This window comes from Schistocerca americana, chromosome 2 (genome assembly GCF_021461395.2).
Source record: "Schistocerca americana isolate TAMUIC-IGC-003095 chromosome 2, iqSchAmer2.1, whole genome shotgun sequence".
Classification (NCBI taxonomy): domain Eukaryota; kingdom Metazoa; phylum Arthropoda; class Insecta; order Orthoptera; family Acrididae; genus Schistocerca; species Schistocerca americana.
The window spans coordinates 1004348674-1004637031 of record NC_060120.1 but is presented as its reverse complement, the minus strand read 5'-3'; the positions used below and the strand labels follow the sequence as shown (position 1 = coordinate 1004637031).

The 288358-nt window shown below is 41.2% G+C and overlaps 2 protein-coding genes and 1 non-coding gene across 4 annotated transcripts in view; all 3 read left to right on the top strand.

Annotated features, from left to right (window-relative positions):
* LOC124595340 overlaps window positions 1-27233 on the top strand; it is a 68887-nt gene extending 41654 nt beyond the window's left edge. The window contains exon 2 of the mRNA XM_047134053.1: window positions 26248-27233. Coding sequence (XP_046990009.1) covers window positions 26257-27138 — 882 coding nt within the window. The 5' untranslated portion in view covers window positions 26248-26256 and the 3' untranslated portion in view covers window positions 27139-27233. The remainder of the gene's footprint in view (window positions 1-26247) is intronic.
* A 70574-nt stretch (window positions 27234-97807) lies between these two features.
* On the top strand, window positions 97808-237106 carry LOC124596221. 2 transcript variants are annotated; one of them, XM_047135277.1, is made up of 8 exons: window positions 97808-98247; window positions 126027-126223; window positions 132232-132366; window positions 132489-132591; window positions 148217-148304; window positions 157118-157237; window positions 166423-166547; window positions 236847-237106. In XM_047135277.1, exons 1-8 carry the CDS (start codon window positions 98189-98191, stop codon window positions 236977-236979), a joined length of 960 nt encoding a protein of 319 aa, XP_046991233.1. In that variant the 5' UTR covers window positions 97808-98188; the 3' UTR covers window positions 236980-237106. The 2 variants fall into 2 exon arrangements, with proteins under 2 accessions (XP_046991233.1, XP_046991232.1); XM_047135276.1 differs by having other exon boundaries at window positions 132211-132366.
* Trnat-ugu lies at window positions 149212-149285 on the top strand. The gene has a single exon. It is a non-coding gene; the product is annotated as a tRNA-Thr (tRNA).
* Window positions 237107-288358: the final 51252 nt, after the last annotated feature.

Genomic DNA, 288358 nt, shown 5'->3' with positions numbered 1-288358 from the left:
GTATATCCGGTCCAGACGACTGGCAGAATGGCTGGTAAAGTGCGTATGTCCACTCTGGGTCCCGTGATGTAAGAGCCATGTGTCGTGGAGCGCGAGGTCACGTATCAATCCTTGTAGAGCCGGGCATGGGACGTAATGTGGTATCTGGTCCTCGGGCCGCAGAACACTATTAAAATCGCCGCCCTCTATGTAATGGTCCATATTTCCTTGCAAAAGTGGGGCTATCTCCTCCGAATAGAAGACATGCCTGTCACCACGGTGCGAATTACCGGAGGGAGCGTAGACGTTAATGAGGCGGACTGCGCCAAGTGTGAGTGCGATGCCTCGCCCGTTCGGCAAGTACGTCGCGGCCGTCGCGTCTATGCCATCTCGGAGAAGGATGGCCGTTCCTCCTGCACATCACCTACGGGTAGGCTGTACGTGGTGTAGCCATACAGGTCTAAACGCAGCTTGGGACGGACCTCCTGGAGAAGGACAATATCCACGTCTGCCGCTCTGATCATGTCGTGTAACATGCGGGTCTTGACAGTGGAGTGGACACCATTTACATTGACTGTTCCCACGCGGTATGACTGAGACATATCAAGTGGCGGAGGCAGTGTGCCGGTGCAAGCCCACAGTGATCTCACACACTGCACAGCCATCCATCTGCATGCTATGCATTACTGTGCCGTATGAGTCCCTGACTGGCAGAGCCCTCCGGGCTCAATGTCAGCCATGGGCTCTGGTGGAGATATCGATGTTTGCTGTGCATCATCTGCCTCCATATCGTCTGCCCAATCACCAAGAGATGATTGTGATGTCATTGGTGGCTGGTCGCTTTCACAGGAGCCCACATTTTGGGAGTCGAGGTAATGCGCCTCGTTTTCTGGGCCACCAAATTTAGGAGAGTGTTCCTTGTCTTCAGGCACCTTCTGCTGAATGATTCCACTGGAGTCCGTTGCAATTGTGGACGAGTCAACGAAGTCGATGTCTTCCGCCGGCTTCACATCTCTGTCCTGTGCTTCAACTGACAATCGCCTCTTCTTGTGTCACTTGGGTGATTTTTGCTTTCGGGTCCGAGATTCGACATCCACTGGAGGGCGGGCTCGACACAGTCTCGGTCGCTAGGAATCCCTGTGTCCGATCGGGCAGTGACGGTGGCTGGGTGCCCACGGCGCTGCGGTGGGCAGAGGCTGTAGGAACCTCTGCACCATTGGGCTGCGGCGTCGTCGACGGCGCTGACTCTCCAACGGAGCTGGCAGCGGCTTGAGGAGGTAGCAGGTTTTGATCATCCATCACATCATGTCGTGCCGTCTCCACATATGGTAGCGGGAGAGAGGTCATAGTGGATCGTTGGGGAAGTTCATTGCGGGGCACCTGAACGAGGCGGCGCTGCAGTCACTCAGTTCTCACATGGCCCTCCTGGCCGCAGCCCGAGCAGGTCCTCGGTTGTCCATCATATATAACAATTGCGCGGCAGCCACCAACGAAAATATGTGATGGAACGTGCTTCTTAAGTTCTATGCGCACTTGTCGTACCCCGTTAAGAACAGGGTACGTTTCGAATGTGTTCCATTTCTCCTCTGTGTGTTTCAGAACTGTGCCGCATGGCCGCAGCGCATCAACGACTAAGTTGGCAGGAACATCGAACGGTAGTTCAAAGATGCGCACGGTACGTGCCCCCAGACCAGCATGGTTAACTCCTACCACGCTCACATTACCGTCTGCGTGACAGAAGCGAAAGCCGTTTGCAGATCGTTGGAGTAATCTGTCGCAGGCCGCTTCGTCAATCAGTTTGAGGTACACTGTGCTGGTTACAATAGACAGATGAATGCCTATCAGTTCTTGTGGTTCTATGTGCATGATGTCTCGTAGAAACAGTTCAATTTCATGGGCCTTCGGTCTCGTGTACGATGCGTTGAACGTTAGTTTGATTGCAGCTTTTCGATATGAGAACGCCATGGCAGGTCAGTACAGGTACTATAAGGCAATACAACGACGCGACCGCGCGCTAACGAGTAAACAACAACACCTGCGGAGCACTTCCCGGCGCGCCGAGCCCGTCCGCACGGTATCACGGCTGAAAGCCGACTGCCGACTGAGCTACCTAAGCACGACTCACGACCCGTCCTCACAGCTTCAATTCTGCCAGTACCTCGTCTTCTGCCATCCAAACTTCACAGAAGCTCTTCTGCGAACCTTGCAGAACTAGCACTCCTGGAAGAAAGGATATTGCGGAGACATGGCTTAGCCGCAGCCTGGGGAATGTTTCCATGGGCAAACCACTTAGCAGATGCCAGTATGTTATCAATTACGCGGAAAGTGTAGTGCATAATCACTGCTTTGGCTGAGCGTGTGTGCTCTTCATTTCAAAAATAGGATAGCTACTCGTAAGTAGATGATAATATGATCAGGAGTTATAACATTGCTACACTTCAAAATACCTAGGAGTAACGCTGGACAAATCTCTTACTTTCCACAGACACTGCAAGAATTATAAGTTGAAAGTTTCCACCAGGAACAATCTGTTAAGAAAATTGACTGCATCACAGTGGGGCAGTCAACCTGAAGCCATCCGAACCTCAGCACTTGCAATTGTCTGTTCTGCAGCAGAGTGTGCTTCTCCAGTTCGGTATAATTCATCACGTGTCAAAGAGGTAGCTCTAGACGATATGAAGTGGGACAAGCATGTAATGGCAGTTGTGGGGAAGGCGGATAGTCGTCTTCGGTTGATTGGTAGAATTTTGGGAAGATGTGGTTCATCTGTAAAGGAGATCGCTTATAAAACACTAATACGACCTATTCTTGAGTAGTGCTCGAGCGTTTGGGATCCCTATCAGGTCGGATTGAGGGAGGACATAGAAGCCATTCAAAGGCGGGCTGCTAGATTTGTTACTGGTAGGTTTGATCATCACGCGAGTGTTACGGAAATGCTTCAGGAACTCGGATGGGAGTCTCTAGAGGAAAGGAGGCGTTCTTTTCGTGAATCGCTACTGCGGAAATTTAGAGAACCAGCATTTGAGGCTGACTTCAGTACAATTTTACTGCCGCCAACTTACATTTCGCGGAAAGACCACAAAGATAAGAGAGATTAGGGCTCGTATGGAGGCATATAGGCAGTCATTTTTCCCTCGTTCTGTTTGGGAGTGGAATAGGGAGAGAAGATGCTAGTTGTGGTACGAGGTACCCACCGCCACGCCTCGTATGGTGGATTGCGGAGTTTGTATGTAGATGTAGATGTACCTGCAGAATTATAACAGGTTGTTTGAAATCTACTACTGTCGAAAGGTTTTACCACGTTGCAGGACTAGCACCAGCTCCCATTCGAAGAAAAACTGCGGCGAATAAGGAATGAAAGAAAGTGGAGCAAGAACAAACCCATCCCCTGTAAGGGCATAAACTGCATTCGCAGAGATTGAAATCAAGGAAGAGTTTCCTTAGTTTCCAAAGGTACTTACTACCGCTGCTGAAAATTCCAAGGTGCAACTTTGGAGGGATAAGACTTGCCTTCCCTCTGGTTGGAAAAGAGTTTCTGAAACTGTGCCTCCAGGACATGATGAGGAATGGATGACCTGGAAATCTTTGAATAGGCTGAGATCAGTGGTGGATGGATCAAGGTTTAATCTGGAAAGATGGGGATACGGTACAGAAAACAATATTAAGTGCGATTGTGGAGAAGTCCAGACTGTCCAGTCTCCTGCACTGGAGAAGACCTCCATCAGGCGACAGAAAATGGACTGGAAGCGTCCAAATTTTGGTCAAAGACTATGTGACATGTTAACTGTGCACCTACGTATGGTTCTGATAAGAGAATAAATAAACTGGACGTGGTGGCTTCTACTTCGAGCAAAGAATTATTACCAACTCGAGTAGAATTTCCACGTGAACTGCTAGAGCTTCCGTCAAAAAAGGACTAGATTTGAATGATAGTTAGTCATGTAGATTATTAGAGCAACTAGGGAAGGATGGGGAAGGGATCGTCCGGTGCATCATTGAGATAAGCATCCCAGATTTTGTCTGAAATGGCTTAGGAAACCCACAAAATACCTATATCTGGATAGCCGGAAAGGGAGTTAGCTGATTAGTAACATGTTCCATGGATTATTTGCACCATTTCTGTCAAAATGTGGAAGGAGCCAGTTTCTAGGCTACGTATATACCACAGTTACAAACTTCTAGACTTGTAGAGGGGAGTGAGTGCAGATACTCTGAATACGAACCCATGTCCGTAAGTGTCATCTAGCGACGCTACAGAGCGCGAAGCTGTAGGCGCCAGCGTCCGTTAACGTATGTGCATACAGGGTGATTCCTTAATGATGTTATAAACTTCCAGAGATCATGGAGACAGATAAACGTGTCAATTCGAAGTGAGGGTTCCTGTACCGGAAACGAAAGAGACGAAAGTTATAAGCGAGAACCGTTCGTATACTTCTGACAGTGGAATACATGTACCGGCACTGTTGGTGCTAAGAGTGTAGAGTATGCATGTTTCAGAGGTGGTAGTACGGATCAAAACAAGAAAAAATGTCCAGTAAACATGGGCTCTAAAATGCATTCCTCAGGAGCTATGAGCACTTCTTCAGTAGAGGATATGTGTTCGATGCTAGCGAAGATGAAGAATTGCTCATAGCCCCTCAGGAAAGCATTTTAGATCCCATGTTTAACGATACTTTTTTCTTGTTTTGGTCCATACTACCACCTCTAAAAATTTCAGACCCGACTTCTAACCAACAACAGTACCGGTATATCTTTTCCTTTGTCAGAAGTATCAGAATGATTTTCGCGTATAACTTTCGATTCGTTTGTTTCCGAACCAGGAACCCTTACCTCAACTGACAGATTTATCTGTCTCCATAATTTTTGAAAGTTTGTATCATCATCACGGAATCGCCCTGTATACACATACACTTACACGCGCCTGCGCCTTTAAGTTTGACGCAATGTAGCGTCGTTTCCGGGCATGGGTTTGAATTCAAAATACTATGTACTCACTCCCCCCTACAATTCCCAGAAGTCTGTAATGGGAATTTCGGAACACCCTGTCTATGATTTATTTCTATGTATGACTGCATCTCGATCATTTACAGATTATTATATAACACAGAAGAGCAAATTTAACAAAAATGAGCACATTAGTCTTAGTCACTGCTCATATTCCAGCTGAAACACAAATTTAACAAGAACTTAAATGGATTATTCTACTACACTCGACATGCTACCGATGTTTAATTAAATCATTTTCTCTCTAATAGAAGGAGTTGCCCAGAATAAATGATCTCAGGTTAGATTCAAAATTTGTTTTGTTGCATGTCAATTTTATTTTAAGGGGCAAATGATCAAAGAATTTTGTGGCGGCAAACTGAATTCCTTTCTGACACGTTTCTTCCTGTTGAAGTTTTCAGTAATTTGACACCAGAAATCTGGAGCATTGCCATCAGTAACCGATCTCTGTTTATGTGCCACATTAATTGCTGGTATTTGCCTATTCATAAAAGAAGAAAGAGTAAGGTTTAATGTCCCGTCAACACTATTGTGGATAGATACGTTGTTCTATTTCCAGCAGAGAAATGCATGTATCGTGGTTTTTTTTAATTTAGGAAGAGTCTAGTTCCAGACAGTCACTAAAAATTGTGTGACAAATAGTATTTCTTACGTTTACTAACACTTAGGTCATTTGCAAAAAGTACAACCTCTTCTTGATGTATCTAAACTTCAGCACAACAAATAGGACTGGACCCATAACTGAATCTTTCTAGACTGTGGTTTCTCCCAAGTCACTAAAATTTTCTCCCAAGTCAAAAAAAATTTCTGCGCTTCCAGGATCATTCAGCACCAAAACTTGCCTTCTTTTTGGTAAATATGATTCGAACAATTTGCTTGTAACATCACTAATGCTATAAAATATTTTCTCAAATAGTATCATGATTTACACACTCAAATTCCCTTGACACAACTCACAAAATTCTAACTAGCGATAGTTCGTTATTTAAGACTTGTAATATATGGCGAGTTAAATTTTAAATCGCATTCTCAGTTGAGCAACTCTTCTGGGACCTAACCTGTGAAGTATTCAGGAAATCGTTTCTAGCTGATTATGACACTTCTGTTGAGTATATTATTATCACATTACAGAAAATGAAACCACTAAGGAAGCGGATAGATACACTACTGACCATTAAAATTGCTACACCAAGAAGAAATGCAGATGATAAACGGGTATTCATTGGACAAGTATATTATACTAGAACTGACATGTGATTACATTTTCAAGCAATTTGGATGCATAGATCCTGAGAAATCAGTACCCAGAACAACCACCTCTGGCCGTAATAACGGCCTTGATACGCCTGGGCATTGAGTCAAACAGAGCTTGGATGGCGTGTACAGGTACAGCTGCCCATGACGCTTCAACACGATACCACAGTTCATCAAGAGTAGTGACCGGCGTATTGTGAAGAGCCAGTTGCTCGGCCACCATTGACCAGACGTTTTCAGTTGGTGAGAGATCTGGAGAATGTGCTGGCGAAGGCAGCAGTCGAACATTTTCTGTATACAGAAAGGCCGATACAGGACCTGCGACATGTGGCGGTGCATTATCCTGCTGAAATGTAGGGTTTCGTAGGGATCGAATGAAGGGTAGAGTCACGGGTCGTAACACATCTGAAATGTAACGTCCACTGTTCAAAGTGCCGTCAATGCGAACAAGAGATGACCGAGACCTGTAACCAATGGCACCCCATACCATCATGCCGGGTGATACACCAGTATGGCGATGACGAATACACGCTTCCAATGTGCATTCACCACGATGTCGCCAAACACGATTGCGACCATCATGATGCTGTAAATAGAACCTGGATTCATCCGAAAAAATTACGTTTTGCCATTCGTGCACCCAGGTTCGTCGATGAGTACACCATCGCAGGCGCTCCTGTCTGTGATGCAGCGTCAAGGGTAACCGCAGCCATGGTCTCCGAGCTGATAGTCCATGGTGCTGCAAACGTAGTCGAACTGTTCGTGCAGATGGTTGTTGTCTTGCAAACGTCCCCATCTGTTGTCTCAGGGATCGAGACGTGGCTGCACGATCCGTTACAGCCATACGGATAAGATGCCTGTCATCTCGACTGCTAGTGATACGAGACCGTTGGGATCCAGCACGGCGCTCCGTATTACCCTACTGAACCCACCGATTCCATATTCTGCTAACAGTCATTGGATCTCGACCAACGCGAGCAGCAATGTCGCGATACGATAAACCGCAATCGCGGTAGGCTACAATCCGACCTTTATCAAAGTCGGAAACGTGATGGTACGCATTTCTCCTCCTTACGCGGGGCATCACAACAACGTTTCACCAGGCAACGCCCCGTCAACTGCTGTTTGTGTATGAGAAATCGGTTGGAAACTTTCCTCATGTCAGCACGTTGTAGGGGTCGCCACCGGCGCCAACGTTGTATGAATGCTCTGAAAAGTTAATCGTTTGCATTTTTTTTTTTTTTTTTTTTTTTTTTTTTTTTGTCGTCAGTCTACTGACTGGTTTGATGCGGCCCGCCACGAATTCCTTTCCTGTGCTAACCTCTTCAACTCAGAGTAGCACTTGCAAACTACGTCCTCAATTATTTGCTTGACGTATTCCAATCTCTGTCTTCCCCTACAGTTTTTGCCCTCTACAGCTCCCTCTAGTACCATGGAAGTCATTCCCTCATGTCTTAGCGGATGTCCTATCATCCTGTCCCTTCTCCTTATCAGTGTTTTCCACATATTCCTTTCCTCTCCGATTCTGCATAGAACCTCCTCATTCCTTACCTTATCAGTCCACCTAATTTTCAACATTCGTCTATAGCACCACATCTCAAATGCTTCGATTCTCTTCTGTTCCGGTTTTCCCACAGTCCATGTTTCACTACCATACAATACTGTACTCCAGACGTACATCCTCAGAAATTTCTTCCTCAAATTAAGGCCGGTATTTGATATTAGTAGACTTTTCTTGACCAGAAATGCCTTTTTTGCCATAGCGAGTCTGCTTTTGATGTCCTCCTTGCTCCGTCCGTCATTGGTTATTTTACTGCCTAGGTAGCAGAATTCCTTAACTTCATTGACTTTGTGACCATCAATCCTGATGTTAAGATTCTCGCTGTTCTCATTTCTACTACCTCTCATTACCTTCGCCTTTCTCCGATTTACTCTCAAACCATACTGTGTACTCATTAGACTGTTCATTCCGTTCAGCAGATCATTTAATTCTTCTTCACTTTCACTCAGGATAGCAATGTCATCAGCGAATCGTATCATTGATTTTGTTCCTGTCGGTTAAATTTCGCGTCTGTAGCACGTCATCTTCGTGGTGTAGCATTTTTAATGGCCAGTAGTGTAATTATTTAGACTATTCCTATCACCTATCTTATAAGGATGTTTGGTACGGAATATTTTAATCTGAGACAAAAAATCCTCCTGCTAATGATGTAACATCGTGTTTTTGACCTCTTTCGTGTACGGTATGTGGACCCAATATTTTATGTAAATATATTAATTTGATGTATTCATAGGCTCAGATAACATCAGGTGCTTATAATATGAAGAATTTCTATGCAGGGTGTTACAAAAAGGTACGGCCAAACTTTCAGGAAACATTCCTCACACACAAATAAAGAAAAGATGTTATGTGGACATGTGTCCGGAAACGCTTAATTTCCATGTTAGAGCTCATTTTAGTTTCTTCCACCTAAGCTCAATGGAGCACGTTATCATGATTTCATACGGGATACTCTACCTGTGCTGCTAGAAAATGTGGCTTTAGAAGTACGACACAACATGTGGTTCATGCACGATGGAGCTCCTGCACATTTCAGTCGAAGTGTTCGTACGCTTCTCAACAACAGATTCGGTGACCGATGGATTGGTAGAGGCGGACCAATTCCATGGCCTCCACGCTCTCCTAACCTCAACCCTCTTGACTTTCATTTATGGGGGCATTTGAAAGCTCTTGTCTACACAACCCCGGTACCAAATGTAGAGACTCTTCGTGCTCGTATTGTGGACGGCTGTGATACAATACGCCATTCTCCAGGGCTGCATCAGCGCATCAGGGATTCCATGCGGCGGAGGGTGGATGCATGTATCCTCGCTAACGGAGGACATTTTGAACATTTCCTGTAACAAAGTGTTTGAAGTCACGCTGGTACGTTCTGTTGCTGTGTGTTTCCATTCCATGATTAATGTGATTTGAAGAGAAGTAACAAAATGAGCTCTAACGTGGAAAGTAAGCGTTCCCGGACACATGTCCACGTAACATATTTTCTTTCTTTGTGTGTGAGGAAAGTTTCCTGAAAGTTTGGCCGTACCTTTTTGTAACACCCTGTATATACGATAATTGGTCTGGTACAGTACGTGTAGACTTGTAGAAGTTCATGTTAATGTTGCGACGGGATGTCAGTCTCTCTCTCTCGAACTGTCGCAAAAAAATGTGGACGACAAGGTCTGGCCTGTAAGTGTAGCGACACAGTGATAGAAGCAAAAACATTAACGCAAAAGCACATGATTTCATTGTTATCTTTAGTGTGTGTGTGTGTGTGTGTGTGTGTGTGTGTGTGTGTGTGTGTGTGTGTAACTTTTTGTTTGTCTGAACAATTTTACCTCTATAATGAATTGTTTTCGCAAAATTCACATCGTTATTCAGTGAATCCGTCGTCGGCCCAAAAATATAACGGAACAGCATAACCACGAAACAAAGATAAGTTGTGTAGCGGCAGTTAAAACCACAATGTTTCCGACCACGTTCGGCATTGTAACGCCGGAAAAGGCTAGCCTCTTCCCTTATCTTGTCGACCTCTATGTCGTCAGCTTCTCTAGAAAAAAACTGTTACATTATTTCTGTAGTCACTATCTAAATTTTATTTGCATAATTTCTCTATTCAGTAATTCATGTATTATTACTTTAGCTTTAATCTGTCATTAGACTGTATTAATTACATTTAGTTTATTACACATGAGAGTGTTTTTCAAGTTTTACGGTTTTCTAAAATATTTTTCTAAAAGCTGTTATCTAGCCAAAATGATCGATAAATAATTGGTATTCAGTGCTTTAGATGAAAAACGTTTGAACTGCAACAGAAATTAATAATGAAAAAAGTTTGTAACAAGAAGAGATTGCAGTAAGACTTACGTTTTTTTTTTTTTTTTCACGTCAATTTTCAATTCGTCCTTCCCGTTTCCGAAGACATATTCTTTCCTCCCATCTACCTAACGCAAAACCGCAATACATGACTATAGTCAGTCGCCGTTTGAATCACTCATCCCATATCAATACCTGGATGTAGCAACTCTTAGGAATACGAAATGGAATAATCACATGAGCCCGGTCGTACGTAAAGCAGATGAAAGACTTCGTTTCATTGGTAGGATACGGGGAAAATGGAATTAGTTTACAAAGCAAACTGCTTACAAAATACTGATGCCATCCATTGTACAACACTAGTAAGCCCGCATTTCTTCACAGAATAGAGTTGCCATGTATAAAACAGCATCAAACTTCTGACTGCAAAAGAGTTAGTGACTTAAATATTAGATGATAACTATGTAAGCGAGAAAAATTTAGAAAAGGTTTGAAACCACGTTTCACGTTTGTTGACAGTCGCTAAGCACTCTCATTATCCAACACGCTATAAGAGTAGTCTGCTCGTTTTAAGTAAGAGCTAGTTTTTCATGCGTCTCAGTGTTTGTAACACCTGACATATGTGAATTACAGTGAGATACATTGGGGTGACAAAAGACGTGGGATACCTCCTGCAGAAATTTTGAGCCTTGCTGCTTCTACAGCCGTCCATAACAGTGAAAGTGTTGCCGGTGCAGGATTTTCTGCACGAACTGATCTCTCGATTATGTCCCACAGAGTTCGATGGGATTCACGTCTGGCGATCTGAGTGGTCAAATCATTTGCTCGAATTGTCCAGAAGGTTCCTCAGACCAGTCGCTAATAGTTGTGGTACTGTGACATTGCGCATTGTCGTACATAAACGTTCCTTCGTTGTTTGGGAACATGAAATCAATGAATGGCTGCAGATGGTCTTCGGGTAGTCGAACATAACCGTTCCAAGTCAATGGTTGGTTCAGTTGGACCAGAGGACCCTGTCCATTCCATGTAAACATAGCCCGTACCATTATGGAGCCACCACCAGCTTTCACACTGCATTGTTGACAACTTGGATCCACGGTTTCTTGGGAAATGAACTGAGCGTGTGGCATCGTTGGCCGGGAGGACCCATCTGGGGAAGTTCGGGCGCCAAGTGCAAGTCTCATTTCAGTCGACGCCATATTGGGCGACTTTCGCGCCGGTGATGAGGATGAAAGGACGATGAGGACAACACAACACCCAGCCCCGGAGCTGAGAAAATCTCCAACCCGGCCGGGAATCGAACCCGGGCCCACTTGCATGGGAGGCGAGCACGTTACCACCCAGCTAAGCACGCGGACTGCTTCTTGGAGTCTGCGCCTCGTTCGAGCCCTACTATCAGCTCTTACCAGCTGAAAGCGGGACTCACCTGACCAGGCCACGGTTTTCCAGTCGTCTAGGGTCCAATCGATATGGTCACAAGCCCAGGTGAGGCGCTGCAGGCGAAGTCGTGGTGCTACCAACGACACTCGCGTTGGTCGTCTGCTGCCATTGTCCACTAACGACCAGATTTCGCAGCACTGTCCTAACTGATACGTTCGTCGTACGTCCCACATTGATTTCTGCGGTTATTTGAAAGTGTTGCTTGTCTTAGCAGTGACAACTCTACGCAAACGCCGTTGCTCTCGGTCGTTAAGAGAAGGCCGTCTGCAGTGAGAGGTAATGCCTGGAATGTTGTATTCTCGGCACACTCTCGACACTGTGGATCTCGGAATACAGAATTTCCTAACGATCCTAAATGGAATATCCCATGCGTCCAGCTCCAACTACCATCCCGCGTTCAAAGTCTGTTAATTCCCATCGTGCGGTTACAATCAAGTCAGAAACTTTTCACACAAATCATCTGACTACAAATGACAGCTAGTCCAATACACTGCCATTTATACCTTGTGTAAGCGATACTACCACCACGTGCACATCGCTATCCCACGACGTTTTGTCAACTCAGTACAATATCGCACATATTGTCAGTGGCTCATGTGGATACTGTCTGCAAAGTGTGTTACAAATAGCGTCTGTAGTAAAGAAGTAACAATTTGAACCTTCATGCCTGGTAAGTTTTACTGCACACCCAGTGAAAATATAGCAAGTGATAGAGTTTTTTCCTTGATAATTTCGCCGGGGGTGTCCACGAGAAAAAGTTTCGCAAGGGTTTGAAATTATGTGTAGGGTTGGTTGGAAGTCGCAAAGTGCTCTCACTCTCAAATGCTCGATGAATATATTCTACGTTTTTGCGTATGGTGAGTTATGCTACCTCAAGTCAAATACAGTTTCTAACTGTAATGATTGTCAGTATTTTCAACATAGCTGCGCAACAGCAACGGTTCCACGTAATAAGATTAAAAACAGCCGACCAGTTGCAATGGATAAAGTAATCTTTACCTAGGTTTCGACAGATTTAAATCTATCTTCTTCAGAAGGCGGCCTGAGGACAATGAACATCGTAATTTATATTAAAAGGTATGAAATATAAGTCAAGTTTTTTTTTTTTTTCTTTATTGTATTTCAATTCCCCATCGGGGCGGGCTGGCAGCAGCATATGCGCTGCTCGTCAGCCGAAAGACATAGAACAAAACAATAGAAGACATTTAAAAACAGCAAAGGAGAGAAGAAGGCGAACATAGATATAAAAAAGGGAGAACATCATGGAAGGCAATATACAAAAAACGGGGTGACTGTAAAATGGAGATAAAAAACTGTTTAAAAGTAGCACACACAAAAAGCCACACACTGCGACGATTAAAAGAACACAAGGCACAGTATGACTGGAGCATAAAGGTGTTGACGGATGGCATAGCACACAGCGTAACACTGACGGCGAACCTCAAGGCAGTACACAATTAAAATCACACCTCTTGACGCACACGAGAAACAGCACGAAACACAACACTGACGTGGCACACTGATGATGATCAATACAGAGGATCTGCCAGGTTCAAGGAGATGAGGGAGACCTGAAGAAGGGAGGGAGGGGAAGAGATGGGGGAGGGGAATGGGGGGCGCTCGGAAGAGGGCCAGGTAGGGAGGGATGTGGGAAGGAGAGAGGCAAGTATGGGGTGCAGGGTCTCAGGGGAGGGGGGGATGGAGGAAAATCCGCTCTGGGAGAAGGAGGAAAGAGGAGAAGGGGCCCTGGGGAGGGGGGGGGGGACAAGGCCGGGTTATAGTTGGAAGGAAGGGTATATGTCACGGCGAAGTTCGTCATCCGGGAGGGGGAGGCGTTGGAAATTGCCCTGATGAAGGAGATGGAGGGTGTTGAGGTGGAGAGAGGGAGGGATACAGCGATAGAGGCGCGGCAACGGGCGGGGGGTGGAGAGGAAGGAGGAAACCAGAGGGTGGGGGGGATCAACCCTGCGAACAATGTAAAGGATGCGGAGATGTTGGAGAAACAAGAGGAGGTGGGGGAAGGGGATCAGTTCATACAGGAGCCGTGTGGGGGAAGGAAGGCGGATACGGAAGGCAAGGCGGAGCGCATGGCGTTCAAGGATTTGGAGAGCCTTGTAAAAGCGGGTGGGGCCGGAGATCCAGGCGATGCTGGCATAACAGAGGATAGGACGGATGAGGGATTTGTAGGTGTGGAGGATGGTAGAAGGATGCAATCCCCATGTCCGGCCGGACAGGAGTTTCAGCAGGCGGAGGTGGGAATGGGCTTTCTGCTGGATGGTCAGGAGATGAGGGGTCCAGGTGAGGTGTCGGTCAAGGGTGAGGCCAAGGTATTTCAGGGTGGGGGTGAGTTGGATAGGACGACCATAAAGGGTGAGGTAGAAATCTTGGAGGCGAAAGGAGCGAGTGGTACGGCCTATGATGATTGCCTGGGTTTTGGAGGGGTTGAGACGGAGGAGCCACTGGTTACACCAAGTGGTGAACTGGTTAAGGTGGGTTTGGAGGGTACGTTGAGACCGTTGAAGGGTAGGATAGAGAGCCAGGAAGGTGGTGTCATCAGCATATTGGAGAAGGTGAACTGGTGGGGGTGGCTTGGGCATATCAGCTGTATACAAGAGATAAAGGAGAGGGGAGAGGACAGAACCCTGGGGGACGCCAGCTGTGGGATAAAAGATACGGGAGTTGGTGTTGTGGAGGGTGACATAGGAAGGACGGTGCGAGAGGAAGGAAGCGACCAGACGGACAAAATTGATAGGCAGGGCGTAGGTTTGGAGTTTAAAGAGGAGACCGGGATGCCATACACGGTCATAGGCATTTTGGAGGTCAAGGGAAACAAAAATGGCGGAGCGACGGGAGTTGAGCTGGAGGGACAGAAGGTGAACAAGGTTGAGGAGTTGGTCGTCAGCAGAGAAGGAGGGTCGGAAGCCACACTGGGTAAGGGGGAGGAGGTGGTGTTGAGCAAGGTGCCGATGGATACGGTGGGAGAGGATGGATTCAAGGACCTTACTGAAGACGGAGGTGAGGCAGATGGGACGATAGGAAGAGGCGGCAGAAGGGGGTTTGTTGGGTTTGAGGAAGAGGAGGACGCGGGAGGTCTTCCACAGGTCAGGGTAGAAGCCAGTAGAGAGGATGACATTATAGAGATGGGCGAGGACAGTTAGGAAGGAATAGGGGCTTTCTCGAAGGTGACGGTAGGTGACACAGTCGTGACCAGGGGCCGTGTTGGGTTTGGACTGGAGGAGAAGTTTAATGTCTTGTGCTGTGATGGGAGTGTTGACGTCGGAGGGGGGCAACTGCCCCAAGTACTGGAGACTAGGAGCAAGTGGAGCGACTGAGGTATCAGCACGTTCCATGACGGTGGGGAAAAGAGAATAATCAAAGTGGGGATCATCGGGGATGGAGAAGACCTCGGAAAGGTGGGAAGCGAAGTGGTTGGCCTTACTGAGGTTGTCTAGAAGGGGGCGATCGTTATGGAGAAGGGGGTAGTGGGGAGCGGAAAGGGAACCAGTAAGACGATGGAAGGCAGACCAGTACTTGGAGGAGTTGATAGGGAGGGTGGCATTGAGTCGTGTGCAGGTCTGGCGCCAGTCCCGGCGTTCCGTTGCTGTAATAAGGTTCCGTACGTGTCACTGTATTTGCCGGTTGCGTTGGAGTGTATCCCTGTCACGAGTGCGGAGGAAGGAGCGATAGAGGCGGCGGGATTCACGGAGGAGGAGGACAGCCCGCGGAGGGAGAGTGGGACGGTGTGGGTGGATGGTTTTAGTAGGAACATGGGCCTCCACGGCGTCAGTAATTACCGTCTGAAGGAAGGACGAGGCGCGGATGATGTCGTCAGGATGGCGATAGGTAAGAGGGTGGCTTTCGACCTGGGTGGAGATGGAGTCCCGGTAGGCATACCAGTTGGCACGGCGATAGTCATGGACGACCTTGGGAGGGGGTGCAGGTTGCGGAGCCGGAGGGGGGCGGTTTGCAGACGTTATGGTGAGAAGGACAGGGAGGTGATCGCTACCTTTGGGGTCAAGGACGGCGACAGTGATACGCCCAAGGAGGTTGGCGGAGGCAATATAAGTCAAGAATACAGTTCAACACATATTAGAAAGCTCTTGTATTACAAAATATGAGAAGGATTCCTGGTACTTACAGTATTACATTAATATGGAATGATATGTCATTGACGTTTTTACAAATATCTGCATAGATCCATTAGTCCAAATAAAATATAGCCCTGAAAATAGGGTTTGTCAAGTAAATAAAAATTAGTGGATGGAAGTTGCAGAGCTCACAAGCGACTGAGTATAATCGGCCAGCGTAGTTACATTGCGGCCAGGGCAGGTGGCGCTCAAGTCGCGAACTATGTGCCGATTGGCGTACTGAAGCAACATGTAAAATATCAATACTAATTGCGTCCTTAGATAAAGTGACAATAAATAGAAGGAAAGCATTTAGCACTCCCGTTATAACCGTATGGGAGCCTTGGGAACATTAACGTAGATATATACATCAAAAAGGCAGGTGGCGCTTACGCCGTGAGTTACATACAGTGGCATATACAGCCAGAATATAAAAGTTATATTACAATATTAGTGAGCACACACACCATATATAAGTCAAAACTTTAAAAATAATCAGTAATGGCTCTTAAGACGAAAATTACGAACCCTGGTCCACAATCCAGTTAATACACATTCTCAGGGAGCCAAGGCTTTAGAATAAGAGAAAATCACATGAGGGCCGATGTAGTGGCAGCCATACATCGTGAGAAAACCACGTTACATAAAAGGTAGTGAGCTTAAAGATTTGAACGTGCATTGTAGCTTCCTGAGAAAATAGACTACTGAGGTTACCAGCATTAATGTTATACAATAAACAGTACGGGTTTAAAGCCTTCGAAAAATTGTCTACAGGCAAGGTTCAACTGGTCGTTCAGTATATTACCGTCTTTGAGCTCTAGATGTTTAAAAATTTGTGACTCTTCCCACAGATCTAGTCTACTCCCTTTGACTTGTCTGTGTAGGATAACCGTGTCTTCTAACTGTTTAGGCGTATGGCCGGCTATCAAGAGGTGTTCAGCAAAAGGAGAGTTGTGAATATTCGCTCCTTTTTTACCTAATAGATGTTCTTTATATCGTGTTTTCACAGCTCTGCCTGTTTGACCAATGTAATATGAGGGGCAGTTATTACAGGTTAGTTTGTAAACACCTGAATTGGAAAACCAATCGCTGGCAATCTCTACTGAATGTATAAGATTTCTTTTTAAACTGTTATCTGTAGAGAAGGAGACGTTACAGTCATATTTTTTATTTAGAAGACGTTTAATCCTATACGATATATTACCCAAGAAAGGGATGGAAATAAATTTTTTAGTTTCTTTGGTATCGGTGGGGAGGTTGTTGCTCAAAGTCGAACAATTTTGTGGAAATTTTCTTATTGAGCAAGTAATCGATCATATTCTGATTGTACCCATTATTAGCAGCAATCGCTTTGATGACATTCAATTCCTTTTGTTGATCGCAGGTGATAAAGGAGTAGTTACCATTCGGTGAATGGCGGAATGAAAAAACGCTAGTTTATTAGCTTTTGGATGATTTGAGTCAGCAGGAATGACATTATCTGAATATGTTTCCTTGCGGAAGATATTGAAATGGAAGGTATTATCTTGTATAGAAATTGTTAAATCGAGGAAGTTAAGTTCACGTTTTTCATTTTGAAGTTCTTTTGTGAAGGAAATTTTTTCATGTAAACCATTGAAAGTATTGAAGAGATGCTCTAACTCATGATCAGTGCCATCAAAAGCAATGATAATGTCGTCAACATAACGTGCATAATAGCGGATTTTGTGGCGTAATTCTGAACTTGAATTGAAGAATGTTATTTCCAGGGCGTTGATGAGAACCTCTGCTAAAATACCGGCGAGGGGGCTACCCATTGCTAGACCATCTGGCTGTACATACATTTTCCCATTAAATGTGAAATAATTGTATTTTAAAACGACCTTAAGCAAACCAATGAGTTCCGCAATCTGAGTTTTACTTAGTTTTTTATGCTTAAGAAGATTCTTTTTTACAAGGTCTATGGTTTCATCAACCGGGACATTTATATAAAGGCTGACGATGTCAAAGGACACCAGTCTAGTGTCAGGTGTACATCTTACAGATTGAATATTGTTAATTAATTCCTTACTGTTTTTTACAGAAAAATTATTTTCAAATGTGAAAGCATCTTTAATTTTAAAATGGAGGCGCCTAGCAAGTGTGTGATGTGGACTGCCTATACCATTCACTATAGGGCGAATCGGGTGATTTTGTTTGTGCAGTTTAAACTGACTTCTGAGCACGGGTGGTTTCGGGTTCATATTTATAAGCCCTTTCTTTTGAAAGTTATTGAACAGGCTGACGGAACTAGCTAAAGTACGCCGGATTTCATTTTGCAGTTCAGCGGTAGGATCTTCGGTAACCTCAGTGATGTCATTTTCCTCAAAAAACTTTACAGTCTTTTCTATATATTCATTTTTATAAGCCACGACAGCGGTGTTCCCTTTGTCACTCTTAGTGACTAAGGCGTCGTGTTCTCTAAGCTTACGATTAATGCTTTTTACTATACTATATTCGCCCGACTGCCCATTAGGAAATAATTTAATTTCTTTTTCTATTATATTATTACATTCGTAGGCACATTTGACTTGCTCTGTTTTCTCTAATTTCATCCCTTTCTTGGGTAATATATCGTATAGGATTAAACGTCTTCTAAATAAAAAATACAACTGTAACGTCTCCTTCTCTACAGATAACAGTTTAAAAAGAAATCTTATACATTCAGTAGAGATTGCCAGCGATTGGTTTTCCAATTCAGGTGTTTACAAACTAACCTGTAATAACTGCCCCTCATATTATATTGGTCAAACAGGCAGAGCTGTGAAAACACGATATAAAGAACATCTATTAGGTAAAAAAGGAGCGAATATTCACAACTCTCCTTTTGCTGAACACCTCTTGATAGCCGGCCATACGCCTAAACAGTTAGAAGACACGGTTATCCTACACAGACAAGTCAAAGGGAGTAGACTAGATCTGTGGGAAGAGTCACAAATTTTTAAACATCTAGAGCTCAAAGACGTTAATATACTGAACGACCAGTTGAACCTTGCCTGTAGACAATTTTTCGAAGGCTTTAAACCCGTACTGTTTATTGTATAACATTAATGCTGGTAACCTCAGTAGTCTATTTTCTCAGGAAGCTACAATGCACGTTCAAATCTTTAAGCTCACTACCTTTTATGTAACGTGGTTTTCTCACGATGTATGGCTGCCACTACATCGGCCCTCATGTGATTTTCTCTTATTCTAAAACCTTGGCTCCCTGAGAATGTGTATTAACTGGATTGTGGACCAGGGTTCGTAATTTTCGTCTTAAGAGCCATTACTGATTATTTTTAAAGTTTTGACTTATATATGGTGTGTGTGCTTCACTAATATTGTAATATAACTTTTATATTCTGGCTGTATATGCCACTGCATGTAACTCACGGCGTAAGCGCCACCTGCCTTTTTGATGTATATATCTACGTTAATGTTCCCAAGGCTCCCATACGGTTATAACGGGAGTGTTAAATGCTTTCCTTCTATTTATTGTCACTTTATCTAAGGACGCAATTAATATTGATATTTTACATGTTGCTTCAGTACGCCAATCGGCACATAGTTCGCGACTTGAGCGCCACCTGCCCTGGCCGCAGTGTAACTACGCTGGCCGATTATACTCAGTCACTTGTGAGCTCTGCAACTTCCATCCACTAATTTTTATTTACTTTACAAACCCTATTTTCAGGGCTATATTTTATTTGGACAAATGGATCTATGCAGATATTTGTAAAAACGCCAATGACATATCATTCCATATTAATGTAATACTGTAAGTACCAGGAATCCTTCTCATATTTTGTAATACAAGAGCTTTCTAATATGTGTTAAACTGTATTCTTGACTTATATTTCATACCTTTTAATATAAATTACGATGTTCATTGTCCTCAGGCCGCCTTCTGAAGAAGATAGATTTAAATCTGTCGAAACCTAGGTAAAGATTACTTTATCCATTGCAACTGGTCGGCTGTTTTTAATCTTATGTAATGATTGTCTTGCCGCGTTAAATCTTTAACATATAATTATACCACTTAATGAATAGATTAGTGAGTACATACCTCTTAATGAGTAGTGTTTAAAATTCGCTCTGCTGTTATATGAAATACTGAAAAGCATATTTATGTTGGCCCTGATAGCCGTTAGATGGGCAGCCTACACCTGGAACTGGATACCGTGAACGGGGATACCCATTTAGTAACAAAAGGTTCGGTCAAGTTAATGTGACCACCGCCCTTATTCGACGTAAACGTGCAGTAACCACTCAGAGACTGCAGGAGGAAGTGTCCCATGTCCCATGTTTCTAGTTCCAACTACTACTCCGCGTTCAAAGTCACACGCAGCCGGCAGGTGGAATAGCAGTGGAGGGTATACAGTGCAGTCGTTGTCGTATTGTGGAAACAGTGCTGTTTATCTGACGTCCAAAAGAGTATGATCTTTGCCTCTCGGGCAAGGGTGGATGCATTTGTCCAAAAGCGGCGCCGAGGCATGAATGACACGGGTGAACGATGACTGCGGAGATGTGTACGGGCGAATAGACGTGCACCTGTTGAGCAACTGGCCACCCATGTGAACCGAGGGGCTACAAACAGTGTCTCATCAACGATCGTTCATCGAACGCTTCTGTGTATGAGCCTCCACGGCACACGCCTGGTTCATGCACCCACGCTGAGTGCCCATAAGTAAAAATTATTAATATACCGTAATATTACACGCAACTGAGGAAGACAGGACTATAAAAGTTGAAGATGTCGGTACTAGGAGGTATACCATGACTTTTGTCACCCCAATGTTTATCACTCTAATTCATATATGTCAGGTGACACAAACATTGACTTTCCATATGAACCACATTTATGTTCTATCGGACACAAGGCAAACACCATGCTACAGTCCTCGGAACGGTTCAGGCCGAAGGAGAGAGCGTTATGGTCTGTAGAATGTTTTCGTGGCATTCCCTGGGTGATCACGTCATTCTGGAAGGCACAATGGACCTATACAAGATGCGTCCATCCTTGGGATCCTGTCCACCCCTATATGCAGTTAGTTTTCCTCGGAACTAGGCAATATACCAGCAGGACAGTGCTACGAGTCCGCAGGTTGCAGTGTACATGCGTGGTTCGAAGAGCATTAGGTTGAGTTTGCCCTAATCCCTCAACGTAACGTGAAACTTCCCGGATTGAAGCCCAGACGAGAAATGTGACTCCACCGTGATCAGACTGTTGGCGCCTTGTATCCCCAATCTAGAAATACAGCGCAGCTGGCCACGGCATTGGAGTCGGCATGGTTCCACATCCCTGTCGATATCTTCCAGAATCTCGTTGACTCTCTTCCTGTACGTCTCGCAGCGGTCCACGCCTCAAAAGGTGGTTATTCAGGCTTTTGACACATTAATGTGGCTGGACAGTGTATGTATAAGGCAGTCAAAAACGAGACAGATGGGAAAAAAGGAAGTAAACCATTTATTAAGAGAAGTAATTGTCATAACTGTCAACAAATGTACCCCACCGTAACACAAGACTGTTAATACCCTCATGGAAAAATCTTCGCGCTTGCCTGCGGCACTATGAATGGTGCAAATGGCTCTAAGCACTATGGGACTTAACAATCTGAGGTCATCAGTCCCCTAGACCTAACTAATCAAAGAACATCACACACTGCCATGCTCAAGGTAGGATTCGAACCTGCGACCGTAGCAGCACCGCGGTTCCGGACTGAAGCGCCTAGAACCGCTCGGCCGCAGCGGCCGGTGCGGAACTATGACTGCATTCGTGGAGTGCATCTCTTCGTTCGAAGCAAATCGACGGCTACTAATGTATTTCTTCAGGGCTCCAAAAATACGGAAATGGCAAGGTCAGAGATCGCGACTGTATGTAGGATGTGGGCGGACCCACATGTTGCCGAGGCTGTTTCGATTACGTCGCAGAAGTTTCGCTTGGAAGTCCTTACACTTACTCCATACAGTCACGATCTCTCCACATACGATTTCCATATATTTGGAGCCCTGTAGAATGGGATAAGCGGCCGCTTATTAGCTTCGGATGAAGAGGTGCACGCTTGGATACCAAAGGTGCCTCGACGGCACTTTTGGACAATGTCGCTTTGCCATGTACCGGAACTGTTGACCAACTTGGTCATTTCGGAAATGCATCCACCCTTGGCCCGAAAGGAAAAGATCATGCTCTTTTGTATTTCATATAAATCGCACTGTTCCGTAGGCAATCGCAAATGTTTTTCGGTGAAGGCATTGACCGTCCTGTTTCACAGTGGTATAAATCCATTAACTGTTATGGCGATCACTTTCGAAAGGATAGTTAATTTTTTCAACTTTCTCGTTTTAATTTGACAGCACCTTATAGACTGTGCAAGTGTGTGGGACCCATATCAGGTAGAGGTAACAGGGGATATTTGTCGCACAGAAAAGAAGCGCGAAGTAATCGTCACAGGATTATTTGATACGCGTGCAAGTGTCACGAAGATGCTGGTAAACTTGAAGTGAAAGACTCTTGAAGATTTACACCAATTACTCCGCGAAAATACACTTAAAAAGTTTCAGGAGCCAGTATGAAACTTCAAGACGAGATTAAACTGATTACAGCGTACACAGAGGTTTTCAAGCAATCATTCTTCCTCTCTCCATACGGAAGGAATGGAAGTAATCCTAATAGGTAGCACAGTAGGAAGTACCCTCTGCCATGCACAGTGCTTTGTGGAGTATAGAAGTATACGTATATGCATTTGTAGACGTAAATGTAGTTCTTTATGAATGAAAAAACATAGGAAGAGGATGAATGTTTTCCGAAACATGGCAGACAGACTACCAACTGGCCAAACCGGAAACCCGAGGAAATTATATTCCAGTAACTCGATGCAGAAACCTGCATTTACATATCAGGTGCACGACACATATAAAATTACATTCCATGGAATTTATTGCTATTGCAGTCAGGCAGGACATTTTACAAATCAAATTTCGTGAAATGATCATTATTACTACATTCGACATTGCAAATATTATGGAGTGGAGCATTCACAGAAATGTCCCATCGGCTCCAGAATGGTTCAAACTCTCTGTTTCGATGCGAACGGCTTGTTACGAAGTCGTAACAGTCCACAGCCCGGTGAGAAAACGCTAGTACTCAAAGATGAAAAAAGGGAGTGCACCCGCTAAACATGGTATTCCAATTCACGATTGTTTGCGAGAGTGATACTTTCCTTTACAGTATGGAATAGTTCGAGACGTAATAGCGCAGACTCCCAGACCGGAGTACACGAGCAGGCTGTCTTCCAAAGACATTACGAAGACAACCTTCATGCTGGCAGAGCCCAATAAATCACAACTAACTGAAAATACGTGTTATTACACAGAAAAAAATTAAGTGTCATTTACAACAAGTTCAATTATATGCAAAAATTAATTCTATTACAAAATTAGGAAAAAGACGAAATATTTACATATAATTGTTTTGGGATGTTAGAGTACTTCATCAGACTAGTTGAAACACACAGAACGAAAGCTCCATTTTCAAGTACATTATTAATTTTTAACATGCTGTTGGGCCATGAGCATTGATGCACGTAGACCTTAGAAATTTTGTGATTTTTCTGGGTTGCATGTGGGAAGGTTACACATTCTTAAATTGGAAAGAAGAGAAGGGTAAGAATTACTGGAACATATTAGAATCATTTTAATTTTGATCATAACATCGGAAGACAGGACAAATTTGAAAGTAGTCTATAAAATCAGTTATAGTAACATTAAAATAATGCAAAGCACATCAAAAAGGTAAGGCACAAACGAACAATGAAGTCGTAAAACCACTTGAGTTTTTGTATCTACGGAATTGGAGCCGAATCAAGAATGAACAAAAAAAACCAAAGAGTAAAACTAGATTTTGGAAAACTAAACAGGGTTTCGTAAACTAGGCGTTTGATATGTCTGTGTGTATTTCTGGTTTTTTGTTCTGGCAGTGAGACGAAACCCATTCGAAAACTATCGGTTGCTTAGCGAGGAATAGAGAGATACATAACAAAATTATTAGCTCGGAAGGAAATATAAGGAAGATTAGAGTTTAACGTCCTATCGAAAACAAAGTGATTAGAGGGGAGCACAAGCTCGGATTGTGTCAAAGATGGGGAAGGAAATTGGCCGTGCCCTTACAAAGGAACCATTTGGTCATTTTGCTGTAGTGATTTACGGAAATCAAGGATGAAACTTCGGGGGATAGTCATATACCTCCAAGGCGTCCACCCACAAAAGTTTTAAACTGCTCCACACAGAAGATTCCGAGAAAAAGGGCTCTTATCCATCGGTCAACTGATAGCGTAGCGGAATCGCTGTGCCTGCAGCGAATTCACTTACCCTTGGGTAACATTTCATTTGTTTTTTCTTAATTGTTTTAAAAATCATAACAACTTCTAAATAAAGTTAATGACCTAAAACATTATCAATTAATGATAACGAATTTTATTTAATTTGTGAAATGACTGTTACAATTAATACGTAAAATGTGAATTATAATTAATATAGTCTTTTTAAAAAGTTGAATAATTTCAAATGCATTTTAATGGAGGTGAATTAAAGCTTTAATTACCACTGTGAGAACATTTCAGGTGGTTTTTTATTTATACAAACACTTTTATAATATCGTTTATATTTGTCAATTGTCCGCCCCTGGTAGCTGAGTTGTCAGTGTGACGGCATGTCATGCCTAACGGCCCGGGTACGATTCCCGGCTGGGTCGGAGATTTTCTTCCCTCAGGGACTGGGTGTTGTGTTGTCGTTATCATCATCATTCCATCCTCATCGACACGCAAGTCGTCGAAGTGGTTTCAACTCGAAAGACTTGCACCAGGCGAACGGTCTACCCGACGGGAGGCCCTAGCCACACGTCATTTCCATTTCCATTCGTCAATTTCGTCTTTTAAATACAAGCACCAGAATGATAATTAATAAAAACATTGAAAACAAATATAGTTTGACGTCTTGCACAATCTGTGAAGGACGAGTGTTTACACGAACGACTGGACGATTTCGTTAAAAATCGTTGATGACAGTTTATGATGCACTATTAATTGTATTTTATATAGTTTCACGGGAATTTATTTCTCTATTATTTTCAATCAGATAAGTTCAATTTTGTACATATGCTTTATTAGATTTTTTACCTATCTATAAAAATAGACGTCACAGGATTGAACAAGAGGAGTACGTTTTGGAGGAATCGCTTTCTGGTCACCCTGAAGAATTTCGTCATATAATTCAGGATGAGCTTGTCTACCACGAGAATCAATAATTAATAAAAACTTCCATTTTTAAAGCAATGTGAAAAAGCAAATTAAAAGTTACGTGAAAGTAGGATCGAAAGTGGACTGCCCGCGTGCAAGTCTGTCCACTACAGGCGGAGCCAACTCGGTGTGCTGCCAGAATGCGTCAATTGACTGGTATATGAGCTGCTCGTAAAACTTTAGAGCCATTTTTTTCGGTATTTTCTGGCTAGTGCGCTTTACATGTTTTTTGTGTGGACATCCTTGACTAACCTCGAAGTCTCATTCCGAACTGTATTTCCGAGACTGTAAAGTCCCCATGCCATACGACAACCCAATTTTAAACATTTTTGGAAGGTGACTGTTAACAGCCGTTAAGTAATGTATAAAACAAGTGTCTGTTTATACTTTAAACCCAAGTATCTACCGGTTTCGATCTCGAATCATCTTCACGGATGAGGGTTAAAATGGTTTACATTCATGGCATGCATTACATATTTTAAGTAATGACTAATGCAATATGGTGACTTAAACCATATTAACCCTCATCCGTGAAGATGGTCCAAGACCGAAACCGGAAGATGAAATGAGCGTATGGCACCGTTGGCCGGGAGGCCCCATCTGGGGAAGTTCGGCCGCTAAGTGCAAGTCTTATTTCAGTCGACGCCATATTGGGCGACTTACACGCCCGTAATGACAATGAAATGATGATGAGGACAACACAACACCCAGTCCCAGAGCGGAGAAAATCTCCGGGCTCGCTTGCATGGGAGGCGAACACGTTACCACCTAGCTAAGCATGCGGACACCGGTAGATATTTGGGTTTAAAATATAAACAGCTGATGATTCAAATATGCATTTTATTCGAGGTCCTAATTGAAGGTTAGTAGATTATATTAGAAAATATATAGGAAAAAACATGAGGCGTTTTGTTGAATGCTGTACCTCGTGGGAAAGTGTAGAAGGTACTTCCATGCAGCACTGGATGATGATGATAAAATCGATAATTATGTAGACTTTAAGAGTAATTATAGGTACTGTTATGACAATAATATCTCGCCATTTATCAACAGAAACAAAAAGACGTAAGGGGTAGTTTCAGACGAAACTTATGGCTAACATTGGCTGTTAATTCCATTTTATATCTACTTGTAGGAACCCACTTCTCTGCAAACGTGATCTATTACGATCCTAATTTTATGTGATGCGATCTAGGTTAAGAGCTAATTCTTATATAACATTTGTTCTTTTTTAAGCTTCTTCCATTTATTTCGGTACAATACAGTGGTTTCATTTCGTATTTTTTTCCAGGTTACCACAATGATTTCTGCAGTGAACCTTTGGACGGTGTCGATTGCCATTTTGTGTAGTGTGTCGCTGAGCTGCCTTAATGCAGACGCCGCTGAAAACCTGGCTGTCCTACGAGAGACAGATCACAGCTTTGCATCTCCCAGACGATTCAAGCTGTCACTGGACGCTGGAGACTTCTCAGGTCATCCAGATCTAAGGGTAGAGAAACGTTCTCCTGCTGAAATCCAAGTGTCCAGTACTGGAGGCGAAGCTTCAGATTTTGACAGCAACAACAGTCAGTTCGTGCAACAAATGACCGATTTCATCCTGAACCTGATCAGATCGCACATAATTTCTCAGGATAAGCGACAGATTGAGTTACCTGATATCCATAAGAGTTCTTGCAAAGGGATAGGTTACCTGTGTGTTACGTTAGCATTGAACGCAACCGAAGGCTGGTTTAGGGACCTGTCTTCTATTACACGTGTTGGTGACGTCAAGGTCTTCCGCAACGAAGACAACATAATAATTGATTTCGGGATTGGTCTGCGCACTATACAACTGGGTTACAACAAGTACAGGTTGAAAGTAGGTCCTCTGAAGCTCAGGGGGAAGATCGACGGAGAAATGGGTACGAGTGTGGTCAGGGTGAAATTTTCCATGGACGTCGGCCAACAGACCTGCAGCATCTCTCTCCTGGACACGGAGGTCAGCTTCCTCGGAGAACCGAAGCTCCGGCTTACCGGTATGGGGAAGCTGAACCCGCTGCTCTCCAAGATCGTGACGTGGGTTGCGAGCAGAGCCCGCAAAGACGCTGCAGCCACAGCCGAGGACATCCTCCGAAACACCGTCCAGGATGTGTTCGAGCGCTTGCGTTGTGATGAAGAGGTCAACAACGTTCAAGCGCTCTAAACACCGCGGCGGAAATAAGTAAACATTAATCTGTCGTTATTCTTCTGAACTTTCTTTATGTCGTAAATTAATAAACAGTTCTTTCTTTAACTTGAGATTTAAATGTGTCATTTGCTTGTGATGATGATGGTTTGTGGGGCGCTCAACATCGTGGTCATCAGCGCCCATGTAAGTTCCCGGTCTTTCCATGTCCAGTCTCGCCACGTCGCGAATGATGATGATAAGAGCAAACACCCAGTCCCGGGGCAGAGAAAATCCCCTACCTGGCCAGGAATCGAACCCAAGATCCCGTGATCTAGATGCAGCAATTCAGGCCACTAGACCACGACCTGCGAACTTATTTGCTTGTGGCTGAAATGTACATAAAAGTAAAAAACTGTAAGGACATAACAAAAGTAAAGGGTTACTCGTAAGTACCTCCGGAGTTTTTTAAAAAAAAACTAGAAGTAAACTATAAAACTTACAGAAAAATGGCACTTATCAGTAATTTCTTCAAGTTTCGACTCGCATCACACTCTGTGGAGCAGTTGCAGAGCGTACCACTAGGGGGCAGACGTGTCAGAATGTTTTGACAAGTCATCCGCAAGGCATAGGTAGCGCAGGATACGTTGTCCAATGCGCCGTGTCCAGTTTTCGCCCAAAAGAGCTGGGCGAATTTATTCGTCTGTTCAGGAGGGGAGGCCGATAAGTGTTTGCCACCTCTCGGCCGGTCGGCGATGACAGAATCGACGCGCACACATTGCAACCCCTCTCAAACTACACTCCTGGAAATGGAAAAAAGAACACATTGACACCGGTGTGTCAGACCCACCATACTTGCTCCGGACACTGCGAGAGGGCTGTACAAGCAATGATCACACGCACGGCACAGCGGACACACCAGGAACCGCGGTGTTGGCCGTCGAATGGCGCTAGCTGCGCAGCATTTGTGCACCGCCGCCGTCAGTGTCAGCCAGTTTGCCGTGGCATACGGAGCTCCATCGCAGTCTTTAACACTGGTAGCATGCCGCGACAGCGTGGACGTGAACCGTATGTGCAGTTGACGGACTTTGAGCGAGGGCGTATAGTGGGCATGCGGGAGGCCGGGTGGACGTACCGCCAAATTGCTCAACACGTGGGGCGTGAGGTCTCCACAGTACATCGATGTTGTCGCCAGTGGTCGGCGGAAGGTGCACGTGCCCGTCGACCTGGGACCGGACCGCAGCGACGCACGGATGCACGCCAAGACCGTAGGATCCTACGCAGTGCCGTAGGGGACCGCACCGCCACTTCCCAGCAAATTAGGGACACTGTTGCTCCTGGGGTATCGGCGAGGACCATTCGCAACCGTCTCCATGAAGCTGGGCTACGGTCCCGCACACCGTTAGGCCGTCTTCCGCTCACGCCCCAACATCGTGCAGCCCGCCTCCAGTGGTGTCGCGACAGGCGTGAATGGAGGGACGAATGGAGACGTGTCGTCTTCAGCGATGAGAGTCGCTTCTGCCTTGGTGCCAATGATGGTCGTATGCGTGTTTGGCGCCGTGCAGGTGAGCGCCACAATCAGGACTGCATACGACCGAGGCACATAGGGCCAACACCCGGCATCATGGTGTGGGGAGCGATCTCCTACACTGGCCGTACACCACTGGTGATCGTCGAGAGGACACTGAATAGTGCACGGTACATCAAAACCGTCATCGAACCAATTGTTCTACCATTCCTAGACCGGCAAGGGAACTTGCTGTTCCAACAGGACAATGCACGTCCGCATGTATCCCGTGCCACCCAACGTGCTCTAGAAGGTGTAAGTCAACTACCCTGGCCAGCAAGATCTCCGGATCTGTCCCCCATTGAGCATGTTTGGGACTGGATGAAGCGGCGTCTCACGCGGTCTGCACGTCCAGCACGAACGCTGGTCCAACTGAGGCGCCAGGTGGAAATGGCATGGCAAGCCGTTCCACAGGACTACATCCAGCATCTCTACGATCGTCTCCATGGGAGAATAGCAGCCTGCATTGCTGCGAAAGGTGGATATACACTGTACTCGTGCCAACATTGTGCATGCTCTGTTGCCTGTGTCTATGTGCCTGTGGTTCTGTCAGTGTGATCATGTGATGTATCTGACCCCAGGAATGTGTCAATAAAGTTTCCCCTTCCTGGGACAATGAATTCACGGTGTTCTTATTTCAATTTCCAGGAGTGTATTTTACAGAAGCTATTCGGTAAAGAAATTTCATTTTTGCTTTACTTATAACTTATATGTCTGGTTCATTGTGATGTGCCCATCATTTCGCTAATCGTCATAGTTATTGGGATATTTACGTGAAAGTAAGAAACTTCGCGAAATTGGAAAAAATTTGTAATGAAAAATAGGAGTCGCTACGATTTTGCGTCTTGTGTGTGTGTATTGTGTATTGAACCGGGGACCTAGAAACGACGGAGAGGCTGTAGTAGTTCTTAGTGGTTCACAACCCCACAACAGGCCACAGCAGTCCACCCACCTCCCCGCCGCCCCACACCGAACCCAGGGTAATTGTGCGGTTCAGCCACAGTGGACCTTCCCCCAAGAATGTCTCATAACAGACGAGTGTAACCCCAATGTTTGCGTGGTATAGTAATTATGGTGTACGAATACGTGAAGACAATATTTGTGCAGCAATCGCCGACATAGTGTAACTGAGGCGGAATAAGGGGAACTAGCCCTCATTCGCCGAGGCAGATGGGAAACCGCCTTAAAAACCATCCACAGGCTGGTTGGCACACCGGACCTCGACACAAATCCGCCGGGCGGATTCGTGCCGGGGACCGGCACGCCTTCCCTCTCGGGAAGCAGCGCATTATACTGCACGACTAGACGGGCGGGCTTCCGACACACCGAGCGGGGTGGCGCAGTGGTTAGCACACTGGACTCGCATTCGGGAGGACGACGGTTCAATCCCGCGTCCGGCCATCCTGATTTAGGTTTTCCGTGATTTCCCTAAATCGCTCTAGACAAATGCCGGGATGGTTCCTTTGAAAGGGCACGGCCGACTTCCTTCTACATCTACATTGATACTCCGCAAGCCACCCAACGGTGTGTGGCGGAGGGCACTTTACGTGCCACTGTCATTACCTCCCTTTCCTGTTCCAGTCGCGTATGGTTCGCGGGAAGAACGACTGTCTGAAAGCCTCCGTGCGCGCTCTAATCTCTCTAATTTTACATTCGTGATCTCCTCGGGAAGTATAAGTAGGGGGAAGCAATATATCCGATACCTCATCCAGAAACGCACCCTCTCGAAACCTGGCGAGCAAGCTACACCGCGATGCAGAGCGCCTCTCTTGCAGAGTCTGCCAATTGAGTTTATTAAACATCTCCGTAACGCTATCACGCTTACCAAATAACCCTGTGACGAAACGCGCCGCTCTTCTTTGGATCTTCTCTATCTCCTCCGTCAACCCGACCTGGTACGGATCCCACACTGATGAGCAATACTCAAGTATAGGTCGAACGAGTGTTTTGTAAGCCACCTCCTTTGTTGATGGACTACATTTTCTAAGCACTCTCCCAATGAATCTCAACCTGGTACCCGCCTTACCAACAATTAGTTTTATATGATCGTTCCACTTCAAATCGTTCCGTACGCATACTCCCAGATATTTTACAGAAGTAACTGCTACCAGTGTTTGTTCCGCTATCATATAATCATACAATAAAGGATCCTTCTTTCTATGTATTCGCAATACATTACATTTGTCTATGTTAAGGGTCAGTTGCCACTCCCTGCACCAAGTGCCTATCCGCTGCAGATCTTCCTGTATTTCGCTACAATTTTCTAATGCAGCAACTTCTCTGTATACTACAGCATCATCCGCGAAAAGCCGCATGGAACTTCCGACACTATCTACTAAGTCATTTATATATATTGTGAAAAGCAATGGTCCCATAACACTCCCCTGTGGGACGCCAGAGGTTACTTTAACGTCTGTAGACGTCTCTCCATTGATAACAACATGCTGTGTTCGGTTTGCTAAAAACTCTTCAATCCAGCCACACAGCTGGTCTGATATTCCGTAGGCTCTTACTTTGTTTATCAGGCGACAGTGCGGAACTGTATCGAACGCCTTCCGGAAGTCAAGAAAAATAGCATCTACCTGGGAGCCTGTATCTAATATTTTCTGGGTCTCATGAACAAATAAGGCGAGTTGGGTCTCACACGATCGCTGTTTCCGGAATCCATGTTGATTCCTACATAGTAGATTCTGGGTTTCCAGAAATGACATGATACGCGAGCAAAAAACATGTTCTAAAATTCTACAAGAGATCGACGTAAGAGATATAGGTCTATAGTTTTGCGCATCTGCTCGACGACCCTTCTTGAAGACTGGGACTATCTGTGCTCTTTTCCAATCCTTCCCTAATCCGATGAGACCGATGACCACGCTGTCTGGTCTCCTTCCCCAAAACCAACCAACCTTCCGACACGATATTAGTAGATACCTCTTGATTTTTGTCACCTCGATGTATAATGAGTCCTTTCTTTAATTCCTTCTCCATCTTGCCCAGTGCATAATGCTTTATCCTAATGTCAGTAGTCATCACTCAGTATATGAAAAAGATACAAAAATATGTGTGTGGAACTGCGAGCTTCGCATTTCCAGCGGCGTGGTGTGTGGCAGTGCGCATGCGCGCGTAGGAAGCTGCACGCGAGTCTGACAGGGGGGAAGACACTGGCATGCTGGCAGATTGTAGTTTTCCTTTACTCCGTGTGTGTGGTGCTTAAGAACCATGCACCATAATCTTGAATGTGATAAAGTGCAGAATTAAATTACTATCCTGCTTCCAGCTATTGTATTTGTTTCTTTTTTACAATTATTTTATTTTACTGTAAGCTTTAACCATGACCTTGCATTCTCAAAAAATAAGTTCTGTGACTGAGTGATCTTCAACGGTCAGTGATCTTCAACAGCTAAAGTTTTACAGCTATCTCTCCATTAAGAAGGTACAATTGTTGCAGATGAGAAATAAAAAAAAAAAATTGATTAATGGACAGATATTCTTCCATTAAACACTTAGTAGTCGCAAAATTTTTCAACAAGAAATGCTTCACTAGTTCTAAGAATAAACAACCTACACAAGAGATAGTATTGACCACTAAAGCGTATCCCGTGATAGACAAAGATATGCTTAAAACTGAAGGAAAGTTTTATACTGTAGGTCTAATATTTATGAGTACTGCAAATTGATTGAAGCTCTGAAATTTCTCTTAAAAATATTCTGGATGACGTTCTCAATAAAATTCCTATGACTACAACAGAGACAGACCGCTGATTTTCAACACTCAAAAGAGCAAAAATTTTGAACAAGTAGTATGAATTCCGAAAGAATTAATGTGTTTGCAGTGTTTTTAAACGTCAAAAATTTTCGCAGCTATCATCCAGAAATTAAGGAAAAATACTGTCGATATTTTTGCCAAATTAAAAGAAGAAGAATGTATTTCATTTTCTAATGAATAGGTCAAGCAGGAACTGCAGCAATTTACGTTAAAGTAAGTAAAAATGTTTTATTTAATTTTTCATGATTTTTATCAACATTTCTGAATAATTATTATTTTTATAGATGTGTGTTTCCTTTTACACGATTCAAAACAAAAGCTAAAAACGTTCTGGAGCAGCACCCACACTAATTTTAGATACTAACCACCACTGCTCAAACCGCCTTTTATTCATGAGTCTATTCAGGTGGTAGCTTGTTTCATCTGTGAACCGCAACATCAAATCCTTAATTAACAACCATTGTGAGAATCTGGTTCGCAAAGCAATCCCTTCATCGTATAGTTATACGGTTATGGTCGCTGGTAACTTTGAATTTTAAATTGCAGCATGTGTGGACTTTTTCTCAGTACTGAACGCCGGCCGCTGCGACCGAGGGGTTCTAGGCGCTTTGGTCCTGAACCGCGCTGCTGCTACGGTCGCAGGTTCGAATCCTGCCTCGGGCATGGATGTGTGTGCTGTCCTTGGGTTAGTTAGGTTTAAGTAGTTCTAAGTCTAGGGGACTGATGGCCTCAGATGTTAAGTCCAATAGTGCTTAGAGCCATTTGAACCATTTGAACTTAGCAAAATATATCATGTCGCAGCAGGCTCACCGATACCGCACACTACCGCACGAAAACTACTATCTGCAGCGTGTTGGTATGTGCGGAAACAAAATATATTCAAAGTATGCTTCCACACGGCAACGTTAAATCTAGATGTGACGCACTGTTTCTAACTCGTATTTTTAAATTAATACATGTCACTAAGACATTCATTACGGAACTCCTGTTCCTCTCGTTAGATCCTGTGGACAGGAAAGCTCCTGTTAATGTAGCACTTACAGATGCCAGCCTAGATTACGTCCGAAAGTACTATGTCGATTGGAGCTATATAAGACTTCCACCGGCACAAACCGACACTAGAATCGTTTATGATTGTATTACCAGAAATTGTCTTCACAACCCAGTTCAGTTAAAATATTCTGCTAAAAACTGGATGAATATTTGGAAAAATATCAATTAGAGTTAGTGCCGTATGTGATGACATCGTCAACGAAACTATACCCACAGCGGAACGATTATGGAAAATCAAATTAAGACCATCTCCATACTGCGACAACTGTCATCTTGTAGAAACTGTAGCGCACATGTTCTTATGTGGAAAGAAAATCGGAATTTAGAACTGGATTAGGAAGAAATTAGCGCTTATCAACAGAACCACAGAAAGCCATATACCGATAATTGAAGCTTTGCAACCCGACTGGAAATGTTACCCGTCCGCAAAGAATAACAGTTTTTCGTGGCTTCTGGGACAGTTCGTGTCTTATGTGTTAACAAACAAAACTTGGAACTTGGAAGAGTACATGTTTTATATTGCAGAGGAACATTTTAAGTTGAAGAAGAATAACAAATATAAGGAATGGTTTCAAAATTTTTTATCTGTTGCTTTATGTGAGCTACAAAGAGGTGGACAGTTTTATTGATTACCAGCAGAATACTTATTCGTTCCTTTCTACTATTCCTAAAATCCATTTTTTATGTTGGCTCTGAAATGAGAACTATTCTAATTCGGCAAAACTCTTCCGGCTCCGAATTTTCTTTCATTTCTTGAGAAATATATGGCCTGCTTACAGACATATGTCTCCAGTGCATGAATGAATGTTTGTTATGGTTATTTCTGTCACCTTTCTGCCTGTTATGAGTTATGCAATTTGGAAATTTGTGGTAAGTTCTATGGGACCAAACTGCTGAGGTCATCGGTCCCTAGGCTTACACACTACTTAATCTAACTTAAACTAACTTACGCTAAGGACCACACACACACAGCCATGCCCAAGGGAGAACTCGAACCTCCGACGGGAGGGAGCTGCGCGAACCATGGCAAGGCGCCCTAGACTGCACGGCTATCCTGTGTGGCATGTGTTATGTCCTACAAGGAACTCACGGCATTGGAAGTGGCAATCTGTTATTTATTTTACCTTAACTACTACTTCAGTTTTGTTGTATGGTTTAAGGCATATATGGGAATACATGGGAATAATGGAACTATTCAGTGACAGGTATGGGGGAGGCATTGTGGCCAGGCCTCGGATCTTCGACCCCTGCCCTCTTTGCCCCCGCCTGCCTGGTACTGAAAGCATTCTCAAAGCAAAAAAAAAAAAAAAAAAAAAAATTACAAAAAATGTGAGTGGGTGACAGGAATGGAGACGGCATCATGGCCAAACCTCATATTTCTTGACCCCTGCCCTCTTTGCCGCCACCTGCCCGGCACACACTCGCACACCATTGGAAGTGGCTGTCTATTATTTATTTTACGTTAATTACTACTTCATTTTTGTTCTACAGTTTAAGGCATATATGGGTATACATGGGAATAATGTAGCTAATGTGTGGGGGAGGCATTTTGGCCAAGGTGCCTATTCTGTGTCTTTCCGCCATTGTGCCGATCGTTTCGGTACTCAATAGCACCGAACAGTCTGGTACTCGAATTAGAGTCGCTGCGTTATTCAGTATGCATTTCGGTAGCGATACCGTTCGGGTCTAGAGAACCGAAGCGATGTTGTCGGTTCGTGTCGCGCAAGCCAATCAAAAGCAAGCGGCCGCAGATCAGAGCATCCGCACTGCAGCGCGCACAGCGGCACGAACACAAAGCGGCTAGCAGACGACACAGGCGCGCTATTCTTCCAAGTACCGGAAAGTGCGTTTACGTTGCCATAACGCATGACGCCGCATTCCATCGAACTGACGTGCCCGCCTTCATCGCCCTTGCCTCCTCCTTAAAAGTATTTAGCACAGTATATCCATTTCCATGATTCTCAGCTGAAACACATAAAAATTTTTACAGTTTCTCTGACCGCATGTTTCCATGCATGCATAATAACGATAGCGTATTCGACTGTATTCTGCAGATTGTCGTAAATGCCGCATTTTGTCATCTTATTCTCATTCACACTGACATCGTGTTTTGGATTTTACGTTTCGGAAAATGAGTTAGGCATAGTGTGTAGTACCACATTGTATTAATATATCTATAAAAACACCCGAAAAATTTATTCTGAGAGTTTCAAAGAAAAAGAAGATAAACAGAATGTGGTTATAACACCCTCCTAGAGATCCAACTGATTAAGTAGCCCACTTCCCTATATGATGCGTCAACGATTCGGTTCTTAAAAACAAAATCGAAAACAAAATCGCATTTTCGAGAGCTCCTGCAGTTCGTTCAAGTTTATAACATGCATCTCATGAATGAAAATGTTTCGTATATAGTACTACAGTCTAAAAATATTTCGGCAGGGATGTTTCATCTCTGTCTACTGTGGTTGAGGATTCGATCACAGATAAATACGTGTGACAAGCAAGATTATGAAGATGGCTGCTGCTGGTTCCATTCTCAGTAATTTAAATTGTGCTTTCAGATTTCTATCTAACCGCATACTCGGAAATCGCTACATATTAGGAAAAAATGGTAAATTATTTCTGGCAAGAAAAAATATAAAGGTCACTGTCGGTTGTTTCACTCACAGCAATTTCATCTCCAACAATTTCATATTTCGTATTTTAAACCCACAGAAACCACGAATCATTACTGAGGACGTGCGCTCTTACATGTAAGTAATAACGAATATTGCAGAAAAATCTTAACTTACACGGATAACAATGTCTCAGAACGTGTTGCACATATGAAGAGGAAAAAAATAAAAAATTTATCCACCCACGCACAAACCCGTGGCCTTTCGTATGGCATTCCCGCGCGTTAACCACTTGACCACGCCAAACAATATACACACACTGCTCAATTCTTGTAGTATTCCGTAGAGGAACGTAGGCCGACTTCGTTGCCAAACGGCGCTGCGTAAGTCATAAATGCGTGACAGTTTGGAAGGTTTCCAATATCAGGCTTCACATAATTGCCTTCCATTGTTATTTGAAAGTTGTAAACACGTCTCGATAATTACTAACTAACTCATTTGTGGGAAAAAGTACACAAAGGCACTAGTAACTTCAGTTCACACTCATGTAATATACGTAAGCAGAGCCGATGGCTTAATATTTAATGATGTTTAAACTCTTATTTGCATGAAAATAACACGTATTTTGAGAGGATATTGACTGAAAACGTTTTTTTTTATGTAATCATTCACAATAACAACCTAACCTAACCTTATTTCTAACAAAGGAAAATAGTCTATTACGAACTCATTTTCCTCTGGTGATTCTTTAGTAACACAATCACTACATCCAAAGCTAAAACCGCTAAACATGTTCAAAATAACAAATGATAGGTGTACATAAATCACAGCTCACCGATCGACAGGGCCAGACCGAAATCCAAAACCTCTGGGTACAATTGTCATAAAAACGGTGGGAGAACCGTTAGGTAACAAGTCTCAGAAACTGACTGAATAGGATATTTCGATAAGGAACCGAAAATGACATCACTACCGAGACTAACCTACTACACTGATCGGTATGAACGATACAGAATAGGGCCCCAGGTCTCGGATCTTCGGCCCCTGCCCTCTTTGCCTCCACCTGCCCGGTGCTGAGAGTCTTCTTAAAGCCAAAAAACAGAATAAATAAATAAATGGAGCTGTGATTAACGCAAATAATAGTGTAATGGTAAAAATTTTTTAAAAAGGCTCAGTCGAAAAAAAATAAAAAAAATGGCTCGCTCAGTCGGATAGAGAGTCTGCCATGCAAAAAACATCAAAAAAGTAAAAGATAGCCAAATGGTAAGACGACCGTTTCCGATAAGCGAGAAATCCGGATTCGAGCCTCGGTCCAGCATGAATATTCATTATCGTCGTTCCATTATACAGCTGATTGTTGTCCATATTGGCAACTACGAATTCATTTGCTGTATAAACGTGTACTGAACCCATATATTTGAAGAGCTAATAGATCACACGTATTAAGACGAATATAACAAATGTAACAAGATGATCTTCCCTCTGCCGTCATATTTGTGCCAGTTATTTCCCAACACTGGTATCATAAAAGGCAATAGTGCACCACGTAATGTAAGAAATTCTTAAAGTATGACTCCATTTCATATATTACCTCAATGTACATATCAAGCTTAATGAAAAAGGTCGTATTTTTAACTTTTTACCAAATTATATACCTATGACAATATAAGTATCAAACACTGCATCAACGTTTTTCCAATGGCAAACAAAGTTACCGAAGACGAGAATCAGACTAATGATATTTGAGATAGATGGATGTAACACAGTAACAACAGGTGGTCCTGGAGTACATCGTTCGACTTGCCAGTCGAATTTTATTCACAATACTGCCACATCACAGGTCAACAGACGACAGGTAACTTCAATGTACTACTCCTTGGAACTCGCTATCTGCAAAAGTCTCAGATGGAATAGCCACATTAATTGGAAAAAAGATCGAAATAAAATTCATGAATATTGTAAACGCAAAATTTACGTTATTACCTTGCACCTTAAATAGCAGAATGCTTCCAGTATTACATTTTGGCGCTACAGGAAACTAGTGCATCATGTGACGACAAATTTGTTAGCACATTGTAGAGACGTAAATTTATCTTGGGCGACAGAACTCGGATAACCACAGCATTCTTATACTGCAAAAAGGCCTAAGCTAAGATAGAATTCAATTACCTACTCACAGTGTTGTCGGGACACGGATTCTGCCAACTCTTTACCAAATAAATAAAAAGCGGTCTACAAGGTACGGACTTTGATTATATTTAAAGTAAACAGCTTGCTAACAAGCAAAATTACAAGTAAGCGAACTTTAAAACATTGGCAATCCAACTGCTTTTGCGAACACTACGCCATACTTAACCAGGCTTCTACACTAAAGAAACTGGTATACCTGCATAATATCGTACAGGCCCCCCGCGAACATGCAGAAGTTCCGCAACACGACGTGGCGTGGACTCGACTAATGTCTAAAGTAGTGCTGGAGGGCATTGGCACCATGAATCCTGCAGGGCTATAGATAAATCCGCAAGAGCGCGAGGGGGTGGAGATCTCTTCTGAACAACACGTTGCAAGGCTTCCCAGATATGCTCAATAATGTTCATGTTTGGGGAGTTTGGTGGCCAGCGGAAGTGTTTAAACTCAGAATAGTGCTCCTGGAGTCACTCTGTAGCAATTCTGGAAGTGTGGGGTGTCGCATTGTCCTGCTGGAATTGCCCATGTTCGTTGAAATGCACAATGGACATGAATGGATGCAGGTGATCGGACAGGATGCTTACCTACAGGTCACCTGTCAGAGTCGTACCTAAACGTGTCAGGGGTTCCATATCACTCCAACTACACAAGCCTCACACCATTACAGAGCCTCCACAAACTTGAACAGTCCCCTGCTGACAAGCAGGATCCATGGATTGATGAGGCTGTTTCCATATCCATACACGTCCATTCGCTCGATACAATTTGAAACGAGACACCTCCGATTAGGTAACATGTTTCCAGTCATCAACAGTCCAATGTCGATACTGACGGGCCCAGCCGAGGTGTAAAGCTTTTTTGTGCCGTGCATTCATCAAGAGTACATGAGAGGACCTTCAGCTCCGAAAGCCCATATCGATGACGTTTCGTTGAATGGTTAACACGCTGACATTTGTTGATGGCCCAGCATTGAATTCTGCAGCAATTTGCGGAGGGGTTGCACTTCTGTCACGTTGAACGATTCTCTTCATTCGTGAAATCTTCTCGGGTGATCAGCGGAGTAAAGGCGTCGTCTTCTCGCAACGTTTCGAGGGGTTTCGTACCCATCATCTTCAAGCGAAGTGAAGATGATGGGTACGAAACCCCTCGAAACGTTGCGAGAAGACGACGCCTTTACTCGGCTGATCACCCGAGAAGATTTCACGAATGGAATACGCCGAGAAAGTCTCAGATTCTCTTCAGTCGTCGTTGGTCCCTTTCTTGCAGGATCTTTTTTCCAGCCGCAGAGGTCATAGATTTGATGTTTCACCGGATTCCTGATATTCACGGGTACACTCGTGAAATGGTCGTACGGAAAAATCCCCATTTCATCGCTACCTCGTAGTTGCTGTGTCCCATAGCTCATGCACTGATTATACACCACGTTCAAACTCACTTAAATCTTGATAACCTGCCATTGTAGCTGCAGCAATCGATCTAACAACTGCGACAGACACTTGTTGTCTTATATAGGCGTTGCCGACAGCAGCGCCGTATGTATTTGAATATGCATGCCTGTACCAGTTTCTTTGGCGCTTCAGTGTTAGTGTAATGTTACGCCCGTCCCTAGTTAAAGCCTATGCAAATGACATTAGCATTCTACTCTGTAACGACGAGGATGTTGAAGTAACAAAGAAAATCTTGGAATGAAATGAAATGAAATGTCGTGTGACGAGGGCCTCACGTCGGGTAGACCGCTCCCCTGGTGCAAGTCTTTCGATTTGACGCCACTTCAGCGACTTGCGTGTCGATGGGGATGAAATGAAGATGATGATATATCAAAACGACAATGGGCCCTCATTTGAGTATAGACAAGACCTCCATTTTAATCTTCAGACAGTAGAAGCACATAGTACATCCTTGGTTGCATCATAATAACAGCAGAAAAAAGCACAGAATGCATATTGTTTCATGCCTTGGGATGTGGTCAAAATAAACTAGCAAGCTGTAGTTAAAGTTTTATAGACGACATTACGGGACCAGAGAAGAGAAACCACGATCACCGACAAACAGCATTTTTCGTAAATAATTACTTCCTATCAGAGGTCCAACGTATTGTAACTGTACTCTCAACACCCAACGCAGCCGCGTACATTATATATTTATGGTAACTTTCATAACAATGCATCAGCATAATTCTCACTGCTGTTGATGATATCATCACCAAAAACATTTATCAATTCTTTCAGCCACATGATATTACTCCCCAATAAATTTCAAAGTCATGAGCCCCCACGTCGATTATCCTGTCGTGTACTTTTAAGAAGCCAGTTATATTAGCGACGACACACTGCAAAAGACAGGTGTATCAAATGCTCCTAAAAAATACACCTCTCCAATATGAACGCATTCAAATACTTTGATCTGGGGCAATGTACAAAATGATGTTATACAAACATCTGTACATACAACCAGCATGGTACAGCATTGTACAATACCGTCGCCGCTACTACCCCGATTCCTGAAAATCTGTACAGAATTAACTTAGTACGAAGTCCGCACTGCTCCCAATGCTAGGTCGCTAACAAAGTCGTATGCAAAGATCAGGTGAGGAAAAATGCTAGATTTTCTAAATTACAAGCGACATCATAGCCGCTTTAAAATTGTTGTATTCACCAAACACGTTTGGTGCGCAACATAAAGGAGGCAAGAAGCAAACACCCTACCACAGAAAGTAGTCGTAATTTGTTGGTGTCATGATGCGAGTTTGCAACCGTTGGGTTCTGAGGAGGTAAATGGTACGTCGTCGCTCCTAATGATAAATGGGTGGAAGGTGGCCATAGGGTTCTGTCACCGTGGGACAGACAAGCGAAACGTTAGTTGACGAAAGCGCATTTTTTAAAAATGTATTTTACTGAGTTTTTTGCCTAAGAACAGCAACACTGTCGACAGCTTGTGGCAGTCGTGGCTAACTGTAAGCAGAGGTCCGACACAGGTGTACGTCTACGTACACTGAATGTTTGCCGGTAGAGCCTGCTGTAAAAGCTTGGTGTAACGTTTGACATCAACTAGCAACACGGAACTGATCTCAAACTAGAAGACTGGTGCCCAGGTGTCCACCACTTACAGCACCATCCTGACATTCTTTATTGGTCGTCACCTGGAGGTTCTTCAATGGTCAGATCATCCCATTGCTGGCGAAGTTCAGAGCTCCGATAGCGACGACCGCAGGAATCTTCATCAAGGTGCCGGATCCAGCAGTATCGATAAGGTACGATACTACAGGTGGTGTGCTTTCACACTTACAACAGAGTCAGAGAATGTTGGCTAACTAATCTAATAGTTGTTCAGTATGGCCTCTTGCAGACTGTTTGTACTTCAGGCTCAGATTATGATAAACACTTTGACACTCGGCTTTGACAGTTGCTCAACGAAAACAGTGGCGACTGGAACTGCTTGGAAACTGGCGATCTGTGACTGTTGGACACCTGGCACAGTGAAACTATGCATCCACATTTATCTACGAACAGTGGATGGATGATCATGTAGTAACTATTTTGTGGATGGAGAAAGCAGTTTCTGGTATCAGCGCCCTCTGTGACTGCTGAAATAACTTTTGCCAAATGAAGGGGGTGTTCCCAATAGCTGTACAAAGTACCTGCTCCTGGACTGAGCGTCGCTGACTGACAACTGTCTGGTGTAAGCTGTCGCCAGCACACCATGCGGCAAAGAGGTTCCGAGTAGATCGATAGAGGCCAAAGACAGATTCGCCAGAAATGCACCGCCACCGCCCTCTCGGCCATCGTAATTTACATCACCGCTGCAGACCGACGGGCCCAGCCCAGTGAGTTCTAGTTAGTTACCAGTCTGAGTCATCAGGTGCAGCCCTGTAGAAGTCACAGTCACAATCAGAGTCTCTGTCTCAGGCAGCATATAGCGACCAGAGTAGTGTACATAGCAGGACTTGAGCCCCACCAGCAGTAAGGCTATCATGGACTACTACGGAAGAGCTTATACCAAAACACCTGGTGTATCTTGAGTTATTTCTTATGTTTATTAATAAAAAACCCAGTTAATTCATGAGTGTACTTTGTGTTACAGAAAGAGGACACTGGCCACCTAACAACATCCTCTCTTTGCTTCCCATGGTACAAGCCTACAGTGACAACGAGACGACACAAAACCAACCATGAAAACCAACACATCCGTGAGACTTTTCAGGGTGCCTGCTCAACTTTTTCGCCCATCTTATCAACTCCCTTATTCAATTGACAATAGAAATGACTCACCCAACACGTTACATGAAGACTTCCGAGTCCTGATGCAACAAAACACAAAGACTTGACAAAGACTGCATTTCTTAAAATATGTTCATCAGCAAATCATTTCTTCATAGAATAAAATTTAAGTTTCTGTTGTTCTTTTTTCCTTTACATTAACCACAACAAAAGATATTTTGTGTTTTTTTTTTAGTAGATGGTCTAGTCACATTATTGTTACCACTACCTGTGTTCGAAGTCAACGTGCAATAACTATTCACAGACGGCAGCTGGGAGCACTAGTAATGTAGGGTATATAAAGCGCGTCGAAGGAGATGCAGAAAAAAAAACCGCGCAGAGCATGATCAGTGGCTTTCAGGCTAAGGGTAGAAGCATTTCCGAAATCGCTAAGTATGTAAACTGGTCACAAGCCACTATGGTTAAAGCATACTGTGCATGGCAGAACGGCGCTATTATATTCCGTCGCTGAGGAAATTGTGGTGCAACAAGGACCATACATGACAGGTGTGATCGATGGTTGCTTAGATGAGTACAGGCGAATAGTTGTGCAACTGCTGAGCGGCTGACCGACCAGACAAATCAAGGGGCTATCCACAACGACCGTTCAACGAACATCGATGTCTCCTCTGCAGGAGGGGTCTGGTTCATGCACCTATGTGTGTTCAAATGTGTATGAATTCCTAAGGGACCAAACTGCTGAGGTCATCAGTCCTTAGACTTACACACTACTTAAACTAACTTAACGCTAAGAACAACACTCACACCCATGCCCGAGGGAGGATTCGAACCTCCGGTGGGAGGGGCCGCATGATTAGTGATGTTGTGTCTAGACAAGACAGCCTAGACACAATGAGAGGAAGCCTACAGGCACGCGCTAAGCCAAAGCAGGGTGCGTGAGGTCTGAAACAGGATACGTAATGAATGCTATAAAGAAAAGTACGTAGCTTCTGTAATACTTAACTTTAATCCATCCTTTTGCTACTTCTGGAGATTGTGGCGATAGAAGTGAGACTCTTTAGATACATGCAATGTTACTAATGGCGCCTTGCTAAGTCGTAGCCATTGACTTAGCTGAAGGCTATTCTAACTATTTGCTCTGCAAATGAGCGAGGCTTCGTCGGTGTGCATCGCTAGCTACGTCGTCCGTACCACTGGGGCGAGTGCTAGCCCGTATCTCGAGACCTGCCTTGTGGTGGCGCTCGGTCTGCGATCACACAGTGGCGACAAGCGGGTCCGACATGTACTAATGGACCGCGGCCGATTTAAAACTACCACCTAGCAAGTGTGGTGTCTGGCGGTGACACCACATTCCTCCCCCGCAAATCGGCGAACGGTCGTGTTATAAGGTTTCCGCCCGCCGTGAGGAGGACCCCATGTTGACGTATGCGATGAGGTGGGGAGCCTAACAACAGGCGAGGCCGTGCCACCCGCACTCGGCCATTCGATCCGAGGGGAGCTAGGAAACGCCTGAATACCTAGCCCAGGGTGCACGTCAACATGCGGTGTATGCGCCCGTAGAGAGACAGGAGGGGCCGAAGGGTCGACCTCCACTGCGTCGGGGTACCCGACGCGCGAAGACGCCATGTGGTCCGGAGCGGGCAAGAGTCCCATGGCGGAGGACAGCTGGTCACGGGAAGCGATCGGTGGCGCGTGACCCAGGGAGGCGCTTGGCGGCTGCAGCGAAGCGTCCACTGCGGGCGGCGCCGGCGGGAAACCAAGCGGCGGCGGCGGCGGCGGCGGCGGTGGCGGCGGCGGCGGCGACGCGTCGCCATGGGGCAAAATGGAAGGCAGCGTCGGTAACACCTGGGGATGAGGCGAGCCAGTAGATGGGTCCCCAGGGCGCTGACCCGACGGCACCGTCGCTGAAAGCAGACGGGGAGCTTCAGAACCCGTGCGACGACAGAGGCGCAGCTGATTGGGATGCCGACGCACCTCACCAGAGGCCCCCAAAACCAAATACATCGCGCGGCCGAGGCAGCGAAGAATGCGCCCTGCGAGCCAAGGCCGTGAACCGCGAAAGTTGCGATAGAATACAACGTCGCCTGGAGCAAAAGCAGGAGTCGGCCGCTGCACAGGAACCTGATGCGGCGGATGCAGCAAAGACATCAAGGTTCGATGAGGACGACCGTGGAGCAACGCAGCCGGCGAGCGACCATCTCGGGGCTGAGAGCGATACAATGACAAAAAGAGTAACAACGCGTCCTCCCAAGAATGCGACTCTTTCAACTTCAACATCTGTGACTTGAAAGTCCGGACCAATCGTTCAGCGGCACCGTTTGACTGAGGCGAAAACGGCGCGGATGTCAGATGTTAAATACCATTGGCCTGGCAGAATGACTGAAATTCTGCCGACATGAATTGTGGGCCATTGTCAGAAACAGTAGTCTGCGGAAGACCTTCAATGCAAAAGATAGCAGACAACGCTTGGATGGTGGCAGTTGACGTCGTGGAAGACATCCGGACAACAAAAGGAAATTTACTGAAGGCATCTACCAGAACCAACCCTCGAGCATTCCAGAATGGACCAGCAAAATCGATGCGCAAGCGGTGCCAAGGGGAAGTGGCTTGTGGCCATGCAAAGACTTTCCGCGGCGGTGCGGATTGTTGTTCGGCACACGCCATGCAAGAAGAACACATATTCGTAATCGCAGCATCGATTCCGAACCAAGTACAGTGCTGACGAGCAAGTTGTTTCGTTCGCACTATACCCCAATGTCCTTGGTGAAGAAGCCGTAAAACAGAGGACTGTAACGAACGTGGAACCACGACTCTGGACTGATCATTATCAGAACGCAACAACAAAACACCACGTCGAACATTAAGTCTCTCCTTGTGAGCAAAAAATCGGCGAACCAACGGATCCTGGATCCGAAACTTTGACAAAGGCCATTGCGTAGCAACAAAACGCAAAACGGTAGCAAGGACAGGGTCAGCAGCTGTGGCTGTAGCTACACGACGAAAATCAATCGGAAACGATTCGACCACTTCATCGGTTTCCGAATCAATGAACATGCAAGCAAGTTCGGAAGAATCGAATGCTCTATCCTCAGCAACAGGCAAACGGGACAACGCATCGGCGTTTCCGTGCTTAGCAGTGGACCAATACAAGATATCGTAGCGGTACTCCGAGAGGAAAATAGACCAGCGAATGAATTTCTGCGCTGTACGTGGCAGTACAGGCTTGTTCGGATGAAAAAGTGACGTCAAAGGTTTGTGGTCTCTGATGATGGTAAAGTGACGACCATACAAGAAATCGTGAAACTTAGTAACACCAAACACGAGAGCCAAAGCTTCTTTCTCGATTTGTGAATATTTTCTTTGCGCAGACGAGAGCAACTTTGACGCAAAGGCAATAGGGCGATCATGCGATCCATCTTTGTGCGCAAGCACAGCACCGATCCCGAAATCCGATGCATCTACCATCAACAAAAGGGGTTTCTGGGGATCGAATGGCGTAAGGCAAGTAGTTGAAAGCAACGCCGATTTCAACTGGCGAAAAGCGCGTTCGCATTCCGTCGTCCAGACGAACGGAACACCCTTACGGCGTAAGCTATGAAGCGGAGCTGAAATGGAAGAGGCATTGCGCACCTTCACTCACACCTTGTGATTTTAAATCGTGTAATGTTCTTGCGACCTCATCACGCAATACGTGGGGAACATTGCGCGCTCTGAAAAATTTCGGTTGCGCGTTGACTTTCAGTTCCAAACGTGATTTATAGTTCTTAGCGCAACCAAGGCCCGATGCAAAAATGTCTGCAAATTCTTCACATAGCCGAAAAACACTGGCGGAAGGCACAGTCTGATTCACTGATAGGACCTGATTTACAATATACATGTTAAACAACTGAAATAAATCTAAACGAAACAAGTTCACTGCAGTAGAAGAACGAAGAACGTAAAATGACACAAGTTTTGTTTGTCCCTTGTACGTTGCAAGAAGAGTGCACTGTCCTAACACAGGGATATTCTGACCTGAATAACTATGTAACTTAACATTTGCGGCACGCAACGGAGGTTTGCCCAGTTGTTTGTACGTGTCGTGATTGATCAATGAAACTGCAGCTCCGGTATCGAGCTGGAATGGTATGACCTTGCCAGTAAAGTCCAAATCTACAAAAAGTTTATTGTCCTGCTGACGACAAGAGCGACTGTCTCGTGCAATTGGAACTGATACAGGTACAGCATCACTTGCTAATTGACGTGATTTCCGGCGACGTCGACGCACACTTTGTGTGGGACGAACACAGTCACTGTTAGAGACAGTGGCACTGGACGAAGTGGAATTAACTACATGAATGTCCATGGGCGAAGATTCACGAGCCTGAGTATTCTTGGTTCGATTCCGGCGTGAAGCAAAGGGCCTGGAATGGTTGTGATTGTCTGATCTGAGCTTTTTCTGGCAAACACTTTGAACATGTCCTTTCTTATCACAGAAAAAGCAAATAGCTTGGCGTGATGGGCAATTTTCACGCGAATGTCTAGTAGCACACCGCGGGCATGATTTCACTGCAGTTGTATGCTGTCGCGGCACACCTGGTTTAGAGCGTGGCGGCAGCTGCGCGGACGTGTGCGAGGGCAGTTTACCGGGCCGTGCAGCGCGCCCGGCGGGCCGGTTAATGTTACACACGGCTGGCGAAGTTGCAAATGATTCCTGAACAAAGTCAAGCGTGTCTTGTCTATCCAATATGTCTATCACTTGTTGAAGGGAGGGATTGACGAGTTTCAAAATCTGTTCCCGTATGCGAACATCAGAAACGTTCTGTGCTATTGCATCACGTACCATTGTATCTGAATAAGGGAGTCCACATTCACAGTCAAAAGAACAATCCCTTGTAAGGCCTTGCAATGTTGCAACCCACTCCCTATCAGTCTGACTGGCCGCACGTTTCGTACGAAAGAAAGTATACCTCTTTGCAACTACATTAACTGTTTCCTTGAAATAGGCATCTAAAGCAGACAAAATTTCTTCGTAGGACACAGTTGCTACGTCGCGTCGGGGAAATAATTTCACTATCACACAGTACGTTTGCACGCCAACACAAGACAATAAGCGAGGCTGCCGCTCGTTACCTTGAATTCTGTAGGCGGCGAGATGAAATCCAAATTGGCGTGACCACTCCGTCCAGGATTCCACGTCTGCGTGAAAATTACGGAATGGAGGTGCAACTGCATGTTGTGGCTGCGGTAGCGATGAAGCGGCGGCGGCCGCATCGTTTTGCAGTGCACGTTGACCCTGGACGAGCTGTCCAAGGGCATCCAATAACGCCTGCGTCTGCTGATTCTGCAAGCGATAAAATTCGGACAGTACATCTGGCGAAGCCATGACACAAGTAAATGTAAGCAATTAGAAAGAACAAGACCCTTTCCGTTGACTCGTCGCCAAAAATTGTTGTGTCTAGACAAGACAGCCTAGACACAATGAGAGGAAGCCTACAGGCACGCGCTAAGCCAAAGCAGGGTGCGTGAGGTCTGAAACAGGATACGTAATGAATGCTATAAAGAAAAGTACGTAGCTTCTGTAATACTTAACTTTAATCCATCCTTTTGCTACTTCTGGAGATTGTGGCGATACAAGTGAGACTCTTTAGATATATGCAATGTTACTAATGGCGCCTTGCTAGGTCGTAGCCATTGACTTAGCTGAAGGCTATTCTAACTATTTGCTCTGCAAATGAGCGAGGCTTCGTCGGTGTGCATCGCTAGCTACGTCGTCCGTACCACTGGGGCGAGTGCTAGTCCGTATCTCGAGACCTGCCTTGTGGTGGCGCTCGGTCTGCGATCACACAGTGGCGACAAGCGGGTCCGACATGTACTAATGGACCGCGGCCGATTTAAAACTACCACCTAGCAAGTGTGGTGTCTGGCGGTGACACCACAAGTGACATTGCGCCTCTAACCATGATGCCACTCAGCGCGGCCATGCACCTTTGCTGAATGCTATTCATTGGCGGTGAAGGCCTGACTTTGCACACCAGTACCGTAACCGGAAATCCAGTGAATGGTGACAGAAGGCCTTTTCAGATTAATCACATTGTATGCTCCATCAGACAGATGGCCGATGGTATGTACAATGTGAAATGTCCAAAGGCAAACACCCTGCAACAATCGTCAGAAAGGTCCAGGCCAGAGGGCTCTCACTGGGGGACCTCGTCATTCTGGAAGGCACAATGGTTCCACACATGTATGCTTATGTCCCTCAGAACCATGACCACCCCTACATGCAGGACAATGCAAGTGTCAGACAGTTCGCAGTGTACATGTGTGGTTCGAAGAGCAACAGGATAAGTTCACTGTACCCTCCTTGGCCAACAAACTCACCAGATTTATATCTGATTGAGAATCTTGAGACCATCTTGATGGGGCTGTTCACGCCAAGGATCCTCAGCTGAGAAACTTAGCGCAGCTAACCATAGCACAGGAGTCGGAATGGCTCCACATCCCTGCTGGTACCTTCCAGAACCTCACTTCCTTTTCACCTCTCGCTGAGGTGCGTGCTCCAAAGAGTAGTTTATTCAGGCTTTTGACACGTTGTCATATTAATGTGGTTGGACAGTATATTTCTGGAAGAAAGTACTCTCTCTGAAGAAAAAATTTCGAATGAACATTTCCGTTAAGTCATGTACCTTTACTGACAGAAGCAAAATTTGGCAAACAGCTGGGAAAGGAGGAAAGAGCCAAAACCAAGTAAAACAGTAACTGCCATACCAGAAATTGAAAATTCTGGAACTATTTCCTGTCTAGTTTCCTTAAACTGTGCAAATTAGTCGTAAATGTGAGAAAATCGAGCTGCACTGTTGTTCGAAGCCCATGTTAATCCGTAGGTTCTTCTATAACAACTTGGGCAGGGCTGGAGATAGGCAAAGGAATATCACCTCAAAAGGACCACGTCTAGTGAGGGATTGTGGTGCTCAAAGTAAATTTTGGGACAAGGACAACTTTTCTTTCTCTCAAGAACTAAAAATAAAAGAAATCTCGCTCAAAACAATTGCTGTAGTAATAAATGAACTTGATTTTGAACCAAGTTATGTCTTGTCATGATCTGTTCATTTTGGATGACTTACTTTTATTAATTGTAGAGTATATGCTGCAAGGAGCATCAGTGACAGGTTAAAACTGCGAGCCATACTGGTACTCGGTACCTTCACACATGACTCTGAGAGATGATGTGCTACATCTTGGGCTATCAGTGCACGTCTGGTTGACCGACTCAAAGCGTCAACTTGTCATTAATTCCTGCCAATACCTGGCACGCAGTAACTTGATGTCGACTGTCAGGTGTATTTGCCTTGTGCAATTGCCAATATCCTGCCACGAAAGGCTACTGTCCTGGTTCTCATTCCATACTGGCACAGCTATAGCTTGTCTCAAATAATTATTACTTATTTACTATCGCCCTTTTTAATTTATTTACTTAAAACCAGTTCCATTCCAGGACGATAATTTAAACATCCAGTAACATTAATGTGACCATCGTGTATGTTCGATGTCAGAACTACCCAGGTGGCAGCACTAGCATTGGAGGGTATATAAAGAGTCACAAGGATACGAAATACACTACTGGCAATTAAAATTGCTACATCACGAAGATGACGTGCTACAGACGCGAAATTTCGCCGACAGGAAGAAGATGCTGTGATACGCAAATGAGTAGCTTTTCAGAGCATTCACACAAGGTTGGCGCCGCTGGCGACACCTACAACGTGCTGACATGAGGAAGGTTTCCAACCGATTTCTCATACACAAACAGCAGTTGACCGGCGTTTCCCGGTGAAGCGTTGTTGTGATGCCTCGTGTAAGGAGGAGAAATGCGTACCATCACGTTTCCCACTTTGATCACATCGATAAAGGTCGGATTGTAGCCTATCACGATTGCGGTTTATCGTATCGCCACATTGTTGCTCGCGTTGGTCGAGGTCCAGTACGGAACGCCGTGGTGGATCCCAACGGCCTCGTATCGCTAGCAGTCGAGATGACAGGCATCTTGTCGACATGGCTGTAACGGATCGTCCAGCCACGTCTCGATCCCTGAGTCAACAGGTGGGGACGGTTGCAAAACAACAACCATCTGCACGAACAGTTCGACAACGTTTGCAGCAGCATGGACTATCAGCTCGGAGACCTTGGCTGTGGTTACCCTTTACGCTGCATCACAGACAGGATCGTCTGCGATGGTGTACTCAACGACGAACCTGGGTGCACGATTGGCAAAACGTCATTTTTTAGGATGAATGCAGGTTCTGCTTACAGCATCATGATGCTCGTATCCGTGTTTGGCGACATCACGGTGAACGCACATTGGAGGCGTGTATTCGTCATCGCCATACTGGTGTATCACCCGGCGTGATGGGATGGGGTGCCATTGGTTACAGGTCTCGGTCACCTCTTCTTCGCGTTGACGGCACTTTGAACAGTCGACGTTACATTTCAGATGTGTTACGACCCGTGGCTCTACCCTTCATTCGATCCCTGCGACACGCTACATTTCAACAGGACAATGCACGACCGCATGTTGCAGGTCCTGTACGGGCCTTTCTGGATACAGAAAATGTTCGACTGCTGCCCTGGCCAGCACATTCTCCAGATCTCTCACCAATTGAAAACGTCTGGTCAATGGTGGCCGAGCAACCGGCTCGTCACAATATGCCAATCATTACTCATGATGAACTGTGGTATCGTGTTGAAGCTGCATGGCAGCTGTACCTTTACACGCCATCAAAGCTCTGTTTGACTCAATGCCCGCCGTAACAAGGCCGTTATTACGGCCAGAGGTGGTTGTTCTGGGTACTAATTTCTCAGGGTCTATGCACCCAAATTGCGTGAAAATGTAATCACATGTCAGTTCTATTATAATATATTTGTTCAATGAATACCCGTTTATCATCTGCATTTCTTCTTGGTGTAGCAATTTTAATGGCCAGTAGTGTACATTGAAATCGTTGTCGTAATGCGGAAACGGATTGATTTATCTGACGCCCAAAACGACATGATCCTTGGCCTTGCAAACTGTTGGCGAGCCATCGTCGTTTAAGTACACAGTGCATGGTAAAATGGCGCTATCCACACCCGGCGCCTAGGCAACTGTGGTGCACCATGGACCATTGATGGTAGAGATGAATTGTTGAATAAATGTGTACCTATTGGGCAGCTAACCGGCCAGGTAAACCAAGGCCCTACCGAACATTCCTCCTCAATCACCTTTCAGCAGCATTCGGTGTATGGACCTCTGCTGCAAGCGTATGGTTCATGTACCCATGGTGACTGCTGCTCGCTGGTGACAAAGACTGGAATCTACACGTCAATACCGCAACTGGAAGTCCAATGAGTTGCGACAAACGGATTTTTCCAATGAATTACGTCTTATACTCCATCAGACAGATAGGTTTTGGCGTGTCCAGCGTGAAATGTCTGAAAGTAACTATCGTTGGAAGGGTTCAGGCCAAAGGAGTAATTGTTGTGGTCTGGTAATTTTTTCATGGCATTCCCTGGGTAAGCTCCTCGTTCTGCAAGGGATAATGTATCAAAACAATTATGCCTCTATCCTTGGGGAACATGTTCACCCCTATAAGCAGTTTGTTTTTCATCAACATGATGTCATCTACCAGCAGGACAATGCAAGGTGTCACACAGCTGCAGTGTACATGTGTGGTTTGAAGAGCAATAGGATGAGTTTACCGTACTCCCCTGGTCACCAAACTCACCGGTTTTACACACAATCGAGAATCTATGGGACCACACTGATCTGGCTGTTCTCTGTATCCCCAACAGAGAAACCTAATGCAGCTGCCTACAGCACTGGACTCGGCATGGCTCCACATCCCTGTCGGATTCTTCCAGAACGTCACTGATTCTCTTCCTACAAGCATCGCAGAGGTACGTGCAGCAAACGGTGATTATTTATATTTTTGACAGGAGGTCACATTAATGTGACTGGAGAGTGAGAAATTTGTCAGGAACACTCTGCAGACAGATGACGTGCTGAAGAGAGCACAACTGTCGCCTCAGCGAATGAAATAGTTCATGGAGTCCCATGACAGGATTCAGTATGACTTCTACTAACCGTCGGCATGACAGTCGGACGTAGCATGGGCAAGAGGGACGATATCAGCAATTCCATCAGATCGTGTGCACCTTATACATCTGAAAATTCATTTCCTAGACCATGCACTTTTCACGATCCAGAAAACCAACAACATACCTTACCTCCGTACAAGGAAAACCATAGCCACAAATAGTAGATGCCATTGGTGCAATGTGTTGATTTCAGGGGAGGAGTAAGTCGATTAAAACAGTTTGTGACAGTGGCAGAGAAGCAATAGTGGGAAAAATCAGTCGGGAGTTTAGTGCTTGTTGACAACAGCCTTACTAATCAGGACCATCTCTTCATTGTGGGGTAGAGAAACCACAGAGCACAGGTGTTCCTCTGATCATCTGGAGACAGAGATTAGCACTACAAGCACTGAATATTCAGAGTGCAGATATAGAGTGCCTGCACAGATGAGCCCAGATGAGCCGCATTCCACTTTGGTAAACGGAGATACCATGATATGAACTGACTGAAAAGCACATGAGGGGATGGTTTCCAATTGCCAGCTGGGACACCTGAGAGGTCTGACATTGTCTCTCACAGTGAACGATACAATAATATACTGCCCGATTATGTGGACCTGTTTGTATGACTCCAGAAGACTCAGAAAGTCAATGTATCAACCTACTGTTCCCGAACTGAGATAGATTTCTTTGAGGAGCTCCCTACAGACGTTGTGTTTGTGTGTTGCGCCTCCAGCCTCCCTCCCTTCCCAACCAACCAACCAAATTTATCTGTCTTGTAAGGTGGCAGCATCAATGAATGTTTATTTCGCACCTTACATGAGATTCGATATGTTGTAATGAGTAGATTGATATGTCTCATCACATACTTTGGTGATAGCGAGCAGATTTGCCTATCAAAATATACTGTATGTAATGCAAAAAGGTATGACACTCGGTTTGAGAAGTTAACACACTGAACCCAAATCCTGCATGTCAATGAGCAAAAGGCGAAAAAAAAGCTACTGGAAGAGACCCTTGAGTTTGGGACAGACTCAGGTTGCCCAGCCGCGGCCCGCGTATAGTGAAAGTCTTTTAGCAGAGTATGACCCGTAGCGAGGTATACGGCGAACACACCAGGTGGTCCATTCAAGAGAGCAGATGATGGCCAAGCGCTGCCTGTAATGGAGAAATTCTTTAGAAAACTCCGTTGGGGAATTTCCAGATGGATACAAACAGGTCTGACACGCAGTTAAACAGAGTCGCATTTTCTAATCACGTGAAAGGTCCATGGTGCTCTTGTGATGTACACGGGTAACTTTTAGGCTTCAGGAGCGGGCGCAAGTGTCCAATTGGCAGAAATAAACTTGGAAGAAGTAGAAGCGGCGAGATTACAGCGCAGTTTGAAGGTACACCCTTTGCGATTGGCGGGGTAGTTTCCACGAGCTGAAAGGAACCCTCCCATTGGTCTAAAAAGCCGTGACATGAAGCACAAAAGGACACAGGTGCGGGACAGTTTGCTACGAAAGACAGAATACCGAAAACTTCGTGGACTCTCCTCTGAACCAGCATCAAGTGTAGAACAGGGTGCATCACGCTCTGCATGACGCAAAAAGAGGAATTTTGTGTGAACAGTGCGTTCACTTTGGCTAGAACTTAGCTAAAGAATCATTGAGCTCCTATAGTGGAGAAACGAAACAGCCACGTAGTTAATTGTTCTTGCGAGAACTGACAGGGTGCTGAAGTATACACGCTGCTCCATCTGTGCACATGTATATCTCCATATTTTCTAGGTTAGGGACGCGTGCATTTTTTCTCGGCTAACGAGAAACATAGGGCAGTTTCAGCTGATAAAATCAGTGAGGATTTTGATTAGCTTTTTATAGTATTTTCAGAGGGCGAGGGCAGCCATAAGGCCAACAACACGACGCAGCTAAAGGTAAATGTCGCTGGCAGAGGCGTAAAAGTATTGGATCGCCAGTATGCGTTCACTGTGAACACGAGCAATCTTGAGTAATCTTTTGCATACCTTGTCACAAAAGCTAACCATCCTCCGTAGACTTGATTGTCATCCTAAATACATAAGACAATATCCCACAAAACTAAAATGCAAAGGCAATTTAATGATGATAATATAAGGCTTTTTAACTATCTGTTAAGGGCTGAAAACTGGGCAGAGGTCTGTAAAGAAAATGATGTAAACTACATATTTAATATAATAATAATATAATCACAACAAATTATGGAATGTACTGAAAAACATGGGTGTACCAGATCACCTCATTCATCTGATACGGAGTTTATACCTTGACCAAGAAGCCACGGTGAGAACTATGTATGGAACAACGAAATGGATAAAGATTCAGAAAGGGGTCCGGCAAGGCTGCATACTGTCACCATACTTATTCAATCTGTATGCAGAACATGTCATGAGGAATGCGAGGCTAGATGAAGGAGATACAGGAATTAAAATAGCTGGAATAAATATACACAACCTCAGGTACGCGGATGATACGATCCTGTTGGCAGAAAGTGAAGAAGAATTGAGAACACTCTTACTGAAGGTGAAAGACGAAAGTGAAAAGGCCGGTCTTATGCTGAATGTGAACAAAACGAAAATTATGGCAACTACACCTACCAATTCGTGGGATATAGCAGGAGAAACCATGGAGGTAGTGACCACATTCAGTTATCTCGGTTCCCAGATCTCTGCTGATGGCGACTGCAGCCATGAAATCCAGAGACGCCTGTTGCTCGGTAGACAGGCGATGTCAGACCTTGACAAGGTTATAAGGTCCAGAGATATAATACTAGCAACAAAGATCCGTATTGTGAGGGCTATCGTCTTTCCAGTTGTGATGTGTGGATGTGAGACTTGGATCATTAGAAAGGCTGCACGGCGAAGAATTGACTCCTTCGAATTGTGGTGTTTGAGGAAACTTCTTAGAGTTCCATGGACTGCAAAGAGAACCAACAGATCAGTATTGGAGCAAATAAAACCAAATTTCTCCCTGGAAGGTCTAATGTTAAAACAAAAGCTGACCTACTTTGGACACACAATGCGAAGGCATGCCTCGCTGGAAAAAACATTAATGCTGGGGAAAGTTGAAGGAACTAGAAGAAGAGGACGTCAGAGGATGAGATGGATCGATGGCATCACAGAAGCAATGTGTTCCAACCTGGAAGGTCTACGGGAGAAAGTGCAAGACAGGAAAAAGTGGCGTGATTTGGTTCATGGGGTCACAAAGAGTCGGAACCGACTAAACGAATAGAGAGAGAGAGAGAGAGAGAGAGACATATTTAATTCCTTCCATCAAACATGTTTCCACCAATTCAATACTGCATTTCCACTGAAATCCAGGGAAATCGGAAACAAACACACAAAGGGGATATGGATCTCCAGCCAAAAAAAGCGTAACTTAAAAAATCACATGAAACACCATGAAGTCGATAATCAGTTTAGGTCATATTGTAAGACCTATTTTGCAATCTACAGAAAAGTAATCCAACAAGCAAAAAAATTACACAATGATAAATTTATAAAAGAATCTAACAATAAAATTAAAGGTTTGTGGACAGTTGTAAAAAATGAAACAAACAATAAGCAGCATGTTATAAACAAAACGCTAAAACTAAACCTAAATGATGAAGTCACATCGGATCCCCACATAATAGTAAATGGTTTTAATGACTATTTTAGCAAAATAGCAGAAAACCTGATAAAGAAAAACTGCCACAGACCAAACACTCAACACCAAACACTAATGGAAACCATACCAGTACAGGCATCAATGTTTCTTCACAAAGTCTCCAATACTGAAGTACTCGTACTTACAGCTACAAAAGGACTAAAGAATAAGTATTCCAGTGGCAGTGACAACATTCCTGATTTAATTGTAAAGAAATATAAATTGTAGAACCCCTAACCCACATCCTTTACAAATGGAGTTTTCCCTGACCTACTAAAGACTTCTAAAATTACCCCACTTCACAAAAAGGGCCCTAAAAATGATTTCGCCAATTACAGACCCATAGCACAACTCAGCTCATTCTAAAAAGTATTTGAAAAATTATTTTACACCAGACTGGAAGACTTTACTAATAAACTACCCTTATTAACAAAACACCAGCATGGTTTAAGAAAACAAAAGATAACTACCACAGCTATTTATGAGTATCTCAACAAAACCTTAAAAGCACTGGATAATAAGGAAATCTCTACTGATATCTTTTTAGATTTATCCAAAGCCTTTGATGTAATTGACCATACCATACTCGTTAAGAAACTAGCAAATAAAGGTATAAGAGGAATTGCAAACAAATGGTTAGAATCCTACCTGTCAAATAGATTACAAAAAGTTGAAATTAATTTTGAGAAAAAGAATACAACCACCCATCAATATACTGTCACTCCTCTGACACAATGCCTAATAGATATGGTGTGCCACAAGGCTCAATCCTGGGACCCATACTGTTTCTCCTATACATTGATGACATAAGCACAAAGCTTGCTACAGGACATACCACATTATTTGCCGATGACAGGAGTATACTAATAACAGGTACTGATACAGAGGACCACAACCAAAAAATTAAACCGCTTATGTCATCACTCAGCAAATGGTTCAACGAGAACAAACTGATTGTAAATATACAGAAAACAATGTACATCAGCTTCAGATTCTCATCCCAAAAACAAGAAATGGCCAATGTGATTCTAAATAACCAAGAGCTTTCGGTGTGGACTCTGTCAAGTTTCTTGGCATATGGCTTGAAGAAAATCTTAAGTGGGAGACTCACACAAATTATATCTCAAAAAAAGCTATCAACTGTGTGTTATATTTTAACGATACTCAAAAAATCTGTCACAAAATCTGAACTCATACACGTATATTATGCTTACATCAACTCTACATTACAGTATGGAATCATATTTTGGGGGAACTCACCTGGGGGTAGATATATTTTCACTATGCAAAAAAAGGTAATACGCATAATATGTAACCTAAGACATAACGAAACATGTAGACAACATTTCAAAACAAATGGCATTATGACACCGCCCTCTGCTTACATTTATAATATCGTCTCATTTGTCAAGTCATACCTGTGAAACAATGACTGCACATTAAAATTCAATGGAGATATGCGTAACTATTCAACAAGGCAGCAATCTGACTTACATATGATTCAGTCCAGAACTACCTGCTACCAAAAAAGTGTTTTAAATGTTGGGATACAAATGTATAATAATTCACCAAAACAACAAAGAACCCAAGAGCCTTCACACATAAGTTAAGAAAATGTCTCTGGGACCAATGCTTTTATGCAGTTGATCATTTTTTTAAAGGGATTAAAATTGTAAACAATTTTATAATAAATGTTCAATTAGGTCTGAAAATTATATACTGTGCATGCCTATGAAATATACTGGACTACTATATACTGTGCATGTCTATGAAATATACTGGATTACTATATACTGTGCATGTCTATGAATCATACTGGATTACTTTACTATTACGTTTGTATTGGCTGTTTTTATTTTACTATACAGCATTTGTATTTACTGTTTTGTTAAAGATAGATAATTTCCTCATTACAAAATAATGTAAAATCAGTTAAATTACTTGCAAATATGTTCTATTGACCTGTCCCATATCATGTGTACAACTGTACAATTCTATGATTTGTATTGACTGTTTTGTTTAAGATAGATAATTTCCTCACTACAAAATAATGTAAGAATCAATTTGTAAAAATTACTTGTAAATATGCTCTCATGACCTGTTCAATATCATATGTACAACTGTGCAACATTATGATTGCCTGGTTCAATACAGTACAATACAATAGAGAACTTAGAACCTGGAATCGGATGATTGGACGTAATATTGCTTCACTGTCTAGATGTAAGAAAAAACTTGTAGAGAACTTTCTATTAAAATCTGATATTGTTGTGTTCAGTGTTATTTCTTCTAGTCAGGACGTAATACATTGTCTTAACAATTGTCCTGAAATTGTCGTGTCACACGCTATGTAAACCAGTATGCTTCATTGACAACAGTACAGTAAATAAACCAATTTTGTACAGTTAAACATCGATGTGCTCTGTCGTAGAATATGGGTCCACTCCTATCCCACTAATTTATTCTATAGTGGCCAGCACGAAAATAGGGCTTCTAGGTCATCTCTCCATCTTACAGCATTGCCAGCTTTTTATAGTGATAATTTCAAATGTTCGTAAAAAATTAAAAAAAATTGGACAACTCTATTTTTAGTCTAGATATCATGGTGTACTTTACCAAATAAAAATTCTCACTAGCTGCTAGGGGGAAAAAATGAAAACTAACGTTACAAGAAAGTTTGGAGGAAACTAACTTTTTACTTCAACCTGCGGTAGTAACAGAATCACTAATGTAATTGGACTTCAAAAAAAGAACATCCTCAAAGTTTACAGATGCATATGCTGTCTTTTATTTCAGAAACATAAAAGTATTCATAGATAAAAATAAAATATTATAAGAGGTGTGAAACTGTGCCGACTGCGTAGCGAAAACTTTAGTCGCTGATGAATTTTCGTTCTGTAGGACTGCGAAGAAACTTCTCGCGAGGAAGTTGTTAGGAAAACTACAAATTTATTTTTGGTAACATTTCAGACATCATTATTGTATCGTATCACGTACAGAGGCAAATTACTTCCGCGATATTCCATGCGCTGCAGCGCCCGAGTCGTTGGAGGCCGTTTCCAAGAGTTTTGTTCCGACGGATCGCTTTAATATGACCGAGAATATTCCCTACTTCCCGAAAATATTTTACTGGCTGCTTATACATATCGTTCTTCATTGCAACCATCACTCAAAACGCCAATATACGCTACGCAAAAGTAATTGTAGTTATTTTGAAGCCAATATTTTCACTGAAGTCGAGCAAAAGATTTGGTGAAACCCAAGTTTTATCTAAATTTGCTGTAAGCCTATTATTCTTAGCAAGCAATAGTGCTTGGTACACAAAAACCTCGTTCTTATTACAGCGATGTCCCTATCTTGTGTTACAAATTTCGACCATCGTTACAGTTTCTGAATTAAGAACCATGTGGGCGGAGAAGACAGTGCATTGAAGTAACTGGTTAGAATAATCAATTTTAACACGGACATTACCCTGTATTTCTCTAGCCCTCGGTTACTATCCTCTGTCATACTAAAGTAATACAATTATACGTTGTAGCTTTTTGTAAAAGTCGTCAAATATTATAGATTTCTATGCTCTTCTAGGAGAATCAAAATAGGTTCTGGGACTGTTCTGATGTTAGTGCACTGTTTAAATATACAGTCGATACAGCACCACGTTTTGTCATTTTATGAACTACATTACCCTTAATACGAAATAGCCAGTAAACCCTTCTATAAAAAAAGGAGTTAAATTTCTAATGTACAAGCAAACCGAACGCAGTAAGATTATATCCGAATGTAAAGACATTATGTTAATTAATGCAGAATTGACAATCTTATTTTAACCGTCTTACTGTAAACTAATCGCTACCACTTGTGATAAATTTATGAGATGTCTACTGTAAGGGAAAAACATTCGCAGTATGTCTTCTATAATTGAAATGAATAGACAAACATTTAAATCAAGTCAGCTTTTTAGATGGACGGCCTTACCTAAACTGAAGGATCTTCTGGCTACGTATCTTCAGATTCACTGTCGCTTGTTTCAGCCAGTTGTATCATAGATTCCGCTATGGTGCCTCTTAAACCCCCGTTCAAGAAATCAGTTTCTTGCAATGCTTCTGCGTGTTCCTTCTGAGTAACATTGTCAAGAGCTTAGTGTATTATCTTCTCGACATCAGCAAGTTTGAAAGTAGTATTTCTATTCGCTACTTCTCGCTTTACTTGGGCCCATATCAATTCAATTGGATTGTACTGGCAGTGATACGGTGGTAGATGAACCACTTGGTGTCCCATTTAGTTTGCCATTTGATCTAATTCGTAAGTCTTTTTGGCACGTACGATTTCTTCCTTAAACAGGAGTTCAGCGTTCGTTTCATCAACTGAAAATGAAACAGTCTTTCTCTTTAACCACTCCATAATATCTGCCTTGCGCCAATTTGAACGTGGCAGCTTTTTTCTGTCTGAATGGAGTGGTAGCTGGCGTTATCCATCACGATAATTGACCCTTCTTCCAGAGCAGACAACAGTCGAATAAACCAATTCTTAAAAACTTCTCCATTCATTTCTGAATGGTAATCGGATTGGCAAGAACTTTTTCCATCTCTAAAAACAAGTTTGGCCTCTGGTATGAAACCTGTGATTAATAAACCGGCGTGTGCGACGATTAATCGTCCGCCTCTAGCAGTAGGCACTTCCAAACTGCCGTGCCATGTATACTTATTGGTGTGCTTCTGTGAAACCCAAGTGTCATCCAAGTAGATTTACAGGCCTGGTGGCTTCAGCACGCAAGAACTGCATTGTACACAATAACTTCGCTCTTGCTGGTGCAATGTCTCTGCGTTCCATCAAAACTTTCGTCCGTCACAACACTCCTTGAATCGGAAACCAAGAGAGCGGAGAAGACGAAGAACGGAGGTCTCTGAGCCCGAGTAATTAATGTTTTCACGGAGGTCGGCCTGTATTTTTTTAGCCGTTGGATACTCTCCTCTGTCGTAATATCCAAGTACAGTTCTACGCACGAACTCTTTGCTAAAATCGACAAAGTTGGTTGATTCCCGTTGACGTTTCTACCCCTTTCTTGGAGAATCGAAACACTCATTCATGTCTGGAGATTCTGCAATGACACACATTTGATGATACGGCCTACAATTGACTTGGAGACACCACACGCTTTAGCAGTAAGTTTATGAATTTGCACGAAATTTAAGTTATTTCTCGCCTCTTCTCTGTCAGTCAGATCAATAAAAAGCTTGAGTACATTCGGTATGATAATTTTTGATTGTTTATGAATGTCTTTCCACTCTTTACGCACACCGACCAGAGGAGTACTACAAGTAGGACGTTGCTCCTGCATTGTTGTTCACGACCAAACACACGTCAAAACACCTTTCTAAAGACAGTAAGACACTGAGATCAGACGTGAACACTCGATATAGCACGGTAACACTGAGCTTTCAGCTGCTCTGACCTATCGTACCGCCAACGGTACCTACATGGCAACAAAGCTAAGAGATGGGCGAATCACAGGCTGCAGCCCCTGCTGGTGGCAGGCAGCGGCCGTGACCTTGAGGACTCTACTTTCGTGCCGACCACTATAGTGATGCTAACGCACTCACATGGTGTTTCTGCTGATATCTGACGAATGTGAAAAGGAGTGGAGTGTCAGAGTCTGTAAGTCAGTTAAGCACATCTGGGATACCAGCGAGTGAGATGTTTCAAACACACTTCCGATGATAATGACAATGATTAGTCGTTTAGGCCCCTAAACAGGGAAGTCACGAGTGTCCCTGAAGCGCATTTCCACCCAATCTCTTTTGAATCTTCAGCGGCGATTGAGCAGTCATTGATCTCATGTCTCCCCAATGCTTTTTATGGCTTATAGTAGTCATGCCACGATGCGGCGCCGCAAGGAAAAAGGAATACTGAGATTAAGGTCCAACATACTTTCACCAACATGTTCAACAGCGATGAAGCACAAGCTCAAATTGAGGAAAGGAGTCGTACTTCCTTATGTAATGGCAACAATAAGGAGGCTGCCAGCTTTGTCTTCACCTGATGGAAGGAATATCACCACCAGTATCACACTTTCTCACTACCTGGACGATATGAAACGGTTTTGGCTTTCATACGGTCTACCACAGCACATTCTGGCGATCAGGATACCACCAACATTCAAACCGGATACCATTCAAGTCGAACCAGGATTCAAACCAGATACCATTCAGTTCTAAAGTGATAGTACTTACGGGACTTAGAAGAGAAGAATGCTAGCGTTTAACGTCCCATTGGCCTCGAAGTCATTAGTGCTGGAGCAAGTGCTCCAATAAGGGAAGAATGGGGAAGGAGCTCAGCTGTATCCACTGGAACAATGCTGGTTTTTTTGTTTTCCTTGAGTGAAATATGGAAAACCCTCAAATTCAAATCTATTTGCCTGGGAAGGAATCTGAATCAACTTCTCCCCGAACGCTACACTACTGGCCATTAAAATTGCTACACCACGAAGATGACGTGCTACAGACGCGAAATTTAACCTACAGGAAGAAGATGCTGTGATATGCAAATGATTAGCTTTTCAGAGCATTCATACAAGGTTGGCGCCGGTGGCGACACCTACAACGTGCTGACATCAGCAAGTTTCCAACCGATTTCTCATACACAGACAGTAGTTGACCGGCGTTGCTTGGTGAAACGTTGTTGTGATGCCCCGCGTTTAAGGAGGAGAAATGCGTACCATCATGTTTCCGACTTGGATAAAGGTCGGATTGTAGCCTATCGCGATTGCGGTTTAGCGTATTTGCTGCTCGCGTTGGTCGACATCCAATGACTGTTAGCAGAATATGGAATCGGTGGGTTCAGGAGGGTAATAAGGAGCGCCGTGCTGGATGCCAACGACCTCGTATCACCAGCAGTCGAGATGACAGGCATCTTATCCGCATGGCTGTAACGGATCGTCCAGCCACGTCTCGATCCCTGAGTCAACAGATGGGGACGTTTGCAAGACAACAACCATCTGCACGAACAGTTCGACTACGTTTGCAGCACCATGGACTATTAGCTCGGAGACCATGGCTGCGGTTACCCTTGACGCTGCATCACAGACAGGAGCGCCTGCGATTGCGTACCCATCGACGAACCTGGGTGCACGAATTGCAAAACGTAATTTTTTCGGATGAATCCAGGTTCTGTTTACAGCATCATGATGGTCGCAATCGTGTTTGGCGACATCGTGGTGAATGCACATTTGAAACGTGTTTTCGTCATCGCCATACTGGTGTATCACCCGGCATGATGGTATGGGGTGCCATTGGTTACAGGTCTCGGTCACCTCTTGTTCGCATTGACGGCACTTTGAACAGTGGACGTTACATTTAAGATGTGTTACGACCCGTGGCTCTACCCTTCATTCGATCCCTACGAAACCCTACATTTCAGTAGGATAATGCACGACCGCATGTTGCAGGTCCAGTGCGGGCCTTTCTGCATATAGAAAATGTTCGACTGCTGCCTTCGCCTGCACTTTCTCCAGATCTCTCACCAATTGAAAACGTCTGGTCAATGGTGGCCGAGCAACTGGCTCGTCACAATACGCCAGTCACTACTCTTGATGAACTGTGGTATCGTGTTGAAGCTGCATGGGCAGCTGTACCTGTACACGCCATCCAAGCTCTATTTGACTCAATGCCCAGGCGTATGAAGGCCGTTATTACAGCCAGAGGTGGTTGTTCTGGGTACTAATTTCTCAGGGTCTATGCACCCAAATTGCGTGTAAATGTAATCACATGTCAGTTCTAATATAATATATTTTTCCAATGAATACCCGTTTATCATCTGCATTTCTCCTTGGTGTAGCAATTTTAATGGCCAGTAGTGTTGTTCAGAGTCTTACCACTGTGCCCACTCGGTCGGACCTTAATGAAGCTAGCAGATGGTTTTACACGCCACTAGCCAGGTGTCATGAATTCGGTTGCTTACAAACGGCTAAAAGCGTGCAAAATAGAAGCAGTGTTATATGGTATTTAATATTGGTGCGTGAGGTCTGAAATGTCAAATTAACAACACAACGGCTTAAACTTATCTGTATCCTTTCAATTTTTCCAGTGATCAATACACATCAACAACACAGTCAATTCTCTCTCCCTGTTAGTTCAAGTCTTCCATTTCTTCACTTCTTAGTAACTTACACAGACGAAATATTGTAATGTGTTCTCCCTTTTTCCATCTTTTTTCAAAACAGCACCACACCAGGGTCGAACCAAGAACACTGCCTGTCATAGTAAAAGATTCATGCTGGAAACAATCCCGTAAGCTGTGTCTCAGCCATTTCTCTACAATATAGTTTCTTCTATGGGTGCTATACCGTTCAACCACATTTATGTGACCACCCCCTAAGTTCGACGTCAATATGCAGTCATTCACAGACGGCAGGTGGTAGCACTATCAGTGAAGAGTATATACAGCTTTTCGGGGGAGGGGAGTTTGCGGGAGACAGTGCAGTCGTTGTTGTAATGCGGAAACGGAGTGATTTATCTGACCAAATCGGAGTGATCATTGGCTTTTGGGGCAAGGGTGGAAGCCTTTGCGAAACGGCCAGCTTTGCAAACTGTTCGTGTGCCACCGTCGTTAAAGTATACAATGCATGGTAATGGCGCCGAGGCAAGTGTAGTGCACATGGGCCATTGATGACAGGGGTGAACGACAGCTGCTGAAAAGTGTACTGGCGATTAGTCGTGCAACTGATGAGCAGCTGTCCGCCCAGATAAATCAAGGGGATACCAACAATGACCGTTTAGCGAACGTTGCTGCGTGTGGGCCTCCGCAGCAGGCGCTTGGTTCTTGCACCCATGCTGACTGCTGTTCATCGGCGACAAAGGCTGGAATCTGCACTCCAGTACCACAGCTGGACGTCCATTGAGTGGCGACAGGTGACGTTTTCAGATGAGTCGCGTTTTATGCTCCATCAGACGGATGGCCATTGGCGTGTACGGCGTGAAAAGTCTGAAAGCAAACAACTTGCAACATTCTTCAGAAGGGTCCACATCAGAGGAGGGAGCTTTACGGTCCGGGTAACGTTTTCGTGGGGTTTCCCTGGAGATCTCGTTATTCTGTAAGGCACAATGGATCAACACAAGCGTGCATCTATCCTCGGGGACCAGTTCCACCACTACGTGCAATTTGTTTTTGCTCGGCGTGATGGCATCTATCAGCAGGACAATGTAATGTGCCACGCAGCTCGCAATTTACATACGTGGTTGGAAGATAATCACGATGAGTTTATTGTACTCCTCTGGCGATCAGACTTGCTGGATTTAAACGCAATCGAGGATCTGTTGGACCACATCGATCGGGCTGCTCGCTCCATGGATCCAGAAACCAGAAACTAGCGCTGCTGGCCACTGCCCTGCAGTCGTCATGACTCCTCATCCCTGTCTGACCTTCCAGAACCTCACTGACTCTCTTCCTTCAAGTCTGGCAGCGCGACCTGCACTGGAAAAGACAGTTATTCAGGCTTTTGATAGGTGGTCACATCAATGTGACAGGACAGTGTGGTTCATCAACGGATGCAGCGAAGCTTCTACGAAGTTTGGAGAGTAGGGGAGAGGTAGTGGCAGAGGTGCGGGTGAGGGCTTACAGTCACGAATGAATAGCTCAGCAGTAAGCATGGTTCTGGATTCGAAGTCTAGTCAGGCAGACACTTTTAACCCACCAACAAGTTTCAAAGCCGGTAGTACTTGAATGAGATTTTTCACTCTACAGCGGAGTGTGCGCTGATATGAAACTTCCTGGCAGATTAAAACTGTGTGCTGGACCGAAACTCGAACTCGGGACCTTTGCCTTTCGCGGGCTAGTGCTCTACCAACTGAGCTACCCAAGCACGACTCACGCCCCGTCCTCACAGCGTTACTTCTGCCAGTACCTCGTCTCCTACCTTCCAAACTTAACAGAAGCTCTTCTGCGAACCGTGCAGAACTAGGACTCCTGAAAGAAAGGATATTGCGGCGACGTGGCTTAGCCACAGCCTGGGGGATGTTTCCAGAATGAAGGCAAAGCTCCCGAGTTCGAGTCTCGGTGCGGGACACAGTTTTAATCTGCCAGGAAGTTTCATATCAGCGCACACTCCGCTGCAGAGTGAAAAATCTCATTCTGGAAACATCCCCCAGGCTGTGGCTAAGCCATGTCTCCGCAATATCCTTTGTTTCAGGAGTCCTAGTTCTGCAAGGGACACGTACAGCACAAAAGCGTACAGGCCGACCTCGTCTGTTAACTGACAGAGACCGCCGACAGTTGAAGATGGTCGAAGCGTGTAATAGCAGACATCTATTCTAACGATTACACAAGAATTCCAAAGTGCATCAGGATCCACTGCAAGTACTATGACAGTTAGGCAGGAGGTGAGAAAACATGGATGTCATGCTCGAGTGGCTGCTCACAAGCCACACATGACGCCCGTATATGCCAAACGACGCCTCGCTTGGTGTAAGGAGCGTAAACATTGGACGATTGAACAATGGAAAAACGTTGTATGGAGTGGCGAATCACGGTACACAATGTGGCGATCCGATGTCAGGCTGTAGGTATGGCGAACGCCCGGGGAACGTCATCAGCCAGCGTGTGTAGTGCCAACAGTAAAACTGGGAGACGGTGGCGTTATGGTATGGTCATGTTTTTCATAGGGGGGGGGGGGGGGGCTTGCATTCCTTGCTCTTTTGCGTGACACTATCACAGCACAGGCCTACATTAGTGTTTCAAGCACCTTCTCGCTTCAATTCGGGGATGGCGATTGCATCTTTCAACACGATCGAGCATCTGTTCATAATGCACAGCCTGTGGTGGAGTGGTTACACGGCAGTAACATCCCTGTAATGGACTGGCCTGCACAGAGTCCTGACCTGAATCCTATGGAACATCTTTGGGATGTTTTGGAGCGTCGACTTCGTGGCAGGCCTCACCGACCGACATCGATACCTCTCCTCAGTGCAGCACTCCGTGAAGAATGGGCTGCCATTCCCCAAGAAACCTTCCAGCACCTGACTGAACGTATGCCTGCGAGAGTGGAAGCTGTCATCAAGGCTAAGAGTGGGCCAACACCAAATTGAATCCCAGCATTCCCGGAGAAGGGTGCCACGAACTTGTAAGTCATTTTCAGTCAGGTGTCCGGATACTTTTGATCACATCCAGGCTTTCAATAGACGAAAACTGCAAGGCATATAGAGACACATATCAGTGGATAGAGCATCTATCCAAGTTTTTAACTCACGCTACAAGTGCTCAGTATGGAAACAGTTTATGATGCAGCATACGTCAATTTTTGAGTACATTCCATAGAAGTGGCAGAATTGAATTGTCAGGGCAGCAGCGGCAAGAGCCCGCTGTGCAGATCTATTCATTGGGTTGCCTTTCCGCAGGTGCGCACGGATTATGTGCGGCAATATGGAGCGGATGATTCGTCTATTCCCGGCCTAGCCAGACAGTGCTCCGAGATCGCGAGCGCTCCTAGCACAGTGGCAAGGGGGGCTGAGGGGAGAAGAAGAGAAAATGAAAGCTGCAGCCGGACACCGATAGAGCAAGCCTGTCGCAATGCAGTCTGTTGACAATAACACTTCTGTTAAATCAGACTTACGTTCCGCATTAGGAATACTATGACATTTCCATACTTGTCCAAAAAAATTGGAGAAGCCACATCTTTCAATACCGAACGGGAATTACCTTACTTTTCGTATCGTTTGAATATATTGAAACCCCAATACAATATCAGTCACAAAGACGATATAATGCACTTATTTTCTGAGGAACGACAGAGAATGCCAGCTGAACTGAAGTGGTGGTTATGGGGAAAAATGAGTGTACGATTACTCGGCTGTCGACAAAATCTTCTATGGTCGACTTTGCCAATTATTTAAATTCGTTAAGTATCTTAGTGCAAGGTGTAATCTCCCCCGTCCTTCTCAATTCCTGCTATTGTCTACAATAAACAAAGTCTTTTATGAAAAATTCGAGAATAGAGAAGATTATTAGCTTTTCGCGTAGAGTTGGCTCCAGTTCTTGTCTAGGGATCTGATTCTTGAAGCTGAAATTCTCACATTTTAGGTCCTCATGGTTGAACTGATCTAAATAAATTTGAAGATTGTTGATTCATGGTGTGGGTTCCTGTAGTCATGTCCTAGTTCATGAACTACGGCCAACTTATGAGTGGCCAAGTAAGTGGTCCCGACAGGCGGGATACCAGTTACTTTGGAATAAGGCTGGGCATCTCGGACATATTCTGAGTCGTGGTCACCTTTGTGCTCGTACGGCAAAGACTACCAAATCCACCGGTTAGTCCCTCAGCCGTTAGGGGTAAAACCCAATGGGACTCGGGGCAAGTAAGGCTAGCAACCTGCTTCCCTGGTACTTTAAATATGATGCTGGCAACAATCAGAGCAAAATGCCTGGACCTTTGGAGGTGACGGAGTCCCACCTCTAACTGACAAACCAGGGACTCCTAAGATACGACTTGGCAAACAAATGGTAATGAGATGGGGAGCTATTAATATCAATGGGGGCTACTCTTGGAAGAAGGTAGAGCTGGCAGAGGCTGCAAGTAAGATGGGGCTGGACGTTTTAGCTGTTAGTGACATTCGGGTAAGGGGTGAGAAAGAAGAAGAAGTGGGAGAATACAAGGTCTACTTGTCAGGAGTCAAAGCAGGAATAGCACAATGAGGTGTAGGGCTTTACATCAGGAAAGAAATGGAACCCAGCGTAGTTGCGATAAGGTATGTAAACGAACGACTGATGTGGATAGATTTGACAGTGTCTAGCAAGAAAATTAGGATTGTGTCAGTATATTCGCATTGTGAAGGGACTGATCAAGATAAGATGGATAGTTTTTATGAGGCACTCAGTGATGTAGTTGTTAGAGTAAAGGACAAGGACAGTGTTCTGCTCATGGGTGATTTTAACGCCGGAATTGGAAATCGAACAGAAGGGTATGAAAAGGTTATGGGTAAATTTGGAGAGGATATGGAGGCCAACAGGAACGGGCAGCAACTCTTGGATTTCTGTGCCAGTATGGGCTTAGTAATCACAAACTCCTTTTTTAAACATAAGAACATTCACCGGTATACTTGGGAAAGCAGGGGAACCAGATCTGTCATTGACTATATAATAACAGATCAGGAATTCAGGAAGGCTGTGAGGGACACACGTGTATTCAGGGGATTCTTTGATGACACTGATCATTATTTAATCTGCAGTGAAATTGGGATTGCGAGGCCGAAAGCGCAGGAGGTCAGGTCCATATGTAGGAGGATAAGAGTGGAGAAACTTCAGGATAAGGAAATCAGGCACAAGTACATAACAGCGATCTCAGAAAGGTACCAGTTAGTTGAATGTAGTCAATTACAGGAATGGACAAGGTACAGAGACACAGTACTAGAAGTGGCTAAAGAATGTCTTGGAACAGTAGTGTGTAAAGGTAGGATGAAGCAAACAGCTTGGTGGAATGACACAGTCAAGGCAGCCTGTAAAAAAAGAAAGAAGGCGTATCAAAAATGGCTACATACTAGAACTCAGGTAGACAGAGAAAGTTATGTTGAAGAAAGAAACAAAGCCAAACAGATAATTGCAGCATCCAAGAAGAAATCTTGGGAAGACTTTGGAAACAGGTTGGAGACATCGGGTCAAGCTGCTGGAAAACCATTCTGGGGTGTAATTAGCAGTCTTCGAAAGGGAGGTAAGAAGGAAATGACAAGTATTTTGGACAGGCCAAGAAAACTGCTGGTGAATCCTGTGGATGCCTTGGGCAGATGGAGGGAATATTTTGAAGAGTTGCTGAATGTAGGTGAAAATACGATCAGTGATGTTTCAGATTTCGAGGTAGAATGGGATAGGAATGATGATGGAAATAGGATCACGTTTGAGGAAGTGGAGAAAATGGTCAATAGATTGCAGTGCAATAAAGCAGCTGGGGTGGATGAAATTAAGTCGGAACTCATCAAGTACAGTGGAATGTCAGGTCTTAAATGGCTACACAGGATAATTGAAATGGCCTGGGAGTCGGGACAGGTTCCATCAGACTGGACAAAAGCAGTAATCACACCAACCTTTAAACATGGAAACAGAAAATATTGTAACAACTACAGAGGTATCTCTTTAATCAGCGTTGTGGGTAAAATCTTCTCAGGTATTGTTGAAAGGAAAGTGCGAGTATTAGTTGAGGAGCAATTGGATGAAAATCAGTGTGGGTTTAGGCCTCTTAGAGGTTGTCAGAACCAGATCTTTAGCTTACGACAAATAATGGAGAAGTGTTATGAGTGGAACAGGGAATTGTATTTATGCTTTATAGATCTAAAAAAGGCATATGACCGGGTTCCTAGGAGGAAGTTATTGTCTGTTCTACGAGCTTATGGAATAGGAGGCAAACTTTTGCAGGCAATTAAAGGTCTTTACATGGATAGTCAGGCAGCAAGAGTTGACGGTAAATTGAGTTCATGGTTCAGAGTAGTTTCAGGGGTAAGACAAGGCTGCAACCTGTCTCCACTGTTGTTCATATTATTTATGGATCATATGTTGAAAACAATAGACTGGCTGGGTGAGATTAAGATATGTGAACACAAAATAAGCAGTCTTGCATATGCGGATGACTTAGTTGTGATGGCAGATTCGATTGAAAGTTTGCAGAGTAATATTTCAAAGCTAGATCAGAAATGTAAGGACTATGGTATGAAGATTAGCATCTCCAAAACGAAAGTAATGTCAGTGGGAAAGAAATATAAACGGATTGAGTGCCAAATAGGAGGAACAAAGTTAGAACAGGTGGACGGTTTCAAGTACTTAGGATGCATATTCTCACAGGATGGCAACATAGTGAAAGAACTGGAAGTGAGGTGTAGCAAGGCTAATGCAGTGAGCGCTCAGCTACGATCTACTCTCTTCTGCAAGAAGGAAGTCAGTACCAAGACTAAGTTATCTGTGCACCGTTCAATCTTCCGACCAACTTTGTTGTATGGGAGCGAAAGCTGGGTGGATTCAGGTTACCTTATCAATAAGGTTGAGGTTACGGATATGAAAGTAGCTAGGATGATTGCAGGTACTAGTAGATGGGAACAATGGCAGGAGGGTGTCCACAATGAGGAAATCAAAGAAAAACTGGGAATAAACTCTATAGATGTAGCAGTCAGGGCGAACAGGTTTAGATGGTGGGGTCATGTTACACGCATGGGAGAAGCAAGGTTACCCAAGAGACTCATGGGTTCAGCAGTAGAGGGTAGGAGGAGTCGGGGCAGACCAAGGAGAAGGTACCTGGATTCGGTTAAGAATGATTTTGAAGTAATAGGTTTAACATCAGAAGAGGCACCAATGTTAGCACTGAATAGGGGGTCATGGAGGAATCTTATAAGGGGGCTATGCTACAGACTGGACGCTGAAAGGCATAATCAGTCTTAAATGGTGATGATGAATATGATGACGTTAATATATTTTGTCACCTTTTAGTATATCATACAGTCTTTTGAATTTTCACATCAACAAAGCCGAAATTTCATTGTTCGCCCAAAATACAAAAATACGTCCGAGCACATCAGAGGCAAGCTTACTACTACTTCACTCTTCGGTAATAACCGTATTCCAAAGGGTTAACAATTTTTCTTGACAAATGAATTTCTGTTAATTTCGATTATTATTTCATAAATGAATCGAGAAATAAAGATAGTAAACAGAACTAGATTGTGCAATTGATCATATAAATTTTAAGCTGCCGCGACAGCGTGGACGTGAACCGTATGTGCAGTTGACGGACTTTGAGCGAGGGCGTATAGTGGGCATGCGGGAGGCCGGGTGGACGTACCGCCGAATTGCTCAACTCGTGGGGCGTGAGGTCTCCACAGTACATCGATGTTGTCGCCAGTGGTCGGCGGAAGGTGCACGTGCCCGTCGACCTGGGACCGGACCGCAGCGACGCAAGGATGCACGCCAAGACCGTAGGATCCTACGCAGTGCCGTAGGGGACCGCACCGCCACTTCCCAGCAAATTAGGGACACTGTTGCTCCTGGGGTATCGGCGAGGACCATTCGCAACCGTCTCCAAGAAGCTGGGCTACGGTCCCGCACACCGTTAGGCCGTCTTCCGCTCACGCCCCAACATCGTGCAGCCCGCCTCCAGTGGTGTCGCGACAGGCGTGAATGGAGGGACGAATGGAGACGTGTCGTCTTCAGCGATGAGAGTCGCTTCTGCCTTGGTGCCAATGATGGTCGTATGCGTGTTTGGCGCCGTGCAGGTGAGCGCCACAATCAGGACTGCATACGACTGAGGCACACAGGGCCAACACCCGGCATCATGGTGTGGGGAGCGATCTCCTACACTGGCCGTACACCACTGGTGATCGTCGAGGGGACACTGAATAGTGCACGGTACATCCAAACCGTCATCGAGCCCATCGTTCTACCATTCCTAGACCGGCAAGGGAACTTGCTGTTCCAACAGGACAATGCACGTCCGCATGTATCCCGTGCCACCCAACGTGCTCTAGAAGGTGTAAGTCAACTACCCTGGCCAGCAAGATCTCCGGATCTGTCCCCCATTGAGCATGTTTGGGACTGGGTGAAGCGTCGTCTCACGCGGTCTGCACGTCCAGCACGAACGCTGGTCCAACTGAGGCGCCAGGTGGAAATGGCATGGCAAGCCGTTCCACAGGACTACATCCAGCATCTCTACGATCGTCTCCATGGGAGAATAGCAGCCTGCATTGCTGCGAAAGGTGGATATACACTGTACTAGTGCCGACATTGTGCATGCTCTGTTGCCTGTGTCTATGTGCCTGTGGTTCTGTCAGTGTGATCATGTGATGTATCTGACCCCAGGAATGTGTCAATAAAGTTTCCCCTTCCTGGGACAATGAATTCACGGTGTTCTTATTCCAATTTCCAGGAGTGTATATAGCCGCGGTGCGATCGCAGAACGCGCGGCCGACAACATTTGCCTTCCTGACTAGCCACTGGGGCTAGCAGAACACCACTTCAAGTTACTAAATAATAAATTGCTTCATTCGCTGAAGGCCAATGAAGCTCTCAATTTAATTGTGCTATCAACACATAGATAAGTATCTATAATAAAATTCTGATGTGGCTAGGTTAAATACTTTTGGCGAGAGAATTATTTTAGTTGCACTGCATGCAATAGATGAGCTCCGAACTTTCCTTTGGAGAGACGCTACAGCTATAGTTTTATAGCTACCTTCTGGAAACTTCTCACATCTTCGTTATTATAGCGTATCTCCATTCTACGTAGCTCTAAACATCCTAGCTTTATCTACTCACTTACTTAATCTATGTTGCTTCCATACTTTTAGGACACAAAACAGAAAATCATGAAATTCAACCAAAATATTACTTTGTGAGATCCGGCATGCTGTTTCCATTAAATAACAATGAAAAAAGTGATCCAAATATAAATTTTGAATTTTCTAGCTCCTTCCTGTTGCGCTGATGATTTTTACGTAAAACGTCCAAATTTCGAAAACTGTTAAAGTTACTAAACTGAAAATTAACACATTATTATTTTAGCATCACTCCTGACATGCTATTAACTTTTCAGATTATTTACTTTACTTTTAAGGTATTGCGCCATATTCGTGATGTCACAGCGGACTAGGCTGGCACACAATGGAAAGCATGTTGTTGTTGTTGTGGCCTTCAGTCCTGAGACTGGTTTGATGCAGCTCTCCATGCTACTCTGTCCTGTGCAAGCTTCTTCATCTCCCAGTACCTACTGCAACCTACATCCTCCTGAATCTGCTTGTTGTATTCATCTCTTGGTCTCCCTCTACGATTTTTACCCTCCACGCTGCCCTCCAATACTAAATTGGTGATCCCTTGATGCCTCAGAACATGTCCTACCAACCAATCCCTTCTTCTAGTCAAGTTGAGCCACAAACTTCTCTCCAATCCCATTCAATATCTCCTCATTAGCTATGTGATCTACCCATCTAATCTTCAGCATTCTTCTGTAGCACCACATTCTATTCTCTTCTTTTCTAAACTATTTATCGTCCATGTTTCATTTCCATACATGGCTACACTCCATACAAATACTTTCAGAAATAACTTACTGACACTTAAATCTATACTTGATGTTACCAAATTTCTCCTCCTCAGAAACGCTTTCCTTGCCATTGCCAGTCTACATTTTATATCCTCTCTACTTTTACCATCATCAGTTAGTTTGCTCCCCAAGTAGCAATACTCCTTTACTACTTTAAGTGTCTCATTTCCTAATCTAATTCCCTCAGCATCACCCGACTTAATTCGACTACATTCCATTATCCTTGTTTTGCTTTTGTTGATGTTCATCTTGTATCCTCCCTTCAAGACACTGTCCATTCCGTTCAACTGCTCTTCCAAGTCCTTTGCTGTCTCTGACAGAATTACAATGTCATCGGCGAACCTCAATTTTCTTTATTTGTTCTCCATGGATTTTAATATCTACTCCGAACTTTTCTTTTGTTTCCTTTACTGGTTGCTCAGTACACAGATTGAATAACATTGGGGATAGGCTACAACCCTGTCACACTCCCTTCTCAATCACTGTTTCCCTTTCGTGCCCCTCGACTCTTATAACAGCCATCTAATTTCTGTACAAATTGTGAATAGCCTTTTGCCCCCTGTAATTTACGCCTGCCACCTTCAGAATTTGAAAGACAGTATTCCATTCAACAGTGTCAAAATCTTTCTCTAAGTCTACAAATGCTAGAAACGTTGGTTAGCCATTCCATAACATATCTTCTAAGACAAGCGGTAGGGTCGGTATTGCCTCGCGTGTTCCAACATTTCTACGGAATCCAGACTGATCTTCCCCGAGGTCGGCTTCTATCAGTTTTTCCATCCGTCTGTAGAGAATTCGTGTTGGTGGTTTGCAACCGTGACTTGTCAAACTGATAGTTCGGTAATTTTCACACCTGTCAACACCTGCTTTCTTTGGGACTGGAATTATTATATTCTTCTTGAAGTCTGGGGGTATTTCTCCTGTCTCATACATCTTGCTCACCAGATGGTAGAGTTTTGTCAGGACTGGCTCTCCCAAGGGTGTCAGTAGTTCTAAGGGAATGTTGTCTACCCCCGGGCCCTTGTTTCGACTCAGGTCTTTCAGTACTCTGCCAAACTCTTCACGCAGTATCGTATCTCCCATTTCATCTTCATCTACAGCCTCTTCCATTTCCATAATATTGTCCTCAAGTACATCGCCCTTGTATAGACCCTCTATATACTCCTTTCTCCTTTCCCTTCTTTGCTTAGAATTGGGTTTCCATCTGACCTCTTGATATTCATACAAGTGGTATGAATTCTATATGATGTGAGTAGGCTGCTTCCGTACATGGCGTCTGTAACGGAGGCGCGTTCCAAGCGAGAGCTGTTATTGAGAGCGTTGTAGATATTCATAGGCACTTGCAGAATGTCTGCTGAGAGATTACAGTGAACAAAAGCTCGATGAGACGTTGGCAAGGCGTCTGTCATCATCGTAACACAATCACGCAAATCTGTCCAATCTTCCTCGTTCCAGTCGGCAGCTCACAGTTGTGACTCCTGCAACCATGGAACTTGCGGACACACTCATTCGAGGTGATCGACGGATCACAATCAAACACCTCGCTGCTCTCTGTTGGTAGCGCTGAAATACTCGTCCATCACTTGGCGGTGTTCCCGCTGGGTCCCTTGCCCCGTTAACAGAAGACCGTAAAGAGCAACGAAGTGCCACGTGTGAGGATTTGCTTGCGCCTTACAGGATTGATCGTGACAATTTCTTGTCAAAATCGCCACTGCCACCTTCATCACTTCGAACCGGAAACAAAATGCAGTCCATAGAGCGGCGCCACAGCACGCTGTCTTTGAAGAAAATGTTCTAAGCCGCTCCCTCAGCCGGTGTCATTGCAATAATCTTCTGGGACTCTGAAGGGGCTATTCTGTTACATGTCGTCCCTCACGGTGCAACGATAAACTCTGAAGTGTATTGTGCTACCCTCGGGAAATTGGAGGCAGGACTTCAGGATGTTCGTAGCTACAAAAATGCGAACGAACTTGTCCTTGTCCATGAGAACGCAAGGCCTCACAAAAGTCTGCGCACCCGAGAGAAGCTCACAAAACTTCATTGGACTGTTCCTCCTCATCCACCCTACAGCTCAGATCTCGCATCTTCCATCTGTTTGGCTCAATGAAAGATGTGATCCGCGGGAAGCAGTACGTGGCTGATTAGGGGGTTATTGATGCCGCAAGACGTTGGTTCCGAAGTCGACTAGTACAGTGGTGCCATGTGGGTGAACAGTCCATCCCAGGAGGGTGGCGTGAACCCATCGCATTGAACGGAAATTATGTTAAGAAATAGGGTCATGTCGCCAGATGTTTGAGAAATGTGGTTTATTGGAATCCTGAATAAAACCAACCTGCTGTCAGAAAAAAAAGTGTTGCATTACTTATTGAACGCAAATCGTATTATGCGGCACTACAGTATACAATTTTTACAAGACCTTGGTTGACGAGAACGCATTTGGACCGATCTACCATTTTCACCATCGTTCGACTGCGCTTTCACGATGCCACGTTTCCTGTACGTCTGTACAGAATCAACATTTATAAATCCTCTGCACGTGAGTGCGATTCTGAGTCAGAAACTGATGTAAACCACATTTTGTTTTCGTGCGCGAAATTTTACAGTTCAGGATCGGAAATTTTGAAGACTTTAATGAGAATGGGCTACCTCCACCCTCAATCAGCGTCTTCTCTTTTGGATTCTAGACATTCGCCTTTATAAAGCGATTGTGAATTTCCTTAAGAGTATAGGGAAAAAATCTGTAGACTTTAATAGTATTCATATACTCATTTATCTGTATCGCTTATTATTCAATTTAAGAAATGGTGAGAACTGATAACACAAAAATTGCTAGTTTACATATTAGCTACGTACTGCTTCCCATGGATAGAAATACTTAAAAAGGTAGAAACATTTTTATGTTTAGCAAAAGTGACAAAAAGCAGATTTCAGAGTACTTGACGGCTCAACACAAAAGCTTTGTCTCAAGTACAGATAGTGTTGAGGATCAGTGGACAAAGTTCACAACCATCGTACATTATGCATTAGATGAGTGTGTGCCAAGCAAGATCGTAAGAGATGGAAAAGAGCCACCGTGGTACAACAACAGAGTTAGATAACTGCTGCGGAAGCAAAGGGAACTTCACAGCAAACATAAACATAGCCAAAGCCTTGCAGACAAACAAAAATTACGCGAAGCGAAATGTAGTGTGAGGAGGGCTATGCGAGAGCCGTTCAATGAACTCGAAAGTAAAGTTCTATGTACTGACTTGGCAGAAAATGCTAAGAAATTTTGGTCTTATGTCAAAGCGGTAGGTGGATCAAAACCAAATGTCCAGACACTCTGTGACCAAAATGGTACTGAAACAGAGGATGACAGACTAAAGGCCGAAATACTAAATGTCTTTTTCCAAAGCTGCTTCACAGAGGAAGACTGCACTGTAGTCCCCTCTCTAGATTGTCACACAGATGACAAAATGGTAGATATCGAAATAGACGACAGAGAGATAGAGAAACAATTAAAATCGCTCAAAAGAGGAAAGGCCGCTGGACCTGATGGGATACCAGTTCGATTTTACACAGAGTACGCGAAGGAACTTGCCCCCCTTCTTGCAGTGGTCTACCGTAGGTCTCTAGAAGAGCGTAACGTTCCAAAGGATTGGAAAAGGGCACAGGTCATCCCCGTTTTCAAGAAGGGACGTCGAACAGATGTGCAAAACTATAGACCTATATCTCTAACGTCGATCAGTTGTAGAATTTTGGAACACGTATTATGTTCGAGTATAATGACTTTTCTGGAGAACAGAAATTTACTCTGTAGGAATCAGCATGGGTTTCAAAAAAGACGATCGTGTGAAACTCAGCTCACGCTATTCGTCCACGGGACTCAGAGGGCCATAGACACGGGTTCACAGGTAGATGTCGTGTTTCTTGACTTCCGCAAGGCGTTCGATACTGTTCCCCACAGTCGTTTAATGAACAAAGTAAGAGCATATGGACTATCAGACCAATTGTGTGAGTGGATTGAAGAGTTCCTAGATAACAGAACGCAGCATGTCATTCTCAATGGAGAGAATTCTTCCGAAGTAAGAGTGATTTCAGGTGTGCCACAGGGGAGTGTCGTAGGACCGTTGCTATTCACAGTATACATAAATGACCTTGTGGATAACATCGGAAGTTCACTGAGGCTTTTTGCGGATGATGCTGTAGTATATCGAGAGGTTGTAACAATGGAAAGTTGTACTGAAATACAGGAGGATCTGCAACGAATTGACGCATGGTGCAGGGAATGGCAATTGAATCTCAATGTAGACAAGTGTAATGTGCTGTGAATACATACAAAGAAAGATCCATTATCATTTAGCTACAATATAGCAGGTCAGCAACTGGAAGCAGTTAATTCCATAAATTATCTGGGAGTAGGCATTAGGAGTGATTTAAAATGGAATGCTCATATAAAGCTGATCGTCGGTAAAGCAGATGCCAGACTGAAGTTCATTGGAAGAATCCTAAGGAAATGCAATCCGAAAACAAATGAAGTAGGTTACAGTACACTTGTTCGCCCACGGCTTGAATATTGCTCAGCAGTGTGGGATCCATACCAGATAGGGTTGATAGAAGAGATAGAGAAGATCCAACGGAGAGCAGCGCGCTTCGTTACAGGATCATTTAGTAATCGCGAAAGCGTTACGGAGATGATAGATAAACTCCAGTGGAAGACTTTGCAGGAGAGACGCTCAGTAGCTCGCTACGGGCATTTGTTGAAGTTTCGAGAACATACCTTCACCAAGGAGTCAAGTAGTATATTGCTCCTTCCTACGTATACCTCGCGAAGAGACCATGAGGATAAAATCAGAGAGATAGAGCCCACACGGAGGCATACCGACAATCTTTCTTTCCACGAACCATACCGGACTGGAATAGAAGGGAGAACCGATAGAGGTACTCAAAGTACCCTCCGCCATGCACCGTCGGGTGGCTTGCGGAGTATGGATGTAGATGAAGATGTAGATGAAGATCACATCTTTCATTGGGCCAAACAGATGGAAGATGCGAGATCTGAGCTGTAGGGTAGATAAGGAGGAAGTGTCCAATGACGTTTTGAGAGTCTTTGCGCAGACTTTACGGGTATTGGTTTTGTCACATTTATATTGGAAATGAAAAGAAAAATGAACTGTGTTTGTAGTGTAATATCGAAAACATTTCAGTGAAAACATCTTTGAAATTATGAAGCAGTTGTGTAAAGAAATATCAAAATACAAATCCTCTGTACGATGGGCGCAGCTTCGGCGTGTCTGCAAAGCGGTTTTGTAAACGGCTGTATGGCAACGCCTCTTCATAGCTATACAGACGGCTATTGTTTTCGCCTACAGCCGTTTGCGGTTCGCAGTTGAAAGTTGTCGAAAGCGCTGCCAGGTGTCAGTATTTTCCTTAAGTTGACTCGGCTGTAGGAGTGTCTTAGTAGTAAAGAATAACTGTACTGAAACTTCATGCACGATGCGGCAGTTTTTCAGGCATCCCAGTGTCTGTGACGCCCATATCTCTTGAACTACGTGTCGTAAAATGATGTATTTGTGTAGGTACATTCAGTTGCGTATGTAGATAGTATCCGCGAAATCTGTCGCAAATACATTTAGTAGCAAAGAGGTAATAAATTTAAATGTCATGGATGATGCGACAGTTTTTCACGGGTCTCATTGTTTATGACGTCATATCTCCTGAAACGTGGCCTGCGCTAAATACAGCCCCAAGCGCACGGCTGTGTGACGTTAACAATGTAGTGTTCGTGGCCAACGATACTTAACGAAGCATACAAACATTTGTGTGTCTGTGTCAAAGCCCTTTGATCATATCAGTGTAGTAGGGAAGGTTCTAGCAATGATCTTTGCAAAAGGCCATTGTTTACATGTCACATCGATTGTTTCAGTAGTCCATTTAAGCAATAAATTGACGAAGTATATCTGGTGCGGGGCTACCACCACGATGATCGTTGCGAAGAGTGAAAAATATAGGATTCTTCATACCACAAAGCACGCTGACTACAAAAACAGTTATAAGCGGTTGTAGTCTTACAAAGAAGTAGTTCCACGAATCAGCTGCATTCGGAGTTGCTGCATTGTGGATGATGTTAAGCTTACATTTAAAAAGAAATGATGCGGAAGGAGATGGAGGAGTGAAAATCCAAGCGTGTTCGAAGAGTACATAAGTGGAATAAATGTCTTTGTACTCCAAATAACGTAAAATCACCTTCATAAATGCCGCATTGGGTGATTTATATATTGGTTCACATGTTTCTGCAATAATACTTATAATGGTACATTGTGGGATGCGAGTAATATATATGGAAAGCTGAAATAGCTTTCGCCTGTTGCTAAAAACCTTAAATTAGTCATGAGATCATCTTTAGCAGAAACAACATTCATGATTTAAAGAATGTAACACTGCACCAGTTATGTATTTTTCACAATTTGCACAATGCTTTGCGGGAATTTATTCTCATGATCAAGTACAAATATTTACACAGGTATTTTGTTGTGTGATGTTTCGGAAAATCGGCCAAAAGAAATCCGTCCGACTGCAGTTGACCGTAACAGCAGGGTCAGATAGGGAGAACAACACACATACCACATACCATACCAATTTGAATATTTATTTTTGATAATGAGAATAAATTCTCGAAAAACGTCATCGTAAACAAAAAAAGTATGTAACTAATGCACTGTTTCATTATTTAAATCGTGAGTGATACAATTGCCGGTTTTCAAACGCATCGACTTAAGCGTATCGTGTATGGAAGTATGACGGACCAGTTACACGAGGGCAGACTGAAATGTCTGTTCGCCTACTCTCAATTAATTTCCATTTTTCTTTATGTCCTCGCATTATATCGACGGTTTTATCCGCTATCGTTCCCATTTCTCTTTCTTTTCAAGCAGTGCACTCGCCACCAACATAAACAGAACTGTTCGGCATCCATTCCCAAACAACTGTGACGATGAATTTTACTGTCGAGTAATACCTTCAGTGAAGTACTTTGGTCAAAGAAGTTTGACGAAATCTTTGACACAGCAAGAGTTCCTGTCGGCCTTCCAGGCTAAAATAAGGGCAGATAGCGTTCGTTACCTATGCTGAGTACAAGGAAGATTCTAAACTCATTGGTGTTCAAAACTGGCTCTGAGTACTATGGGACTTAACATCTGAGGTCCTCAGTCCCCTAGAACTTAGAACTACTTAAACCTAACTAACCTAAGGACATCACACATGCATGCCCGAGGCAAGATTCGAACCTGCGACCGTAGCAGTCGCGCGGTTCCAGATTGAAGCGCCTAGAACCGCTCGGCCACACAAGCCAGCACTAATGGGTGTCAGCCGACAGTTAACACTACATTGCTGACGTCACACAGATGTGCGCGTAAGGTTATATTTATCGTTGGCCATGTCCTGAACTATGACATTTAAATGCTGTTGCCTGAGAGTAAGAAATATGTGTACCAAGTTTAGTTGAAATCGGCCTAGTGGTTTAGAAGGAGGAACATACATACACACACACTCATATATATATATATATATATATATATATATATATATATATATATATATATATATATATATATATATATGTTTACGGATTTATTAAATATTCGTTCTGAAAAAAATCTGTAAATGTACATTTTCTCTGTACAATTATGTATTCCGTATAAACATGTGTTTTCGATGGGTAAATAGAGTACGAACTCTGGGGGCTATAAAAAAAACCAAACGTGCGGCAACAATGAACTATCATATGCCAAAGTGGTTAGGTGCTACAGGCGCTTTTAGTGCGTTCACACAAGTCTTAATGAGGAACAACGGAGTAGCAGACCATCTCTCTGTGAAGAAACGGGGATCGCAAGAGAAATGGATGCGATGGTGCTCTAAGACCGCCGTATCGCAATCGAGGCGATAGTGGAAACAACAAACCTTACGCACGGTCAGTTCTCAACATCTTGCGCCGGCCACGGTCGCCGAGCGGTTCTAGGCGCTTCAGTCGGGAACCGCGCGACTACTACGGTCGCAGGTTCGAATCCTGCCTCGGGCATGGATGTGTGTGATGTCCTTAGGTTAGTTAGGTTTAAGTAGTTCTAAGTTCTAGGGGACTGATGACCACAGTAGTTAAGTCCCATAGCGCTCAGAGCCATTTCATTTTTTCTCAACATCTTGCAAGGCATTTTGATCCTGACGAAGATCGCCGCTCGTTGGATTCGGAAACTGCTCACATCTATTAAGAAAAAAAGCCTTTGGAAGCGAGGTAACAGGGAAAATGTTGCATGTGTGAGAGGCCAATCCAGATGACTCCTTTAGCAGCCTAATGACGAGTGCTGAGCGTATTACTACGGCCCCGAGACAAAGGAGCAAAGGAAGCAATGGAAACGTGGATTCACCGCCGCCGAACTGCCACACGAGTATACCACTGATATCTCCTGACGAGATTACGAGAGGCTTTCGAGACGAAGAGTCACGGAAGGCTGACCACGGGTGCGTGTTTGATCCAGGACAGTGCTCCAGCGCAATTTGCACGGGACTCTGTCATACGTGCTGGCTGCTTCTTCGGACTATCAAATTTTACCTCATTTCCTGTATTCTCCTTACATCTACATCTAAATACATAGTCCCCAAGCCACCATACGCTATGAGGCGAAGGGTAATCTGTACTACTACCAGTCTCTTCCTTTCCTGTTCCTTTCACAAATACAGTGAGGGAAAAATGACAGTCTATATGCCAGCGTATGAGCCCTAATTTTTCGTATCTTATCTTCGTGATCCTTACGCGGAATTTATAGGTTTTCTGAATTTTCTCAATAGTTTTCCTCGAAAAGAACGTCGCTCTCCCATTTGAGTTGCCACAGTACTTCTATGTTATTCGAGCCTACCAATCTAGCAAGCCGCCTCTCAATTGCTTCGATGTCTTCCTTTAATCCGCCCTGGTGGTGATCCCAAACACTCGAGCAGTACTTAAGGATAGGTCGTACTAGGATCCTACACGCAGTCTCCTTTGCAGATGAACCAGACTTTCCTAAAATTCTCCCAACAAAACCGAAGTCGACCATTCGCCATCCCTTACATGATCTCCGCATGTTCGTTCCATTTCATATCGCTTTATAAGCTTACTCCCAGATATTTAAACGATGTGATTATGTCAAGCAACACACTACTAATGCTGCATCCGAACATTACAGGTTTGTTTTTCTTACTCATCCGCTTTAATTTACATTTTTCTACTTTCAGAGCTAGCTGCCATTCGCCACACCAACTAGAAATTTTCTCTAAGTCACTTTGCATCCTGATACAGTGGTCCTATCACACTTCCCTGGCGCACTCTGACGAACAATCGCCGACGAGGACAACATGTTGCGTTCTGTTACTTAAGAAGCCCTCGAGCCACTCACAGACCTGGGAATCTATTCCATATGATCCTACCTTCGTTGACAGCCTGCAGTGGGCTACCGTGTCAGATGCTTTTCGGAAATCTAGGAATATGAAATCTGCCTGTTGCCCTTCGTCCATAGTTCGCAGTATATCATGCGAGAAAAGGGCAAGCTGAATTTCGCACAAGTGATTCTTCCTGTATTCGTGTTTATTCGTGGACAGGAGCTTTTCTGTCTCAAGGATATTTATTGTATTTCAACTGAGAACATGTTCAAGAATTCTCCAACAAATCGATGTTAAAGATATTGGTCAGTAATTTTGCGGGTTCGTTCTTTTATTACGTACAAGAGCCACCTGCGCTTTTTTCCAGTTGTTTGGAACTGTGTGCTGCGCCTTCAGCTTTCGTTTTGATATTTTCTACTGCCACACCAGACTGGCGAACGAGTCTGGCAGCTACTGACTTCCGCCCCTTTGCTCGGATGAATAAATCTTTGGCATTTCCATAATGACATCGATTTTGTGTAGAATCTTATAACATATTCCGGACTCAGGCGTAATGAGGTAACTTGAACAGAACGACCTCCTCCCGCGAACCGGCATGGACACCGTAAACTTTGATCGTGTCTGACCCAACTCATACTTTTCTCACATGGCGTAGCGAAAACCTTGGATCAAGGCAACCAGGTAGATGCAGTATTTCTCAATTCCAGAAAAGTATTTGACTCGGTACCACGACTATTCTTATTAACAAAACTATGATCATACGGGGTACCAAGCGAAATTTATGGCTGGACTGAGGATTTCTTGTTAAAGAGGACGTACCAAGTTATATTGGATGGAGTGTCATTGACAGATGTAAAAGTAACTTTGGATTTGCTGCAGTGTGCAGTGAAGTGTGTACCGATTCTTGCTGTTCATATTGTACGATAACGACCTTTCGGACACTATTGATAGTAATCTCAGGCGGTCTAAAAGAACCTGAACAAATATTGATTCTGATCTTGATAAGATTTCAAAGTGGTGCAAAGACTGACAACTTGATTTAAATGCTCAGAAATGTACATCTGTGCACTTCACAACACGAAAAGCCATTGTATCCTATAACACCAATAAGCCGTAATGGTAATCGGTCAGCTCAAACAAGTGGAAGGGTATGAAATGAAATGATCACATAGGCTCAGTTTGGATAACACAGGTGACGACTTTGGTTTATGTGTAGAATACTGGGGACATGCAACCATACTATAAAGGCGATTGCTTACGAATCACTCTTGTGACTCATCTTAGAATACTGCTCAAGAGCATATGTGAGACCCATACCAAATAGGACTAGCAGGGGACATTCAACGTAGACAGAGAAGGGCAGCACGAATGGTCACAGGTTTGCTGGACGCGTGGGAGAGTATCACAGAGATGCTGAAGAAACTCAAAATGTTCAAAAGTGTCTGAAATCTTATGGGACCTAACTGCTAAGGTCATCAGTCCCTAAGCTTACACACTACTTAACGTAAATCATCCTAAGGACAAACACACACACCCATGCCCGAGGGAGGACTCGAAACCCCGCCGGGACCAGCCGCACAGTCCGTGACTGCAGCGTCTTAGACCGCTCAGCTAATCCCGCGTGGCCCTGAAGAAACTGAAGTGACAGATTCTTCAAGATAAACGTAAACTATTCCGAGACGGTCTACTTACGAAGGTTCAAGAACAAGCTTTAAATGATATACTACAACTCCCTAAGCATCGCTACCGTAAGGATCGTGAGAACGAGATTAGATTAATTATAGCACGCACGGAAGCAATTAAAAATAATTCTTCCCAAGCTCCTCACATGAATGGAACGGGGAAAAAAGACTAATAACTGGTATAATTGGACGTATCCTCTGCAATGCGCTAAGTAGTGGTTGAGAGAGTACAGCTATAGATGTAGATGATGATTTTCGAGGGCAACGTTTTCTGAACAGCCAAAATGTAGTCTTTTACAACCAAGGCCTTCACCAAATCACTCGTCATTGATAAAAATGTGTCAGATTGCAAGTGGTATGTGAAGAGAAGCAGCAACTCTTATCAACAAGTTTCGTGGTCGCAGATCGAGTTGTTCGGGGTGGTAATTAAAACTTTTTGACTACACCTCGTAGAAGATGAAAAATGAACCTTCCTATTTCGTACTTCAAAACTTGAGCTTTAAAAACATCTGAATGGACCGCTAGGGTTAGACTACCGTAGAGGAACGACCTGAACTCAGTGGAAAGCGAGAATTTGACGGAGAAGCAGTATGGTCGTAGCAACAAAATACCGTACTAGAATCTAAATGACGCAATTCTCAAATAAATGCAGACTAGTTGAACTGTTTGCGTGTCTTTGCGTCTGCTATGAGTGTGGCTGTAAATCAGGAAGTTAGCTGCTGCTATCCATCAACATTGCCGAAGAATTAAAGTGAAAGAAAAAAATAGAGATTAGAGGAAGTTTATATTCCATATCAGTTACCCGCGGTTTCTTTGAACAGAATAAAATAGTGTAATAATGGAAAAAATAAGCTGGAGAATGTACATTCTAAGGGGGAAAAAACGACGAACCACAAAGGAAGTATCCGAAAAGGACGGAAATTGGTAGATGTGTTGTACATGTACAGAGAAACAAATAATTACGATTTCAGAAAAAAATGGGTGTTTTGTTCAAGAGAAAGAGGTTCACAAACTAAGCAAGTCAATAATTCTTTGGCCCAACTCTGGCCCTATGTTGTTGTTGTGGTCTTCAGTCCAGAGACTGGTTTGATGCAGCTCTCCATGCTACTCTATCCTGTGCAAGCTTCTTCATCTCCCAGTACCTACTGCAACCCACATCCTTCTCAATCTGTTTAGTGTATTTATCTCTTAGTCTCCTTCTACGATTTTTACCCTCCGCGCTGCCCTCCAATACTAAATTGGTGATCCCTTGATGTCTCAGAATATGTCCTACCAACCGATCCCTTCTTCTAGTCAAGTTGTGCCACAAATTTCTCTTCTCTCCAATTCTATTCAATACCTCCTCATTAGTTATGTGATCTACCCATCTAATTTTCAGAATTCTTCTGTAGCACCACATTTCGAAAATTTCTATTCTCTTCTTTTCTAAACTATTTATCGCCCACGTTTCACTTCCATACATGGCTAAACTTCATACAAATACTTTCAGAAACGACTTCCTGACACTTAAATCTATACTCGATGTTGGGATTAGCCGAGCGGTCTAAGGTCGCTGCAGTCATGGACTGTGCGGCTGGTCCCGGCGGAGGTTCGAGTCCTCCCTCGGTCATGGGTGTGTGTGTTTGTCCTTAGGATAATTTAGGTTAAGTAGTGTGTAAGCTTAGGGACTGATGACCTTAGCAGTTAAGTCCCATAAGATTTCACACACATTTGAACATTTTTTATACTCGATGTTAACAAATTTCTCTTCTTCACAAACGCTTTCCTTGCCATTGCCAGTCTACATTTTATATCCTCTCTACTTCGACCATCATCAGTTATTTTGCTCCCCAAATAGCAAAACTCCTTTACTACTTTAAGTGTCTAATTTCCTAATATAATTCCCTCAGCTTCACCCGACTTAATTCGACTACATTCCATTATCCTCGTTTTGCTTTTGTTGATGTTCATCTTATATCCTCCTTTTAAGACACTGTCCATTCCATTCAACTGCTCTTTGAGGTCCTTTGCTGTCTCTGACAGAATTACAGTGTCATCGGCGAACCTCGACGTTTGAATTTCTTCTCCATAGATTTTAATTCCTACTCCAAATTTTTCTTTTCTTTCCTTTACTGCTTGCTCAATATACAGATTGAATAACATCAGGGATAGGCTACAACCATGTCTCACTCCCTTCCCAACCACTGCTTCCCTTTCATGCCCCTCGACTCTTATAACTGCCATCTGGTTTCTGTACAAATTGTAAATAGCCTTTCGCTCCCTGTATTTTACCCCTGCCACCTTCAGAATTTGAAACAGATTATTCCAGTCAACATTGTCAAAAGCTTTCTCTAAGTCTACAAATGCTAGAAACGTAGGTTTGCCTTTCCTTAATATATATTTTCTAAGATAAGTCGTAGGGCCAGTATTGCCTCACGTGTTCCAACATTTCTACAGAATCCAAACTGATCTTCCCCGAGGTCGGTTTCTACCAGTTTTTCCATTCCTCTGTAACGAATTCGTGTTAGTGTTTTGCAGCCGTGGCTTATTAAATTGATAGTTTGGTAATTTTCTCATCTGTCAACTCCTGCTTTCTTCGGGATTAGAGTTATTATATTCTTTTTGAAGTCTGAGGGTATTTCGCCTGTTTCATACATCTTGCTCACCAGATGGCAGAGTTTTGTCAGGACTGGCTCTCCCAAGGCTGTCAGTAGTTGTAATGGAATGTTGTCTACTCCCGGGGCCTTGTTTCGACTCAGGTCATTCAGTGCTTTGTCAAAATCTTCACGCAGTATCATATCTCCCATTTCATCTTCATCTATATCCTCTTCCATTTCCATAATATTATCCTCAAGAACATCGCCCTTGTATAGACCCTCTATGTACTCCTTCCACCTTTTTGCTTTCCCTTCTTTGCTTAGAACTGGGTTTCTATCTGAGCTCTTGATATTCATGCAAGTGGTTCTCTTTTCTCTAAAGGTCTCTTTAATTTTCCTGTAGGCAGTATCTATCTTATCCCTAGTGATATATGCCTCTACATCCTTACATTTGTCCTCTAGCCATCCCTGCTTAGCTATTTTGCACTTCCTGTAGATCTCATTTTTGAGACGTTTGTATTCCTTTTTGCCTGTTTCATTTACTGCATTTTTGTATTTTTTACTTTCATCAGTTAAATACAGTATCTCTTCTGTTACCCAAGGATTTCTATTAGCCCTCGTCTTTTCACCTACTTGATACTCTGCTGCCTTCACTATTTCATCTCTCAAAGCTACCCATTCTTCTTCTACTGTATTTCTTTCCCCTATTCTTGTCAATCGTTCCCTAATGCGCTCCCTGAAACTCTCTACAACCTCTGGTTCTGTCGGTTTATCCAGGTACCATCTTCTCAAATTCCCATCTTTTTGCAGTTTCTTTAGTTTTAATCTACAGTTCATAACCAATAGATTGTGGTCAGAGTCCACATCTGCACCTGGAAATGTCTTACAATTTAAAACCTGGTTCCTACATCTCTGTCTGACCATTATATAATCTATTTGTAACCTGTCAGTATCTCCAGGCTTCTTCCATGTATACAATCTTCTTTTATGATTCTTGAACCAAGTGTTAGCTATGATTAAGCTATGCTCTGTTTAAAATCCTACCAGGCGGCTTCCTCTTTCATTCCCCACCCCCATTCCATATTCACCTACTACGATTCCTTCTCTTCCTTTTCCTACTATCGAATTCCAGTCACCCATGACTATTAAATTTTCGTCTCCCTTCACTATTTGAATAATTTCTTTTATCTCATCATACATTTCATCAATCTCTTCATCATCTGCGGAGCTAGTCGTCATATAAACTTGTACTACTGTGGTAGGCGTGGGTTTCGTATCTATCTCGGCCACAATAATGGGTTCACTATGCAGTTTATAGTAGCCTACCCGCATTCCTGTTTTCTTATTCATTATTTATTCTCTCCCTTATGCAAACAATTATCTAGCTTGGCATTGATTGGCCGAGTTGTTGGATGTCCTCCTGAGGGACACCGTGCCAAATTCTGTGCAACTGGCGCTTTAAATCGTCAAAATCATAAATGTCCTCGATTAGGGAGAGATCCGGCGACCTTGCTAGCCAGGATGGGATTTGGTAAGGACGAAGACAATCACGTCTTCGTTGGTTATCGGTGCTCAGTTCGAAGCGGTCCTCATCACTAAAGACAGTTCTGCTTCAGTCAGTGAGCTTCCAGGCGAAAGACGAGTCCGGAGAGGCCCAGGACAGAGGTGGGATGTCGCCCTCCATACGGCCCGACAACCAGAAGTGATGTTCCAGGGTGCCAGTTCCTTTCATAGTACGAATTTGTACAGCATAGCGGCACATCCACAACAATTTACGTCCCGTTTTGTTGCCCTTCATGGAAATCCATTCTGGGCTCCCATTTCAGTAAGATAATGCCCGCCCACACACGGCGAGAGTTTCTGCCACTTGCCCTCGTGCTTGCCAAACCCCACCTTGGCCAGCAAGGTTGCCGAACGTCATTCCAGTTCAGAACGTATGGAATATTATACGTAACCGTCTCTCCCCTCCAACTATCTCGGGATTTTGACTATCTAACGCGCAACTGGAGGGAATTTGTCACAATATCTTTCAGGAGGACATCAACAACTCTGTCAATCAAAGCCAAGCCGACAGTTTGTATAAGAGCTAGAGAAGGGCCAACGCTTTATTGAATTGTTCAATTTGGGAAACCCTTTCTCTTGGATAAAGTCTCCAATTTTTCTGAAATGTCTGTATAGGTACATCACACCTACCTACATCTACATACATACTCCGCAATCCACCATACGGTGCGTGGCGGAGGGTACCTCGTACCACAACTAGCATCTTCTCACCCTGTTCCACTCCCAAAAAGAACGAGGGAAAAATGACTGCCTATATGCCTCTGTACGAGCCCTCATCTCTCTTATCTTATCTTTGTGGTCTTTCCGCGAAATGTAAGTTGGCGGCAGTAAAATTATACTGCAGTCAGCCTCAAATGCTGGTTCTCTAAATTTCCTCAGTAGCGATTCACGAAAAGAACGCCTCCTTTCCTCCAGAGACTCCCACCCGAGTTCCTGAACACTCGCGTGATGATCAAACCTACCAGTAACAAACCCAGCAGTCCGCTTCTGAATTGCTTCTATGTCCTCCCTGAATCCGACCTGATAGGGATCCCAAACGCTCGAGCAGTACTCAAGAATAGGTCGTATTAGTGTTTTATAAGCTGTCTCCTTTGCAGATGAACCACATCTTCCCAAAATTATACTAATAAACCGAGGACGATTATCCACCTTCCCCACAACTGCCGTTACATGCTTATCCCACTTCATATCGCTCTGCGATATTACGCCCAAATATTTAATCGACGTGACTGCGTCAAGCGCTACACTATTAATGGAGTATTCAAACATTACGGGATTCTTTTTCCTATTCATCTGCATTAATTTACATTTATCTATATTTAGAGTTAGCTGCCGTTCTTTACACCAATCACAAATCCTGTCCAAGTCATCTTGTATCCTCCTACAGTCACTCAATGACGACACCTTCCCGTACACCACAGCATCATCAGCAAACAGCCGCACATTGCTATCCACCCTATCCGAAAGATCATTTATGTAGATATAAAACAACAGCGGACCAACCACACTTCCCGGGGCACTCCAGATGATACCCTCACCTCCGATGAACACTCACCATCGAGGACAACGTACTGGGTTCTATTACTTAAGAATTTATTTCCGTCCCATTCGAATAATTCCTTCGTGCTACATCGTTCTTCTTCTTCTTTTCTTATCTTTATTTTTTAAATTGTATATTCCCTAGGTTCTTCCTTTCATTAGCACTCTATGAATAATGCCGTCTCTTATTTGAACATTTAATGTTTTTTGTCTAATGCGTTAGATTACATATTTATTCGGTCCGCCAACTGACTGACAAAGAAGAGAAGAATTCCGAAGTGGCCACACCCTTTTGCCAGAACAGGTTCGCTGCATCACGAGATTTCTAGGTCTGTGTAACCACTTGGCTGCACAAGATATACCGAAACGCAGATTTAGGGGCTTACGAGACGAGGTTGCAACGCGTGGCTGTCGCATCTCGGTGACCCTCTTCCTTGTCTGCGCCACGGTACAGTAGCCACCTGGCGAAACTCACAACCGCTGCCGCACGCACTATATCTGCCTCCTGCTACAGCCGCCAGTGGCCACAATCACCAGTGCGACCGATACCGGGATCTCTGCAACAGGCCACGTTGCCCTCACAGGTAAGACAGCCGTGGAGATATAATGCACGCTATCAACGTTGGAATGCTTTCTGTGTCTTCGTCCGCATAAAAATAACTTTGAAACTCTAATACACCGGTTCATTATTTTAATCATGTGGGTAAAGTGTAGCAAAGGGCAAGTTTTCGATAAGGCGAATCTGTGAAGCGTTCCACCAAAACCCTCGGTTTGGCCGGTAGAACCGACTGTGTGTGTGTGTGTGTGTGTGTGTGTGTGTGTGTGTGTGTAAGTACAATCTAACTTCTGCACCATTTCAGTGCAGTAATGTGTATTATAGTAGTTGTATTACACGTTTATTACCTTATAAATAAAACTTTTTTTATTTTAAATTCAGTGCATTAGTATTTGTAAAATGACTCTTTCATATAGTGTTCATTAAAAAATGACGATCATTCCACTTGGGACCTGTAGAATGGTACATTAGCTTGTTTGTTTTAGTTGTAAATATTTGTCATGTATTGTTGTTTTTCTGACATGTTCTACATCCTGGAGGACCTCCTCGCTACGGATCAATTGGAATGAAAGTAAATCTAATCTAAGAGTGAAGGAAGATGGTCCTCGTCTCCCCACTTCGACTCTTTGCTCTGCAACCATGGCAAATGAACTGCGGGAATCGTAACTCTATGACAGCATAATGTGTTGTGTCGTACTCGATACGTAGTGATTCCCAACATTCCTGAGACAATTACCCCCGACCTAGTATCCCCGGCCCCCTCCATCCACATCATTAACTTTAGCGCCTAACTATAGAATGAAAAGGGTTTTCTTTGAACACTTTCATTTTTAAAATGACGAAAGATAAATGATATTTAGTTTTTATAGGTGTTTTATCGAGCCACGAACTAATGAGTCAGTGAGACATTGGTACTGTTTATTTCTAACGACTTTTTTTGTAGAACAATGCCGCGCGGGATTAGCCGAGCGATCTAAGGCGCTACATTCATGGACTGTGCGGCTGGTCGCGGCGGAGGTTCGAGTCCTCCCTCGGGCATGGGTGTGTGTGTTTGTCCTTAGGATAATTTAGGTTAAGTAGTGTGTAAGCTTAGGGACAGATGACCTTAGTAGTTAAGTCCCATAAGATTTCACACACATTTGAACATTTTGTTTTGTAGAACAATGAAGCAATTCTTAGCGTATCGAAACTGCTACCTACAACTCCTTCTCAGAAAAGAAAGCTACCTGTCCACACTGAGGACAGACACTTGTTACAAAACATGCTTCCTCTTCGCCACTCCTCTCCCTAGCAACACTTGCTTCACCTATATACTACACCCCATTTAAAATCAACCACATTAAAATGCGCGCATTATACTCACTGCTCGTAAATTATTTAATTGCTGGAGTCTTTATTTGTGAACTTATAAAACTCTGAGGCTTCAGAAGGCCAAAGCTTTGTATCTTACCACTGCCACTAATAATAATAATACTGTGTCGGCCCTACGCTCAGATTGTAGACATTACATAGTAACTGTGTTGTGCTGTCAATTAGTTGCTTTCTGTGTTGTGAGGTGAATAATGAAGGAATTTCTGGTCCACTGAAGGAACTACCTGCAACTCAGAGGAGCTATTTTCGAGAGCTATTTTAGCATATATGACGAAAATGTCCCAAATTTGCTATCATAGACGCACAGTATACAGTACAAAGCATGTATGTAGTGGATAGACTATGTGAGGAAGACATGAGGTGTACTAGCAGTTGCGAAAGTGAATATTGGTGCCCTGCCGGGACTCTAACACGGATTTCCCTCTTATCGAGAGCAGTCGCCTTATCATTAAGCTATCCGAGCACGTTACACGACCTGACTCGAACCATGTGTCTACAGTCTGCACTATTATGGCAAGTTATGGCTCTGAGCACTATGGGACTTAACATCTATGGTCATCAGTCCCCTAGAACTTAGAACTACTTAAACCTAACTAACCTAAGGACATCACACAACACCCAGTCATCACGAGGCAGAGAAAATCCCTGACCCTGCCGGGAATCGAACCCGGGAACCCGGGAACCCGGGCGTGGGAAGCGAGAACGCTACCGCACGACCACGGGCTGCGGACCTGCACTATTACATCCATCATGTATATTCACGTACATGGGAGTCATATCAATTGAAAGTCTGTTGCCAGGTTCAAAAAATGGCTCTAAGCACTAGGGGATTTAACATATGAGGTCATCAGTCCCCTAGACTTAGAACTACTGCGACCGTATCAGCAGCGCGGTTCCGGACGGAAGCGTCTAGAACCGCTCCGCCAGCTTGCCAGGTGTCGGCAGATAAATACGATACTGCAGTACCAATGTTGTTCAGAAATACGATGCAATGTTCCTTTGGAAATGTATGCATTTCCGAAGGAACAGGCACTACAGCGACTACAGCTATTATGAAATACATAAAATGTATATTCGAAGGTATATGTATAGTCTTACTTCTGATCAACAAAGGCAAAGCAATATCGTATGTGAGGAAGATGTTTTTCATACATTCGTTTCACAAACTGTAATCTACGCCACAGTGTCAAGCGTTAATGCCGATATTTGAAAAAATATAGTAGTTATTGGTAACTTATGCAACCGGTAACACAGTCTTAAGAAGTAGTGAAAATAGTAACGATCTTTAAAAAATAATATCGTAACGGAAACCCAATAGAACCTTCTTGTTTTCATCCCTCAGAAGATTTCTTTTTGCCCCTCAGGATTAATGACATCTAGAATGGGAACCACTGAGACACAATTTTAGAGGACATGTTTTCGATATTGAATTTTCAGAGTTTTTTTCCTTCTCTTCCAGTAGAGAAAACGGTATCTCTTTTTCTCGGTTGGTGTATTTGGGGTCACAGATGAAGTATGAATGAATATACTACGTAGCATGGCCGTGTTCTTCAGGGTCTGCTACAACAGCTGTGCCTTGTAAAATTGAATGTGGTGTCAGGAAACCTTTTAGTGCAGCGTAGTGATTAAGATGTACATCTGCGTGAGGGGTGTCCTTCTGGCATTTGGGTACAGTGTCGAGTAGGAATACTGCAGCTCTGTTTGTTTTCTAGCACTTTTTGAACTGCAGCTCGATAATGGCTGTACAAGGATGCGATCTCCATTTCGGCAATGTTCTACAAGTTTCACAACCGCCATTACTGCGAAACCGCGCCGAAACTAGCGCCGCTCCATGGAAACGGAATAATTTACGATCAACAGCCTGACAATCAAACGAAACCCAAGTTATGCATTTCTCTCTGAAACCACGGTATTTCCATTTGAACTTGGCAACGCTAGATTGCAGCTTAGACGGTTATTTTTAGAAATATGTAATAATTTTATAATGAATAAAAAGTTTGTCTATCAAATTCTATAATGGACAAGTGGTTTCTCTTGCCGCTCCTCCTTCTTCCGTCCCCTTTTAAGTTTACAGCTTTAAAAATTATTTTTTCAGTTTTATTATTCGAATTATCAGCAAAAAAATGAAAGGTCATGAAAGTAACACAAAAATGAAATAATATTATCAGCTGTGAAGATCTGTAACCAAAAACGGTGTTTTAAATGGTATCGAAGCTGAATAAGTGTTTTTCAAACTTTATTTTCTGTTCCTTCACTTTTAGGTGTTAATCATTGACATTTTTGCTGGCTATTTTTGTTGATATCCAACGGTGACGTTATTGGTCTACAAAGAAATATAAATTTTGCTGTTATTTTACAACCGAGTGAGGATGCAGTTTCTGGTCGTTAAATGAAAATGGTGTCATACATGTACATATTAATAATACATGACATTAGATTAATACTTGTTCCATAGATCACGAGTACAATATTTCGTAATGATGCGGAACGTCTCAATTTAACATATATTCCTTTTTTCTTTACAAATACTTCTTTATATTTAAAAAGTCATCTATTGAGTAGAAGGAGATGTCATTAAGAAATTCTTTCAATTTGTATTTAAATACTGGTTGGCTCTCTGTCAGACTTTTAATGCTATTTGGTAAATGACCAAAATTTTTTTGGTAGCATAATTCACACCTTTCTGTGCCGAAGTCAGATTTAACCCAGAATAGATCATCCTTTCTTCTAGTGTTGTAGCTATGCACTTTGCTATTATTTTCAAACTGGGATGGGGTATTGGTAACAAATTTCATAAGTGAATATGTGTATTACGAAAGTGTTGTGAATATCCCGAGTTCCTTTGCTCCAGCTAGTGTTCTGATTACACACTTTTTTGCACTGAATACGTTTTCTCTTAGTGATGAATTGCCCCAAAATATGATGCAATATGAAAACAGTGAATGAAAAGAGGCACAGTAGGCTAGTTTAGTGATATGTTTACGACCACAATTTTCAGTAACCCTAATAGCATAAGTAGCTGAACCTAAACGTTTCAGTAGATCTTCAATGTGTTTCTTCCAATTCAATTTCTCATCAATGTACACACCCATAAATTTTGCATATTTCGCCCCTTAGCAACCGACTTCTGTTCAAAGTCTGTATTTATCAATGATGTTATGCCATTTACTGTACAGAACTGTATATACTACGTTTTCTCAAACTACAGTGAGAGTTGCAGAGAACCACTTAATAATTTCCTGAAATACATTATTTACAATTTCCTCAGCTAATTCTTATTCGTTGGGTGCGGTTACTATATTTGTATCATCAGCAAAAAGAACTAGCTTTGCATGAATATAGAGTGGCAACTCATTAATATGTACTAAGAACAATAAGGGACCCCAGACTGAACCCTACTGGACACCATTCTTGATACCTCCCCAGTTAGAGGACCCTGAAGATGAACTTCACATATACCAATGAAACGCCTTTTAGGTATCAAAGTAATCTACTTTTTAAAAAATATCAAGTTGATAATTATCAAATGTTACAGATAGTTACAAAAGGAAATTCTTGCACTTGCTGTCAAATTTCGTTCTTTCGGGATGACATGTTCTCAGACTCACCGAATCAGTTATACTAGAAATGGAAATTTTAGGCTCTTACTCCTATTGGGTAAATTTAGGCGGATGCCCATAACATCGTCCTAACTAAGCACGAAATAGAAATTTTGGTCGTTCTCGATATTTGCTCCCTTACTAGCAGCATATAAGAACACCTTCTGCGCCTTCAGATTTGCCACCAGAAGTCTGACGTTATTTCAGGAGTGACAGGCCGAGCGAAGTGCAGCAGGGCTTAACACTCTATTCACATTACATTGGAACAGAGACCTCAAGTATGGTAGTCTGTATGTCGCCCCCCGCCCCAGATCACTTAATGTTGGGAGGGTCCCTATGAAAAGGACTTGGCTGATTTCCTTCCCCACCCTGGTTCTAGTGCTCTGCCACTAATGACCTCATCGTTGACGGTATAGTTAAGTGCAAACTTAATTGCTTCTTTGGCAAAATTACTATCTCGAAATATTCTTTGTTATTTAGTACTGAGGCGAAAGTAAAAGGTACCAGTAGTTACCTTCTTTAGCGTATTTCACTTGCCCACATCAGTGTTAATGGTAATTAAGCGATCAGTATTCAGTTATAGTCCGAAAGTTACGACACAAAGTAACCCTGGATATTTATGGAATGCAGTGCTATACTGGGGAAGGGTGGCCCTCACTTAAAAGCGCTCTTTGTCGAATGTTCACCTTCTTCTTGTAGATGACTGTGCGGGTTAAGTTAGGGGCGGAGGAGAGGGGAGGGGCAATAATGCTGCATGTGTCGACGTGTGTGGAATTCAAGAAAAGCAGATATAGCAAAGTGCTCTGTCGAACAACGTCCTCGTTTCACGGATAGATCACCGCCAACTGTACCAAGTGCCCTCCCTCATTGTGATCAACACAGGGTACAACTCAGAGTATAGCGATCAGGGACTTCTCTACCATCTGTTCTCCCGTTGTCGGCCAAATGAACGAACGATAATTTGTTTATCACCACGATTAAAAGCGGCTATCTTCACGTCGAACGTCATATCACAAACTGGCGCGTGAAAGCAAAAGGATGAAAATTTTGTTGTTACGTCCCGTTGACAGCGAGGTCATCAGTGATGGAGGGCAAGCTCTGATTGGTGAAGGACATCTGTGTCTTTTCATACGAACCAGCCTGGCATTTTCCATAAGCGACTCAAGGGAACCACGGAAAACTTAACGGGAGTTGGACAAAAACATAGAACCACTGTGAGAAATGCATGCTCGAACACAAATGCAGATGCTAGCCAAGCGTGCTGGTTGCACCACTGTGTTTCACCACGGACGGCATCTGTGTAATGTCCTCAGTACGTTGCAAGTGTCAGTCGTGATCAGACCACAGTTGTGAGTGCTTTTTGTGAATTCGAACGTAGGCAAATTGTTGGTGCTCATATGGCGAGTGCTTCAGTAACAAGGGAGCCAAAATGTTTAGTGTTTAAAGAGACGTCGTATCGAAGATTTATCTGAAAAACATCATCCGATAAGTCACAACGCAGACAAAAGTGTGTGTTGAGCGATGGTGGCAGATGTGCACTGAAGAGTGTTGTGACGAAAAATAAGGAGATAACAGCTGCAAAAGTGACTGCAGAACTGAATGTCTCACTCGCGAACCCTGTCAGCACCAAAACAACACGACGGGGGTTCCAGGCGCAGGTAATTACTCGGTGAAGTGGAATTCCGAAACCACTCATGAGTGATGCAAATGCCAATAAGAGGAAAACGTATTGCAGATACCGTAAAACTTGGACTCTGGGAAAATGAAAGAATTATCATTTGGATGGATGGGTCTTGTTTCACACTGTTTCCAACTTCTGGCAGAGCTTATGTCCCAAGACTGAAAGATGGTAGGGGTTCGGTGATGAGTTAAGCAACCACATCGTGGTATTGTGAGGCCCCATAGTTACTCTAAAAGGTCGCATTATTGCCAGGAATACGTGACCATTTTGGTTTATCGGGCCCATCCTACGGTAAAATGTTTATTTCCAAATGGTGATACTGTTCCAAGACGACAGGGGCGCTGTTCACGCATCTCGCGTCGTCTAGGACTAGTTTTATGAGCACGAGGATGAAGCGTCGCTTCTTCCTTTGCCACCAGTCACCACATCTCAATATTATTGAACCTTTGTGGTCAACTTTGAGAAGATGGGTGCGTGATCGGTGTACACCTTCATCGTCGTTACCTTAACCTGCCACTGTTTTGCAGGTTCAAATGGTTCAAATGGCTCTGAGCACTATGGGACTCAACTGCTGATGTCATTAGTCCCCTAGAACTTAGAACTACACTCCTGGAAATTGAAATAAGAACACCGTGAATTCATTGTCCCAGGAAGGGGAAACTTTATTGACACATTCCTGGGGTCAGATACATCACATGATCACACTGGCAGAACCGCAGGCACATAGACACAGGCAACAGAGCATGCACAATGTCGGCACTAGTACAGTGTATATCCACCTTTCGCAGCAATGCAGGCTGCTATTCTCCCATGGAGACGATCGTAGAGATGCTGGATGTAGTCCTGTGGAACGGCTTGCCGTGTCATTTCCACCTGGCGCCTCAGTTGGACCAGCATTCGTGCTGGACGTGCAGACCGCGTGAGACGACGCTTCATCCAGTCCCAAACATGCTCAATGGGGGACAGATCCGGAGATCTTGCTGGCCAGGGTAGTTGACTTACACCTTCTAGAGCACGCTGGGTGGCACGGGATACATGCGGACGTGCATTGTCCTGTTGGAACAGCAAGTTCCCTTGCCGGTCTAGGAATGGTAGAACGATGGGTTCGATGACGGTTTGGATGTACCGTGCACTATTCAGTGTCCCCTCGACGATCACCAGTGGTGTACGGCCAGTGTAGGAGATCGCTCCCCACACCATGATGCCGGGTGTTGGCCCTGTGTGCCTCGGTCGTATGCAGTCCTGATTGTGGCGCTCACCTGCATGGCGCCAAACACGCATACGACCATCATTGGCACCAAGGCAGAAGCGACTCTCATCGCTGAAGACGACACGTCTCCATTCGTCCCTCCATTCACGCATGTCGCGACACAACTGGAGGCGGGCTGCACGATGTTGGGGCGTGAGCGGAAGACGGCCTAACGGCGTGCGGGACCGTAGCCCAGCTTCATGGAGACGGTTGCGAATGGTCCTCGCCGATACCCCAGGAGCAACAGTGTCCCTAATTTGCTGGGAAGTGGCGGTGCGGTCCCCTACGGCACTGCGTAGGATCCTACGGTCTTGGCGTGCATCCGTGCGTCGCTGCGGTCCGGTCCCAGGTCGACGGGCACGTGCACCTTCCGCCGACCACTGGCGACAACATCGATGTACTGTGGAGACCTCACGCCCCACGTGTTGAGCAATTCGGCGGTACGTCCACCCGGCCTCCCGCATGCCCACTATACGCCCTCGCTCAAAGTCTGTCAACTGCACATACGATTCACGTCCACGCTGTCGCGGCATGCTACCAGTGTTAAAGGCTGCGATGGAGCTCCGTATGCCACGGCAAACTGGCTGACACTGACGGCGGCGGTGCACAAATGCTGCGCAGCTAGCGCCATTCGACGGCCAACACCGCGGTTCCTGGTGTGTCCGCTGTGCCGTGCAGACACCTCAGCTCTCGGTCATTAAGTGAAGGCCCTGGCCATTGTGCTGCCTGTGGTGAGAGGTAACACCTGAAATTTGGTATTTTTAATATGCTTTTGACATCTCAGATCTCATAATACTGAATTCCTCAACTATATTTGAAACAGAAAGTCCCATATGTCTAGCTCTAACTGTCATTCCACAATCAAAGTTGCCCGACTGTAATCACATTGGAAACCTTTTCACGCAAATCACCTGAACACAAATGACAGCTCCACCAGTGCACTACCCTTTTACACCTTGTATACATGATACTATCGCCATCTGTATATTGCACACAGCTATACCATGACTTTTGTTGCCTCACTGTACCTGCATGTTTTTTAATAATATCACCAAACCTCATCTTTTGCAAACTGAAATTATACCTTTTCACATTTTGGAATGCAGATTAAAGCCAAAAAGTTCCCTACCAAAAGTGTACGGACTCATCATGTACAACACTCTCTCACATCAATTTTCTCATAGTGTAATGGTTTGAGAAGAGGAGCGGGAATCTGAAATTGAATGCTGTCCATTTTTTTATTAAAACCTTTATTTGTCATGATCGTAATGTAGAAAACAGTGATTACCAGTTTCATCCTCTTAAACGGTGATCTTCAGATCAGAATACAAACAAATGGTGTCTACTTCAAGAGAATAGATAAGACTCATTGTCAGTCATGAGGATGAAAAACTGTCTTGTTTCAAGTCTCTTGTATCTCAAATGTTCTTAGAATTCTGTTAGTGAATAGAAACAATGATCTAATGAGAATGCCCTCAGGGTTTTACAAAAGGATGTGAATAATGGTATGATTTTCACCTTATGTGGAAGGCTATTGTAAATTTGTACATCACTGCTTATTGTAGAAGTTTTTTAGGCTGATGAATTTACTGATTGGACATAAGCTTTTCCTTTTGCCTTATATCATGCTCATGGATAATAAATTTTTCATTTATGTCTTTTAATTTCTTCCTAACATACTTACAGATTTCTAGTATGTACACACGGGGATGTGAGAGGATTGATGACTTTTGAAAGAGGGGTTTGGAAGAATCTGTTTGTCAAGCATGTTGCTTTACTCTTGCAGATCTTTTCTGGGTTAGGAATAAGAGTGAACTAGGCACTATATTACCCCAAAATATACTTCCATACAATAGGATGCCATGGACTGAACAAAATAGGCAGTTTGGACAATGTTAAAACTTGCTTTAACAGAGAGTAACTGTAGACTATAATGTACTTTATTTAGCATTCCATTTATTTTGTTTATATGTTTATGCCATTTGAAGTTGTTTTGAAGCCATTTGCCTAAAAACATTATTTGTTTATTGTCACCTTGGTGTTGCATCCATCACCTTTTAAACAGATATTTTGGATTTTTTTTTTTTTAGTTTATTCCACTCAAACCACCTACTTAGCTGTTCTGTAGTTTCATTTACAGCTGCTTGTAGCCAACTTGGGGTGTTTCCTGTAATATGGATGCTAGTGTCTTCTGAAAAAAAAAATTTGCTTGTGACTCGTTGATTGGGTCTCAGTTGTTTATTTAGAGGAGAAAGAGGACTGGCCCAAGAATGGATACCTGAAGGATTCCTTCTTTTAGAATTTCTGCATCTGAGGGACATAACCTAATATTTTCCCTTAGTTCAGGTTTTATTTGTTTTTTTATGCTTCGTGTTTGTCAAGTATGATGTTAACCATTTTAGTGCAATGTTCTAATGCCATGTACCTGGATCTTGTCCAACAGTATGTTGTGGTCCAGTATGTCAAAGGCTTTATTTAAGTCTAAAAATGGTAGTGACACTTTGTTTTTTGTCCATTGTTTGCAGGGCATTGTGTATAAAATCATAGATGACACTAGTTGTTGATTTTTACTACATCCTTGCTATCAGTGAGAATTTCACTTTTCTCTACAAATTTCATTAACCTATCATACAATACTTTTCCTATGATTTTACAAAATCCTGATTATAAGGCAATTGGTCTATAGTTTTTTATATTTGATTTGTCTCCTTTCTTATGGATAGGACCACTTTACCAATTTTTAAACAGTCTGGAAATGGCTCTGTTAGAAAAGATGAATTGACTACATCTGCAAGAGGCAGTGAAATGTGTGTAATAAATTGCTTATGATACAATCAGAAATATCATTAATTCCTGATGACGTTTTCTTAAGAGCTGATGCAACATGGATGATTTCATATGGAGTTGTTCAACAAATACAGATTGAAGAGGAACATGAATGCACTTTGTTTTCCTATTTCTTTTTGGTATCTGTTTTATCACTGACTATTAAATTATTTGTGATATCTGCACAGTAACACATGAAAAGATTTGCAATGTGCTGGGGATCAGTTACCTGCTTGTTCTCATGGTTCAGAGTGATGGTTTCCATTTTCAGGATCACTTTATTTGCTTCCTTCTTCATTACTTTCCTTATTGTTTGAGATTTATTTGCTGACTCTGTTATGAACTTATCATTGGACATTTTTTGCCTGGGTTATGACTCTCTTGTAGATTTGAAAGTACTTCTGAATGTAGTTGTTCAGAAGTGGGGTTATCTTATTATTTTTCCTATACTGGAGTAATTATTTTTCCTATATCTGAGCAATTCTCTTTTCCTTGCACTTGGGATTTTGATACCTGTTGTTACCCATCCCTTTGTTTTCGGAGTTGTGCCTCTCATTACTTCACAGGGAGTGCAATTTCAAAGTAATCACTGAAGGTGCTAGAGAATTTCTCAAACTTTTGTTGATGTCATCTATTTCTAAAACTTCTTCCCACCTTTCTCCTGATAATAGGGAACTGAATGTTTCTATATTACATGTACTGAAACTTCTTGCTGTTACAGTTCTTTTGTAGTTCTGGGTAGGCAGAAAGTGGCTTTGGAGAGCAACAACTTGAGCTTCATGATCACTATGGCTTGTACTTTTATATTTTGCAGTACAGTTTGTATTCACAAATAGCTGATCCAGAGCAGTGGCAGCAGTTTTTGTGATTCTTGTTGGGGTTGTTATAGTTTGTTTCTAATTTATGTGTCTATGTGTGAACACTGAGTTCCAACAGTAGTTTCTGACTTTTGAAGGTGAGTGTTGTAACTTAGTAACGAAGTGCAAGACATTACAGAAGCAATTTCCAGAAATTTTTGGCTGATTGGTAATTTTTTAGTTCAAAGTAGTGTGTGGAGACTTAGAAGAAACCAGCATTATTAACAGAAGGCAACTTTATCATGTAAATAACTTGCAGTTGGAGTCTTCTTCAAAAGAAAATTAACTGTATTGTTTCTGTAAGAACCAATATGTTTTATCTTTGTTAGATTTTCTTGTTTTAAATATTGACCTGAGAATTTTTCTTTACTGAGATTTTTGATGACGTTGCAGTGTTGTATTTTGGAGTTAAGTGAAGTGTGATAGTGATGTATGTTTGTGGTTCAGTGATACAGATTTGGAACTTAATGGAATGTAATCAGTTTGCTACAGAATTTTTGGTAGTATATAGGTGGTTCAACTTTTTTGTCCTTATCTTGTGAATCAAGGCATGGCTGGTGACCATTTTCTAAACTATTTTGTGAATACTCAAATTTTGGAAGATGATCTGGGTCTTTGCATCAGTTCTTACCATAACAACCTAACTGCCTAGTGTAGAGAGACTGCACACCTTATCATATCAGAACTGTGTTGATGCTCGCCACTGTAACCACAAACTGCAAAAGTAACACTAAGTCATTAAAAGACAAATAAAAATATGAAAAGTAACAGACACAATGCACTTGCTTTAGAGTACAAATATTTTGTCCATTCCATAGCCATATTCTCTAAAACTGTTACTTTAGCATTTTTGAGCTATTCTTGGCTTCCAACTGTGGGGCCCTAATCTCAGTTTGAAGTTGTTGTTCCCTTTTGTTATATTTAAGTGAACCCCCCCCCCCCCCCAGTTTTTAGGTTAACTCTCAGGCAGTTGCACCAATTTTTACAACATAAGTGGTTGCATGGTTGACTCTGTCAGCCAGCCACTGCATCCTTTAGAGGCACAAACAATACTGCTTCAGTATGTCGGGTAATGAAAAAAAAGCTTTATTTTGCTTTATACATAAATAAACATATATTTTAATGTTTGAAGTTTATTTCTCCTTAATAGGTAGTTACAAAAGCTAATAAAAGTACTCTTTCATTTAACAACAAATTTCTAAAACACACAAATTAATCTCATGTCACGCTTGGCCTACATTTATTTTGCACTGCACAATACTTCCACAGCACTTATTGCACCACATCAGTTTATTTATTAGATGTGTTTTTATTTTTATTATGTGTACTCAAATTTTACTCATCCTCTTCCTCCAGGTTGTCCACAGTGTTACATGCACACTTTTCACAAACAATGAAGGAATGTTTTTTGCACACAAAAATCTTCCACTGACAACAAAGAACTGTAGCAACAATATTCTTTTTTCTAACACATGTAAATCAGTGACTCTTCTTTTATTTTTAGGCTCTCCCAGTTGTTGAGGTTCTTCCAATTTTAATTTTCCAAAAATATTTTGAGGTCATTTGGAATCATAGGAGTGTGGGACCCTGTATCTAAATGAGCTTTCATAAGTTGCTGAGAGAGCTGTTTCAGAAATATCCTCCTTGATTTTCTTGGGTTTTCTGCATTGGACTGAAACAATATTTGGGCACTGATGTCAATGATCTTTAATAAAGTAAGCCATATAGCCACTGTCCATCTTCTAGTTACATGATCCATAGAGTATTTACTGCACATCAGTTGCACTGTGCCAACCCCTCCCTTTGTCATGTTGTAGTCTGTGATAATGTGCGGTTATTGGTTCCTTCATCAATAGTACTTTCACTGTGCATGATGCTAACTAGAACAACACATTTACTTCCTCTGGGGCATGACTCCATTGTGATTTCCAATTGGTAACTAGTATACCAGTTATCAAAAGAAATATTCTGACTGGAGCCATTCAGAAATTCTGCCAGTTGATGCACAGGTCATTTGGCACTTGTAAGGGCCATCAACTGATGCTGTGTAGAATGTTTTGGCATCACAAATAGCAAATAATTTCAACCCATATTTGGCTGGTTTGTTTGGTGTGTATTGAACAAATCAACAGCTTCCTCTAAAAGGTGCTAATCTCGTATGTGGTTGTGAACTCTCCCAAACTACACCTTTCCTTACAATTTGTAACAAATTTATCCAAATACAACCTGATGGCTACTAATTTGCCACTTTATTGTCAAATCTCACACTTCTGAGGAGGAATAAGAACTATATGTACAGCATACAAGCTCTGAGAATCATCACACCAGTGCAATCATTACTCCAAATTTCTTCAAGATTTGCTTTATTTTTACCCAATAAGAGCACAGGCCTCTTCCCTCAATGCCTCCTTTACATCCCAATCTCTGGAATAGTAGTTTTGTGATATCAAGTGTCTAATATGAAAGTTGCTGTATTCCACAAGTGAATCAATCATGTCCTCACTAATAATCCTGTTGAACATCATTACTTCCTGTATAACACCCTCAGTAGATGTCTTTAGCCACAAATGGTTTTTATTATATTTTCTAAGGGAACTGTTGCTTTTTTGTCTATAACACCTTCCCTGGACCACTTATTTTTACCATCTTCACCAAAAAAAGACCCACAAATAAAATCAAAATCATCACCAACATCTTCTTCATGACGTAGGATTTCCTCTTCTTCAAAATGAATATGTTCATTTCCCTCCAAAGGACCTGCTCCTATTTCTGATTCACTGTTGTGATCACTAACTAGTATTTGTTCTTCCTTACCTTTGGACCAGATCATTTAGAAGTTTTTAGTTTCCTCTTCTGCCAACCCTTTTTTGAACTGTGCTCTTAAAATATAAACAAAAATGAAACTTATTTGATAATGATAGATTTTAACCCATAAAAATGATGGTGTAAGTAATTAAAATAAAGAAATTTTGACTTACGTTACTGGCTGCATGGTTGACTCTGCATGCCAAACAGTGCGCAGACAAAAATAAGCTGCAATTATTGCCAAATCTTCTCACTAACTCCAGCAATGATACAGGTGACTAACAGACGTGCAACTTGAAGGTAGGTTGAACTGCAAACAGTCCAACAATAATTAATTAGAATTCAGAGTAAAACAATGACTTCTAGTAGACTCAGTCAACCAATGCAATCATTTGAGTGCTAAGCAAGAGTTTATAGGTATTAACATCAGGAGATAGATTGATGTCCCCATTACCTACCTTGAAGGCATTATTCTGGCCTTACAACAGCATCCAAGAGCTTTTGACTGGATTTGGATATCCTGAACAGTTTATATCCTGAAATCAAATAATTTTGTTTATACATCTTTAAATCTGTAAATTAGAGGGTTTAACTACCACAAAGAATGATATTCCCATTTGAAAGTATCAGATTATTTCCAGGGACATAAATTACACTGCATCCTCACCTATTTAACAAACTGTTCAGTGCCACTCAGTATTTAATGAAATTATGTGCTCAAAACCAATTAAAGTTTTTCAGCTGAAGCTGAAAATTTCTGGGCTTAAGCTTCCAATGTGGGTGCTTATGTGTCAGATATGGAGTGACAGTGTTTGTTACCTTATCTTGGAAAGCAGGAGGGAGGGAAATCCCCCCTTTGTTGTAGCCTCCTCTTTCGGCCCCATCCTACTTCAGTCCTGACCACTGCCTGCTACGGTAAACAGCAAGCTAGTAACAATTGTTTTGTTACTGAGGAATATGCGTGACCCTCCGTGGACGTTTTTACACCAGTTGGTGTCTCCATGCAAAAAAATAAATAAATAAATAAATACAATAAATAAATAAATAAAACTTTTCATTTTCTCTTATATATTATTAAATGTTTAATGCTTATTAGTTATTTAAAGTACTGTACATCTACATCTACATATCTACATATATACTCTGCTAGCCACCAAGTGATGTGTGGTGGAGGGCACAATTCGCGCCAAAGTCATATTTCCCCCCTCTGTTCCACTCGCGGATCGCACAAGGGAAAAACGACTGTCTGAATGCCTCAGTATGAGCTCTTATTTCCCTTATCTTTGTTTGATGATCATTATGCGATTTCAAAGTTGGTGGTAATAATATATGCTCTGCATCCTCAGTGAATATTGGATTTCAGAATTTAGTGAGCAGCCCCTTCTGTTTAGCGCGTCGTCTATCTGCAAGTGTGTCCCACTTCAAACTTTCTATGAGATTTGTAATGCTCTCCCAATGGCTAAATGTATCAGTCATGAATATTGCCACTCTTCTTTGGACTTTCTCAATTTCTTGATTCAGATCCAACTGGTAAGGGTCCCATACAGATGAACAATACTCTAAGACTGGATGAACTAACATATTGTAAGCTATTGCCTTTGTTGAAGGACGGCATCGCTTCAGGATTCTACCAATAAACGGCAATCTAGAGTTTGCCTTACCCGTTACTTGTGTAATCTGATCATTCCATTTGAGATCATTTCGAATAGTCACACCCAGATACTTGACTGATGTTACTGCTTCCAAAGACTGATCATTTATTTTGTACTCACACGTTAATGGGGATTTTCACCTTGTTATACGCAGTAGGTTACACTTACTAATATTGAGTGATAACTGCCAGTCATTACACCATGCATTTATTTTCTGCAGATACTCATTGATTTGTTCACAACTTTTGTGTGATACTACTTTCCTGTAGACTACAGCATCATCCACAAACAGTCTAAGGCCACTGTCAATACCACCAACCAGATCGTTTACGTAAATTTGTAAAAAGCAGAGGACCTATTTTGCTGCCTTGGGGCACACCTGAAGTTACTCTTGTTTCTGTTGAAGTTACCCCGTTCAGGATGACATACTGCTCCTTGTCTGTTAGAAAACTTTCTGTCCACCCACATATGTCACTGGATAGACCATAAGCACACACTTTTTGTAGCAAGCAACAGTTCGGAACTGAGTCGAACGCCTTTTGAAAGTCAAGAAATATGGCATCAACCTGGGAGCCGGTATCTAGAGCCTGTTGTATATCATGCACAAAGAGGGCCAGCTGTGCCTCCCATGACCACTGTTTCCTAAAACTGTGCTGGTTTCTGTAGATGAGCTTCTCAGAGTCTAGAAAGGTCATTATGTCTGAACACAAAATATGTTCCATGATTCTACAACAAATCGATGTCAGTGAAATTGGTCGGTAATTATGTGCATCCGATTTTCTACCCTTTTTATAGATTGCTATGACCTGGGCCTTCTTCCACTCCCATGGAACTTTCCACCGTTCCAACGATCTCTGATAGATGACGAATAAGAATGGTGCTATATTTGTAGTATAGTCAACATAAAACCTTACGGGGATACCGTCTGTGCCAGATCCCTTTCTGGCGTCTAAGGATCTTAACTGTTTTACAATCCCGGATACACTAAACACGATGTCAGCCATCATTTCGTTTGTTCGATAATTGAAAGGGGGAATGGTGCTGCAGTCCTCTATAGTAAATGAGTTTTTGAAAGCTAGGTTTAGAATTTCGGCCTTCTGTTTATCATCATCAGTTACATTACCCATACTGTCAGCAAGAGAAGGTATTGAATTATTTGTAGCGTTCATAGATTTTACGTATGACCAAAATCTTTTGGAGTTACTTTTAGAATCTGCAGATAAAATATTCCTTTCAGATTTGTTAAAAGAGTCTCTCATTGTCCTTCTGATGGCGGCTTTCATATTGCATAATTGCTGTTTGTCAGATGCTCAGTGACTACGTTTAAAACAACTGTGCAAAATTCTCTGTTTTCTCAGCAACTTCCTAATATGTTTGTTGTACCAAGGTGGATCCTTTCCCTCCCCTATACTTTTGCTAGGCACATGGTGAATTTATGTGTGTCTTGAATTGACAATGAAATTAAACTAAATTGTATGTGTCAGATACGCGCGACCTTCAATGCTTGCATCATGTTATTTATTCAGTTTCGTTTCATATTTATTTCTTAGGTACTATGGGGGACAAAGAGACGTACAATTTTAACAATCCTTTGGATGTTGAAGCTGTGATAAATGCAATTCTGCATGATACCAATTTGAGGATGATAAGGACAACAGTTTTAGAGGACAGTGACACTGATGAAGAAGGCCACATATTGGAAAGAGATGGAGATTCTGATACAGAACTAAATGCTCAGTCCAACTCAGAGGATGATGACGATGGGAGCACCAAATTAACATTTCAAGCTGTTCAAAGGAAAAATAAAAAAATAATTGAAATTTGGTCATGGCAAAAAAGAAGCCAAGAAACAAGCAAAGACAAGGTAAACAAAATATTTTACTTCATCTGCCCGGAGTCATCAGACCTGTGAAAAAGTGACTAATATTCTAAATTCATGGAAATGCCTCATATCTGACACAACAATTCAACGTATTGTACAAAATACAAACAAATTTATTTTTACAATACAAGATAACTATTCTCATTCAAGGGATGCTCGACAGACAGACAAAATGAAAACCTTATTCAGGCTGTTTTATCTCACTGGGGTGTACTACACAAATTGTCTGAATATCTATGACTTATGGCAGATGGATGACTTCCTAACTGTCATGAGTATACAAAGATTTTTATTTTTAATGCGATCTATTCATTTTGATGATGTGGAAACAAGAGGAACATGAAGAAAAACTGACCACCTAGCTCCTATAAGTATTATTTTTGAAGAATTCGTTGTGAACTGCCAAAAATGCAATTCTCTTGGTGAAAATATCGCAATTGAAAAACTTGAGGCTTTTTGAGGTAGATGCAGTTTATACAACAATTGAAAAAAAAAAAGAAGCAGAAGCAAATATGGCACAAAAATTTATGCTTTGGTCGACTCTCAGCTATATTACACATATAATATGGAAATATATGCTGGAACCCAACCAGAAGGTCCATGTAGTGGAAGCAATAAACCATCCGATGTTGTGAAAAGGTTAGCAGCACCCATTTTCCACAGTGGGAGCAATATCACGACCGACATTTGGTTTATGGATTACATTTGGTAAAGGAATTGGCATACAAAAAAAATTTCATACGTTGTCACGTTACTTAAAAAAAAAAAATCAGATTCCTCCAGAATTCACAGCGACCAGAAAGTGAGAGCCCCACTCAAGTCTGTTTGCTTTTCGCAAAGAGGCAACACTTATTTCATAGATGCCAAAAAAGTACAAGAATGTTTTGTTGATATCCAGCCTTCACAACAATGGAAAAATCAATGAAGGAATAGGTGATCTCAGGAATTATAACTTTTTACAGTCACACAAAATGAGGTATTGACACTGTCAATGAACTTTGTGGGTTTTTCAATGCTGCTAGAAACACAAAGCAATGGCCTTTGGTGGTGTTTTTCTTGAAGATGAACATTGCTGCCATAAATTCATTTATAATGTGGAACGGAAACACCAGCTATAATCTCAAGAGAAGAAAATATCTCAGATATTTTGGAACAAACTTGTGCAGGAACATGTAAAAAGGAGAAGTACTAAAATAACTGGAGACCTCCATACAAAAGTTTTAAAAGTGTCACACACAGAAGATGAACACCAACAGCAACAAGGAAGAGGAGAAGAAGATCAGTCTCAGGAGCCTCTGAAGAAAAGATGTAGGTCATGTTTAGTTAGTAAGAAAATGAAGTTCACCCATTTCAAATGTGAAATACATTGACAGTTCATTTGTTTACAGCATTCAAGAAATGTTTGCAATGATTGTATTTCAGCTTCTAAATAATCAACCATTTCAAATGTGAGATATGTGGATGGTATATTTTGTTTACATCATTCAAGAAATGTTTGCATTGATTGTATTTCAACTTCTGAATAACTTTAGTATATTGAGAAACCAAAATTTCAAGAATAATCCTGTGTAAATTTGACATTCATTAGTATCAGTACCTCGAGAAGCTGTGGGAAGAAAATGGGTGTTTTGAAACATGACTTTATTGTTAAATAAATTATTTACCTTGCTTTTGTTTGTATAACCCATGAATAATACCTAATATTACTTTTATGATAAAAATTTAATGTTTAAAAAGACAAAGTTTATTAACAACGAGTAGTATCTGCGAGACGTGTGCGACCGCCCTTGTCCGAATAGAAGGCGTGCCTGTCAGAAGGTTAACAAGTGTGTAATTTGGGAATTTTGTGAGTTTTTCATCTTCAGATCTGTAAGGTACAGATCAGGGTTATGAGCAGATTTACAATACAGAGGTTTTCTTAACATTTCCTTCTTGATTTTCGATCTGGCAATTTAAACAAGAGGAAAAATGCAGGTGCTATATACTAGTCCTCAAAAACGACCACTGTTACAGAACCCTGGTAGTTTGGTATAATGAATTAATAGTCTCCAATCTGAATCATCCCATTCATATTTCCTAACATAGCTATGGGGTCCTGGGTGTAAATACCAAACCAAGTGAAAACTTCGTTTTGTTTTTAAGAAATTAGTGTCGTGGAGCCCCTCAGAAGTATAAGAGCCACAATATCTTACTAATTGCTACTAAGTGCAGCAGTTTGTTCTAGCAATTACTCTTCAGTGACTCCCTTACAAATATTGTATGCTGTAGAGACATCATTTCTATGAAGCCATCAAGCAATAAATTAAGAGCAAACTGCAATGGCTGTGAGGCATTTCATTTTGAGTGTGGCCCACTCTCAGCTAGGTGAACCTCTTATTGCAATTTCTGTCTCTCTCTGTCATTAACATAGTGCAGATTGAACAGCTTATTCATAACAAGGTTTTCACTTCTATGAACAAACCATGGCAATCATTTGTTTTGTATTCTTTATGGGTAGAAGTTACTTTTTATCCTTCTGGTTACTGTAGGCTGAATAACAGTTTTACTTTAGAATTACAAGTTAAAGACTTTCCTGTCAGCATACCATGTTCCATTCTGCATTCTCTGCTTTCATTCATTTATACCTTTGCAGTGTGTTTTTTCAATCATTACGCATTGTATATTTGCAAAATTCACTTGAAAGTTTGTGGCTTTGTATTTGGTGTAGCTTGAAGAATTTCTCTGTGGATATTCATGTTTTGCACTCAGTGCTCTGTTATTGTCTTCTCATTTGTGTTCCTCTATGCTGGACATAGTGCCAATGACAGAATTCTTAAGCAAAATCTTTTTTAAGTCCATAGCAATCAATAGATGTGTCACCTGTGCATAATGCTTAGATTATAATCGCTATAGTCACTCCACAAAAGAGAATTGCATCTGATGAATGTAACTTTTTGTTAGCCGTACACATGAAAAAGAAAAACAATAGTGATTGTGCCAGCTACCGATTTATCAACAATCGGCAAACATGGAGTTTCCCTTAACTGAGCTATTGATTTTTGATGTTCAGCTTGCAGTGAGTGTATCTGAGTATTATTATCATCCACCCCTACCCCCTAAGTGTATTTACAGAAATGAGAGTAAAAATCACTGTATTATTCTATGTTATTTTAACCTTGACTAAATTCAATGGCCATGTCTTTAAGAAGTGAGATGCATTCCTCAGATAAAGTACTGGCTGTACAAACATATTCGTGCTATTGTGAGTATAATTAGCAACAGCACAGAATATGTTTGGTGTGCCACGATCATTGAGTTACTTACATCACTAACACAGAATTATCCTTATTCTTTTTATGAAACCCCCAACCCCAACTATTTATCCTATAAATTTACCTTCTATTAATCATTCCAGTTTCTTCTAAGTCCCACAACACTGAGCTTCAAACTACGAAATTACTGATCAGCTGTTACTACTGGAAGTTTCCTCTGCAAAGTCTCACACCTCTGTACTAAACAAACACTCACTTTCAAAAAGGCTTCTGTTGAACCTCCACATTCACACACAGGAACATAACTTAGACCTCTTGTAATCTGTAACTTGTGCTGTCCCCACAGACAATAAATGAGTTCAGAAATCAACATGTTGCCAAAATTAATCGCTGTGTCAATGCATCTCTCTGGATGCTACAAACTCTCTTAGGCCATGTTCAGAGTGACACTAACAAAACTCAGCAGACATTATCACCAGATAACATTGGCCGACAGCCTGGTCACAGTGGGTCTGATCTCTGTTGTCAGCTTTTGTGGGATCAAGCAGGTGAGATTAGTTTACGTAAGAAAGATTAGAATTTAATATAAATATGACTAAAAATGCTGATAGGCTGCAGAAGTGGAGGGGATCTTGTTGGTAGTAAATCCTCTATTATGCTGATGCTTTTCAGGCAATACCTATCATCAAAGTTCCACTTCTTATAAAAGAAGTTAAGGTGGACATATATTGACGTCCATACAAAACGACAAACAACGTTTGTTGTTGAACACAGTAAGTGACATGTATCAGTCAAAACCAAAACATTTTGCTTGCAACTGATATGTCACTTACTGTATTTGACAACAAATGTTGTTTGTCAGTTTTGTATGGACATCATTATGTGCCCACTTTAACCTCTTTTGTAAGAAGTGGCACTCTGATGATGGGCTTTGCCTGAAACACTTCAGAACAATAGAGGATTTATTACCATCTAGACCTCCTTCATTTCGGCAGCCTATCAGCATTTCAGAGTCATACTTATATTGATTGTGATTATGGCTGCATACATCCATCAAGACTTTAAGTCTGATCTATGAGATTAGAATTTAACATTCTTTTGACAGTATGATAATGAGCAATGGAGCACAAGCTTGGGTTACAGAATGGTGAGGAAGTTAATTGGTCATGTGCCCTTTACAAAGGAACCATCCTGGCATTTCTTTGGAGCAATTTAGGGAAATCACAAAAAATCTAAATCTGGATAGCTGGACATGAATTTGAACCATCCTCCTCCCGAATGCAAGTCCAGTGTGCTAACCACTGCACCACCTCACTCAAAATGTTATGTTAGATTACAATTTTTTATGTGAAGGAGATCAGAATCAACTTTAAGCACCATGGGTGGGTTGGATGGCATGATGCGTCTGTACTTGGAGATAACTCGTGCATTGTGGCCTTTGCTGTTAAAGAGACAATGAGTGCATGTGAATGAGCTATATCTGTCTCAAAAAGAAGCTGGTGAGTACTATGCACCCTTCTCTCAGCTATTGTAATGACCAGACAAATTTTGCAAATATACAAGATGAAGAGAGAATTGTTCTGTTACATACTCAAGGTAATTCATGGTGACACTGAAAAGCAAGATTACAAACAGTCTACACAACTTCAAAATAATTCAGCAAGACAGACACATGTCAATTAACCTTCAGGGACTGTCATTCAGTTTTATGTGTGAAAGACAAACATAAATTTTAGAATAAGGTACTCTGAACACCTAAAAGATTGGAAAATGGAGACACATACCGCACATTTGCAAACCACCTCATATGAAAGAATCACCATCCTACTTGCGTAACACCAGTTATCAGTATGAACAATTCATAGACAGCTAATGCCCATCCATCACAACCCAAGAAAGTTCCACTGAAGTAACTTTAAACATGTAATAAGCCACCCTTCTCACTTGAACAAATCAGTTGTTGGGATTATAATTTACTCCTAAAATTTCCAATAAAGATTTTGCCTAAACGTGGTTTCAGATAAGCCTGCAATTTCAGTCCATAGATTCCAAGTTATATCCTGATTATGATATTTTTCATTCCCAGGATGCCACAAACTCATTCTTTTTTGACTAAACTTACCAGTTTCTCACAGTCCGTATTTCATGTGCAAGAATTTGGGCTGAATCAGTCGAAGAAAAAAAAAAGAAAAGAAAAGAAAAGAAACTGATTTGCATTTCACTGACTGTCATCCAAAATCTGAAAAGTCAGATGATGATATCACTACATTGTGAGTGCATATGTACTGGCTTATTGATTTGAAAAGATCTGCCATCCCCAGCCAGTGTAGGTCATCGGTGGAATCTATCAATGTTGGTGCCACAGTATTATATCCTTAACCTGTGTGTGTGTGTGTGTGTGTGTGTGTGTGTGAGAGAGAGAGAGAGAGAGAGAGAGAGAGAGAGAGAGAGAGGTGGGTAGCAAGGAATAAGGAGGAGATTGTAAAAGTAAAATAGATTGAGAAGTAAGCAAAGTAAGATAAGTATACCATAATTCCATTTATGTTAGGAGAGAGAGAAAATGATACTGGGCATGAATGTTAGAATGAAGAATTGGTAAGGAAATCAGGATCCAAAATTGAACTATGTCATAGATTTTGGGAGAAATGATACAGGAGGAATGTAATAGAGTGATATCTTCAAGAAAACATATACATTGGTGTCCAAAATTAAAGAAACAAACCACTATTTCCCAGCCTGTGTCTAATTCACAATATAATCATACAAACTGTCAACAGATGTCCATAAGATCACGTTCTGCATGCAAGATGGCATTCCAGTCAATGGACAACCACGCCAATGATGACATGGCACCTATCAAATGGGCTAGTATTTAACAGGTAGTCTCACATCCACAATCTGTGTGTACACAGTCACATATGGTGCAGTATGGCACAGAGAAGATGCCTACCAGACTCTCTGTAGTGGAGGGCCATAGGAAGAATGGAAATGGGACAGTCACAAATTGATGTTGCCCAATGCCTTAATGTGAATCATTCTGTTATTTCTCAGATGTGACGAGAGTTTATAGAGACCAAAACTGAATTCCGAAGACTAGCACAGAGTTGATCACATGCGACATTTGGCTGTAAGGGCACAACTGTACCACCTTAGTACTGCATGCCAACTGGCATCTGAACTAGCAGCATCCACTGGATGTCTTGTGTCAAGGCAAACTGTGTACAGAAGGCTTCAGCAAAGTGGCCTTTATTGTTAGAGACCTGCTGTATGTGTACCTCTGATGCACCTTCAAAGAAAGAACATCTAGAGTCAAGTTGTCAACATGCCACCTGGACGATCAAACAGAGGGCCAATGTTCTTTTCACAGATGAGTCACTATTTGATCCGGAGAATGATTCTCGAAGGATTTGCACCCGGAGCGAATGTAGAACACAATGTCAGGACCCAAAGAGTGTGGAGAGAGACTGATATTAAGGAGTAGCACTAATGGTGTGGCAAGGGATTATGTTCACAACTCTTCATGAAATTGTACAGGTGAATCAACAAGGTTTAACTGCTGTCAGGTATTGTGAAGAGATCAGACTTTGTACTGATGGACAATTATGCTCGACATCATAGAGCACGGGTAACTAATCTTTTCTTGGAAATAGGAGGTACTACACACATGACATAGTCTGGTCACTCTCCTGATTTGAATCCCACAGAGCATGTCTGGGACTCACTAGGGAGACTGGTTGCATCATGTCAGCATCCACCAACCACTCTCCAACATTACGAGTAGCTCTGCATGAAGAATATGCATTATTGTTTCAATATGACACTGATGACGTCATTCACAGCATGCCCCTTCATTGTCAGACCTGTATTGCTGTCAGAGGTGGTCACATCCCCTTCTGAGAACATTAACCAGTTGTCGGAATGTGTGTACCAGTCCATTAAGTTGAGAAAAACGAAGAACATGTTTGTCTACCATTACGCATATTGCAAATGTTTATGTTCTGTATTCTTTACAGTGCCTCTACTCTACCATCTCCTGTTTATACTGTTTCATGGCAAAATAAATGCAACCTTGCAAAATAACCATTTTTGCTTTAATTTTGGACACAAGTGTAGTGTAAATGAACATCATTTAGTATGTCACGTTTAGGAGAATGGAGCAAACGGGCATGGGGAGGAAGATTGGAGACTTAGAATGAGGGGAAGAGAGAGGAAAAATTTGAAGTTCAGTTCTTTCTTTTAAGAATCACTTTCCAAAAATCTATTATTTTTCGTTGAATACTTTTTCTGACATAAGGCACCATATCTATTTCAATTAGATAAATAGCCTCTTCAGTTTCCCCGTCCTTTCCTTCTAGTGAATTCATTCATCGAAATGCTAAGAAAAGCTATGCAATTTCAGATTACCACTCCACTCCCAGAACGATTACATCATGAGAAAACTGATGCAAGAGAGTGTTCTCCATGACGACACTAGTGCATACATGTGTGTTACGTTACAGGCGGCCACCAAGTGCTCAATTTCTCTGTCAATACCGGGCCAGTACACATGTCTGCGAGCCAAGGTTTTAGTACGGGAAACACCCCAGTGCCCCTCATGTAATAACGTGAGGACTTCCCTTCGCAAACTTGCAGGAAAAACCACACGAGGAGCTGTATCATTGGTAGCCAGAAGGAGAACACCTTCCAAGGCAGAGAGGCGGTCTCATAGAACAAAATAATTATGAATAGGGTCCAAGGCCCGGCCTGGAGGTCGGGATGACCACCCCTGCTGAATGAGGCCAACTACTTGCCGGAGAACCGAGTCAGCTGCCATTTCCATGGCAACTCTAGAACTAGTGATCAGGAAGCCATTAAGCACTTGGCAGGATGCCACATCCAAATGAAAACGCATAATCTCCTCTCGATCGAACTGAGGATCCGGGCCCACCGGAAGACGGAAAAGAGCATCTGCGTTGGCATGCTGTCCGGTAGGGCAAAAATGAATGTCATAATGGTACTTAGAGAGAAACAAGGCCCAGCGCTGTAGTCTGTGGGCCGCCCTATCCGGAATCTGAGAGGCGGGGCCAAATAATGATATTAACGGCTTATGGTGATTAACTGAAACTTCGTGCCATACAAGAAAGGGTGAAACTTGGTAACAGCATAGACAATGGCCAAAGCCTCTTTTTCTACCTGGGAGTAATGGGCCTGTGCAGGACTAAGAGTTTTAGATGCAAACGCCAGTGGCTGCTCGGAACCATCCCTGTTGCGATGGGCCAGGACCGCCCCCATCCCATACTGCGAAGCATCTGTAGCGAGGACCAACAGGTTATGGGGGTCAAAAGTAGCCAAACAAGGCGCTGACGTGAGGAGGCCCTTCAACAAGGTGAATGCTCCCTTGCATGCAGGCGACTAATCAAAAGGAACGCCCTTGCGCAGAAGACAGTACAGGGGCCAGGCTATGGTGGAAGCCCTGGGAATGAACCGGTGGTAATAGACAATCTTGCCTAAAAAAGCTTGTAACTCCTTCAGCAAAGTGGGCCGCGGAAGGTCGGCGATACCTTGGACCAAACTTCCTAGCGGCTGGACGCCATGCTGAGAGATGGTGTATCCCACATACCCAATGGACAGTTGGAAGAAGTTTGACCTATGCAGGTTGCAACGCAAGCCCACAGACCTGAATTTGAGAAAGAGGGTGCGAAGGTTGTGTAAGTGTTCCTTCATGATGCGGCCTGTGACAATTATGCCGTCTAGGTAATTAATACAATGAGGGATTGTCGACATGACGTGCTCAAGATAACACTGGAAGATCACCGGGGCGCTGGATATTCCGAAGGCCAACCACTGGTATTGGTAAAGACCAAACGGGGTGTTGACGACCGCCAGTCGTTTGGAGTCCTCATCAAGTGGTATCTGATGATAAGCCTCCAAAAAATCGATTTTCGAAAAATATTGGCCTCCCGCCACAGCGGAGAACAATTCATCAGCACGAGGCAAAGGATAGGTGTCCACCACCAATTGGGAATTAATGGTGGCCTTGAAATCGCCACAAAGACATAATTTTCCCGAGGGTTTCCTGACAATAACGAGGGGCGAAGCCCACTCACTAGAAGAAATGGGAAGAACGACCCCTAGGGCTGTCAGACGGTCTAGCTCTTCTTTAACCTGAGGGCGGAGAGCCAAGGGGATCTGCCTCATGCGTAGAAAATGCGGGCGAGCCGACGCCTTCAATGTTAAGTGAGTTTCAAAGTCCGAAACAAGCGCCAGGCCCTCCTCAAAGATATCCAGAAAGTCAGAGATCAAAGATTCCAATGATTGATAGGAAACATCTTCAGAGACCAACTGTATGGTGTCAGCGATAGAAAAACCGAAAGCTTGAAAGGCATCCAGCCTGGAAAGGTTAGCGGAGCTCGCATCACTGACAACAATAAAAATAATAGGTCGAGTGACTGATTTGTAAGTCACGTCAGTAGTGAATTGACCCAGTAGGGGAATGAACTGTTTACCATAACCACGTGGATGCCGGTAAACTGGCGCCAACGGGGGCGATCCAAGGTTGGAGTAAGTTTGTGCATTCAACAAAGAAACTGCCGCACCCGTATCTACTTGCAGTTGTAATCGGCGAGACCGAACTGACACCTCGATAAAGAGTTTGTGTGCTGATGCATCAGGAGCCTGGCCCAATGAAACTTACTGAATGTCAATGTCCATGTCCTCTGTACCTGCTTCCTTCGGTTCTTTTGAGGCTGAGCGGCAAACTTCAGCAATGTGTCCTTTTTTATTACGTTTGCGACAAACAGCCCAACGCTGGGGGCACTCTGACCGATCATGATGTATATAGCACAACGCACAGGACGGTAGCAGGGGCCAGCGGGCGGAACTCTGCTTACGCGCCGTGTGGGAGCGGCCGTAACGGCCGGATTGTACCGCTCGCACGTCGTCCACCCCGGACGCAGTGGACGCGGCCGCACCGCCCTGAACCGCCGCGACGTCGCACCACGCTTCCAACTGTTGGCCTGCGGTGTGAGAGACTTCATACGATTGAGCAATGGACAGGACTTCCTCAAGGGAAGGGTCTTCTAACTGCATGGCCCGTTGCCAGACCTCCCTATCAGGGGCCGAACGAACAATGACATCATGCTCCGTAACGTGGGCATACGACTCTCGCGATTTCTCCGTGGCAAAATGACACTTGCGATTAAGACCGTGCTGGGTAGCGGCCCACGCCTGGTAAGACTGATGGGGCTGTTTCTTGCATTGATAGAACTCGACCCTAGCCGCCACAACATGGGTGTGGCGGCGATAATATAAAGACAGCAATGAACACAATGCATCAAAAGACAAGGACGAGGGTTCCTGCGATGGCGCTAGCTGCTGCAAAACTTGATACAGCGAGGGAGATATCCAAGACAAGAAAAGAGCACGACATACCTCCGCATCAGCAACATGAAACGCCTGGAAATGCTGCCGAAGGCGATGTTCATATGCGCCCCAATCCTCTGCCGTCTCGTCATATGGGGGAAAGGGAGGAGGGAATGGCGCTGGAGCAGACTGCATGGAGAGCAACGCTGGAAGCACTTGTTTCATGGTGGCCATGAGCTCCATCTGCTGCTCAACCGAAACCCGCACTAAATTCTCCATGCCGTGGATAAGCTGTGAAACCGGAACAATGATGCAACACGCGAAAGAATGACCCTACTCGTCGCCAAATTGTGTAGTAACACGGTTCGCGTTTTCCGTCGCACTTCACATAGCGTAGACCGGGAACTGTCTCCTAGGCAGGCCCAATGTGAACTGACTGGGCACGGCCCGTGCTGCCTGAGTTGTTGTTGTTGTTGTTCCGTCGGCAGAGGTCGCGGCCGAATTCTCGTGTGCCCTCTGGTGGACAGGTCTCTACTTGCGGCAACTACCGTCCGTGATGCGCCGTGCCGATGTGCGCCTCCCGCGATCTTTCTGGTGGCTACTGCATGTATATTCAGAGGACAGATGGATTCCAAAACAGCAGTACATCATCTGCACATCAGGCATCCATCAGTGTTCTCCAGAGACATAGGTCAGGATCTGGCAAAATGGCTGAAAAGATTTGACCAAGTCAGCAGATGCAACATATAGGTGACATGATATGTTTGGCAATTGTGAGCTTTTACTTGGATGGCCCAGCCCAGCAGTGCTTCAGGAAAACTGAAGAGAAGCTGAATAGCTGGTACAAATTCCAGGCTGAATGGAAGAAAATGTTCTGCAACAATCAGCAGCAAGTCCATTTGGTGGAAGAACAGGTGAAGAAAAGACACCAACATAATGGGGAAACAATACAATTGTACACACACATCTTCTGGCTTTATGTCACACCATAAATAAAAATATGACAGAAGCCAACAAAATCTCACACTTGATTAAAGAAGTCAGGTACAAATCTCTTTTTGGGAAAGGATATCACAACAACTGATGAATTCATCAAGTGATGCCCAGTGAACTGAGGAAATGCACAGAAAAGAGTCGGACAATAAAGGTATGAGCGACTGCCGAATGTGGTCCCTATGACAGTTGTGGAAGACCACCATGAGCTCACCACTCTCATATTCCAGACAGCAAGAGAAGACATACAGCACTGTAGGGCAGCTAGAAATGTCAGATAAAGTATACAAGGGAGAGTAGCCATGAATGTCAACCCCATATATCAGGAGATAATAGAGAATGTCGAGAGGAGGTGGGTAATTCTTCAGGCTTTGCCAGTGGTCTGTTGATATCTTGAGATGTCAGGTATCAGCATTATTCATATGTGATATTTCAACAGTGTGATTCATTATCTTCATTAGGTACTACCTGAGACTGCTTGTTGAGTGGAATGGGTTGAGTAGTCGACTATTTAAACTTATGTCCTTCCCCCTGAATGGCTGGTTCAGGTATCCTCTCTGCGGAATGCCAGATCTCAGCCTGGCAGATTGGACTGAAGAGGGAATGCCTAATGACACTTCTAGCAGGAGTGGACCACAAAGGGAACACCTGGAACTGGCTGTGGAAAGGGATAACCGTAAGTATAAATACTGGACCCATTCCACTCAATGAGCAGTCTCAGGTAGCACCTGATGAAGACAATGAGTCATGTTGTTGTGAATGACATTGATATCTGGCAGAACACCAAATACCTCAGCATGTCAAGGAGAGTTTATCAATCTTCAGCACCAATCTCCACCACTTTTTGAATGTGCTATAAAGAATGAACTCTGCCAGCTCCAGCTTATGTCACAACCATCAAAGGACAACCCTCTGTCAAATACAATGTTCCACAGAAAAACAAACATTTTGAGAACTGATTAGATTAGATTAGATTAGTACTTGTTCCATAGATCATGACTACGACACTTCATAATGATGTGGAACGTGTCAGGTTAATAAAAGGTGTCTATACAAGATATTACATTAGACAAAATATTACATGACACTCAATATCTTTAATTTTTTTGTTTGTGGGGGTTGGGAAAATACCCACTTACTATATCCAAAATTTCATCTAATGAGTAGAAGGAGTTGCCATTAAGAAATTCTTTTAATTTCCTTTTAAATACTATATGGCTATCTGTCAGTCTTTTGATGCTATTAGGTAAATGACCAAAGACTTCTGTGGCAGCATAATTTAACCTTGAGTAGTGAAGATCATCCTTTCTCCTAGTGTTGTAGCCATGTACACTGCTATTACTTTTGAATTCGTTCGGATTGTTAATAACAAATTTCATAAGTGAATATATAAACTCCTGGAAATGGAAAAAAGAACACATTGACACCGGTGTGTCAGACCCACCATACTTGCTCCGAACACTGCGAGAGGGCTGTACAAGCAATGATCACACGCACGGCACAGCGGACACACTAAAAACCGCGGTGTTGGCCGTCGAATGGCGCTAGCTGCGCAGCATTTGTGCACCGCCGCCGTCAGTGTCAGCCAGTTTGCCATGGCATACGGAGCTCCATCGCAGTCTTTAACACTGGTAGCATGCCGCGACAGCGTGGACGTGAACCGTATGTGCAGTTGACGGACTTTGAGCGAGGGCGTATAGTGGGCATGCGGGAGGCCGGGTGGACGTACCGCCGAATTGCTCAACACGTGGGGCGTGAGGTCTCCACAGTACATCGATGTTGTCGCCAGTGGTCGGCGGAAGGTGCAAGTGCCCGTCGACCTGGGACCGGACCGCAGCGACGCACGGATGCACGCCAAGACCGTAGGATCCTACGCAGTGCTGTAGGGGACCGCACCGCCACTTCCCAGCAAATTAGGGACACTGTTGCTCCTGGGGTATCGGCGAGGACCATTCGCAACTGTCTCCATGAAGCTGGGCTACGGTCCCGCACACCGTTAGGCCGTCTTCCACTCACGCCCCAACATCGTGCAGCCCGCCTCCAGTGGTGTCGCGACAGGCGTGAATGGAGGGACGAATGGAGACGTGTCGTCTTCAGCGATGAGAGTCGCTTCTGCCTTGGTGCCAATGATGGTCGTATGCGTGTTTGGCGCCGTGCAGGTGAGCGCCACAATCAGGACTGCATACGACCGAGGCACACAGGGCCAACACCCGGCATCATGGTGTGGGGAGCGATCTCCTATACTGGCCGTACACCACTGGTGATCGTCGAGGGGACACTGAATAGTGCACGGTACATCCAAACCGTCATCGAACCCATCGTTCTACCATTCCTAGACCGGCAAGGGAACGTGCTGTTCCAACAGGACAATGCACGTCCGCATGTATCCCGTGCCACCCAATGTGCTCTAGAAGGTGTAAGTCAACTACCCTGGCCAGCAAGATCTCCAGATCTGTCCCCCATTGGGCATGTTTGGGACTGGATGAAGCGTCGTCTCACGCGGTCTGCACGTCCAGCACGAACGCTGGTCCAACTGAGGCGCCAGGTGGAAATGCCGTTCCACAGGACTACATCCAGCATCTCTACGATCGTTTCCATGGGAGAATAGCAGCCTGCATTGCTGCGAAAGGTGTATATACACTGTACTAGTGCCGAAATTGTGCATGCTCTGTTGCCTGTGTCTATGTGCCTGTGGTTCTGTCAGTGTGATCATGTGATGTATCTGACCCCAGGAATGTGTCAATAAAGTTTCCCCTTCCTGGGACAATGAATTCACGGTGTTCTTATTTCAATTTCCAGGAGTGTACATTGTGAGGCTACAGTGAAGATTTATAGCTCTTTAAATAAGCGTCTACAGGATGATCTTGGATGAGCTCCAGCAATTATTTTGATTACATGCTTTTGTGCAATGAACACTCTTTTACTCAGTGATAAGTTACCCCAGAATATGATGCCATACGAAAGCAGTGAATGAAAATAGGCATGGTAAGCTAATTTACTGAGATGTATATCGCCAAAATTTGCAATGAGCCTAATAGCATAAGTAGCTGAACTCAAATGTTTCAGCAGATCCTCAGTGTGTTTTTTCCAGTTCAACCCCTCATCAATGCATACACCTAGAAATTTTGGATATCCTACCTTAGCTACTGAGAACAATGCCCTGGTATGTTTTCACAGTAGGCACATTGTAAGCTAAACTACAGAGAGAGAAGACAAGTGTTCAATGACTATTACATCACAGGAGGTCAACCATGACATCAGTCCTATTCATGCCAGTTCACTGCAAATGATTATAGCTGACCTGTTGGATGAAGCGCATCACCATACCCCCAAACATGCCCTAGGTGTTCCCCACCACCTACAGGGATACCAGCTGCTCACCTAGCCGCCAAATTCAGGAAAACCAAGTGAGTTGATTATTTATGGAAGTGAGGCCACTAAGAGGAAATTCTTCTATGGATGACAGTCACTAAGATGTCAGGAAATCTAACTGGAATCATCACTGACGGCCAACCAGTCTGGGTGCTAATCGATTCATGTGATTCTTTTTCTGTAATGTTGAGTGCTTATCATCATCATCATCATAGCAAATGTGCTAAAGGAGCAAATGGAAAACTTAACTTGCTGATGGGAACATACATTGCAAGAATAACTACCAGTGATAGAATGCAGTCTTTTGAATTTGTCATTTTAGCAGATTGCAACAATATTAGAAAAGGATAGTTGCTACTCACCATATGGCAGAGACACTGAGCCGCAGACAGGCACAACAAAAAGACTGTCAGAAAGTGATCTTTTGACCAACAAGGCCTTTATTCAAAATAGACAACATAAACACACACAAACACACTCAGGCAAACACAACTCACACACACTCGACCATAGTCTCTGGATGCTGAGGCCACACTCTCAGCAGAAGCCTATGATAGGACAGGCAACTGAGTGTTGGGGGTAAGAAGGAGAGTAGGGCAGGAAGGCTGTGCCTTTGGATTTTTACACCTGTGCAGAAAGTAGGAATATCGGATAAGTTAGTAAAGGGCTACTTCGGATGGTATCAGATCCATTGTTGCTTGTCGGATGTCACATATGAAGTTGAGGATTATGATCTTTTATCAGGAAGGCAACAGTGCAGAGATGTTTTCCACATCCTCCGTATGAAGCCTTACAATGGTCCAATGCAGAGATCGACACTAGGAGACGCAAGCAGACTGAAGACCCACTCAACAATAGCAAAGCTTCAGTGATAGAGCCTACCTTTGATGCTCATCATAGTGAAGAGGATGTAACAACATGACGAGAATGCAAGGATCCACCAGCACTGCCATCCAGAGGACCACTGACAAGATGAATGAGTAGATACATGATGCTGTAGTCAACTTCAATGAGAAATTCTGAGCAGCAGGTCACTGTCTCTCAATGCTATGAGCTATGGCACACACAGTGTGGTGTAGTGGTTAGTATCACAGCAGCCTTGCTGTGTGTCACCAGTTCAAACCTGACATCAGCAATTAATATTCATCATTTCTGGAATGTTTTTGAAATACATTATCTTATGTTTTTAATGTCTGTATATTCTGGAATATTTGATGTTTGTGAAAATAGTTGCACTCTCTGTCCAAGAGCTCAGTTCTGTTCTGGCTGTGAGCTGGTGTCAGTAATAAATGTGCTTTCAGTTCTAAGTGTTATTCTTCACTGATGTCCCTGCATTGAACTTAGCCTTGACTGTGGTTTTGATGTGACAGTACCATATTTTACATTTTAGATTAAAGGGTTATTACTGACACTACTCATAGGCTGTGAAAAAATACTTCACTTCCATCTGAAATTCTGGTTTTGTGTCATGAAAGTATTTTTGTGTATATAGTTTTATTTTCTGACTAGCCTTACTTTAATTTTACAGGTATTCACCATTTTTATTAACAAAAATAACTAGGAATATGATGCACAAGACCTTACAAACAATGCAAGTCTTCATTATCACATTGTCAGCAGTGGCAAGTATTCTTGCTGAAGACAATGAGATTCACCCAGTGAATTCTAGTCCAACTCAAGAAATTACACAGACACCATTTCACAACCATGAAACATCTGGACATGGTAAGACTTATTCATTTTGGTCTGTGTTACCATATCTCACATGTGCTTTGGTGCTGACATTTTTTTAGGCTCTTTGGAAACACTTTTGCATATAGCAGCAAATCATATATTTTTCATTGTTTTACATTGATGTATTCCTTCATGTTCAAGAATGGCTGTCAAATACTCAATAATGCCTACATTTTGTGACCATTTAAATTTGACTATCAATCCAACAATTCAATCTATCTCATGTGATGCTTGTGTCATTAAATATCTGTAAAAGTCTTGTTGTGCTATCAACCATGTTGTTTGCAGTGCAGGATTCCATGTTGATATGCAGGTGGATAGTGCATTAAGTGGTAGGATCCACCTGTTCATTAACTGCGTCAAGATTTTAGTAGATCAAATGTCTGATGGGTTGCACAGCTTCTCAAAACGATAGACATTCCTCATGTATTCTAAAAGTCGTTACTGCACAAAATGTGCACATTAGATAGGTGCATTGTCAGCTGAGAGTCTTCCAGTTATGAGGAAGATTCATAACTGGATGTGCTCAGCATTTAAGTACTAGGAACCAGTCATACATTTTTGAAAGGGCACACAATGTGAGCTCCAAGGATTGTGAATCCCTTGCCTTGGTCCTACTAATTCACAAAGTAGAGTAAAAACTATGACACTGCATACAAAGAACTAATTTTTCAGCATTCAAGCACCCTCCTGCCACAGTTGTTGCACCAGGTGAGCTGTTTTTCATGATGAGCCCACAAGGTTCAAGTGAAAGAAGGAGTCTGCAGGAGTAGTTCATATGTACATGTAAGTTAGAACAGAGTTTTCAAAAGAATGTTGTCTGCATGACCACTATAGGTCTGGCTGGCCATGTGCTGTACTTGTATATGTTGACTTCTGTTAAGTCAGATATCTGTTGGTCATTGTCATCTGCTCTTTATTAAATATTGCAACATTCAGTTTCTCATAATATTAGATTTATGGGTGACTGCTTATTGATCTATCTAGTGCTGTATCCATAGGATTGGTGGAATGATTCATCACAAACCTAATGAAAAATCAAAGTGATTATTTCAGTCTAAATTGTGAGATGAATCAAATGATTATTGCTAACCATCATTTGAGGCTTACTGCATACAAAAGAAAAAACTGGTTTTGAAATATGATCTCATAAGATATCGCATATAGTTAATACATGTACGGGGAGACTTCAAAAAGTAAGTGCTACACACTAAGACTATTGAACAAAAAGAGTTGAGTACATGCTCTGGCTCGATGTCAACAGGACATTAAATTCAATCTTCCATCCTTACATGTTCTCGGTTTCCTCCCAGTTCTACTGTAGTATGGGTAACCGGTGGATCACAGTGTATGAGTGAAATGGTGAGGTAACTGGAAATGTACTCCAAAGTTGGAACATGTAAGACAGTACAATTCTTGTGGGCGAAACATCTAAACTGCACACAGATTTACTGAAAGGCCTGGCAGTATATGGACCAAATGCAACGTCCCATCCAGGCATAGTGAAATGGTCCTAGTGGTTCAACCAAGGCCACACAGACTTGTCATGATGATCGGGAAGGACATTCATTAACCTTGACCTCAGATAACAATGTCCAGGCAATTGAGGAACTGATTCATAGCAATTGCAGAGTTCCTATCAATGAGGACAAGCACACAGCAGTTCTTGAATATCTCCATGACCAAGGAGGGGATTTCTATTGAGGAACTGAATGACTGGTAGAACATTTTAACCATTGTTTACTAGGACTTCGGGTCTATGTTGAAAAATAGTGTCAGGTATCTGTGTCACTTTACAGTGTAGTTTAGCAATCAATACCACTTACTTGACCTGCCATAATAATGCCTAGCTTACTTTTTGAAGTCTCCCCAGTAAACAAAAGCCATGCACTCTGGTGTGCACACAATTGCTTGCAGTGAATGTAACAAGTTCTAGTGGGGCAGACAAGTGGGAACAGTGAGATGTGCTTTAAAGAGCACACAATTGAGAATCAACAATACAGTGCTTATCACAATTGAGGACTATTTTTCCAGAAGATGATAAATGTAAAAAAGTAAATTTTCAAGAAAATGCATTTTTAGGTGTTACACCAAATGACTAATTAGATAAATGAGGTAATTTAACATTTACACTGCTCTCCAGGCATGATTCTGATTTTTGTCTCAGAGTAGAAGAACAAAGTTTATGAGTGTCAAAAGTCAATAAATGCAACAATGGAAGTTAAAGTTTTTCTTAATATAGATATTTAAAGGGTCTTTTTGTTTTCTTTTTATCTTCAGTTACAAAGAAAGTTATATATTGAAAGTAATCAATAGATTTTCAGTTTAGTATGGTTGTATCCAGTATTTCATGTTGTATTTTAATAATGGTTGTTGCTATTTTGTACTTCTGCTTATCAAACATTTATGGAAAAGTATATTTGTTATACTTTTCCATAAATGTTTGATAAGCAGAAGTACAAAATAGCAACAAACAATATTAAAATACAACATGAAATACTGGATACAACCTATCAAATTGGAAATCTGTTTATTACTTTCAACAATGTCCTTATAAAAGTCTTCTGCTCCTTCTGTAGATTAAAATGCCTAGCAAGTTTTAAAATATCCTTCTTCTTTTCTTTGTTGATCATATTCTTCATTTCCAAGGTGGCTGCTTTCCTGATTTCCTAGCTGCAGTTTTCGGATTTCCGTACCTCAAACTCTATGGGACTTCCGTTATAAGTGTCCAGTACTGATAACAGTACCTTCTTCTAAACAGTTTCATAAAACATCACTCTCTGAGCAATTACTCTCAAATTTATCTTAGATTGTGGGCCTGTAGTGCACTGGGCATGAAATCCTTTGTTTCCCAATCTTTATTTAGTATCCTGTTGAAGCCATGTTGTTCCACAACTTCATAACATTCAGTTGGTGAAAGAATGTCTTCCTTTTTTTATAGTCTTTTTCAACTCTACCAAACACTCTGTCAGGAGGCATTTAGCGGTAACCACAAGTAGGGAAATAGTGTATACCAGCTTATTAAATTATTAAATTGTCTGGTCTCTTCCATGAATGCCATTAGATTGCCCATCCTTGCTGTATTTTTATTTTAACTGGTACAGGAATCAGAAAATAAATTAATTTCATTTTGACCATCTTCTGACTGGGACACCTCAAGGTTTCTGAGAAAATTGTATAGAGCAGAGGCCATGGGGTTATATCCTTTTGGTCCTTCTGTCTCAAGCCAAGTATAAAAGCAATCTTTTCCTTTGACTGTGCTCAGGAATGAATCATAATATACAAACTGCATAGTCAAACCTGTCTTGAACAGAATACTTCACCTACAGAGAGCTTAGGTACTGGCTAATCCTGTTGTATATCAAAACATACGTCAACCTCAGTTGGATTTATGATTTTCCTCCTTCTTTATTGCATAGAACTTTTTTGCATAAAGTTTGTGTAACTTGTGGTTTGTTATTAATTGATTCTCTTTCTCCAAATCTTGTTCCCTTTTTTTAATTTTTGAAGACCAGTCTGGCACATTGAGTATATACTTGTATGGGGAGGTTTAAATGACACATTAAAGCAGTGATAGTAAATATGTTTGTAATTCAATAAAGAGCAAACAGAAAGGCCTGACAACTCCCTTCCTTCACAAAAATGTTTCCATGTTTTGACTGTATTCAGCTCATATGGTAAATATCATCTATTGGACTTTTTTCTTGAATAGTGGCTCTCTCTACATATACAGGGTGGCATACGAAATGTGTTACCAATTGTTTCTTTCACAATTTACGATGCACATTAGATATCCCGCTGGGATCTCTACAGCAGTACCAGCAGAGCTTCAAAAAACAAATTAGTTACGAAATGATGTGTAATTCATGATTCTGCCACTAGGAGACTAGTAAGCAGCAATGGCTGACAATGGAAGACTGACGAAACAGCAACGATTGGCAATTGTGTTACTTTTTCATGAAATGAAAAGCCTTGTTGTGACTCAGAGGCATTTTTGACAACAGTTCAACACACAATGGGTCCCTTGCAAGAAGACCATCCACAGGTTGTACGATAAATTTGTACAGGAAGGAACAGTATTGGAAGTGAAGCGACCTCAGCCTAAGCCTGTTTGTTTGCCGGAGAATATTGAAGTGGTACAAGTTGCTGTACAGAGAAGTCCCAGGAAATAGTGTAGAAAGGCAGCAGTGCAACTGGGAATATCCAGGCACTTCGTTCAATGCATTCTTAAAAGTGACCTCTATATGTACCCATACAAGATGACCTGTGCACAGAAGCTCACTGAAGAACACAAGCAGCAGAGACTACTGTTTGCTCAGTGGGCAGAGTATAGGGAAGAAACTCTCAACAACATTTGGTTTTCAGACGAGGTGCATTTTCATTTAGTTAACAAACAAAATGTATGCTTTTGGGCCACTGAAAACCCGCAAGTGCTTCATGAACGACAACATTATGCTCCGAGGATTACAGCGTGGGCAGAAATTTCCAGTTTCTTTGAAGAAACTGTGAACAGTGAGCATTATTTGAACATGTTTCGCAGTAGCTTCATTCCACAGCTTCTTGCTCCTGCCTTGCCCTTCAACACACAGTGGTTCATGTAAGATGGAGCAAGGTCACATACTGCAAACACTGTGTTCGAGTTTTTACACGAGCATTTCGACATGCGGATCATTTCACTCAGGTTTCCAGGTCGCTTCAATGACAGACAAAATTGGCCCCCCCAATAGTCTAGACCTCAATTCATGTGACTTTTTTCTTTGGGGGTACCTAAAGGAAAAAATTTTCCCAAAACGTCCACGTGATTTAATGGATCTCAGAAGACTTATTCTTCAAGCTTGCAGTGAAATTATGGAAGACATGTGCCGCAGATTAATCACTAACTTCAGTGTTCATTTGAAAGAAGTTAGGAAACGAAATGGTGGACATATTGAGCATGTGCTGAGTTAGAACAAATCTCCATGGATGGCTCTTCATTGTAGTATATGTTCCTTTCAGATTGTATTGACAATAAAGTTTATATTCAAAAACAAGATGGTAACACATTTCGTGTGCCACCCTGTATATGTTTTATATGTTTTGATATTATTCTTTACAGCTTGTGCAATGTCCTCATCCTTAGTAGTGCTATGGTCTTCCCCTAAGTTTTCAATCTGTCACTTCCTTGTTACGTGAAATTTATTGGCCAGATTTGAGAATGCGTCTTTGGACATCCCTGATGTTGCATGAAACACTGTGGCACATTCAGGTACAGTTTGGTCATCTCTTCTCCTTATGCTGTGCTTTATCAAAACAGTATTCTTCCTTTTTGCTTCTTTCTTGATGTTCCTGTATTTTGGTGATGTGATTACCTGTATTTTAGTAATATTTTATCCTGGTTAATTTTGTTTAAACTATCCATGAAAAGTTGTGATATCATCATAAGTGAGAGCAGCTGCTCTGCATTATTTTCTTCCTATCACTTTTGGGTCCAGTGATATATCTGGTAGTCCATGTGAACAGGCAGTAGCTGGCATTTTCTTGTTCTTGATGTACTTCTTGGATGATTTCACTCTCAACCTGGACTTCCTACCACTCAGTTACATGTATACCATTTTCTGAATCTCTCGTATTAACCTCCATTTTATAGTTTAACAGACTACTCTTTTACTGCAAACTTGTATCTGACAATTTGTAATTTAACACTGGAATATTCTGAACAACCAAAACTGGAAGCGAAAATAAAATAACTTTTCGATTGCACAGCTGTTTGGCAAATTTCACTGTTAACTATTTGACCATCCGCTGTCCCATGTCCACAATGGATCATCAGAGACTGTCTCTGACAATGCTGGCTTGAACTGAGTGATAATACTGCAACTTAAGTAATTAAAACAATATTGATTGTTTATTAAGCTGTATCAATTTGATGATATATATGTTTAGAAAAACAACATTGAAAAGTTTTCTAACCACTTACAAAAATAAATCACTTTTCTTAGATCTTGTTCCAATGAGAGCAGATGACGTGTTGCTGCAGGACAGATGGCCAAATATGAAGAAACCAGTTCCTTATACAAATAGTGCTGGAATGTCAAATGCCATTGATGCAGAGCCTCAGGCATCAGCTAGTATATCCTATCAAATTCCACACACTGGTAAGAAGTTTTCTTTCTGTATTCTCAGTTCACAATGTTTAAAAATATTGAAGGAGACACTCTTGTATAGCACCACCGGAATATATTACTACCAATGCATTTATAAATATTATGTCCAACAGGATTTCCTGTGCCGGGCTTGCCACAGGGCGTAGATTACTATGGAACACCTTATCAACCACTAAATAATTTCTTACCTCTGAAGGAGCATCCTACAGGCCACAGGTGATTATGGTATTTGTCTTGCATTGACTCATCCTATGCGCTGCAGTTTGTCAACTAATGAAAATTTATTTTGTAATCAATTTGTGTATGAAATACAATGACTGTCTCACTTCTGGATTGTTTAGTCTTTCTGTATCAAATTGTTAGATGTGCTGGTGTTTATGATGATAAAGATAAATACTAATTATATCATTCATAATATTTCTGTTCATAGATCAGTATTACATGCATACACAGATAACAAAGAAATAATGACTCAAAGATGGTTCACACTTAATCAATGGCTACAACAAGGATGAAATTAGGGGCCACATTTCCAACATAACAACCCTACCACTTAATCTGATGACAGTTTCAACTTATGAATATGATACATATTGCTCCCTATCAAGTTGTTTAGTTCATAAATCAACAGGCGTTTCATTTGCCTGCAAGTACTTAATAACAATCCCACTTCTTTTCACACGTTGTCTATTAAAATATACATTAGCACAAACATGTTTCAATATAGAATGCAGGAGAGAATTTTGTGACAGTGTAACAGAACTCTGGCTGCCATGCTCTAGAACACTTGCCCGCAAAAGGTAAAGGTCCTGAGTTCAAGTCTTGGTCCAGCACACAGTTTCAATCTGCCAGGAAGTTTCATATCAGCACACACTCCGCTGCAGAGTGAAAATCTCATTCTGGAACATCCCCCCAAGGCTGTAGCTAAGCCATGTTCCCGCCATATCCTTTCTTTCAGGAGTGCTAGTTCAGCAAGTTTCGCAGGAGAGCTTCTGTAAAGTTTGGAAGGTAGGAGACGAGATACTGGCAGAAGCAAAGCTGTGAGGATGGGGTGTGAGTTGTGCTTGGGTAGCTCAGATGGTAGAGCACTTGCCCGCGAAAGGCAAAGGTCCCGAGTTCGAGTCTCGGTCCGGCACACAGTTTTAATCTGCCAGGAAGTTTCAGCACGCCCATATTTTGACAACCTAGTGGAAAATCCCCATTTTTAAACACAATTCCAGGGTTCATAGCCTTCTTGAGATAGTGAAGGACTCTTTTTCATGCGCTCCAATGTACTCCAGTAAATTTACAATCATACTGCCTAAAAAATAGGGTATAATATGAGGTCTGTCTAAAAAATACCCAACCTCTGATTTCCCCATGCAAAATAGAGATGATAGTGCAGTGCAGCTGTACACAGTAAAGGAAGAGACCTTTATGTGTATGGGTGATTTTCGTCCCCGCCTTCCAGCACTTCAGTGGTGCCTGTCAGTCACTGAGTGAGGTGTTACACAACGTGTTTGTCAGATTACCAATTCTCTGAAGATAACTGAGTGTGTTGAGCAAAGATACTGCATCAGATTTTGTGAAAAGCTTGGTGATTCTCAAAGCAAAACAATTCATAAGATTCAGCTGGTGTGGACGGCGAAAAACTTGACAACTGCATCATGACAATGCCTCCGCACATTCATCCCACTTGATTGAAAATTTCTTAGCCAAACATGGAATTACATCCACTCACCAACCTCCCTACTCTCCAGACATGGCTCCTTGTGACTTCTTATTGTTTCCAAAATTGAAGACACCACTGGAAGGATCCCATTTTGAGGGTAGAGAAGAGATCATGCAGAACACGACGACAGAGCTGAACGCCAATCCAAAAGAAGATTTACAGAAGTGTTTCCAGCAGTGTAAGGATTGGTGGGCTAAGTGTGTGCAAGCACAAGGGGTCTACTCTGAAGTGGATTAGAGTCCCAAGCCCATCAGGTACTCGAAATATTTTTTTCTGGCCAAAGGTCAGATACTTTTTAGACAGGCCTCATATATGTCAGATCTTGTATTAGTATTCATATAAAGCAAACATCCCACTCAAACCTTATCACTCTGCACATCTCAAATTTCAATGCAGACTCAGTTGGTGTTTTACAGGAGTACAATCAAACATATTAAAGCATTTCAGCACATCTGCAGTCTAACCCTTCTGGTCAAGTTTTAAATTACCTTCCTCCCAGTTTCTAGCAATACACACGCCTACACAGGACTTTGCATTTCCTTGATCTTTAACTTCAAAATGATCAGATAATCCCTGATACTCTTTGGCTTTCACCACATTGTTATTACACAAGGCATAAAGTAATCTACATACAAAGCAACAATTGCAAGATTTTTACCTGATCTTTTAATGAACACACTATGTACATCAGTATTTACAAAATAACTCAGTTCTCAAAGTACATTGTTTGCCTATACATTTCACTGTCTAGCTGGTCGTTTTAAATAATAAATGGCCTTGGGTAGTTCATAGACTTTACCTTCATTACTTTCTGATATAAATCCATCTGGTTGCTTTGTGATAAATCCATCTGGTTGCTCACATATGGTTGGTCAGTAATAACACACACTAAGCATTGAATATGAATACTGAATCACTGAGACAGAACAAACAAACATGGCAGAAGAACAAGTTACACACCAAGAAAAGAACTAGAACAATGCAGTCCAAAGAAATAAGAGTCAAATATAGGGTGCTCTGTGCCAGAGAGGATACAGAGCCCCCCCCCCCCCCCCCCTCCTTCCCCTCGAGTAGTGTGCAGCATGGTGGAGGGAAGCTTCATCACATGAATTCATAATCTTCGTGCCAGCATAGCGGTTGTAGGCAGTGGCTGGAGTGAGAAGTAGGCACGGTGAAATCTGTGGTGCAAGGGTCCCATGGTTCCAACGGCTGCACAGGCAGAGAGACGTTGGCCAAAGGGAGCATCAGGAGCAAGTCGGTAAGTGACCACGCTGGTTTCAGTCAATTAACAGACACAGTCTGTGGATGGCCATGTAGGTTGATAACGAACATGTTCGTACCATGACGTAGCACACGGTGAGGGCCCAAATAAGGCGACTGCAAGGCTGCTCGCACAGTGTCGTCCTGCAGCATCACAAAGTCGCATGAAGCAAGGTCTTTGTGGACGAACACAAGCGGGCATGGAAGGGGGAGGCAGAGGCACGCAACGTATGTATGAATCTGTTCAACCAGAGTGAGAAGATCCACAGTAGCAGCTGACAGTGAGTCCTTGATGAACTCAGTGGGAAGGAGGCGGGGGGTTTGCCATATAGAATCTAAGCGAGTAAGGCATTCAAGTCTTCTTTATGGGCCAAGGGAATGCCCAGTGGGACCCATGGGAGGGCCTCAGACCATAGGCCACCATGGCACATAAGCGCGGCCTTGAGTGTGTGGTGTCACCGTTCGACCAGGCTGTTTGCCTGCGAGTGGTAAGCCGTGGTGTGAAATTTGGCGATGCCACAGTGTTTCAAGAGCCGTGCAAAGAGGACAGACAGAAACTGGTGTCCCTGGTCAGTCGTGAGAGATAGGGGACAGCCGAAAGAGCAACCCACACTGAGACAAAAGAACATGCGATGGTCTCGGCCATGATATCAATAAGAGGGACCACCTCGACCCACCAGGTCACATGGTCGATGATCAGTAAGATGTATCTGTAACCCTCAGAATGGGGGAGGGGACCAATGACATCTATATGGACGTGCTGAAGATGCCCCTGGGTCATTCCATGTCAAATGAACACACTGATTCAGACTTGATGTCTCAGATTTCCATGACTTTTGGTATGCAGCGATATATCATAGACTTTTGGAAAAATACCAAATTTCAGTTATGAAGCACAATTATTTTTGAAGTTATAATTTTTAAAGATTTAAATTTTTATGAAGAAATTTCATGTTTTGGCACCTTTGGATGCCTACTGGCTGGCAACCAGTGATGATATAAACCTGGGAGTGGTCTCATTTTAAAGCTATTGAATAGGGCTTTAATATGATATGCCACAAGATAGTGGTTGCAATTTTTAAAAAATTGAAAATTTTAAAATTTAAATTTCTCAAAAAGTAGCAATTTTAAAAATTGCTAAAAATTATCAAATATAGTTTGTAATGTCTTAATACATTCAGCAAAATTCTATCATGGGATCTCAATGGGATCAGGAGGTACAGGACTTCAGAAATACACGTTTTGTGAAAAATACCAGAATTAGTATAGTTTCAGAAAATTTTGAATAGTTCATTGAATGAAACAAGCAACACATTACAGTGAAACAAGCAGTAGCTATTACTTTTACATTTTTCTAATGGAGAAAGTTCACACAAACATGTAAGTGTAACATTAAAAATGTAATATTATGAGTAAAGTTACGAGTTAACAAATTAGTTCATCAAGACTTCAATCGTTGGAAGATACCCACACATTTGTTCACTTCACTGACAGTCTGTGTGACACGGTTCACTTTGCATATCACATCTGCAAAAGGGATCCACAGTGTATCAGGTGGTATGGGATAAATAAATGAGTGTGATGGACCAGAAAGATGGAGAAATGTAACTTGCACTTTACTGCAATCTTCATCTTTATCCAGAACATAACTCAACCATCAAGTGTCACCTTAGATTGATGTTACATACCCATTAATATCTGCAAAAAATATCTGCTGTAAGTCCTTTACAACAGGAAATATGCTTGAAACAGCTGCGGAAAAAAATAATTTCACATTTACTTTGGTTCCATATTTGGAGGTATGAAGGCATGAAATTTCTGGATGCCTGATATATCAGTATTGTACTGGTTGGTCAGTTGTTCTTCAGTTTTAATGTATTCTCCAAGGGTCACAAATACAAAGTCTATGTTAGATATGTTCTGATGTGACCATTCAAATAGTTACCTTGCATCCATAATTTGGTCCTTATACAGTCTTTGTAAGCTTGCTCTGACTGCTAGACTTTTTACTGTGGCCTCCAGCCTATCGCATGGTCCTTTGCCATGTGTTGTTGCTGAAAAATGCGATATTCCATCAACTTTGTCTGGAACAGGTAGACAGCTGTAGTGTTTTAGTTGAGGCAGTCTGATATTATTACAAAATTTAAATGTTTGACTTCTTTCTTTTTAAAATACACCATAAAAGGGTGAGTGGTTGGCTGATTATTTGACCAATAATACGATTGTGCCTCATCTTGCAAAATAATCAAAGACTTCACAAATGACAGCCACTTCACATTCCAGAAGATTTTCCTTAGTATGTCTCAGAAATGCACTTTGTTCCTTTGCTGTGAAATTATGATGAAGTAGGACAGGAAGTTTTTCACAAAATACATCAACAAATTCACTTACCAGTTTTTGAATTATTTCTAAGTTACATCGATCCACAGAGATCCACTGTCTGTATGTGACAGTCTCAATTGCATTGTCTTCATATGTTTTTCCTGAAAGTTCTCTAATCCTTTTGGTACCTGGACATGAAACACAATCAGAAAAGAAGCAGTCAGTTGATGGTGGGCTGCAAACCATCATTTGCACAGGCAGTCCTTGTATTTTTCAATTTTGCCATCCATCACTGAACTCATTCTTGCATTTTCAAACATAAGCTTCACATTCTGATGAGTGGTGCACACACAGACTGAGTGTGTTCCCCTCTGGCCTGCTAGCACACAATTTTTAGGCTTAAGTTCTGCAAACTTAGAAAATCCCACTTTTACCGTTGGGAATTGAAAACTATACACGCTTCTTTCAAATTATTAAGCATCAACCTTTTTGGAACATGTTCTGTACCACCTGTCCACCTGTGCTGTTGTCTTTCACTGATATAAAGTCCTTCATCCCTGACATCACTCTGCTCATTTCATCACTTGTAAAAAATCCTTTTTTTTTTTTTTTTTTTTTTTTTTTCCAACTTCTTGGCTTGTCAAACTAAGTAGTTAGAGGCCAAAAATTCCTGTATTACTTTTCTCACACTCCAGCTGTCAGGCAAAAGAGTCAGCAGTTAAAGCTTCTTCTTCCTACTAGTGAAGCAGTTGTTCACCTTTACATGTGTTAAGAACTCATCTGTGAATCATCATTCTCATCATCACTAGATGCATTCATTAGCAGTTTTCTCTTGACAGCCACATTGATTCTGTTGGCCTTCTTAGTAGAGTAAATTTTGGATTGCATCCTCTTTTTGTCTACAGACAACTCTCCCATCTCTAAAGGAGAGCTGTTAAGAGAACTCAGAGCTACACATTCATCTGAAAATGGCATATCAATGGCTTCTTCAGTTTCAGTATCAGACTGACTTTCTTCATGTATGTTGCTAGTTCCAGTGGAAATTTCTCTATGTTTTCATTTTTCAACTTTGTCAGCTGCTTCCAACAAATGTCAACTCAGGTGTTCCTGGAATCAAGTCACACATCCATGAAGTAACATGTCTCAAACCTTTTCTTGCATGGGAGTGATTAGGCTTATCAAAAGGATTAAAACAATCTATTTTTACTATCTTGTCAGTGGTATCCTTCCTGCAAGGGATAAACAGTGAGAAATTAGTTAGGAAAAGTGTAGTGGCCAAGAAATGGGTTGTGTTCTAAACATACAGTATCACAGAAAACATCAAATGAACATCACACAAGCAACTCTGATGCTACACTGGCTATAAATGAGTGGTCTTGTCCAATTAACCAATCAGCTTCCACCTTGTGAAAGGGGATTTCCCATGAGGGAAATCCCCTTTTTATCTGAGTAAAAGAGGATTTCCCTCTATTTGTAGGCCAATCAGCTTTAGTTTTCTTTTAAAGAGAGGTTTCTAAACATGGTACACTATAAAGTAATCATTGTGTTTTATTAATTTAATAGTGTCTTGTACACTGCTTTGCAAAATTAGTAATTAAAAAATAAAATTTTACTAATTTGGTACATTATTTACAAAATGTGTATTTGTGAAGCCCTGTATCTCCTGATCCCATTGAGATCCCATGATAGAATTTTGCTATAAGTTTTAACACATTACAACTATATTTGATAATTTTTTACAATTTTTAAAATTTCCACTTTTTGAGAAATTTAAATTTTAAAATTTTCAATTTTTAAAAAAAAATTGTAATGCCTAACTTGTGGCATATCATATTAAAGCCCTATTCAACAGCTTTAAAATGAGATCATGCCCAGGTTTATATCATCACTGGCTACCAGCCTATAGGCATCTAAAGGTGCCAAAATATGAAATTTCTCAAAAAAATTGAAATCTTTAAAAATTAATAACTTCAAAAATAATTGTGCTGTGTAACTGAAATTTGGTATTTTTACATACGTTTATGATATATTACTACACAACAAAAATCATGAAAATCTGAGACATCAATTCTGAAAATCTCCCAAAATTGTGTTGATTTTACATGGAATGACCCCGCTTTGGAATGTCAAACTTGCCCAGTGGAGGTTGAACGTGCCTGCCGACCTTGCTGCGCTGGCACAGGATGCGCGCATGGGCCAAAGTGTGGCAATTATGCTTCAGTTGGGCCTGACAAAAAGCTCCGTAACCAGCCACGTCATGGCTTGCATTCCAGGGTGGGCCAAGCTGTGAAAGGCAGTAAAGACCCAGTGACGAAGGGTGGTAGGGACCAGGCAGCGAGGTGTGCCTGTAGCAGTGTCACAAAAGACAGGAATCATCGACACGCGTAGTATATGGGGCTGGACAGAGAGTGATGACTCATTGCTTGATATTATTCACTGTATATATCATTGTCTTAAAGCCTGAAGTTGGGTGAGCTCCTCCAGATTCAGCAGTGCGGCTAGCAGGTAGATGTGGGAAAGATAGTCCACCACAATGTTCTCCGTGCTGCGGATATAGCATGCGTCGGAAGGGTGATGACAGATGTAGTCCAAATGGCAGAAACGCCTTGGTGGAAGGTCCTTAGCTGGATTATGAATAGCATCCACAAGTGGCTTGTGATCTGTATAGATTGAGAAACGTCACACATCATGGTCACTATGGAAATGTTTAATCGCCTCGTACATGGCAAGGAGATCACAGTCCAAAGCCAACCATTTACACTGGCTCTTAATCAGTTTCTTGGAAAAGAAGCAGAGGGTTAGGGTGGAGTCAGTGTTGTGCCGTTGTAAAACAGCACCCACAGCTGAGTCACTGGTGTCAGTAGTGATTGAGACACAGTCCTCAGGATCAGGGTGGGTGAGTGTGAAGGCCTTGATAAGGGGAGTTTTAAGGTTACGAAATGCATCGAGCATGGGTTTGGTCCACTCCAACTTCCATTTCCCAATGGTGTTTTTGCCAGAGAGAGTGTCAGGGAGGGCCATTTGGTGGGGGACAGCCTGAGGAATATGGCAGCGATAAAAGTTAGCCATACCCAGAAAACGATGGAGCTGAGCATAATCCTCAGGGAGGGGGAGATCAAGTATGGTTTCGACATGAGAACTCGGTGTTGGTTACAAATGATAATGCAAGCCTGATCCGCCATGTATAAACAAACCTCTAGTGAGTGTGCAACGTGAGACAGTAGATGAAGTTGCAGATCTGAAGCCAATTTCACCATCCATAATATCCAAAGAGTGGCATCATGTAATGCTTGATCATCGATTAAAGCATGTAGGCACCACCAAAGTTGCGAAGGGGTGCGGTAATCAAGATGCTCCTCGTGAATAGTTTAATGGAAAGCCTCCACCAGATAGTGGGAAAGGCGCTCAATAAGCAGTGATTTGGCCATCAAATATTTGTGCGAGGTGAGTGATGAGAGGAGCAAATCGCTGATGAGGTCCATATGTATCGTGGATGTGGTTCATCAGGCAGACAAAACAAACGCCAGCACCAGAAATGCCATGGATGTCCAAGAGGTGGTCCACTAAGGCGAACCAAGTTTTTGGATTGTATTTATGCAAACCAGGTAGCTTTGGAAACCAGCTGGATAACACATGTCAAGGCAGCACCGGCAGCTGGAGATCTGTGCGAGCAGAGCAGGACACCTCCGACATTAAAAGTGCAGTAGCCGTGAATGGTGCATCGCCTGAGGTCTGCATGGGGCAGTGGCTGCATGTAGCATATGGTGTGGAGGGGGTTGGTGTAAAAGTTGACACCATGTGTCCAAACTGCAGTCCTGGAGAAGAACACAGCACGGTTGTACTGGCCAGTGCCATTGCAACAGCAAGCAGAAGGCAGTCATGGCGCAGCCATGGGGATGAGGGGAGGGGGGGGGGGGGGGGGCTGACCTAGGAGTCAGCCTGGGTGGAACGGCTGGTGCCATTATGAAAACAGGTGGAAGACAGTCGTGGTACAACCATGGTGCAATGGCCGCAGAAACCAGCACAGTCAAGGTGACTGCCATTGCCGAGACATGTGGGGGGCGTGCTGCGACACTAGGCATATAAGAATTTGCTACCCCGTGCATAGGAATGTTCAATTCACAGTTCTGGAACTTCGTCGGCACGTCAAAGCAACCTGAAGGTAATGCCGTAGATGAAGGATGAACCACAATATCTTTAACAGGAAGATCATCCACGTTGTCGTTAGGTGGCTTGCACTGTTTGTGTTGTGGCTCTTGTTGTACTCCCATGCTGGGCGGTGGCCATGTTGTGGCGGTTAAGGTTAGGTGGCCACCAGTGTGGCCGGGCGTAAATAATTGTTCGCTTTTAACCAAATTCAAAGTAGGTACATTTGTCCATTTGTGGTCGCAAGCATAGTTCATAGGGCCTGTCACACTTGCACCAAAAGATGCTGGTAGATCCATTGTGGTGGGGGGGTGGGGGGGGGGCAAAAAGAAAAAGGCAAAAGACAAAAGAACAAGCTATGCACCAAGAAAAAACTAGAACAAAGCAGTCCACAGAAATAAGAGTCAAAGATAGAACACTCTGCACCAGGGACACCACAGCTTCATGAGAATGGTTCCGTGCAAGTCCTCATACAGAAAAGTAGTCTTCACATCAAAATTATTAATGTTGGGATCAAGATTTACATTTACACTAATGACAGCTCTGAGAGTAATAATCTCACAACTAGTGAAAATGTTTCATCATAATCTATACCAAGCTTCTGAGTAAATCCCTTAGCAACAGGTCTAGAGTGCTGTGCCATTTGTACTTCTTTTCAACTTAAATACCCACTTGTTACCTACAATACTTTTGCTCTTTGGTATGTCCACAGGCTACCAAACACCGTTATTCAGAAAACACTTTATTTGCTCTTTCATGGTACTTATCCAGTCTTTTCTGTCCTCTTTGAAGTGGCATCCTCCATGATAACAGGATCTTCTCCCAAACTGAAAATGTCACTTACCAAATAGGTGACATAACCTGCATAGTCCTTGGATTTTGGTATATGGGCTGACCTTTTGACTGGATTTTCATATTCTGGAGCTTCAGGGTCCACTGGTAGCGTCTCATTATCCTCGATGTGTACCAGTGACAGAGCATCCTGCATGTAGTCTGCATTTTAATTGGAATCTACACTGTCACTCCCAGTATGGCTGACTTCCATCACTACTCCTGCCTTGCCCCATTCAGCATGCTGTTCACTCAGACTGAACATACAGTAGTCTTCATTTGCCTCTGGTGCCCTGGTACTGCCACTCCTGCACTCCACTCATCCTCCAGAAAACAAAATTCCCATCTTTCTCAATTTTGTTAGAATTCTGTGTATCACTTAGTCTGTAACATTTCATCATTTACTTGTAGTCTACAAAAACAAATTCCTTAGCCTTGGCATCCCACTTTGGTCTATTCTGATCTAGTATATGAAAAAGAGCTTGGTAACCTAACACTTTTAAATGGTTCAAAGAAGATACTTTACCCTTCCACATCTGCGGAGTCTTATCATTAAGCACTCTGTGAGGAATGTAGTTCTTCATGTAAACAGCAGCATTGCATGCCTCTGCTCAATATTGTTTAGGCAGGCCAGAATCAAACAACATACACTATGCCATCTCACAAATTGATCTGTTAGTCCTTTCCACTGCAACAATAATCAAATGCTCAATCACATTCTCTCAGAGAAATTAATCAAACTTAGAGTATACACATTCACTGCCGCTGTCTGCTTTAACACCACTGACTGTTTTAAACTCACAGAAAAAATCAGATGTTTTTCTCTACTACTGAGAAAATACTGGAATATCTTTCTGGAATAATTATTCTCTAGTACAGCATTTTACAACTGCCACATCATGACTCATGGTATGTCACAAATACATGTCAGATGTGCCATGAGATTTTAAATTTTTTCTACTTTTCCACAAATAAAATATCTACAACATAAAAACTTTTTGCCAAATTGTTTCTGGGAGAAGCCCAAATTTCCCATCATTAGTTACTATTACACACATTTAAATACGTATCATATCATAATAATTATATATTCTTTGCATTCCACTCTAAAATGAATGATACCTCATTCAATGAATAATCTTCACCGCAAAAGTCCCATTCAAGAGTATTAGATAATAAATTTGTAAATTTTGTAGCTCATAGTGGTTTCTTAAAAAAGAAGAATGTATTTCATGTACTTTATGTGTTTGCCTTTTTGCATCTACAAAAAAGATCACTTAATCATACTTAGTGACATCCTCTCCTTGGGGCCACATAAATCCATAAACACCAAGCCAAGCACCTCAAGGCACGTTGTTCTCCAGACTTATGAAATTTTTAAGTTTAAACATCTTAGCAAGCACATATGATTTAAACATGTACAGAGATTAAGAATCACAACACTTCAGCGTTATGCCTCTATCTCATAAACATAACTTAAGTCCAATGCCAGCACTAACATGATCGAATCACTAATTTTTCTAACAACTAGAGCAAACTCAGCTGACACAAGTTCAGCATTTCTTTGTTTATAAATGCTATTTGACTCTGTTCCAGAACAAAGTAGCTTGAACATCTTACATCTTATATCAAAAGGAAAGCTGCTACTCACCATATAGTGGAGACCTGAATTGCAGATAGGCACAACCAAAAGTCTGTCACAATATAAGCTTTTCGCCAACAAGGCCTTTGTCAAAACATAGATGATACACACACACACATATGACTGAGTCGTGTGTGTGTGTGTGTGTGTGTGTGTGTGTGTGTGTGTGTGTGTGTGTGTGTAGTCTATTTTTGACAACCTTTCTGTCTGAAGATACAGCTGATGAACTGACAATAACATTGCCTTTCCCTTCACTTACTAAGACAACATTACTAGCACAATTCACAATTTTTTGTTTGCAATTTTCTGACAAAATCTTGAAGCCACAATTTTCTAAAGCCCATGTATGGTGATGCACGAGAATTCATGATCTATTCATTGTGGTCGAAATCTGACATATCAAGTGCACAAAATAATGACTTGTCTGCTCCCTTGGCATATTTCTTTGGCGGTTCTTGCCTCTTGAAACAGTCATATTTACAATGATAACATTTCCAGAAACTGAAACTTTTTTCTTTTATTGTTTGTCTTTGCAAAATCCTACTGTGATTTCTTATAATGTTCTGTGAATATAGCACTATCACCACCACCTTTGCCCAACTTCCATTTAGCGACTTTTCTTTGATGTTTTCTGATGTGAAATTTTCATCCATCATCCTGGGCTCTATACGCATCCAGTAAGGCAGACATACTTTTGGTAAGCCTGTCAGCTTAATGACTGCAGTTAGTCCACCATTAACTAGTTCGCCCATGCTCTGAAGTTTGTTGGCTACATCCAGAATATGAGTTACATAATCCGAACATTTCCTTCAAATCTGGATAATTTGGTGTCCAACTCATCATCCCAGGAATTCATCCACCTATTTTCATTCTTACCGGGGGAAAAAGATAAGTATCCATGCATCTGTATCCTTCTTTTCATTAGTAACAACAACATCCATAATGTTTTTTTAAGCTTCTGTAGCGTGTCCCCAGTTTTAGTTTACAGTAATTAGGAAGTGACCCAAATCAGCATTTCGCTCTTTGAATCAAATGAAAAAAGGTAGTCTTCTATGACTATAATGTCAGTGAGTCACAGTTGGAATTGGCCAACTCATACAGATACCTGTAGGGATATAAAAATACTTTGTAGGGCTATGAAATGGAATGATCACATAGGTTCTGTTGTGGGTAAAACAGGTGGTAGACTTCAATTTATTGGTAGAATACTGGGTAAGAGCGGTCAGTATACAGAGGATACTGTTTATAAATCATTTGTGTGACTCTGTCTGGGATATTGCTCAAGTGAGTGGGATCCATATCAAATAGGACTAACAGGGGATATTGAATGTATACAGAGATGGTCAGCATGAATGGTTACAGGTTTGTTTGACCCCTGGGATCATGTAACAGTGATCCTGTAGAAACTGAACTGCCAGACTCTTGAAGATAGACTAAACTATCCTGAGAAGGTCTATTAACAAAGTTCCAAGAATGGGCTTAAATGATGACTCTACGAATATACTACAACACCTTACATATCACTCACGTACGGATTGTGAAGACAAGATTAGAATAACTACATCACACACACAGGCATTCAAACAATCATTCTTCCAATGATCCATACATAGATGGAATGGGAAAAAACACTAATAATTACTACAATGGGACTTACCTTCTGTCGTGCACTTCTCAGCACTTTGCAGAGTAAGGGTGCAACTGTAGATGTAGATGTAGAACTAGCTAACATACATGACATTCTTCTTATGTGTTGTATGTATCAGAAATTTAGTGTCAATATCAGAAATAGGTTTGCAGTCCTTGCACAAGATAAAAATGGGAAGAGGCAAGAAAATTAATGGCAAATGCGCAGAAATATGGCCAACTGTGAGAGAGTGTACAGAAAAACTTTGTTAGAAAGATGAGACCCAAGAGTAAATGGCTCAGTGGGGTAGCTAGAACAACAGGAAGACTGTTATATGTGAGATAACCACTGAGTCCCCAAACAAAACTTCAGAAATCGAAGAGAAGCATCATGAGTGTCCACTGAAATTCATCAAATAGGGGGCAAGATTTTAAAATTGCCATTTTTTATATACCAGATTAGGTGAGTTTGAAGATGTGTGATGACCAAAAAACTAAATTGCCATTTTTTATATACTTGATTAGGTGAATTTGAAGATGTGTGATGACCCAAAAACTAAATCTGATAAAAGTACACAAAACTTATTGTATCTCAAACAATTGATAGTTATCCATTAAACACATTTTTAAGGCAGATACACATTGGTACACTATTTCATTACTATAAGCAAAGTAAATCATTTTATATTATTAATATGATTGTGAATAGCACCTTTTTGGCCCAATTGTCTGAAATTACATCCTCCTCGCATGATTAAATCCAACGTATGGTTAGGTAATTAAAGCACTAAATATATATAAAAGCTGTATTGCTGCACACCTAAATAATGTTATGTTGAGACTGAAAATTAAAATTGAAAGTTAAATAAAGCCAGAAGAAATGAGAAAATTCTGTTAAATATCAACAAATATAAGAGGAAAAAAGACAAGAAATAAAAACACTGATTTTACTCGTCATGATGGATACATATTTGAATAAATTTAAGAACATTTTACTTACAAACACTTCTCATTCAGTTGATGAATGTCTAAAGATCAGTTTGCATTAAATCCACTTGAATCTTAATCATTCTTATTGTTAGTACTGCATTATAATTATTATTACTTCAAATGTTACAGTATTGCAGAATTGTAGTGTATAAGGCTGAAACATAAGTTACACAGTTCCTATTGAACTGCTGTACACAATTTTGTTATTATGGCTTACTATTGTACCTTATAATGTTTCTCTGCTGCATTTTTGTATTTGTATGTACATGACTTGTTCTATATGTTTTGTACATTGTACAATGCCCGATTCTTGAGACTAAAATAAATAAATAACCAAGGCCACCTTAACATTGACAGAAAAGAACTGATGCTGTTTCTTTGAAAACACAAAGACTTCTACATGTGCCTATAGGGCACTGTGGCTTGTCATAAAGAGAGAGGTTATATATTATATCATAATGTGCTAATGAACACAGAAATCATAGGAGGTATTTTTCAACCTAAGTAAGAACATTCCTCATCACTGTCATTATTCTGATTTTAATTATGATTGCATTCCTCATAAGGGGAAAGCATACATATTAGTTAGCACATTTTTTGCATTTACCTCTTAGCAACAAAGCTTATAAAAACAAGACTTTTCACTTCTAAATGTTATCTACTGCATTTTTCATCAGTAAAAAGCTTTTATATATTGTTCATTTAGTTATATTGAACTACGCAGACCATAATTTGATAGTTGTCTTTTTATTTTGATTTTCATTTATTTGTTTATTTATAATAGGCATTGTGTTTTAATGGATCTGTGCCAAAAGCCTCAGTTTTAATATGCAGTTGGTCCTATGATTTTTCTATCAGTTATCACTTCTTTGATTAATCTGAAATATGCAGATCTGCTATATTGTCTGGTTAAGTCAGCTCAAATGCCAGAGGAAGGAAAATGAAACCGTCTCTAATAGGACCAAGCCTAGTAACAGACAACTGTGTTCAAACCAACCTTCGAATTGAATACAAATTTACTTTTAATAACAGGTCCCAGATACATGAGAGTGTAGATATAATTTTTAAAAATGATAATTGGTCTTCAAATATTAGGGGAAACTTTTGAAGTGATTCATTTTTACAAGGATAAGGCTGACAGTATTCAGTACCCACTAATATACCCATCTACCCATTTAATACCAATTTTCTTGTTACCTCCATCTCATGGAAATAAAATTTAGTAGCTTTAAATTGTTAATTGTGTTTTGATTATAAAGATGAAATATTGTAAACCAAAGAAAAAATTTCTCAGTGTTCTAATTTCATTTCAGGCTAGAAGAGGGTCACGAAAAGCGTATCACAGCTAAGGATGTCGCAATGGCATTTCTGGCTTATATGGCTGTTTTAAGCATTTTACAGGTATTTACAGTTCTCTCAACATAATTATATTGAACTGATAGAAAAGAAAAAAGTATACATCTTCAGTTAATTATCAAACAGTATGTTAATAAAATTTAGAGATTAGAGGTATGATGGAGGAAGGAAAGGGGGTGATACACATTCATATTATGTCTTAAATGATGTTCAACATTGTTTGCAGTTTTTTATGTTGATGTAATGTTCAAAAGCCTCCATTAAGAATACAGAATGTATTCTGCACTGGTAACCCATAATACCTCGTCTCAAAACATAACCCACAACTATATATATGCTAAGATGGTATCTGTTCTTTTGGACATACATATAGTTAAGGCTCACTGGCCACTTGACCATCTTCTTCTTCTGTGCGGATGCACCAACAGTGCCCGAACTCTTACAGGAATCGGCAACGTGCCGCGAGTAATGAGTATAATGGGCGGGGGCACTATGAATGTAGTGCAGGACAATACGATGAGAGCGTGATTGTCACAGGAGGCGTGCCAGAGATGTCCCTGCAGTCGCACTATCCTCTGCGTCCTTGGTGGCTCAGATGGATAGAGTGTCTGCCATGTAAGCAGGAGGTCCCAGGTTCGAGTCCCGGTCGGGGCACACATTTTAATCTGTCCCCATTGATGTATGTAAACGCCTTTCGGTCATGTCCGAAAGAACAGATACCATCTTAGTATATATATATATAGTTAAGGCTCACCAGCCACTTGACCATCTTCTTCTTCTGTGCGGATCCACAAACAGTGCCCGAACTCTTACGGGAATCGGCAACACGCCGTGAGTAATGAATATAATGGGAGGGGGCACTACGAATGTAGTACGGGACAATACATAGAGAATGTGGGTGTTGTGTGAGGTGTGCCAGAGATAAGTCCCTGCAGTCACACTATCCTCTGTGTCCTCGGTGGCTCAGATGGATAGAGCATCTGCCATGTAAGCAGGAGATCCCGGGTTCGAGTCCCGGTTGGGGCACACATTTTCATCTGTCCCCGTTGACGTATGTCAATGCCTGTAAGCAGCTAAGGGTTGTCATTTCACTGTAATAACCCACAACACCATAGACATGCTGATGATGTCTACTTCACAGTGAAATTTATTCTGATTGTACCATCAGTGACTCAGAACCCTATAGATGGGAATTTGCTCTGCAACCATGTACCAACTTTCATTAATCTCTGTTGCTTATTTATATCTTCCTTTCCCTTTGACATATTCCTTATTTTAATTTCATTACTACCACCACATCAATATATATAACTTTTTTTCCTTTCCATCTCTTGTCTATATTTTATGGTTACTGTTGTTCTCCCCCTCTATTATTCCACCTTGTTTTCTTTCTGTATCTGACCAGTTCTGTTTTGTTTAGAATTTCTTTCCTAATATGGCTATACTTTATCTCTCACATGTCAGTTGATATCTGTTGATTTGGTTTTTCCTTTTCACCTATTGTTTTTTTTTTTTTTTTTTTTTTTTTTTTTTTTTTTATCCATAATTCTGGATTGCTTTCCTAGTTGAATCTGGTACATTTCCATTTCCTCCAATTATATTCTCTCCCTTTAGGCAGACAAAGAAACTCCATAACTATGAAAGTTAGTGCATTTGACAACTTTTGTATATTTTTGTCTGTCTGCTGCTAGCTCTGTCAGATTGTAATTTCGTTTTTTGCTATTCTTTTCTTTCTAATGTAAAAAATTTTGCTAATCACCTAACTTACTCATGGTAATTATATGTGCACAATACAATGTCATTTTCAAAACCATTTATCAGGTTTGCAGATAATTTTTTGATTCTTTTGAATGAGTATGCCATAAAAAGAGGAGGAATAACTGAATTGGACTACCACATGAATGCATCCAGAGCAAAGAAAAGACAATGACACAATAAACTAAAATATAATATACATCCCAATTTTACTAGGTATACAAATGTTACAGGTTTTTAAAGAGTGCTGTGGCCAGTAACAGTTATTACAAATGAAGATGCCTTCCCAAAACACAACAAGAAATCTGAGGCCATATGGACTGCTATCAAATCTGAGCTTCTTATTGCAACTGGCAGCCAATAAACACCCCCAAAATTAAGTTAGGCAATGAAGTTACCATAATAGCTATTCAAATATCAGAGCAGTTGAATGTATTTTAATGTGTAGAAAACAGTAGTCGATGTGGATGGTCACTTAAAAAATTTGAAATTAGATTTTATACTGAACTGTATTCAAGTATGGTAGACAAAATTCTTCCATTCACATATTGTGTCCCCATCAGTCCCACCTTGAAGGAGGGCCTCCTGGGATGTGAAAGAAGTCATGTTATACATTAACAGGCAGAAGCAACCACTATTTCTGTAAAATACACTAACTTCACATTATGGCTAGCACTAACCTACTCAAGCTGACAGCTGTGGTAATTACTTCTACATTACTTTACATATGTATGCTCAGGTTGTGTTATTATAAATGCTTTGTCAGACCAGCACACAGTAGAACTAGGTATGAACATAAAAAAGGTTCTTACACACAGTTGCTACAGATACATTATGATGAATATAGACCAAAACATAACTCATTCGAATAACACGAAAGGAATGTGGATTGGAACAGTATTCTAATGACACATTATAGTTATGGCAAATTCTCAAGTGAACTATACTACATTCTCAACCAAGCATGCCCATTAATAAAAAAGATAATTCAATCACAAGCCATAACCCGAAACTCGATATTCAGTTCAGTCACTGAGGCTGCAGAAAAACTAAGATGGTATGATAATGTTATGTTAACTGACTTGAGCAATAAAAAATTAAAAGAAGAGTTCAAAAAGTACGAGAAATACTACACGGACCTCGTAATTTCTGAAAAACAGAAACATTTCGAAAGTCTCATTCAAAACTCAAATGGTTCAAATGGCTCTGAGCACTATGGGACTTAATATCTTAGGTCATCAGTCCCCTAGAACTTAGAACTACTTAAACCTAACTATCCTAAAGACATCACACACATCCATGCCCGAGGCAGGATTCGAACCTGCGACAGTAGCAGTCCCGCCATTCCGGACTGCAGTGCCTAGAACCGCAAGACCATTCAAAACTCAAATAATATTTCCAAAACATCATGGTAACTAGTAAATAGAGAAATTCTGGGAAACATACAACTGAAAATCATTTGCTGATAAATGACACAATAGAAACTGATCAGAATAAGGTAGCAGATCTATTTAAGAATAACTTTGCCTCTGTTGGCTCCAGCATAAACAATCAGCTTAAAAATCACAAATACAAATTCAGAAGAACACCAGTGTCAGGATAGTATATTTTTGACAGCAACAAATGGAGAAGAAATAATTAAAATTGTTAGTGGCTTGAAGAATTCTCATTCAGCAGGATATGGTGGTCTAAGTCTGGACACTCTTAAGAAATGTATTCATAAAACTGCATCACCTTTATCAGCAATTATCAACTTTCATATGGAAGATGACCTATTTCCAGAAAAGTTGAAAATTGCTCAAATTCTGCCTATTTTTAAAAAAGGAAAAAGAAATCTAGTAGAAAATTTTCAACTCATATCTGTTCTTCCAATAATATCCTAAATCTTTGAGAAAGTAATATATATAAGAATCTGGAACTTTCTGGTAAGCAAAAAAATGATTTCTAAGGGGCAGTATGGGTTTGTGAAGTGGTCATCCACCATTACAGCAGCGTCCAACGTAATCGAAGATGTCACTCAAGCAATAGATAATAAAGAACATGTTTTTGGCGTCTTTCTAGATTTACAAAAAGCTTTTGACTGTGTTGATATGATCATATTGCTGAACAAACTGTGGAACTATGGCATTCAAGGCACAGCCCATAATCTGATTAGACCCTGCTTGACAAATAGGAAGCAGTTTGTGCCTATTAGCACAACAAAGGTAGCATACAAATCAAACACCACTAACATTAATTTTGGTTTGCCACAGGGGTCAATATTCAGAACACTTCTTTTTATTATTTATGTTAATTTATTTAGCATCATTGTATCTCATCATTATAAAAATGGTATAGGATTCAGTCTACAACAAATCCCACTACAGTTATCTCATATGCTAATGATACCACGTTAATATGCCACAATCCAAGCTATTCGCAGCTCGAAGTGGAATTCAATACTGCAGCACGCATAATTTTGCAGTATTTTAATGAAAACAATCTAAAATTAAAAGCAAATAAATCTGTCTATATTGAATTTGATCTTGGGAGGCAAAAAACTCATGAAAACCAAATTTTAATGGGTGATGAATACATTAAAAAAGAATACGTGACCAAATTTCTTGGCCTGACATTTGACACAGAATTAAACTATTCTGATCATGTAAATGATATTTGCAAAAAGCCATCTACTACCATATATGCCCTAAGAAAACTGACACCCCTTTGTGACATTACCACCCTGAGACAAATATATATTGCACTATTTGAATCCCATCTAAGCTACAGGATAGAGGTATGGAGATCTAGCAGTAAAGGTAATATGAAAAGCGTACTTATTCCACAAAAGAAGGCACTTAGAATTATGGGAAAGAAATGTGCCAGACAGTCCTGCAGAAATTTGTTTAAAGAATTTAAAATACCAACAGTTCATAGCCTGTATGTAATTAAAGACATCAAAGACACCAACCACTTTCTCGAACGCCTGGAATCCTTACCCAATCTGTTACCTCCAGAAACCATCCTTGTAACTATTGATGCCACTTCCTTATACACAAATATCCTAACCCACAACTTCTTCACTTTTGAAAGCCAGACATACCAACAATTAAAGGGAACAGCCACGGGTACCAGAATGGCCCCCTTGTACACCAACCTATTAATGAGTCACTTAGAGGAAGCCTTCTTGGTTACCCAAGCCTGCCAACCCAAAGTCTGGTATAGATTTATTGATGACATTTTCATGATCTGGATTCACAGTGAAGAAGAATTCCAGAATTTCCTCTCCAGCCTCAACTCCTTTGGTTCCATCAGATTCACCTGGTCCTACTCCAAATCCCATGCCACATTCCTCAACATTGACCTCCATCTGTCCAATGGCCAGCTTCACACATCCATCCACATCAAACCCACTAATAAGCAACAGCACCTCCATTATGACAGCTGCCACCCATTCCATATCAAACGGTCCCTTCCCTACAGTTTAGGTGGACGGCGGACGGTGGACACCAAGAGTGTCTTTCTGCTGTCCACCTAACCTTCGTAACCTCTTGGTTCATCCCTATGAAATCCCCAAACCACCTTCCCTACCCTCTGGCTCCTACCCTTGTAATTGCCCCCGGTGTAAAATATGTCCCGTGCACCCTCCCACCACCACCTAATCCAGTCCTGTAACCCGAAAGGTGTACACGATCAAAGGCAGAGCCACGTGTGAAAGCACCCACGTGATTTACCAACTGACCTGCCTACACTGTGAAGCTTTCTATGTGGGAATGACCAGCAACAAACTGTCCATTCACATGAATGGACACAGGCAGACAGTGTTTGTTGGTAATGAGGATCACCCTGTGGCCAAACATGCCTTGGTGCACGGCCAGCACATCTTGGCACAGTGTTACACCGTCCAGGTTATCTGGATACTTCCCACTAACACCATCCTGTCAGAACTCCGGAGATGGGAACTTTCCCTTCAGTATATTCTCTCTTCTCATTACCCACCAGGGCTCAACCTCCGCTAATTTCAAGTTGCCGCCGCTCATACCTCACCTGTCATTCAACAACATCTTTGCCTCTGTACTTCCGCCTCGACTGACATCTCTGCCCAAACTCTTTGCCTTTACAAATGTCTGCTTGTGTCTGTGTACATGCAGATGGATATGTGTGTGTGTGTGCGAGTGTATACCCGTCCTTTTTTCCCCCTAAGGTAAGTCTTTCCGCTCCCGGGATTGGAATGACTCCTTACCCTCTCCCTTAAAACCCACATCCTTTCGTCTTTCCCTCTCCTTCCCTCTTTCCTGATGAAGCAACCATTGGTTGCAAAAGCTTGAATTTTGTGTGTATGTTGCGTTTGTTTGTGTGTCTATCAACATGCCAGCACTTTTGTTTGGTAAGTTACATCATCTTTGTTTTTATATATATATCCTTTTCATAATATTGTCATTATTACATTCTGGCTTTTCCATTGTTTAATCTTAGTTACAACTATTTACATAATGGCTTCAGCAGTAGACCTCTTCTTTTTATTTCATAAATAGTGTGATAGATAACACTCTTTCTGCAGTAGTATTCACGCAAGATAGAGTTAACACAAACACAGTAATTAGCTGCAAATTCTTGCAGCATATAGATTTTGTTCAGTTTGGTTTAATCAAACATTGTATTTTCTTTATTCTTTGGGTATAATCACATTTGCTCTTACTTTGGTTATGCTGCATGTAACTTAAAAACACACTATTTCAAAATATAGAGGACTGTTAATGAAATACAGGAATATGTACAGGGTGATTATGATTAAAGTTAAACTTTCAAGCTGCTGTTGAAATAACAGCCCTGGTCAGAGTGATGCCAAATTGCAACAGCATATTATCAGAGATGTGTGGCATAAGAAAAATACATAGTTACAAAATGTAGCAATATATGGTGCTGTAAGCATCATAATTTAATAGTGGTCAACCACAAATGACAAATGAATCATACAATAATGCCTAATGTGTATGTTTGCCGTTAAACTAACTGTACAACTCAGTGTGCATGGGTGTACAGGTGTGATACTGTTAGTTACGTAAGCCCATCCACCATGACAAGGTCATATCACATCAGATGGGAAAAATCGGTTAATTGTCCTGAGGCCAAAAATCGCATAAAAAACATTACCCACATTGGTTTTTAATTGTCCTGAGGCAAAAAACAGCATAAAAAGCATCAATCACATCAGTTTTTAACTGTCCTGAGGCCAAAACCCACATAAAAGACATCAATAACATTGGTTTTTAATTGGCCTGATGCCAAAAACTGCATAAAAAGCATCAGTCAAAGTCAAATCGGATTACTAATTTCCATGTAACTGGCGCAAAACATGTTCAATATGCTGTCCACCATTTTCTGCAACAATTTGAAATTGAGAAACAGCATGTTCCACAACTAATCAAAGTGTATCTGGGGTCACATTCAGAGTGTGTTGCGCAAAGCATGCCTTCAATGCAGCTAAGTTTGCAATCAGAACACTGAACACAACATCTTTCAGATAGCCCCACAGCCAGAATTCACACAGATTAAGATCAGGTGATTGGGATGGCCAGGCTGTAGTGAAATGGTGGCTGATAATTCTAGCAGTTTCGAAATGGTGTTTCAGCAGCTGCTTAAATGGATTTGCAATGTGTGGATGTGTGCCAACGTGCATAAAAATGGTCCCATCCACACATCCATGCTGTTGGAGAGCTGGAATGACATAGTTGTGCAAAAGACACTCGTAGCGCTTACCAGTGATGGTATAGGTAACAGGACCAGAAGCACCTGTCTCTTTGAAAAAATGTGGCGCTATGGTAAATGATGCCATAAGCCCGCACCACACAGTGTCCTTTTCAGGATGAAGTGGTACTGGTTGATTTGCATGTGGATTTTCCGTTGCCCATATTTGACAGCTCTGTGTATTGAGATATCCTGTCAGATAGAAGTGGGCTTCATCTGTCCACAAAATCTTCCATGGCCAATCATTGTCCACTTCCATGCAAGCAAGAAATTCTAAAGCAAAGGTCTCTCTTGCTGGCATGTCAACAGGAAGCAACTCGTGCACATGGCTAATTTTGAATGGATAGCAAAGAAGGATGTTTCATAGGATTTTACGCACTGTGCTCATGGGTGTGTCCAATGTTCGGGCAATTCTCTGTGCACTACATGTTTGCCCACCAGCATTTGTCTCCTCCTGCATTACTGTGCCACTGCTTCCATTAACATCAAATCAATTTGTTTCCTCCCTCTATCAGGTTGCACACCAAAAGAAACCATCTTTTTGAATTTCCGAATCATTTTCTCCAGACCCAAGGCAGTCATCAGACCAAAGCCATCCTTCAAACCCTTCAGTGTATGGAACTTCTGCAGTGTGTTGTGTGCACGTCATCATTCTTGTGATGCAGCTTTACAAGCAGCGTGTGATCCTGCATTGAGACAGCCATGGCGAACATTGCAGACGTGAAAGGAGGAAAAGCTGTATCTGCAGCATGTTTACACCAACTTCAACGAGTCGTGCGCATGGCAGGTGTTTTCATTTACATATTTTGATGCATACAGTGCCATCTATTGATCAATTTTAACACTATTTGTTTTCTTCTGCCATACGTTTTCCCCCTTCTCCAATAATATTCCGTTGCAATTTGACATCTTTGTGACCAGTGGTGTTATTTTTACAGTGATTTGAAAGTTTAATTATTATCACCCTGTACATCCCATAGACATTTTGTCAGGACAATGGGACACTTAAGCTAAATAGTGGATGATCCTGTAAAATATGGGTCATCTAGTCACCGTACTGAAGCTTATGGTAAAAACGTATACATTCACACAATGTAATATCTTGTACACCTTAAAGTTGGGTTTTCACTTACTAAAACAGCTACATTGCTCTCTCTCTCTCTCTCTCTCTCTCTCTCTCTCTCTCTCTCTCTCTCTCTTCCTTACTCTGCCTTTACCTGTTGACAGGATTGCCACATTACTTAAGGTTGAGGATGACGGTAACAGTCTTGTGGGCTATAAATTACTTCAGTTCAGTGTTCTCTGTTCATCACTCTTGATTTTGTCCTTGAGAAATTTGGAAATATTACTCACTGTTTACATTTTTTTGTTCTCAGGGTGGTATATTTACACTGATTAAGGATCCCCCAACTCTGGGAATTGTTACTTCTGCTCGAAATAAAAGAGAAACAATGGTGCCTGTGCCAGTTATTCCTGATTCATCTACTCCACCACAGGTAACCCTAGAATTTCATATTAAATATTAGGAATTGGCTGAGATAATCAGGTATACTTATCATAATTAAACATGATTGCACACATCTTAATAAAACTCAATAAATAATTATAACATATTATTAACACAAATCTATATAAATTGTTGTACAGTATGTGTCTCTCTTATATAGCAGATATACTGGATAGTAAATATTTAATTAAGTTTCATTCAAGCTTAATTTTTAAAGGAACTCCTCGACAGAATAGAAGGAGTGACCCATGAGAAAACTCTTCAGATTCGATTTGAAAGTGTGTGGATTACTGCCAAGACTTTTGAATTCTTGAGGTACCTTATTGAAAATGGATGCAGCAGTATACTGTACACCTTTCTGCACAAGAGTTAAAGAAGTCCGTTTGATTTCTGCCGAGTATTAACTGAGTGAAACGTGTTTATTCTTGGGAATAAGCTGATATTGTTAACAAGGATTAACAGTAAGGAACATATAAATATTGAGAGGCCAATGTCAAAATACCCAGACTCATGAACAGAGGTCGACAAGAGGTTCGCCAACTTACACCACTTATTGCCCAAATCACCCATTTCTGAGCCAAAAATATCCTTTCAGTAATGGAAGAGTTACCCCAAAATGTAATACCATATGACATAAGTGAATGAAAATAAGCAAAGTAGACTAATTTTTGTGTCAAATGAACACTTACATCAGATACCGTTCGAATAGTAAAAATGGTAGCATTAAGTCTTTGAATAAGATCCTGAATGTGGGCTTTCCATGACAATTTACTATCTACCTAAACGCCTAAAATTTTGAGCTGTTCAGTTTCACTAATCATATGCCCATTCTATGAAATTAAAATGTTGAGTTTTCTTGAATTGTGTGTTAGAAACTGTAAAAACCTAGTCTTACTATGATTAGCATTAGTTTATTTTCTACAAGCCATGAACCTATGTCATGAACTCCACTATTTGAAACCGAGCCAATGTTGCACACAACATTCTTTACTACCAAGCTTGTGTCATCAGCAGACAGAAATATTGTAGAGGTACCCGTAATACTAGAGGGCATGTTGTTTATATAAGTAAGGAACAGGGGCACCCCCCATTTGACCATATCCCACTCAGACCCCACATCATGGCCACTCTCAGCACTGTGAATAATGACCTTTTGCTGTCTGTTGTTAAAGTAAGAGGTGAACCTATTGTGAGCTACTCCCCATATCCCGTAATGGTCCAACTTCTGGAGCAATATTTTGTCATCAACACAATCAAATGCCTCAGTTAAATAAAAAAAAAATATGCCTAGCATTTGAAACCTTTTGTTTAACCCATCCAGAGAATTTAGCATTTGCAGCTGTTAAACGACTTCTAAAGCTAAACTGTACATTTGATAGCAAATTTTGTGATATAAAATGATCAATTATCCTTACGTATACAGGCGTTTCAATAAGTTTAGCAAACACTGATGACATAGAAACAGGTCTAAAATTGTCTACATTATCCCTTTCTACCTTTTAATAAAGCAGATTTACTATGGGATGCTTTAATAGTTCAGATAAAGGACCAGTCCTAAAGGAAAATTACAAATATGGCTAAACACAGGGCTAACATGTGCAGCAGAGTACTTTAATATTCTGCTAGGCACTCCATCATATCCATGAAAGTCTTTACTCTTCAGTGATTTAATTATTGACTCAATTTCCCCCTTGTCTGTATCACAGAGAAGTATTTCAGACATCAGTCTTGGAAAGGCCTTTTCCAAGGGAGTTTATGACTCCCTGTAGAAACTAATGTTTTTGTAATTCACCAGCAATGCTCAGAAAATGATTGTTAAATACTGTACATATATCTGATGTATCAATAACAGAAATATTTTTACTGCGAACTGACTTTATATCATCGACCTTTTGCTGCACTTCCTTCACATCTGATCATATGGTTTTAATTTTATAGTGTGAATTAGCCATTCTATTTGTGCACCACATACTCTTCGCATTCCTAATAACGTTTTTAAGTACCTTACAGTTCTGTTTGTAATGGGATGTTGTGGCTTGATTGTGACTACTTCTAACATTTTGATATAATTCCCACTTTGTTCCACATGATATCCTTATCCCATTAGTCAGCCACCCAGGCTGCCTTTTACTGCTAGAACCCCGTTTAGAATGTTCTAATGGAAAGCAACTCTCAAAGAGCATGAGAAATGTGTTAAGGAAAGCATTATATTTGTCATCTATGTTATTGGCACTATAAACATCCTGTCACTCTTGTTCCTTGATGAGGTTTAAAAAACTGTCTATTGCTGTTGGATTAACTTTCCTACATAGTTTGTAATTATATATGTGGCATTTGTTTGAGTACAAAGCCTTTTAGTGTGTAAAATTTGTGCATCATGGTCTGAAAGGCAATTCATCCTTTTACTAATGGATTGCCCATCTAGTAATGAAGAATGAATAAAAATATTGTCTGTGGCTGTGCTACTGTTCCCCTGCACCCTAGTTGGAAAAAGCACTTTCTGCATCCAATCATATGAATTTAGGAGATCTACCAACATCTTTTTTCTTGCACCACCATATACAAAATTAATATTGAACTCAACACTTATAACCAATTTCTGGTACTTTCTATAAAGTGAATCAAGGACCCTCCCTAGCTTGAGCAGAAATATGCTGAAGTCTGAGTTTGGGGATCTATAAACAACAACAATTAGAAGTTTAGTTTCACTAAATTTAACTGCCCTTGCACAACATTCAAATATCTGTTCAGTGCAGTGCTGTGATACATCTACGGACTCAAATGGAAGACTGTTTTTTACTTACATGGCCACTCCCCCAATCCGCAAGGAACTCCTTGGAGAACAGCCAGCTAATCTGTATCCTGGTAAAGTAAGCCTCTGAAATGTCTAATTATTTAAGTGGTGATGCAATATACCAATAATTTCAGAGTCAATATCTATAAGCAGTTCACTAACTTTATCTCTAATACCTCTTATATTTTGATGAAATATCTAATTCCTTCTCTATTTGGAAACATGATGTCCTCTGAAGGTGAGCTCTTAGTTAGGGGGATTTCCTTTAAGCAGGTATACCTATCTGCTGACTTCAATCTAAAAAAGGTGCAGCTCTAACACCAACTACTACCAGAATTTTTCCATGGGTGATCCCACCACTACCCACTACACTGTCACCTATAATCTTTGCCAGCCTCCCCTTCCCATACCTATTGAGGTGCAGGCCATGCCTAGTGAAACCCGATCTACTGATGGACTCAACTGGCACCACTGCAATGTGACCCATTCCCTCTGCAATCATTGCCTTCTCCAGCTTCATGTTAATGCATCTAACAGCTGCATTAAGATGTGGCTGATCATGACGCTGAAACAGTTGCACAAAATGCACATCAGCACCACCAGTTTGAGTAGCTATCTTTACCAGGTCACCACCTACATCATATTCTCCGTCCCTATCAAGACTATTCCCTGCTCCACCCACTATCTCCACCTGATCCTCCATAAAATTCCTACGTAACTCTCCTATGCTGTCGGTCACCTGAGGCTTCACAATGCTGGTGACCTAGTACTCATTCCCCAACACTTCCTGCAATTGCTGGCCCACACCTCTACCTTGTTAACTACGTAGCAGCATAACCTTCTTCTTTCTGTTAGACATTGCAACTAACCTAGGCCTCCTAACTGCTCAGGACAGCTGCATGTTTCCTATACCTATGGCTACAAGAGTTTCCTCTCCACTAAACTTTGACAGTTAGTCAAATCTATTGCATATATGCAAAGTACAACTGTCTTACTAGCTCCTCCTCCTTGCTGCCTTCCCAGCATCTTTCACTCTCCTCAACCTATCTGTTTCCTCCTTTGCATATCATAACTGCACCTGAAGGGCACAGATCTTACACTCCTTCTCCTTTATCAACTTATTTCTACTACAGATTCTGCATTTCCAGGAGAGGATCTCACTAGAATCTCCACTGGCTTCCCCACTGTATTCCCCCCCCCCCCCCCCCAATGAAAAGACTTTGAACAAATCCCACACCATATTCTCACTCAGGGTAAAATTTTACAGTTACTGACAAAAATTATACGTCTATGTTACCTAAGTTTAGTTACCACAGTAGGACTGTTTATAGAACCGACAATTGCGATCTCGAAATTCTCTTTCTACTAAGAAAGCAGCTACTTTTATTAATGTGGCTACTGTCCATGTTCAGTGTCAATGTGCAATAACCAGTCACAGATGGCATGTGGCAGCACTATCAGTGGATGGTAATGAAGCATATCAGGGGAACAGTTTTCGGAAAACATAGCAGTCGTCATAATGCAGAAATGGAGCAATTTATCTGACGTCTGAAGGGCATGATCATTGCCTCCTGGACCAAGGCTGGAGGCATTTCCAAACTGGCTAAGTTTGTAAAGTGTTTGTATGTCACTGTGGTTAAAGTATACCCTGCATGGCCAAATAACTCTGTCGAAAATGGGCAGCAAGGTAACTGTGGTGCGCCACAAGCCACAGATGACAGGAGTGAATGATGGCTGCGAAGATGTGTTCAGAAAAGTAGACATGCAACTGTTGAACAACTGACTGAACCAAGGAGTTGCCAATAGCGGCTCCTCAATAACTATTTAGCGAACATTGCTGTGCATGGGTCTCCATGGCAGGCAACTAGTTCATGCACCCATGCAGAATGCTGTTCATTAGTGATGAATGCTGGAATCTGCATGTTATTACTGCAATTGGACATCAACTGAGTGGCATTTTCAGGTGAATAATGTTTTATACTCCTGCAGACAGATGGCTGTTGGCATATACGGTATGAAACGTCTGAAAGCAAACAACCTGCAACAATTGTCTGGAGCATCAAGGCCAGAGGAGGGAGCATTATGGTCTGGGGAATGTTTTTGTGGCATTTCCTGGGTGACCTTTCCACTCTGGAAGCCATAATGGGTCAACATTAGTATGCATCTATCACTGGGAACCATGTCCACCATTACACGCAGTTAGCTTTTCCTTGGCACGATGCCATCTGCCAGCAGGACAATGCAACATATCACAGAGTCACAGTATATGTTCATGGTTCAAAGACTACCAGGATGAGTTTACCACACTCCCCTGGCTGCCAGACTCTCCGAATTTAAACCCAACTGAGAATCTGTGGGACTACCTTGATTGGGCTGTTCACACTACGGATCCTCAACCAAGAAACCTAGCACAACTGGCCATGGCACTGGATTTGACATGGCTCTACATCCCTGTCAGAACCTTCCAGAACATCGCTGACTCTCTTCCTGCATGTCTTACACTCGTCTATGCTGCAAAAGTTGGTTATTGAGGCTTTTGACAGCTGGTTACTTCAATGTGACTGGACAGTATATGATTACAAGTAGCATCAAAATAATCAGACATTTTCCTATGTCATATTTAATTTTAATGATATTAGATCTAGACATGAAACTTGTAGCTTGTTATGGCAAGAAAATTGTGCGAATATCACTTAAAATTATCATCTCATTAAGTAAGCTCATAGTAGTAAAGTAAATTGTTTTAAAAAATTAAATTCACTTGAGAAAAATAGCCAGCCATTCTGTCTCCATTTAGTATTACATAGTTTATGAAATAACATGTTAAAATTGAGACACTGAAGCACACTGCAATTACTTCTATAGATTTATTTGAAATACATGAGAAATAGCCCTAACATGTTTGAAATTCATCTATTCCTCTTCAGTGCATATTGCAGTACTGTTACAGACAGTCAGTGGACTTGATTATCTACTAAGCACTTAACTATTACGAGTGCAACAATTAGTTCAATTAGTTTTGGACATTAGGTTTCATAGAGCAGGGTGTTACATTTCAAACTGGCAGTCAGCACTGAACCGCTGTTTCCACTGATAATGTCACCGAATTGTCAATTAGATAACTACATCATCTGTTCAGAGTGCTGCAGAGATATCTGGAAGGAGTACAGGCTGTAAATTCAGCTGTTAGTTCAGACTGTGATTCACATACTACATGTATGATTTGAGAAAAAAATGTGAGAACAATTGCAGGCATTCCAAACAGAGAGTCATGCCAGCTACACTTCAAAGAACTAAAAATGTTAATGATGAACCTTCCCTCTACATTAAACCTTATCTACTCATTAAAAAAAAAGCTGTAAGTTCTATCCACAATTATGGAACAAGGAACAGAAATAATATACACTTAGAACATAAAAGATCAAGTAAGTCCCAAAATAATTTCAAATATACTTGCATAAAGCTGTATAAACTATCCGTGACAGTGAGAAACCTTGCTGTGTTTAGGAAGTAGAAGAATTCTATAATAGAATGGTATCCTAAATGAAACATTTAATTTTTAATGTAAAGTATAAATGTAATATCTAACTTTTAATAAAAAAATTTATTATTGCATACGTGCTAAAAACCATATCATGTACACTATCAGTGGTTAGTTACTTACTTAGTTTCATTTTCAATGGATCATTTGCATGATAAATCATAATGATGTGGAATGAGTCATTTGATAAATAAATGTGAAATACAATATGCATAAGTGTAGTTAAATTTTGGTATTCAGTGCCATCTGGCTGATTACAATGAAGAAAGAAGAAAGCAACCATGATACTGACTTGTTGAGAACTCTGACTTATTCAGAAGTGAAATGCAGTTAAATAAGCAAAACAGACAGTAACCTGCACATGCAGAGTCAAAGACGTCTACATACAAAGCAGAACACAATAATTTAACTATAAATGCCACAAATCCAAAGCCAAGTCATTGTACACAAATATCAATGTCTTTCCAGCAGAATCCAAGTCCAATAGCATGGCAGGTTTTTTTTCATTCAGTCAGGCCTGTGTCACAAGCTGCTACAAAATGAAGTAAAGGGGCTGATGTGGACATGCAAATAGGGGCCACATTCCATAACTGAGGGCACCATCATATATGCTACAAGCACTTCCTCCTGCTGACAGCTGTGTCTTATGGGTGCCACTTAGCACTGCCTGTGGTTTAAGCCACTAAATGTGTCTTGCGGTGACTCAAGTAGTCAGATATTAAGACCAAGATGAAAAGTGTGGAATATCCTTCTTTTTTATGACTGACAAGTTCTTTGGTTTGTTTCCTGTAACTGCCTTTGTCTTTGTTTTTCTGTTGGATAACATTTATCTCTTACTGTGTGTCATATGGGTGTTTTTGATAAATTAATAAAGTGTGTTTAGTATCTACACAGACATCACAACCACTAAAAACACTGTTGGCAGAAGGTACTCTATGGTCCGATGGTGGCTCGATAACAAGCTGGGGAACAGAACCCCACAGTAGGAAATGCAAACTCCCCATGTGAGTCAGTCTATAGAGAAGCAGGAAGTCCAAAACAGTGTACAGATGTGCACAGGTATAACCACGACATATGGCAGGTGTGGGTGGTCTGCAGGTAAGCACTTCCATCAGTGGATCCAGCCATGCAATGCTCCACATGTGCGCTCATGGTAATTGCTCGCACTAGTCTGCTGCACTACCTATGCCAGCTCATCTGCCTCAATTGTGATATCCACTGGTAGTGATATTAAATCCCGTCCCCCTAGAAAGGATATTTATGGCTGAAAATAGCAAGGCTTGGGCTGCAAACTCTGGTGCAGAACTGGAGAGAGTGCCAGAGAGCTGGGTAGTGGACTGACCGGCAAAGGAGGCAATGCCAACACTTCTGGCTTTGCCAGAGTGGTGGAAGGATGCTGAGGCTGAGGCAATGGTCAGTCTACCAGTAGTGGTGGAGACAAGGCCATATCCACCAGTGAGAGGGGGGAGGGGCAGAGGCAGAAGCTGAGGAGGAGGAGGAGGAGGAGGAGGAGGAGGGGGAGGAGTAGGCCAGGTCAAAATCTGTGGGCTCCACATCAGCAGGTGTGGCAGAGCAAGTCTTACTGTGACATAGGGTCACAGGCAAAGTAAGGGCAGCCTGTACCAGACATCCTGTGTACAGAATTGTTGCAACTACTAGACGATTAGCAGGAAATTAATTGGATTTATGACAGATTTCTCGATAAAGTCCAATGATACGGCTTGAAGAAAGACAAGGGAACAATATTCTGATCATACTGCCATTGTGTTTATAGATGAGATGGTGCATTTCAAGTACATCTTACAAATAGAGGACATAAAAGATAAAATTATACCTGCCAAGGAATCATATAAACTGATTTTTGGTACAATGGCACAATCATATTTCCTGAATGTAATGATAGCATTGCCAATTTACAGAAGTCTGTTGATTACATATGGCACAGGTGAACATAATTTTTTGAAATTGAAACTAATCAAAATTGGTCTTCGTTCATCAGTGTCTCAGAATTGTTTAAATTCACTGGTGATAATAGTGACTGAAAATTATATATTGGAAAATGTCAACCTTCAAGGTGCTTTAAATGATTTTGTATCTAAAAAAACTCAGAAGCGTTAATATTTAAACATACTGTACTTTGCAAAACGAGCTAATAAAAAAATTATGCATATTTTCCTTCCACTTGTTTCAATTTTTTATTGACTATGGTCATGGTATACCTTCACAAAGTAGTAAAATAACAGCATAATTACAAATAAAATTGCATTGTGGTAGAAAAAATATATTATAGGGAGTTTGAAAAGGGTAAAGGAGTCCTGAAATGTGCATTGCCTGGGGGCCCCAACATGGTTAATCTAGCCCAGTTTAAGTGTAATGCAAACACTCTGACCTGTTCTTGTTTTAAAAAAAATTATCACATTAAGACACTGTTTATATTTTTAAGTGATACCATGGTAACCATACACTACTATTCACTATAATTTCCACAACTGCAAATTTCAACCCTTAGTCATTTTGAAGCAATTACAGTGCTGAAAACACAGAGCTGTAAACATTAATAAAATGAGTAAACAGATGTGAGTCTAAATGGGTCACATCAGCATACAGGCTCAAACCTTTTCACTTATTTTTTTAGTGTTGACAACTGCTGTTTTTTCAGCACTTTAATTGCTAGAAATTGATATAAGGTCAAATCTGCAACTGTGCAGTTTGCAATAAATACTCATAGTACACTCAATGGCAAACATTATGTCACTTAAAAAATTCAACAAAACTGTAATCCCAAAACAAATACAAGGCTGTCCTTTCTATATTGATTGCATGCATCTTTCTGCATTAGGAGCAGTCATGGATACTTGGAGAAGAGAAGCAGATAAGATGTATACAAAGGAGTCTGTGTGCAGTTAACAGACAGTTAAAGATGGAGCTTGGCATCACTGGAAGGATATTAGGCCAGTATATAAGGTAAGACAACTTACAGTTACGTAATTTATTGACAATTCTTTCACTGTTTTCGACAGTACTTTTATTAAATAATGATAATGTGGGAAGCATTATTTGAAGTACATACAGTCTGATTGATCCTGTATTTTTTTTTTAAACATATATGTGTGTGTTCACTGTAACTGTTTGGGACCATTATTGTAGTAAAGTAGTGGTTGTTAACTTTGTTTTATTGCTTTTGAAACATCACAGGCAATTATCAGCAAAACATGAGAGCCATTGAAAAAGTAAATTCCATTAGAATACATGTAAAATATTAGATTACTTAAAATAAGTTTATTAGAAACATCTTAAAACTATGCCTTCATATTACTTCTCTGCATAACCATCATTCAGATTTAATCATTTACCATATGTATCTATTCATCAGATGACAAATTTTCTCTGTATAGAATTCTGCTGCCTGGGTGATTTAGAACCCAACAAAAAGAACTGTACTAGAAAACACACAATATTCAAAATATCTGTTTTGTAGCTACAAGACAGATTGTAATTAAGTAACTGAACAAATCTAGTATCACTCTACATAATTGAGCATATGAACTGAATTTAAAAAGACAAATGAGCAAGGAGAGGATAAAAATTTTAAAAAAAAACTTCATTCATCATGTTTCATCCATATTCAGCATAAAGAGTGGATTTCACATTTGACTGAATTTGTTGTTGTTGTGGTCTTCAGTCCTGAGACTCGTTTGATGCAGCTCTCCATGCGACTCTATCCTGTGCAAGCTTCTTCACCTCCCAGTACCTACTGCAACCTACATCCTTCTGAATCTGCTTAGTGTATTCATCTCTTGGTCTCCCTCTACGATTTTTACCCTCCACAGTGCCCTCCAATGCTAAATTTGTGATCCCTTGATGCCTCAAAACATGTCCTACCAACCGATCCCTTCTTCTAGTCAAGTTGTGCCACAAACTTCTCTTCTCCCCAATCCTATTCAATACTTCCTCATTAGTTATGTGGTCTACCCATCTAATCTTCAGCATTCTTCTGTAGCACCACATTTCGAAAGCTTCTATTCTCTTCTTGTCCAAACTAGTTATCGTCCATGTTTCACTTCCATACATGGCTACACTCCATACAAATACTTTCAGAAACGACTTCCTGACACTTAAATCTATACTCGATGTTAACAAATTTCTCTTCTTGAGAAACGCTTTCCTTGCCATTGCCAGTCTACATTTTATATCCTCTCTACTTCGTCCATCACCAGTTATTTTACTCCCTAAATAGCAAAACTCCTTTACTACTTTAAGTGTCTCATTTCCTAATCTAATTCCCTCAGCATCACCCGACTTAATTTGACTACATTCCATTATCCTCGTTTTGCTTTTGTTGATGTTCATCTTATATCCTCCTTTCAAGACACTGTCCATGTCCATTCCGTTCAACTGCTCTTCCAAGTCCTTTGCTGTCTCTGACAGAATTACAATGTCATCGGCGAACCTCAAAGTTTTTACTTCTTGTCCATGAATTTTAATACCTACTCCAAATTTTTCTTTTGTTTCCTTTACTGCTTGCTCAATATACAGATTGAATAACATCGGGGAGAGGCTACAACCCTGTCTCACTCCTTTCCCAACCACTGCTTCCCTTTCATGCCCCTCGACTCTTATAACTGCCATCTGGTTTCTGTACAAATTGTAAATAGCCTTTCGCTCCCTGTATTTTACCCCTGCCACCTTCAGAATTTGAAAGAGAGTATTCCAGTTAAGATTGTCAGAAGCTTTCTCTAGGTCTACAAATGCTAGAAACGTAGGTTTGCCTTTTCTTAATCTTTCTTCTCAGATAAGTTGTAAGGTCAATATTGCCTCACGTGTTCCAACATTTCTACGGAATCCAAACTGATCTTCCCCGAGGTCGGCTTCTACCAGTTTTCCATTCGTCCGTAAAGAATTCGCATAAGTATTTTGCAGCTGTGACTTATTAAACTGATAGTTCAGTAATTTTCACATCTGTCAACACTTGCTTTCTTTGGGATTGGAATTATTATATTCTTCTTGAAGTCTGAGGGTATTTTGCTTGTCTCATACATCGTGCTCACCAGATGGTAGAGTTTTGTCATGACTGGCTCTCCCGAGGCCATCAGTAGTTCTAATGGAATGTTGTCTACTCCCGGGGCCTTGTTTCAACTCAGGTCTTTCAGTGCTCTGTCAAACTCTTCACACAGTATCTTATCTCCCATTTCGTCTTCATCTACATCCTCTTCCATTTCCATAATATTGTCCTTAAGTACATCGCCCTTGTATAAACCCTCTATATACTCCTTCCACCTTTCTGCCTTCCCTTCTTTGCTTAGAACTGGGTTGCCATCTGAGCTCTTGATATTCATACAAGTGGTTCTCTTCTCTCCAAAGGTCTCTTTAATTTTCCTGTAGGCAGTATCTATCTTACCCCTAGTGAGATAAGCCTCTACATCCTCCATTTGTCCTCTAGCCATCCCTGCTTAGCCATTTTGCACTTCCTGTCGATCTCATTTTTGATACGTTTGTATTCCTTTTTGCCTGCTTCATTTTCTGCATTTTTATATTTTCTCCTTTCATCAATTAAATTCAATATTTCTTCTGTTACCCAAGGATTTCTATTAGCCCTCGTCTTTTTACCTACTTGATCGTCTGCTGCCTTCACTACTTCATCCCTCAGAGCTACCCATTCTTCTTCTACTGTATTTCTTTCCCCCATTCCTGTCAATTGTTCCCTTATGCTCTCCCTGAAACTCTCTACAACCTCTGGTTCTTTCATTTTATCCAGGTCCCATCTCCTTAAATTCCCACCTTTTTGAAGTTTCTTCAGTTTCAATCTGCAGTTCATAACCAATAGATTGTGGTCAGAATCCACATCTGCCCCTGGAAATGTCTTACAATTTAAAACCTGGTTCCTAAATCTCTGTCTTACCATTATATAATCTATCTGATACCTTTTAGTATCTCCAGGATTCCTCCAGGTATACAACCTTCTTTTATGATTCTTGAACCAAGTGTTAGCTATTATTAAGTTATGCTCTGTGCAAAATTCTACAAGGCGGCTTCCTCTTTCATTCCTTCCCCCCCAATCCATATTCACCTACTATGTTTCCTTCTCTCCCTTTTCCTACTGACGAATTCCAGTCACCCATGACTATTAAATTTTCGTCTCCCTTCACTACCTGAATAATTTCTTTTATCTCGTCATACATTTCATCTATTTCTTCATCATCTGCAGAGCTAGTTGGCATATAAACTTGTACTACTGTAGTAGGCATGGGCTTTGTGTCTATCTTGGCCACAATAATGCGTTCACTATGCTGTTTGTAGTAGCTAACCCGCACTCCTATTTTTTTATTCATTATTAAACCTACTCCTGCATTACCCCTATTTGATTTTGTATTTATAACCCTGTAATCACCTGACCAAAAGTCTTGTTCCTCCTGCCACCGAACTTCACTAATTCCCACTATATCTAACTTTAACCTATCCATTTCCCTTTTTAAATTTTCTAACCTACCTGCCCGATTAAGGGATCTGACATTCCACGCTCCGATCCGTAGAACGCCAGTTTTCTTTCTCCTGATAACGACGTCCTCCTGAGTAGTCCCCGCCCGGAGATCCGAATGGGGGACTATTTTACCTCCGGAATATTTTACCCAAGAGGACACCATCATCATTTAATCATACAGTAAAGCTGCATGTCCTCGGGAAAAATTACGGCTGTAGTTTCCCCTTCCTTTCAGCCGTTTGCAGTACCAGCAGCACAGCAAGGCCGTTTTGGTTAATGTTACAAGGCCAGATCAGTCAATCATCCAGACTGTTGCCCCTGCAACTACTGAAAAGGCTGCTGCCCCTCTTCAGGAACCACATGTTTGTCTGGCCTCTCAACAGATACCCCTCCGTTGTGGTTGCACCTATAGTACGGCCATCTGTATCGCTGAGGCACGCAAGCCTCCCCACCAACGGCAAGGTCCATGGTTCATGGGGGGGTGACTGAATTTACATTGCAAATACTCCTTTTGAACAGATATGTCAGTTTGACGGAGCTTTGGAAGACTTGTGAACAAAAAGGATACATAATATTCCATCAGAGTAAACAAAAATGCCTCCCTCCAAGAACCATGGACCTTGCCGTTGGTGGGGACGCTTGCATACCTCAGCGATACAGATAGCCGAAATGGATAGGTTAAAGTTAGATATAGTAGGAACTGGTGAAGTTCAGTGGCAGGAGGAACAAGACTTTTGGTCAGGCGAATATAGGGTTATTAAGACAAAATCAAATAGGGGTAATGCGGGAGTCGGTTTAATAATGAATAAAAAAAATAGGAGTGTGGGTAAGCTACTACAAACAGCATAGTGAACGCCTTATTGTGGCCAAGATAGACACCAAACCCATGCCTACTACAGTAGTACAAGTTTATATGCCAACTAGCTGTGCAGATGATGAAAAAATTGATGACATGTATGATGAAATAAAAGAAATTATTCAAATAGTGAAGGGAGATGAAAACTTAATAGTCATGCATGACTGGAATTTGGCAGTAGGAAAATGGAGAGAAGGAAATGTAGTAGGTGAATATGGATTGGGGCTAAGAAATGAAAGAGGAAGCCGCCTGGTAGAATTTTGCACAGAGCACATCTTAATCATAGCTAACACTTGGTTCATGAATCATAAAAGAAGGTTGTATACATGGAAGAAACCTGGAGATCCTGACAGGTTTCAGATAGATTATATAATGGTAAGACAGAGATTTAGGAACCAGGTTTTAAATTGTAAGACATTTCCAGGGGCAGATGTGGACTCTGACCACAATCTATTGGTTAACTGTAGATTAAAACTGAAGAAACAGCAAAAAGGTGGGAATTTAAAGAGATGGGATCTGGATAAACTGACTAAACCAGAGGTTGTACAGAGTTTCAGTAAGAGCATAAGGGAACAATTGACAGGAATGGGGAAAAGAAATACAGTAGAAGAAGAATGGGTAGCTTTGAGAGATAAAGTAGTGAAGGCAGCAGAGGATCAAGTAGGTAAAAAGACGAGGGCTAGTAGAAATCATTGGGTAACAGAAGAGACATTGAATTTTATTGATGAAAGGAGAAAAAATAAAAATGCAGTAAATGAAGCAGGCAAAAAGAAATACAAACGTCTCAAAAATGAGATCGACAGGAAGTGCAAAATGGCTAAGCAGGGATGGCTAGAGGACAAATGGAGGATGTAGAGGCTTATCTCACTAGGGGTAAGATAGATACTGCCTACAGGAAAATTAAAGAGACCTATGGAGAGAAGAGAACCACTTGTATGAATATCAAGAGCTCAGATGGCAACCCAGTTCTAAGCAAAGAAGGGAAGGCAGAAAGGTGGAAGGAGTATATAGAGGGTTTATACAAGGGCGATGTACTTGAGGACAATATTATGGAAATGGAAGAGGATGTAGATGAAGACGAAATGGGAGATAAGATACTGCGTGAAGAGTTTGACAGAGCACTGAAAGACCTGAGTTGAAACAAGGCCCCGGGAGTAGACAACATTCCATTAGAACTACTGATGGCCTCGGGAGAGCCAGTCATGACAAAACTCTACCATCTGGTGAGCACGATGTATGAGACAAGCAAAATACCCTCAGACTTCAAGAAGAATATAATAATTCCAATCCCAAAGAAAGCAAGTGTTGACAGATGTGAAAATTACTGAACTATCAGTTTAATAAGTCACAGCTGCAAAATACTTATGCGAATTCTTTACGGACGAATGGAAAACTGGTAGAAGCCGACCTCGGGGAAGATCAGTTTGGATTCCGTAGAAATGTTGGAACACGTGAGGCAATATTGACCTTACAACTTATCTGAGAAGAAAGATTAAGAAAAGGCAAACCTACGTTTCTAGCATTTGTAGACCTAGAGAAAGCTTTTGACAATCTTAACTGGAATACTCTCTTTCAAATTCTGAAGGTGGCAGGGGTAAAATACAGGGAGCGAAAGGCTATTTACAATTTGTACAGAAACCAGATGGCAGTTATAAGAGTCGAGGGACATGAAAGGGAGGCAGTGGTTGGGTTGGAAGTGAGACAGGGGTGTAGCCTCTCTCCGATGTTATTCAATCTGTTTATTGATCAAGGAGTGAAGGAAACAAAAGAAAAATTCAGAGTGGGTATTAAAATCCATGGAAGAAATAAAAATTTTGTGGTTTGCCAATGACATTGCAATTCTGTCAGAGACAGCAATGGACTTAGAAGAGCAGTTGAATGGAATGGATAGTGTGTTGAAAGGAGGACATAAGATGAACATCAACAAAAGCAAAACGAGGATAATGGAATGTAGTTGAATTGAGTTGGGTGATGCTGAGGGAATTAGATTAGGAAATAAGACACTTGAAGTAGTAAAGGAGTTTTGCTATTTGGGGAGCAAACTAACTGATGATGGTCAAAGTAGAGAGGATATAGGAAAGCATTTCTGAAGAAGAGAAATTTGTTAACATCAAGTATAGATTTAAGTGTCAGGAAGTCATTTCTGAAAGTATTTGTATGGAGTGTAGCCATGTATGGAAGTGAAACATGGATGATCACTAGTTTGGACAAGAAGAGAATAGAAGCTTTAGAAATGTGGTGCTACAGAAGATTGCTGAAGATGAGATGTGTAGATCATATAACTAATGAGGAGGTATTGAATAGGATTGGGGAGATGAGAAGTTTGTGGCACAACTTGACTAGAAGAAGGGATCGGTTGGTAGGACATGTTCTGAGGCATCAAGGGATCACCAATTTAGTATTGGAGGGCAGTATGGAGGGTAAAAGTCGCAGAGGGAGACCAAGAGATGAATACACTGAACAGTTACAGAAGGATGTATGTTGCAATAGGTACTGGGAGATGAACAAACTTGCACAGGATAGAGTATCGTGGAGAGCTGCATCAAACCAGTCTCAGGACTGAAGACCACAACAACAACAACAAACAAAAATGGGGGGGAAGTGGCAGCTATTCAAGTTAGTGTGTATAAAGTATGCGACTGGAGCCATAACATCCAACTCCCAGAAGAAATTTGCCAATGACATTGCTGCCTTAAGTGAAAGTGGGATTTGTTGCACAGAATGAACAATTTAATGAGCATACACTATAGACTGAGAGTAAACTGAAGAAAGATTAAAATAATGTGGAATATCTGAAATAAAATTAGCAATAAATGTCATGGGATTCATTGGTTGGTTTGGAGGTCAAAGGGACTAAAATACATGGTTATCAGTCCCTTTTTCCTTAGGCACACAGGTCTCAGATTAAAACCATACCCCAAAGGAATCCTATCACTCAAAATCCAGGGAAGGAACAAACTGCTTAAAACTATGTGTGTAATCACACTGAAGAAGAAAACGAAAGTATGAAGTCAATACTGAAATGTTTATTAAAAAAGGAAAACATCAGTGAAAGGTGTTAAAACAATATAGCAGATGGTTCTGGCTGGCTATTCACAAGACTAAAAAAAGGATTAGCCAGCCACTCTGCAAAACACTAAAATCCCTAGTCTAAAAACACTAGGCAAGAGAAAAACAGATGGTGAAAAGACTAACACCAAGTCAAACAGACAGCACCAGAGGAAGTGAGAAAGAGTTAAAACGCAGGCAGGGTGAGGGCCTGAAAGATGAGGGTAAGAATAGAATGATAAAAAAAGCCTTCATGGATAAAACTTAAAGCTATGTTAGCCATTGAGTGGTTGTCACCTAAAAGCAAACTGAGCACATCAGGGAGATTAAAAGTCCATCTCAGTGTGGCTAAATTTGGACAGTTCAATAAGATGTGAACCACAGTCAAGCATGAACCATTGAGCTGGGTCCCTGCATCATAGGAGGTGACCAAGAGTCAGCCAAGTATGGCTGATATGGAGTTGGGAAAGGACAGTAGAGTCCTTTTGAGAGGGTCGCATGGAGGACCTCCAGACATTCATTCACTCATTGACCAGACATAACTTATTTGGCAAAATCAGGGAGCGCCATTCGGTATTCCAGAGCCCAAAAACCTTGTGGTGTAATACCTGTCAAAGACTGGATTCTGGAATGCTGATCTCCAGACTTAGTTTACAAGTATTGTCTTTGGCTAGCCTGTTGGCAAGTTCATTTTCTGTGATTCTGACATGTCCCGGGGTCCACACAAAGACCACTAACTGTGCATGTTGTTTGAGGAAAACATACTCTTGAATGGCCATTATCAAAGGATGGTGAGGCAAGCACTGGTCAAGGAGTAAGGCACTCAAGTAGCAGCTACAAATGAGAAAGGACTCCCAGGCGTGGAAATGGATATGCTCAAGAGTGCGAGAGATTGCTACCAGCTCTGCAGTGAAAATACTGTAGCCATCTGGCAAGGAGCACTGTTCAGTATTTTCCGATGAGCATAAGTGAACCAAATGTGACCATCAACCATCAAGCCATTCGTGTAAATTACCTCTCAACCCTGTGACACATCAAGAATAGAGAGAAACAGATGGGGGAGGGGCCACAGGATGAACTGAGTCTTTTGGGAATTGTAATAGGTCCAGACAAAGCTGTGAATGAGGTATATGCCATTGATGTGTAGGTGAGTGGACCTGGAGAAGGGGTGGTAGAGGCAAAGACTCAAGCTCAGTGAGAAGGGCCAGACACGGACAGCAGTTGGAATCCCCGATCTGACCTACCATTGCGGGAGATGGATCAGTGTGTTAGGGAAAAGGAGATGGTAATTTGGACATTTGGGCAAGCTGCGAATGTATGCAGCATAATTGGCAAGCACTTGTTGTCACGTGATCTGCAATGGAGGAACCACAGCTTCCACAAGTAGGCTGTTCACAGGGCTCGTTCAGAAAGCCATCACAAATCTAACTTCACTGTGGTGAACGGGGTCCAGCACCCGCAATGTTGAGGGCAATACTGATCCACGCACCAGGCTCCCATAGTCAAAAGAGGACTGTACAAGGGCTGTGTACAGCTGCAATAGTGTAGGGCGATCTGCACCCCAGTCGGTGTGACTCAGGCATCAAAAAATGTTAAGGTGCTGCTAGTACTTCTGCTTAAGATGATGAAGATGGGGAAGTCACAATAAGTAGATGTCGAAAACCAGTCCTAAAAAGCAATATGAGTCCACTACATTAAGGAGATGGTCATCAAGATAAAGGTGTGGGTGCGGGTGCGGGTGCATTTACAATGGAGACAGAACTACACGACACAAGTCTTGGTGGCTGAAAACTGAAAGCTATGGGTGAGAGCCCTTGACTACATCTTTCATATGACTCCCTGCAGTTGGCATTCAGCCACACCAATAATAAATGAGCAAAACAAAACGCAAAAGTCATCAGCATATAAGAGGGGTGAAACTAAGGTCTCCACAGCTGCTATCAATGACCACTAAAAAGAATGGGATGCTCAGTACAGAGCCCTGTGGGACCCCATTCTCCTGGATATGGGGAGGGGGGGACTGTGCAAAGCACTGACTCTGAAGGTGCAAAACAACAAAACATTCTGTATAAAAACAGGAAGTGTAATGTGGCAAGAAAGTGGTGTTGCCAAGTGGGGTCATAGTCTTTCATCAGGTTAAAAAAAGACAGCAATAAGGTGATGAGAGCAGGAAAAGGCCTTTCAGATGGCAGACTCCACGTATACCAACCTCTCAGTGGTGAAGCAACCTTAGCTAAAACTGTCCTGCGACAGAGCTAGAAGGCCCCAAGACTCAAGGAGCCAACACAACCTCCAGCTCACCATACAGTCGAGCAGCTTGTACAGAACACTGGTGAGGCTAATAGGACAATAGCTATCCATATCTAGCAGGATCTTACCAGGTTTTAGCACTGGAACAATGATACTTTCTGGCCACTATGATGGGAATTCATCATCGCTCAAGACATGGTTGAAGATGGCAAGGATGTAGTGCTGGTAATCCGCTGATAGATGTTTAAGCGTTTGGGGATGGATGTGGTCTGGCCCAGGGCTTGTGTTGGAAGTCCAAGGGCACTGATAAATTCCCATTCACTGAATGGAGCATTATATGGCTCAGGTTGGCGTGTAGTAAAAGATATATATTATCATTCCACCTGCTGTTTGAGGGTACAGATGGTAAGATGGTAATTCTCAGCTGCAGAGATTTGAGCATAATGCTCAGCAACATGCTCTGTGATTGCGTCTGGATCAGTATAGATTGCTCTGTTCATGGGAATCCCAAGTATAACTACAGGAATCTGATTTCCATAAAGGCACCTATTCTTAGTCCAAAGGTGGGAAGGAGAGGTTCGTGTTCCAATGGTGGGAATGTACCATTCCAAACACTCTTCCTTCCGCCTTTTGATTAGGTGAGCTCTAATAGCCGCAGTGGTGTCCAGTGACCACCAAAGCACTGTCTTCTTCTAGGGGGCAACCTGAGGAACAAGGGATTGCTGATTTAGCTGCAGAAACAATGGTTGTAGTAACACTCTGGATCACCATATTGATGTTGCCGTGCAGTGGAGAACCAACAGTGGCAGCAGAGGTGAAATTGTCCCAGTCAGCATTGGTAAGAGCCCATCTGGGCAAGAGTCCAGGTGAGGGATCCCGGGGGAGAAGCAGGTAGAGTGGAAAGTGATCACTACCACACAAGTCTCCAGTATGTAGATATTACAAGGCCAGAACTGCAAACTGAGAGATCAGTGGCCAAATATGTGCCATTGGTCGCACTGAAATGAGTGGGGGCACCTGCATTTAGGAGGCAAAGATCAAGTTGAGTTAGTAGATTCTCGACATCTTTACCACAGCCAGTAAACTTTGTTCTACCCCACAAAAAGGGTTATAGGTGTTGAAATCACCCAAAAGCAGGAAAGGTGGGGGTGGGGGAGTTGAGAAATTAGTGGAACCAATATATTTTGTGAAACATCACCATGTGGAGGAAGGTAGATGTTGCATATGGTATTTCCTGACTTGTCCTCACCCCCACAGCCACAGCTTCTAAAGTTGTTTGAAGAGGCACAGCTTCGCTGTTAACAGTGGTAAGGATATATGTACACATCCTCCTGGCATCCTGTTACGTTCATTATGATTTTTGTAATACCCCCTATTGCCACAAATGGTGGGGATCTGCATTGCTGGAAACCACGTCTTCTGAAGGGCAACACAGAAAGCAGGTGTAATGGTTAAGAGTTGTTGTAGCTCAGCTAGGTGGGGGGAAAAACCACTACTATTCCTTTTGAGAATGACACTGTCTGTAGTATGGAAAGGCATGAAGGAACCAAAGAGGCAGTTTATGCCTCAAGGTGTTCTGCAGCCATGGTTTGAGTCATTGTATCTATTACCAATGCCACTGAGACATTGGCAGTATCTAGGTCCTTGGGGGATGCAAGAATCTACACTTCATTGTCAGACACAAAAATGGTAGACAGTGGTCTTGTGGTGGATGTGTGTGATGTCCTTAGGTTAGTTAGGTTTAATTAGTTCTGAGTTCTAGGCGACTGATGACCTCAGAAGTTAAGTTGCATAGTGCTCAGAGCCATTTGAACCATTTTTTTGGTCTTGTGGGGGCCACCATTTACTTGTTTCTTACCAGATTTCTTCTTCATCTGTTTTCCGTCTCACTTCTCTTTAGAAGTTTGCTGGAAGGGCTTCTCTGAAGAAGCTTCAGGTAAAGATGAAGAGCGTGAAGCCCTTTGACCAGCAACTTGTAGCTCCTTCAGCCACTGGTTGGTGTCCACTTTTGCACAGGGGCAGGGGGGGGGGGGGGGGAGACCTTGGAAGGTAGGGACCCCTTGCGTGAAAGAGGAGATGGAGGAGGCTGTTGCTTCTCCAGGTGGGGGAAGGGTCCCTGGCATTTGGGGGGAGAGGCAGGTTGCTCCCACTGTAGATGCTTTCGGAGCTACAGAAGAAGAGAAGAAGTGGCACCAACCACCAGGGGAGGGGGGGGGGGGGGATGTAGACGAGATGAGAGTCCTACTATCGCCAGTTAGGGTGATGTCATCACAGCTGCAGCATAGGAGGATGTCAATTGAATGGAATTCAAGTGGTCATATTTCTTTTTAAACTCTTGGTAAATCAGCCTGTCGAGGGTCTTGCATTCCATAATTTTACTCTTCTATTGAAGAACTGTGCAGTTTGACGAGCAGGGGGAATGGTGCTCTCCACAGTTGACATAGGTGGTAGGAGGGACACATGGAGTATTTAGATGCAATGGACATCCACAATCTCTACATGTGGTACTTTAATTGCATCAGGAAGACATTTGACCAAATTTCCAGCACTTAAAGCACCGCATAAGGGGGAGGGACATATGGTTTTTTGTCACATTGGTACACCATCATCTTGACTTTTTCAGGTAACAAATCACCCTCAAAGGCACCAGTAGCAACCCTATTGGACGAAGTGAACACCCCCATCATTCTAAATTGGTGCATAGCACATCATCGGACTGCAATAGAAGGTCTCGATGAAAAATAATCCCCTGGACCATGTTTAGGCTTTTATGGGGAGTGACCAAAACAGGACTATCACCTAGCTTGTCACAGGTGAGCAACACCCATAACTGGGGTGGGGGTGCTTATCCTCTGGGTTTTCAATGAAACAGAGAGGATTTGTAGCCAGGAAGAAGTCCCCATCTGTTCTGCTGCAATCTAAGAATCAAAGTGAATATGGCTCTCTTTTTCTGTAGCTCTAAGTTCCTCCCATGGTGTAGCTAGGAGGGGGAACAACTTGGGGTCACACTTGTTGGCACTGCAGTCTAGCCTTTCCTTCTTAGAGACTGCTGGGGCCATTCAGCCACCAGAAAAAGATGTCTTGGTCCACTTCATTATGAGTTGTCTGCCCTGATGCCACCCATGAGCGCCGTTGCAGGGAGTAGTGATGCCCAAGAAGATGGGCATCTACCCCTTAGCATACATGGGGAGTTTGCAGCTCAGGCATCAGCAGTGCGATCCCTGTGTTGTCAGGTGCCTACAACAAAGAGGGTATATGATGACCCCTTCACAACTGACTGGCTACTGCACTGGATATCGGGTGCAAAAAGATCCATCATTATCATGGGTACAGAAGAGGACAGCAGACAATGGATGTAGAAGATGCATCCCGTAAGGTGTCCTCACCCAAACAGCTGTATTATGGGTGGAGTTGCAGAACCATGACAGTAACAGTTGCAGGAGGTCTCAGCACATGATGGATATATGATGCACCAAGCAAGGTCTCCTTCCCCAAAGGGCCTGCACTTCTGAAAAAAATTTTAAAAATGTGGAGGTCAAACCCTAAAAGGGGACAATAACTTACATGGCCAAAAAGAAGGAGACTCCTTTTAGTTGACTCTTACGACAGGCAAGAATACCTTGGACATATTCTAACCCCTGAATCCACAGAGGGGAATGTCACATGCAAATTGGAGACAAAGTGAAGGAATTCTGCTACCTCTGAGGCATAATAACATATAATTGAAAAAAGCAAGGACATAAAAAGCAAACTACCACAGGAAAAGAGGGCATTCCTCATTAAAAACAAGTCTAGCACCATCAGACATAGAACTTAACTTGAGGAATAAATTCTAATACTGTGTGTCACAAAGCATTTAAGATATGATGCTTAAAATTAACTGGAATGATAATAAATGAGAAGGTTCTGCACAGAATTGGTATGGAAAGGACTATGTGAAAGACACTGCCTAGAAGAAGGTACTGGATGACAAGGTATGTGTGAAGACACTGGTGAATAGTTTTCATGGCACTGAAGGGGAAACATACAGCTCAAAACTACACAGGAAGACAGGATTATATACCCAGCAATAATCAAGGATGTTAGGTGTTAATCCGGCACTGACACGGACTTAAAGCACAAGTCAATGTTGCAACTGTTCAGTCTCCCCCACTACATCTGCATGAAAACAGAGATGACTTCCCAGATAGCCCCCATATGTTGATCATAATGCTGTTTTTATTTGTAGTTATCACAGTGAGTTTAATATGGAGCAACAATTCTAAGTAATTTCCTGCCATCATACTAAAAATCACTAAAAATCACTTTTCAATAACAACATTAAAAATGTATGATTCACTAGGCATTTTTGAGATAATATCACACATATGTGGTTAACACATTTTATACTTGATGACAAATTACATTTCAAATAATGAAATTTATTCCTGAGATTCACCTTAATTGTGATAGGTATAGATGTACTACCTAAAGCGACATATGAAACTTTGTGATGGACCAGTACTCGAAACTGGATTTCCCAATTACTGAGAGCAGTTGCCTTACCACTTATGCTACCTGACCACATTCCATCAAATAACCCAGACTTCCATGTCACACAGCAATCTATTTCCTCTCATACATTATTAATTCACTTACCCATATTCACACATTTTGTGATTGCAGTTAAGTTGAATTTCAGGAATAAATTTCAATATTAGAAACTGTATCTTCTAATATATATCTGGTGAAAACAGGCCTGTGACAAAAATGACAATGATGGTCTATGACTTCTTGTTGTCTTTATTCTAAAACTTGTATGGGAATCGCAAGCCTTGTGAGTGTGGGCAAATGAATAAATAATCTATGAGAAGAAATAGATAGGTGTGTGACGTATGGAAGTTTGGGTCAGTCTGGGGAGCATGCTCCAACAGCCTAAGTGGGAAGGCGACCACTCATGATAAGTGGAAATCCATGTTACATTCCTTGACTGGCTCACATTTTAATATGTTGCTTTTAGGTGGTTCATCTATGCCTCTTACAGTTAAGTTGATTTTCAGGAACGAATTTCAGTTTGAACAACCCAACACCCATGAAGCCAATAGAGCTATTTCATATGCTGTTACTCTTAACAAGCTGAATGCCTGTGACATGACTCTAGACACTGTGTGATGACCCACTGTACTAACGGGCTGTTAAGTGGGGTGTTCATAATTAAAGTTCAAGTTGTAAACCACTAGAAGGAGAACAACTGCTCAGAATTACATCAAATTTGAATAGCGTACTATTGACACAGATGGAGGAAACATTATGAACAAAAAAAGTTGAAAAAAAATTTGACCAATAGATGGCACTATAAGCATCAGAATATGCACACTAACAAATGTGTGGCACATGGCTGATCCTCAGTTTGTGTCCAAGAGGCCCAACATGACTGTCTCCATGAAGGATTGTCCAATGCTGGTAAAAATCTTTAAAAAAATTGTGATTGTGTGCCAGTAGCCCTGCAGAAGTTCCAGACACTCAGTGGTATGAAACAAGGTATCAGTCTGATGTATGCTGAGGGTCTGGAGATAATGATTACAAAACTCAAGAAGACAGGTTCTTTTGAACTGCAACATGGCAGAGGGAGAAAAGCAGTTGATTCAACATCTGTCAAAGATGCAGCCACAGCACTGCAGCAGGGACCAAGCAGTGGTGTTCAAACATACAAGGCACAGGGAATTACCTGAATGTTGGACATGCCTGCAAGCATGGTGGGCAAAATCCTATGAAACATCCTGCATTGCTATCCATACAAAATCAGCCATGTTCAGGAGTTGCTTCCTGCTGACATGCCAGCAAGGCAAATGTTCACTCTGGATTTCTTACTTGTGTAGAAGAAGACAATGAATGGCCATGGAACATTCTCTGCACAGACGAAGCCCATTGCCATCTCCAAGGACATGACATTATGAAGAATTTCAGAATATGGAGAACAGAAAATCTGCATGCATATCAACCAGTACCACTTCATTTTGCAGAGGTGACTGTGTGGTGTGGGTTGATGGCATCGTTTGTCTTAGGGCCATATTTTTTTGAGGAGATAAGGGGGGCCTGTTACCTGTACCATTATTGGTAAATGCTAGGACAGTCTTTTGCACAAGTGTCATTCCAACTTTTCAACGTTGTGGATGTGTGGGTAGGACCATTTTTATGCAAGATGGTGCCCCTCCAGACATTGCGCAACCAATGAAGTGACTGCTGCAGAGGCATTTCAGATATGCCAGAATTATCAACTGTCATTTCCCTACAGCCTGGCCATTCAGATCATCTGATCTTAATCCATGTGACTTCTGGCTGTGGAGTTATCCAAAATATGTTTTGTTCCATGCTCCAATTACAAATGTAGCTGAATCGAAGGCTTGCACTGTGGGTGACATCATCGACAACTGCTGATATTCCAACAGGAGCATACCCTGCCATTTTCAGTACATAACTGTGAATATTGCAGGGTGTGTTCCTGTTGAAGCACTGGAGGTTGTCAATGATGTCATCTGGTTGCATTCCCATAAGTTACCTGAACATTGTATATGCCAAGAGAAACTCAGGTCTCATGCAGCTTCTCAAAACTCAGGTCTCATGCAGCTTCTCAATTTCAGCTTGTCGCAAAAAACAGTGGACAGCATACTGAATATATCTTTTGCCAGTCTTGTGATAGTTAGGAACTGATCTCATTTTGCTTTTTATGCAGTTTTTGGCACTATGACAATTAAAAGCCAATTTTTCCCATCCAATGTGATATGACCTCGCTCTGGTGGACTGGCTTACCTAACAGTGCCACACGTGTTGAGTGCTCAGCTTGTGCAATCATGCACATTTAACAATGTGGATGGTGTAATGTACTACTCAAACCACAGGCACTCTAACACGATTCATCTGTCATTTGTAGATGACCCCATTAACTTTAAGTAGAGCCCTGTATATGGGAGAGTACCGCCAATCTGCCGGCCGCCGCCATTTTAGGCCTACTGCCCAATGGCAGCAGCCCTATGGACGGAACTGTAAAATTCGCCTCTATGAAAAAGGGAACTGGCCTGAAGTGTTAAGTGAACAAATAACTATCGTTATTAATCATTACATCCTTGATAACTCGGTGTCTACTGTGAAAATTAATGAAAATTTGCTACTCTGTCACTGAGATCTAGACGCTTATAAATATCACTAGCAGTAATTTTTTTCTCACACTGACCTTTGTGAAAAGTATTACATGCTCTAATGATAGACACAAGTCAAGGTCTTCTGAGGTACATATGACTTACAGTACATATTAAAATACAAATGCATACTTTTATTTGCATAATTCCTTTTTTAATGCTTGTTTGTCACAAATAATGGTAATTATTTGTAATTAAAATAAAAAAACACAAAATTAAAAATGACCAGTACTTCAATTTAGCTAAAACATACGAAAGACAATAAATTTCTTCTTCTTAAAATACCTTTAGTGCATTTCTCATACCAATACTTCTACTACTGCGCTTTGCTGTGGAATCCTTCTGTACCTGACAGTTATATTTCCTCAGAAGAATATAAATTCGAGTCTTCAAAAATTCATGTACAACTCTGTCCACGACACTGTGGCAAGAAGGAATATTCTGAATGAGTTCCTTGATTGAGTTGTGTGCAACTGCCTCCAGTGCTTGGAGGGACAACTTAGATTCCAGGAACAGTTTTTCATTCACATGAAAGACTTTTTCTGTCATCTAAATAATGCAAAATTCTTCTTGGGAAATTCATTCCAAGCTGTCTTGAGCTGTGTAATTTTTTAGTTCAGTGAGTCTTTGTACTGCTTCACATTCAGGCTTCTCCTTTGCTGAAAGTGATTCTCGGCACGCTTCACAAAGCAAATACTTTTGCTTCACTTGCTTTATTGTACTGCCTGCTAAATAATGTAGAGACTGTGCTTCCTCAGGTGGCATTTCTTCAACATCGCTTACATCTGAATTTGCACTTGCAAGCAAGTCTGCATCGTCTGTGCCTTCTGCTTCATCGTAAGTCCGTCTGTGTTCCAAGTAGTCGACAAGAAATTCAGCATCTTCTGTCTGATAACTTCCATGGCGACTGGGACAAAAATACTGTGACACAGCAATAAGCCACAGTATCATCTTGAAACTGAGACAATCTGAAACAGTATTACTGGCTCAAAACATACTGAAAAGGTTTTCCAGAGTATCCTGTGACAGCCTACACAACAGAACACACTGGAAACCTTTTTCATTCAGAAGACATGGACATTAATAGCTGTGCACATTGCTAGAATAACTCCAGATTGTCCAGGAAACATGGACCTTGCCGTTGGTGGGGAGGTTTATGTGTCTCAGCGATACAGATGGCTGTACCGTAGGTGCAACCACAATGGAGGGGTATCGGTTGAGAGGCCAGACAAACGTGTGGTTCCTGAAGGGGGACAGCAGCCTTTTCAGTAGTTGCAGGGGCAACATTCTGGATGACTGACTGATCTGCCCTTGTAACACTAACCAAAATGGCCTTGCTGTGCTGGTACTGCGAATGGCTGAAAGGAAGGGGAAACTACAGTCATAATTTTTCCCGAGGGCATGCAGCTTTACTGTATAGTTAAATGATGATGGCGTCCTCTTGGGTAAAATATTCTGGAGGTAAAATAAAATAGGGAGTGTGGGTAAGCTAATAGAAACAGAATAGTGAACACATTATTGTGGCCAAGATAGACACGAAGCCCATGCCTACTACAGTAGTACAAGTTTATATGCCAACTAGCTCTGCAGATGATGAAAAAATTGCTGACATGTATGATGAGATAAAAGAAATTATTCAGATAGTGAAGGGAGATAAAAATTTAATAGTCATGGGTTACTGGAATTCGAGAGTAGGAAAAGGGAGAGAAGGAAATGTAGTAGGTGAATATGGATTGGGGGTAAGAAATGAAAGAGGAAGCTGTCTGGTAGAATTTTGCACAGAGCATAACTTAATCATAGCTAACACTTGGTTCAAGAATCATAAAAGAAGATTGTATACATGGAAGAACCCTGGAGATACTAAAAGGTATCAGATAGATTATATAATGGTAAGACAGAGATTTAGGAACCTGGTCTTAAATTGTAAGACATTTCCTGGGGCAGATGTGGATTCTGACCACAATCTATTGGTTATGAACTGCAGATTGAAACTGAAGAAACTTCAAAAAGGTGGGAATTTAAGGAGATGGGACCTGGATAAAATGAAAGAACCAGAGGTTGTAGAGAGTTTCAGGGAGAGCATAAGGGAACAATTGACAGGAATGGGGGAAAGAAATACAGTAGAAGAAGAATGGGTAGCTATGAGGGATGAAGTAGTGAAGGCAGCAGAGGATCAAGTAGGTAAAAAGACAAGGGCTAGTAGAAACCCTTGGGTAACAGAAGAGATACTGAATTTAATTGATGAAAGGAGAAAATACAAAAACGCAGTAAATGAAGCAGGCAAAAAGGAATACAAACGTCTCAAAAATGAGATCGACAGGAAGTGCAAAATGGCTAAGCAGGGATGGCTAGAGGACAAACGTAAGGATGTAGAGGCTTATCTCACTAGGGGTAAGATAGATACTGCCTACAGGAAAATTAAAGAGACCTTTATAGAAAAGAGAGCCACTTGTATGAATATCAAGAGCTCAGATGGAACCCAGTTATAAGCAATGAAGGGAAAACAGAAAGGTGGAAGGAGTATATAGAGGGTCTATACAAGGGCGATGTACTTGAGGGCAATATTATGGAAATGGAAGAGGATGTAGATGAAGATGAAATTGGAGATACGATACAGCGTGAAGAGTTTGACAGAGCACTGAAAGACCTGAGTCGAAACAAGGCCCCAGGAGGAGACAATATTCCATTGGAACTACTGACAGCCTTGGGAGAGCCAGTCCTGACAAAACTCTACCATCTGGTGAGCAAGATGTATGAATAGGTCAAATACCCTCAGAGTTCAAGAATAATATAATAATTCCAATCTCAAAGAAAGCAGGTGTTAACATATGTGAAAATTACTGAACTATCAGTTTAATAAGCCACAGCTGCAAAATACTAACACAAATTCTTTACAGACGAATGGAAAAACTGGTAGAAGCCGACCTCGGGGAAGAACAGTTTAGATTCCGAAGAAATGCTGGAATACGTGAGGCAATACTGATCCTACGACTTATCTTAAGAAATAGATTACGGAAAGGCAAATCTACATTTCTAGCATTTGTAGACTTAGAGAAAGCTTTTGACAATATTGACTGGAATACTCTCTTTCAAATTATAAAGGTGGCAAGGGGTAAAATACAGGGAGTGATAGTCTATTTACAATTTGTACAGAAACCGGATGGCAGTTATAAGAGTTGAGGGGCAAGGAAGGGAAGCAGCGGTTGGGAAGGAAGTGAGACAGAGTTGTAGCCTTTCCCCAATGTTATTCAATCTGTATATTGAGCAAGTAGTAAAAGAAACAAAAGAAAAATTCGGAGTAGGTATTAAAATTCATGGAGAAGAAATAAAAAGTTTGGGGTTCGCCAATGACATTGTAATTCTGTCAGAGACAGCAAAGGACTTGGAAGAGCAGCTGAACGGAATGGACAGTGTCTTGAAAGGAGAATATAAGATGAACATCAACAAAAGAAAAATGAGGATAATGGAATGTAGTCAAATTAAGTTGGGTGATGCTGAGGGAATCAAATTAGGAAATGAGACACTTAAAGTAGTAAAGGAGTTTTGCTATTTGGGGAGCAAAATAACTGATGATGGTTGAAGTAGAGAGGATATAAAATGTAGACTGGCAATGGCAAGAAAAATGTTTCTGAAGAAGAGAAATTTGTTAACATCGAGTATAGATTTAAGTGTCAGGAAGTCGTTTCTGAAAGTATTTGTATGGAGTGTAGCCACACATGGAAGTGAAACATGGATGATAAATAGTTTGGACAAGAAGAGAATAGGAGTTTTCGAAATGTGGTGCTACAGAAGAATGCTGAAGATTAGATGGGTAGATCACATTACTAATGAGGAGGTATTGAACAGAATTGGGGAGAAGAGGAGTTTGTGGCACAATTTGACAAGAAGAAGGGACCGATTGGTAGGACATGTTTTGAGGCATCAAGAGATCACAAATTTAGCATTGGAGTGCAGCATGGAGGGTAAAAATCGTAGAGGGAGACCAAGAGATGAATACACTAAGCAGATTCAGAAGGATGTAGGTTGCAGCAAGTATTGAGAGATGAAGAAGCTTGCACAGGATAGAGTAGCATGGAGAGCTGCATCAAACCAGTCTCAGGACTGAAGACCACAACAATACAGCAACAACAACAATGTACAGATTTCCAGATACCCCTGTTTCCAATTTTCAAACAGCGAGATGACACTCTTAAGGAACTGTACAGAATCATTGTGTTTGTCCTCAACGGCTCTACTCATGACAGTTTCCCTGTTCCTTGAGGTCATTAATTTAAACCAACAGAAAATTGTGGCTATGAAAAACGCTGTTGATGTGGCAGAATCTTCAAGTACATGTTCCTCTATTGCATACTGCAACACTGCTGCAACGCTGTGATTTAAAAGTGCGTAAGCAGGACCAATCTTCATTTTATCATAATGCCCTGACCTTATGACTATATCTTTTAAATCCCAAGCAATATTTAATTTCTTTGCCTTGTAAAACTCATACAGTTTTTTGATAGGCTCAATCGAGACTACCGGTCCCGTCAAATTATTGTCTGCAACTACTTGCTGTGGTAGGATAATGTGGTCGGAATTAGTTAGGTGATTCCTCACATTCTTCAAGATATGAGCTACGTCAGGCATGAAGTACAGCTTCCGCTCTGGAGAAAATGGATGTTGGCAGAAATTCTTTGTTTCATTATAACAGCCAGCAATAATACCACATTCACGCCACAGTGCCTGATTTTGTCCACCCATATCTGATACAATAACTTCTACCATCAGATCAACTGCTTCACACTTCATAATTAATTGCCATGGGAAAGACTTAAGTTCTTTACCTGAAATTGATTTCCCGGTGAAATGGTAACCAATTATGTTTTCTCATCGTGTACTTAGACCACCAAGCATAAATACCAAGGTGTGACAAGCATGTTTTTCGTACAAACCATTGGCTGCTGGAAGTGTTGGATGGCCAATTACGAATTTCGATGAAATGTCGTAATTTAGGCCTGGCGTGAGACTCATCTCATCCATCATTTTTGCAAAATGTCTTTCTAAAGGATTCATGGTGTCTACCTTCACTTTAAGAGCGGATACGAAATCCTCCAAAATATCTGGACTGAATGCCAGAGTTTCCTTTGTAGAGCTCTTTCGATTGGTAATGGTTGCCCCAGTTCTCTTACCGCATTATATCCAATGCTTCCACAAGCTAATCGAATTTTCAAAGCCTTCTTAATAGTTTCCGGTGACCACTTTTTCCCTCACATAGTTTTTTTTTCTGCAGTGCCGAGGTTTGATCGTCATTTAAAAAAGGTTTCACAGGTCCAGCCATTGTATCATTTTTACCATTTGCACTGTGTAGTTGCTTCTGCAATAACTGGATTTTCCTTTTCAAACTTTCTGGTTCCGTTTCAGTGTCATTCTCAGGAGGTAATCCGATGCCAGAACTGTGAACATCCAGCAAAACTTCTTGAGGAAGTACACAAACTTGCTCATTACCTGAAAAGAAATAATATTAATAATAATAACAAAAAAAAATGTTTTGTCGAACTACAACGCAAGAAATTTAAGTTTCGTAAAAAGTTAGTAGTGCATAAGATAGATAAGTTTCTCTTTAGTTACATAAATTTAAACAGTAACTGGCTCTGTCTGTGTAGTGTAAGTGCACTCACATTCCCTTTGCAAACCCCTGTCCTTTGGTGGCTTTCGTTCCTTAATTTGAGGACGATGGCTAAATATAGTGGGTACCGCATTAAGTTTCAGTTTTTTAACACCATCCTTAAGATATGCTTCAAACTGATCAGGTGTGAAGTGAAGCTAAAACTGACAGTCCAAATTACACTGTTAAATAATGTTCAAAACTAATACTTGTAAAGTAGTGAAGTAGTAAAGATGGCATTATGAATCACTAACAAAATAAACCTTTTCAAATTTCATGTACATGAAGTACATCCATATTCGAAGCTCCGATTCTTCAGGTTCCGCCTCTTATTTAATGGTGATCATAGGCATTATTGTAAAAATGATGTGGATGTAGCTTTATTAATACTATCAATAACATTGTTAATGCATTTAGAGCTATTTCTATATAAATATTACTACAAAAATTTATAAAGTGAAGAAAAAAATTTCTTGGTTTCAAGTGGAACTGAACCCGGAACTCACATATCAGAAATCAAATGCTATACCAACTTTCTTTTTATTCATTTTCTTTGATATTGTTCATTGCGTTTGATCTGGGCGGACGTCACAAGACATCCGTTCAAGTTGATCGTTGATTCTTTGACTCAGTTCTTTTATTACAGAGAGCACGCAGCTCTCTGACTGAACACGCTGAGCTACCGTGCCGGCCCCCAACTGAGCTATACTTACACTGTCACACTGGGCTTTGTAATACATAATTCACGTAATTATCTGATACAAAGATAAGTTACCTTACCTTCCACAATTTAGCTGTTTCGTATGGAAATGTATCTTTTCTTCCAATACGGTGTAGCCACAATTCGCATCTTTTTGCATTCCTTTCGCCCTGTGGAATGCGGAAAAGCTTGCTACCTCGGACTGGTTTCGTATAACAATTTACAGCACAGCACTGCAGCATTTTCACTATAGAACAGTGGAACATGCCACATTAAGCTCTTAATTGAATACACAAAGAGTATATATATTTCCAACACCTGTAAATACCAAAATATCAGCTAGTTAACTCAGACTTGCCACTTACGCTCACATATTGCTTAGGCTCAAAATGGCTGCCTCCCTCCACTCACCTCAACTGATCAATAGCAGCCGCCGATTGTCGGCAATCCACACATAAAAGGTTGGCGGCTCTCTCTCTCATGCAGGACTCTAACTTTAAGATGCTTACAGCACCATCTATTGGTAAAATTTTTGTTAAATTTGTTTTCGTTCCATGAAATTTCCCTGTGTCAATAATATGCTGTTCAAATTTGAGGTGATTCTGAGCAGTGGTTCTATTTTTTAGGTGTTTTGAAACTGGAACTCTAATTATGAACACCCCATACATCAGTGATACTGCACCAGATTTTTGTTTCAATAAATAAATATGAGTCTACAAAACAGTATATCAAATCTTATCTGTTTACTCCTTTGGCCATAGAATATCACAGTCTCCATCTCCAATGTATTAGAGAGGTGTGCACATAACAAGGTTGGTCTGTGATGGGATCTGTCCAAGGAATTTTGTGGTGTCACCAACACACTCTGTGACTTTGATCCACACTTCATGTACCAGTTGTTCTCTCTCCTGCAAACTGCCAACTCCACATGTTCCATATGGAGGACATGGTTTCTACTTCTGATCCTCTCTCATAAAACTGATACACTAATAAAACTGTTTCTCCTGATGTTCATGTAATATTTGTTGCACTTAAATTATGAGCATTACAGAGGCAAAATGGGTGTCAGCATACATGCAGTGGCACACATTATGTAGGTCATGCATTGTGTCTGGATAGCTTATTTGTACGAGTATTGCTCACAAGGATCTAGTTTTGGTCCCAGTCTAGAACATAGTTTTAATTTGCAAGTAAGTTTAATCCTGTTGTGTAATCAGCCATTGCCTTCCTGCCAATATGAGATGAATTTGTTTCACATACAAGGTCTAAGATATACCATTCTCATTAAACTCGTGGTAGTGACAACAGAGTGAGTAAATGTTATATCTCAAAATTAATTTAATAAGTATAAGCTGCACTGATGTATATTTTGACTACACCTGTTAGTATAATGCAAAGTTTTTTCAGTCTTTATTTCTTTAAATCCCTTATCTATTTACAAATAGAAAATGTCCTTTCTATATGTAATGCTGTTATTATTAGGCACTTCCATCCTATTTTTACACAAATCCCTCGACATATGTCTCTATTCTATATGCCAGAAACAGAATTATGGAAAGTGTTGACACAGGAGAAATTCACTATCATGTCACTAGAACTAAAGAAAATTTAGTACGCCAAGGCACGTAATAGCAAGAGCTGGCAAATGTCCCCAAAATCTTAAAAAAAATGAAAAAAAGAAAAAAAACACTGTTCAGTTGATACATGTCATTTAAAACTTTTAAAATAGCTATCATTAACTCTTTTAACAACGTAAAAGAGTTCTGTAATATTCTCAACAATGAGCTGTTTTTAAGTTTGTGTATGCTCATCGACTTGTCTATACAACTATTATGCTCTGATGAAGAAGGCTGTTTCATTGTAAATTAACTATTTCGAATAGAGGTTCTGTAGCCCTGCTGTGCTGATGCTTTTGGAAGAAAGGTTCATGACTGTGTTTTGGGTCTGTTTAGTTTCTGGATTTCATGTGGTGGTGGTGGGAGGGAGATCCAGAGGTCTACGAGACAGGGTTTATCAGCTATGAGGGGACATGGGGGAGATTTGGAGGTTGTTGTACAGGGTAGCCCAAGGCATGAGTTGGAAGTGAGCAGTTGGAGAGCTTCTTGAGGTGGCATTGTTCTTGTTGCTCTAGTTCCTGGAGGGCAAGAGTTTCAGTGTGTGTTATGGGATCCAGAAATTTTGGATTGCACAGCAGGAACATTTAACAGATGGAGAGAAGGTATTGCAAGGAGGTTTGAGCCTGATTGATATGATTTTGCAGGACTATATTGGTGAGGGCTAAGGAGTGGTGGAATACAAACATATGGAGGTCTTTGTGGAAGGAAGGGTGCAGCTGGAGATGGATTGTTTGATGGTAATGCCATTCGAGGGGATTCCATGAGCCAAGGAACAATGCAGGAACAGTAAGTGGGACTGAGTTGTGACGAACAGTAAGTGAGACTGAGTTCTGGCTAGGGATAAGAAAAGTTTTCTGTATTGACGCAGATGGAAGGAGCAAGGATCCATGGTGGTGAAAAACACGCATAAAAATACATAAATAACGTGGAATTACACGCAAAAAATTTGCAAAAATATACTCAAACATGTAGGAAAAATTACAAAAGAGGAAGAAACGGATGAAATAAGGGGAAACAAGTTGAAATTGGTGGGAGTAGGCCAATTGCAAAAGGTAAAAAGCAACTGAAATCGGCGTGAAGTCAAAATGAGATCAAATGAAAAATAAAAATATTTATAAAGTGGGTTGCAGATCTGTGGGTGGATAAGAGTTAAAAGCGGGATGACAGAAGTGACTAATAGAGGTTCTTGATTCTTAATCACATCCACAGTGTTCTGAGTTCATCTGATGCAAAATCAATCATTAAGATACAAAATTTTGCCTTTATTTTAAAAATGTAAGTTCTTTTCCATCTTCTTCTTGTCATTTTGTTTACTCTATAGTTATAATGTACTTAGTGGTCCAGTGCCATAATCCTAATTTCATACCTTTGTGTTTTGCACTGATCGTACTTTCATAGATAATTAGTTTCATAGATAGTTAGTCATAAAGCATAGCTGTATGACTAACCTGTCAACAGTTACACTGTTAAATTTTTCAGAATCACTATATACAAACTTTGTAAAATAATATTTATATTACAGCTCAGATTGTTTAGAATCAATCATATTCTAACTGGGAAGAAAGGTGTCAAAAACAAAACAAAAACAAAAAGAAGAAAGAAAGAAAAGAAAAGGAAATAATGTATAAATTTCTTAAATAATGTGGCACAAATTCTTGTTTTAAAAACCTGGGTCTTTCATCAGAAAAAGCACACAACTCTGATTACTACCCTCATTCAACCAGAAAATTAATCATCACAAAATGTTACCAAATAGTTGAGCTGTCAGAATATTGTCATCCCTCTAGCAACACAGTTATCAGTTAACCAGCAAAATTACTTTTTTTGTTCCAGTACTACCACTTCAAGCTCATAATTCCTCAGAATACAAGCAGGTTTCCGATGACCTACAGATCCAATAATGCAGCATTATATGACTTGTACCTCACTAAAATTTTGCTCTTTCTGTTAAGCTCTCATTCCCAGCTCCAGTGTCATGAACTGCACAGTATACACAGCATAGTACCCAATGTTGCCTAGTTCAAAACTAGATCCTCGTTATAGTTACACCACACTTGTTTGCATACGTTTACCTTTTTCATTAATCATGTCTGTCAACTACATTGTTTTACATACATTTCTTACCTTGTTAGCTAGTGGAGCGCATTCTCAAAAAATATCACTACTGTAGAGACAGGCTCCCTAACCATTGAGACCCTAACTTGATTCATTATTTTATTATTTCATTATTGCTTGATTATTTAATAAATAAACATTTGCTCTGCTTATCCAATGCAAAACTGATTCTATTAAACAACACTTCACACTAACAGATCCTTATGCTATGGCAAACATAACTCTCACTACTAATCAGACAAAGTTATCACTTAGAAAAACTATTATTTCACTGTATTCCATCAAATTGCTTGAGATTCTAGCCTGAAGGTGATATACATACTACTACTACTACGTGATCAGGCCCAGTGGACCGCACGCATCTACAAGTTTCCTCCTCCCCTGTATTCTGTCCATTGCTGCTATCCACCATTCGTCCACATCTTTTGACATTTGTTTTAAATCTTCATGGAGTCCATTCCTCCAATGCTTCTTGGGTCTCCCTGGTGGTCTCTTTCCTGTAGGTGTGAAATCCAGGAGCTTCCGAGGCCATCTGTGATCCTCCATCCGGGCCACATGGCTGGCCCACTGCATTCGTTTGGCTTTGACAGCTCCTGCTATGTTGGGTTGCTGGTATAGTTCGTCAAGCTCTTGGTTGTATCTGATCCTCCATTCCCCTGTATCTGCATCCAGAACCGGACCGAAGATCTTCTGAAGCACTTTTCTCTCAAAGACAAGGAGCTTATGGAAGTCCTGTTTCCGGATACTCCATGTCTCACAGCCATATAGAACAACAGGCTGGATCAGAGTTTTGTACAGTCGAATCTTGAACTGTCTGGAGAGGGATTTGGACCGAAGCAGTTGTGCTAGGCTGTGGTAAGATCGGTTTCCTGCTTGTATTCTGGCATTGATCTCTGCTTCACATGACGAGTTCTCAGTGAAAAGTGCCCCTAGGTATTTGAATTCTTGCCCTCTCTTGTAGTAATGTGCTATACATACAATTTTCTTTATTCTTTCCACACACATTACTCCAGGCAACTATATTTAAGGTTTTATTTCCTTAATTTTAGAAGAGGCTGTACCATGATGCACATCTATAGGTAGATAGTTATCTCCATATACTGACTGCACTGAACAGAAACACTGCTGTTATACCACAATTAATATCAAGATCTAATATTCAAGATGGTTTTTACTGCATATTTCCTCACCTGGGCACTATGTGTGAAATTCACCTGCATGCTGATTGGCTACTCCTGTACTCAATCACTGCTTCCACAGAATCCACTCACTGATTGGCTGCTGTCATACTGTGACCATGAAACCAATGCTCTGATTAGCTGTTGCACGTCCTTCGTTAAAATCACTGTATTATAAACTGTTCTTGAGTTCAAAGTTTGCAAGTCCTAGTTTATTGTGCTCAAATACAATAGTCCTCACCCAGGACACCATATGTGACGTTTGCCTGCTTTTTTTTCTTCATTGATGTCCTCAGTGTTGACGTACTACAGTGTTATACTGGCTGAAAAATGGGGGATGTAAGTTCAACAGTGACTACTGTAAATGATGTAGCCGACAGTTGCTCAAATGCATTTCACAGTTCTTTACTTTCACTGTTCACAACACCCCAATATTACACAGTTAATATGGCCAGTTCACTACTGGTTAACTTTTGATAAGCCTCATTAATAGTTTGCAGGAAAACATCAGCATACTGGTACAATAATTTGCTGTTGAGCATCTATGAGTAGTAAATACCTAACCACACAGTTCACTATTTCTCGAATACATTGAACAGACACTGTCATTGTTTCAACACATGGCCTATTGGTGTTACACAAATTCCACTACATTATTCTTACTCTGATAGATACAGATTTCCTGTCTGAAAATCGACTATGGACTGGCCATCTCAGGACCAAAAATCAGGTCTTTATAAATGTGCTGACAGGAATTGCTAATGTACAAATGATTGAAATTTAAGAATACTGTTCTCCTGACAAACCACAAATGAAACAGAGCTATCAGAAAATATAATGTCTGACAATATCTTTAAAAATACTTTCTACAGTCAAAAAATTCATTATCAAAAGTTGCATTGGTTGTTCAGGATGGAATCTGCATTATAGCAACAGTTTTTTCATCATCCTCCTGAAAGACTTAGGTATCACTGTTTCCAGGCTAAGAATCCAACAAAAGCAGTTAATTGATTTCTGCAATTAGTTAGAAACTGTTTTGAATGTAATGTTAAAATGATTCTTTCATGTTTTTCCAGATTTTGATAGGTTGATTATAAGTCATGTTTTTTCCATCCTAATATGCCTTGAGGTCCCCAAAGGCAGATATAAAGCTGCAGAAACAGTAATCCACTCATGCTTATCATTGTTATTGTTGTATATGAACATATCATAGCATTAATCAGTTGCACATTAGACTCCGTCTATTTTTGTCTCAAAATGATAAATAGCAGTTTGCTCGCAATTCTTCCATGAAACATGACTCATTGGCATTAGTCATAGCAAATGTAGGGATATGAGCATCTTTGTCTTCATGTCAACTACAAATTAATGACATCTCCTCTACAGTTTTACTTGAAGGAAGCTTTGTTGTTTTATGACATCCTACACTGTATGATTTCTTGACTGCTTAACCAGGTCAAAGAAGACTTAAAATCAGCAGTGTCCATCTTAATTGCAATTTGGAGGGCCCATTCTCATAGATCTCCATCAGTAACAGCCCATTGTCTCTCACAAGCAGCTCTATATGGTTCATATCTCAAGAAGACTATTCTAAGGAACTGTTGGTCATGTTATTTATTTAAGTTTATGGGTTTATGTTGGTTATTAATGGTGTGCAGGTGGAGGGGTTTACAGGGACTTTGTGGCTACCCTCTACAGTAAATCTTTCAGATAGAGTTTCTTCCACAGTTTTGGGAGTTTCATCTTGGTGCAAATTTATTACTTTGTGTAGGTCTTTTTTCCATTTATACAGTTCACAGTCAAATTTTACAAAGCAAAACTGTGTTAGCACATTGTTTAACATTAAACATAATGAATACTAATTCAGTTTTATCTCTGTTGTGACTCTTCAAGCTTTCCCGGCGGATGTATTGTAAATAGTCTTCACGTGCTTACTTCAATGAACTTCTTATTTCATGACCAATATGTTGAATAAGTGGACTATGTCGACATGGGAAGCCCTCTGTCTCCTGTGGTGGCCAGTTATTTTATGGAGGACTTTGAAGAAAAAACACTACAGTCAATCACTCTCAAGTCCTCTTATTTTCTGTGGTATGAGGATAATACATTTGTGGTGTGGCAACATGGACTTAATACTCTACCTAGGTGTCTTCAGCATCTGAATTCACTGCATCTGAATATAAACTTCACAATGAAAGTGGAAAGAGATAGTACTTTACCTTTTCTTGATGTTTTGGTATGAAGGAAAGCAGATGGAACCTTGGGACACAGAGTCTACTGCAGGCCACAAGCTGCCATCATCCTGCACACTGCGGTAGTGCATTATGTACGTTAGTTCATAAAGCACACGTGGTATCTGATCCTGAAAGCCTGTCGAGTGAACTCAAATATTTGAAGACAGTGTTTGACAAAATGGATAATCTGAGAGACAGATATGTAATGCACTCAGGCCCCGGCAAGTTCAGTCTATGGAACAAAATGAAGGTACGAAGACACCCACCACTTGACCTTTTTGCCCTATTTTGGTGCCATGCCATCAAGAATAGGAAGAGTCCTCGGAAGATATGGAATTAAGTGTGTTTTTCAACCATCTGCAAAACTGAGAAACTTGTTGGGTTCAGTTAAGGATAATCTTGGCCTGAGGAAATGTGGTATGTACAAGATTCCCTGTCAATGTGGAGCAGCGTATATAGGCCAGACATGCCACACAGTACAAGAATGCTGTGATGAACACCAGCGTCATACACACCTTCGTCAACCGGAAAAGTCGGCAATTGCAGAACACTGTCTGAATACAGGACATCGGATGATTTTTGAAAATACAGAAGTTTTATCCCCAGCATCATCTTTCTGGGATTGCGTCATCAAGGAAGCAATACATTTTCATACAGCCAATAATCTCATCAACAAGGATGCAGGATTTCAACTGAGCACAGCCTGGAACCCTGCATTGGCTGCTATTAAATCACGACACGAAAATCCTGATTCTTTGATAACAGGCCCGTCATAACATTGGTCTAGTACAGCCATTGCTGAGTAATGTCTGGCCACACTGTTGGCAAATGCAGAGTACAGCGCACCCCCAGGACAGCCGCTCTGCGATTTTCGGCAGAGGGAGTTTGAATATGGCACCAACTATCTGCAAATCATTGTGCATACACAATTTCCGCACCTACACATTCTTCGCACGCATGTTCTAGATATGGGGCATCAATGTGTGGATACCATTGCTCGTACCTAGCCACCAGCAAGGATGAACCACCTGAAGATGTTAGACAGTTGTTCCAAGAAAATATTGTGGAATCTGCACAACGTGACCTGGCGGCAAACCCGTGAAGACTATTTATCTCTGTTGTTAACAGTTACATTATCACAACAGAAAGTGGTAATTATTATGGATATTAAATGAGTTGCAAATTTGAGAGAACAGTAATTGTGGACAGTTGTTTCAGAGAAACTATCAACAAAAACTGAAATTTGCTTTATAAATTACAACTGTGCTGAGTCTTGTTATCCATTTATTGATGCTCCCATCAACCTATAATATGCATCTGCCACATTGCACGTACACAGACACTACAGCTCCGATAGGAGTGTAAATTTCTCCAACTGCGTGGCAAGATACAAATTTGGCAATTTTCAACATTTTTTAAAATACTTGTGGTGCATCTTAGTAGCTAAAATTTCGACAGGGTCTTTCTTTCAGTGCAACATGTCAGTTTGTACCATTCCCTTGTAAGAAACTTGAAGAGTGTAGACAACAAAGCAGCATCTACAGAACGGGGAATAATCACTACACATGTACCATAGGGATTTATAATGGTTCCATTCTTGTTCCTGTTATATATGTATAAATGATCTGCCATCGTATATTCAAGAAATACTTCTCTTTGCTGATGGTGAAAGTCTTAATAAGCATAATGAGGAAACCTCAACTGTTGAAAATGTATGTGCTGTTTGAGGCTTTCCCAATGTCATAAATGGCTGGAAGGATCTCAGGTGTAGAGTCAGATCACGTTGTCTAAACTGCACAATATTTCCATGAGACAGCTGCTCATCTACAGATGCAGCTGTAGCAACGTCATGTCCTGATGCATGACAGAGAGAAGTCAAGATTAGTCTGCAATTTCCAAGTAGTGAGGAGCAAATGCAGAAAGACAAATTTCCGGTGAAGGCAAGTTGATGATTTGGATCAGTAACAAACACTGTCGCTGGGCACCTACAAGAGGCACAGATTCTGGGACTCAACAAGATGCTTGCAGCAGGAGACTCATGGAGTTCAGGGGTCTGATTAACAATATTTATTTGTGATCATACTAACTATTTCACTGATGGCTAATGCTAAACATTAGAAAAAACAAAGGAGGTCATTGGCTGCACAACAGAAGGCAGTGTCTGAAGCCACAGTGGGGTTGCTAAGGCACATAGTGGATACTACCATCACGTCACATACAAACTTGAGAACAGCACTCAAAGTGAGAAAAACAGACATGTTAGAGCTTACTGAGGCTGGCTACAAGTGACACGGAGTCAATCAATGATCTGACTGAGAACCCCCTGAATATAAAAACATGGGTTTGAAAGAATTTTGGCAGCGCACCATTTCTCCCTTCCTATAGTCGACCCATCAATCCACCAGCACTTAACAAGCTTCAGCCAATCTGGTGAGTCGCTCTGCACCTCCAGAGTGCCCCTGATCAACCACATTTAGATTCCTCCCCTATTCCTACACAGTATGTAGGGAAGCTTCTGGATTTTACATTAACAAATTCCAAGTTTGGTATCAACAGCATTCAGATGAAAGCTAAATGTCACTGCCACTCCTATTATGGCCAGCAACAACAGTGTTTTATGTCACTTGCCCCTACCCTCCACCCTTCTGTGGGTGGGGACTGCTGTAGTAACACTCTAATCTTTGTAAACCCTTTGATGTTGCAGTTCGCAGGAGCAAGTATCAAGTTGCTGTCTCTGTTAAGACGTACCTTTTTATGGCCATCTTTTACAGTGATGCCTAACAACTGCATCTAGGTGGTGGATAGAGTTACCAGTTAAATCTCTGAAGTGAAACTTCTCCCCTGTGACAGCTTTCCAGAGCATCTGCAATTTGTATGGCTCTGGTGTTACTATTTATCTTTGTTAACCTAAAAGCTACCACTTTTGCCTGCACTCTGCTTGTGTCTCTGATTTCCTACCTTGGAGTGTCCTTGATAGCTCCCAACAGCCTTAAGTGTAACAATGTAAAAGTCATTATATCATTCATATATGACATCTCTCTCCCCTCCCCCCCCCCCCCCCCCCCCCCACCAATGGGGAAAATATGTTGACAATTATTTGCAAAAAAATTGTAATCTGTCTTCTGCTGTAGTTAAAACATCTTAGCTCTAGAAACTATGTTATACACATTCTTGGTTAATGACCTTATTTCTCTTTATATTTTGCACTTTGTAAAGTTTGTATTTCACTTTTGCACCCATGTAAACAACAGTATAAAGAACAGTTTCATTTTTCACTGCACTTGTATACATGTAGACACATAGTCATAGAAACAGCATCATAAAACATCCCTTCATTTTTCACAAAAGCACATATCACATAGAACATAAATTTTAATCATTGACTAATTAACTTTTGCCTTTTGCACTACAGATACAAATACAAAACAAATTCAAACATTTTTCTCTCTCTTTTTTACATTACATATACATGTCCACATTTATTTGCTATTTTTCTTCACATCACTTATAAATAAATATCTGTATACAGCACATTATACGAGGGGCGTTTGAAAAGTCAGTGCAAAGTCTGAGAGATGGCACCACTGGTTCGTATCAAGGTCATGTTTAGTTAGTAGCACCTTTGGAAGGAACACAAATCAAGTTTCAGCGATATTGGTCTATTTCTTTGTGTTTGGCATTCATATGAATCAAGGAAGTCGAGTGATTGTCAAAAAGTGGATGAAAAAGAATTTTGTGTGGTGATAAACATTACTTTATGAAAGGCAAAACGCCTCAGGAGACTAAAGAGACACTTGGTAAACATTATGGTGTCTCTGCACCTTCAATTAGAACAGTTTGTAAGTGGTTTAAAAATTTTTGGAGTGGCCATATGGGCACAAGTGATGCTGAACATTCTGGCCGACCTGTGGAGGTTACGACTACAGAAATCATTGATAAAATCCATGATATGGTGATGGATGACAAAACAGTTAAGGTGTGAGATTGCTAGTGCTGTGGGCATCTCAAATGAATGGGTACATAATATTTTGCATAAATATTTGGACAAGAGAAAGCTATCTGCAAGATGGGTTCCACGATTGCTCATACTTAACCAAAAACGGAATCCTGTGAAGTGTTGCAAGGATGGTTTGCAGCTGTTCAGGAATAATCCACAGGACTTTAAGTGTCATTTCATCACTGTGGATGAAACATGGATACATTACTATGCTCCTGAGACTAAACAACAATCTAAACAATGGGTTACCAAGGGAGAATCTGTACTAAAAAAGGCGAAGACCATTCCTTCGTCCAGAAAGGTTATGGCGACTGTCTTTTGGGATTCACACAGGATAATCCTCCTCAACTATCTGGAAAAGGGTGAAACTATTATAGGTGAATGTTATTCATCACTATTGAACTGTTTGAAAACCAAGCTGCAAGAAAAACGCCGGCGACTGGACCATAAAAAAGTCCTTTACCATCATGACAATGCACTAGCACACAACTCGGCAGTTGTGGTCACAAAATTAATGGAAATAGAATTCCAACTCGTTTCACATCCCCCCTATTCTCCAGACTTGGCTCCCTCAGACTACTATTTGTTTCCCAATTTGAAGAAATGGCTGGCAGGACAAAGATTTTATTCAAACGAGGAGGTGACTGCAGCAACTAATAGCTATTTTGTAGACTTGGACAATTCCTATTATTCGGAAGGGATCAACAAATTAGAACAGCATTGGACGAAGTTTATAAGTCTGAAAGGGGACTATGCCAAAAAAAAAGGGTTTACCCAAACATGTAAGTAGTTTTTATTTTTGCACGGACTTTTGAAATGCCCCTTGTATATCATCATTATGATAATAAATCTGAAAGAAAACACATAATCTTGCAAAATTCTTGTTTACATTTTACTTATGTGATTCACAACAGTCATTTCTTATGTATTATGGGAGTTTTACAGTGCCCTGCATTATCTTTATCTTTGTGTGGTGAAGACACAGGCAATACAACTCTTTCCTCATTGATTCAAACATAATGGAGACTTCATCACACTCTTCACTGTTTCCTCTGCTTGACTGAAGAGGCTGTCTACTACCAATGTGTGTTATTTCTGACCCTTCACATATGTTTACTATGGTCATCCTCACACACCCTCTGCAACAACAGTCATCCCCCATGCCTTTCCATAAGAAGTTAAAGCAATCTCTAAAACATTTGCAGTATGTGCACAAACAACATATAAACATAATGGTAAGTATTACAGCTCCTATGTAAGATCTGAATGAATAATGATACCAAGGTATTTCTGAGAAACTATGTTGCTCTTGGAAAGCTAATTCCTCTTCTATTTCTGTTATTTTATGACCTGCTACCTTAAGGTCAACTACATGTTATATGTTCCAACAGCATGTCTAACTGCAACTCAGAAATGTTCCTCTTTTGCTTATTTTTAATACAGCAATCAATCTCCATATTTGAAGCTGGTACTATGTCTTCACTGGTCACATTAAATCTTATTATTTGTTTGGACTGTATGAACACCTGTGTTCCATACTCTTTACATTTTTCATAAAATTTTAGTTTCCCTGTACCTTTGACCAGTAAATCTGTTGGCTCATTGTCATTACACAAAATTGTGAAGCCTTCGTCTTTTGGAGCAACGAATAACCATTGGTCCTGACTCAATAGAGTCCAAATACTTTCATTTAGTTTCACAAACTTCTTGATACTGTTTTTGTGAATTTCCCTTACAGGTTGCAACATCCTTGCATTTCATGATCACATGTGGGCATTAAAACAAACTTTCATTTGCAAATTTTGTGAACATTATCTATCTCTTTAAACAACAGTTCTTTGTTACCCAGTTTTGTATAGGACACTTTTATTCAGCAAATAACAAATAATCTCTTTCTGGCTGTATGTATATAAATAAACCTTGACTTCCATCAACTCCAGAAGGTGGGGTAATACTTTGTACATATTAAATACTTCACTTTCTACTAATGGCACATTCAACACATAACTTAGTATATGGCCACCAGTTATGCGTAAGAACTGATACCCACTTTGTTCTGAGAGATCATTTAGGAACTTCTTGTCTATAATATCACCCCAAATTAAATGCAAGTGCCTAACTATTTGCACTGGATTAATTGTATGAAATTCAAGTATTCCTGTCTGAGCATTTACTATGGCAGAAATCAGCTTTTCATATTCCCTTTCTAACTCAGTACAAATCGATGCCAACTGTATTAACTGTTCATTAACAGTAGTGCTCAACCTTAGTGCTGTATCTTTTGATCAGTACTATCAGCATATTCATTCTTGTACCTGTAGAGCTTTTCCATGTTTTTAACAATCATTTTCTCGTTATGTACAAGGCTAGCTGCTGCAGGTTTGAAACTCATCAAAGTTCCTTTGCTACTGTTCTTTGCTCTTTGGTCAACTTAAGCAATTGCCTCTCTTTATTTTCAATTAAATCAGTCTTTGATTTGAAATAGGAGGCATCCTGTTCAACTAATGTCTCAAAGAATATTTTGATAATTTTCACCCACAAAATTTAAGATACCTCGTTTCCTACATGCCTCATGTATGGTTAACTGTCCACTTAGACCTTGTAAATCCTGGATCTTTCTTGACATGGCATTCTAAGGCTTCTTCTACAGTGGTACATTCTCAATCAATTATTCTCAAACTTTTTAACTACTGTTTACAATCTCCTACTGGTAAATGTGTCAGTCTCTCTGTCTCATAAGATTTTCCCTGAAGTTCTCCCAGATTAATATAACTGATGGTTTTCCATGTCATACTGTAGATTTGTACCTTGCCAAAGTCATAATTGTACACCCAGCAATGAAGGAAACTTCTCAATTCTTAAATCTTGAAATTGTCCAAGTGTGTACACTGCAGCAATACAGCTCACCAGGTGAACACTCCCGTCAGTTTCCTCATCTGAAATTCAAGAAAAAATGCTATTTCAGCCAAACTCCTTTAAGCTATTGGCATGCACCATTCAAAATTTGTTTCTCTTTAAACAAATAACAACATTTGAGCCCTTTTCTTGACTACAGTCATGCAACTGCTCCTTCTAATGCTTTCATCATACAATAAGATTGATTACCTGTTTTAAAATCTTCTGGATTCTAGTCTCTGTCATAGTACTCTTTGTTCTTCTCCTTACTGTACTACTACTTTACTGTAATCTCTGGCACATTGATGCAGCTGTCTCATTTTCTCTTTTAATTTGAGTACATAATCATTGTAATTATAAGTAACGCCTGTGGAATCTCTCTGCAATATACTCAGTATGCTACATGCGCTACCGAAAAATAACTGATGTGGTGTATAGTTTGTGGTTCTATGGGGTGTTATATTGTACACAAATACCATGAATAGAAGCCATTCGTCCCAATGTGATTGAGCCCTATTGACATAGTGTCTCAAGAATTCTCTTACAGTTTGGTGTGATCTTTCCAATGCCCTGTTTGATTGGAGATGATAATCGGAGGTCTGTACCCACCAATTCTTAACAATCTGCACGCTACATCTACATCTACATAAATACTCCACAAGCCACCGTAAGGTGCACGGTGAAGGGTACCCTGTATCACTACTTGTCATTTCCCCTCCTGTTCCACACGCAAATAGAGCAAGGAAAAAATGACTGTGTTTACGCCTCCGTACAAGCCCTAATTTCTCATATCTGATCTTCATGGTCCTTACACACGATGTATGTTGGTGGCAGCAGAATCGTTTGGCAGTCAGCTTCAAATGCTGTTTCTCTAAATTTTCTCAACAGTGTTTCCCAAAAGGAATGCTGCCTTTCTTCCAGGGATTTGTATTTGAGTTCCCGAAGTATCCCTGTAACACTTACATTTTGTTCAAACCCACTGGTAACAAATCTAACAGCCTTCCTCTGAATTGCTTTGATGTCTTCCTTCTATCTGACCCAGTACAGATCCCAAACACTTGAGCAGTACTCAAGAATAGGTGCACTGGCATCCTATATGTGGTTTCCTTTACAGGTGAACCACTCTTTCCTAAAATTCTCCCAATAAACCAAAGTCAACCATTTGTCTTCCCTACCACAGTTTTCACATGGTTGTTCCACCTCATATTGCTTTGCAATGTTATGCCCAGATATTTAAATGACTTGACTGTGTCAATCTGGACACTAGTAATATTCTATCCAAACATTACAGGTTTGATTTTCCTACTAATCTGGATTAACTTACATTTTTCCACATTTAGGGCTAGTTGCCATTCTTCACATCAACTGGAAATTCTGTCTAAGTCGTCTTGTATCTTCCTACAGTCACTCCACTTTGACCCCTTACCGGGAAACATGGTATCATCACAAACAACCACAGACAGCTGTCCGCCAAATCATTTATGTATGTGGAGAACAACAGCAGTCCTATCACACTTCCCTGGGGCACTCCTGAGATTACCCCTGATGAGCACTCACTGTCAAGGACAACATAATGGGTTCTATCATTTAAGAAGTCTTCAAGCCACTCACGTATCTGTGAACTTGTTCCATACACTTGTACCTTCATTAGCAACCTGCAATGGGGCACTGTGTCAAATGCTTTCCAGAAATCTACAAATATGGAATCTGTCTGTTGCCCTTCATCCGTATTTCTCAGTACATCATATGAGAAAAGGGCAAGCTGGATTCAAACTGAGAATGTGTTCAAGGATTCTGCAGTAAAGTTATGAAACATATGTTAGGTATATTGGTCTGTAATTTTGTGGGTCTGTACGTTTACCTTTCTTTTATACTGGAGTCACATGCGCTTTTTTTTCAGTCACTTGGGACTTCGTGCTAGGTGAGAGATTCAGGATAAATGCAACTAAACGCTACTACCTTTGTCTGCTCTCTGAATTGGGTCTCTGATTTCCTACTTGGAGTGCCTTTGATTGCTCCCAACAGCCTTAAGCATAACAACATACAAGTCATTATGTTGTCCATAAATGACAGCTAGCTGATGTGGTCACCAGTTTATTCACTTTTCAATGGAAAGGTGCAGGTGCCATGGGGTGCATTAAATGGCAGTATAGAGGCAGGGCTATAACATTATTGCAATGCACATTGACTGCCGGACAAGCAAGCCCTGGCCTTCATATGTATGGCATGGGAAAATTCAGCTGCAAGCCCTGGACACCAGCAAATGTACACAGGAAAAGTGTTGGTTCCCAGTTTAGCTATCCTGGCTTTGAATACCCATCAGTGTTAACTTGTGGAATTCATATGCCTGCAGACCATGATTCTTCAAGAAGTTTCAGTGCTGGTTCCCACACTTTGTTGAGTTGAAAAACTGTGTGTCTGTTAATTCAGTTGCTAGCTATTCATATTTGAACTACGTCTTTAATAATGGAGCAGTGGCATAGCATATATAACTGGCACATGGAGCATGTCATTTATTGATGCTCCCCCTCCCCCATCTCCCTAGCATCAGTGGCTGGGACACAATGCTTTATTGCCTCCCACCCCCTGCTCGGTGCCCAGGGTCTAAAACACGCTCCATTGATGACCCCCTCCAGAAACACATATAGTAATATAATATGTAGAATTTACCCTAATAATGAAATATTTTCCATAAAAATCTTGTTTGTCTTGGAGACCATTTGGCACCCCTTTACAAGTGACACCTAGGGCATGATAGACCCCACACCCACCTCTCTATGCTGCTATGATTGAGTACCAGTATGTGGAGACGGAAGACAGAATCTTTGTCTCTCTGTAATTCATGGTGTGTCCCATCCCATGATAATGGTTAGCAACAGCAGAATTTTCTGGGTGACCTATTCTTGTGTGACACCTGTATTCACCGCAACTGTCTTTAAGACTGCAACATGTCTGACCAACCTGTGATTCTGCACACTGACATAAGATCTTGTATATTCCTGACTTCCTTAGATAGAAGTCATATTTCATGGAACTTAGCATCAATTGAACTCATGCCAGAGGATAGAAGACACATTTTATTCTGTGTTTCTTAAAGAACCTGCCACTCTGGAAGGGCACACTGCCAACATAAGGCAAGAAAACCGTTCTATTGAAGTTCTTCATTTCTTGATTTATGTATTTATTTATTTGGTCCATGTCAGCTGATATCACACAGTGTGCTACAGATGTCAGACAAAATGCATTAATATTTACAATGGACAGATCATGGCTTATATGAAGGCTGTTCAAAAAGTATCAGACCTTACTTTTTATTGTTGAAACCAACAAAGGTATTGGGGCATGTGCACTCTCTGCATTTGTAGGTGTACCTGATGCCTGATTTTTTTCATGATTGCGGAAACAACCAGTCACTGGCTAGCCGTTGACAAATGGGCATGTGAAAGTGGAGTAGTAAGATTTTATGTTGTGGGAAAAATGGCAGAAAAAGTGAAACAAATTTATGGCATCAAATTTTGTTTTAAGCTTTATGATTCTCAAGTTGAAACAATCTGCAAGATTCAAGAAGTGTTTGAGGACAAAGGAATCAGTACCACACAGATAAAGGAGTGGTGCAACAACTTCAAAGATGGTCACTCATCATAGAAGAGTGAAGCAACTTCTGTTAGGCCCTCAACATCCAAAAATGAGGTTGTTATTGATCGCGTAAGGACTCTAGTAATGCAAGACAGATGAATCACAATCAGAGAACTCACAGATGAGGTTAAGATTAGTATTGGTTCCATTCATTCCATTTTAGTAGAACATATGGATCTCTGGAGGATCTCAGCAAAATTTGTGTCAAAGTTGCTAACAAGAGAGCAGAAGCAACTTTGTTTGGAAATCGTACAATACAGGCTGGATACTGGGAATGGTAATTTCAACTTTCTTAATGCAGTGACCACTGGTGGTGAGTCGTGGGCTTATGGATGTGACTTAGAAACAAAGTTCCAGTCATTGCAGTGGAAGCATCCATCATCCCCCAGACCCAAAGAAGCAATACTGGTCTGCAGCTATGTGAAAGTCATCCTGGACATCTTTTTTGACTCCAGTGGTGTGATCCATCACAAGTACACCCCAGAAGGTACTAATGTCAATAAGGAATACTACTAACAGGTTCTGCATCACCTTCATGAAGCATTGAGACATAAACAGTTGGACTTGAGGAGAGCAGGCAATTGGCACCTTCACCAAAATAATGCACCCACTTATCGATCTCAATTAATTCAGAGTTTTTTGGCCAGACACAACATGTCTGTAGCTTGACAGCCTCCTTATTCTCCTTACCTGGCACCAAATGACTTTTGGCTTTTCCTAAACTGAAAAAGACTCTGAAAGATACCAGATTCCAAAACAGGGAAGACATTATGCAGAAGTTGATGGAACAGCTGCACACCATATCAAAGAAGGCTCTCTAGTGGTGCTTCCAGCAGTGGCAGCAGCACTGGGAGATGTGTGTAGTAGCTGAAGGGGACTACTCTGAGGGTGACTTGTGTCAAACAATTGTATATGAGTAAATATTGATTTTTTTAAATAAAATTCAAATATTTTTTGAACAGCCCTCATATGCAGTTTGCTTCATTTAACAGTTCATATGCTGCAGCACATTTATCATCCTAGCCAGTCTTTTATAAAGATAGTGATAGAGCAAATAAGACTTCATGCCTTCATAAAAATTTGTATTTTCTTCAATGGAATTTACACTTGTGGGTTGTTTATTGAATAGCTAGATGCCCATGTGGAATGCTCCCTTTTGACTAAGTTGTGCATCAACATGTAATACATGCAGGTTTCAGTTTATTCTATGGCAATGTTTGTGAGTTCAGTCAGCAATATGTGTTTTTTTAGGAATTTTAGTCTCAAGAATGTATAAGCGAGGGAGTGTTAGCATCACAATATTTGTGAAAATGAGTTGCAATAGTCTCTAGTTTTCTTCCATTTATGATTCTCGTGGCTTTCTTCTGAATTCTAAATGTGCTAGGGGTAGCTGCAGAATTGCCCCAGCATATCACATCATGTCTTTTACAATCCTGAATGTATGAATTGTTTACCAGTTAGCACATGCCTTCAACAAATTCAGTTTGAAGCAGACAGTATTTATTTTATGTGAAACAAATACTAACAAAGAGATAGAGGGGCTGGCCAGTACTTACCTCAGCTCAGTACAGCCGATAGATACACAAAAAACAGGGGAACGGCCATGGGAACCAGGATGGCTCCGTCCTATGCCAACCTCTTCATGGGCCGCATGGAGGAGGCTTTCCTGAAGACCCAACAGCTGCTTCCCCTGGCCTGGTATAGGTTTATAGATGACATCTTTGTGGTCTGGACTCATGGTGAAGAAACACTCCTTAATTTCCTCCATAACCTCAACTCCTTTTCGAATCTGAATTTCACCTGGTCCTTCTCCAAAACCCAAGCCACCTTCCTGGATGTTGACCTTCATCTTGTTGAAGCTCACATCCACACCTCTGTCCATGTCCAACCCACAAACAACAGTACCTTCACTTTGATAGCTGCCATCCATTCCACATCAAACGCTCCCTTCCCTACAGCCTAGGTATTCGTGGCAAACGTATCTGCTCCAGTGACGAATCCCTCAACAATTACACCAATAACCTAACCAGTGCTTTCCTCTCCCACAACTATCCTGCAGACCTTGTCCATAAACAGATCTCCTGAGCAATACATTCCTCCCCATCCAACAACAATGTTCCTATCCCCAGACCACACAGAAGCATCCCCCTTGTCACCCAATATTATCCTGGCCTCGAAAACATCAACAAATTACTCCGCCAGTGATATGACTTTCTCAAGTCAACCCCTGAAATGAGATCATCCCTTGACAAAATTCTCCCCACACCACCCAGAGTTGCCTTTCGTCATCCCCCTAACCTCCGTAACATCCTTGTTAAACCCTACAATATTCCCAGACTACCTTCTCTACCCAGCGGTTCCTACCCCTGTAACCGACCCTGCTGCAAAACCTGCCCCATGCATCCCCCCACAACCACCTACTCCAGCCCCGCTTCTGGTAAAACATACACAATTCAAGGCAGGGCCACATGTGAAACTACACATGTCATCTATCAACTGACATGCCTGCACTGCACAGCCTTTTACATCGGTATGACAACAACTAAACTGGCTGAGTGCATGAACGGACACAGACGAACTGTCCGCCTAGGAGATGTCCAATACTCAGTAGCGGAGCATGCCCTTCAGCATAATTCTACGGACCTAGGAACCTGCTACACTGTATGTGTCATTTGGCTACTCCCACCCAACACCAGTCCCTCTGAACTGCGGAGATGGGAACTTGCACTCCAACACATCCTTTCATCCCGCCATCCCCCTGGACTGAACCTACGTTAAACCACCTCACTCCCATTTACTCTTCAGTCTTCTCCTCTTTCCCTTTCCTCTTTAGCCATTCATGCATCTTTTCATCCTACGTAGTTGTGTTTATCTTTATACCATATACCTCTTTACTTCTGTATGCATCCTCTTTGGTTTGAAGCTGGCACAGTACTTACAGTAGAATATCTTTGGCTTCCCTCTGACAACCATGCCTCCATCCTTGCTACCCTCCCAGTTTTCCTTTCCCTGTTGCTTCATAACCTGGGTTGTGAGTAACTGAATCTACTTTCCCTTCTTCCCTTTCTTTCCCCTCTCTCCTCCCTGATGAAGGAACATTTGTTCCGAAAGCTAGGAACGTAAATTTTTGGTTCTGTTTTTTGTGTATCTATCGGCTGTACTGAGCTGAGGTAAGTACTGGCCAGCCCCTCCATCTCTTTGTTAGTATTTGTTTCACATCTTTATATGAGATTTTCCATTACTCATTTAGATCACCTACACAGTATTTATTTTAGCATTTACAGGTAAACTGTACACAGACCCAGGAATTTGCCTTCAGTGTTAGTTTCTACTGGACAGTTATTCACTATTACAAGTGGTTGAGAGAGATTTGTCTTTTCTTTGGTGTGGGATTTCTTGGGAACAAACTTGTTGCAATGTTCTTATTCTCAAATGAGATACAAAAATTCTGTGAAAAGTTCTATTTTTAGATTACATTTCTTGTGACAATAAAAATGACAAATTTTTCTAATTATAGAAGTTTTATAGTAGGAAACATTACTTCATAATTACAACTTATCTTCAACAGTTCACACATTTGTTCATTACACATGTCCATTTTACATTGCTATTTTTTGACAACAATTACTAATTAAACAATTCTCACAGAAGAACTTTTTGAAACAAAAAGATTCAACACTAATATACTGATACATTTTCTTCATTTATTCATTCAAACTAATTAATACCTGTACTGCCCTTAACAATTCAAATGAAATGCTTCTTCACTTTAAACTGATTACAATACACCAAATAAAACGTTTCTCATAAAAAAATATAATTTTGTCTTTTCCCTATACTGAACATTATATTTCATCTCAAGAAGGATCACTAATATTGACAAAATCTATATAAACTTCTGAGTAAAATGACACAAGAAAAAGTAATTAGTATTAATTTTTACAGTGATGATAAACATAATATCTGGAGAGAACATTACAGACTGTCCCAAGTTTGCACTTCTGCACTGCATAACATTTATGCTTAAGGAAACATTGATTCATTTAACATATCAGCAAGAGTTTCATTGTACTTCCTAAAATGTTGCTAGTTTCATTAAAACACTCTATTATTAATATTTTCCAATATCTCATGAATTTTACTGACTAAATTCTCTACTTGGGCTTGGGTTGGACATTTTTCTTTTCATAAATCATGAAAGTGGATAATATAAACATCCTGCAAACACTAATTTAAAGAAAAAGTAACACAAAAACAATGTTAAATAACAACAATACGCAAAAAATATTAAATAACAACATGTAAACAAATGTTATGGAGCTCGATGTCAGCATACATAAACATAATAGCAGAATTATTGATCACAACATTGTACTGAAATGACAGTCAAAACTCAATAACTACTGATGTACTCACAGATTGAAATGCTGAGTATCAGTGCTAAGGATGCTACGATCATCCAATGGCAAATTTTAATACATAAATGAGACTAAACAGCATACCAACAAAATGGCAGTTTGGTAATACTAGCATCAATGTGGGGTCATGATAGTTACCCTGACATTAAAAGAGTTCATTTGTTATTACAAGCATTTAAGGAAATTGGAAAAATCTAAATGATGTTTTAAAGACTAAAAAGTAGCTGTGTAATTCTGTAGAAAATGTTTATTATTGAATGCTACAGCAAATACAGTGCTATTACAGCAAAATACAGCACCATTATAGCAAAATATGGTGGCTTACAGCAAAATCCAGTGGATTACTGCGAAACACAGTAGTATTACAGCAAAATAAAGTATATTAAAAGGTGAATCAAACAAGGCTTAAAAACTACAAAATAATATCAGTATGACAGTTATCTTAGGCTAATGTATCAAGTATTCCATCCCCTCCCCCTCATGAATCATGGACTTTGCCATTGGTGGGGAAGCTTGTGTAATGCAGACAGCTATACTGTAAATGCAACCACAATAGAGGGGTATCTGTTGAAAGGTCAGACAAACGTGTGGCTCCTGAAGAGGGGCAGCAGCCTTTTCAGTAGTTGCAAGTGCAACAGTCTGGATGATTGACTGATCAGCCTTGTAACATCAACCAAAATGGCTTTGCCTGTGCTAGTACTGCAAATGGCTGAAAGCACGGGAAAACTATGGCCGTAATTTTTCCTGAGGGCATGCAGCTCTGCTGTATGGCTAAATGATGATGGCACCTCTTAGGTAAAATATTCCAGAGGTAAAACAGTCCCTCATTCAGATCTCCAGGTGGGGGCTACTCAGGAGGATGTCGTCATCAGGAGAAACAAAACTGGCATTCTAAGGATCGGAGTGTTGGATGTTAGATCCCTTAATTGGGCAGTTAGGTTATGGAATTTAAAATTAGATATAGTGGGTACTGATGAAGTTCAGTGGCAGGAGGAACAAGACTTCTCGTCAGGTGACTACAGGGTTATAAATACAAAATCAAACAGGGGTAATGCAGGAGTAGTTTTAATAATGGACTGGAAAATAGGAATGTGGGTAAGCTACTACAGACAGCATAGTGAATGCATTATTGTAGCAAAGAGAGACATGAAGCCCACACCCACCACAGTAGTATAAGTTTATATGTCAACTATCTCCGCAGATGCTGAAGAAATTGGAGAAATGTATGGTGGGGTAAAGGAAATCATTTGGATGGTTAAGGGGGATGAAAATTAAATAGTGATGGGGGACTGTAATTTGATAGCAGGAAAAGTAAGAGAAGGAAATATAATAGGTGAATATGGACTGGGGGAAAGGAATGAAAGAGGAAGCTGCCTGGTAGAGTTTTGTATGTAGTGTAATTTAATCATTGTTAACACTTGGTTTAAGAATCACGTAAGAATGTTGTAGATGTGAAAGACACCTGGACACACCAGAAGGTTTCAGACTGACTACATAATGGTAAGACAGAAATTTCAGAACCAGTTTATAAATTGTAAACCATTTCCAGGGGCAGATGTGCACCTGCATAAGTTGAAAGAACCAGAGATTGTTGAGAGTTTCAGGGGGAGCATTAGGCAACAATTGGCAATAACACGGGAAAGGAGTACAGTACAAGACAAATGGATAGCTTTGAGAAATGAAATAGTAAAGGCAGCAGAGGGTCAGACAGGTAAAAAGACAAAGCCACATAGAAAATTTTGGATAACACAAGAGACACTGAATTTCACTGATGAAAGGAGAAAATATAAAAATGCAGTAAATGAAGTGAACAAAAGTGAATACAAATGTCTAAAAAATGAGACTAATAGGAAGTGAAAAAAGGCTAAGCAGAGATGGTTAGAGGACAAATGTAAAGATATAGAAGCATGTAGGAAAAGGGAAAGATAGATACCATCTACAGGAAAATTAAATAGACCTTAGGAGAAAAGAGAACCATCTGTATGAATATCAAGACCTCAGATGGAAAAGCAGCCATAAGCAAAGAAGGGAAGGCTGGAATGTTGTAGGAGTATGTAGAAGGCCTATACAAGGGAGATGTACTGGAGAGGGGGGGGGGCAATGTTATAGAATTGGAAGAGGACATAGACAAAAATAAGATGGGAGGTATGATACTGCAAGAAGAATTTGACAGAGCACTGAAATACCTAAGCTGAAACAAGGCTCCAGAAGTAGATGACTTTCCTTCAGAACTATTGATAGACTTGGGAGAGCCAGCCATGACAAAACTATCCCATCTGATGTGCAAGATATATGAGACTGATGTGCAAGACATATGACACAGGTAAAACACCCTCAGACTTCCAAGAAGAATATAATAATTCCAATTTTTAAAAAAGCAAGAGCTGACAGATGTGAATATTACTGAACTATCAGTATTGTAAGTCATGGTTACAAAGTACTAACACAAATTCTTTACAGAAGAATGGAAAAACTGATAGAAGCCAACCTTGGGCAAGGTCAGTTTGGATCCAGGAGAAATGTAGGAACACATGAGGCAATACTGACCCTATGACTTCTTTTAGAAGATAGGTTAAGGGAAGGCAAATATATGTCTATGGCATCTGTAGACATAAGAGAAAGTTTTGATGATGTTGATTGGAATACTCTCTTTGAAATTCTGGAGGTAGTAGGGGTAACATACTGGGAACAAAAAGCTATGTACAGCTTGTACAGAAACCAGACGGCAGTTATGAGAGTCGAGGGGCATGAGAGGGAAGCAATGGTTGAGAAGGGAGTGAGACAGGATTGTAGCCTATCACTGATATTATTCAGTCTGTACATTGAGCAAGCAGTAATGGATACAAAAGAAAAATTTGGATGTAAATTGAAGTTTGAAGAGAAGAAGTAAAAACTTCGAGGTTTTCTTATAACTTTGTAATTCTCTCAGAGACAGCAAAGAACTTGGAAGAGAAGCTGAACAGAATGGACTGTGTCTTAAAAGGACATAGTCGAATTAAATCAGGTGAACCTAAGTGAATTAAGTTAGGAAATGAGATATTAAAAGCAGTAGATGAGTTCTGCTATTAGAGCAGCAAAGTAACTGATGATGGCCAAAGTCAAGAGCATATAAAATGTAAACTGTGCAATGGACAGAAAAGCATTTCTGAATAGGAGAAGTTTGTTGATACTGAATATAGATTTAAGTGTCAGGAAGCCTTTTCTAAGAGTATTTATATGGACATGGCCATTTATGGAAGTGAAACGAGGATGATAAACAGTTTTGACAAGAAGAAAATACGAGTGTTTGAAATGTGCTACTCAAGAACAATGCTGAAGATTAGATGGGTAGATCACATAACTAATGGGGAGGTAATGAACAGAATTGGGGAGAAAAGAAATTTGAGGCACAACCTGACAAGAAGAGGGGATCAGCCGATAGGACACATTCTGAGACATGAAAGGATCACCAATGTAGTACTGGAGGGAAGTGTGGGAAGTAAAAATTATAGAGGGAGACCAAGAGATGAATACAGTAAGCAGATTCAAAAGGGTGTAGGTTGCAGTAGTCATTCAGAGATGAAGAGACTTGCATAGGATAGAGTGGCATGGAGAGCTGCATCAAAACTGACTACAGACTGAAGATCACAACAACAACAACAACAAGTGCTTCATCAGCATTTACATCAAAATTAAAATGCAATGGAAAAACCCAGGATGGAATGTGTTTGTGAGTTATGTTTGCATGAGTATATGTGTGTATGTTGTTTATTTCCGACAAAGACCTCATTGGCCAAAAGCTCACTTTCTGACATTCTTTTTGTTGTCCCTATTTGTGATTCAGCATCTCTGCTATATGGTGAGTAGCAACTATCCTTTTCAGAAATAAAATACTCATTCATGAGTGTAGAGCAGTAACTAATGCAACTTGTAAAACACGTTAATTGTACACACTTTACTCATCTTCCAATAAGAAGTACAAAGGACACATAAGCATGTTTGATAAATCAGTAAAACCACAATGAAAGAACTACAATCTTTCCCAGTCAAACTGTCACATGAGGCAATGAGCAGAATAATACAGGCACAATTTACAGGCTCTGACATGGCTGCCATGTCAGTGGTGGGGCTTCATTTCTCACTCATACATTGCTACCCACTCAGGTGCCATATATCAATTAGCTGATATGATATGAATTAAGCACAATATAAAGACATTCCTGTTCAAATGTGTTGTTTATTTCCATGATTGAAGTTACATTAAGCCTGTTGTGACACTGATAATGACTCATCTGGTTGTTGATATTGTCAGCAGCAATAACTGCTCTGAAGTCTGTGGCCTTTTAAACAAAAATGTACAGTGGTCTGTGAAATAAAAAAATACATGGATGAAGTACTTAACATTGTGATTAGGAAAGTTGGGTTTAAAGGGGGGGGGGGGGAAGAACCAAACTGCAACGTCATCGGTCCCTTGTTCCCGGTAAAATAATTACACAAGGGAAAGAAGAAAAGAAAGGAGATGTACAGCACAATAACAGGAGAATGGAAGAACTAGAAGATTGACAGAAGGACAACCAACACTACTACGGACAAAACAGGGAAATAAAACCACAGAGAGCAGCAAGAAACAGGTAGAAGGGATAAAAACAAGAGAGCAGATGACCATGGTTGGCCGACCATGAGAATATAAAGGAAAAGCCAGCCACTCTGTGACACATTAAAACATCCACCCTAGAAGCATTAGAGTGGAGAACACAAAGGGACAAATGACATGCATGAAAACTTATATAGAATGATGAAACCCGCTGTCATGTATAAAATGTAAAACTAAATTATCTGATGAGGCATTCTCAGCTAAAATTAATGGCAATGAGTCCAGTAATGGAAGAGTCCATCACAGGGCAGCCAAAGAAGGACAGCTCACCACGATATGGGCCACTGTCAACCGGGCACCGCACTGCCACAGAAGTGAGTCATCACAGGGCAGGAGGTAGCCGTGTGTCACCCAAGCATGTCCAACGCGGAGCCAACAGAGAACCAAAGAGTCCCTGTGAGAGGCCCACATGGAGGTCTTCCACACATTAGTAGTTTCCTTCATGGCATGCAGGTTGTTGTGCGTACCGAGGTTATGCCATTCCATCTCCCAAAGCCGCAAAACGTTGCAGCGTAGTATTAAATGCAGGTCAGCAGTTGCAGAGAAGCTGATCTCCATACGTGGTTTCCACCTAGCCTGTTTGGCTAGCCTGTTGGCAAGTTCATTGCCAGGGATTGAGATGTGACCTGGATTCCAGACAAACACCACTGAATGACTGGACTGTTCCAGGGCATAGATGGGCTCCTAGATGGTCGCTACCAAAGTCTGATGAGGGTAGCACTGGTTGAAAGCTTGCAGGCTGCTCAAGGCGTCAGTACACAGAAGAAATGACTCCTCAGGTCATGAACGGTTGTGCTCAAGAGCACGAGATATAGCCATCATCTCGGCAGTGAAAACACTGCAGCCACTGGACAAGGAATGCTGTTCAACATGTCCTCCATGGACATAAGCGAAGCCGACATGATCATCAGCCATCGAGCCATCTGTGTAAACCACTTCATGGCCTCAATACATGTTAAGAATCGAGAAGAAGTGGCAGCAAAGAGCTGTGGGGTTAACTAGGTCTTTAGGGCCATGTGAAAGGTCCCAGCGAAGCCACAGCCTAGATGTATAGCATGGAGGTGTACATGAATGGACCTCAAGTATAAGTGGTGAAGGCAAGGACTCCAGTTCAGAAAGAAGGGATCGGACAAGAAATGCAATTGGAAGCCCTGACCTGGGCCACCGATGCGGGAGATGAACCGCTGTGGGTGGCAAAAGGAGACAGTAATTTGGATGTGCAGGAGAACTACAAACATGTGCAACGTAACTGGCCAGCAGTTGTGCACTTCTAACCTGCAATGGAGGGGCTCCAGCCTTCACCAGGACGCTGGTCACTGGACTCATCCTAAATGCTCCTGACACTAGGCGAATGCCATAGTGGTGCACTGAGTCGAGTAAATGCAATGCTGAGGGCACCGCTGAGCCATAAACTGGACTCCCATAATCAAGGCGGGATTGAACAAGGGCTCTGTAGAGCTGCAGCAGCATAGAGCGATCTGCACACCAGTTAGTGTTGCTCAGGCTGCAGAGGGCATTGAGGTGCTGCCAGCACTTCCACTTAAGCTGATGAAGGTGAGCAAGCCAAGTCAATCAGGTGTCAAAACCAGTCCTAAGAATCGATGTGTCTCCACTACAGCGAGTGGATCGTCATTAAGGTAATGTTCTTGTTCCAGATGAACAGTACGACGCCAACAGAAGTGCATAACACATGTCTTTGTAGCCGAAAACTGGAAACCGTGGGCTATAGCCCATGACTGCACCTTGTGGATGGCTCCCTGTAGGCACCACTCAGCAACGCCAGTACTGGCGGAGCAGTACGAAATGCAGAAGTCATCTGCATTCAGAGAAGGTGAGACGGACGGCCCTACAGCTGCTGCTAGACCATTAATGGCCACTAAAAATAGAGAGACACTCAATACACAGCCCTGCGGGGCCCCATTCTCCTGAATATGGGGGGAACTATGGGAGGCACCAACTTGGACACAGAAATTACGAAGCGACAGGATATTTTGGATAAAGGTCGGGAGTGAGCCTCGGAGTCCCACTCGTATAATGTGACAAGGATATGATGTTGCCAGGTCATGTCATGTGCTTTAGGTAAGTCAAATTGATGGCAACCAGGCGTTGGCGTCTGGAAAAGGCTATTCAGATGGCAGGCTCGAGGGACACAAGATTATCAGTGGTAGAGTGACCCTGGTGGAAGCCACCCTGACATGGATCCAGTACGCCACTTGACAACAGGACCCAACCCAACCTCTGACACACCATGCTTTCCAGCAGCTTACAAAGAATGTTGGTGAGGTTGATAGGCCAATAGATATCCAGATCAAGCATATTCTTACTGGGTTGGAGCACCGGAACGATGGTGCTCTCCCGCCATTGCAATGGAAAGACACCACTGCACCAGATCTGGTTGAAGATGACAAGGACATGTCGCCTGCAGTCAGATGGGAGGTGTTTAATCATCTGACTGTGGATCCAATCTGGCCCAAGAGCAGTGTCAGGGCAATGTGCAAGGGCACTGAGAAGCTCCCACTCTGTAAATGGGGCATTATCGGATTCACTGTGGCGTGTAGTGAATGAGAGGACTTTCCCTTCTAGTTGCCATTCGAGAGTGCAAGGGTAATTCTCCAATGCAGAGGCTCGAGCATAGTGCTCAGAAAAGTGCTTGACAATTGCGATTGTGTTGGTAGATAACACGCCATTTATGTTAACACCGGAACACCTATTGGGGTCTGGTACCCGAAAACATGTTTGATACTTGCCCAGACTTGGGAAGGCGGCATATGGCACCCAATGATCGAGACATATCTCTCTCAACACTCCTGCTTCCGTTGTTTGATAAGTTGGCAAACGCAGGCACGGAACTGTTTAAAGGCTATGAGGTGCTCCAGGGAAGGATGCCGCTTATGCTGCTGTAGAGCTTGCCAATGCTCCTTAATTGCTTCAGCGACTTCCAGCGACCACCAAGGGACTGCCTCTTGCTATGGGCACCCTAAAGAGTGAGGGATCATGTTTTCTGCCACAGAAACGATAGTTGTAGTCTCCTGCTTAATCACCACATCGATATTCCTGTGTGAGGGAGATTCAATGGTGACAGCAGAGGTGAAAGTTTCCCAGTCCGCCTTGTTTAAAGCCCATCTGGGCAGGTGTCTGTGGGCCTGACGCCGGGGCAGTGACAGGAAGATGGGGAAGTGGTCTCTACCACACAGGTTGTCATGTGCTCTCCAGTGGATAGATGGGAGAAGTCTTGGGCTACAGATTAACAACTCAATGGCTGAGTAACTATCAGGAGCCACACTGAAATGTGTGGGAGCCCCAGTACTTAAGAGGCAGAAGTCGAACTGAGACAGTAAAGTTTCGACATCTGTGCCTCAGCCAGTAAGCATGTGCCACCCCACAAGGGGTTATGGGCGTTAAAATATCCCAAAAGTAGGGAAGGTTTAGGGAGTTGATCAATCAGTGCAGTTAATACATTCAGGGATACTGCACCATCTAGAGGGAGATATACATTGCAGACAGTTATTTCCTGCGTCATCCTTATTCTGACAGCCAGAGCTTCAAGAGGGGTTTGAAGGGGCACAGATTGAGTGTAGGATATAAACGCAAACTCCACGTGGCACTCGATTATAGTCACTATGGTTCCTGTAGTATTCCTTATAGCCATGGAGGGCAGGGGTCCACATTGCCAGGAAACAGGCTTCCTGGAGGGCAATGCAGAAGGCAACCGTAAAGCTTAACAGTTGCTGTAGCTCAGCCAGGCTGTGGAAAAAACCACCACAATTCCACTGGAGGATGACGTCATCGTCAGACTGGGAAGGCATGGAACATTCAATGAGGTAGTTTACGCCTCAGGGTCACCTGATGCCACCGACTTATTGCCTGAGCAGTCTATATCCATTGTGTCTGAGGGTCCAGCAAGATCTAGGTCCTCAGTCTCAGAGGTTGCAGGTAGCGGTGGTGTGGGCGCCACCGCACATCCCTTGGTCTTGGGAATCTTCTTTTTGGAGCCCTATGACCAGCTGCTTTTGGGCTCTTCATCCACTGGCAGGTGTCATCTTTCCCACTAGAAGAAACCTGGGAAGGGAAAACCCAGTGGACCCCTTCCTAGTGAGAGGAGCCAAAGAAGACTTAAGCTTCTCCAGCACAGAAGTGGAGACTGATATCCCTGATGGTTGGGGGTGGGGGGTTGCTCCCGAGATAAGTGGTGCAGGAGCAACAGGGAGGGAAGTGCCCCCTCCATCTAGGGGGCAGGTGTAGTCTTCCGTCTCTGGGAGGTGACTGGGGTTGGTGGAGCTGATGGGAGTAGCACTGTTGTAGCAAGGGCATAAGATGATGTCACACATACAGGATGTAGGCGTTCAAATTTCCTCTTAATCTCAGTGTAGGTCGGTATGTCCAGGGTCTTGTACTCCATGATTTTCCTTCTTTCTGGAGAATCCTGCAGTCTGAGGGCAAGGCAAATGGTGCTCTCTGCAGTTGACACAGTGGGAGGCAGGGCACATGGAGTATTGGGATGTGATAGGTATCCGCAGTCTTGACATGTGATGCTGGAAATACAGCAGGATGACATATGGCCAAACTTCCAGCATTTAAAGCACCTCATTGGGGGAGGGATATAGGGCTTTACATCACAGTGGTAGACCATCACCTTGACCTTCTCGGGTAATGTATCACCCTCGAGGGCCAAGATGAAGGCACCGGTGGCTACCTGATTACCCCTCGGACCCCAGTGGACATGCCGAACGAAATGTACACATCGCCACTCTAAATTGGTGCGCAGCTCATCGTCAGACTGCAAAAGAAGATTCCTGTGCAATGTGATACCCTGCACCATATTTAAGCTCTTATGGGGCATGATGGTTATAGAAACATCCCCCAGCTTGTCACAAGTGAGTAAGGCCCATGACTGGGCAGAGGATGCTGTCTGATCAAGACTGACCCAGATCTCATTTTGGACAAGCCCTCCACCTCCCCAAACTTGTCCTCTAAATGCTTAATAAAAAACTGAGGCTAAATTGTCATGAAAGATTCCCCATCAGCTCTCGAACATACAAGGTACCGGACCAAATAAGAGCTGCTGCCATCCTTAGCCTGACGTTCCTCCCGTGGTGTCGCCAGGCAGGGGAACAATTTGGGATCATACTTCTGTACATTGAATTGAGCCTGTGAATGCTTAGAGACTGCTGGTGTTTCACCATCAGCAAGAGATGGCGTACTACACTTAATGGCATGTCATCCGGCCTGATGCCATCCACTGTGACCAGGGGCCCTCCCCACAGGCACCACTCAGCTGCAGCAAAGGCCACCTGGTAGGATGGCCATTGCCAGGAGTCCCAACGCCCCAGGTTGACAGGAATCTACTCCTTGGTGTACAAGAGGAGTTAACAGCGCAGGCTTCGGCAGAGTGACCCCTGTGTGGTCGGGGGCTACAACCAACAGGGTACATGGCGGCCCCACCACAACAGACTGGCTACCATATTGGATATCAGGTGAAAACGAGCTAAGAAGTGTATTATCATTGACAGCACAGAAAGCGATACTGCACAAAGGATGGAGGAAAACGCACCAGGAGGGTGAGCAGAAGTGCAGATCCACGTCGATGAAGGATGCGAGAGGTCTCAGTACATGATAGACACCATGCACCCTGTAAGGCACACTTCCCCAGCTGGCTCACTCTTTGGGAAACTTTAGAAAAATGGAGGTCAGACCCTACAGGGGACCATTACATAAAAGCCAAAACATGAGACTCCTTTTAGTCACCTCTTACAACAGGCAGGCATATCTTGGGCTTATTCTAACCAATGGACCCAAAGGGGGGATTAGGAGAAATCATGCTTTGGTACAACATCGGTTAACTGAAAGTAACTGAAAGACCACTTAGCTGAACAGTTACTCATGTGTGCTGCCTTCCCACTGCTACTGTCATAATATCGCAACCCCCCTCCCCCCCCCCTCCTCTCTCCTTACAACAATCCAGAGTTACCAACAACAGTAACTGTTTGTGGTATGTTACAATTACTTGTGTCAACTTGCCACATAATGTAAACTCACAATACAACAGCCTAAAAGCAATCATGTGGTCCTTTCTATGAGAGGTATACACAAGGTTAATAAAAGGTTAGAAGAAGGTGAATTTGCAACCATGTTATCTAATCAGAACAAAGTTGGTAAGTCAACAATTACAGATCTAAAAAAACACAAGGTAATAATCTCAAATTTTATATCTAAGCTTGAGTTTACTGAAGGATCTGCCAGTTATAAAACTATGAAGCTCATCATAGACATGAATCTAAATGATGTAGTTTACAAGTTGCTTACACAAACAGGTAACAAGGAGAACCTTTATCTGGTCCCAATGTATGTGAAGAGTAATTCAACATAAAGAAAATCTTGGAAGGCAATAGAATTTTCAAGCAAATATGGGTTGGTTAAAATGCTTCCAGTCAATGCATGGAATTCATGAACTTCATATACAGGCTGTGTTCAGCAGCTGATTGTTTCAAAATAAAACCAAGGGATGTAGATGTATTGGGGGAAGAAGACTATGCTCTCAAAAACATTTACAGTACTGACAAAACTGGATTCAATTGCGCTGACTCCATGGGGCCTGAGCCCCTCAAAATTTCGTTTGGGGGGGGGGGGGGGGGAGGCTGCGCCCCTCCAATAATTTAAGAAAACTATTAGATATATCATGCTTCGTAGAATCACAAAATTCCATTGGGTAGAGTCTGGCACCGGCGGGCCAGCACTGTGGCTGCGGCGACATCAAAGGGACTGGAGCAGAAGTGCCTGGAACCCTCCACCTCACATCACCTTGATGCTTCGAAATGTTACGATGCCACAGCTATATAAAGCCCACCCTGCTGTCACAGTCATTCAGTGTGGATAGTTTCATTCAGTGCATTCTGCAGACGTGTTTAGTGTTACGACTTTAGTGTCTAGTGGACTATTTTATATGACTATATTTTATTTGTTTACTTTAGTCTCTTAGAGTGTTGTGAATTAAGTTTGAAATGGATAAATTTGTTACCAAAAAGGCATGCTTTGAAGCTGATGATATTGCAAGTCAACCTCCAACAGTTATTGTGCCATCAACTGCTTCGTTGTCTTCAGACAAGAACCCTTCACAGCCAAAACCTGGACAAACCAGTACAGAAAGATCATTTCAGAAGTCTTGGTTGATCAAATATACATGGCTAGAATATGAAGCATCTACCGAAAAAGTTTTTTGGAAAACCTGCAAATAGGCAAATTCTACAAATCTATTACAATTTTCTTAAAAAAAAAGAAGATGCATTTACTGCTGCTGGGTTTTCTAACTGGAAAAAGGCTTTGGAAAAATTCCATATTCACGAAAATACGTTTACGCATTAACTAAATTCTATCACTAACCAAAGTGTGGCTTCCCAATTGAATGAACAGTTAGATAGTGATATGAAGAAAGGCCATTTAGCTCTTGAGACAATTTTTACTATCATGCAATTTCTATGCCAACAAGGACTAGCAATTAGAGGGCATGAAGTTTTTCAATAGTTGAAACTCCAATAGAATAATATACCTGAGTTGGAAGATTGGTTAGCACATTTGGGGCATAAGTGGACGTCCCACGATATTTAAAACGAGATCATTGATCTACTAGGAAAGGCTGTGTTGAGAAAGGTATTGGCTTCAATCAGGAAGACTGAACATTTTTTTTATTATGGTTGATGAAACAAGTGATTCTTCGATTCACAAACAAGTGTCATTTTGTATTCGTACTGTCGATGATTCCTTAATCATCAATGAAGACTTTGAAATTTGCTGGCAAATTAAAACTGTGTGCCGGACCGAGACTCGAACTCGAGACCTTTGCCTTTTGCGGGAAAGTGCTCCCGAGTTCGAGTCTCGGTCCGGCTCACAGTTTTAATCTGCACAGGAAGTTTCATATCAGTGCACACTCGGCTGCAGAGTGAAAATTTCATTCTAGAAACATCCCCCAGGCTGTGGCTAAGCCATGTCTCTGCAATATCCTTTCTTCCAGGAGTGCTAGTTCTGCAAGGTATGCAAGAGAGCTTCTGTGAAGTTTGGGAGGTAGGAGACGAGGTACTGGTGGAATTAAAACTGTGAGGACGGGGCGTGAGTCATGCCTGGGTAGCTCAAGTGGTAGAGTACTTGCCCGCGAAAGGCAAAGGTCCCGAGTTCGAGTCTCGGTCCAGCACACAGTTTTAATCTGCCAGGAAGTTTCATATCAGCGCACACCCCGCTGTAGAGTGAAAATTTCGTTCTAGAATAAAGACTTTATTGGTTTATACGAGACCCCCAAACACTGAATCACAAACTCTGTTTTGTATTTTAAAAGACATTTTTGCTCGTCTTGATTTGTCAATGGATAACTTAAGAGGACAGTGCTATGATGGTGCCTTGAATATGAGAGGTAAGTTCAAAGAACTAAAAAAGTTAGTTTTGGATATACCACCAAAACCACGTTATGTGCACTGCACTGCTCACAGTTTAGACTTGGCAGTTGTAGACAGTCTCTGCCATCTTACATCTATGAGGGATATTAATAAACACCATAAGCACTCCGTCTTCAGGCCACAAGGGGCCCATCGGGACCATCTGACCGCCGTGTCATCTTCAGGTGAGGATGCGGATAGGAGGGGCGTGTGGTCAGCACACCGCTCTCCCGGTCGTTATGATGGTTTTCTTTGACCAGAGCCGCTACTAGTACCGTATTTACTCGAATCTAAGCCGCACTCGAATCTAAGCTGCACCTGAAAAATGAGACTCGAAATCAAGGAAAAAAAATTTTCCCGAATCTAAGCCGCACCTGAAATTTGAGACTCGAAATTCAAGGGGAGAGAAAAGTTTTAGGTCACACCTCCAAATCGAAACAAAGTTTGCCTAGTTGTAATATGAGACACAATTTAGGTCGAATGAATGACGATACAGCTGCAGTAGTTTGGTTTGAGTCGTAAGCTTAGCAGTTACGGTTTACCAGGTAGCCATTGCTACGAGTCACACGCTCCGTCCATATTTATACTGATATCCTTCCTTTTTCACGTGCTTCGTCTGGTTTGAATTGATTGCTTATTTTTCTTTGATCTGATAAGTGCCGTTCTCTTTGTTATAGGTGTTTACGTCACTCTAAGCTGAAAATGCATTACTGTACTGTGTCATGCATTGTTTGTCGCATTCTGATAGTGCGTGTTTACGGCCTGTCGCCGCTCGTGGCGTGGGTTGCTTTTGTGCGCGCTACCGCTGCTTACAAATAAAAAATAGAGAGGAGTCGTCTCATTAGCGAAACATTTGTTGTTACTTACACTACTTCTTTCTTTGATAATGATCAACAAGAACCAAATAATAGATTGCGTATGATAGATGATGTTCTGAACGAAATTTTAGCGAAAATTTTTCTCCATTTGAAAATCTTTGCAGGCGCCTCTTTAGTTCATTACATTCTGCACAGAAATTAGAGTCATCTTCGATTTAAAAATCTAGTCAGTTGCCGTGCTTCATTTCTGACTGAATCACTATCAGGCATAAGAATAATACGAATATAAACATGACATGATATGTATATTCTTCCGCGTTTGCTGTTGTCTCACTCTAGTTTCGTAGTTTATTAGGCAGACAGGATTTAAGTGAGATAGTAGCAAACACGAAACAATACATGGCAAAATGTTTATATTCGTATTAATCTTATGGCGAAGAGAATACTACATGTGATTCACAATTCATAAAAGCTCCTATTAGCAACCATCTCTTCTCACAGGTAGGAAAAAATTCAGAACGTAGAGTTGGCCATATTGACAAACATCCCAAACAGTCTTGCCAGTCGGATTTTCGTAGTACATTGAAATGCTGCTACACTCGAAGATCAACAATACAGAATTTGTATTTACTTCGTTGGATAATGTACCAAAACGCAGTGGTCGAAACTCTGGGCGGAGGAAAAAGGCTCGTCTTCCACTTTTTTTTAAATTTATTTACTGACCCAGAGATTTTGGTGCCAGTATTTATCTTTGTGCCTACAAAGCATGCCTGTGTGGCGCTACATATATTCGACGGCAGAAGTTAGTTGTGTCTGCACCCACCAACATTTTTCAGAACTCCCGCTTGCTTTGCACTCGATTCTAAGCCGCAGGCGGTTTTTTGGATTACAAAAACCGGAAAAAAAGTGCGGCTTAGATTCGAGTAAATACGGTATTCGGTCGAGTAGCTCCTCAATTGGCATCACGAGGCTGAGTGCACCCCGAAATATGGCAACAGCGCAAGGCAGCTGGATGGTCACCTTTCCAAGGGCCGGCCACGCCCGACAGTGCTTAACTTCGGTGATCTCACGGGAAACGGTGTATCCACTGCGGCAAGGCTGTTACCGAAACACCGTAAGGGAATTGAACAAAAGGATGAGACTTTTCAGAAGCATACACTGTGAGAGTGCCAATGACCAAGCTGGCCTACGACCCTTTGCATGACTCAATGGACTATGCAAGCTTCTAGTATCTTAAGAATATTGAAAAACTTGGAAGAACTTCTAGAGTTTTTTGGAACATTTTCTGCAGAGGACAAAACAGAGGCAGGTTGCAAATGTGCAGCCTACCTTGAGTCAATGCTACAATTCAAGACTTACTTATTTTTATGTCTTTATTGTCATGCAGTGAACCCAGTAGAGGATGTCAATGAAAAAATTCAATGCCCTCATCTAAGTGTTGCTGAGCTGGAAAAATATATCAGGACTTGATTTGTATGTTGAATGGAAGGTGTGATAATTTGAACACTTTTGGTAATTGTGTTTAAAAGAAAAACCTTCACAACTTGATGATTCTTCACTTCCTCAGAATGGAAGTATACCAAAGAAGTACAAAAACAATGAAGGCAGCTTGCCACACACTTTCAAAACCCCAAAGGAATACTACAAAGCTATTTACATTGAAGTTTGTGAAAGGCGCAATCTTGCTTTGCTGAGCAGTTTTCTTCAGCTGGACTTACACAGGTCATTGCAGTTGAACAAGAGTGCTTGCTTTTAATAAACAGAGGTGAAACAAATTGGGAAAAATCAACTGAGTTTTTCAAAAATGACCTAGACATTGAGAGACCGTGCTTACACTTCAATATGTTTTCTGATATCACTAATAAAAAACAACTGGTATTAAAAAACATGTGTGATGTAAGAAAGTATATTACACAAGAGCCTGTAGATGGAGAAATGTTATGTGAATTGGTGAAGTGCATTAAGTTTCTCCAAGTAGTTCCAATCATAACAGCAACAGCAGAATGGTCATATCTCTGATCAACAACGGGTCAGAAGTGATTGAACAACTTGGATGTCCTTCATGCCTACTGAGATGTTTTGGATGAATTGGATATCCATCCAATCATCAACGACTTCATATTCAATAATCCAGTCAGAAGGTCAACATTTGCACCTTTCTAAAAACACTCTAGCCCTAATAATGGCATTTACGGCAATATTAAAAATCTTCATAAAATAGATAATTAAATACATACATAATGTTAAATTTTAAGTTTAGAAATATTAGTACTAGTTTAGTACTTATTACTATATTACTGTAGTACTGTATTAGTTATTTTCAAATACTTAAATATTTTTAGGGTGGAAGACCCAATTAAAACCCGCTATTTACATACTTTCTGTCTGAAAGTATTAGGCATACTGTATTAACTTTATTAACTGTATGAAAGTAGCATTAACTTTGAGATATTGTTTTTATTTAATGAACCCTGAGCCTTATTCAAAGTAAGCTTAAATTAGCTGTTTCACTTATCAATCAAAGTGCTATTTCCGTGCAACAGCAATATTATATATATTATTCTTTTAATGATAGTTTAGGATTTATTTAAACATAATTTCAGTCTTTTCAGAGCTATATATTCACTGCTCTGTAATGGTCTATAAGCATGATTATTACTGTAAATTAAATTAGATTTTTACAAAAATGCCATGCGTGTTTATGTTTTGTTTCTTTTTTCAACCCCAAAAAATATGTCAGGCTTGTCAAGTTTCCTGGTGTGTTGAGTAAGCGAGTGTCCAGTTTTTGGGGTTCTAAAGTTGATCTTACGACTCTAAAAAGCTTTAAAAAACTTTAAAACTCACGTTTTCATCTAAAACTTAGAAAATTTCCCTGGGCAAGACCCCCAGTATGCGCCCCCACAATATTTTTTATAAGTCAGCACCCCACCTCAGTTGGAAAACTTTGACAAGAAAATTCTTGCATCATGTTGTGAATTAGCAGCACTTGCTCCTAAAATAAGCAAGGATCACATCACTGCTTTAGTTTCTGCCAATGCTGCTGGTAGCCACTGACTGCCTGTGCTTGTCATTGATAAAAGTGAGAAACCGTGTTGTTTCAAATGTGTTAACACATTTGCAATGTTGTTTGCACCTCACAAAAGATTGCCTGCACAGAGTACAATTTTCAGGGAATAGTTTATGAAAGCTTTTGTATCTTCTGTAAAAACTCATCAGTTAAAGAATGGCAAAAGGAAGGAAACATTATTGCTCATTGCCAACCTGTCACCTCATGCATCGTATGATATCTTAAACAAAAAGGATGAGTTGATAGAAGTGATTTTTCTTCCACCTAAGGTAGTCTCCTTCTTACAACCCTGGGATAAAGGCATTATTGAGGTTTTGAAACAGCACTGCAGAAGAGAAGTGTTACGTAAGTTATTGTTAGAAAGAGAAGAGGAGGGAGCAGAATGTCTCTTATGAAATCATAAAAATACTGATTTGAAAGATGCGCACTACATGATTGGAGCAGCACAGGGTGGTGTAAAGGAATTGAATTTGGAAAAGGGCTGGAGTAAAATGTTGGGTATGGCATAAAGATCTCAAAATCTAGTTGAAAATGATGATCAGAATGATATGTCCAAAATGCTCAAGATGCTAAAAGAACTCAATTGCCCTGAATATGACAAAGAAGACGTTCAAGAATGGATGGGTGTCGATGATGCAAATCCAGTGCACCAAATCATGCAGAATAATGAAATTGTCAACCTCACCACTGATAAAGCTGACACTGCCAGCATCTCAATGGTAGTGGCTCATAAAATGAAGATGAAAATATACTGGTTGCTTCTAAAGCATTTACATGTTTAGATACAGTTTAAAGATCAAGATCAAAGCAACTAGTATCAGATATCTGTCCTGAAGAAAGTGCATGATTTAGCTGTTTGTAAGTGGGTAATCTTTCTCAGACAGACCAAAATTAAGGATTTTTAAGTGTTAATTCTGCATAAACGTACTGTACAAGCAGACTGCATATGTATTACTTTTTTTTTGTTCAGTAGGCTGTACTACATACATTCCTACTTTACTTGCCTTGGTAATAATAAAAGTTATCCATGTCATAATAAATATATGTAGTTTTTACTGGTAAAAAATGTATACAGGTCAATTATTCAAATAAACCAGTTTTCCAAACAATCATACCCCCAATTAGTTCAGATAACTCACACTCTACTGTACAAACTAAATTATGCCTACTGTAGCACAACAAATGTTAGATCGCTATGTTTGGCAGCACACAAAATCATGAAAACTATCGACTTTTACTGATCCTTATTCACCTCTCGATGTGTCCGCTCCTATAGCTGAATGGTCAGCGTGTCGGACTGCCGTCCTAAGGGGTCCGGGTTAAATTCCCAGCTGGGCCGGAGATTTTCTCCACTCAGGGACTGGGTGTTGTGTTGTCTTCATCATTTCATCCCCATCCGGTGTGCAGGTTACCCCATGTGGCGTCGAATGTAATAAGACCTGCACCAAGGCAGCCGGACCTGCACCAAGGCAACCGGACCTACCCCGTAAGAGGCCTCCCAGCCAATTGACACCAAATGCTCATTTCCATTTCCATTACCCCTCGATGTAAGCAACTAAATGCTTGGCAGATGACCACCAATTGTAAGAACTTAAATCAGAAAGCTATGTCACCGTATTACCATTCCTCTGTCTGTCTGTCTGTCTATCTGTCTCCCCTACCCCCCCCCCCTCTCACTCTCGACCTTTTGTGAGGGAAATATATCTCTGGGGTGGGAGGGGATATGTAGGCTGGCAGCCTTCCCTCCCCTTCCTCCCCCTCCCCCCTCCTGAGTACGCCACTACCAAAAGCTCAAAGCAAATAAAAGATAGCAACAAAAGCATCCTTAGCAAATCATAGTTCGGGATTCAGAAGTGTTGCTCTACTAAGAATGCCACTTACATGTTCACTCACCAGATTTTACACACATCAAATAATAAAACATCTCTGTTAGTGTTTTCTGACTTCTCTAAGGCATTTGACTGTGGAAATCATAGTATTCTCCTAGATAAATTGACATCTTATGGGACTGGTGGTATTGCAAACCAATGGATAATGTCATATTGAACCAAAAGAATGCAGAAAGTCGTACATAGTAATTCAAGCAATATAGTCCAAGGACATAATTGTGACTGGGGAGAAATCACATATGGGATTCCGTAAGGTTCAATCTTAAGCGGTATTACACGATGATCTGCTGCGAACAGTACTGGTATAGTGCAACAGCCATCTAGCAATAGAATGGGTGAAACTACGAAAATTAGCAGACATTATCCACGTGACAGAATACAGTGCAGTTCTAAACTGCCATCAAACCGGCCATGCGCAGTAGGCAGAGATAAACCGTGCACGCGTGGAAGGGTATACCACAGTGCTTTCTGCTTGTTGTTTGGTTATTGTTAGGCAGCTAGTGGCTATTTCAGATTTTTGTGTTGTGGATTTTTCACATTGGGGATCCTCCGCTTTTTTTTTTTTTTTTTTTTTTTTTTTTTTTTTTTTTTTTTTTTTTTGCCAGTAAGTACATTTCATACATTCAGAAAAGAAACTTTTTCTATAGATAGCTTCGCATTCTAGAAAAGAAATGGAGCAAAGAGGTGTGTTAAGCATCTTAAATTAGGCATACAGCTAGGAAGGTGCATGTATGATCCACTGTACCATAATAAGGTAGTCAGAAACTGTTTCTTTCTGAATAATATGAATATAACATTATAAGGTGATTTTCGATTTGTATCATAATGCCTCTGTTTACGAAAGATCAGGTTTGATTTGATTGCATATCTTGCTTGATTTCAGCATGCCAGGAAAGAGAAACTAGCAGTGAAAGGGAGAAAGTCCTTGCAGTTTGGCCCAGTGTGACAGACGTGGACTACAAAACTCTGAGTAGTATATATATAACACAAGTACACCTTTAAGTATTGGTCCTTTAAAGTGTTGCAAATTGCAGCGCATATATCCACAACAACTTTTGAAATGGTGGGCTGTACTATTCTGTGGCTAAAAGCAAGACTCTTAATAGATTCCCCAGTCACCAGGAAACATAATGTTACATCCAGCCTGTAACGTAACAGGGCATTTATCGGTATTTTATTCGTGATCTAGGCTGGTATAATCACAAAACGTATAAACTTATCATTTAATTCTTACTTTTGACAATGTGAGACAGTCTCCCTCATGAGTGTCACAAGTGCTAATTCCATCTTCTATCATAGATAGCAGATTCTCGAAACAGACCATGTCCATCCTCACGAAGCTCTGAAATTCATGCGGATCCTCGAGCCTCAGTTCTTTCATAAGCAGTGAATATAATCCCCTGCCTTTGTCCCTTCCTTTCAGCCAGGATCGAGCTCAACAACGTCTGGCTCTTTATTTTCGTAGTCATTCTGTCCTAATCTGAAGATTTACTGTCACTACCAGAGCAATACCTCCAAAAATGAGTGCAAAATGCTGTATAAATACATACACCTGTGTAACCAAGTGTTGCAATATAAAACTAACTGTTGAGTCTGTAATTCAGAACAGTAATAACCTACATAAGAGAATAACAATTACTTAATGAAGAATGATAAACATTTTCTTATGAAATAGGAACCTTAAGTCACATAAATAATTCGAACGGATGACGTTCCCATATGTCACATGGTCCCCCTTGTGTTTCATTTGGTAGAACAAACGACTTTACAAGAGGGCAGACAGTGGTTTGCGTTTCGCACATTATCACTGTCTACTTCACATACACACCAGGTATATCCCATGTGAATGGTGTAACAGGTCTACGTGAACCAGTCTGTAGTTACAGATATGCACGCTTGGGGTGCTGGTGCATAGATCTACGGTTTGGGCGCATCGTGTAATATGGGTTTGTTGAAAATCTTAGGGAGAGACAAATGAGTAAGTTGACATATTTTTCATATTTTCATTCAATAATGTCATATGGAATAATGTGTTGGTGTAACTCATCTTTAAGAAAGAAAATCTTCATAGCACAAAAACAAAGTGCAGAATAGTATGTTGTGCTCATCCATGATCTTCTGGTAGACACCTCTTTAAGGAGTTGGGCATCCTGATTATTGCTTCATAGTATATCTATTTTTTCATGAAGTTTGTTGTAAAAACCCACTACAGTTTGAAAGGAACAATTATGTATATAATTACAATATCCAATGGAAAAATGACATTCATTATCCTATTATTCAACATCAAGGTTGTGTTTCACACAAAAAGGGGTGCACAATGCTGCAACAAAAATCTTTTGATCACTTACTCAGTGATATAAAATGTCTGACAGATGGCAAAGAAAAATTTGAAAACAAACTAAGAAAGTTTCTTCTTGATTACACGTTCCGTTCCATGTAGGAATTTCTGTTACCATAGTGTGTAAAAGATGGTGGGTAGGAATTACTAACTTACAACTGTATATCTTTCTTTCTTTTTGTAATAAAGAAAATAAAATTAAAATTAAAAATAACTTAGAACTGTTCAGAATGTAACCATACATATTTGTGATGTGAATATAAAATGACTCAGTCCACATCATTACAATCTATCACACAAAGTGATGTATGAAACATGTAACTAATTAACTACAGCTTTGTTAATGAACTGTCATATAACTAAGTACCAGCTAAATACAGCAAATCAACAACACTAGAGCCACTGTGCTCATAAACTCTTGGGACAAGCAATCTTCCTTAAGCTAACAGCACCAACTTCTTTCTGAATAATAACCAAGGCCTGTCTGAATAATAACCAAAGCCATACAGCACATGTGCACAGCTATCAGCGCACACTCCGCTGCAGAGTGAAAATTTCATTCTAGAAACAACCCCCAGGCTGTGGCTAAGCCATGTCTCCGCAATATCCTTTCTTCCAGGAGTACAAGTTCTGCAAGGTTCGCAGGAGAGCTTCTGTGAAGTTTAGAGGGTAGGAGACGAGATAAAGCTGTGAGGATAGGGCGTGAGTCGTGCTTGGGTAGCTCAGTTGGTAGAGCACTTGCCCGTGAAAGGCAAGGGTCCCGAGTTCAAGTCTCGGTTCGGCACACAGTTTTAATCTGCCACGAAGTTTCATATCAGCGCACACTCCATTGTAGAGTGAAAATTTCATTCTAGAAACAACCCCCAGGCTATGGCTAAGCCATGTCACCACAATATCCTTTCTTCCAGGAGTGCTAGTTCTGCAAGGTTCGTAGGAGATCTTCTGTGAAGTTTGGAGGGTAGGAGATGAGGTACTGGCAGAATTACAGCTGTGAGGACGGGGCATGAGTCATGCTTGGGTAGCTCAGTTGGTAGAGCACTTTCCCGAGAAAGGCAAAGGTCCCGAGTTCGAGTCTCAGTCCGGCATAGAGTTTTAATCTTCCAGGAAGTTTCAACCACCACCAACCTTAACACATAAGATCACTTCATGGAAACTGCTGCTGTTGATGACACAGACCACAGAGACAACAACAGCAGGGCATGTAAACAGTGGCCTGCAGTGCATAGACCCAGTAAAGAGCCTTACAGGCTGAAAGCTGAGTGCAGGAGGCTGCTACTGTTGACCCTTGACAGTAGGCAGCTTCAGCACCATAGTGATTCTTCCCACAGTGCCACAGTGTGAACTTGAGTACGTTGCAATAGTGACAACTTTTTGAGTTGGCACAAATTTTATTTGAAATTGTTGTGTAAGTTAGCATTCTTTTCAGTTGTTGCTATTTCAGTGGCTGACAGATAGACACTACTCTCTTAACAAAAATATTATTATACTATTCCTAAAGAGTCTCACTTGCTTAATTTTTTTCTCTGTTACTGGTCAAAGTAACTCCTCTCCCTTATGCCAGTATTTACCTCACTTTTTTCATGTATATGACTGGTGCCACTAGCTAAATATATGTTTCTCTAATATTTTATAGTGCCATTGTTTTACTTTCAACTCTATTATGATATATTGTTTCTTTCTTCAGATTAACATCCATTGCTTAACTCTTCAGTCACTCCTTATTTTTGTGTGAGTTGCAAAATCAATGCTGTGTTACTGCATTCTAGTGAAAAAATGACAGTGTGACAAAGTAAATTTCAATATTTCCAGAATGAATTTTCATTTTGCAGCAGAATGTGCACTGATCTGTAACTTCCTAGCAGATTAAAGCTGTGCCCCAGACCTGGAGTCAAACCTGGGACCTTTGCCTTATGCAGATAAGTGCTCTACTGACTTAGCTATTCAAACACAACTCATGACTTGTCGTCACAGATTTACTTCTTCCAGTACCTCTCTACCTTCCAAACTTCACAACAGTTCCCCTGCATATCTTGAGGAACCAGCATTCTTGAAAGAAAGGATACAGCACAGAAATAGCTTAGCCACAGCCTTAGAGCTTGGGAGGTAGAAAAAAAATACTGGCAGAAGTAAAGCTGTGAGAGTGGGTTCTGAGTTGTGCTTGGGTAGCTCAGCCAGTAGGGCATTTTCTCGTAAAAGGCAAAGACCCCATGTTTGAGTCACAGTATTCCACACAGTTTTAATTTGCCAGGAAGCTTCAGTTCATATACCGAGAAGCTAACACTTCTTTAAAGTTTCAGAATAATTAAAAACTGAACTTTTGATGACGAAAGTAGTACATCCCATAGTAGCACATTAATTCTAATAATCAAGCAAACTTTTGAGCAGCACTATTTTCCAAGTATGTTAATGCATACAGAAGTTAAATTTCACTTTAACAAAGAGTGAACTACTGTCTCACCTCTACTCTTCCACTCATTTCAAAATATTGAGGAAAGTAGCTACAATTCAATTTCAAAATTTTATTTAAAATTATAATCTTACTCTAAGTAACCAATTTGGATTCCAGCAAGCAGGAAGTTCTGTGGTTATAGTCAACAACAACAGGAAAAAAACCACAGATCGGAGACATAATGTTGGAGGAATTGTCTGTGATCTTACAAAGCTCTTTGACATATTAATACTTCTCACTTCAAACACATGAATTATCCTAAGTGGAGTACAAAATACATTCTAGGGCAGGTCCTGTTTTACTCTACATGGGTAACTTAACCTGTATAAGAGAATGGAAAATCCAGGATGGAATGTACGAAAATATAAAAATGTAAATGGTACATCAGTTTTGTTTGCTATTGATTGTCAGTGTAAATCAAAGGCAGTGATGCAGAATAAAACTGTTGTTGTGTTGTATACGCCCTCAACATCTTAAAAACCTTATTCCAGTGAAATGAATTAAAACAGAACTTATCCAAAACCTGTATGGTACAGTTCAGAAAGAGAGAATATGTATTCCCTACCCCCCCCCCCCCCCTGTCTCTCTCTCTCTCTCTCTCTCTCTCTTATAAATGCCTGAACAGTGAACTCCATCCTCCCAAATATGAGGTTAGTGTCTTAACAGCTGCACAGCACTGCCTCATTCAGATGGTCCCCACTGTACAATGTTCTTACATACAATTTGCTTCACATAACTTCTAATGTAAAACATCCTCTGATGGTTTCTGGACCATGATGTTGCTGCTGTGCCCCTTGTGCTAACTCCATGGAAAATGACTCCAGGCCCATAACATTCAACTATGCTCCCTGTATGTCTTCCCATCCTTCCCTCTGTCCACCTGAAACACTGAGTCAGCAGCCCCCCATGGTGAGTAAGATGTTTAACTCAAGATAATGACAAGACTTTACTGTCATACACTTCAAATGTTGATCAATGATTTTCTTGTAAAATGTACTTTAGCTTTAAAGAAAGATTCATCTGGAAGCCAATTAAAATTTTCAGTCTTGTTTATGTGCCTATCAATAATTCAGTGAGTTGTTAACACTACTCCACAAATAATTTATATACCGTCAACAATTTCCCTTTGCCTTATTTATATTAGTATTATGGTACTATTATTATCATTTGTTGTACTGTGATAGTGGTGAAGTTTTATCACAAATGTTTTGTGTATCTCCTGTCCTGAATCAAATGATTTAGTAATTCACATTATGAGATTAATACGTCACAATAAAATATTCCTAGACATAAAGTGACACTTCCTAACTTTGGGCCAAGCTTTTTACTCCTAATTCATTCAGACACAGCCATTTACTATTCACTTAAAACATTTTTAAGTGTTGAAATGTTATATTATTTCACAGTTCATGGACAGCAAAATCTGTAGATTCCAGTTGGATGCGGCTAATTGCTGATGCTGGTTTGGCTGGAATGAGGGGAGTTGATTGTGATGTGCTCTACAGAGGATGCAACAATGACAAAGGAAATCAAACTTAATTTATGTTCCAATTATTAATAATAATTTTTTTAGATACAGTGTGATATACTGTAACCATATTATAAACATTATTATTCTTGTTAACAAATAAAAGAACCAATATATGTAAAGAAATGATTTTTGTTTTAGTGGTCAAGCTGTATTATTGAATTAGTTAATATTGGAAATGTTAATACAGTGTGATATACTGTAACCATATTATAAACATTATTATTCTTGTTAACAAATAAAAGAACCAATATATGTAAAGAAATGATTTTTGTTTTAGTGGTCAAGCTGTATTATTGAATTAGTTAATACTGGAAATGTTAATAGATGAAAATAAAAAGCACTGAACCACAGACTTTAAAAATGATGGTAAATTCAACAAAGCCCATAGACCTTGAAATTCTTGTTTCAGAAAAATTAATTACTTCATCAGTTGCTTAGTAGTTCAAAGAAGAAAGTACATATCCAGAGATAAATTTGTAAACAATGACCAGAAAATTATGTATTCTGACTGGTATTTCTAGTAACAACAGCATAAATAAATGTGTAAAATTTCACTAAAGTAAAGGAATGTAATGTGAGAATACCACAATCCTTAAAAAGGTCTCTGCAAGATGTGTGGTTATTCACTTTACACAATATTTTTACTGGTCACCTCTGCAAAACAGGGAATTTATTTACTTCAGTTGCATAAGCTTGTAGGTAGTGGGGAGCAGGCATGGTAATTACGATGATATATAATCAATCACACTCCCATCAATTACTGTGAATACTTTATTCTTGGAGCGTATGCGCAATGCGTTTAGCATAGAACACATACCACAGAGAACTGATCTGGCAAACACACAGTTGTTCTTGCTGCAGTAGGGCAGCAATATTATTAGAGGGTAGAGCCAGTGGTTCTACATCCCCACTGGTCCAAAATAATTCTACATGACAAAAGCGAATTAATATAGTGTAACTGAGATTCATGGAACATGCTAAGTGATGGTTGTGTTATCACTTATTGACTTACTATCATTCAGTAACTTCAAAAATCGGCATTTCAAAACCACCAAAGAAGGGTTGAAGGGGAAGGAAGAGGGGTGAAGGAAAAGGACTGGTGAGGTTCACCAAAAGGGACAGAGTCTGGAAAAGTCACTCAGAGGCTTGGGTTAGGGAAGACTTACCAGATGGACTGAGAAGGAAATTCTTTCTTTGAATTTAGAAAAATTCATACAAGCACATCTCAAGAAGCAGTGACAACATGTTTTAGAATGAAATTTAAACTGGTCATGTGAATAATCTATAAAGTGGTTGTGAAAAAATGAAGAATCACAGAATCTCACAAGCATCACTGAGATGAAAAAATGTTTGCAGTAATCATCATCAGTCTTTCCCACCCATTGCTGGATGAAGCCCAAGACTTCTCAGGGCTTTACTGTTTTTGACTGCATTGCATTCAAATAATTCTTTCATGTTTTCTAATGTCATCTTCCCACTTTCTATTAGGTTGCACCCTAAGAGTTCTTTTATTTCTTGAAATTCAGCAAAGAAGTTCCTTAGTTCAGCTACCATCAATCATGCCAACCTCCATTTCGCCTTTCTATTCCTGTCTGTTCCCTAATTCATTTGTTTTCCTGTTTATCCCAGTGTATCCCAACATGTATCTATTTTACAATGAGTATCCCTCTGCTTCTCAATGGTTTTCACATTAAAAGACTATGTCTCTCTGACTAAGTCAAAATTTGTAAAACACACTGACTAAACTTTTTTTTATTTCAGGAATATTAGAATCTTCACTATGAAAGCTCTATTTCAGTACTGAAAACACAAGAGGCTCTTCTTTCACTGTCCACTTAGCTGTTGTCTTCAACCACCCTACATAGAGCCAATCAAATCCATTTCTTTGTCTGGAGACAACATTAATGTTGGATGAGACCTTATCAGTTTAGAACAAGATTACATACTTAATTTATGAAAAACAGCTACATATCAACAATTTACCAGACCATTATACATGAATTGCTCAATGTTATAAAAGGTCTACATTTTTAATGAAGATTATAATGCCTCTTTAAATTTGTTGGCTCGTAGTTCCTGGTACATCTTAAGAAATACTCTGCAAAATAATTTTTGCTTTTGGATAGTTTTGTCCTGGGGGACATTTATCATGTTGCTATTCTTTGTAGCCTGTAGTATAACTTGGGGTATGTATGAGCTGAGAACAGCAAGTATCTTGTGTTCAATAAACTATGCTTCACAAACTAAAAATGTGTCTAATGACACTCTTTATGACAGAGAAAAACATTATTAGTCACAACAGCAGTTTTTCAGTGTATTAATCCATAGTTCACAAGAGTATGGAAAAATGCTTAAACCCAAGGTATGATTGACAATCTTTCAATCTCCTTATAAGGTACAGTACTGCTGATAAATTATTGCACACCTTTTTCTGTACGGGTGACTCATTATAACTTATTATCAATGTGAATGCCGAACAATTGTACTGATGTCTCCTTATGGTAATATTTATTTATTTATCCTCTGAATCAATATTGTACAAGATATGCACATGGTGATGCACACAGAATGTACATTTACTACTGTACAAATCATAGTATGGTGTGATGGTTTGATGGTATGAAGTGATGTGATGAAACTTTATAAAACATGATTTTAAATAGTGTTTACTCCAATTTCATTTTAGTTTTTTGTCCATCTCATATATATAGAAAACAAGTACCTGGTTGGCATAGTTCTGGATTACAACATAAATACAAGCTTTTTAGCACATATTTTGCTTTAGTGTTTGTTTATTTTACAAAAATCATTCCTGCAATCAATTTCATATTTCTTTCCACAGAAATGTGCCAAAAATCCAGATACAGTGTAAAGCAATGGTTTTTAGATTCTTATTAAAGCAAGTCAGAGACTTACTATTGTTGATCTCTGCTGGCAGACTTGTTAAGTTAAATTCCTTGGTTAAATGGTGAATATCAAAGGCACAGGCATACATTTTTAGAATGTGGAGTTTTATTGTCTGTCTTGTGTAATGATTACGTACATCCATATTTTTTATGAATTTTGGAATATTACTTTTTACAACCATCATTTCTGATACATGGAGACTGCCATCAGGAAGAATGAGTGATTTTTGGAAGAAGGGTTCTAATAGTTTTGGCAACAAGAGAAGCAGTGCAAAGCTGGATTGCAAACGTCACACTTCTCTTACTACAGTTGACTTACTTGAAACTTTTGGCTGATCCTCTTCTCTGTATATGTGGCTGCATCGATCTCCACAACTTCTTCTCCAAAGAGATAATGCTGGTTAGAGGAACTAACAAATATTCTCTCTCTCACTAGAAATAACTCGGTAACCTCATACTTTCATTTCAGTCCAGATATATTTTCATCTCCACAAGATTCACATAAACATACAAATTCTTGTAAGTCAACTATGATGACACATGTTGGATACAATTAAACATAATCACAATTGCCTACTTTTAACAAATGCTCTTTACTCTGTGTCCTCCACTACAGCGTCTGTGGCACTTGTGGCAAACACTTGTCGGTGTCGCTCATATGACTCAGCTCCTGTCTTCCCATGATAAACATCAATCCTGTACACACAGACATGTGTTGCACAGTAAATAGGCTCTCTCTCACATTTATCTTTAAAATATCGTGTGTTTGAGGTTGCAGAAGGTCGAGTGGTTCCAGAATTTACGTGTAAATTTTCTAATTATTTACTCTACTTTGTTTTTACAACATAGGACTCTATTTATGATTTCATTCCACATTACTCTTACTTATAAATTGTGAGGACTTTCTCTTCTGCTACAATCATAAATTCCAGGTGTCATGGACCCTTAAATATTTCATCCTGTATTCTAATTTTTTGTACTATTTTTCCTCAGTACCGACTAGTATCATTATTCATAGTAGTTTGTATTCTGGAGGAACTCTGGGCAAATCAAAGTGTTCTTTCCGACACTCATAAAACATAAGAATGCTAGTGGCATATAGAATTCAAGCTTACCAAAATAATACCTATAATATGTGTGACTTCTGTCACGATACTGTCCATTTCCCCTTTCGGAACAGTACCCATACCTTACAAATGGGTTGACGCTATGAGCGCACTCCCTCCTTCCGTTTCAGTAGGTACACCCCTCTTGATTTCTATTTTCCTATGGTACAGGTCAATCCCCTTTTTGGTGCCCCTGTCCGCACAGTATAGCTCAGCCTTTCTTAGGTCTGCCTATCTGCCTTTTGTATTCAATAAATGCTGGATGTGTCCCCCTTATCCTTTATGGGTAGGCCTCATGGTTTGTTTCCCTAGTATACATCTTTATTTTCACTAAAATGAAATGTATTCTGGTAAAGTTACAAATCTATTTTAAACCTCAACTCCATTTCTTGATACTTCATTTAGTCCCCGGAGTCCTCCCCTACTTTTCAACTTATACATACTTGGTATATACTATGTCTCTATACAACGTTCAATATGTAATGTATTTACTTAGGTTATAAGAGTCCCACTATCCTACAGATTGTCAGAATATTTGTTAGGCTGACATTCCTTAATAATTACCCCAATTGATTTCTCTCTGGCTTAAGTTCTTTTTTCTTACTCATGCTTCCTTCTTATGTATACTCAGAAATCATTACAGTTCTTATATATAGATGATACTGAATCATCATAGTTCTTATATGTTGTTGTATCCGTAATTGGAGAAACAACAAACAACAATTGGCGTGAGGTCCAAATTCTGTTTATTGCCAACAGTTCCACAACACTAACACAACTTGGGGCTTGATCAAGAGCAGCGACTGGCCTGCAGAGTCCAAGTCCAGTATGGTAAACTGTCGTAGTACAGTGGAGCGTCATTCCTGGGTGCGACGTTGACATAGCAAGTAGGTAGCCCAACATGAGACAGCCAGGCATGGCAGTGCATGCAGCTATATAGGGCTAGTGGTGGAGGAATATGCCCGCCATAACCGAGTCCGCTTGTCATGTCCTGTTATGATTGGCAGCATGGCCTCACGTAACTATCTCTCGGGAGGACGCCGTCCGAGGTTGCCATGACAGTGCGGAGGCACTCAGTGTGTGAGGCCCGTGCCTGTGCTGTACAGCTGTGCAGAGCTGCACTTAAGCGGGGCGTGCCGGCCCTTGGCTGTATGACGTAAAGACCGCGGCCACGCAGCTGCAGGCGCCATGGTGTGGGCATTGACTATACCATATATATATATAAAAAAAACAAAGATGAGGTGACTTACTGAACAAAAGCGCTGGCAGGTCGATAGACACACAAACAAACACAAACATACACACAAAATTCAAGCTTTCGCAACAAACTGTTGCCTCATCAGGAAAGAGGGAAGGAGAGGGGAAGACGAAAGGAAGTGGGTTTTAAGGGAGAGGGTAAGGAGTCATTCCAATCCCGGGAGCGGAAAGACTTACCTTAGGGGGAAAAAAGGACAGGTATACACTCGCACACACGCACATATCCATCCACACATACAGACACAAGCAGACATATTTAAAGACAAAGAGTTTGGGCAGAGAGGTCAGTCGAGGCAGAAGTGTAGAGGCAGAGAAGTTGTTGAATATATATATATATATATATATATATATATATAGAGAGAGAGAGAGAGAGAGAGAGAGAGAGAGAGAGAGAGAGAAACATTCCACGTGAGAAAAATATATCTAAAAACACAGATGATGTGACTTACCGAACAAAAGCGCTGGCAGGTCGATAGACACACAAACAAACACAAACATACACACAAAATTCAAGCTTTTGCAACCAGTGGTTGCTTCATCAGAAAAGAGGGAAGGAGAGGGAAAGACGAAAGGATGTGGGTTTTAGGGAGAGGGTAAGGAGTCATTCCAATCCTGGGAGCGGAAAGACTTACCTTAGGGGGGAAAAAGGACAGGTATACACTCGCATCCATGTTTCCAAACTCTTTGCCTTTACAAATGTCTGCTTGTGTCTGTGTATGTGCGGATGGATATGTGCGTGTGTGTGAGTGTACACCTGTCCTTTTTTCCCCCTAAGGTAAGTCTTTCCACTCCTGGGATTGGAATGACTCCTTACCCTCTCCCTTAAAACCCACATCCTTTCGTCTTTCCCTCTCCTTCCCTCTTTTCTGATGAAGCAACCACTGGTTGCGAAAGCTTGAATTTTGTGTGTACGTTTGTGTTTGTTTGTGTGTCTATCGACCTGCCAGCGCTTTTGTTTGGTAAGTCACATCATCTTTGTTTTTAGGTATATTTTTCCCATGTGGAATGTTTCCCTCTATTATATTCATATTTGTTTTCGTATACCCTCTGGCTCCTACCCTTGTAACCGCCCCCAGTGTAAAACCTGTCCCATGCACCCTCCCACCACCACCTACTCCAGTCCTGTAACCCGGAAGGTGTACAGGATCAAAGGCAGAGCCACGTGTGAAAGCACCCACGTGATTTGCCAACTGACCTGCCTACACTGTGAAGCCTTCTATGTGGGAATGACCAGCAACAAACTGTCCATTCGCATGAATGGACACAGGCAGACAGTGTTTGTTGGTTACGATGATCACCCTGTGGCCAAAGATGCCTTGGTGCACGGCCAGCACATCTTGGCACAGTGTTACACCGTCCGGGTTATCTGGATACTTCCCACTAACACCAGCCTGTCGGAACTCTGGAGATGGGAACTTGCCCTTCAGTATATCCTCTCTTCTCATTATCCGTCAGGCCTCAACCTCCGCTAATTTCAAGTTGCCACCGCTCGTACCTCACCTGTCTTTCAACAACATCTTTGCCTCTTTACTTCCGCCTCGACTGACATCTCTGGCCAAACTCTTTGCCTTTACAAATGTCTGCTTATGTCTGTGTATGTGCGGATGGATATGTGTGTGTGTGCGAGTGTATGCCTGTCCTTTTTTCCCCCTAAGGTAAGTCTTTCCACTCCCGGGATTGGAATGACTCCTTACCCTCTCCCTTAAAACCCACATCCTTTTGTCTTTCCCTCTCCTTCCCTCTTTCCTGATGAAGCAACCGTTTGTTGCGAAAGCTTGAATTTTGTGTGTATGTTTGTGTTTGTTTGTGTGTCTATCGACCTGTCAGCACTTTCGTTTGGTAAGTCACATCATCTTTGTTTTTAAATATATTTTTCTCATGTGGAGTGTTTCCCTCTATTTATATATATATATATATATATATATATATATATATATATATATATATATATATATATATATATATATATATGTGTGTGTGTGTGTGTGTGTGCAATGCAGAGCCTTCACAAAAAAACAACAATGTGTGTACGTACAATGTAGAACCTTCACACTAAACAATAATGTGTGTATGTACAATGCAGAACCATCACAATAAACGATAATGTATGCATCCTTTCCCAGGATACACATTCATTTCCCCCTACAACACGTGACATTTCTCCCTTTCTGATGTGTAAGATCTTTGTTTGTGTAATCATATTTTTTGTGTGTATGCGTAAGTGTGTTTGTGTAGCCTGATTCTTTGGCTTAAATAAGTTTTAGGTTATTGGAAACCACAGAAAATAAGAAGGACATCAGCAACAGATGTATATGAATATTTAAAGAGAGACCGGTGCTGAGATGAGAAGTAAGAAAGGAAAAAGTAGAAATGGTTCTAGATTGAGGAAGAGAAAGAAGATAGCCCCAAAGACAGGAAACCCTTCCAACCCCCTTCCCCAGGATACCTACTTCGCCGGTACTTGAGTGAGAAGCTGGAGGAGGTATGGTGTTAAACGTCTCCTACAGAACGGTCATTCTCACCTTCACCTTTGAAGTCACTGAAAAAAAAAAATCTTAGTAAACCCTATGGAACGGCAAATGCTGAAGAATCAATTACACTTGTTTGTGAAGGTCTTTTGGAAGTTGTGGTGTGTGTTCTGTGTTAGCCATGTTTGTACTTACATTACCCACCCCTTCCAAAAACTAATATAAACCCTCCCTTACACATCACATCTCATAAAAGTAAAATTATGTATCAACATATCACAATTGCATAATGATTCCAACAAAATCCCCTTTTCTATTAATTTTATATTCTTTGCAGTTTATTAATCTGCATAGACCAACTGGATAAGACATTACTTTCAAAGAATAGCTTAGGCAAAAATAAGACCTAACTATACGTGGATGGGAGGAAAGACTGGCTGGCTAGGCATTACAATCGAGACCACTGCTGACTAGAGCAGAGCATGAAGGTGACTCAAATACTTATTGAGCACGATCCTCTAACAACCAAGTACTGAGAACACAGACTGTTCTGGACATAATTGTAGATATATCAAATTGGAATCCAACTGCTTTTAATTAGCATATTATGAAACCAGTAATAGGTGCTTCTGTCCTTAGTTGTGCTTCATGACTGGACTTACTGATGAAATGAGAAACAATTTTAGAGTGATGAAAGATATTGCAACATACACACGTGTAACACCAAATCAAAGACAGGCGTCAGGGATGTTATCACACTTCCACACGGATATGTTTCTCTAAAGGTGGATAATAGGATAATATAAGAATTCAAAAATAGATTACAGGATAGTTTAAGATTTGAAGCGAATTTGGTGCAGGAAAAAATAGCATAGAAGAAACACCGAAAACAACTCAGGATCCGACGGTCGTCACTCCATCCGTTAACACAGAATGTTAATGTCCCTGGGAGATATACAGCTTTATGTCTTTTACATGGTATTTTCCTATTTCTGATCCTGTTATAGGACCTACTAAAAGCAAGGCTTTGGGATGTATTATTGCTTGTACTCGGTAAGGTCATTCATATTTTTGGAAAAATTTATGTCTCCCCTTCTTCAGGGCAGAGCTCTGAAGATGCTGTTTTATGAGAACTAGGTCACTGACCTTGTATTGAGATTCGACAGTCTTCTCATTATGTTTACTCACTTGTTGTTGTGCTTTGTTGACTAGATTTTTAGAGACTATTTCCTGTTTAAGTTGGTAATCATCAGTAGGTTGTTCAGGCCAAATGAAACATTTAATAAGGGGTTCTCCCATAAAGGGTTTACCAATTACTTCCAAATGTGTTAATCCAGTTGATAAATGTGGTCATTCATTTAAAATAAGTTCAAAGTCTTTAACTTTCGTTGCCCAAGATGAATGTTTTTCATGGCAGTAGGTGTGGCATAATTTCCCAATTTCTTTCACAACCCTTTCACACAGGTTAGAAGATGGATTATAGTTGGATATTAGTACTTGACGAATATCTTCCCAAGCTAGAAATTCTTTAAAATCGTTACTAACAAACTGAGGTCCATTACCAGTGAGAAACCGTTTTGGTTTTCCTACCTCCAGAAAGTATTGTTGCAGACAGTGAATCCCAGTTGGTGTATTTGCTTTCTTAATTGGATACAATTTAACATACTTCAACCAACACTGTATGAGGACAGTAATGTATGACACTCCTCCCTTTCCTTTCGGAATTGGTCCAAACAAATCTGCTGCTGTACGATTGTGTAATGTCTTAGGAATGATTGGATACATTTTGTATTTAACATGTGTGTTACTCTCTTTTACCTTCTGACGGGTTTTGCAAGTCCTAATTAGAGATGCTACCTTCTGTCCTAGCTTCTCAAAATAATATAACTTATTCATATGAGCTATACATGAACATACCACACAATCTCATCCTCCCATTAACTTCAGAACACATGTGCGCCAATGTTGAGATGTTATACTGTCCCTCCAAAATAAATTGTGCCCTATAATTTTCCACCTCCTTACTTGATTACGAGGTAAGGAATTCTTGTTACACATAGCATATATTTCTGTAAAGTAGGTATCATTATGGATGTTTTGGGTTATTCTTCGAGCCATATCTTGTACCCTGTTATGTGGATATTCTATTATCAAAAAATTAATTGCAAAAATTACGCTGGGCCCTTCTGTGTGTTTAACTCTTTCATATCTACAGGTATCCTAGACAAAGCATCAGGTATAATATTTTCAGAACCTTTCATATACTGTATTTTAATGTTATATTCCTGTAGGAACAACATCCACTGCATTACTCTACTGTGTAATAATCAACTACTCATTAAAAAGGGTAGAGCTTGGTGATCCGTGTGTGTGTGTGTGTGTGTGTGTGTGTGTGTGTGTGTGTGTGTGTGTGTGTGTGTGTGTGTCTATATATATTTTTATTCCCAAACTAGTGTTTGGAATTTTTGGATACCCCATACTAAATAGTTCCTTTTCTGTGTCTGTATAGTTTAATTCATGTTCATCGAGACTCCGGTTAGCAAAAGCTATAGATCTGTGATTTATACTTTCCAGATTTACTCTCCTTGGAAAAGTTCTGCTGCAAAACCATCATTGGATGCATCTGTTGAAATTTTAAATGGCTCACCCATCACCGGATGGTGTAATATGGGTGATTCGACCAGTGCTCATTTTACATTTTCAAGTGCATCATTGGCCTCTTGGTCCCAAACCCACGGTATTCCCTTCCTTAATAAACATAAAAGTCTTGGGTTGTTCAGCTCTTGACTTCGTATATATTGTCTATGGTACCCAGCCATTCCAATAAATCCCTTGAATTGTCTTATGTTTATATAGGGTGGACACTCCTTAATGGCCTTTATACATTCTGGATCTGATCTAATTCCTGGCACTCCTACGATATGCCCTAAAAACTTAAGCTCTTGCCTCACAAAGTACGATTTAGAGCATTTTACTGAAATACCTTTCTCTTTAAACCTTTTCAGAGTTTTACTCAAGGTCAGGTAATGCTCTTCCCAGGTAGAAGAGATTACAAGTATATCATCTACATATATTAGTAAATCCTTTAACAATTCCCTTCCTAACACCTCGTCCAGTGCCCATATAAACACAGATACTGAGACATTTAGCCCGAATGTCAACACATTAAAATGATATGATTTCCCATCAAATAGAAACGCTGTATATTTCTTTGATCCAGGATGTAACCGAATTTGCGAATATCCAGCAGTCAGGTCCATCATGCTAAAATACTGTGCTTTCTTAAATTTGGACAATAATTCATCAGTGTTAATGGGTCTGTCTCATTCTGTCTCTGTATGCTTATTCAAAGTACATGCATCTAGTACCAACTGCACACCTCCTGCAGCCTTTTTTACTACTACCAATGGGTTATTCATGATGTTAGTGCTACATTCTATTATGTTTTGTCAAACATTTTGTCAATTTCTTCCCTAACTGCTTCTTTTAAACTTACTGATATTAGGTAAGGCTTACAGAAAAATGGAGTACTGTCTTTAATTTTAAATTTACGTACATAGTCACTAATACTACCCAAACAATCAGAAAATACCACTTCATATTCCAATAGAATTTTAGATAAATATAATTTTTGTTCACTGGTTAATATTGGCGATTCATTTATTTTGTTTTGTATGTCAGTGTGGTTGTTTGTTTACTAATATAGCTGTCCGTCACCAACTTTACACAATATTTGTATACACATTTCCAGAATAAAGAAGATTCTCCTCAAAATTCAATATGACATTAAATTCTGATAGGCCAAATAACACATCCCTATCGATATTTTCTACTACTAAGAGTGTCTGATGAAATGGGATATTCCTAATGTTGCAGTTCACCTGGGTCTCGTGTTTTACAACTTTGCTCTTTGTTCCAGTAATACTGACTATGTACACTCCCATTACTGATAATACGGTAAGTGATATTTTGTTTGTAATGTGTTAAAGAAAACGCTAGAAATAAGTGACACTTCACTCCCGGAATCTATAAATATGTTAACATCAAAATCCTCTACTTTTCCTATTCTTATTGGTTGTGGATTAATGGCAGTTAAGCTCCGTTCTTCCAGTAACAACCATTCTTTTGTTGGTATTTTGTGCATGAAATTAACATACCTATTATAAACCAGGCCTCCTAATGTATTTCTATGACCTGGGCCCTGGCCCTGGATCCAGATCGCACTACATTTTCCTCTTTATTGGTAGTCACTGGCTGGTTACCAAATTGCGGTATTATGTTACTACTTTGTACTCTATTACTGCTTGGTACAAACCCCTTCTGAAATTCTGATTTTCACTTTGATGCATGTTCTCATTGTGGTCTTTGTTTAAGGCATCAAGTGCATCTACAAAGGGTAATAAATCGTCTATGGTTTTCCACCTGCTACATAATATATCCTTCCTTGCATAAATGGGTAAATGTCTTATAACAATTCGCAGCAACCCTTCTTCCACCATAGGCTTATCTAAGTACATCAGTCTCATTAAACGCCAGTTGAAATACTTTCGCATTGTACCCCATGAACTGTTGTAATACTTTGGGTCCCACAAGTTGGATATTAGTTTTTCCTGGGTGCTCGCTGACCAATACTTCTATTTAAACTTTTTCTGGACGTCTGCCGAAAACAAAAAATTCTCGACGTTTACCTTGCCCCACTCTGAAGCTTCTCCTAAAAGGTACTCCACCACAAATTCAATCTTTTTTGAATCTTCCCAGTTTTTCGGCAAGGCTTGATTAAACCATTTCAGAAAATGAGTAGGATGTACTTCTCTGTCTGGCTTAAACTTTGGAAACGGTCTGGATAATCCAGAATTTGCTCCCCATTGTAGGTCAGTCATTACCTCACTGGTTAACACTGTGTTAGTATAAGTCACCTTCTTGTCTACCTTATCATGGATAAGTTTGAATTATTTCCATAAATTATCTATGCCTCTCTTAGTATCGTTAATTCTGAAGCTAAATTTGAAGAAATGTTGTTGGGAGTTACCCTCTCAGCAAATTTTTGTTCGATTATTTCCTCTACCTGTTCCTCCAGATATTTACTATGTCTGAAGTGGCTAGTTTCTCGCTAACATTTCATTCCACATCATCTACTTAAATGCTCACACCTGCAGTTTGTGATTGGACTTTTTAAGGTGTGCAACCTATGCTTTACAGCATCGAATGTAACATTGCATATGCTTTGAAATGATCCTAACTTTTTGCTAAGTTCAGTTTCTACATTATTACATTTATCTTTAATATCAAATTCTAGTTTTTTTAGCTCAGTCCGGAAACTGGTTATTCTGTGTCTGACTAAATTCAGTGAACAGTTGGTTTACATGGATAGACAGGCAACCTAATTGCAAACTCTCCACTTTATCACTTTAGGCATTGAACTTAGCATTTAAAACCTCACCCTATGCTTCTAGTTTTTCACTTAAAGTAGCACTTAGTTCCTTTCTTCTAGCAGCTGAATCCGCCTTCTGTTCATATAATGTATCATCTAACTGAGTAATTACTGAATCTAACTTAAGACTTAGTTCTTGTCTTAAAGTAGCTGAATTGGTACTCTTTGCATCTAATCTAGAATTTAATTGTAAACTCTGAGCTTCTAGATTTTTACTTAAAGTAGTAATTTGGGCGTTTTGATTAAATTCACTTCTTCAGACCAGTCTGGCATTTCCCTAGTCAGTCTAATAGCTGTGGCTGGTTCTGCTAGTTGCTGTTCCTCATCCATATTCTTTCTACTTTTAGGTCGCGTCATCATTAAAAAAAAAATCCACCTCTGAGTATAATAACTATACTAACAGTCTATTATTGAACAGTGTCCTTAACTTCATACTCAATTAATTGTCTTTTGCTCACCCGATGTAGAGTTTTAGGCTGCGTCGGTGTGCAGGTGTGGAATCAGCACTGATGAACAGCGCAGGTGCTGGCAGCGTCAAAGATTGGTTTCAGCATTGGTGTCGGTGCACGGATTTACAGTCAGCACTGATGAGCAGCAGCTTGCGTCATTGGAGTTGGTTGCTGATTACGGGGTCCACGCCCTCGCGATGTGTGTGAGAGCTGCTTACTCCCCACACTGGATCTTCATCATCGAATAATTCTCGTCGTAACTCTTCTTAGTCTAAACTGTTCAAATTTTCCTTGCATCTGTTCTTGGATGGTATTTATTAATTTTCACTCCTTTTTGACATTTATGCAGAATCCAACTCTGGGAACCATTTCCCTGTCTTGTTACTAATGGTTGCTATGGCAACTCATAATATCCTTTTATCTTGATTTCATGTCGAAATTTCTCTTTCTTCGCGTTCTGATCATGTCGGTCGCCATGTTCTAACACTTTCTGATGATAGAACATGTGGAGTAAATATACAAACTTTATTTTTTCACCAATTAACGATGTACTGGATTATGCAGAATAACATTCTCGCATTTCACATGTAAATATTTCCATCTTCTCGTATTTCACTCATTTTTTGAGCTTTTAACTACCAGCAATTCAAAAACAACCAAATAATTTATAGATGTCCCCTGTGTCTTGCTTCGTTCAGAGCTAAGATATGAAGTAAGTTAAAAGTCTATAGTCAAAATGTTCGGTTCTATTTTTTTTTCCCGACAATCTCATTCACTAACCCAGCAAAGAGTAGCATTTAATTACTCCATGTCCTCTCCTACAGCATCTGTGGGGCTAGCGGCAAACGCTTGTCTGTGCCACTTGTCTGATGCATCTCCTGTCTTCCCACGATAAACGTCAATCCTGCACACGCAGACATATGTTGCGCAGTGAATAGGCTCTCTCTCACACTTATCTTTAAAATATTGCGTGTTCGAGGTGGCAGGAGGCCGAGTGGTTCCAGAATTTACGTGGAAATTCTCGAAGCACTACGGGGTCTGCAGCTGTCAGTTGGCTTTGCCCTCTCCCAGCTCTCCTTTGGGTGAGGAAAATGTCTGAGCTGTGTGTGAAGTCTCCCCAGAAAATTACGCCATACTGCATTATATTACAAAACTGTGCATAGCAGGCAGTGCAAATGGTCTCTGGACTTGCACAGTATCCAAGGACACATAAGGTGCAGCAAACATTGCTCAGCTTACTAATAATTTTATTGATGTGTCTTTGCCATTTTAAGTTGTCCTGGATCCACAGGCCTAAAAATCCTGTTTCTGAAGTGGGGGATTTTTAAGAGCCCCATATAATTTGATATTGGGATAAAATTTCTTGGTTGTCAAGTGGAAGTTCAAGAAGGCGGTTTTCTTCATTTTGCACTTTTTGTTTGAGCCTCCTGGAGTTCATGGTCATTTCTGCTGGTAATGAGGACGTTAGTATCAACTGCAAAGAGAGCACTGTTCATGGAACTGACATTCAACAATAAGTCTTTTCTGTAAAGAAGGAACAAAATTGTATTAAACCTTGAGGCACGCCTTGTGCAATATTGCCATAATCGGAGTAGTTATTTCAATATGTCCCGGATCATTGTGTATTATTGTTACTTTTTGTTTCTTGTTTTTGAGATATGAGCTGAACCAGGTTAGAGGAATGCCTCTGATGCCATATGACTGCAGTTTGTCCAGAAGAATTTTGTTGTCTTTGACATCAAATGCCTTTGACAAATCTAGGGAAGATGCCGACTTTTTTGTTTTTCGGATCGAGTGTATGTATTTGTATACAGGAGCTGTCATGGGTTTGTATTTCCTGACATCATTCTGAGCATCAGAGGGGTTTTGGTTCCTTTCCAGAAAAACTTATCAACAGATTCTATAACTTCATGCTAATGTTGTATAATTTTCTTTTCATGTAATTACTTTTGTCTACTTATAAATAATTTTCAGCTCTACTTTTTGGTTGGTTGTATTTAGTTCTTCCATTACTTTTTAAATTCTGCTACATTATAAGCAAACAACAATTTCATTAGCAAAGTGATTTTGATAGTGGTACATTTCATTAAAATTAATGTCTCATTTTTTCCAGTTCTGACACACACACATGTCCACTGTCTCTGGCTGTGTATGTTGTCTATTTCAGAAGAACGTCTTCTGGGCAAAAGCTTACGTGTTTAGTAGTCTTTTTGTTGTGTCCATCTGCGACTCAACATCTCATCTATACACACACACACACACACACACACACACACACACACATATATATATATATATATATATATATATATATATATATATATATATATATATATATATGGAAGGAAACATTCCACGTGGGAAAAATTATATATAAAAACAAAGATGAGGTGACTTACCGAACAAAAGCGCTGGCAGGTCGATAGACACACAAACAAACACAAACATACACACAAAATTCAAGCTTTCGCAACAAACTGTTGCCTCATCAGGAAAGAGGGAAGGAGAGGGGAAGACGAAAGGAAGTGGGTTTTAAAGGAGAGGGTAAGGAGTCCTTCCAATCCCGGGAGCGGAAAGACTTACCTTAGGGGGAAAAAAGGACAGGTACACACTCGCACACACGCACATATCCATCCACACATACAGACACAAGCAGACATATTTAAAGACAAAGAGTTTGGGCAGAGATGTCAGTCGAGGCAGAAGTGTAGAGGCAAAGAAGTTGTTGAAAGACAGGTGAGGTATGAGTGGCGGCAACTTGAAATTAGCGGAGATTGAGGCCTGGCGGATGACGAGAAGAGAGGATATACTGAAGGGCAAGTTCCCATCTCCGGAGTTCGGATAGGTTGGTGTTGGTGGGAAGTATCCAGATAACCCGGACGGTGTAACACTGTGCCAAGATGTGCTGGCCGTGCACCAAGGCATGTTTAGCCACAGGGTGATCCTCATTACCAACAAACACTGTCTGCCTGTGTCCATTCATGCGAATGGACAGTTTGTTGCTGGTCATTCCCACATAGGATGCGTCACAGTGTAGGCAGGTCAGTTGGTAAATCACGTGGGTGCTTTCACACGTGGCTCTGCCTTTGATCGTGTACACCTTCCGGGTTACAGGACTGGAGTAGGTGGCGGTGGGAGGGTGCATGGGACAGGTTTTGCATCGGGGGCGGTTACAAGGATAGGAGCCAGAGGGTAGGGAAGGTGGTTTGGGGATTTCATAGGGATGAACTAACAGGTTACGAAGGTTAGGTGGACGGCGGAAAGACACTCTTGGCGGAGTGGGGAGGATTTCATGAAGGATGGATCTCATTTCAGGGCAGGATTTGAGGAAGTCGTATCCCTGCTGGAGAGCCACATTCAGAGTCTGGTCCAGTCCCGGAAAGTATCCTGTCACAAGTGGGGCACTTTTGTGGTTCTTCTGTGGGGGATTCTGGGATTGAGGGGACGAGGAAGTGGCTCTGGTTATTTGCTTCTGTACCAGGTCGAGAGGGTAGTTGCGGGATGCGAAAGCTGTTTTCAGGTTGTTGGTGTAATGATTCAGGGATTCCAGACTGGAGCAGATTCGTTTGCCACGAAGACCTAGGCTGTAGGGAAGGGACCGTTTGATGTGGAATGGGTGGCAGCTGTCATAATGGAGGTACTGTTGCTTGTTGGTGGGTTTGATGTGGACGGACGTGTGAAGTTGGCCATTGGACAGGTGGAGGTCAACGTCAAGGAAAGTGGCATGGGATTTGGAGTAGGACCAGGTGAAACTGATGGAACCCAAGGAGTTGAGGTTGGAGAGGAAATTCTGGAGTTCTTCTTCACTGTGAGTCCAGATCATGAAGATGTCATCAATAAATCTGTACCAAAGTTTGGGTTGGCAGACTTGGGTAACCAAGAAGGCTTCCTCTAAGCGACCCATGAATAGGTTGGCGTACGAGGGGGCCATCCTGGTACCTATGGCTGTTCCCTTTAATTGTTGGTATGTCTGGCCTTCAAAAGTGAAGAAGTTGTGGGTCAGGATGAAGCTGGCTAAGGTGATGAGGAAAGAGGTTTTAGGTAGGGTGGCAGGTGATCGGCGTGAAAGGAAATGCTCCATCGCAGCGAGGCCCTGGACGTGCGGAATATTTGTGTATAAGGACGTGGCATCAATGGTTACAAGGATGGTTTCCGGGGGTAACAGATTGGGTAAGGATTCCAGGCGTTCAAGGAAGTGGTTGGTGTCCTTGATGAAGGATGGGAGACTGCATGTAATGGGTTGAAGGTGTTGATCTACGTAGGCAGAGATACGTTCTGTGGGGGCTTGGTAACCAGCTACAATGGGGCGGCCGGGATGATTGGGTTTGTGGATTTTAGGAAGAAGGTAGAAGGTAGGGGTGCGGGGTGTCGGTGGGGTCAGGAGGTTGATGGAGTCAGGTGAAAGGTTTTGCAGGGGGCCTAAGGTTCTGAGGATTCCTTGAAGCTCCGCCTGGACATCGGGAATGGGGTTACCTTGGCAAACTTTGTATGTGGTGTTGTCTGAAAGCTGACGCAGTCCCTCAGCCACATACTCCCGACGATCAAGTACCACGGTCGTGGAACCCTTGTCCGCCGGAAGAATGACGATGGATCGGTCAGCCTTCAGATCACGGATAGCCTGGGCTTCAGCAGTGGTGATGTTGGGTGTAGGATTAAGGTTTTTTAAGAAGGATTGAGATGCAAGGCTGGAAGTCAGAAATTCCTGGAAGGTTTGGAGAGGGTGATTTTGAGGAAGAGGAGGTGGGTCCCGCTGTGACGGAGGACGGAACTGTTCCAGGCAGGGTTCAATTTGGATGGTGTCTTGAGGAGTCCGATCATTAGGAGTAGGATTAGGATCATTTTTCTTCGTGGCAAAGTGATACTTCCAGCAGAGAGTACGAGTGTAGGACAGTACATCTTTGACGAGGGCTGTTTGGTTGAATCTGGGAGTGGGGCTGAAGGTGAGGCCTTTGGATAGGACAGAGGTTTCGGATTGGGAGAGAGGTTTGGAGGAAAGGTTAACTACTGAATTAGGGTGTTGTGGTTCCAGATTGTGTTGATCGGAATTTTGAGGTTTTGGAGGGAGTGGAGCTGGAAGTGGGAGATTGAGTAGATGGGAGAGACTGGGTTTGCACACAAACCCAGTCTCTCCCATCTACTCAATCTCCCACTTCCAGCTCCACTCCCTCCAAAACCTCAAAATTCCGATCAACACAATCTGGAACCACAACACCCTAATTCAGTAGTTAACCTTTCCTCCAAACCTCTCTCCCAATCCGAAACCTCTGTCCTATCCAAAGGCCTCACCTTCAGCCCCACTCCCAGATTCAACCAAACAGCCCTCGTCAAAGATTTACTGTCCTACACTCGTACTCTCTGCTGGAAGTATCACTTTGCCACGAAGAAAAATGATCCTAATCCTACTCCTAATGATCCGACTCCTCAAGACACCATCCAAATTGAACCCTGCCTGGAACAGTTCCGTCCTCCGTCACAGCGGGACCCACCTCCTCTTCCTCAAAATCACCCTCTCCAAACCTTCCAGGAATTTCTGACTTCCAGCCTTGCATCTCAATCCTTCTTAAAAAACCTTAATCCTACACCCAACATCACCACTGCTGAAGCCCAGGCTATCCGTGATCTGAAGGCTGACCGATCCATCGTCATTCTTCCGGCGGACAAGGGTTCCACGACCGTGGTACTTGATCGTCGGGAGTATGTGGCTGAGGGACTGCGTCAGCTTTCAGACAACACCACATACAAAGTTTGCCAAGGTAACCCCATTCCCGATGTCCAGGCGGAGCTTCAAGGAATCCTCAGAACCTTAGGCCCCCTGCAAAACCTTTCACCTGACTCCATCAACCTCCTGACCCCACCGACACCCCGCACCCCTACCTTCTACCTTCTTCCTAAAATCCACAAACCCAATCATCCCGGCCGCCCCATTGTAGCTGGTTACCAAGCCCCCACAGAACGTATCTCTGCCTACGTAGATCAACACCTTCAACCCATTACATGCAGTCTCCCATCCTTCATCAAGGACACCAACCACTTCCTTGAATGCCTGGAATCCTTACCCAATCTGTTACCCCCGGAAACCATCCTTGTAACCATTGATGCCACGTCCTTATACACAAATATTCCGCATGTCCAGGGCCTCGCTGCGATGGAGCATTTCCTTTCACGCCGATCACCTGCCACCCTACCTAAAACCTCTTTCCTCATCACCTTAGCCAGCTTCATTCTGACCCACAACTTCTTCACTTTTGAAGGCCAGACATACCAACAATTAAAGGGAACAGCCATGGGTACCAGGATGGCCCCCTCGTACGCCAACCTATTCATGGGTCGCTTAGAGGAAGCCTTCTTGGTTACCCAAGTCTGCCAACCCAAACTTTGGTACAGATTTATTGATGACATCTTCATGATCTGGACTCACAGTGAAGAAGAACTCCAGAATTTCCTCTCCAACCTCAACTCCTTGGGTTCCATCAGTTTCACCTGGTCCTACTCCAAATCCCATGCCACTTTCCTTGACGTTGACCTCCACCTGTCCAATGGCCAACTTCACACGTCCGTCCACATCAAACCCACCAACAAGCAACAGTACCTCCATTATGACAGCTGCCACCCATTCCACATCAAACGGTCCCTTCCCTACAGCCTAGGTCTTCGTGGTAAACGAATCTGCTCCAGTCTGGAATCCCTGAATCATTACACCAACAACCTGAAAACAGCTTTCGCATCCCGCAACTACCCTCTCGACCTGGTACAGAAGCAAATAACCAGAGCCACTTCCTCGTCCCCTCAATCCCAGAATCCCCCACAGAAGAACCACAAAAGTGCCCCACTTGTGACAGGATACTTTCCGGGACTGGACCAGACTCTGAATGTGGCTCTCCAGCAGGGATACGACTTCCTCAAATCCTGCCCTGAAATGAGATCCATCCTTCATGAAATCCTCCCCACTCCGCCAAGAGTGTCTTTCCGCCGTCCACCTAACCTTCGTAACCTGTTAGTTCATCCCTATGAAATCCCCAAACCACCTTCCCTACCCTCTGGCTCCTATCCTTGTAACCGCCCCCGATGCAAAACCTGTCCCATGCACCCTCCCACCGCCACCTACTCCAGTCCTGTAACCCGGAAGGTGTACACGATCAAAGGCAGAGCCACGTGTGAAAGCACCCACGTGATTTACCAACTGACCTGCCTACACTGTGACGCATTCTATGTGGGAATGACCAGCAACAAACTGTCCATTCGCATGAATGGACACAGGCAGACAGTGTTTGTTGGTAATGAGGATCACCCTGTGGCTAAACATGCCTTGGTGCACGGCCAGCACATCTTGGCACAGTGTTACACCGTCCGGGTTATCTGGATACTTCCCACCAACACCAACCTATCCGAACTCCGGAGATGGGAACTTGCCCTTCAGTATATCCTCTCTTCTCGTCATCCGCCAGGCCTCAATCTCCGCTAATTTCAAGTTGCCGCCACTCATACCTCACCTGTCTTTCAACAACTTCTTTGCCTCTACACTTCTGCCTCGACTGACATCTCTGCCCAAACTCTTTGTCTTTAAATATGTCTGCTTGTGTCTGTATGTGTGGATGGATATGTGCGTGTGTGCGAGTGTATACCTGTCCTTTTTTCCCCCTAAGGTAAGTCTTTCCGCTCCCGGGATTGGAAGGACTCCTTACCCTCTCCCTTAAAACCCACTTCCTTTCGTCTTCCCCTCTCCTTCCCTCTTTCCTGATGAGGCAACAGTTTGTTGCGAAAGCTTGAATTTTGTGTGTGTGTTTGTGTTTGTTTGTGTGTCTATCGACCTGCCAGCGCTTTTGTTCGGTAAGTCACCTCATCTTTGTTTTTTTATATATATATATATATATATATATATATATATATATATATATATATATATATATATATATATATATATATATATATATATTCATGCAAACGCAGCTTCAAACACAGCTACAAACACAGCTCACACATACATTACCACTGTCTCTGGCTGTATATGTTGTCTATTTCAGAAGAAGGCCTGGCCAAAAGCTTACATGTTTAGTAGTCTCTTTGTTGTGCCAGTCTGTGACTCAACGTCTCAGCTATAAGGTGAGTAGCAATCTATCCTTTTCATAATATTGTCATCAGGGTGATTCCATGAAAAGCAATAACCATATGGCAATAACCATATGAGTACTCTTAAAAAATAGTTTTAAGTGCTACAAACTGTATTAAAGGATAATGAAATATATCAACAGCAGTACTTAAGGAAATGTGTATTTTATCAGTTGGTTGCTTTAGGTTAAAGATGGTTACCCATCAGCTGAAGTGTGTATGCTGAATTAGTATTTCTTCAAGTGATACAATTGCACACCTGGAGTATGATACACTGAAAGTGAAAATAGTAAGTATTAATATGCTCAGCAAGCATATTTTATTAACATTAACACTAACAAATCTGCCGCTCATGACCATATAATTTTGAGTTCAATTACACAAAATCAGTTGTCCTGCATGTGACAAAAATAAGGTTATGATTTAAATAGCATTCAGAGAAAAAAGTTTAAAATGAGAATTGCCCTATTTCCTAAGATAGGAGTGGAAGTACTGACTTATGACAGCAATAGTTCAATTATGAATTCATTAAAGTCATATATATCTTAATTTTATCTTTGTCCCGCAGTATCTTAATTTTATTTTTGTCCCACATAGTTTCAAAAAGAAGAAAATAAAAAAAATAAATGAAATTAAAAAACATAAAAAAGAACATATGGCAGCATCAGAGGAGCCTTCAGAGGGCAAAATAGAATAATGCTATGTAAAGGATGCTAATTTTACTTAAACAATGTTGTAAGAATATGAATTTACTCCTTTCTGTCCACATTTACCTGCAGCCACAGGCAAATAATTTAATTTTAAGGTGTTCATAAGTCTAATTTGGTTTACATTTTGAGAGAGAAGTGCTACCTGGGATAAGAGTGCAACACTCGGCAAACATTTCAAAAATATTGCAAAACAAGCAGCTACAGAACAGGACACGGAACACAAACGAAATTACAAAGGTGTTTTTATACATTTTGAAACAAACTCACTTAAAAGCAGCAGCAAATATGAATTAGTGAATGAAACAAGAAACATGATTCATGCTGCAAGAAGTGTTTATGAAGGATCCAGGCTCTTACTTAGCGGAATCATAAAAAGGAAGTCAGTGAGTGACAAATACATATCCAAAATAAACAGTGCCATCAAACAAGAGTGTAATTGTCTTGGTGCTATCTTCATAGACCCAAACAAATTCCTGTGTGAAAATGGTCTGGGAAAGGATAGCACACATTTAAATAGATTAGGTTCAGCAACACTCAGCAGAATGTATACAGATGTTTGTAAAATCATTAGAAAAAAGTGAAACCAACATTGTATAGTGGGAGTGAAAAATCAGGAAATCTGATATCCACAAAAAACAGTGATAACAAAAAAGAATATAGGACAAAAACAAACAGAATTAGGATATTCAGGAAAATAATGCACCAGAATTACAGTATTTGAAAATAAGGTAACCCAATTAGAAATAATACTAGATGAAGAAACTCCTGACATTCTAGCTCTGACAGAACATGGTCTAAATGAGCATGAAATTCTAAATCTTACTGTTTCAAATTGTAATGTAACAGCTAGTTCATGCAGGAGGAATAGTAAGGGAGGGTGGAGTTGCTACACTAACTCATAACAATGTAAACAGAAACCATATAAACAGCCTTGACATATGTAAAAAATATAACATTGAAAATGTAGTCAAAGTAAGAGGCCAAAAAATTGTTTTAAGTAGTTCCTCACCGTACATCTTAAACATCTACAGACCGCCAAATGGGTGCATAGAAACGTTCTTTGAAAACATAGGTGAGCTCTTACATATCATCCTAAGCAAGGACTATGCACTTGTACTACTAGGTGACCTAAAAATACACATTGCAAGACACAAATGACAATAGGGAGCTCCTAAACACAATGAAAACATATGGCTTATACAATGCAATAGCTACTCCAACACGTATAACTGCAAACTCCTGTACTCAAATAGATCACATCTTCACAAATTTAAGGGGTTTCATTACAAACGTGAAGTTATAGAAACGGCCCTGTCAGACCATGATGCAATAAAAATACATCTAAATCATATCACCACAAATGAAAACACACCAAAAATATGGGAAAAAAGAAGATTAAATGAACAAAACTTAACAGCCCTTAGGATAAAACTTGAAAAAGAAGGACGGGAAATACTGGAAAAAGACTCTCCACCTGTGGATCATAAAGTGACTCATTTTATTGACACACTTTCTTACCATCTCAATATTACATGCCCAGTAATAAAAACTAAAGCCAAAACCACAAATAAAAACAAAAAATGGATAACAAAAGGCATTTTGGTCTCTAGGAACAAGATAAAAATGATGCACAGAATAAAGTACTGCAAGCAGCCAAACGACTAGAAGCAAAAAAAGTGCATACATAGTGCTGCTAATAAAAGCAAGGCTTGTTGGTCTATTATAAATACAAATCGCAAACCCTCCAACTCACAGGAACACAGCAAAATACAGTTCATTATCAGCAAAAAAACTATAACTAAACAGAATAAAATCATAAATCTCTTCAATGACTATTTTACCACAGTAGGCCAAAAACTAAAAGAAAAAACAAATAATAAAAAACACAATAACACCCGGAAAACATTTATTAATCCCCAGGCAAAAAAAAATGGCATTTTCACCAGTGACATAAGAAGAAACATTAAAGATAAAAAAAACCTAAAACAAAGTCATGTGGAATTGATGGGATATCAAGTATAGAAATTAAACGCTGTATGCAGGAACTCAAGAAATCTCTTACAAAACTAATCAATTCATCATTCCTGGAAGGAACTTTTCCAAAGTGCTTAAAGACAGCACTGATAAAACCAATACATAAAAAGGGGAACGAATACAGTCTAGAAAATTATAAGCCTATATCTCTTTTGCCAGTCACATCAGTAATATTTGAATGAGTTATGTATGCACAGAAACTCATTGCTTTTCTGATGAAATATGAAATAATCAACAAGAATCAGTTTGGCTTCCAGAAAGATAAATGCACCATAGATGTAGTACCAGATCTCATAGAAAATGTCATAACAAACTTGGACTCTGAAAATAAATGTGTACGAGTATTTATGGATCTAACAAAGGCATTCAACTGTGCAGACCACAAAACTTTAGTAGAAATATTAGGAGTATATGGCACAAGAGGAAAAGCAGGAGACTGGATTCTCTAATACCTGACAAACTGGAGCCAATATACTGAAATTATAAAAACTACTGGTGAAAAAATAAGATCTAAAGCAAGAATTTTATACTTCTCTGTGCCACAAGGCTCCATTCTTGGCCCAATACTCTTCATTCTGTACACAAATCACATTCCAAATATGATATAGGTATGGTAGTATAGTTCCCTAGGCAGATGACACCATTTTTCTGTTCACGGATAAAGACACAGAAAAGCTAGAAATAAAAGCCAATGTAGAATAATGCCATCCAAAGATTTACTGAATTAAACCTGCACAACAATATTACTAAAACACTTTGTGTAAACTTCAGACTTCGAAACTTTCACAGTGAAGATATCAATGTGTGCATAGCAGAGAACACCAAATATACTAAATTCCTTAGGATAATTATCGATGAAAATGTAAACTGGGATAAGCATACAGGATATATAAGGGGGAAACTCAGTGCAAAACTATTAGTGCTGCACAAACTCAGCTGCCTAAAGGATAGAGGCATTATGAAAACAATATACTATGCATTAATTCATACGACATTAAGTTACGGCATAACTTAGTGGGGCGTACCTCGAAAACAAACATTAGTAAAATATTTAAATTACAAAAAAGAGCCATAAGAATGATAGCCAACCTTAAATGGAAAGATTCATGTAACCCAGCATTGAAAGCTCTCAAAATACTAACATTACCCAATATATACCTATACGAACTCCTCTGTTGGACAAAATTCAAATATTCTCCCAATACTAGAGATAACAACACACTCTTCCATGAGCGTACACACAACACCACAAAATACAAAAAAAAGCCATCATACACTGGACTGAAAGCCCTTGAAAAACTCTCTTCATTCTTGTGAGAAATAAACAATAAAAATATTAAAAATTATAAACAGCCAACCAGTTGCAATGGATAAAGAATTCTTTACCTAGGTTTCAACAAATTTAGATTTGTCTTCTTCAGAAGGTGGCCTAAGGACAATGAACATCATAGCTTACATTAGAAAAGTATGAAACTTAAGTCAAGAATAGATTTTAACATAAATTAGAGAGCTCTTGTATTACAGAAATATGAGAACGATGACTGGTACTTACAATTTTACATTAGTAAGGACTAATGTACCATTGCGAATATACACAGCTCTACTTTTGCTGAACACCTCTTGATAGCCGGTCATATGCCTAAACAGTTAGAAGACACTGTTATCCTACACAGAGAAGTCAAAGGGTGTATATTAGATCAGTGGGAAGAGTTACAAATTTTTAAACATCTAGAGCTCAAGGACGGTAATATACTGAATGACCAGTTGAACCTTGCTTGTAGACAATTTTTCGAAGGCTTTAAGCCTGTACTGTTTATTGTATAACATTAATGCTGGTAACCTTAGTGGTCCATTTTCTCAGGAAGCTATGATGCACTTTCAATGCTTTAAGCTCACTACCCTTTATGTAATGTGGTTTTCTCACGATGTATGGCTGCCACTACATCGGCCCTTATGTGATTTTGTCTGGCTTTAAAAGGTTGGTTCCCTGCGAATGTGTATTAACTGGTTTGTGGACCAGAGTTCGTAATTCTGTCTTAAGAGCCATCTTTGTCAATTTTAAAGTTCTGACATATATACCGTTTGTGGGCTTCACTAATATAGTAATATAATTTTTATATTTTGGCTGTATATGCCACTGTGCATAACTCTCTCGGCGTAAGCGCCACCTGCCTTTTTGATGTATAACTACATTAATTGCTGCCATACTGTTATAACGGGAGTGTTAAACGCTTTCCTTCTTTTTATTGTTACTTTATCTAAGGACGTTATTAATACTGATAATTTACACATTGCTTTTGTACGCCAATTGGCACATGGTTCGTGCCATGAGCGCCACCTGCCCTGGTCGCAGAGTAACTACGCTGGCCGATTACACTCAGTCGGTTGTGAGCTCTGCAAGATCCATGTACTAATTTATATTTACGTGACAAACCCTATTTCTAGGGCTATATTTTAATTTTGACAAATAGATCTACGCTGACACTTGTAAAAATGGTGATGGTACATTAGTCCTTAATAATGTAAAATTGTAAGTACCAGTCGTCGTTCTCATATTTCTGTAATGCAAGAGCTCTCTAATTTATGTTAAAATCTATTCTTGACATAAGTTTCATACTTTTCTAATGTAAGCTATGATGTTCATTGTCCTTAGGCCACCTTCTTAAGAAGACAAATTTAAATTTTTTGAAACCTAGGTAAAGAATTCTTTATCCATTGCAACTGGTCAGCTGTTTATAATTTTTATTACATGGAACCATTGCTGTTGTGCAGCTATGTTTAAAATACTGAATAAAAATATTTTCAAAAAATGTCTCAAAAATTTTCTAGTAGAAAACTGTTATTACAGTGTAAATGAATGTATGTGGACTACAGTTCAAAACAATTGCAATACCATTATTGTATCAAAAGAAAAACTGTACAAAATCCAATTTAATAAGAAACAGCCCTAGAATAATTTTGTAATAAATTATATTTTTGTTAAACAGGAGACAGTAAAAACTATGTACCTGTCAGTGCATGAAATGAGAATATATCTTGATCCATACAATGTACTTTGTCAAAGGATAAATAAAATACCATTCAAAACAGAGGTCCACAAGTGTGGCCAGGATGAGAAAATTAAGAAGTTGTTACAAAGAAAAAAAATCCACAGTTTCAGAAAGAAGAAAATAAAAAATTAAAAAAATTAAAAAACATAAAAAAAGAACATATGACAGAACTTCAGAGGTATCTTCAGAGGACAAGATAGAAGAATGCTATTCTTCTGACCATCCTAATGCCAACTATATCACCTTACTGATGTCCTCAGAAATTGGGCAAGGCTCAGAAAAAGATAGCTGTAGTTGAAGGACTGGCACAAAAAGTTGGCCCGGCCCTTGCAAATGAAATGCACAAGCAAATGGCCTCTGATCACAATAAAGATTACTCCCCAGCTGCCGAATTATTTTGCCCTGATCCTGTATACACACGTTCAGGGATGAAAAATAGTGTGTTGTTTTGGTTAAATGGAAAGAAACAAATGCTGTAGAAGTGTTATCTAACAATATTTTATGAGAGGTCTTCCAGATCTTCAAGGAATAATGTAGTACAGATTTACATACAGGCTATTACAAGTTGTGCTCCTTGAGATTACAGAATGTTCTACTTTTGAAGTCTACTCAACCTAGCCAATGCAAGTGTAAAATTCATGAGAATTTCATTCTGAAGTTGAAGAGTCTGCAATACAACTGCAATGATGACTTTTGGAAATCTCATTTGTGTGATTCTACTTTAAATTCTAACTGTTGGCAAAATAAATGTTCCCCATGTGGTTCTGGGAGTAAGCTTTTGGCTCCAAGTGAGCCTGCAAAAGTAATAGCTTGGAAATAATGGAGAAAAGATGATACTGGAAGGTTTCAGCTCCTCTGTAAAGAAGGGTGTTTGGGAGAATTGTTTGAACTGCTCATAGAACAATTCCCTAAAATGCTGCCTCACGCAAACATTAAATGCATACAGCAAGCAGACTCTGAAAAGGATAAAAGAATACAAAGAGTGAATGTAGTACTTCACGTAGATTTTGCTGTGTCATACTCCTGCGACTATCAAAATGAGATTCAGAGCGCATTGTGGTCAAGGAGCAGCATTGTACAAGGAAAAATGTAAAACTTACTTGATATGTTCAAATACTGCACAAAAGGAAAAAGACACAATATTTGTCTTGATGAATACACAATTTGCCAAAACAAAGTTTGATACTGATGAGGTGGTAATTTGGAGTGATGGTCCATCCTCAGAATTTAAAAATCAATTCATGGTTAGACTTCTTAATTTTTTTGTTTGCAAAAAGAAATTTACTTCAAAATATTTTGGCACTTGACTTGGAAAATGTGCTGTGGAAGGAGTGGATGGAAATGCAAAGCACATTGAATGGCAGAAGAGCGTGGCCCAAGGAGAGGAAACAACAACCGTCCAGTCTGTCAAGGACTTCTACAAAGTGGCATGTGAAGTTTGCAAAGACACTACCATACTCTATGCATATCAGGAGACCATTAAGCAAAACACTGAGCAAGAGAAAACATGGAAATATGTTCCCGAAATTGCAGGAATATCACAGTCTCATGCGATTGAAATAAATGAAGAAGGAATAATATATAAGAAAAGTGCCTTAGACTGCAACCCAATTTACTCCTGCAAGCACAATCAATGTAGCAGTTGGAGACTGGGTAAATGTGCCACACTATGGACAAAAATATCCTGGAGAGATTCGTAAAACTGACTCTGAGGGGATCGAGATATTAGTTATGCACGAAGTTGGCCCAGGTGCCTTCAAGTGGCCAGTTCCCACTGCACTTATTATGATGATAATTAAATTGTGAAGAAGATTACTGTTGTGTACATAGTTCTGCATAGTCAGCGAATACACAACTTTCCCACTAGAGTGCGCCCCGCTAAGCACAACAGCGCAGGCGCAGCACTCGTCCATCTCCACACTACGAGATGGCGCTGTCTTAGAGACGGACCAAATTCTGCTTCCACCAATCAGCGTATTAATATGTAACGCAGCCAATGAGATTGCTGCTAACATAGAACCTTTTCTCCTCGTGGATCACACTCGCGCAGTGGTACCTAACGCGCGAGGTATTATAACGAGTGTACAGACCTCTGATTAGTCAGTCTGCATTAGTCTGCATTTGTCTGTAGTCAAGTTTCAGTCTGCACCTAATAAGATTACCATATTCCTGTACATAGCCATGAAGATAAATGTATAGGCACTTTGTCAAGTATCAGAGATATGTGAGAATAAGATTAACGTACCAAGACCAAAGGAACTTCAGATTGTCAATTGTAAACAGCATCCAGAATCAAGTTACATAATATCTATGCCTTTTTATTATTTTAATAAATGTGTGCGAAAATTAATCAAGTTCTGTTTAAAGTTGGTCACCGGCAATCTGCTACTCTAAGCGTGCAAGTGGCATTTTTATCGTCTGATATAACGGCAGAAGATAAACATGCCACGATAAGACCACGAGACATATTGCTGACACTCGCCTGCTTCGTTAGAGCAACAAGTCAAATAATCTGATCGTGTGTGTACCGAAGGTCTTACAGTACGCACACCACAATTACAGTACAGAAATTGTAAAAAACCATGGACACTTCCCTCTTCATGGGATATATTTAATTGCAACTGTTTATATTATCTGCTTTCACTTCACATTAAACTGAACCTAACAACCTTAAAAAGTGTTAATTTTAAATACTGCATTTTGTTTATCTCAGTATTTTTATAAAATGAATCTGTCAGACAGACGACATTGTTTTTGGAACTGTATCTACGACTTCCTATTGTCACTAGATCACACATATTGTATAAGCTATACATATGTAGTCTTGGAATATAGTTAACTGATTGCTTCACATACTTGTGTCTTACGTGACACATCTGTCCCACACACAAAGGAAATAAATTATTTTTTTCTATTTCCAATACTCAAAAATGTTAACTCAAGAAAAAGTTGTCTTATTACAGTAATATTTTTCAATTAGCAGGATTTTTGATTAACTCTTGACATGTACACTTTGTATTTTGTGCATGACATCTGTATAGAGCATTTCTTCAAGAATATGTAAAAGTACAAGAAAGTAATTTATAGTAAGCAAAATAAAGAATGTCCCCTACTTTAGATAAGTAGTACTGTTTTAATATTTTTGTCAGTCAGTAACTCATAAAAGTGTTTTATGAACAAAAAAAATGCTGTATAAATGTCCCACAGATGACAGTAGAATTCCCCGCCAGTCTTCAAATCTGATTTTTTCACTATCCAGATGACAGGTAATGCAAGCTGTAGTATCAAAATGTACTTATTATTATTCATGTTTAGGGCCTGCTGGTCCATGCAATGAACATCAAGGGGAATTTCTTTGTGCCCATACTACTTTCATTGTCTCAAAATGTGCTGCTCTCAGCTTGTCAGGCCAAGTCATTGCAGTCTTCTCAGGGTTTCCTGCCAGGCAAACTGTCCAGTCATGAATTTATGGTGAAAATTATTTTTCAGTCTCATATATCAAGTTGTGTTATTACCACTTTCTTCAGGACTTCTTTTACTGCACCGATCCATTTTATTGTTTCAATTTTTGATTTAGTGTGAGTTTCATAAAATTTTGGAACTGTCTAGTTAATGTGGTTGGCTCCATTCTTTTAATATGCTCACAGAATTTTACCTTGCCTTTTTCATATCTGAATACATCTTAGTATACTCTTCAGTTTCTTTATGTGCTCTTAGTTGGAAAGTTCCTTCTTCTTAATTTGATCTAAAGTTTTCCTGATTACTTTTTGTTCTCTTTTTCAGTTTCTATGTATCTCTGTGTGTTTTAGATCCATAAAAACACTCTTGCTTGATAACTGTGTTATAGTGTCTCGGTTTGGTGTATCTTAAGATGCATAATTTGTTATAGACACTTCCACAGACCTCAAATATGTTGGCATCTTGGGACAACGAATTCTGTAACCAATGCTTACCGGTAGTCTCAATATTTTAATTGAGAAACTCCCACAGTTGTCCTGTATTTAGTGTTTATAATTTTGTGTGGCACATATTTTGTTTTTTCATATGATATTTGGAGCCCTACTCTTTATTCTGCTTCTTTAAACACCTTTGTTTGTTTTTAGGCTGTCTAAGTGGCCTGACACAGAGTCACCACGTTGTTTGCAAAGGCTAAGCAGTCTGTTGTAATACTGGCTCTCCTAATTTGATTGGTTCATCAGTTTTAAGCTCTGATTTCAGTTTCTGTCATTCCTGGATTACTTTTTCTTAGTTGTAGTTAAACAGTATGGTGAATGTTCATTGCCTTGTCTCAATACTATTTTTAATTTCAATATATTCAAAAATTTCTCTCCTGAATTTTACATTTGACTTTGTACCACTTAGTGTTTCACTATTAACTGCAGTGGTTTTGAAGTCCAGACCACTCTTTCAGAATTTGGAAGAAAGACTTACAGTCTACTGAGTCTTATTTAAAATCAATGAAGGGACAAATTGAATTGAACTGAATTTTATTTGATCCTGTAAAATTACATTTTGTACAATAAATGTACGTGTAATATAGGACATGTCCACTGATAATGAATAACAATACATACAAATTTAATGGCATAAGTATTCTGCAACACTGTAAAACTCTTTTTCAATGAGATAGTCTTTAAGTTTCTTTGGAAAACCATTGTGAAGTACACTATCTTGCAGGTTTTTGGGCAGACTTCTTAGTAGTCTGATACCAGAGCACTGGGGTCCTTTTTCTAGCATTGCCAGTCGGTGGGGTATGCTCCGTACTTCATTCTTCCTTCTTGTATTGTGGGTGTGTACACTAGCATTTGTAATCCAGTCCTCACAACCTTTTGTGATGCACATTATTGTTTTGTGTATATACAACGGTGAAAAAGTTAAGATACCTAAATTCTTGAAACAGTTTCTGCACATTTCAGAGGTCTTTCTTCTTAAAATGGTCCTAATTGCTTTTTTTGTAATGTGGACACTCGTTTTGTCTCTTGTTTGTTTGAGTTTCCCCACACAGACACTCCATACTGTAAGTATGGTTCAAAAAATCCATGATACACTGTACACAGAAGGTTCTTGTCTGAATACTGTGATAGCTGCATCATTAAGAATATGACAGAGCTCAGTTTCTTACAGACATTATTAATATGTTTTTTCCATTTCAATTCATTATCCACAAGAATACTTAATAATCTAGCAGATTCTACTTCTTCCAGCCTTGTTCTATCAACATCTAAATCCATGTCTACAGCCTTTTCCTTCTTTTTAAATACTGCATACATAGTCTTTTTTAGATTTATAACCAGTTCATTTTCCAACAGCCATTGAGCTGTGACATTTGCAGATATGTATGCTCTTCTCTCAAGCTGTTCCATATTTTGGTCACTGTTTAGTACTGTCATGTCAGCAGCATACAATATTTTCTTCTCTTCCTACTCAACACCTATATCATTAACAAACACATTAAATAACAATGGCCCCATTACCGAACCCTGCGGCACTCCATATTCGATGGGTTTGGTTTCTGATTGGTATGAGTTTCCTAATGATACATACTGCTTGCGGTTGCACAAGTATGATTTTATCCATTCACCTGGTTGCCCCTGAATGCCACAATTGCTTAATTTTTGTATCAGCATTTAATGGTCAATGGTGTCAAATGCCTTTGAAAGATCCAGAAACATTGCAGAGACAACCTTTTTCTCATCTAAGGACTGTAAAATGTATTCTGTTAGACTGGTAATTGCTGATTCTGTAGATTTACCCTTTCTGAAACAATGTTATGTTTGTCCAAATAGTTAACTAATCTATATTTAAAAACAAAGATGATGTGACTTACCATACGAAAGCGCTGGCAGCTCGATAGAAACACAAACAGACACATACATACACACAAAATTCAAGCTTTCGCAACAAACTGTTGCCTCATCAGGAAAGAGGGAAGGAGAGGGAAAGACGAAAGGAAGTGGGTTTTAAGGGAGAGGGTAAGGAGTCATTCCAATCCCGGGAGCGGAAAGACTTACCTTGTTTTTAAATATATTTTTCCCGCGTGGAATGTTTCCCTCTATTATATAGTTAACTAATCTGGTAAACATAAGCATTTCTAGGATTTTTGAGAAACCTGATATCAGCGAATCTGGTCTGTAGCTGTTGAGATCATCCTTATACCCTTTCTTGTACACTGGCACTACCTTCGTTGTCTTCAGTTTTTCTGGAAAAATTGCATCTCTGAAAGAACAGTTTGCTATGTTCGCAGTGGTGTTATTAGCTCCTCACATACCAGCTTTATTACATGATTTGATATTTCATCATCACCAGCTGATTTCTTGGACTTCAGTTGCTGTATAGTTTTCCACAATTCATCTTCCGTGACTGGTCTTAAGAACATAGTACTGCATGATCTTTTTGGTGCCTTAATACCATTCTGTTTCTTATTATATGTTTAAGCCTGAGAATTAGTATCAAAAGCAAAATTTGTACTGAGCAGGACCTATGGTCTGAAAACTGCTTGATATTTATCTTTTACTTTCTAGTTGTTAGTGTACTCAGTCCAGGAGACAGGTGAGATAGGATTTCTTGTCAAATGAATATATGGTAATATCAACAGCAGCAGGAAATTGTGTGGTGGAAGTAGGGTTAATTATGAATAGGAAAGGAGAGCAGTTGGTGAATTACCACAAACAGTTCAATGATAGGATTATTTTCGTCACAATTGACAGCAAACCAATGCCAACAACAAAAGTTGAAATATAAATGCCGACATCACAATCAGAAGGGATTAAAAGAGAAATAAACTACATGAGGATCTTGAATGAGTAATTTAGTATGTAAAAGAAGGTGATAATCAAATAATTATTGGACATTGGAATGCAGTAGATGTGGAAGGAACAGAGAAAAGAGTTACAGGAGAACATTGTCTTGGCAGCAGTAATGACAGAGGAGAAAGACTAATTGAATTCTGCAATAGTTTCAGCTAGTAATAGTGAATACACTGTTCAAAAATCGCAAGAGTAAGAGGTGTAAGTGGAAAAGGCCTGGAGATATGGCAAGAATCCTGCTGGATTACATCCTGATCAGAGACTCCAAAAAGAGATATTGGATTGTAGGGCATAATGATGAATAGTGAACTGAAGTTTAAGATTCGTCCAGAAAAACCAACGTGCAAAGAAGTGGGACACTGAAGTACTGAAGAATGATGAGATTCAGTTGAAGTTCTCTGAGACTACAGCTATTGCTATGATAAATAACATAGTAGGAAATACAGTTCAAGAGGAAGGGACATCTCTAAACAAGGCAATCAAGCCAGTTGGACTGACAAATATAGGTACAAGAAAGTATCTGAAGAAACCTTGAGTAACAGAAGAAATACTTCAATTGTTTCACAAAAGAAGGAAGTACAAAAATATTCAGGGAAATTCAGGATATACAGAAATATGATTCATTTAGGACTGAAACAAGTACAAAGTGTGGGGGACCCAAGGTGAAATGGCTGAAGGAAAAATGTGAAAACATATAAAAAGGAATGATCATTAGAAGGACTACTTCAAAAAATAGAAAAGTCAAAAGAACCTTTGGTAAAATTAAAAGCAAGGGCAATAACATCAAGAGGGGAGAGTGGATAGGTTGAAGGCCACTATGAGGGGAAATACGGCTATAACTACTAACATCTGCTCTGTCTCCCTTGTTATGTAGCAGATGGATTAATGTTGTTTTCCAGTCATCCAGAATTTTCATGGTTTGCAAAAGTGTTGCATGATCCCTGCAAGTTCTTTTAAGGTTTCTCAGCCAGCTGATTTCAGAAGTTCCGCAACAGTTCCATCGTCACCACATGTTTTGTTATTTTTTAATCTTTTTAATATATCTAGAAGTTATTCTTCACTTGGTGCTTGTGAATCTGGATTAGTTTATGGGAGAATGTCTGCTTGTAAACTGTCTATGGACTCTTGAAAATTTTGGATTTTTTTAAATATTTGCATAGGTCTTTGCAGTTTTATTTCCAATTGTCCATTTTGCTTCTTGAAGCAGAGATTTTGGAGCTGGTACCCATTAGAGCTGATTTAAACATTTGTATGGAAGTTTTTTTTTTTAGTGGGGGGGGGGGGGGGGGGGGGAAGGCTTCTCCTAATTTCTGGGAGTTGACTGTTCTTGTAGTAGCCACCAGAAAGATCGCGGGAGGTGCACATTGGCACGGCGTGTCACGGACGGTAGTTGCCACAAGTAGAGTCCCGTCCACCAGAGGGCACGCGAGAATTCGGACGCGACCTCTGCCGGCATGACAACAACAACAACAACTCTGGCAGCACGGGCCGTGCCCAGTCAGTTAACATCGGGCATGCCTAGGGCACAGTCCCGGTCTACGGTATGTGAAGTGCGATGTAAACGTGAACAGTGTTACTACACAATTGGCGACGAGTAGGGTCGTTCTTTCGCATGTTGCGTCGTTGTTCCGGTTTCGCAGCTTCTCCATGGCACGGAGGATTTGGTGCGAGTTTTGGTTGTGCAGCAGACGGAACTCATGGCCACCATGAAACAAGTGCTTCCGGCATTGCTCTCCACGTCATCTGCTCCGGCGCCGTTCCCTCCTCCCTTTCCCCCGTATGACGAGACGGCGGAGGATTGGGACGCATATGAACATTGCCTTCGGCAGCGTTTCCAGGCGTTTCATGTTGCCGATGTGGAGGTATGTCATGCTCTCTTCTTGTCTTGGATATCTCCCTCGCTGTATCAAGTTTTGCGGCAGCTAGCGCCGTTGCAGGAACCCTCGTCCTTGTCTTTTGACGCAATGTGTTCCTTGCTGTCTTCATATTATCGCCGCCGCACGCATGTTGTGGCGGCTAGGGTCGAGTTCTATCAATGCAAGAAACAGCCCCATCAGTCTTACCAGGCGTGGGCCGCTACCCTGCACGGTCTTAGTCGCAAGTGTCATTTTGTCACGGAGCAGTCGCGAGAGTCGTACGCCCACGTTATGGTACGCGACGTCATTGTTCGTTCGGCCTCTGATAGGGACGTCCGGCAACGGGCCCTGCAGTTGGAAAACCCTTCCCTCGAGGAAGTCCTGTCCATTGCTCAATCGTATGAAGTCTCTCACGCAGCAGGTCAACAGCTGAAAGCGTGGTGCGACGTCGCGGAGGTTCAGGGCGGTGCGGGCGCGTCCACTGTGTCAGGGGTGGACGACGTGCGAGCGGTACAATCCGGCCGTTGCGGCCGCTCCCGCACAGCGCGTAAACAGAATTCTCGCCACCGGCCCCTGTTGCCGTCGTGTGCTCGTACTATATACATCATGATCTGTCAGAGTGCCCCCAGCGTTGGGCCGTTTGTCGCAAATGTGATAGAAAAGGTCACATTGCTAAAGTTTGCCGCTCAGCCTCAAAAGAATCGAAGGAAGCAGGTACAGCGGACATGGACGTCGACATTCAGGAAGTTTCATCGGGCCAGGCTCCCGACGAATCGGCACGCAAACTCTTTATCGAGGTGTCGGTTCGGTTGCGCCGGTTACAACTGCAAGTCGATACGGGCGCGGCAGTTTCGTTGTTGAATGCACAAACTTATTCCAACCTTGGATCGCCCCCGTTGGCGCCAGTTTACCGGCGTCTACGTGGTTATGGTAAACAGTTCTTTCCCCTACTGGGTCAATTCACTACTGACGTGACTTACAAATCAGGCACTCGGCCTATTACTTTTATTGTTGTCAGTGATGCGAGCTCAGCTAACCTTTTTGGCCTGGATGCCTTTCAAGCTTTCGGTTTTTCTATCGCTGACACCATACAGTTGGTCTCCGAAGACGTTCCCTATCAATCATTGGAATCTTTGATCTCTGACTTTCCAGATATTTTTGAGGAGGGCCTGGGGGGTGTTTCAGATTTTGAAGCTCACTTAACGTTGAAGGCGTCGGCTCGCCTGCGTTTTCTATGCGCGAGGCAGATCCCCTTGGCTCTCCGCCCTCAGGTAAAGGAAGAGCTAGACAGGCTGACAGCCCTAGGGGTCGTTCTTCCCATTTCTTCTAGTGAGTGGGCTTCGCCCCTCGTTATTGTAAGGAAGCCCTCGGGAAAATTTCGTCTTTGTGGCGATTTCAAGGCCACCATTAATTCCTAATTGGTGGTGGACACCTATCCTTTGCCTCGTGCTGATGAATTGTTCTCCTCCGTGGTGGGAGGCCAATATTTTTCGAAAATCGATCTGTCGGAGGCTTATCATCAGATACCACTTGATGAGGACTCCAAACGGTTGGCGGTCGTCAACACCCCGTTTGGCCTTTACCAATACCAGCGGTTGGCCTTTGGAATATCCAGTGCCCCGGCGATATTCCAGCGTTATCTTGAGCATGTCATGTTGACAATTCCTCATTGTATTAATTACCTGGATGACATAATTGTCACAGGCCGCAGCACGAAGGAACACTTACACAATCTTCGCACCCTTTTTCTCAAATTGAGGTCTGTGGGCTTGCGTTGCAACCTGCATAAGTCAACCTTCTTTCAACCATCCATTGAGTATGTGGGCTACACCATCTCTCGGCATGGTATCCAGCCACTAGGAAGTTTGGTCCAAGGTATCGTCAACCTTCCTCGGCCTGCTTCGCTGAAAGATTTACAAGCTTTTTTAGGCAAGATAGCCTATTACCACCGTTTCATTCCCAGGGCTTCCACTATAGCCCACCCCCTGTACTGCCTTCTGCACAAGGGTGTTCCTTTTGATTGGTCACCTGCATGTGAGCGAGCGTTCACCTCTTTGAAGGGCCTCCTCACGTCAGCCCCTTGTTTGGCTACTTTTGATCCCCATAAGCCGTTGGTCCTGGCTACAGATGCTTCGCAGTATGGGGTGGGGGCGGTCCTGGCCCATCACAACGCAGATGGTTCCGAGCAACCACTGGCGTTTGCATCTAAAACGCTTAGTCCAACGCAGGCCCATTACTCCCAGGTGGAAAAAGAGGCTTTGGCCATTGTCTACGCTGTTACCAAGTTTCACCCTTTCTTGTATGGCACAAAGTTTCAATTAATCACTGACCATAAGCCGTTAATATCATTATTTGGCCCCGCCTCTCAGATTCCGGATAGGGCGGCCCACAGACTACAGCGCTGGGCCTTGTTCCTCTCTAAGTACCATTATGACATTCATTTTCGCCCTACTGGACAGCATGCCAACGCCGACGCTCTTTCCCGTCTTCCGGTGAGCCCGGATCCTACGTTCGATCGAGAGGAAATTATGTGTTTTCATTTGGATGTGGCGTCCCGCCAAGAGGTTGATGGCTTCCCAATCACTAGTTCTCGAGTCGCCAGGGAAACGGCAGCTGACCCGGTTCTCCGGCAAGTAGTTCGCGTCATTCAGCAGGGGTGGTCATCCCGCCCTCCGGGCCGGGCCTCGGACCCTCTTCGTAATTATTTTCTTCTACGGGACCGCCTCTCGGTCTTGGAAGGCGTTCTCCTTCTGGCTACCGATGATACAGCTCCCCACGTGGTTGTTCCTGCAAGTTTACAACGGGAGGTCCTCACGTTATTACATGTGGGGCACTGGGGTGTTTCCTGTACTAAAACCTTGGCTCGCAGACATGTGTACTGGCCCGGTATTGACAGAGAAATTGAGCACTTGGTGGCCGCCTGTTCCCAGTGTGCGAGCCAACAAGCATCTCCCAGGGCAGCGTTCTCTTCATGGCCACCGGCAACCCAAGCATGGGAACGTGTTCACATCGATTTTGCGGGCCCGTTTCTCAACGGTTTTTGGCTCATTGTCATTGATGCTTATTCCCGATTCCCATATGTGGTTCACTGCTCCTCAACCACTTCAGAAGTTGCAATCCAGGCACTAGCAAAAATCTTTTCTGTGGAAGGTCTGCCAATCACCCTGGTCTCGGACAATGGACCGCAGTTTATTTCGCAGACCTTCCAGGATTTTTGTAGGCGCTTCGGTATTCGGCACGTTTGCTCTCCCCCCTTCCATCCACAATCGAATGGGGAAGCTGAGCGCATGGTGCGCACATTTAAGACGCAGATGAAAAAGTATGTGCACGAATTTCCTGCGGAGGAAGCATTGACGTTTTTCTTGACGGCATACCGGACCACACCAATGGGAGAACGCAGCCCCGCAGAGCTCCTCCATGGGTGTCAACCTAGGACTCTGCTGCACCTCCTCCGGCCTGGTCCTCGCCAGTCTTCACAAAACGGAGTAGCTGGCTTTCCACTGGGTATGTTGGTCTGGGCCCGTGGGTTTGGTCGCAATCCACGTTGGATACCAGCAGTGGTCCTGCGCCGAAATGGCCGCCGGCTCTATACCTTGCAGGTGGGGGACCCGGTGGTACGTCGTCACCAAAATCAGCTACGTCCACGTTCAGGCACCCACCCTCCGCCCTCTCGGACACCGGCTTCCCCATTGCCGGCACCTGTGTTGGTTTCACAGGGGACGTTGCCTCCTCTCCCCACTGTGCCTCTGCCACACTGCAATGGTTCTCAGCCTTGGCAGCCTCCAGTAGCTCCAGCACCGGCATCGCCATCGTTCGAGATGCCCCAGCGAGAGCCGGCCCCCCTAGCAGGCCCGGTTTCTCAGGAGGTTGGTTCACCTGTGGTCGTCCCTTCCCCTTCGTCCCCGCCACTGGGTCTTGCCCCTCCCGGGGTGGAACAGGATCCGGAGTTCGACAGCTTGTCACCCGTTCTGTCCCGGGCTCTGGTTGTGGGACGACGGGGGCCTCTTCGTGTGGGTCACTTCCAGCCGTATTCAAAGGTTCCGGCTCGAGGGTTGGCAGATCCCCTCGACTCCGGCCATCCAATGGATGTGGAGGTCATCGCTCCTGCCTGACGCTCCACCTTCTGACGCAGTGGATCACAGTGGCTTCACCCCTCGAAGGAGGAGGAGTGTAGTAGCCACCAGAAAGATCGTGGGAGGCGCACATTGGCATGGCGCGTCACGGACGGTAGTTGCCACAAGTAGAGTCCCGTCCACCAGAGGGCACGCGAGAATTTGGACGCGACCTCTGCCGGCATGACAGCAACAACAACAACAACAACAACAACTCTGGCAGCACGGGCCGTGCCCAGTCAGTTAACATCGGGCATGCCTAGGACACAGTCCCGGTCTACGCTAAGTGAAGTGTGACTTAAACGTGAACAGCGTTACTACAGTTCTCATACTGACTTTTTGTTTGTCTAATTGCGTTAATTTTCTAGTTGCCAGGAATGTATAATGTGCATTTTCTGATCTGTTACTATTCCATGTTTTGAATGCCTTGTGTAGAGTTTTTACAGTCTGTTCACAATTTTCATTCTGCCAAGGGCATTTTTTCCAACTTTGTAAAGGAATTTGGCTTTGGGCAGTTTTATTAACTTTTGTTTGAGTCCCAATATTGTGCTTGCATGTGTATCTATAAAAACATATTGCATATTGCAACGTAAAAAAAAAAAAAAATTTGTACAACACTGATATTAAGAATATTATGAAGAGTGCCAAAGTAATTTATTTATAATGTGTGTGCTGTTTGCATTTCAGCAACATATACATCAACCTGGAAAACCATATGGGCCACAAGAAAACAAATTGCCATCTAATGGAACATTGTTGTTGTTGTATGTAACTAAATACAACTATTTCACATGTATCTAAATTAGTGCAAGCACTTTGGTGTGTTTTCGTTAATGAAACAACTTGTAAAGTGGCACTAAATATGCAAATATTCACGTGTAGCACAGGAGCAGTGACATGCTGCTGATTAAAACATCTAAGTAACTGAAAACATCAGCTATCTGAAGATGGATGTGGCAGCCCAAAATTGGTTATGGGACTAAAATAAAATATTTAAAAAGTATTTATGGCTGGTTGGATCATTCACTAACTATCGTTAATGGACACAAGAGATCACAAGATGCAATACGGATAAAATAATGTAAATATACAGGGTGATTCAAAAAGAATACCGCAACTTTAAAAATGTGTATTTAATGAAAGAAACATAATATAACCTTCTGTTATACATCATTACAAAGAGTATTTAAAAAGGTTTTTTTTTCACCCAAAAACAAGTTCAGAGATGTTCAATATGGCCCCCTCCAGACACTCGAGCAATATCAACCCGATACTCCAACTCGTTCCACACTCTCTGTAGCATATCAGGCGTAACAGTTTGGATAGCTGCTGTTATTTCTCGTTTCAAATCATCAATGGTGGCTGGGAGAGGTGGCCGAAACACCATATCCTTAACATACCCCCATAAGAAAAAATCACAGGGGGTAAGATCAGGGCTTCTTGGAGGCCAGTGATGAAGTGCTCTGTCACGGGCTGCCTGGCGGCTGATCCATCGCCTCGGGTAGTTGACGTTCAGGTAGTTACGGACAGATAAGTGCCAACCTTTTTCGTAGGACTCTCCATACAGTTGATTGTGGAATTTGCAGCCCTCTGCTAGCTCTGCGAATCGATTTTCCTGGGCTGCGAACAAATGCTTGCTGGATGCGTGCTACATTTTCATCACTCATTCTCGGCCGTCCAGAACTTTTCCCTTTGCACAAACACCCATTCTCTGTAAACTATTTATACCAACGTTTAATACACCACCTATCAGGAGGTTTAACACCATACTTCGTTCGAAATGTACGCTGAACAACTGTCGTCGATTCACTTCTGCCGTACTCAATAACACAAAAAGCTTTCTGTTGAGCGGTCGCCATCTTAGCATCAACTGACGCTGACGCCTAGTCAACAGCGCCTCAAGCAAACAAATGTACAACTAAATGAAACTTTATAGCTCCCTTAATTCGCCGACAGATAGTGCTTAGCTCTGCCTTTTGTCGTTGCAGAGTTTTACATTCCTAAAGTTGTGGTATTCTTTTTGAATCACCCTGTATACTGATGGAAAAAATTGCAACACCAAAAAATAATTAATATAGAATAATGAAATTTCAGGAATACATCTTTCTAGGTAACACATTTAAGTGATTAACAATGCAGGGTCACAGGTTAATGTAACCCTAAGGTAAGCCATTGCAAATGTGAAATGCTAGTACATCACTAAGCGGTAAAACCACCAGAATGTTGAATGCAAGCATGCAAATGTGTATGCTTGCATTGTGTTGTACAGGTGCCAGATGTCAGTTTGTGGCATGGAGTTCAAGGCTTGTTGCACTTGGTCGGGCAGTACAGTGAAGGTTAATGCTGTTTGTGGATGACACTGGAGTTGTTGTCTGATGATGCCCAATATGTCCTTGACTGGAGACATATTTGGTCATCAAGCAGGCCAAGGCAACATTTCGATACTCTGCGGTTTGGTCTCAGTGGAATGCATGCTACAGAACATCTGGCTTGGAGCTGTCCTTAAAGTAACCAATTTATACCGGTTGGTTGTGTCACTGTGCTGCCAACTGCTGCTCAAATTGCTGCTGCAGATGCTGTATGGTAATGACACTGCCACACATCAAACACGGTGGTCATCCCTCTTGGTAGTGCAACGTGGCTATCTGAAGCCTGGCCTTCTTATGACTGCTGCCAGCAATCATGTGCAGTCTTTCTGCAGTATCCCAGGAGGAAGATCCACCTTCTTGTAGTCCTATTAGCCTACCTTGTTCAAACACAGTGAGCTGTTGATAATGGCATCTTTGTCACCTTAAAGGCACTGTTGACTAATATCAACTCACCAAGTCCAATATCAAAGGTAACCACTGCTCACGATCGTTAAGGCATGTATTTACAGCAAATGTGATTTGCATCCTCGTAGTGGAGCTACTAGTGCCATTCTGAAGCAACTGGAATAGACATTATCTTTAAGATGCAGAAACAAGCCTAACAACTCTCATTTATGTCACACAATTCCTTCTTGGTGCAACATTTTCCATCAGTGTAGACATAATTTTTTATGTGTAATAAAATAAGATGAATCAATGCCATCTTTCTATAGTGCTGTACATACAGATTTTGCTGAAATTCAAATGCTGTTTCAAAATGTATGAATTGTATGGGTGATTTATACTCATTGCTCTACACTATAATTTCAACCATGCATTGGAAACAGGTCACTGCACTGCAAACACTATGTGAACAATTAATTTCTTTGGTTTATCAGTTGCTAATAATGTTAATGAGAGGATTGAGATAGGTTTGCAATTTTTTTATATTTATCTCTTTCCTCATGAAGTAGGACAGTTCTAACATTGTTCAAGTTCTATACATATTCTGTAAATAATTTTGAAATTTCCTTTTGAATACTTTTATTATCTTATATTTCTGTATATTAAGCATGAACACTGCAGCCTGTACTGTCAACAGTGGTGCACTCAATACCTCCAACTAGTGTAGTAGTCAATATCAAGATTGTGAGTGTGGAAATGTTTTACAACTTCTGTTAACATTTTATCGTTTATTATTTAATATTGTAAGACAGTATAAATGGTGTCAAAATAAAAGTATATTAATATTTTAAATTTGTAATATGAATTCTTCTTGCTGGCACGCAAATCGACATAATACTAGTTCTGTTTAATAGCATATTCAAATTGTATATTTCCAAAATAACTACTGCAAAATGTGCAGCACCTAAACAAGAGCTTGTAAGAATTTTAGTATCTAAAATAATGTCATAATTAACAGATGAATTAACTGAAAAATGAAAGTTTACATATTGAAAATGAACCCTTACCAAAATTTTGTTTATGTCAAATACTTTCAGTTCTTTTGCAAAATCTAATGTACTAGCCCATTTGTGAACTCATGATGTTCAACTACAAATTTATTAAGGAACATGTTTCATTAATGGATTTATCAAACTGCCCTGTCACAATTTTATATACACACTAGTAGCTCCAGCCAGCAGAGTAGTACATTGTGTAATTGTTTTAGTCTACAAGTTTTTACTCATCAGTGAAGTTGTAAAAAGTTTTGTCATGACTTTTAAAAAGAGAGAGAGAGAGAGAGAGAACTATGTAAAGTTCTGTATCTGGCATGTGCTTCTGGAAGCAATAAAAAGATCAAATGCCACTAGTTGTCATGTAATTAATAAATGTCTACAAACCCAGGAATCGAATATTCAGAAACCCAAAGTACAGTATTTAAAATTAATTTATTTTTACACTACCATTCGATAAAATTAGCTCTCAGAAATTTTCAATTCAATTCAATTTATTAGTTTCCTTGTAGTACATCATCAAAATGACATAGAACGTGTCAATAAACATTACAATTTAAAATACATGTACAAGAAAATTTATAATTGAATTTACTTGTCACTTAGACATTACAATTTTAATAGAACTATAAGAACATTAACATAAAAATATGCAAGTAGGATAACAATGTACAAAAAAAGCTAGTGATTCTCACATCAAAGATTATTTCCATTCTTACATTAACACTGTTTCACACTTTCATAGAAACAGCAAGTATTTAAATGTGAGAAATTACACATATTTATTATGTCAGGGAAATATTAACTGCACTTTCATTGTCAATGATTCATAAACTCTTCAATACTGTAAAAACAATTGCTCAATAACATGTTTTTTAATTCTCTTTTAAATATGTGCAGTTTTGGTATTATTTTTAGTTCTTTGGGTAGAGCACTGTAGAGGATTTTGTGTTGGTATAGTACACTTTTGTGATACATAGCTGTTTTATGAATTTCTCTGTGGAAATCATTCCTATTCCTTGTTTCATAGTTGTGAAATTCTCTGTTTAATGCAGAAAATTCCTCGTGTTCTTTTAAGAAACACATGCTTTCATATATGTATAAGGATGGTAGTGTCATGATTTTTAATTCTTTGAAAGCATGCCTACAAGAGTCTCTATATCCTATACCTTTTATTATTCTGACTGCCTTCTTTTGTAGTCTAAATGAATGTTTTGTTAGACTGTTGTTCCCCCAAAACTGTACACTGTATCTTAATAAACTGTACATGAATGAGAAATAAACACATAACACTGTTTTAATATTACATGAGCTTTGAAGCATTCTAAGTATATAACATGTTTGACTTAATTTTTTGTTCAATGATATTACATGCTTTTCCCATCTTAAGTGTTCATCAAACCATACTCCCAAGAATTTAGTGTATGATGCTTGTTCAATCTTACACTTACCCAGTTCTACTGTAAGGTTAGTTTTTATTTTATTTGTAATATTTCTGAAGTTGATCCACATTGTTTTTTTTTTTTGGCATTCACAATGAGTCTGTTTTCATTAAACCATCTGTCTGCTTTGTCTGTTGCTAATGTAACTTTTTCCTGTAAGTCAGCTTCACTATTTGCTTTAACAAACAAACTTGTATCATCAGCAAACAGTACTGCCTCTGCTTCATATAGTTGACTTGGTAGGTCATTGCTAAATATTTAAAACAGTAATGGCCCTAATACAGATCCCTGGGGTACTCTGTACAAAGCTCTCTCGAATCTTGATGAATATGTCCTATCTGCAAGGCTTATCTCCACCTTCTGATACCTGTCCGACAGATGTGATTCAAACCATTTGTGGGCAACTCCGTGTATCCCATAGGCATATGACTTCCTAAGCAGTAACTTATGGTCGATGACATCAAAGGCCTTTGATAAGTCTAAAAACAATCCACAATTTAATTCCTTTCTATTCATGGAATTTAGAACAAGTTGCAAAAAATTGAAGATAGCTGTTTCAGTTGATTTATTTTTACGGAAACCATTTTGTGCATTAACCAATATTCTATTCTTAACAAGAAATTTGTATAGTCTATGATAAATTATCCTTTCTATTATTTTTGAGAAACATGACAACATTGATAAAGGCCTAAAGTTACTAACATCATATTTATCACCGTTCTTGTAAAGTGGCTTTATAGTTGAGTGAGATGTGAGGCTATGTTTCTTGCACTTTGCTTAATGACTTTGTCAGGAATCCCATCACATCCACATGACATTTTATTTTTTAACTTATTTATAGCATTTAGTACCTCTGATTCAGTTACTGGATAAAGGAACATTGTCATATCATTCATGGGGATTTTTACCTTGCTACTGGAATTGCATTTAGTTTTAATTAAATTTATGGCTATATTTGTGAAATGTTTGTTAAATACGTTGGCAATCTGAAGTGGGTCCTTAACAGTTTTACCCCCACTTTTAATGACAAAGCTGTTATCTTTTCTTTTGTGTCTACCTATATTTTTATTTATTACCTCCCAAGTTGACTTCATTTTGTTGTTACCTTTCTCAATAAATGAATCATTATCAAGCTTCTTAGCTGCAATTATTACCTTCTTGTACAGGCTTCTATAACATTTCACATGTGCTTTCAGTGGTACATTCTTCCTGGCTGATTTATTTAACTTTCTGAGAGTGCCTGATGACTTTCTAATCCCCTGTGTATCCCATGTTTTGGTTTTATGCTTAGTTTTGACTCTTTTTATAGGAAAGGCAACATCGAAGCAGTGTTTGTAGCTTTCAAGGAATGAGTCAAACTTTGTGTTGACATCACCACTTGACTCACTACCCCAGTTGTTATTTTCCAGAATGTAATTAAAAATTCTTATGCTGTCATCATTTATAAATCTCCTTTCTCTGTAACTGTTATTGATAACAGGGTCCTTGTAAGATGTGACATTTAAACTCAATTTGATACCCTTGTGATCCAAGAAACCAGTGTCAATTACTTCAGCTTTATATTCACATTTGTCCTTGTTTATAAATACTTGATCTATTATAGTTTCAGACATATTTCCGCATCTGGTAACTTCATTTACAGTTGCCATCATACTATGACACAAAAACAGATTGCACAGTTGCTGTTGTTTACTACAATCATTCTTAAAGTTAACATTAAAATCTCCAAGAACAATTACATTATGTTTAAGTTCATACAGTAGTCCCTCAAGGTTTTCCATAAAAATGGCAAAGTTGCCCAATGGTGATCGGTACAAGCACACAATAGTAATTTTTAATTTGGTTAGCTCACATATACTGTATTCAAAATCTTTTTCTATGCATTTTAGTTTACATTTAATTTCTTTTGATTCTACCCCTGTCCTAACATAAATACATGTCCCACCCCCTTTATGGTTGATTCTACAAAATTTGCTAATCATTTCAAAATTTGGAATCATTATGCTAGACGCTTGCATTTCTTTTACCCAGTGCTCACTTATGCATAGTATGTTAATGCCTATTAGATAGTCAGTTAATAAAACTTCTATTTCAGCTAATTTACTTTCTAGTCCCTGCACATTTTGGTATACAACTGTTAAAGTTGCATGTAGTGGATTTGCTGCACTATTTACCTTTGTACTTTCTTGTTGCTGACACTGTAAATATTCTGCCTTTTCTTCTTCTTCGAATTGCGAAGATCCCATAAAAAATAGCCACTACGCACAGCAGCTCTTCTTATCCTGAGGCTCTTCCTTTGAGATGTCTGCAGAGCAGTTGATAAGTTTCTGGATCTAGTAGAATGGTTCTTGGCTGTTGGTGTGGTTGCAGTCCTAGTTACAAGTGAGCATGAGGCATTAAGTGTGTGGAATGTGCTGACAGCTTCATCCTTGGAGGTTTCAGGTGCACACAAGTTTACACTAGGTTTGTAGGCTTTCTCATCAGAAGAAATTGTTTCCTCTTCAACTCTGCTGGATGTTTCTGACATTTCTGCTGATTCATTGATTTGCTATTGCCTATGTCAAATAAAGATTATTATTACTTGCAAATATGATATGGTGATGTCAGAAGTCTCAAATAAATAATTTAGAGGTAGTAATTTCATCTTATGGCAACCAATTTACTTAAAGAAATTTAAATCTAGTTTTAATTAAGTAGCAGCCATAAGCAGAAATGACCACTTTCAAAACCATTTGTATTATGTTTCCTTAAGCTTCACCATTTCTGTTGGAACACTATCTTCCCCTGATCACTATCTTCTTGTGATCCCTTCCTTTTTCCCTAACTCAGATGACTTTATACACCACATCTAGCATTACTTCTGGAATTATTTTCATTCCCAACTTTCTGATTAATCTATAGAACTAAACAAATAAAAAAAGAAAATGTGGAATGGTGGTGCAACATTCTCTTAATCTGCATCCACACTTTGCGAAACCATTATGTAGTGCAAGGCGGACTATATTGTCATTTTAGTGTTTATTATAAGTTTCTTCCCATTTCATTTACATATGAAGCACAGGAAGAATGACTGCTTACATTCCTCTGTGTATGCTGTAAACGGTCAAATCTCATCTTCAATGTCCCTGTATGAGCAATATACATGTGACTGTAATATACTCTGAGATTTATTACTAAATACTGGTCCTTGACATTTTTTAAGTGGAATTTCATGTTTATCTTCAAGCTTCAGTCAGTCCTGGCTCTTGTGCATTTCTGTGATGCCCTCCCATAAGTTAAACAAACCTCTGATCGTACCTGTTGCCCTTTTCTATGTGCTTTCAATATCTATGATTAGTCTTACCTGATACGGATCTGAAATGAATAATATTACAGGAAAGTTCATACATGTTATGTAAGCACTCTCTCCTGCAGAGCAATTGAACTTTGGCAGTGTCCTATTAAAGAAGTCTGCCATTTCTTTTATGTATGGTCGAGTCCATGTGATCATTCCATTCCACATTCCATCAAATCGTTACAGCCAGACATCTGATTAATTCCAACTGCGACACACTGATTTGTAGTCATAATATCCTGTTACATTTCTGTATACTTTTACATTCTGGCCATTTAAAACAAGTTGTCAAATTCTGCTCCATTTTGAAATCTTATGAAGCTTGGACTGCATATATGTGTATTTTGCTCCATTACAGGTAACTGCATCATCTGAAAAAACCTGAGGTTACTATTAATATTTTCCACCATACCATTACAAAATAATATGAACAGAAAAAGTCCCAGCACATTTTCCTGGGTACTTCTGACAATAATTCTACATCAGTTAATGACTCTCCATAAAAGACAATGTGGTATATCCTCCCTAGCTAGGACCCTTAGTCCAGTCGTAAACTCATTTGATTATACTTATGTTAATAAGTGTTGACATGGCAATAAGCCAAATGCTTTTCAAAAGTCAAGAAATGCTGCATCCTCTTGATTTCTTTGATCTACAGCTTTCGGGACATTACATAAGAAAAGATTGAGTAGGGTTTCTCTTTATCCATGTACACAGAATCCATGCTTGTTGGACTGGAACAGGACATTCTGTTACAGATACTTCAGGACATTCTGTTACAGATACTTCATTATATTTGAGTTCATAATGTATTCTAAGATTTTACATTTTACACATCCCACTGAAATGGACATATATCAATGAAAATAATCATTTCTGAAAATATAACTAGATAGATAAAGAAAAACCTACTCACCAAGCAGCAGCAGGAGAAATCACATACTCGTATAAAGATCAAAGAAATGTGCAAGCTTTCAGAGTCAGTGGCTCCTTCTTCGGGCAGAAGGTTTAAAGGGAAATGAAGAGGGATGAAGAAGGAGAACTGGAAAGGCTTACAAAATGGGGAGAGTTTGCAAAAGTCACCCAGAACCCTGCATCTGGGAAGACTTACAAGACAGGATGAGAAGGAAAGACTGATTGAAACTGTGTGCCGGACCGAGACTCTAACTCGAGACCTTTGCCTAACACGGGCAAGTGCTCTAATCCACACTCTGCTGCAGAGTGAAAATCTCATTCTGGAAAGACTGATTGTTGGGATCAGCACTTGATGAGATGTGAAAACCTGAGAACTCAAAGGTGGATAGGTGGATGATAGGGTAATAAGAAAGACAGAGATTACTGACAAAACATTGTGCAAGACTTAATAAAAGTGGGAAGCTACATGCATTATATGTTTATATGTGGTAGAGGTGGATGGGGAGAGGAAGGGGGGGGGGGCATAGACAAATCAGAAAGTAAAGGATGCAGAAAAGTAAACGGGAATGAAAAAATGAACAGCAACTGAGAAGAAATGCTGAGACCAGGAAAATTAAAAAAAATATATTAACTTTCACTAATGCCAGGTTGGTAGCTAGAACTAAGGACTTGTTGTAATGCCAGTTCCCACCTTCAGGGTTCAGAGAAACTGGTGTCTGGGGGAAGGATAGATGTGGCACGTGCGCTGAAACAGGTACCAAGGTCATAACTGTCATATTGTACAGCATGCTCTGCAACAGGATATTGTATGTTGCCAGTATACACCCTCTGTCTTTGCTCAATCAATGTAAGTGATAACTTAGTGGCAGTCATACCAATGTAGAAGGCCGAACAGTGTTAACGTAACAGTTGGTACACGACATGTGATATTTCACAGGTGGCTATCCGTTTGATAGAATATGTCTTGTCAGTTACAGGGCTGGCATACATGATGGTACTAGGGTGCACAGGGCAAGTCTCACAGTGGGGACAGTCACGGGTGTAGGAGCCATGTGACAAGAAACTGGTGTAGAAAGAGCGTAGGGTCTACCCAGGACATTGTGGAGATTTGGGGAGGAATGGGATGAAAAGCTATTAGAGTGTGTTTGTTGTGTAGTAATAATGAGTGACAAGAGATGTATTGCAAAGTTGTTTTTTGGGGAGATCAGCAGTACCACTATAGGGTGTGATGGCCTGAGAAATCCACTACTGAACTAGGGACAGGCTAATTATGTCCACTGAAGGCTGAGGTGAGAATGGTGGTGCATTGCTGTGAAGATTCTGCACCTTTGCCTCAAACATCAAGGCTGGATGACATCTATGTCAAGGAAAGTGGCATGTGATTCAGAATAGGGCCATGTGAAATTTTACAGATTGCATTAAGAGTTTCCAAAAATTTTAACAGGTCAGCTTCACTGTGACATCATAGGGCAAAGATATCATCAATGTATCTAAACCAAACCAGGGGCTGAAGGCTTATTGATCCCAGGAAGTCCTCACCAAGAAACCTATGAAGAAATTGCCATTGGAAGGAGCCATTCTTGTTTCCAAGGTCTTGCCT

Bases quoted from the DNA above. Each gene is read 5' to 3' on its own strand.
- LOC124596221 (XM_047135276.1), top strand. From the start codon at position 98,189: ATGTCTCACTCGCGAACCCTGTCAGCACCAAAACAACACGACGGGGGT. The intron at 132,367-132,488 runs GTAAGAAGTTTT...TATGTCCAACAG, and splicing joins CTATCAAATTCCACACACTG to GATTTCCTGTGCCGGGCTTG. The intron at 166,548-236,846 runs GTAAGACAACTT...ATTATTTCACAG, and splicing joins ATATTAGGCCAGTATATAAG to TTCATGGACAGCAAAATCTG.